General features: G+C 51.3%; 12 protein-coding genes and 2 long non-coding RNA genes across 32 annotated transcripts; 9 read left to right on the top strand and 5 right to left on the bottom strand.

Annotated features, from left to right (window-relative positions):
• Positions 1-504: 504 nt before the first annotated feature.
• LOC122386692 (high affinity cGMP-specific 3',5'-cyclic phosphodiesterase 9A-like) lies at positions 505-5,590 on the top strand (the record flags this gene model as incomplete). Its single annotated transcript, XM_043376130.1, has 4 exons — positions 505-768; positions 1,009-1,098; positions 2,568-2,728; positions 3,119-5,590. Coding segments are annotated over 4 exons (567 nt in total), but the record flags the coding sequence as incomplete, so codon positions are not given.
• A 4,294-nt stretch (positions 5,591-9,884) lies between these two features.
• LOC122386675 lies at positions 9,885-13,038 on the bottom strand. Of its 3 annotated transcripts, none has more exons than XM_043376095.1 (3): positions 12,646-13,038; positions 10,966-12,353; positions 9,885-10,729 (listed from the first exon to the last, which is right to left on the bottom strand). In XM_043376095.1, exons 2-3 carry the CDS (start codon positions 12,343-12,345, stop codon positions 10,277-10,279), a joined length of 1,833 nt encoding a protein of 610 aa, XP_043232030.1. In that variant the 5' UTR covers positions 12,346-12,353; positions 12,646-13,038; the 3' UTR covers positions 9,885-10,276. The 3 variants fall into 3 exon arrangements, with proteins under 3 accessions (XP_043232030.1, XP_043232031.1, XP_043232032.1); XM_043376096.1 differs by having other exon boundaries at positions 12,627-12,654; XM_043376097.1 differs by lacking the exon at positions 12,646-13,038 and adding an exon at positions 12,482-12,635.
• Positions 13,039-13,502: 464 nt separating this feature from the next.
• Positions 13,503-15,330, top strand: LOC122386691 (uncharacterized protein KIAA1841 homolog). Its single transcript, XM_043376129.1, has 2 exons — positions 13,503-14,812; positions 14,918-15,330. The coding sequence occupies exons 1-2, from the start codon at positions 13,636-13,638 to the stop codon at positions 15,160-15,162; spliced, it is 1,422 nt and encodes a 473-aa protein (XP_043232064.1). The 5' UTR covers positions 13,503-13,635; the 3' UTR covers positions 15,163-15,330.
• A 59-nt stretch (positions 15,331-15,389) lies between these two features.
• LOC122386693 lies at positions 15,390-21,117 on the bottom strand. 5 transcript variants are annotated; one of them, XM_043376136.1, is made up of 7 exons: positions 21,092-21,117; positions 20,198-20,289; positions 19,262-20,032; positions 17,701-17,802; positions 17,052-17,295; positions 16,427-16,626; positions 15,390-16,124 (listed from the first exon to the last, which is right to left on the bottom strand). In XM_043376136.1, the coding sequence occupies exons 2-7, from the start codon at positions 20,231-20,233 to the stop codon at positions 15,579-15,581; spliced, it is 1,899 nt and encodes a 632-aa protein (XP_043232071.1). In that variant the 5' UTR covers positions 20,234-20,289; positions 21,092-21,117; the 3' UTR covers positions 15,390-15,578. The 5 variants fall into 5 exon arrangements, with proteins under 5 accessions (XP_043232071.1, XP_043232066.1, XP_043232069.1 ...); XM_043376131.1 differs by having other exon boundaries at positions 21,055-21,114; XM_043376134.1 differs by having other exon boundaries at positions 21,041-21,100.
• A 3,898-nt stretch (positions 21,118-25,015) lies between these two features.
• LOC122386702 (transmembrane protein 94-like) lies at positions 25,016-34,658 on the bottom strand. The gene is made up of 4 exons (XM_043376156.1): positions 34,427-34,658; positions 27,486-30,591; positions 26,711-27,226; positions 25,016-26,352 (listed from the first exon to the last, which is right to left on the bottom strand). Exons 2-4 carry the CDS (start codon positions 30,435-30,437, stop codon positions 25,747-25,749), a joined length of 4,074 nt encoding a protein of 1,357 aa, XP_043232091.1. The 5' UTR covers positions 30,438-30,591; positions 34,427-34,658; the 3' UTR covers positions 25,016-25,746.
• Positions 34,659-45,393: 10,735 nt separating this feature from the next.
• On the top strand, positions 45,394-49,590 carry LOC122386689 (ryncolin-2-like). The gene is made up of 3 exons (XM_043376128.1): positions 45,394-45,542; positions 47,279-47,943; positions 49,583-49,590. The coding sequence occupies exons 1-3, from the start codon at positions 45,394-45,396 to the stop codon at positions 49,588-49,590; spliced, it is 822 nt and encodes a 273-aa protein (XP_043232063.1).
• LOC122386696 (exocyst complex component 6B-like) lies at positions 49,548-167,918 on the bottom strand. Of its 10 annotated transcripts, XR_006257430.1 has the most exons (8): positions 167,869-167,890; positions 151,996-153,895; positions 151,451-151,663; positions 150,928-151,097; positions 147,243-147,384; positions 102,558-102,667; positions 49,867-49,992; positions 49,548-49,665 (listed from the first exon to the last, which is right to left on the bottom strand). XR_006257430.1 is itself a non-coding variant. In XM_043376146.1 (5 exons), exons 2-5 carry the CDS (start codon positions 153,729-153,731, stop codon positions 149,672-149,674), a joined length of 2,427 nt encoding a protein of 808 aa, XP_043232081.1. In that variant the 5' UTR covers positions 153,732-153,895; positions 167,866-167,918; the 3' UTR covers positions 148,545-149,671. The 10 variants fall into 10 exon arrangements, 9 of the variants coding, with proteins under 9 accessions (XP_043232081.1, XP_043232076.1, XP_043232083.1 ...); XM_043376146.1 differs by lacking the exons at positions 49,548-49,665; positions 49,867-49,992; positions 102,558-102,667; positions 147,243-147,384 and adding an exon at positions 148,545-149,979 and having other exon boundaries at positions 167,866-167,918; XM_043376141.1 differs by lacking the exons at positions 49,548-49,665; positions 49,867-49,992; positions 102,558-102,667; positions 147,243-147,384 and adding an exon at positions 148,545-149,979 and having other exon boundaries at positions 167,869-167,918.
• LOC122386697 lies at positions 68,718-73,017 on the top strand. 3 transcript variants are annotated; one of them, XM_043376149.1, is made up of 2 exons: positions 68,718-70,537; positions 70,850-71,821. In XM_043376149.1, the coding sequence occupies exons 1-2, from the start codon at positions 69,389-69,391 to the stop codon at positions 71,258-71,260; spliced, it is 1,560 nt and encodes a 519-aa protein (XP_043232084.1). In that variant the 5' UTR covers positions 68,718-69,388; the 3' UTR covers positions 71,261-71,821. The 3 variants fall into 3 exon arrangements, with proteins under 3 accessions (XP_043232084.1, XP_043232085.1, XP_043232086.1); XM_043376150.1 differs by having other exon boundaries at positions 68,719-70,537; positions 70,853-71,821; XM_043376151.1 differs by having other exon boundaries at positions 68,733-69,369; positions 70,327-73,017.
• LOC122386699 lies at positions 84,826-86,353 on the top strand. Its single transcript, XM_043376154.1, has one exon. It carries the CDS (start codon positions 84,990-84,992, stop codon positions 86,229-86,231), a length of 1,242 nt encoding a protein of 413 aa, XP_043232089.1. The 5' UTR covers positions 84,826-84,989; the 3' UTR covers positions 86,232-86,353.
• LOC122386701 lies at positions 111,675-113,420 on the top strand. Its single transcript, XR_006257431.1, has 3 exons — positions 111,675-111,724; positions 112,196-112,321; positions 112,773-113,420. It is a non-coding gene; the product is annotated as an uncharacterized LOC122386701 (long non-coding RNA).
• Positions 115,141-115,915, top strand: LOC122386700 (ras-related protein Rap-2a-like). The gene has a single exon (XM_043376155.1). The coding sequence runs from the start codon at positions 115,310-115,312 to the stop codon at positions 115,850-115,852; it is 543 nt and encodes a 180-aa protein (XP_043232090.1). The 5' UTR covers positions 115,141-115,309; the 3' UTR covers positions 115,853-115,915.
• On the top strand, positions 163,136-165,124 carry LOC122386698. Its single transcript, XM_043376153.1, has 3 exons — positions 163,136-163,370; positions 163,564-163,778; positions 163,899-165,124. The coding sequence occupies exons 1-3, from the start codon at positions 163,196-163,198 to the stop codon at positions 164,982-164,984; spliced, it is 1,476 nt and encodes a 491-aa protein (XP_043232088.1). The 5' UTR covers positions 163,136-163,195; the 3' UTR covers positions 164,985-165,124.
• Positions 167,919-168,512: 594 nt separating the features above from the next.
• LOC122386677 (guanine nucleotide-binding protein G(I)/G(S)/G(T) subunit beta-1-like) lies at positions 168,513-203,241 on the bottom strand. Of its 2 annotated transcripts, none has more exons than XM_043376100.1 (9): positions 203,083-203,241; positions 179,122-179,205; positions 175,632-175,777; positions 172,483-172,653; positions 172,008-172,130; positions 171,031-171,160; positions 170,577-170,648; positions 169,978-170,194; positions 168,513-169,482 (listed from the first exon to the last, which is right to left on the bottom strand). In XM_043376100.1, exons 2-9 carry the CDS (start codon positions 179,176-179,178, stop codon positions 169,376-169,378), a joined length of 1,023 nt encoding a protein of 340 aa, XP_043232035.1. In that variant the 5' UTR covers positions 179,179-179,205; positions 203,083-203,241; the 3' UTR covers positions 168,513-169,375. The 2 variants fall into 2 exon arrangements, with proteins under 2 accessions (XP_043232035.1, XP_043232036.1); XM_043376101.1 differs by lacking the exon at positions 203,083-203,241 and adding an exon at positions 183,665-184,016.
• On the top strand, positions 196,451-197,494 carry LOC122386678. Its single transcript, XR_006257427.1, has 3 exons — positions 196,451-196,498; positions 196,888-196,941; positions 197,446-197,494. It is a non-coding gene; the product is annotated as an uncharacterized LOC122386678 (long non-coding RNA).
• Positions 203,242-210,851: the final 7,610 nt, after the last annotated feature.

The following is a 210,851-nucleotide window of genomic DNA, read 5'->3' as shown; positions in this document are numbered from 1 at the left end:
TTCCAAAAGCAGCAGCAAAGGGCGCTTGACAAAGATCAATGGTTGGGCGATCGTGCGCTGTTGACCGATATCTCGGCAAATAGTGGATGATGTTTATGTCATAATTTGTGTTAATAGGCAGCAAGCCAACGTATTAATCGACATAACGGCCAAACTCTATTATATTCTCTCAGTTATTGGGCCCAGTCACCGCGCGCCTCTGTCATGCGGTGCAGCATAACTTCAGGCGCACACTACTGCCGCCATCTATCGTCGAAAAGATAAGCATATGGAGACAGCCTGCCCCGCGCGACTTGCAGCCTGTGGGCTGTGTTCATTGCAGGTTGCATTAATAAGCGCCGCCGAATACCAACTACAAAGTAACGGTCAACGGATGTTGCCTGCATTAGGCACAGCTTGATGTCAATGATACGGGATACCTATTAATTCCCCTCGCCCCGCTGTGAAGAGCCCGCCATGTCTCGCCCCGTCCCTGACACAGTCGTCTGTCGCTCCTATCGCCAGATTAACGCCGGCACCGACCTGGCGCTGCGCTACAACGACGTATCGCCTCTGGAGAACCACCACTGTTCTGTGGCGTTCACCATCCTCCAGGAGCCGGCCGCCAACATACTGGCCCGCCTGAGCCCCGCCGAGCAGCGGCGCGCGCGCGAGGGTATCATTCGCTGCATCCTGGCCACCGACATGGCCAGACACAACGAGATCATCGGCCAGTTCCGCGAGATCGTCGACGAGTTCGACTTCTCCGAGCCGATCCACGTGAACCTGGTGAGGAGGAGCAGCGGCGGGCAGTAGATAGGGATGGGAAGGGTACATAGAGCATGAACGGTGTAACAAGGAGTGGGGCTTGTGTCCAATTCTTCAGGGTGGCGAGGGTGTATGCGTACCCTGCACATTTGAGCTGTGTCTGTTAATCGACTTCAATCGGATGCCGCCTCCTGCCTCACTGGGTGGCGATGGAAGGTAGAAGATAAAGCCCGTGTATGACGCCCTTATTCACTTCGGCAGCTGTCAATGATCCTGATCAAGATAGCCGACATATCAAACGAGGCTCGCCCGGTACCGGTGGCCGATCCCTGGATCGACTGTCTCCTACAGGTCGGTATAACTCGATAAACAGTTAGTAGAGACGAGCACTCAAACAAACACAAGCAGACGAGCGACAACACTGACACTGCACTGTACAGTGTACGGTTAGACGTATGTAGACGTATGTAGACATACATGTAATTGCCATATACGAGTAATTGCCTCGTATGTCGTTGCAGCTGGTTAAAACGTGGACGACTGCACGGTACACACGCACAGCCATACGGTTCAGCATACCTGCAACAACAGACTCGAGCTGATCTGCTGCACCTGAGTCTTGATGTGGCACCACAAGCTCCTTGTAATACCATTAAAAATACATTTTTTATCGTAATAAAGTTTATAGGACGTCTTCCCTGTACGCATTTGCCGTCTTGCATTGTCTTATGCTATAATTAAATGTTATGTAAATTGTTAATTCTGTACCGGATGACGTTCTGTGTTCATTACGGAGCGAGCGAAGCGAGCGGAGTCTTTCCTTAAACGGAAATTTCTGAGTATGTGTGGCCGGCGAAATTTCTGAGTATGAGCGGCCGGCCGGCCTGCCGGCCGGCCGTGGTCACGCTTTTGCGAGGCTTATATCTCAGCAACCACTTGACCGATTTACATGCGGTAATTTTTGTAGGGTAGCTTCATTCCTTCTACCAAGTATTGGACTATTCCTGATGCATGTGGGTGACCCCTTATGCACGTGCCACGTGCAAAACGAAGAGGTGTCAGTTTTATAATTGTTGCAATATCTCGGTAACTACTTGGCCGATTGCGCTGAAAGTTGGCATGTAGGTAGGCACCCACTAGGCACTGCATATCCATGTGCCAGAGTTGGGGTGCCGCTGCACGTGCGCACGTGCTGGGGCGTTTCCAGATCTCGAGAACGGCTCGACCGATTGCGCTCAAATTTGGTACACAGTTAGGGACCGGTTAGTAGGATAGGATGCCGTGCACAAGTCAGTTGGGACCCATTTTGCACGTGCGCACGTGCAGGCCGCTTCCAGATCTCGAGAACGGCTGGGCCGATTGTGCCCAAATTTGGCACATCGCTAGAGACCGGTTAGTAGGGTGCCGTGCACAAGTCAGTTGGAGGTACACCCTCGCAATTTCGTACGTGCAAGGCCCACCCTCTCGCTCGCTCCGTTAGTCGCCCCAAAAGGCGTTATACTGGTAATACCTGCTAAAAGCTTTAAAGCAGATAAGTATAGGCATAAGTCGCAGGGAATAGAGAAATACTATGTCACGCTTGTGCGCTTAGTAGGTATACAGTAACTTACTCGTAGACGTTACTGCATACCCACTGTTACCCGTTTTAACGTTATGTTGCCAGTAGACGTCTTAACTTGTTATAAAAACTGTTTGTTGGATATCACATCTTAGCTTCAGTCAAGCTGCTCCGGCGGCGTATGTCCCTGCTTGACAAGCTTGCTTTCTCTGTAAGAAGGAGTAATCCCTATGCTGACGATTCACCCGCTGTGCCTCGGCAGGAGTTTTACAACCAGAGCGACCGTGAAAAGGCCGAGGGTCTGCCCGTGACACCGTTCATGGACCGCGAGAAGGTCAACAAGGCCGCCTCCCAGTGCAACTTCATCTCGTTCGTGCTGATGCCGCTTCTACGGCCGCTGCCGAGCTGCTCAAGGAGCTGGAGGTGAGTGAAGGACAGACGGTCGAGCCGCACCTCAGGTGCCGGGGAAGCCAATATCTTACACGGTATATGAATGGGGAATAGAAATGGCTTGATGCAAAGCATGCCGCCATTTTTGTCACATTGCTGGAAATAATTGCATCGCCCGCCATGTACTGTTACATAACATGAGTAATTGATAGGGACACTGTGCTCTGTGGTGTCATGAACTGCAATTGAGTCCTATGAATGCAGCGAACTTGTCTCTTCGCTACTGAAACACTATTTGTAGACGGTAAAGCCCTCTGCATGGACCATAGTTGGGAAGCTATTTTCAATTTAGCCGATACCTGCGCCCTGCAGTGGTCGCTCCTTTGCCTGCTCCTGACGTCCCGTCCCTCTGCTCCTGCGCAGGGTCTGGTGCTGCACCCCGCCCGCGAGGCTCTGGAGCACTACTCCCGGCTGAATGAGCTGCCCCGCTCGGCCCGGACCAGCCTGGAGACGAGTGTACTGAGCGGCCTCACCGACGCACCCATCGAGCCCGTCCCTGAGGACGCGGAGACATCTGAGGACACCCTCAACGAGGCGGAGGTCAGCGAGCGCTCGCCAAATTCAAGATCGCCACCCGGAACGACTCGGTGTGCCGCCGGGTGAGCGAGGACCCTCCGACGTCCGTCTCGCTGCCCAGCTCCGGCTCCGGCGAGGGCAGTCTGCGCATCTCGCGCTACTTCCGCTGGATGCTGTCGCGGACGGAGGAGAAGCGGCCCTCCTGGTCGGGCCCGGAGCGCACGCCGGCGCCGTGGTCGGCTGATGACGGCCGACCGGCGCCGGCCCGCCTCCAGCCCGCACGACGCGCGACTCATCACCAACGGACGGTCCGGGGCGCGCGCCTCGCCCGTGCGCGCGCCAAAACCCGGCTACCTGCGCTCGCTGGTGCTGAAGAAGCGCGAACAATCGGCCGGCGCGCGCGACGGCTCCAGTTAGACGCGGTGCTGGCGGCGGGCGCGCGGGTCGCGACCGGCGCTGGCTCGAGCGGTGTGCGCTTCTGTGAAGGCGGCGGAGAGTCCCAGCGGGGCAGCGGGTGGTGCGAGGCCAGTGCGAGGTACCCAGGTGTCGGGTGGTCCCGAGACGTGCGCTGCGGCGCTGCTGAGGTAGGGACGGCCCAGTTACGTTCGGTCGGCGCTGCTCCCGGCACTGTCGGCGTCGCTCGCTGTTGTGTTGGTGTTTGCCGTCTCGTCTAATGCCAAATCTCGCTGGGCCGTGGGGCGGGGCCGACCGGAGGGGTATCGCGCGGCAGACAGCCGGGAGGTGTCGAGTCTCAGTGAGACTGGGGTTGGCTGGTTCTCAGTGTTTCGTCCGGGTCAGATTATAAACGAGCGATGCTCCGCTCGGGAACAGGACCGACTTGCGGCTGCCACTCCTGTCGCCAATGCCCCAGTATTTTTTTTTTCTCTCTCTCAAATGTTTCGGTGCGTGTGATGCCGCTTCGGCAGCATAGAGGCCCGTGCATATCACTATGTAGATGTGTGTCATTCCATAGATTGTGGACCAACGTCCTTTTTACTGTTAGTTGGTCAATGTGAAGTTTCAGTGCTACTTAAAAGAGATTTCAAGCGTAGACCTGACAAAAGTTGAATGACTATCATACCACAAATTTTGCAATGCCCGGTGCATCGTAGTATTTGGTGAGACGATGCCCAAAATAAGCTGCCGAAGTGGCAGGCTTGTGCTTATTTATTATAATTTATTTTTAAAACCCTTTCGATTTACGTTGTCGTGGTTCATATGCGGCCTATGCAATGCTCAGTTGTTCTCTGTCTTCTGGTAACAAGTCTGACCATGTCTGACATAACATGCGACACTATCTTATCGGCACAACAAAAGTCAAACACTATAGCTCCTATCCCTCAGACCTAAATAGCCTACATGTCCCTATACATATAATATTCATATCAGGTCATATATGTCATGTGTTGAGCTGTGGTGAAAGGAAGAGCTCTTAAGAGCAGAGCGAGATGGGACAAGTAGGATTGTTGATATTGTGTCAGGTAAGTCAGCTGTATCTGTTAAAGAAACGAATGACCTTGCGGTAGCCATTTTCGCAGGGGAGCTGTGCGCTTTGTGCAGCGAAGTGCACAGTTACCGATGTGTTATCATACCATAGGCTATGCTGTTAAAGAGCAGTATGGTGCATGTGTCTGAGAGTTGTATATCGAGAATATCGACGGCTGCTGGGCGGCCCCAGTCACAGTTTGTGCGCTGTGCGATAGTTCCGAGGAAGGGGCGTGTGTATGGCACGGCTACCGGCGCTGGTTTTGTACGCCCTGTTTTCGTTGATTCGTCTGTTTGTTTCGCCTCTGCAGTGCAGTACTGTGGTGTGTGTGCCCGGGTGACCTGTGTCCCGTTCAGTGATGTTATTCGGGCGGCGCTCGGGCACAGCTCGGCGGCTGTCCTGGCGCCGCGGCGAGCTCGCTGTTAGGTCCGGCGTGGTTCTCGTGCGAGGGGAGCGGTCGGCTGACAGGTTCAGTTGCGACTTACCAATGAGACATAGTCACGGGCTACGGTACTCGGGGCGGAACTCGCGCAGCGCCTGACACCCGCCCGCGGGCCAGCGCGAGAGCGTTATATTCCGTCTGTGTGCGTGAGTGAGTGTGTGCAGGCGCTCTCGCTGGTTCATGTGCCAATGTTGTGTTCACCGGTCGCGGTGGGCGAGACTTCCAGTATTAGCTGAATGTGCGACGTCGCCGCGCTCGACAGACAAAGCCCGGACGTCGCGCTTCACTCGGGTATTGCTGCCGCCGTTTGATACTGACAATGGTTGATCAAAAGCTACGCTTCGCATTGATGTTGATAGTTGATACAGTTGTTTGTAACTCTGGTCCGCATTGGGTCCGTGTGTGTGTGTGTGATGTGGCGGAGGCAACGACGACGGGTTGTAATCGACTCAGAGGAGTAGATCGGCTCAATGAGGCATCAAACTTCGATAACGCCTGCTCGAGTGGGATCCGTAATCCTTTCAGGTAACTATTAAGAACTTGAGCCTCGCTAAATGATTTAATTTGCCCGCTTCTATCCTTTTATGTTAGGAATGCCGTTCGCGACACAGCACTTTTATACTTGTGGAGATGCAGGGACATATACCTATGTTTTTTTTTTATAAATTTACTCCGAACCTTTTGAATGGAAGGATTCACAATGTCAGAGTCCCCGGCCCGCTAAGCGAAGCTTGTTACGGTGACCCTGCCCTCTACCCTCCGATCGCGCAATTCCAGGGTGGTGTTTCACCGGTGATAGCAGCACGCTGCTATTCGTGTCAAATTGGGTTTCCATGGAGACGTCAACAAGCCCATTGCTCCAACACTACCACAAGTGTGACGTCAGCAGAATAGCAGCGTGTTGCTATCACCGGTGAAACACCACCCTGTTCTATGGCTGAATTTGGAGTCCAAAGTTTAACGTGCGCACATAGCCGCGCACGGCCGGTCCCCTCACTGACTTCGCCTGGCTGCGGCCTGCCACCAACCGCAACCATACCTGTCAGGAGGCCCATAAACGTCAAGCGCCCGTCGCGCTACGAACCCGGACTGTTATAACCGGGAACGCGTGCTCTCACCACGCGGAGTCCAACGCTCTACCCACTGAGCTACGGGACCGGCATATGATAGTACGGCTAAGCCTGTGGAGTTACAGACGTCTTTCGGCATTTATTGAGAGCCAAATTTTGTGTGTGGGTGTGTGTGTGTGTGTGTATGAAATTCGCGTATTTCAACGGAGCCCGAAGCAAAGTCACAATAAGTTGTATAATAAGCCATAAGCTATTATAGGTTGTAGGTATTATCAGCTATACAAAGCTAAGGAAAGCTGTCCTATTTATTATCTTCGACAGGCAGAACTATTCTGAAACTTGAAAATGTGTGGAAATTAGAGTAGACAATGTATTGTCTGTAATATACTTTACACTTATTCTTCCTAAGCACGAATGAACAAAACGCCTTGATTTGTCGGCGAAAATGCCGTTCTCCGCGAGGGAACTCAGTTAAAAAGCCTAGACAACTCCGTTTTTCTGTCATTCTGCCACGAATTTAGGTTTTAGGTGCCGAGCTACTTACAGATCTTTCCCGTAGCCGATGTTCTAAGAGAAGGTACATATTCCGATATCATGTGACAAAAACGGTTAAGATACAGGGAAATACGAAACCATATTGTATCCTTCTCTTAGGCTGTAATCTTTCGCGCTAGCCTTCTTCCAGCAGTCGTATTAAGTAAATATAACTATTATAGAATGAATTGAATTAAGGTCTGAGTCTGGTGCCGTCTATCATTAGTATTATGTTACTTATAGACAGGCGACGCATCTGCGTCCTCTCTGGTTTGGTCATCACGTGATGTGTATGCTGTATACTCTGAGCGGTCGCCGTCATTACATTCACTGTAACTCAATATGAGATCTAATTCTGAACGTCATAGTGGTCCGCGTATATCAAACACGAGGCTATTAGTGAGACGGCTTTCGCGTCTGATTCATGAGAAATGAGAAGGATAAAAAACTTGTGAAGGGTTTCGGAAACCACACATATGTAGGTACCGTAGGTACCTATCACAGAAAGAAACGAATGGAAATGATGTCTTCCCTTCGAAAACGAAATAAGAGCTGAACTGAATCATAAATAAAACATGAGATAAAAATAAGATATTCCATTACAGGTAGGTACTAACACCGATGTATTGTTCGCTAAATGAAAGACTGCCATAAAATCGAAGCTTTGTTTCCGACGTTAAATGCCTAATGGACCGGCTCTTTATGCTCATAAAGGTACCTATGCACAATGCACATCGCACAAACATACGATTTTATGTCTCACAGAGATCACTGACCGGTTACTAGTTAGATACCGAAATATATTTTCTGCACTTCACGAATCGCTCACGTGATCATGCAGGTAATGTTGAACACAGAGTTTGGGACAGTTCTCGGTAGGTCAGCTTATCTATTTACCGATAGATGGCACAAGTGGTGAACGCCTGGAATCATACTGCACCGCACAACAGCTGAGCGCTGCCGGTGCAGCATATCTGCAGGCGTTCCACGCTGGGGTCACCTAGTTTCGAGAAGATGCATGTGCTAGTGATGAGAAAACGGCCGTGCCCACATTCGCAGAAAATGATGAAAAGAATGAGTTTTACAATTGCTCGATTAAGGCAAATAAGAAACAAAACAATGCTCGCAATGGTAACACAAGAAAGCATGTTACATAAGTTGTTTTGCTGTTTCGACCTGCAAAGAAACCACTGACAAACCATTAATGCGAATGCTCTTTTACTCAGACGGAGCCCATTGTATGACTGGCTGCCAGTAGCAGTGTGGCTTGTCCGCTGCGTTTACTTATAGGCGGCGGAACGGGGGGGGAGGCACCGGGGCACCATGCCCCCCTTTGATTTTGGCATTTTTACAATAGCCCTATGGGCGTTGCATGAAAAGAATGGGACCAAAAGTCGGCAGTGCCCCCCCCCCCCCTATTGAAGGTATTCCGCCGCCACTGCGTTTACCCGTACCTAATCCACTCAGATCCCCTCAAACAACACCGCAATTCGCGCTGCCTCCTGCTCCGCCCGTTCTCGAGCCGGCGGCGACATTTTGCCACGGTGCTCCGCCGCGTCGGCGCCGCCCCACCTGTCGTCCGAGGTGTTTGCTCAGCTCGACTTTACAGCCGACTCGCAAACAGACCGATTGTCGTCCTGCCGGGGCTTAGGCCGACCTAGCCCGACAGTGGGGTGCATCCGGTAGACCGCCGGGGAGCTAAGGTGCCTGACGGGTGTAGGTGTGAGAGTGCGGGCGTCAGGAGACACGTGGGTGTAAGACTAGGTAATATGTAGGTATGGAAGCCAAATGACTGGTGTGTGTAGATGTGCGTGCGTCAGCCAGGATCCGGGCGGTGGTCAGTCAGGAGTCAGGCGGATGTGGACTGGAGACGTCAGACGACGTTTTATGTCTTCACCAGCGGATGAAGACGTAAGACGTCGGTAGGTGTAATGCCTGTCGGACTGTTTGTGTAAGGAGAGTCGGGCGGGTATGGGACTGTGGGAGTAAGACGTCAGTAGGTGTAACTGCCTGCCGAAGTGTAGTCTGTGTAGGCGAGACGAGTCGGGCGAGTGTGGGCGTGCGGACGTCGGCGGCGGGTGGGAGCCTGCAGCGGCACTGCGCTGCTGGAACTCATCAGAGAGGTAAACCATCAGGCAAACACTGCACGGCCCGCGGTAAACTGTCTGTCACTGGAACAATCAGCACGGCCACCGCTCCGGGAAACCGAGCTAAATCGACGCTGATCCAAACAGCCCAAACGACCGATCGCCGATCGCTGACGACGGCCGTCGGCGGCGGCGTGACGGCGGCCAGATCAACCCCCCCCCCCCTCCCCACAGCGGCGGAGGCGGACTGCGCAATAGCCTGCCGTGACTCACTCTCCCAGGATCGTGGGACTTTGATATCGCCCATATGCACGTAGATCAAACGACCCGGTCCCAAATGCCCTACGCCGTCTGATTTAGATTTCTATTTTTGGTCATTTTACGTCCACCCTCGTTTCCGCTTGCCTTGTTCCATTTAAGCCCGTTTCCCACTTGTAGGTATAGATCTTTTACACCCCGTGCAAAGTTGTATTCCATTAGCCCTGTTATATATTTTCTATCATTTATTCAATTCACACCCCGCAGTGTCAGGCTAACCTGCCCTAAATATCCCCAGCTTCACGTTCACAGTTTCTGTCAATTTCGAATCTATTCGCCTGTCATCCGTTCAGAAACCGTTGCCTTTGCCTAGTCCTTTTACAGGATGCCAGGCGTTATGATGGAGAGTAACTTGTTTATAAAGGTGTTCAAAGTTCGTCTACATAAGATCCGAAGAGAAGGTGTCCCAAAAACCGTCAGCATAACAAATGCAAATCATATACAAAATGCCTTTCCAAACTAAAAATTATCATTCAGTCATAAGTCATCTATGATCTCACCAAACTTAGCCTAGCCTAACCACGCCGCGTATTAAACGGGGCTGTTGCAAGCTCAGCTTTACCTGCCATTTGAAGGCACAATTGCTTATTTGCTTGGCTCAAAAGTTTGGAAAACTTATCAAAGTCGCTGACAATTCTTTCAAGTCCAAAAACTTTGAGCGACAAAACATACTCTCCGAAGCTTAAGTTCCATTGTATTGAAAATGAGCGTCGAAAGCACAAGCTGAACGTTATTCAAGTTCACGACCCTCCCCAACCGAGAAATTACTGAAAAACCGTCAGCAGTGTCCGAGACACATTGGTGTGGGATACCAAGATACCTATCGAATAACCCCTTCAAAGCCCATTCAAACAAATAATTCCAAATTTGGCGAGCACGGCTAACAGTTTCTCTCTCCGAGACGTGTCCGCATATCAAAACAATAATACGCCACTCTCAAACAACTCATCTTATGTCACGCCGACCTCCCACAACTCATAACCGTGGCGCCATCTTTCTAACAATCCCGCAGGCCCTCCCTCTCTCCCTCCTCATCTTCAGCACACCTTCCCGAATTCACTCTCCTCCTTAGAACTTCACCTTCCTGGGCGTTCTGGTGGCGGGCGCGGCGGAGACAGCCATCGTCTGCGTCTCCCTAAAGTCGTGCTTGTAGTCTTCCTCCAGTGGCCCGTCGCCGATGGTCGCCAGTCGCGGCGCGGTGGCCGCCGCCTCCTCCTCTCGGCGCTCCGGGCAGTCATCGGCCAGGTGGTCGCGGCGCTGGCACACCTTGCACGAGCCGCCCTTCGGGTAGACGCCGTTGGGGTTGAGTGCGCAGTCGCGCGACAGGTGGCCAGTCTGGCCGCAGACGAAGCAGACGGCGTAGGGCAGTTTGCCGCCGTCGGAAGGCCGCCGACACTCTGACAGACGGTGCTCGGTAGAGCCACAGCGGAAACAGAGGCCCGTCACCGGAGCCTTCAGGCCCGGAGCGCGGTTCGGACAGTCGCCGATGAGGTGGCCCGGCTGACGGCAGCCCAGACACACCTGCCGGAGGAGGGGAGAGTCAGATGACGGTGAGTGGGGAGGGGGAGATACCGAATAGGCGCCATATACCGAACACAATTGATCGAAGAACGCACAGACGCGAGTAACACGCAACGCACTGAACAGTAAATAACTCCACTTATGTACTTCCCGGGATGGCACCTGAACTATACCTATCCACACTTATCTTTTAGTAAAAAGTCCCACCCAGGGCTATATGCCTCATGTCCACTCACCCGCTTAGCGTCTCGTTTGCGTTTCATCTCCTCGCGTCGGCGGGCCGTCTTCATCGTCTGCTTGAGGACCATCTCGGAGACGCGCTGCAGCTTCAGCTGGCGGCGCAGCTCCTTGAGCCGGCCCACGGCGTCCGCCGTCATCCAGACGCCGTCAAACTTCACCATCCGCTCCTCCCGCGGTGCGCCGCCGCCGGGGTTTCGCACGTCCGCCACTGTTCGGCGCTTCGCCGGCGGAGAGCGCTCCTCACCAGGCGTGTCCGCCTCGCCGTCACTCGCGTCGTCCTTGTCTTCCTCAGCGTCAGACCCCTGGGCAACATCAGCATGGTCTCCGCCATCCTCGTCGTCGTTTTCGGCCGCGTCGTCTTGGAGCCGAGCGGCGGCGGAGGTGGGCTTTCGGGCACCACGGGCCGCCAGCTGCGAGAGCAGCAGTCGGTGCTCGGCACGTTTGCGTTTCTTCATCTCGCGTTTGAGCGTCTGCGGGTCGGAGATGGAGGCTGCCAGCTCGGCGCGTATCCGCTCCAGACGCGGCACGGCACGCCGGCGCACCCAGTAGCCCTCGAACTGGGTCATCAGTGGACCCTCGGCCAGCAGAGGGGGACCGGAGGCCGCCGCCGGCAGCTTCTGCTGCCACTTCTGCTTCTGTGGCTTCTTGTTCTTGTTTTTCACAGGTAAATTACCGATGTTTTTAGACATCGGCTGTGCATCCGATGTCTCTTCTGCTGAGAAATCATCTCCATTTTGTTCATCTTTCATGATAGGAGGCTTCACCATGTCACCATCTTTTATGACATGTTTCTTCTTCTCTTTGTGCATGTTGGCATCTTGATTTTTCCTTTTCTTTCCTTTAGTTGGCGACTTAACATCATCTTCCCCTTGCAGATTGACATCAGGAACTTTTCCTTCACTATCTCCTTCCAAATCAACTGATGTGGCAGCAATCATGTTCAAATGCTTCTTCTTTTTCTTTTTTGCACCCTGAGATTTCTGTTCTTTCACTTCCTTATTTTGATAATTTTCCATGTTCACTTTGGGTGACTCAGCTTCCATTGAGTCATCTGCATCAGATTTGCTGGAATAGTCAACATCATCCGAGAATTCTTGTGGCAGACTCAGACGCTTTGCATCTATCTTTTTCCCCTTTTTCTTGCCAGTGGATGCTGTCCTGAAGTGATCTAGCTGAGCTGACAACTTTCCCTTGGCTTTCTTGCCACTACCTTTCAGAGTTGCCACAGGTTTTTTGACAACAGAGGCATTTGAATTGGCACCAGCAGCTGCAGCCGAGTGTTTCTCAGCTGATGGAGGTGCCATTTCTGACCATGGCGTAGCATCTAATGGAGGCTTCTTGATGCCTTTCGTTGAGTACCGAGCAAACCGAGTCATTGCTCAAGCTGAAATGAAAGAACAGTTCACATAAATTATTGTCGGACACAAAAATGAAAAATGCAACTTTTTACCATATTACATTTACACAATGATTTTGACAAAACCACTCATTTTAACAAAATTGACTACCTACCTACCAATAGCCTCTTCAACTCATGTCAATGAACCTAGTTACAAATCATGCGTTCTGCGGGGTAAAATGAAATGAAGCTGAGCAACAAAATAATTTGAGAGCAAGGCCGTATATAAGCTTGAGAGAGATTATTAATAACAGTAACCTTCTTTTTAAAAACGTACCTTTGCCCTGCAATCTTCACAGACGACGCACGTGCGCACTGCGCGTGCTCCACCTGCGAGCAAAATATGTCGCTAGAGCGCCAAGAAGCGCAAATATGGAAGCATTGCACTAATTGCTACCAAATCCCTAAATCCCTTCAGCTCCCCCTATTCCGCCGTCGCCAAGCCGACGGTGCTGGATCGATGAGCGAAACACCTTCTATATACCCTGGAAACACCCACCACCAAAACCTCATCCCAGACCCTAGAAACGTTATCAAATATCAGTACTGTTGGCTTCACTGGAAAGGGGGATTAAGAAGACAAGCCTCGGTAAGTAATTAGAGTAGTCGGTCGCCAGACGCCAGGCATGAACTGTAAAGTTTTTGAAAGGCTTGTTGATGTTCGCAGTTCGACTTTCAAAGAGGCTTCGTATTTTTTTTTTCCGGATGGCGTTATTTCCCTCGCCATCCGAATCAGGAAGTCGACAATACAATGAAAAATCCGCAAATGCCTACGTGAACTTTTTCGAACATCTCGATCTCGGCTTACATCTGCTGAAACAATTCGCACTCCTTGCGGTGTTTCCAGACGCGACTGTGAGGTATGGAGGAGCCGTACCCGTTCGCGGCGCTGCAGCTGCTGCTCACCTCCTACCGGCTGAAGCGGTGGCTGCACCTGGACGACGAGCCGCCGCCGCCGCTGCCGGACGGCTGTGAGGACGTGGACGTGGGTCAGGTCCAGGAGCTGGTCGAAACGGGCCTGCTGGACGGCCTGCTGCCCCACCTGACGGAGGTGCTCGGCTCGCGTCCGTCGCCCGCTCCGGCGCCGGCCGCCGGCCGGCCGCGGGAGCGGGGTCCGGGCCGCGGCCGGCGGCGGGACCGTGACCGCGATCAGCGCCGGGAGTTCAGCCTGGCCGAGCAGGACGTCATCATCACCATCCAGGTGCAGGACGACGCGCAGCGGCGCTGCCAGGAGTTCAGCTGCGCCAAGCAGGCGCTGCTGGAGCACATGCCGTACTTCCGTGACGTGGTGCGTGGTCAACAACTGGAGAACGTCGACATCACCATCCACTGCGAGCTGGCGGTGTTCGGCTGGCTAATGCGCTGGCTGGAGAGCCGCTCGGCGGACGCCGCGCCGCCGGAGCTCTCCGCCGACGTGGTGGTGTCCGTGCTCAGCTCGGCCGACTTTCTGCGCATGGAGCCACTCGTGGACGAGTGTGTGGCGTTCATCGGAGCTGACCTGTCGGCGGTGGCCGGTCGGCCGGGCGTGGCCTGCCTGAGTGACCGGCTGATGGCACGTCTGGCCGCCCTGTTCGACCACCGCAGCGTCGAGGCGCTGTCCGAGCACGAGCGGCTGCGCAGCCGGCTCTACTGCCAGCTGACCGCGAGGCTGTGCGGCGCACGACCGCGGCCCGCCGGAGCCCACCAGCGCACCGCAGCGCAGCTGTTCCGCTGTGCCGACTGCGGCCGACTTCTTCTACCAGAGGTAGCAGCTTACATACCCTGCGCAGCGCGTAACCTAGCCGTCTGCGCCGACGGCCGCGTGGCATACCGGCACCGCCGCGATACCGACTGGCAGCTGGGCGCCCACGTGGCCCAACTGCGGCGCCAGCTGCGCTCCTGGCGGCTCGTCTACTGGCGTCTGTGGGCGGCCGTGAACTTCCTCTGGTGCGCCCGCTGTGAGGCGCCGTTCGCCGCCGCCTACCTGGCCGGCTGTCGGTTCCACCCGGAGCCGGCGCGTTACGGCACGCTCGGCCGGTCGGCGTCCACCCCTCTCGGCCACCACCCGTGCTGCGGGGGTACGGCCGTCCAGTTCGACCCACTCCGGCTGCGCGGGAGTGCTGGGTGCCTCCTCCGCGACCACCTGGTGCAGCCGGCGCCGGACGCCGCGCTGCGAGCTGATGATGGTGTGTATGAGGATCTGCTGGAGCACCGCTCGCTGGCTGTCGAACCGCCGCCGGCTGCCGGGGCTGAGGGGGCGGTGGAGGGAGGAGGAGACGCCGCCCCGCTGCGCGCTCAGACTGAGCTGCAACTGGTGCCGTCTGGGGTCAGCGGCGGTGGCGACTGCGGCCTGCTGCCTGCCACGCTGCGGCCCAGGGAGGGCGAGGCTGCCGCCGCAGCTACACCACAGCGCTCCATATCGCTGGACTCGGCCGACTTCACCGCTTCAGATGACGAGGAAGAGGGTGCTCCTCCGCCGGAACCGGCGGCCGGGGCGGGGGCGGGGGCGGCGCGGCCGCGAACCGCCCAGCTGTGGCGGCGGCGCGGCGGCGAGCGGCCAGAGCCAGCGCCGCCGCCGCCGCCCGCCGTCTGGACCCCGGCCGCCTCGACTCGTCACAACCAGGACGCCCAGCGACACCGTGAGACCGGCGAGCTGCGGCGGCTGGCCGACCAGCTCAGCGGCAGGCAGGCCGGCTGGCGCGCGCGGCGCGGACTCGCCGCTGCCGGGTCGTTCCTGGTGATAGAGCGCGAGCTGCGGGCCTCGGCAGAGCCGCCGGCGTCCGACGGCCGACACCGGAGAGGAAGGAGGAAATAGTGCTGCGGGTACCTGTCCGCAGGTCAGAGGTAGCTAGAGTCGGGAGATCTTCGAAAAGTCACGACCCAGTCAGGTGCACCATTCAATATGAGCTCGCTTGTAGCGAGATAATAGGTATGGGCGCCTGTCTCGTTGCACTCAATGCGCAGTACGGATTAAATACACCAATAACGCACAACCTGTTCGCAGATTACCTAATTAACGGTAGAAACGATTGACAAACAAACTGATCAATAACAAAGACCATATATTAAAAATGTAAGATAACTAGGCTTCATAATATCGACTATGTAGAAAACAAATGCACCTGACAAGCTGAGATAATATGCACATAGACAGCACGACACTTGGCATGCTTCACAGCTCAACAAACCATTTCATATGGCAGCACCACTTCAGCTATGCACTTTTAGCGGTCAGAGCTGCCCGAACAGCACATCATCGTCATCATTAAACATGGCGTCGATCTCGGCCGCAGAAATGGTATCCGGTTTGTGTTTGGCGGCCGCTGGGGGCGGCGGCGCGGCGGGGGCGGGGGCGGGGGCGGCCGGTCTGGAGAACAGCCGGAGAGCGGGGGAGGCTGCCGCCGCCGCCCGGGGTGGGTGTCCCGACCCGGAGGTCAGGGGAGAGGTCGCGGTAGGTCGACTGGCGGCCGGCGCTGAGCGCAGGGCGGGGGACGCCGAGTTTGCACCTCCACTACTGCCACCACCGGTTCGCTGTGGGGTGGAATAGGGCGCTGGTCGGCCTCTGGAGGAACCCCCGCCACCTCTGCCGCGCCATGAGCGGCCACCGCGGCCCCGCCAGCCGCGGCCGCCGCCGCTGCCGCCGCCGGACAGCTGAGGGGTCGGGTACAGCTGCGGCCGAGGCGGGGACGGCGGAGGAGACTCCTGGAGTACGGCCACCTCTGGCGGCTCCTCCACGAGCCGAGCGGACGCCAGCTCGGCCTCACTGAGCTCGGACAACTGACGGCAGAGGGCGAAGGACTGTTACCGACCACGTCAACTTGGTGGGAATGGGTTTACGAGTACACATATTGGAACAAGACACAAATCGCTGAGGAAATCTGCCCGATAGCAGCTGATAAACAAAAAGCATCTATATCAGAAACCAGAAAACGAAATATAATCTAATTAACATATCCAACTTTCACCAGCCAAAAGTAAACGGTAACCGTTTCAAAGTAAAGCTCATATGTCACAGGCTCCTGAATCTATAATTCCACTGCGTATTCCGTACCGACACCCCTGCCTCCCCTACCACCTACCCGGACGACGGGCGCGGGCTCGGCCCCGGCCGGCGTCTCCGGTGCGAGGTAGACCAGACTGCGACGGGTCACACTCAGATAGAGCCGCCGCGCCGACTCCCGCCACACGACCACGTCACGAAGCAGTAGTGCGCAGCCCGGCCGCAGCGCGGCGCCACCGTGCTCAAACGCGTCCTTGGCTACGGTTCCCTCCATTTGACCTGCCGGGTAGGCGAGGACGGATACAGTCATCACCCGTACTTCTGACTGCATGCTAAGATCTAGCAGTGATCTTCAAATACGGGCAGGGTCTCAGAAAAACACGCCCCAAATGCAGAAGTGTTACCATTTGTCGAATTCAGCGATCTATGACGATGAGCAGCTGTTCCATTTTTGAAAATATGTTGTCACTTGCCGAGTGTTCCATTTCTATGCACATAAGATAGCATCCTCTCTAGATCTGTTCAAGTAACTACAGACGCTTCTCGATACAAACAGCTCTCGATGTTTGTAAATAGATTCACAAGGATGCCCTAATTGCCTGAATAAGCATTCTCCCCGGCGATCCAAATCACCAGCTACCGACGTTCTCCCTTCAACCGGCCGGTCCAATAGTCGCCCCCCCCCCCCACACACACACACTAACCAGTGGGGTCGCGGAAGGTGGCCTGGTAGCTGAGGTCCGAGGTGGGCTCCAGGCTGTGCAGCACGGCCGCCAGTAGGGGCACCTTGCGCAGCTGGTTAGCGGCCGCCGCGCGGCGCACCGCGCCCAGGTTAATGCGGCGCGGCAGGCCGTCGGCGTCGGCCGGCGAGAGTCGCAGCTCGGCCAGTAGTCGGCGCCACGGCCCGGCCTCCCAGGCGGCAGTGTCCTCCGGCTGCGAGAGCTGACTCTGAGCGGAGGACGTGGAGAGCGGTGAGCGTCGGCGAGTTGTGAGATAGGGTAAAGACGCCGCAGTGTAGGATAACAAAGGTTATGCAGGAAAGCGTACTAAAAATGCGAAACAAAAGGCTGATCATTGAACGCATTTGGGCTTATCGTCCTTACTTCACATTAACGGTAGAAGCTCAAGTCGGACCTTATTGATCGTGGCTGGTGTTATTTCCACCAGTGGAATAGCGAACGACACATGCAACTTCGTACACAACGTTTTCCTCAACAACGGGCAATATAACATGCATACTGCATAGTGCATACGTAATTAAAGCTAAACCACACACCAATACAAAAATGTCCGAGTCTGCCAGTCTCTCACGAGTTCACCAAAGTGACTACAGACGGCCTCGCACCCGCTCACCTCCGAGACCGGGTCATGCAGGGTGGGGTCATCGTCCTCCCCAGCGGCGATCGGGTCATCGTCCTGGAGACTGACCTCGTGCGCCAGTGTCAGCAGAGAGCCCTGTAACAACCGCCACAGCTGGTCAATACTGACACCGTATTATGGTCAGCAGGGAGCCCTGTAACGATTACAGGTCAGGTATAGCACCTCATGGGATCAGCAGGGAGCCCTGAAACGATTACAGGTTAGTTACAGTGCCACAGTGGAATCACCAGGGACTCGGCCTATAGCAACACAACAGGTCAATAATGGCTCACAGAGGTCACAGACAACGGACACAAGAGGTCAGTCGTTGTTCGCGAGCAGGCCGGGTGCTGCCACCGCGGCAACCGTGACCAAAGCCATGAACGAGAAATTACATTCACTAAAACGCAGTTCACACTTGCCCGTAAGGTCTGCCGGTGACGGGCCCGACACCGTCAAAACGGCCGAAACTGACGGAGCGACGGCCGTCAGGTCGACGGGCATGTGTGAACCGGCGGCGTTCGACGGCCGGCAACAGCTGACTGCGCCGGCGCCGGACCTGACGGCCGTCGCTTTGGAAAGTTCAGCAATGTTCAACTTTTGACGGTGACGGGCCCGTCGGTTTGAATGTCTGCGTGTTGGAGGAAGAGGAAAAGGAACGTTATCATGCAGCATGAAGCTTATATGCATTTTTAGGATCATTTATACCATTTTCCATCCATTTGTTGAGATGAAAGTATTTATTACGGCACGATATCTTGAGATTCGATCCCTGATTTAAATCAACGAACCGATTTGTCTTTCATTTAAATAAAGTTGCAGCATTATTTGACATAAAAATGTAAATGCGTGGTAATTTATTTCTGTAATTCAAATAATATTTTAACCTCTCGGCCTCTACCCCCTCCCCCATCCCCTTCCCCCATCTGCGTCAATCTCGAAAATGGTGCGCCATTTCTGTCACAGTATATGGCAGCCAATGGGAGCTACCAAATCTCAACTTTCGTTTGACGGGCTGCAGGCCGTCAGGTCGACGGTGACGGGCCCGACACCGACAGACTGACGGTCATGTGTGAACTGCGTTTAACAGTAACTGTCACGGATCCAAAGAGCTGCAGCAGTTGCTAATCTGAAATGTAATTCCAGAGCTGTGATAACACTAGAAACTATTTTTACATCATCTGCTTTCATTTCCAGGGAGCCACAGAATGTGTCTAAATGTGACAATAACATATGAGCTGGCCATTTGAGCGAATTCGTTTCGCAAGAAATAAAACGATAAAATTTATAGGCGCACCGGAAACATATGATCTGAGCTGTAATTTCACGGATAATTCACATCAGTCTAAGCCAGATAAGCAGAAGCTACGATCTTCATATGCAATTCTCCAACAAGAATGGGGGCGAAATTGCCCTGCGAAAAAAGCAATTGGAATGGGTTAACTATATTTTAACCAAAGAAACCACTTTAACGCTATAATCTACAATCTACTGTGGTGGGTACTGGATAGAATATGCCGGCCAATTGAGTCGACGCCAGCGCAGTCACACCTACCGTCATGGGTAGAATGCCGGCCGGTCCGGGGAAGCGTCTCTTCACTGCCGAGCCCGTCGAGCGCCGCCCACCGGAGCGTGGCACGCCAGACGACCGGCGAGAACCCGCCGGCATGTCACGTGACTCCCGGTCAGGGAGCGTCATGCCGGCCAGAGGTGAGTCACGTGCTCCGTTTCCAGGGAACGCCGACCCAGCGACCGGTGAGTCACCTGATCTCAGGTCAGCTAGTGGACACCGACTGGCTGGTGGGTCACGCGGCGGCGTTTTAGCACCGTTCCGCTTATCTTCCGTGTCACGTGGTGCCTCCCCTATGTCGTCCAGCATGTCACGTGGGCCAGTGGCGGCGCCGCTGGGCAGATCACGTGACTGAGAGCTGACGGCGCCGACGGTCGGGAGGTGGGCGGCCGCAGGAGCCGCCTCGGCCGCCTCACAGGCGTCTAGCAGGTCCGCATCCATTAGATCATCGTCGTCGGCGAACATATCTGCAGTGGACATCTCGGGCGAGGCCGGCGCCGCGGCGGGGGCGGCAGCGGCGGGGGCGGCGGCGGGAGCAGGCCAGGAGGGGAAGGTCGCCGCGCCGGGCCGCAGCCCGAACATCTGGCTGACGCTGACCGAGTCAGGGGTGCAGCTGAAGCCTCCCAGTCCCGGGTCGTCAGGGCGGTCCGGACGGCCGGCGCCGGGAGCCGCCCAGCCGCCGCGCCGCTCGCTGCTGCTGCCGGTAGGAGGGTGAGATGGCATCCGACTTGGAGGCAGGACCTCGTCCAGGAAACCCTGCAAGGTCAGCAAAAGAGGCATTGGCAAAACAGCAGCGAACAAAATAGGGGGAGTATCTGTTTTCACACAAGCAACCCTTTAACTCCCTTTAAATATTTTTTGTCTATAATCACACCATTTACCAACTGCAGTCTGCAAATGTCAATAATAGAAACACCTAACCTCAGCAAAATCAAAATCTTCATCTTCAAAGTTCATTTTCTTGAATTGATGCTCTTCTCAGACAAGATGCTGTGCAATTGAACTACAAATATCTGGAAACAAAATGCAATCATCAGGAAAACAAAGAAAAGGACAGAGATGGTCTGCCTTTGGTGGGAGCAGTGATGGTTCATTGTAATCTGAACCAGTTGTTTTAGCAGAGTTGAGTTGAACAAAATATGGTTCTGATTCACATTAAGGCTAAGCACATCATGCTTTGCCATCCAAGCATCAAAATTTGAATCCTGCCAAAATGCAAATATGCCTGCAAATACCATAGGTAGGTAGCCGGTAGGTAGCTCAAAAGACAGACCCTGCGTTCGATGTCTCTCGGACGACGAAGATTCTACACCGTCCGTCCAATAACATTCCATAACCACAGCCGAGCCCCCACAGACCTTGAACGTGATTGGCCGGACAACGTAATATCTTCGTCGTCCTAGACATCGAACGCGGGGAGTGTCTAGTCTAGAGTGCTGTCTAGTATTAACAAATTAACAATAAAAAAATAACATTTTCTGTGCATGTCACGTTCTCAATTCAACCCAAGTATCAAAACAATCCAAAAAATTATTACAAATGATTAATGGAATCCATCCCAGCTGGCAAATAATAAAATAGCGTGGCCCTCGTGATGGCTTAACACAAACTTGCGCACCAGCAGGCAGTGGGCTTCAGTTTAGTGATCCATGCCATGAAAATACAAAACTTGAGAAAAATAGCATTTTTTTGTAAGTTCCAAGTGACAAGCTGTGTGCGTTAACCAATAATATGTACTATATTTTTAATTGTTCGGTGGAAAACCTTGCAACACGTGCCGAGAATCAAATGTTGGCGCGCATAATCTCAATATACCCTGCGCATAATAAACAACTGCGCTCTCGATCAGCTGGGCTCTGGTATTAACTGGATAATTCGCCAGCTGACGCCGTATGGTGGCGCTAGTGGAGCAGCACCATATGACGTCAGCAGAAAACACCGTGAGCAGCTATGAAATGGGAGCGAGCAGCACGGAAATATCGAAAGGCGATGGACATGTACTGACTTTTGTCATTCAAGTACCACCAACAGCATACAAAAACCATATAATATCATCAAGACTGGTTCTGGAATCGATTCGTTCAGGTATTTAAAACACATACAAAATGCTTGTTACCAAATTCTGAAACAGTATAAGGATATTCTTGTTCCTTACTTTTACCTTGTGGAGTACTTTTACAATACCTTTTACTTGCTTTCTAGTATGCCCATCACTATCTGAGAATCTGGATTGCAACGCTGTAGGAAAACTTTTTTTTCATTTGTCATTTCTTCCACTTTTGAGCAGTGATAATTTATTTGGTTTTATACATTAAATAATGAAGACGGCTCCTAACTTTTAAGGGTTCTGCAGTGGCTCAGAGAGCAAAATCAGATGTTTCCTAGAAACTTGAGGCCACTATTTTCTTATATGCTAGATAATATACAAACATAGACATGTAAATAATGATACGGGTGTATAATTCTGCAGAGATATTAATTCAAAGTATTTAGCATCTTTCAAGAACCTTTCTAAAATATTCCATAATGACTTCTTTCAATACAAGGTGGAAGCAATTTCAGTTAACAATAAAGCAGCACAAGACAGTACCTTGAGCTACGATGATCCATAACCAATCGGCACCTGCAATTTGATCTTCGAGATGTACCCTGCCTCTGTAGTCTGTTCCCTGACTTTCCCTTTTCGTTGTGCCGGGTGAAGTGAATATTCTGTGAATATTCTTCTGACAGTCAGTTTTTAGTCCTACATTATGTTGTCAATCAGATTTAATTGGTTCAAAAACCGTCGTAGTCCGTCTCATTCGCAGTCTACATCTCTACATGCGCACCCATACATGCTCAAAATTTTCACTACGTATGTACTACGTACCCTGCAGCGTACCCTGATGAAAAATGTTTTGTTGAAATCAGAGACACTTCCCAAGGTAGGCCATCGTCCATGGCCATGTATTTAAGTCAAAACAGATGAAACAGATAAACACAATTCCAATCATCAAGTCAACCAGCATCGACAATCTGCACATAAGTTCTAAACCTATTGCAAGACTACTTTGTATTCAAGCTTTGTATTGCAGAAGGGTGAAAGCTGCATGGAATTATGCGACAATTTCAGCGTGCATCCACGCTCGAAAGAGCAGGGTTAATTGTAACAATACCATAATAATAACGTAATTGTAGGTGTTGTGATTCGGTTGTCTCTTGTCTGTGCTGGCCATTGCGCGGGCGGTCCAGCGGCGGAACTCGGCTTCGCCGCCGTGGCGCGCTGGCAGTTGCTCCAGGTGGCGCTCGGCACACCTCGCCAGATGGCGAGCCGGTCTCGAGGTCGCGGGTTGCAGACACTGTCAAGGCGGCGGTTCACGGCCCCGAGCTGCAGGGCGCTGCGCTGCCATGCACTGCTGCATTGGTGTGGCGTTTGAGAGGAATTCGTCTCGACGTTCCAGCGTTGCGAATGTGCGAGTTTGTTGATGTTTCCATGGAGACCCAATACACCGCTGCGCGCAGCGCGCTGCAGCACAGTGCCGTGAAACACCGTCCAAGTGTCGCCACGGTCGGCCGCTGGCGCAAGATGTCATCTGACAGCCGGCGAGGAACGACCTGAGGAGTGAGCCGTAGCTGCTTATGACGGACCACACAGAAGAACGCCTCACACTCCCGACAGGACAGTCCCCTGAAGTTCCTCATCGCCGGGCTGAGGGAGGGACGACTCGTAGTGTCTCAGTCAGGCAGAAGGTATTCCTGCATGCGGGCCGGATGCACCGAGCTTAGGGCCAGAGTCTCCAGTGGCTCCCCTGACCCCTAGCTGGTTTATGAAGTCCAGTTCGGCCACGGTGACTGGAAACAGGTCTGGAGGGACTTGTGGGCGGCCCCCAGGGCCGCAACGTCGCTGCTCGGCACTTCCTCCATGCTGGGGTTGATGGATTCCAGAATCCAGCAGGCAATGCCGAGTGCCCATCAGGAACGAGCAGCACAGGAGAATATGCTACGGGGTGTCCTCCTCCCAACAGACGGGGCAGAATGCAGCTCCGCAGTGATGATCAACACACTGATTGCACCCGGCTAGCCGAGAGGGCGCTTGCCTGACTGTAGCGCTACTGGGTAGAGCCGGTCCAGTTGCTGGCTGATAGCTGGTGGACATTCACAGTCGCTGATTGGTTGCCGCAAGTGGGAGTCTGCCACTTGTCAGCAGTCAGAACCAACTGGCTGGCCAGGCCTGGATGGTGCAGGCACTTGTTGCTGTTGGCAGCTTGGTGGCTTACTGTATGTCAATAAAGACTTGTACTTGGATGAGGTTACTCCCTTCCTTGGCAACAGAGTCCATTCTCCTGTTTCCCTCCAGGCCACAGGGGTGAGGGTAAGCTGGAGCACGCAAGCAAGCTAGGAGTGCACTCCGAACCTGTAACACAATAGAATTGCAATTGTAACAAAGACCTGCATGGTCAGCACACACCTGCAGTGACTGTCATCCCAAGTTGGTATGAATTGGAACAAAGTTGGGTCATGATAGCAGACGTAGCACAAGCTGTCGTGATATGCCATACGGCATACCGTAGGACTAGGTCGTAGGTTATAAATTTTAGGTTTAAGGCTGTAGGTTGTAGGTCAGGTTAGGTAAGGTTTGGTTAGAAAGACCCATTCTCGTGCATGGGGCAGCTTGTGCTACGTCTACCTTACCAATACCCAATTTGAATTCCCAAAATTGATGGCAAACAGGCTTTTTGTATAACAAGTGTGGTCAATTGATCTAGTCCCCGCTGCAATGTGAGGGTTACTGCTTTTCTACAATCACAATAATTGAATTCATATAGGTAGGTGTTTCATGTTCAGAAAATGATACAAAATATGACACAATTATAGCTGCAACTGGATAGTGGATACCAACCTCAACTAAAAGTTTCTGCAGCCTTATAACCTAACACATGACTAAATTGCCAAAATAAATCCCTTAGTACAATAGCTTGACTCTAAAATAACAGAACTTTTGCATGCAGACTCTGGAAACTGGAGGGTTTATGAAAAGAAACAAAAATAAACATTCACTAATATCAATATGTTGTTATAAATTTCATATGTAGCATAAGCGCCAATACTGCCTTCATTTACAATTTTGCTACTGTTTTCCACTCACAAACGCTGCCCTCCGTGGACAGCAGCAGCAGCAGTGAAACGTCACCCGTGGTGTGACATCATCACCCATGACGTAATGGAAATCCAGTTGTTACCAAGGCCCGATCAGCTGATTGGGGATCTCGTTTTTCTTTTAGAAAGCTCCTAAAAAATGAGACTGCCAAATAATAATGCGGTGAATGATATGTAACTTTGGTGCACACACACGGAAAATGTAGCATGACAAACTTAGGAATCTTTATTGTTTGGCCTGTGAAAGTATGATGTAAATAATAAGCTTTTGTGCAATGCTATTCTTGGGCTCCGCATAGCTACCGTAAATGGGGGATCGACAATGCGTTGAAGTGGGATTGAAATCGAGCAAAATCAGACTCCGTGTAATTCAAGCGTGTTTGCTTGTTTTGAAAGTTCGGGGCGACAGGATCGTGTGATAGCAATTGCAAACGTTGCCAGATCTATTGTGTCCATACTTCCCAGTGAAAAGGGCGCAACTGACACCATCACCGATTTCAAATAGTTTATCCCAGCCTGCGCCCTGCAGAGTCATTCCAAATAGTCTTTACGTGATGCATGTCATCCACGTGTCATCCCAATCGGTTGGTTTAAACATCAAAGTCCGTTCTAAACATATATTGGAGCACCTACCTTACGAAAATAGTGCGGATGTCTTCACACATTTATCACATTTCAGTACAATACTTGAGCACATCAAAACAGCCCATCCAAATAATTGCACACGCCCACTATAACTCTAGACAGCATAGTATAGGGACGGTCAGTGGGAGACACCAGCTAACACTGAGGCGTCGCGACAACAGGGAGCGTTCCACATACGGAAATAGTGCGGCATCTAACCAGCTTGAGGAAAAAAGGACACAAAGCATATACTAACCACCATGAAATGCCAAAGCGACTAAAACATAAGCTCACGCGTCTGGCTCTAAGAGAAGAAAATTAGCTACAATAGCATAAGCAGTGAGAAGCTTCTAAAAGTGGCGGTCAACAGGACATGCACGTTTATTGGAAGATGCGTACCTACCGAGTCATCTAACATGACCTCGGCTAGCCCGCGCGCTGGTAGTCACAGTGGCGCCTACTTAACGACAACCTGAGTATTCCTTCTCCGCCGTCTGCCGCCATTGTCGACAACAGGTAATTCTCTCCGATCAGTGAACAATGAACACAATCAACAACCCGCAATTCTGCACCACAGTGGCTTCCAAAACACGCACGTTTTCCACAGCAAAAGTAGCCTCAAGGAACGCCGGCTCGTAAAACGCACATGGCCCACCCGTCGCCTGGACACGGCGCCACGACATCGCTGCCTGTCTTCGTACGCCGCCGCCTCAGAAGGGCGAGTTCATGCCGAGCTTGGTGTCGAACTCGAGTCTCGCCCGCTTCTGGTAGCGAATGTTGTACTTGAACTCCTGCCGCTTCACCAGCTCCGTGACCAGCAGCTGCAGCAGCGGGCCGGCCAGTGCCGCCGCCGCCAGCCACGGCGCCGCCGCCACCGGCCAGGCCAGCTGCTGGCCGTACACGGCACAGTCGAGCAGCACAAACACCACTGCCAGGAACAGGGAGATAGCCACCGCCACGCTCCAGGATACGCTCGCGCACGGCCACCGCTGCCATAGCTGCGCGCGCCGGTGCACGAAGCCGGCCGAGCTGACGCAGGCGTACAGCACGATCAGCACGAGGAGGGCGTCCTGGATGGGCCGCAGCTCGGTCGGCGGGTACACGTAGTGACACGACTCGGACGGGCACACCGAGTGCAGACTGAGGCCGAAGAAGGCGAGCGCGGCCAGCAGCGAGGGCAGCAGGCGCAGGCCGTAGCACCAGCCGGCGTAGACCAGATGCGGCCAGGTGACGGCCGACTGACACCGGTCCTGGGCCTCGTCCATGATCCGTCTGTCCACGGGCGCGGCCAGCAGTGCGCCAGACAGCACCGGCAGCTGGAGCGAGAGACAGGTGAACGGTCAGGCGAAGGAAGGGTACAGGAGAGGACAAGGGACAGCTAGTGCCAGCCTACACTGGACACAAAACGAGGGCTATGCTTAGGCGCACACTGCGGAAATTAGAGTAGTTAAAGCGCTAAACGCTTAAATGGATGATGCTTCACGTACTTCAGCAATCGGCAATTAATCCTTTCACTGCTTTTCCCGCGGTAATTTGTACCGGCAGCTAAAAAAATCGAAGTTACAATAACAATCGAGCAAGTATTCCACAAACGGGTAGTTTCGGACGGAGCTGCCGATCCCTGACACTCCTCAGATGACCCATATCCTCCTTCCTCCCTCTCGTCCAACTGACCTGCACACAGGTGATCCAGAGCAGGTGTCCGGCCGGCAGCGGCGGCGGCAGCAGCAGCACCGAGCTCAGAACTGCCAGCGCCGCCAGGGTGATGGCCTGGCACGCCCAGAAAGTCACGGCCGTGCGCAGCCGCTGCACCAGGTGCCGCGCCTCCAGCACCAGCTGCGTCAGCGAGACGGCGTCATCGCGGCGCAGCGTCAGCGCGCAGGGCAGCGAGTCGAGCCGCTCGGCCAGCGCCACCGGGCCGTCGGTGGACAGGGACGGCGGCAGCAGCGGCTGGCGGCCGGCCTCGCCGTCGGCGCCGTCACCCTGCCCGCCGCCGGCGGCGGTGGTGTCGGCTCCGGTGGCGGTGTGGGGGTCACCAGAGGGACAGCCCGGCTCCGGCATCATGGAGCAGAGCTGCGGGTGCAGCGGACGGACCGCCAGCGCGGCGTCCGCCTGCAGGAAGACGCCGGCGTTCTGCGGACTGCCCGAGGAGCCGAGCACACACACCACCTCTCCGTACTCCTGCATTATCTGAAATACCGGACAGGGCGCCGCACGGACGGCAGGGGTCGGTCAGATGAGCTGGAATGGCGATACCGGTTGCGAACGGACAGTCAGACAGAAAGTGGTACTCATCAGAGCTTCTATTACAGTTTAAAAGTAAAACAACTTCATGAGTACGATTTACGATAGCTAATATTCCACTCAACAACCGAAATACTAGCCCTGTATGAACATATAAAATTACTAAAGCTAACAAGTCAAATCTCGTCACCCCTCCTTTGCTGACCTGGAGCATGGCGCGCGTGGTGGCCGGCGTGCAGTCAGTGAACAGAGACACCTGCAGCGGCACGTTGTCCACGTGCTCCAGGTGCGGCCGGATCTGCGCGATCCCCTTCGGCAGCTTGGCGCGGTTACTCATGTCAAAGTTGACCGGGTCCGACTGATCGCTGCTGTCGGTGATCCGACTGGCCGAGCGGGAGGCGGCCGGCGACACGGGCTCCTCCAGCAGTTCGACCGAGCCCACCGATCCCCCCGGCTCCGTGGCCGGGCACACGCACTCGCTCTGCACGCGGATACGGCCGTCCGCCTGATCCAACCCGTCGCCCGCGCCGCCGCCGGCCGGGCAGCACTCCTCCTCCTCACTATCGGCTGACTGGTCCACGTCCAAGTTTATGACGGAGGGCGCCGACACACTCAGCGGTCGCAGCCGCTCCAGTGTGCGGCCAGCGGCGGCGCGCGAGTCGGCGCTATCGTTGGAGGCCAGGCGCCGGACGGAGGGGTGCTGAACCATGTCCCCGGTGGGCGCACACGAGCCGTGGTGTGAGCCGTCGTCCAGCAGGGAGATGTGGCAGTTCCAGCCCGACTCCAGGCCCATCTTCTCGCTGAAGACGCGCGATCGTAACTCGTTCTCCTTGCTGAAGTGGACGAAGCGGATGCAGGCCTTCTCCAGGTGGTCAATGAGTCGCACCATGTCGGCTAGCGCTTGGTACTGCATCGTCACCATGCCGGTGAAGATCTGGTTACACTGCACCTGAATCAGGCCCTCTGTGGAGTCCACGTCCACCACTTCAGAGCCGTAGAGTGAATCGGTGGACATGTACTGAGGATGGACCGGCTTGTCAGGCCACGTGTCCAGTGACAGGCCGTGGCCGGGCAGCGGCGAGCGCGCCGCCCGGTAGATGTGACCCGACTGCTCGGGTAACTCCAGGTAGCGCTCGCTGAGCTCCACGGCCACACGGGAGGTGAGCGGTCGGTAGGCGAACGCTGAGCAATACATGGTGACCGAGTGTCGGTGGTAGAAGTCGAGGATGCGGCGCCGGTCCGCCTCTGAGAGAGGAATGACGTCGGTGCCGTCCCAGAAGTCGGAGCACGAGTCGAGCACCAGGTCGGCAGTTCCCTGGCTTACCAGCTGCAGCGAGTTAGTATAGAGCTCTCGCAGAATCACAGAGTTCATGTGCGGGTACGGGAAGCGGATCTTGCTGAAGCTGAAGGCGCGTGTCAGCTTGTTGCGTCGCACCGGGTCCAGCTTCAGGTGCTTGTAGCAGGCCATCTGCGACTCGAGCTGGAAGGCGTCGGCGGCCCGCTTACTGAACCCGATCTGCCGGGCCAGCTGGCAGAGACAGCGCCGCGCCGGCACCGGCACCAGGTCGGCCTCGCCGTGCGCCAGACACACCATATGCCGACAGAAGCGCCAGTAGTCGGCCAGCGTCTGGTCACTGCAGGTGTTGACCAGCACGGCCAGACCGATCGGCTTCAGGCGCGACAGCGAGTCGCGCCAGTGCGGGTCGTCGAACTGGATCGACCACGGCTCGGCCGGGTTGTCGCGGGTGAGATCGAGCACGTCCAGAGCGGCGTCCGACACCACCGGGTCGATGTCGGCGTCCGAGACATCGCTGGCACCGTCCGAGGCAGCCGCCGGCTCGTCGCCGCCCCCGCTCTTCAGACGCACCGTTACCACCTTCTCAGCGGTCGGGTTCGGCCAGCTCAGCACGCCTTTCTTGTCGACACAGCAGAGCGAGGTGAGAGCTCCCAGCGTGTACAGCAGACTGGCCGTGTGCGGCAGGCTGTCGCACCGACCGCTCGCCGTGTCGCGCAGCACGGGCCACACGTGCCGCCAGTGCGCCGCCACGTGCTCGTGCACGCTCGTCTCGTCCAGAACGTCCAGCTGGCGGCGGTCGTCGGGTCGTGGCTGTCGCATCTCGCGCGCCAGAGCCACCAGACGCGCCTGAGCCAGCCAGGCGGCCGGTACCAGCACCAGACTGCACGGCAGTGGCAGCACCGGCAGCAGACAGCCGCAGATGCGCTGCAGCAGCAGCCGGATGTGCGCCGACAGGCCGACCACCGTCTCGGGCAGCAGCCAGAGCTGCAGCGGCACCGCCACCAGCACAGCGGAGACCAGCGCGGTCGGCAGCGCCGCCATCAGGACGGCCGCCAGCAGACGCTCCAGTTCGCGGCGCGGCGGCGGCGCCGGCCGCTCCTCGGCCGACAGCGCCAGCTGCAGCGACTCCAGGTACGGTGAGGAGAGCACGCGGAACCGGCGGTTGGGCAGCGCCGACACCAGGCGCGGGTGCGTCAGCTTCTCGTCACTGCGCTGTCCGGCGCCGGGGACGTACTGCTCCAGACGGAGCAGGCGCAGCGGCGGCTCGTCAGAGACCGACTCGACGTCTGCCAGCGCGGCCTCGCCGGGTCGCAGCACCACCAGGTCGCCGCGGGTCAGCAGCGAGGCCGGCAGGTTCACCAGCCGGCCGTCGCGGTACGTCCACTGCAGGCCGATACAGGGAGACGGCGGCGCGTGCAGGTGCGGGTACTCGGCCTCCGTCCAGCCGCCCGACTCTGCCGCGGCCTCCGCCGCGCGGCCCAGCCGCTCCGCCAGCCGGCCGGCCTTGGCCGCCAGCTCGCCGTCGGCCAGCGCGCGCTGCCACACGGACAGGGCGGCGTTGGCGGCGGCGAGCGCCAGCACCAGCGCGGCGGCCACCGCCTCGCTAGCACCGCCGTCCTCGGCCAGCGCGGCGCTGGTCACCAGCGCGACGGCGACCAGCGCCGAGAGCACCAGCACCGGCCAGGAGAACCAGACGCGCCGCTGGAGGGCGGCGGTGGCCAGCCAGCCGCGACGCTGGCCGCGCCGCCGCTCCTCCAGCGCCGACACCATGTCGTCCCGCAGTCGGCGCAGCGCCTCGGCCGTGCTGAGGCCATCGCGCGCACTGCCGCCGCCGTTCAGTTGTTGATGAACAGACGCCATCCGATCCAGGCCGAGTACGCGAACGCGATCAGCATGGGCACCGTGAGCGGCAGCACCAGCAGGTAGTAGCCGAGCGGGCCGACCAGTTCCATACAGCAGGAGGTGGGCTGCCGCCAGACGCGGGGCACTGCGCTCAAACAGCTATTTCACAGACCTGGCAAAACACAGATGCAGCATTTAATAAGCACGCTACCATACTATGAGCAATAGAAATGTTTTGCGTTAGCAAAAAAAGGTAGGTACTAGAAAACGAAAATCAAATTATTTAATTTTTAATTGTTTGGATTTGGGATAGCAAGGCATGGTTGTAGACATTATTATCACCAGTATAACGCCTTTTGGGGCGACTAACGGAGCGAGCGAGAGGGTGGGCCTTGCACGTGCGAAATTGCGAGAGGGTACCTCCAACTGACTTGTGCACGGCACCCTACTAACCGGTCTCTAGAGATGTGCCAAATTTGGGCACAATCGGCCCAGCCGTTCTCAAGATCTGGAAGCGGCACCCTGCACGTGCGCACGTGCAAAATGGGTCCCAACTGACTTGTGCACGGCACCCTACTATCCGGTCCCTAACTGTGTACCAAATTTGAGAGCAACCGGTCGAGCCGTTCTCGAGATCTGGAAATGACCCCAGCACGTGCGCACGTGCAGCAGCACCCCAACTCTGGCATATGGATATGCAGTGCCTAGTGGGTGCCTACTAGTGGTGCCAATTTCATGAAATTTCAATTCCAATTCCGATCCAATTCCAAGAAATTGCCAAGTAAATTTCCAATTTTGTCCAAAGCGGGGGCTATTCCAATTTTTAACGATTTTGGCATTTTTTGCGTAAATTTTAAAAGTGTTTAAAAGCGTTTTAAAGGCCTCCGTTTTAAAATTTAAAATTTTAAAGGCCTTGTGTTCCGATTAATTTCCAAAAAATGTTAAGAATTCCGTCCAAATTCCAAATTGGAATTGGACAAAAATTGGAATTCCAAGAAAAGAAATTCCGATTGGCACCAATAGTGCCTACCTACATGCCAACTTTCAGCGCAATCGGCCAAGTAGTTACCGAAATATTGCAACAATTGCAAAACTGACACCTCTTCGTTTTGCACGTGGCACGTGCATAAGGGGTCACCCACATGCATCGGGAATAGTCCAATACTTGGTAGAAGGAATGATGCTACCCTATAAAAATTACCGCGTGTAAATCGGTCAAGTGGTTGCTGAGATATAAGCCTCGCAAAAGCGTCCGCACGGCCGGCCGCTCATACTCAGAAATTTCCGTTAATAAGGAAAGACTTCGCTCGCTTCGCTCGCTTAATAATTGATGTGGAAAGTGAAATCTGGAATCGTCTGCACATTATTGATCACTTTCACATAAATTTTGAAAAATTACTTAAAACTTTATTTATGTGTATCTAGCAGAAAATGCATCTGTTTATGCAACCCATGAGAGCCAACCAACCAGTTCATTGTTGTCTGTTCAGTTTTGTAAGCACTGATTATCATTGTCATGCTGGTGCCTTGAAAAGTTCACTTAAACAACTGTTTTACCTATTATGGGAGACATTTAGAAGCAGACCATTGAAGGTGTACACTGTACATAGGTAACAAATCAGATCTTTCAAAGGCCGCGATTGTAAAGACAGAGTGCAAGTTAAACCCTCGCCGGCACAGGGGGGGGGGGGTTGATGCAACCCCCCCCTAAGGTTTTTCGCGAATAACTCGCGTAAAAAGCGGCCGATCGCGACGAAACTTTCAGTACCCTCGCATTGATCAATTTTACACCTACCCTGAAAATTTCATGACCCTGACCCAAATGACTTTTGACCTGTGACCTCTTTTCCGAGACCATGTTTGGCCGGAATCGCGATTTGGCGTATTTCTGCTCGCATTAGCCGCGCGTTTGCAAGCTTTTCGTGGTTTCAAACGTTCAAACATGTGATTTGATGTTGCTCCCATACATTAGGGTGGGTTTCAAGGTCACCTGAAGGTCAGGTCAAGTCATTGACCTTTGGTGACCTCGGGTGACCTCGGTTCACTTTTTCGAGTTTAACATGTTTCTAGGCTAGTTTTTGGAGCTGAATTCGAATTTAGCAACCATTTGAACATTTACGAAGTAGTTTTGGTGCCTTCGTAACATGTTACGAAGCTGTCAGAGGCGGTTGACACGTATTACGAATACCCGTCACAACCCCTAACGGTTGACCTGACCTGACCTGACCCGACCTGGTCTAAATGCTTAAAGACATCATCTCTGATCAAAACTAACACGATATTCGTGATCAGCACCCCGGAAAACCACATAGCAGCCACACTTTACGACTTTCTAACAGGTCCCAATTTTCCCGTTTTTCGGGTCATTGACCTGACCTGGAAGGTCACCCGATGACCTAGGACCTTAAAATTGGGTATCATCGGCTTCCTCTCGTGACGGGCAACACGCTCGTTTTTTCCGCGAAGCTCTAGCTCGATCAGGGGCCAAATGCGAGGGGGGGTCGTACCAACACCCCCCTTGTGCCGTCGAAGGACGCAAAATGGCCTGTGCCGGCGAGGGTTAAGATTAACCCTCGCCCGTATTGGTGTTTTTCCAGCCGCCAACGTATAAGGAGGGAGGGTCCGTTGGACTCCCCCCTTGCCGTTTCGCCCCTGATTGCGCTAGTTTCGCGGAAAAAACGAGCGTGTTGCCCGTGACGAGAGGAAGCCGATGATAACCAATTTTAAGGTCCTAGGTCATTGGTTGACCTTCCAGGTCAGGTCAATGACCCAAAAGTCGGGAAAATCGGGACCTCTTACTCATCTTAAAACGTCGAAAAGTGTGGCTGCTATGAGTTTTTTCGGGGTGCTGATCACGAATATTATGTTAATTTTGAATTTTGATCACAGATGATGTCTTCATGCATTTAGGCCAGGTCAGGTCAGGTCAGGTCAGGTCAGGTCAGGTCAACCAGTAGGGTCCTGCCAGGTATTCGTAGTAGGTGTCAACCACCTCTGACAGCTTCGTAACATGTTACAAAGGCGCCAAAACTACTTCATAAATGTTCATATGGTTGCTAAATTCGAATTCAGCTCCAAAAACTAGCCTAGAAATATGTAACTTGAAAAAAGAACTGAGGTTATCAAAGGTCAATGACCTGACCTGACCTTCAGGTGACCTTAACACTCACCCTAATGCATGGGGGCAACATCCTATCATATGTTTGAACTTTGAACACTTGAAACCACGAAAAGACTGCAAACGCGCGGCTAATGCGAGCCGACATACGCAGAATCGCGATTCCGGCCAAACATGGTCTCAAATAGTAGGTCACAGGTCAAAGGTCATTTGGGTTAGGGTCATGAAATGTTCAGGGTAGGTGTAAAATTGATTAACGCGAGGGTACTGAAAGTTTAGTCGCGATCGGCCGCTTTTTACATGAGTTATTTGCAAAAAAAAAAAAACGAAGGGGGTCCGTTCGAACTGAGGTTGTTGCCCAGTATTTTACTTGATGTGATATTTATTATCTTTACCCCATCAGTAGTACAGTTTGTAAGATTTATATGTATGCATGATATATGTATGATGTATCTGGAATTTGCTGTCTTTTAGCAGCTTCCAATCCACCTTATTTTATGTAGAGGTATTGAAAACTTTCCTTTTCACCTTCACTTAATGACATTCTTGAGATGCAGTGTACAGCACTGGAACTCCCTTATGCTGCAAGGTGTGACCAAAGCTGACTGTTGACAGCTTCAAGAACAGGCCAGACCAGCACTGGGCAACAACCATTCCTGAGTAATTTGTCTTGATTTGCATGGATCATGTACATCACAGGATCTAGCATGTAGTTATAGAAATGTAACCATCGGCTGTCTCAATTGAAACTATGTTTTCATATAAAAGCTAATTGTACAATGAGAAACACACCCATGGCACCCATACTCTGCTCTATCGTATTACAAGAAAGATTGAAGTAACCTGGCACATTGACTTCTCATGATTGATTCTTCCTTGTCTATATTACCTGGCTCCCTCAGCAAGTCTCCACCCAGGAAGCCTGAAGCCAAATAGGTGAGTTAACACTGGCAGATCCAGTGACAGTGAGGCCTGAGGGTGTTTCAATTTGGGGCAATTGCCCTGGCCCATCTTGGCATCTTGAGTCCTGCAGGCTGTGACACTCAAAATGTATGAAATGTTGGCACTTTTGTGAGTTTCACATATAGGAAGAAAACTGAACAAATTTTTTAGGTTTTTTCTTCAAATGCATTGCAAAGCACTGGCTTACTGCCAAACGAGAAGTTTTTAAAGATCGGATAATCTTTTTGTGGATAATAGGAATGCCCCCATTGCAAGCTTTTGAGGATTAACCAATATGAATCAGTCTATATATTCTGCCCGTATGTAAATACAACTGAAAATTTCATAGGCAGTCATTTGAAATAAAAACCACCTCAACCTAGCCTCAGCCTGGAAAAGTACAAGTAAAGTAAAAGTATTTATATACAATGTGGAAAAGTACTATTCATGACTACAGGAATCTATAAGGCTATAGAACTCTAAATCAGGCATTTTAGGCATCAGTACCTAGACATTTTGAAAAGAAAATGCCCAAGGCGGAAAATGCCTACCTACTGATCCCAATCCCTGAGAGGCGGTGCTACCACTACTCGTGCTTTGTTGTAGAGAATCAGAATTTCCAGTAATTCTGCATATTTTACGAAAGATATGTGTTACAGATAGCTGATTTTATTTGTTAATTTAAGCATAAAAATGGACAAATAAAAAAAAACAAAGCGATAAACACACCAATATCTACATTCACTTTGACGCGCCGATTCTGCCGCAACTCCGTTTTTTTCAAGGTTTGTTTTTTGTTTTTTATTTACGTCTTAAAACACAGCTTTTTTCATTGGCGGGAAAAACGAAAACGGACGTCTCGCTCATAACAGCGAAAAGGGTAAAAAGAGATAAGCTGAAAGTGAAACCATTACGTTATTACGAATAGATGGTGCTCTATGAAATAAAGAAGAGAAGAGAAGCATAGACACAGTTCAACAGCTCACCCCCTGTCCTATAATATATATTAACATATGGTTTCCCGTGTGTAAATGGTTTTAACGCACGACGTGGATGGATTGGAGCACGAGTGTGTTAATGCACGAGTGAAACGAGTGCATTAACGCACGAGTGCTCCATTCCATCCACGAGTACTAATTAATACATGCTTAACGGTGCGAATTAAAATTAAAATTAATCTTAGTCAATGACATTAAAAGGGCCTTTTATGGAAATTCTTAGAAGAAAGTCAATGACCCTTCCGAAAAACTTCATTCGAGAAATTCATCACTGCACGAGCGTGCACCAATTTAAATTGGTGCACGGCTACCTTCGAATTAACGCACGGTTAATCTCCAGTGAACGCACCGTAAAGTATGTATTAATTGTATTTTACGATTCTTCCGTTTCGAGCGTTCTCAATATCGTAACATCAACATCAACAAACACTCACATAACTGTACCTTAGTGCAACGGTATTTTCCAGCACTGTGTAGGACCAGGGTATATTGAGTGTGTAGGACTGCCGCGGCAGGGACAGAAGGGTGGCAGTCGATGGTGTTGGCGCAGTGCGCGTTGGCGCTCGGCGGACGAGTCACCCGGTCAGCACTCCAAACAGGGGCAGTTCGCTGACGGACGTCATCAGGTGACCACAGGCTGCCACCGTCTAGGCGTCTTCCGACTGCAGCTATTGCCTATTGGCAGATAGGTACTGACAGCAACTACTACCAGATCCGACAGCAGCTAACATCAGATATTGACAGCAGCTGCCAATAGATACTTACAGCATTTACCACCAGATACCAACAGCAGCTGCCACAATTCCATCTGTCCACACCTCCCGGCAGTCGGCACACCAGTGACGACATGCGGTCGCAAACGGCCTCATTGCCTGCAATCCCATCAGGTAAGCAAATCGGAAACAGCCTCCAAACGACTCATCGGCGAGTGAAATAATAAAATGACCCACGCCCGAGTGGCGGTCTCAGCTAGCTCCCTCAAACATTTATAAGAAGGTATAAAAAATTGCCGAAAAACTTCTTCTCATTACCTTTTATGATCTAACGCCATATGGGAAAGATGCTATATATGATGCTGAGAATAGTTAGGTACCTACTACCCGGCTTTTGTACGTGTGTTCAAACCAGGAGACACTTCGCCGGCAGACCCATGCATAATTATATATACATATAATGTATACATATACCTTCCACTACATGAAGAATCCTCTATGTGTTCGCATCGAAACCTATCTTCTGCTTTACCTGACCTTATAAGGTAACATAGCATAGCACCACTAAAACGTCTTTTGGAACGATAAACGAGCGAGCGCTCCACTGCCCCGCACTCGCAGTTTGCAGGCATGCAAAGTGTGACCTCAAACTATGTATGCGGAGCGCCCTACGAAACGGTGAATGAGATGTAGAGTAAACACATAAAAGTCAAAAATGCGTCTACCGGTGGATGCCGACCGAGATGCAAAGGTTCAGCGCGATCGGCCCGGCAGTGTACCGAGAGTAGTCCGATACTTGATAGAAGGGACGGGGCTATCCCTAATCCCACAAAAAGACCGCAAATCAATCCGCCTAGTGGCTACTGGCTGTTAAGAAGGTAAGCCAAGCAAATGTAACCGGGGCAGAGTTGACCTCTTTGACTTGACACGTTGGTCGCCCATAACCGAAGGTTTGTTGTCAATAGTTAAAACACTTCGTTAGAATTGCGTTTTTCCATAGGCGTAGGAACGTTTTCGAAAGTGGGGGGGCCAGGCTCCCAGAGGCCTAAAACCCAACCTACCCCCAAAATCCAATTTCTCCTCGGATTTCGGCCACTTTGTTTTCGCAAACATGCATAGAGGTAAAAAAAAAAAAAAATCGAGACAAAATAAGAATGTTTAAAAGTTCAGGGAGACTACCGCCCAGAAACTCATCCTGATAGACGCGTCCCCCTGTCCTTCGCAGCCGTTGGCACCTATGCAAATTACAGAGGCATCCAGAATTTTTTTATTACGAGCGAGTGTGAAACGTGCAAAGCGAGTCTTTTTAATATATACCTATAAAAATCAGAATGAACTGCGCAGCTAGGCTCAGGCCTGTAATGTTTTTACCTAAGAGGTTTATATATCAGCGACCTCTGCAAATGGGCTGATTGACTTATTAGAAGCCGGTGTGGGACCTTTAGAAGCCGGTTTGGGCCCTCAGAGACCAGTACAGGGCCTGCAAAGGGCAGTTTGAGACCTTTAGAGGCCGACTTCAGGGGCGTAGGCAGGGGGGGGCCACTGGGCCATGGCCCCCCCCTTGGGCGCCGAAGGCGCCCTTTGCGATTGGAGGGCGCCGAAGGCGCCCTCCAATCGCAAATGCAATTGTGATATAATCGAATCGAAAAACAATCGCGACTGGAGGGCGCCCTCCAATCGCGAATGTGTTTACAGGGAAAATACGGATGGAGGGCGCCTTCGGAGGACGCCCATTCCAAATACGCCCTCCAAATACGGTTGGAGGGCTCCCTCGGGCGCCCTCCAACCACATTTGTAGGCTGTAGCTCTCTAAGCGTAACGGTGGTCGCCTATGTAAGCCGCTGTCCCGTAAATAAGCGCCCTCTCACCCGAAGGCGCCATCCTGTAGGTCGCCACCCTGCTACATATTGCCGCCCTTCTGCTGATCGGCGTCCTCATAATTATTGGCGCTCTCCTACCTATTGCGCCCTCATGTGAAATTTTCAAGGCCGCCTTTCTCCTTTTTGGCACCCTATTGTTCAGTGCCGCCCTCCTACCTATTGGTTCCCTAGTCCTTCCTGTTGAATGTTAATCGGGGCCCTTCTCTTATTGGCGCCCTCGTGTTGATCGCCGCCCTCCTAACCACTGGCACCCTCCTGTTGATCACCGCCCTCCTATCCACTGGTACCTTCCTGTTGACCAGCGCCCTCCGCACAGACGCCCTCCTGTTCGTGTCATCCTCTTGAGCAAAGGCGCCCTCCTCACCATTGCCACCCCCATTTTAATCGTCACCCTTCCGCTCATTAACGACTCCCAGTTGATGACCGCCCTCCCACCTATTGGCGACCTCTTGTTGATCGCCACCCTCCTATTGGTGCTCTCCTGTTCCTCGCCACCCTCTTACCTGGTGGCGCCCTCCTGTTGATTGTTGATCGGGGCCCTCCTACCTATTGGTGCCCTCCTGTTGATCGCTGCCCTTCTATCCATTGGCGCCCTCCTGCTGCTCGCCAACTTCCTACCTATCGGTGCCCTACTATCGAAACTCGGGATGTTGATCGGGGCTCTCCTACCTATTAGCGCCCTCCTGTGGATCGCAGCCCTTCTACCTATTGGCAACATCCGTTGATCGCTGCCCTCTTATCATTTATTTACTCCTTTGGCATGTTTTTCAACTTAGTCGTTCTATTGCACATAGTTGATGTCTTGCCTGTGAAAACTGCCACAAATGAACGTGCATTCAGCACAATGAATGAAGTACCTATACCTACCAAAACTATCTACGCTCTACGATGCATAAAACACGTCTTTGGTCTTAACGGATTGATCCTACTTTACGTGCATCATGGTATCTATATGGATTACGATTAAGTATTGTCAACAGGTTCGGCCGCAACAGCAGGCATCTGAAGTTTCGGTGATTGAAACTGGTTATGTGGGTACACTGTATGCATCTGTGAGAAGGCTATGAAGGCTGGTCTGATGTAATTTGGATGATGTTTACGCATCTCGCGCTCCGGTATCAATCCGATACGGTGATCTGGTGCGTAGATATGCCACCGCCAATAAACTTTTATACATCGACACCCATGAGCCAAGCTTTCTATACAGTTTGTTTGTGTGGCAGCGGCCCGACCAAACCTTAGGTATTTTTTACACCTTCAAATTTGGTAAAAGAGCGAGAGGAGCTTTGAACGGTGATCGTATAAAAGGCGTGCCTAAAAAGCGGAGGAAAAGGTTGTTTTCAAAAATTTCGCGCGCCTTCGGCGCAGCATTTCAAGAACACTTGACCTTTTGTGACCTGGAGTATAAAGAATACACACGATGCAAAATCAATGCAGCACGACCTATACGAGGTTACGCAAAAAAAAAAAAACTGGTGGCATGGTAAAAAACGCCTCCCAACCCCCCAACCCCCACCCCGCTGAGCGATTTTTTTATCTCGCGACCGTATGGCGCCCTCCTTGGGTGAGGTGGCGCCCTCCAAACCCTTGGCCCCCCCCTTCGCGATTTTCTAAATACGCCGCTGGCCGACTTGGGTCATCAGTGGCTAATGTGGGTCATTACAGGCCAGCATGGGCCCTCAGAGGTCAGTGTCGGACCCTAAAATACCGCCATGGGCCAGCGTTGGACCCCAGAGGCCAGCAGAAGGCCCTAAAAACCAAAATGGGCCTGAGAGGCCGGCATCGGGTCTTCAGAGTTAAGAATCCAGTGTGAGACCCTAAGAGGCTAATGTGGGTCCTTACAGGCCAGCATGGGTTCTTAGAGGTCAGTGTGGGACCCTAAAGGACCGGCATGAGCCGGCGTTGGACCCCTAAGGTCAGGCTGGGCCCTCAGAGGCCGATGCGGACCCTAAGAGGCCGGCATCGGGTCTTCAGAATTCAGTGCGGGGCCCTCGGAGGCACCTAAAAGTTAGTCTTGGGACCCCAGACACAGAAATGAGGCCACCTGAGGCCGGTTTAGGAACCCTCGAATGCCAGTGGAGGGCCCTCAGAGGTCAATGTGGGTTCTCGCTCCTCAGAGGTCAATGTGGGTGCTTGACCGCTACTGAAGGGCCCTCCGAGATCAGTGTAGGACCCTCAAAGACTGGTATGGGAGCTGTTAACCCGCGCCGTGCTGGAGGGTGGGGGGCTGTATGAACACCCCTGTGTTTTTTTTTTTCTCGCGAATATCTCCAAAACGGCGACGCGGAGCGCCACCGTTTGTAGCACACCTTATCATACATTGGTTCTACACATGTTGTGAAAATTTCAGACCAAGCTCATTCAAGGTCAGGTCACCAGGTCACTTAAAGTGACCACACCTCATAAAGTTTCCATGTCTGCCATAGCTACACCGAGTGACCGATCGCTTTGAAACTTTCAGAAGTTGCTAACAGCAATAGTGTGTACCTACAAAATGTACCTCATAGAATTTTGATATCGATGACCTAAGGTCAGGTCAATTTTGCGACATCCTCAAGCCATCATAAGTCATGGGAGAAAACTGAAATGCGCCTCTTTTGGACGAAAGCCATTATAAACACTCCCAAACACTGAATTACAAGTAACTTAGACACACTGAACATGAAAATGGTGTCCGTGACCCCTGTTATGCCCCTCAGGTCATCTCAGCTCACGAATGGTGTCTAACAGTTCTTCGCGAATAACTTTTGATAGAGACATGCTAGAGCGATGAAAACACCTTAGATGTGGTCATCTCGACGATACAGATCGATTGATATGCAACATGACCCTTTCCGGTCAGGTCACCTTGACCTGAAGTAAAATTTTCAAGTTGACATTTCAATGTCAAATTCATTCGATGCGTCTTATAGACGCATCGAATGAATGCGACGCATCGAATATAGAGTTCATTCGATGCGTCTTATAGACGAGAGGAACACGATGCCGGTAAAACTAAGCTCGTGCATGGCTTGAGTCAGAAAAACTGCAGAAAAACTGTTCCGAAAAAAAACGGCTGTTTTGGCAGTTTTTGCACCCTGCAGGCCAAACTGCTGATGTAAGGTCAAATCTGAGAGATCAGAATTATTCAGAAAGGTCGTTGCTAGGGCTATCGAATGCGCTTTTCCACGGCGCTGTAGCTCTATTGGTTACCGAGTTATGCGTTGGCTTCTTGGACATTGCTGACAATACATTCGACCTGAAAATCGGCGAAATTTTGCCTTCAATGACCTCTGGTGACCTGACCAAAAAATTGACCTAAGTGATTTCGTCATTATTTTTGGCGCTCTTTCGAACGTCGCCTTTCACGTCTCGCTACGTGGCCCCGGGGTGTTCAAACACCCCCCCCCCCACAGGGCGTGGAAATCCAGGACCCCCAGCGTGGCGCAGGTTAATAGCTGGCGTGAGTTTCTTGAGCCTCGTGACAATCGAATTAGGGCCAGAGCCCCATACACCCATGGGGCCCATTGGCTGTCGGGGGGAGGGGGACAAATGAATGATATGATGGCCCCCTGATTTACCTTTGGAGGGGGAACGGCATGTCCCTGATTCCTCCCCCCTCTGCGACCGCCACTGCACTGAAAGTGGAAGGGGCAGGGGCAGATACAGACATGGCTGGCCCCTAGCCCGTTTGAACCGAGGCAGGGGGGGGGGGGGGCATTGTCACCCTGGACCCAAGCTACTGCGCCCTTGACGAACTATACCGACCCCAAGCAGATCCAGTCAAGCGTTGGTCGTTTGTATACGCATTCTCTTGCACCGTGCCAGTATTGTCTTATACCTTTTCAGTGTTCGCTGCCCTGCCTCGTATTCAACAAAATGCTGCCACCAGGATTTACAGTTTTGTCGCTGATATGGTTTCATTCATTGAGTGAAGGAAATTGCGGTCAATAACGTTGTAGAAACAAAAGGGAATCTTCATTAACGGGCAAGCTGAACAGTCGCCAAGTTGTGGTGTTTAGGGTACCGGGTGGTAGGTACAGACAGACACCAAAGTCAGCAAAAAGTGGGGGGGCCAGTTAACATTGCTGGCCCCCCCACCTCCGAAAGTGGGGGGGGCCATGGCCCCCCCGGCCCCCCCCCCTGTTCCTACGCCTATGCGTTTTTCTATTGAAAAACAAATCTGAGTTCCCTGACAATTTGGCAAAATATACACCGAGATCAGTTGAGATCATGATTGATGGATCAATCTGATGCAAAAGACCGCAATTGTTGATCGGTCGAGTGGCTGCCGAAATATAAAGTTGTGAAAAGCATCACGGGGTGGGGTCGGGCGGCTCTCACTGATATTTCCCGACTAAGCAAATGGGCTCGCTGGCTCGCTCGTTAATTAGGCACTTGAATCAGCGAATGTGTTCTTGAGCTGACTGATCTACCTAGATAGGTTGGTGGATCCTAAGGTTGGGCTCGCACCTACGCCTCTCATTTCTTAAACGACACAATTAATGATCCTGACCCACATAGTCCTTACTCCTTACGTAAATGTGGCAGCACTGTAGGGATCATCTATTATGTATTTCAGACCCTGTGGAACAGTCCTTTTCGGCTATTTCTCGTTGTATATGCGTTTGATCTTAACCAAATTTTGGCATTGCTAGTTTGAGAGCCCTACCTAATTTTTATCAATATGGTCTATTAACAAAAATTAACTAATTAAGGCACTTGTCATTGACTGATAATGTTAAGGTCGTCAGAGCCCTGCTTAGAGGCTGGCACAGGCTGGGCGCTGTCTCCCCTCTGATTGGTCGTCACTGCGGCTTGGCTCCGCCCACTTGCGGTCCAGCCTCGGGTCATGTCGGCGGCAGTCGCAGTTTGGCCGGCCGGCGTGCGGGCCGCGCGCGCAGCGCAGCGCAGCGGAGTGGAGCACTTGCTTGAACGTCATGAACTTGTATTATTAAGGTGTTCTACGACAAATAAGGACGGAGGGAGAAAGAAAAAGGAAGATGAGACAAAGTGACAATCAGACTAACGGTAGACGGTGGCTAGTGGACAGCAAACAATGTGCATAAACGCTAGGGCAGAGAAAGGAGACCCGAGGCAAAAACGGTAGACGAAAGACATCTTTCTCTGTTTTAATGTTTTTTCAGCCCTAAGATCTATCAACGATATCCTCAAAGCATTGCGGAACTCTTATGGAAAATTGAATATTTTTACACCAAAAAATAACAATTTTATTTAAAAAAAACGAAATGCAAGTACATATGTGTATACTGTATATCCTCAAATAAGACCGTTGAATGTCACATTCCATAGCAAATACGTATCTAAAGACAATCCAGTAGATTCTGTTTCGTTGCTCCTTAAATGCACCATAGCCTGTAGGAAAACAGGTCAGCGGAGAAGCTCGTTGTAAATTATTGAAAGTAAGATTCTTTTAATTTTGTAGGCAATAACATTATGGAGCTTACTCTGTAGTTGAAAGGAGTGCTTATCACTTTATACATACACCGATCTGCATTGCATTGCATTCTTCATCCTCGTTCTCTCCGCGCGAGATACGACACATTCACGCAAGGACACCTGCGTTAGCGTGCGTCTTGTTCCAGTCCGCCAGAGCTCCGCGCCGCCCTGACCCCGAGAGGCGAATGACCGGTCTCGGTGTCGCGGCGCAGTGGGCGGAGCTTAGCCGCGGCGCAACAGCTGACGCTGCTACGCCATGCTAGCCTCTACCACGGCGCAGAGTTTTCCTGTCATTTTTTACCATTACAAGTCAATGACAAGTGCCTTTCATCTTGACAATTTGTTAAAAGACCATATTAGTAAAAATTAGGTAGGCCCTTGAAACTCATTGTGTCAAAGTTTGGTTGAAAGCAAGCGTATAGGTAACGAGAAAGAGCCAAAAAGGACTGTTCCAGGGGGTCTGAAATGCATAGTATGCGATTTGTCATTTCATGTTGTCATTTTCATTTATATTGTCACCGCTTTATTAATCAATCTGTTGCCTGTTGTCAATTGCGCGTCAAGTTTGTTTGTTATTTGTAAACCGGCCTGCCGCTGGCCTCAGCCTTCCTAGTAACCGCTGTGCCATACGCTATAGAACGTGTCGTGCAAAGGTCACGGCGGCACCCCTGAGGCGGCCGCTGCCCGTACGTTTAGGAGCCCTTTGTCGTGACGTCATGACTGTGAACAAAGGTCGCGGTAGGGGCTCTCCCGGCAGCCGGACGGTGACTCATACGTTAAGCTTGTCTCTCGCCGCGCCTGCGGGCATATTGGTAGTACTAGGGACGGCCAGCATGTGACCGCGGTTTTCGGAACGACATTGTCAATTCGTTTCTCGACTCTGCTGTTCGCTACAAGACAAATACACATAGAAAACGGCTCGGGCATTTGGAGAAGAGCGGCTACTCTGAGGCGAGGGAAGAACACGGAGATTCACACAAACGACCTGACTAGGTTGCACCGGCCACAGTCGACCGAGGTGGGCTTCCGCGCCCTTAAAGACGCCTCTGACTGGCCATTGCGCTGACACCCTGGTCGGACCACGGTCATTGATCGGACCCTGCCACTGGTTCGTGCTCAGGCTGCCTTAGCGGGTAGACCTGCTCGACCAGACGCCCCACTGGTGGGTGAGTGCTCGGTTCCGACTTTCACCGCCGGTCCAACAGCGTTCTGCTGGTTCCCGCCGATCCGGTTACGACACCGCAAGTGCCGTACCGACTCGGGCGTCCAAGGTGGGCGTAACGGTTACCACACCAGTTCGCGACCCCCAGGCTCTGTCAGCCGTCGTACGGCTCTCGGACGGACACTCTAATAGATCAGCCACAGATCAATAGATTGTCACAGACCGTCCGTCCAGCCACGCGCTACCCACAGCGCAGTACGACAGCACCTTGGGCAGCACAAATGACGGCGTTCCGCTCACCATTTACTTTGGCGGCGTACCGTCATGCATGATAAATTACGGAGGAATGGCCAGAATAGCCCGTTTGCGCTTTGTTTTAAAGTTACCCCAGTTACGACCGCCACAACGGGTACATCCACATTTCAACCCATGCCGACACTGCTGTCCAAACTGGAATAATACATGTGGCTATAACACATGACTATGGGGCAAGCTTCTACAACCGGGCCCCGAGGGCTAGCTAGCATTGCCGGAAAATGACTAAGGTTTTGCATGGTGAAAAGGTGCCGACTGCTGTAACATGTAGGGAAATAGTTTGCAGATAATATACCAAATTACAATTTGCTGGCATTTGTCCCACAAGTACGTAAGACCCTCAAATAACTGACGAGAAACAGGTTCGTGTCTCTTTGCGAGTTAACCTCCCCCACTCTCCAGACGTGATGGCGTTCCGGCTCTATCTTTCAGGCGGCGCTGCTCTGCCTGTCCTGGCAGTTCTCCTGTCGGCAGGCATCTGGTGGAGCTCCGGCGAGCCCCTGCCGCGCCCGTTCAACCTCACCACCCGCTGGCAGAGCCGGCTCCAGTTCTGGCAGTTCGCAGCGGTGACCTGGGCCTCGTTTCATAAAAGGAATTACTTACGGCGTTCCGTCAATTATGCCAGATTTGGCGTATTTGATGCCAATTCGGTTTCATAAAGCCGGAGACCGGAGTAATTCACGACATCGAAAGTACGGAGCTTCATTTACGGCAAATGCTCGATTCCGGACCAATTGATGCCATTTGGGTTTCATAAAACGACGTAATTAACGCCAAATATTTTATCAAGCTCTTGATATCAGTGGTGTAAACTACGCACAAAAATGTTGCGTGATTTTGAATTAATGTGAAGATTCGAAGCTAATTTTTAATATATTTTATAATGTTGAGCCCGGTGAGGAAGAAAGAACAGCCAAAATGAGAAAAAGAAACTGCAAATCTTCTGTACCAGTCGCTTTTTGTGGCCACTATCGGAATTTTGTTTATTCGCCGCGCCGCGCCACTTTCGTAGTTAGGCACACTTCTGCTTAGCTGGCTTTCTGCTGTTTTTAATATATTGTTTTAATAAAGGATGGTCGTCAATATCAATTTTGTTTTTTTCATACATAATTTTTAAGATTTAAATTCAACATAATTGTTTTATAAATTCTCGTAAAAAATAAGTGTTGACATGAAATTGTAATTTGTAGGACGCTTGATAAATTACGGTAACTACGCAAATGTGCTTAGTTACGGAGGTGTAAACAATTCCAGTTGTGGCTTTGTGAAACGGATTTATTTGCGCTCCGTAGTTTGAAAGGGTGTGAATTACGGAAAGGTGTAAGTTACGGCAGAGTTTTATGAAACGAGGCCCTGGTCGCCGCCCGATGACGCCGTGTTCGATCAACACCCAGCTCCGGACGGCTGCTTCTGTAGAAACCTGTGCATCAGCGACGCCCGGTGCGTGGCCACCGACCTGGGCCTCGTTTCATAAAACTCTGCCGTAACTTACACCTTTCCGTATTTCACACCCTTTCAAACTACGGAGCGTAAATTAAGCCGTTTCACAAAGCCAAAACTGGAATTGTTTACACCTCCGTAACTAAGCACATTTGCGTAGTTACCGTAATTTATCAAGTGTCCTACAAATTACAATTTCATGTCAATACTTATTTGTTACGAGAAATTATAAAACATTTATGTTAAACTTAAATCTTAAAAATTATTTATGAAAAAAACAAAATTGATATTGATGACCATCCTTTATTAAATCAATATATTGAAAACAGCAGAAAGCCAGCTAAGCAGAAGTGCCTAACTACGAAAGTGGCGCGGCGCGGCGAATAAACAAAATTCCGATAGTGGCCACAAAAAGCGACTGGTACAGAAGATTTGCAGTTTCTTTTTCTCATTTTGGCTGTTCTTTCTTCCTCACCGGGCGCAACATTATAAAATATATTAAAAATTAGTTTCGAATCTTCACATTAATTCAAATTCACGCAACATTTTTGTGCGTAGTTTACACCACTGATATCAAGAGCTTGATAAAATATTTGGCGTTAATTACGTCGTTTTATGAAACCCAAATGGCATCAATTGGTCCGGAATCGAGCATTTGCCGTAAATGAAGCTCCGTAATTTCGATGGCGTGAATTACTCCGGTCTCCGGCTTTATGAAACCGAATTGGCATCAAATACGCCAAATCTGGCATAATTGACGGAACGCCGTAAGTAATTCCTTTTATGAAACGAGGCCCTGGTGGTGACCTCGGAGGGCCTCTCCTGTCGGCTGGCTGCGCGCCGCGGCGGCAGTCTCAACACCACCTCGGCCGTCGCCGCCTTCGTCCGGGTGGGCCGCGCCGACCTCGGGGAGCGCTGCCTCATCGATGCGGAGTGCTGGGAGAGCCTGGAGGGCGCCGGGTGCGTGGACGGCGTGTGCGCGTGCCCGGCGCCGGCGCTGACGGCGCGCGGTGACTGCGTCATCAGCAACTGCTCCGAGCTGACGGCGCTGGGCGTCACCACCAGCGGCCAGCACTGGATGCGGCTGGCCACCGGCGCCGCGCTCACTGCCCTCTACTGCGACATGGAGACCGACGGGGGCGGCTGGACCGTGTTCCAGCGGCGCCAGGACGACACCGAGCAGGTCGACTTTTACAGAAACTGGCAGGACTACCGCGATGGCTTCGGCAACGTCTCCGGCCAGCTCTGGCTGGGCAACGAGCTGATCCACCATCTGACGGCGCGCGGGCCGCACCAGCTGCGCATCGACATGGAAGACTTTGAGGGCGACCGACGCTTCGCGCAATACGCCAGCTTCTCGCTGGTAGACGAGGCGGACAACTACCGACTGTCGGTGAGCGGCTTCACAGGGAACGTGAATGACTCGTTCGCTTATTATCACAGCGGCTTCGAGTTCTCCACCAAAGACAGAGACAACGACAGGACCGGCAAGGAGTGGTGTGCCAAGTCGTACCAGGGTGCCTGGTGGTATAATGCCTGTCACCGGTCCAATCTGAACGGGCTATACCTGAGACGCCACACCAAAGAATTTGCCACCAGCGTCTGTTGGAAGGCCTGGAGAGGGTTTTACTACTCACTAAAATTCACCGAAATGAAAATCCGGCCCAGTCCCTAAAATACTACTGACGCTAGCAAAACAATTTCGGTTACGCTCAAGTGCGTATCACAATATCTGAAATTGCTGGTGGTCACTTGCAGAGGAAAACGAGGATGGCCGCTTGATAACGGTCATATGTCCTGGGTTGAAACATTTTCCCGTCACTACAGTGATGCTGAATAATCGATCACAATCCAACGTTTACTATTGTAGTACTAGTGTCGTATGAACTGACGCTGGGCCGACGCGGCCGGCGTCGAGCCGGCCGCATGGGGAGGCCGGCGGCCGACCTGCCCTGCGGCGGTCACGTGGGCAAGGTGACGCCGACTGGCCGTGGCCCGGCCGGGGGAGAGCTGGTAAAGCGCCGGTCAGCGACGGACGCTCTCGCGTGGTCGAAATGTGCAACTGCATTATCATTAGTTAAGTCTTTATCCTGTGTTTATGTGAACAATATATAGCAACTATGTAATTCACTTTATGCCAATTTAATGCAGTCTGGTGTGCCTTGCGCAATTTTTAGATATCTTCGTGCATTTGGAATTTGGATCACCGTGTTGAGCACCAGTGGTGTTTTACTGAGATTCTCGTTTAGGCGACGCGTTCTCACCCGCCTGGGTCGGCACCCACAAGGATGTTCGATAGTTCGATACCTATACCCTGCCCACAAGCAATGTCCTTCAACCCAAGTGTCGTCGGTTATCTTTATACTGCGTGTAGAAGTCAGCGAATTTCTTGTGACGCTTTGCCTTTGCCTTTCCAGCTCACAATTTATGTTTAATCGTTGTAGGAACTGTCATCTGTACCATGCTTTATTTATGAGAACTTGCAGCATTCATAAGCGACTGGATAATTAATGACTCTCTGTACGGCAAGAACGCTTACCGGTAGTGCTGCAACTTGCGACGCTGGCTAGATAACTAAAAATGGTAACACTTGCAAGTGATACATGTCTGCACCATCTGATGACAATACAATTCTCTTTAATTAACATTTTATTGTTTTGAAGCGCTGGGTAGACTGATGCACATAACAGGTATCGGACCGGACAACAGCATCACCATTGTGACAGTAGTTGATAATGTGACTGAATGGAGAGGAAGGAAACTGCCGAGACCACGCCGCCATCACAGGCAGAATCATTGCGGGCGAATGAGTCATAAACGGAGCAGATTGATACCCCACCTAATACACATCATAGATTGAGATAAGCCTGATGTAGTTACTTTAAGAGTGTACCAATTACCAAACCATCTAAATGGAAATATCTGAAGTCGATACAAACTATATCTATGTCTGGGGGAAAAAAAGAGAGCGTCACGCAGCTTGAACAATTACGCTACACTGACACAAGACACTCTGCTTGTGTCCTTAGCATGGGCTACGCGAAGCATGCGTCTCCGAGGGTTATTAACTGCAACGAAACGAACTAAGCACCGGTAGTCAGAAGGCGGTAGCCACACACAACCGCGATGCGCCGTGCTCTCTTGTTCTTTGTTCAGTCGAGTAAGCTGCGGTGACGGTTGAGCCAAAGACGACGCGATGAATGCTGACTGAGGCCGAGAGTACCATTTTCCCAGTGGTTCTGTAAACAAAGAAAAAATAAATGTAAATCTCGCGGCGATTTGCACACGGCATAAAAACTTCGCATATATGCCAGTGCAACTCCCGAACAGTCACGTTGGTACAAAAGAGGTACATTTCTGATACAGTTGTCACGCAATCGTGCTGGCAATACGACATATGACCACCGGTGCCGGTTGAACCATAGTGCCGGAAAACTGACCTCTCCGCCATCGAAGTCTGCAGGGGATGCCTGTTGTCAGAGGGCGCCCACACCGCCGTCCGGTGGAGTCCCACGTGCAGAAGATGACCGCACCTCCAGCGAGCTCCGCGGACCCGGCACGCTCTCCCGTTGCACCGCATGAAACGTGGAAGGGGAGTCAGCCGCAGTCGCACCTGTCGCTAGCCAAACACAATGACTACACAATGAACTAATCCAGATACAGTTGACATCTGAACACCCGCAATCATCGTTTTAAGAAACTTATCATGACAAATAGGTACATGCACAAAGCTGTTTTCTTCGACAGGATTAGAAACGTGGTAACTGTATGTTTGTCCATTTTTAATTTATAGCTGTCATCATATCATTAAAGATGTAATGTAACGTGAATTATTCCGAAAGTGTGTCGGTTATTATTAATAGGTTATTATAAAAGCAAGCAAAAAAAAAAGATAAAAAACAGAATGCTTGCGACGCCAGGTTGCTGTACCCCCGATAATCAACCTGAACTCCATGCATCGCCCATCAAGCTGTGACAGCACGCGACAGACACGCAGAGAAAAGGGATACGGAGCCGACGCCCTAATTGTTTACACAAGTGCCACGCTGGAGTCAGCTGTTCGCTGCGAACTAAACTCGTGTCAAATATTTCCCTCGGGCCGACGCTATAGGTGCGAAGAGAGGTCGATACTACGCCTCCGCTTTACCGCGTGCACATAAGGCCAACTGGTGCTAAAGGACCCATTAGTGTCGCCAAACGCCCGTTGCAGGGAAAATGATAACGGTGCAAACGGCGCTGATGGTCATATACCAGCTATACAAGTACCCACCACCCTGTGGTTAAACGTCGGTACAGTGATTACGAGACAGCGATAGTCTTCGCGATAGACCTTGCAAGAATTACATAATATCCTTCAAGCTACATAGAAACGGATCACAATAGCAACAACCGAGCCTCCATCCGGCCGAGGAACCGGAGCGTTGCTGCCGGTGGTCCCGGTAACTGTACACACAGACCCCCCCCCCAAATCACACTTTTGAACTCCTCCACCCCGGCTCAGAGACATAGTTTTTCAGACTCCTTTATGGGAAGAGATCTTAAAGAGTAAAGACAAAATTCAAACACAACTGCGCCTGCGAGCCGTTGACGGTGACAGTAAAGAACAAGCAGCAGGGAAGATCTCTCTTCATATCTCAGCCACGGGCGCGGGGCGACCACGCAAAATCACGGTTCCGGAATCCTGGTCGTATCCCGAACTGAGGGCAACCCGTCACGCGAGTGAACAACAGCTCAAAATGATGCATCTGAAACATTTTGACATTCCAGACCCCTAGACGGGGAATCCGAGCTCCTCCTAGGAGCCAACGTAATCGAAGCCATCCTACAGCACGACGTGCACAACGTGAGAGTGGGACAGTGCGGCCACCCGATAGCCGTTCGAGCCACGTTCGGCTGGGCGCTGACCCAACTGGCGCCAGAAGCCACGCGTGAGGCGACGTTCGTCAGAAAGGAAGGCGTCTCTCCTGACGCTGAGCTGGACACGACGTTCAGAGGGTGGTGGACCACCCTCATTCGGCAATTGTAAATGGAATACAATGGGCCATACACATTGAGCACGGTGTAAAATCCTTGGCGTGTCTCTACCCGACGTCTGCGTGCAGAAATAGTGGTGGTTGCTTGGGTCAATTCAGTTCATGAACGATTCAATTCACAAAGCACGTTCCACCACTGGGTAACAATTCATCATTATCAATGCAAAGTGAATGGCTGTGAGTTTTGTGAAGTCGTTTGGGTGAAAATGTATGAATGTGTATTGTGTATGTACGCTCAACATCCGCCCATGGATAACTATCCGCCCGTACACCAAGCAAAGGTCACCAAGTTCGACCCGCCACTAGGGCAGCGGTACCCCGTCCGTTCACGGCCACCACCCTATTCGTCGTCAACATGAGAATGGGCTTCAGCCGCATGGACAGTGATCAATACACTCTGTCAGCACGTGTAAATCATAATCATAATCGAAAGTCTAGCGAGACTGACCTTCCAGCAAACCAGGGACCTCAGCCTCTCGGTCGCGCAGTTCACCGATGAGCCATAGGTGCAAGTGTGGAGCGCCATCCTTCTGTACCGAGTCCAAAATACTCAGGAAGCGGAACAGTTAACTCCCTCCGATCCCAGCCTGCGTCTCGCCTCCTAATCGCTCACCCACTTGCGACCACTGGCACAAATCGTGTACTCATTCGGTCGGTTCCAATGCCGAGCCAAAGGCATCATGTACGTCTGTCCGGTGTAAATCATTTGTCCCCCGCAGCGGCACTGGTCCGTTCCGGCCAGTAAAAGGGGAGTTGCGCCCTCTCGGGTCTCAGCTATGATCCTCTTCTTGCATCCAACATCTTCCAAGAACCCCTATCCCTACTCCCTGCCCCCTCCCCTCTCACCACAATCCTGTTTTATCAAGGCTTGGGCGAGCCGACCCGTCTCCATAGGATGCAGGGAACCCTGGTGGCTGAGCCCCCCGTCGCGCGGGTCAGTCGTGGCGCGGAGGCAACACTCCTCTTTGGCCCGAATTTCTGGGAGAGATGGCGCGCCACATCGAGAAGCTCCTTTTGACTGTCGCACGGAGTGGTGGCTGGGCTCCCTCGCTGGCGTGCTGACGTGTACACCAGCTTGCCGGTGACGTGGTGCCTTGCCGCCGCCTCTGGTGGCGTCCTGGTTTTATGGCGTCAAGGGAGGAGGTGTCGTCCAACCTTAGGGGGTGGTGTGATGCAGGTCAAAAGAAAAAAGTTGCTCTCCTCTTTTGGCAACTTCGTTCATTTCAAGTTTGTGTCATATTTACTTTGTCTGTTCTCAGACGATTCCCGAACAGCCATACCGCTGAACATATATTGGCGTCATTCGAGGAGGTCATCGACGAGTATGGACTGGCGGGCAAGGTGCTCGTGCTGGTGACCGATAGTGCAAGCAACATGCTCAAGGTTTTCCGGGGAGGTTTTGCGCTGGCCCCGCAGCCTGGCAAGTCTGCAGATGCTGCCGGAAGCACTGAGGAGGCAGCTGACTCTGAGGATGACACTGTAAGTAAAGTAAATCAAATTTGGTACCTAAAACGAGTAAGAAAATCGTTTCGGCGCCAATGAAAGCCACAATGCTACACGAACACGGAAAGATAAAAAAGCGACACGAAAATAACCGCATCTGAAAAGACGTAAAACAAGGAAAGGGCACAATCCACCCATAAGAAAGCAGTTCGTATTGCATAGCGCCCAACTTCTTTTGGCGCACTGAGCGACGCATTCGAGCCTTTACCGCCGCCATTTGCAGCGAGGTGGCGACGGGTGTCACGCGGGGACCATTTCGGGCCCCGCCGCTGCCGAACTTCGGCGTGAATCCGCCGAGTGCGCGGATAAACCACAATGGCACAATTAATCCAGAAGATTGCGCGGTGGAATACACGGATCTCGACGAGCTGGCGGGTCTCATTTTTGCAAACGGCGGATCTGGGACACAGTTGTTCAAGGCGGATATCAAAGCCGCATTTAAGCTTATACCCGTTCGGCCCAATCCATGGCACGCCCTCGGCTTCTGCTAGACTGCTGGTCGGGCCGGCGTTGGTACCAAGTAGCGCTTCCGTTTCGCTGCCGCTCCTCCTCACATATATTCAAAGATTTTGCGACGCTACTACGAGACACTCTGCGGGCCGCCACAATAACCCAGCAGTGCTCAACTATTTGGACGATTTCTTCGGGGTCGAACCCCCCCCCCTGCTGCCATGGCCCCCACATACCTAAGTTGTGCGAGCACCTGTGCGAGACCGTGGGTGTGCCCTTGCAGCCGGGGAAGTGCACGCCCCCGACCACTAGCATCGAGATACTGGGGATCATCGTGAACGCTGCAACGATGACTTATGCGCTGCCGAGGTCGAAGCTCCGGCGGCTCACATAGGCCGTCTCACTGCTATTGTTGTGTTGCATTAATGTAAGTAATGCAGCACAATGTGTTGTCCTAGTTAAACCTGTGTTCGGTGCATTCTGTATTCGGTTATGTTGCCGCGCCGCAATCCGCCAGGTCTAATTCCGCCGCTCTAAACCGGTCACGTGACCGGCCGTGGTCGACCTCGGGTCGCGCGCCGCGGCGGCTGGGCAGTCGTGTGCGGGGAGCGCGGCCGGGCGGCTCGCTCTGGGCCTCGGGTACCGAGTCCAGTACGACCGCGGACACTTTGCCTCTGAGCGCCGAGCTGAGTGCCTGCCGCGTGGCTCGTACCACCCAGCCTCGGGCGACCGAGCTGAGTGGCTCTCGCGGGGCTTGCGCCGCTCTGCCTCGGTGACCGAGCGGAGTGTTTGTCTCCACCCGCGCTGCACTGCCTCGGGGCGCCCAGCGGACTAGTGAGTATTGTACTGGACAACGTGTGACAGCTAAGTATTTGTTTCGCATTTATATTTGTTCCGCAGTTGTTATTCCCGGGGTCGCAATACACCTCATTACGAGCGAGCGAGCGCAGCGAGCGAAGTGAGTCTTTTCAATATAACGGAAAAATCTCAGTATGAGCGGCCCGGCCCGGCCCAGCCCGGCCTGTAACGCTTTTGAGAGGCTTATATCTCAGCAACCGCTGGACCGATTGGCCTGCGGTCTTTTTTGTTGGGTAGCCCCATCCCTTCTACCCCGTAATTGACTACTTTTGCTACATCTCAATGACCGTCGTGGCACGTGCCACGTGAAAAGTCAAGGGTGTTCAAGCTGTTTTGCAAAAGTAGTGATTTTGAGAGGCTCATATCTCAGCAGCCGCTTGGGCGATTGACTTGCGGTAATTTTTGTAGGGTAGCAGCATCTCTTCTACCCAAAATAGGATACTCTCGATGCATGTGGGTCACCCCCAGTGCACGTGCAAAATACAACAATAAGAGGTGCCAAATTTGTTCCCATTTCAGTAACTCGGTAATTACTGGGGCGATTTCGCTGAAACTTGGCATACAAGTAGGCACCCACCAGGCAATGCATTCCCATGTGTTGTTGTTAGGGTGCTACTGCACGTGCGCACGTGCAGGGGGCGTTTCCAGATCTCGAGAACGGCTGGGCCGATTGCGCTCAAATTTGGTACACAGTTGGGGACCAGTTAGTAGGGTGCCGTGCAAAAGTCATTTTGAACCCGTTTGCACGTGCGCACGTGCAGAATGCCGCTTCCAGATCTCAGGAACGGCCGAGCCGATTGCGTTCAAATTTGGCACACCGCTAGCGACCGGTTAGAAGGGTGCTTTGCGCAAGCCCGTTGGAAGCACCCTCTCGCCTTCCGCACGTGCAGGGCTCACTATCTCGCTCGCTCGTTCTTCGCCCAAAAGGCGTTTTACTGGTATCGTTCAACTGGTTTCTCACCCAACGGGATCCAACGTAACACTATTAAGTCGGCGCCAGGCCACGCGACGGGAACTGTTATCCCTGGTGTAAGTCATGGCACACGCCTGCAAATATTTACCGCCAGGGAGAGGTTTCAGGCGCTGACTGCTCCCGCGCACAGGCGTCGACCCCTACCAATTCCGCAGCCCTGCATTAAGGAATAAGCTTGCAATGCGTGAAACGAAAGTTAACCTTTACCATTCATCGACAGATTCGCTACCTGTCCGGAATCGGTGGCAAAAGCGTGGGAGAGTTTTGTCCGCCGAGCGCTAAGCAGGGTGCTGACAAACGAGCTGATGAGCATCTTCAGCATGAAGGGGAAGAAAGGAAAGCGTAGGCTGCAGGCGCTGCAGTTATACGCTTGCTTGGGTCGGTACGTGTTAAATGAATAAAGTGCACTTTTCTATGACTTGAAAGTTCAGCCTGCAATAGAATTAATTTGCTCGTAAGCTGAGTATGTAGGTTCTTCTACTTCATAACGCGAGAATGTCTACTTCTTCTTTCTTTCTTTGTTGGGTTAGGCCCTTTCGGTCTGACAAGACCATTGCAGAGCCGGAAGGATGATAGGATATAGGGGGAGACATTGGTCTGGACAGGCACCCTAGTGAGTCGCCGGGGCTGAGCCCGTCCAGAGGACAGGCCACCCAGCCCCAAGGCACTCACTGCACCCGGCTACGGGGTGCGCTCCCTCGGGAGCAGCGGTGCCGCTCCTAGGGAGCAGCCCGCATGAGATAAAGTTGCCTGTCCAGCCCGGAGTGGGGTTGCGGCGTTGGGGAGAAGGATTTCAGTATCCTGAGGATAGAAGCACGGAACGGTGGAGAATGTCTACCGTGGTTGCGTCGAAATGAACAACAGCTACTTGCCCCACATCATTAGTGTCGGGATTTCGTATAAATATGTATCCGCGTGGTGACCGGCCGCCGCGCCGCCGTCGCCCCCGTCCGGTGCTGCCGCCTGGCGGCGGGCCGGCGAGCGACCCAGCCCGGGTCAGCGGAGCGGGCGGCCGGGCGGGCAGTCAGGCGTGGGCCCTGACCGACGACGGAGCTGCGCGGTGCGGAGCGTGTGAGACCAATACATCAGCACCGGTGACCTGTTGGTGTTGGAGCACGGCGGTGGGAGGCGAATCTCAACATTAGCTTCAATATGTGTTACAGGTGCAAGCCAGCGGCTCTTTCCGATGACCACCGAACAGGAGGTGGAGAAGGCGGCCCAAGTCTTCTTGCGGGATGCGCCAATGAGAGTTGGCGGGAGCAAACGTGAGGTAGGTGCTCTGTTACGCGAGACCATCCCACCTTAAATTGACCATCCCACCTCAACATTAGTTTGGAGTTGAGCCTAACTAGCCTCTAAATTCATCGACATCGACATTCATCGGCGCCGACAGAGCCTCTAAATTGGGGTCTCTGGCCTACACTTACAGTTTTAGGCACTTACATCATCGAGAAATCTTCAATTCAGAAATATTTAATTTCAAAGTTGCAGCACTTTGGATTCAGATGGGCTATAATGCATTTTAATGCCCCCTCTAAATTTGTGACGTCAACGCAGATCTAGTGATTGTAAATTCGTATACTTACTTCTAGATTATTTTTTTTTATTGAGATATTTTTCCTCTGTCCCTTCAATCAATATATTATTGTAACATGTGAATCTCTACCTTGTTACAGGAACGCAGGATGCGAGGGCCGTCTGGCGAAACCACCACTGCAATGTAGTTGGATTGGACGGAGCGGCAGCCGCGACGCGACGACGTCGGACGTACTGTGTCGAATGCGACGGGAAGTTGCCCGGACATGGCTGTGTTTATCCGAGAAATGCATTTATTTTGAATATTGACTGTCTGTAACGCTGGAACATGTTGCCGTCGTACTCTTGGGTCTCAACATAAATACAACATCGAGACAGTATTGTAGGCCAACAATGAGTCAACATCGTGTCGACGTTGTGTTGACATCAAGACAACATTGTGTCGACATCAAAACGACGTTGTGTCAACATCGAAAACGACATTGATACGACGTTGATATTACGTAGTATCCTCATCATTAACATCGAGACAATGTTGTACCAACATCGAGACAACGTTGTATCAACATTGAGACAACGTTGCATCAACATCGAGACAATATTGTATCAACATCGGGACAATGTTGTAGCAACATCGATACAATGTTGTACAATGTTGTCCTGTCAATATGGATACGATGTCGAACTTCAACATCGTATCAATGTCGAAAGTGGCTAACAGAATGACATCACCTAGTAGCACAATTACGGTGATTCAACGTAGAATCAACATCGACGTAAAGGTCGTACCAATGTCGAGCTGTTAGCCACATACGACCTGATCTCGATGAAAAAATCTAATCCAACGCAAAATCAACAACAAATCAATGCTGGATCGATGTCGAAAGTCGGTTGATCCTCAATGTTGACAATCAACCTGGATTCAACCAGTTCTAATGTTCAATGTTGTGTGCCAATATTGACAACAATGTGGTATCGATCGATACCACATGGTTGTCAATATTGATACAACATTGATATAATATTGATGTACTATTAGCCCCCCCCCCAACAGGGCGCGTTGCTATACCTAGCTGGGATAGGTGGGCAGAGCTTGGGCGACTTCATCCGACGCGCCTTGAATCGCCTCATGACGAACAGGCTTATGAGCCTGTACAGCATGAAGGGCAAAAGGGGGAAGAAGAGGCTTCTAGTTGCTAGTCGGATGCTGCGGTTCTGGAGAAGCGATATGCTTATATGCGAGTCAATTGCTGGTTTGATTTGCTGAAGTGGGATATGGCGGGAGAGGGCGATGTGCAGTCCTCACAATCATCACAAATAGATGAGCATTTGGACGCATTGGACAACAATGTGGAACCATTCAACACGTCGAAAAGTACCGTTCGAGAAACTGATCGTCCTCCAGTATGAGTGGACTGAACAATGAACATGGGCGACAAATGTCACTCCGGAATGCTGATGCCGCGTTTTCGAGACGCTTTCTGTGACGTGTGGTGCTGAGTGCGGTGGCCCGTCATGTCCAAGCAGCACCATGTGTTGCAATAATCGCCGACAAGGTGACCTGTAAGTCACCGGATGTTGGACATCATCGGGATCATCACGATCATCCCAGGGGTACCAGCGGACGCTCTATTCCAGAGCTTCGTCGTCGGGGCTCCTGTCGTAACCACCCATGACGGGATCTCGTTGGCAAAGGAGTGGTTGGACACCATGTCTAAAGTCGGTGTGACCGAGGTGAAGAAGCTGTCTGCCATATGCACCGACGGACAGTACCACCATAACAGCGTCCCATCTAGATTCCTTAAAACCCTGGCAAACTCTCACCCAGACTGTCAGTCCAATCCGAGCCACCGTGTGTACTGTGTCTTTGGGACGGTGCACACCTGAATCTGGCCGACTCGAGCGCGAGCATCGATGATGGAGTTAGTGTGCCAACCAAGACGATGTCTTTCCACAGCCAGACGGCAGTCTTGGTGTGATTGCCAGCGTCATTCTTGGGGTGCGCTGCCGCCACTGCCTTCAAAGTCTTGCGAGCTGCCGCCAGACTTAACACCGAACTCTGTTTTGTGGCACACAGCGCTTTGATACGCCCAGGGACGTGCAGTTGTGAAGGCCTTGTTCAGTAAAGATGCTATGTCAAGCTGTGTGCTTAGCCATTTGACCTGCGAGTGCCGCTGGCGGAGGACAAATGCGTGGAGACCAGACACACGCTCCTCACGCATTTGCTTCAGCTGGTCGTCAGCTTATCGAATGGCCAGCCAAAGCTGCCACAGAAGCCAATATGCCGAACTGTTTTCGTGCTTGCAATGGAGATCTCATGCGCACGCGCGTCATCGTCAATTATTTTGAAATATTTGCTGAAAGACCAAAGCCGCTGACTGCCCAAACTCAAATGTGAAGTATGTATCATTGAACAGTGAAAGTGCTCATGGGCTTACCACCAGGTGGCGCTGTTACCTTTTTGTCAGATGTGTGGGGTGGCCGTGCCACGGACAAAGCCATTACGCCCGGCAGTCCGCTGCTGGACCTCGTAAATCCTTACTATGTTATTCTGGCAGACGGGGGCTTAGAGCGAGACGAATTCGCAGTGATGAATGTGAAGGTCGTGACGCCTCACTTTACCAAAGGGCGAAAGCAGATGACTCGGAAGGAGGTACAGGAATCGCGACGAATCTCACGCGTGCGGCTCCATGTGGAGCGCGGCATCAGGAGGGTTCGCAGGAACTACCGGATCCTGTTGGCCTCGTCCCACAGATCGCCGCTTACCGTACATACTTCTTTCCTGAGACCTGAGACAGGTATGTGGTCGTGTGGACCACATACCTGCTGTGGCTTCAGAGCCGGACCGACTCCCTGAGTACAAGTGCTCTGCGCGACCTGGATGAGCGCGCATGCGCCCATCTCGCTTGATACCGGGAGGAGTACCACGATGCCGCCTCCCTCCCCGACAGCACGCACAGGCGTGCCACTGCGGCAATTGCGATCCCTCCCGGATAGGTACGATACCACCAGCGGGCGTTTTTTAGCGTTTTTAGAACCACCGGTTGCGTGCACCTGTCTTTATCAAGGCAGGTGACGCACCGGTGGTGCTGGAACTCCTGCGTGGGTGGTACCGTATAGGTAGGTAGGTGTTGTTGGTGCTTTTCGACTTTTTCTATCTCCCTTACCTCTCTCCGAGGGTACTCTACCCTTCCCCCCTACAATCCCTCCCTCTTTCTTCTCTTCGCACTTCATTGTTGTTGGGAGCTTCCTCGGCACCCGGTATACCGGCCCGACCGCTCACTATATAGCTGTCCATTTGTCTAGTTAGTTTTCTTTCTTATTTTAGCTCCCCCACATTCATTCTAATCTTGACTAACATCTGAAAAGAAAAACAACATGCCTTTCATCTTGGATGAGGGGGCGGCCTCACTGCCCCCCAGCGAAACACTCCCCGAAGGTCCTGCGTTCGTACTTGTGAAAAAGAAAGGTTCTTTCCGGAGTAGCAACCCTTTCCATATCAAGCGGTCCCTGGACCAGTTCATCGGCCCCGTCAAGTCGGTCAAAGCCCTCCAATCTGGCTCCCTACTCATCGAGACTGAGAACTCCAAACAAACAGTGACACTCATGAACATGACAAACTTTGCAGACAACCCAGTGCAAACCCAGCTCGCCCACCGGCTCAACACAGTGGAGGGAGCCGTCCGCAGCGAGGCGCTGACGGAGCTCAGCAACGCTGAGCTCCTCGACGAGCTCAAAGGCCAGGGGGTTGTTAAAGTGCAACGCCTCAAGTCCCGGAACCTCGAAAAAATGGGTCCCAACCCCACCGTCCGCCTCTGGTTCGCAGGCCGAACCCTCCCACAAATTCTCTACTGTGGTTACATGCGGGTGCAGGTCACCCCTTGGATTTACGCCCCACGTCCGTGCCCTAACTGCCTCATGTACGGCCACAGCAGGCGCGCGTGCCGGCGCCGCAACCCGCGGTGCGGCCGCTGCTCGGGCGGACACCCGACCGAGGGATGTCAAGCCCCCCCTCTCTGCTTCGGCTGTGGAGGGCCCCACCCGTCCTGGGACAGGGGGTGCCCCGTGGTGCAAGACGCCAACCGATGGCACCGCGAGGCCACCAAGCAAGCTGCGCGTGAACATCAGTCAAAACGAGCACCAACACAGGTCATGCTGGACCCAGCCAGACGAGCACCAGCACAGGCCATGCTGGACCCAGCCGAGTGGCCCCCGCTCCCGGCAGTGCGGGAGAAGATCCCGCCACCGCGCCCTCGCCCTCCGCGCCCAGCCCAGGCAGACACGTCCCCGCCGCCCCCTCCACCGGAACGGACGCCCCAGTCGTCACCGAACACGACCCTCACGCCGGACTCCCCTCTGTCTGAGCCCCTCACGCCGGACTCCCCGGAAAGTGAACCCGCGCAGTCCGAGTGCGCTCCCAAGGAGACCCCCACCGGGTCCCCGACAGCTGGATCCCGAGCCAGCCGCCGATCCTCCTCCTCACCCCCCTCGTCAATCCGCCGGTACTCTTCCGAAAGTCGCGGAAGCACCCCAAGTACGGTAGATGCGGGACGATCTCCGCGGTCGCGGTCCTCCTCTTACGATCGTCGCCTCACACGGTCACGAGCGGCGCGCACACATCACTTTAAATGAACCAATCACGGCCTGAATTCTTCCTCCAATGGAATACCAGCTCGCTGATATCTCATTGGGGGGAATTCAAGAACTATATCATGCATAATAAACCGTTACTTGCCGCCATCCAAGAAACCAGATTCCTAGACTCTGATTCGATCAATTATAACTTTAACATTCGTGACTACTCTCTATATACAGATAACGTAAACGAAACACCTCGCCGGGGCGGCTCGGCGCTTTATATCTCAAATAATATCTTGCACCACCAAATTCAACTCAATACAACGCTTAACGTTGTAGGAGCCAAAGTTAAAATAGCACAGCGTGATCTAACTGTCCTCTCTATCTACCTCTCTCCTACCTACCCATTGAATCCTAACCACCTCTCCGAATTGATTTCCCAGCTCTCCCCTCCTTTTATCATAATGGGAGACTTTAACGCCCAAAATCTAACATGGGGGTGCGCACGCAACGACACAAGAGGCAGACAAATACTTAACGTAATAGAAGCACTTGATTTGATACCACTCACAAACAGAGTACCAACACACACATGCATCACTAATGGCGAAGCCTCACATAGCGTCATCGACTTCGCTATCACGGACACAAACACCGCGACACTTTTCACCCAATACACTGCAGACGATACCCTATTTAGTGATCACTTCCCTTTGCACTACTCCATTGATGTTCCTTCAGAACAAACAAATTTTAACTTCCTACCAAGATGGAATTTTCGGAGAGCCGACTGGGCTAACTTTCAAAAACACATTAACGTAGAATGTAGAGATCCCCCTAAAGATATTAACACTTTCCTTGACATGATACTTAACGTAGCAAAACAGACGATTCCTCTTACTCGACCCCCCATCCCCGACAAAAATGCTCCCTGGTGGAACTCTGATTGTCAAAGAGCAGTAGCACTTCGAAGGCGAGCAATGCGTGTCTTTAGACGATGCATCTGCGACGCACACGCGGAGGCAGCTCGTAAGGCTCGACGAGAATCACGTGAAATTATTTTGAAAGCCAAAAGCTCAAGCTGGCAACAATTTGCTAACACTTTTAATAGATTTACCCCTCTTTCGAAAATATGGTCCCTGATCAAATGTTTCACTAAAAATCGGACCTATTACAAGGTACCCCACCTTTACATTAACAACATACATTACATCATCCCCTCAGAAGTAACTATTCAATTTGCTATCCACTACGCCAATATCTCTTCTGAACGGCAATACCCAGCACAATTCACCACAACACTTGATACACACCTCAGTACACTCTCATTTGACTCACTCAACAACGAACACTACAATGCACCATTCAGAGAACATGAGCTTCACTCATCACTTGCCAAATGTGGAAACACATCGGTTGGTCCAGATCAGGTCGCATACCAATTCTTCAAAAATCTCCCTGAATCTGGACTTACAACTCTCCTGGCTAATATAAATCAACTCTGGGAAAGCAATTCATATCCTCCATCCTGGCGCAGAAGCATTATTATCCCAATCCTTAAAAATGGCAAACAACATTCTGATCCTGCAAACTATCGCCCAATATCCCTCACAAGCTGTGCATCAAAACTAATGGAAAGAATGGTTAATGGACGAATTAGGGCTTATCTGGAGTCCAATAATCTACTTTCTCCATACCAAACAGGTTTCAGACCTAGGAAGTCAGTATCCAGTAACATAACACATCTTATTAACTCGATACAGATAGGGTACCAGCGTAAAGAGTACACAATAGCAGTATTCATTGATTTCAAGAATGCATTCGACAAAGTAAATAGGAAAGCTCTACTCATTAAACTACACAAAACAGGCATACGGGGTCATATGGCCCATTTCATCAGTAACTTTCTCTCTAATCGCACCTTCCAGGTTAGGTGTGGGAACACATACTCGCCAGATTACATTCTTGAACATGGCCTACCACAGGGCAGCGTCATATCGCCTACACTCTTTACAATAATGATAAATGATATATTCGATAATGAACCATCTTATATCAAGCATTCTCTCTTCGCTGATGATATAGCACTTTGGTATACTCATCATAACCCTAACATTGGAATCGAACAAATACAACACACACTTAATAACATAGGAAAATGGTGCAAGAAGTGGGGTCTTACGATCTCACCTAGCAAAACTGTCGCAGTGATATTCTCCCATCGTTTGCTACGTGACAAATGGAGAATCCTCACACTAGACAACAAACCAATCAAATACGTACAAAAACACAAATTTCTAGGAATAACTCTTGATTACACACTTAACTTCAACGCTCACATTGAGGATCTGGTACAAAGGTGTACCAGAAGAATCAACATTATGAAATGCATCGCAGGCAGAGAGTGGGGTGCGGACCGACGCACTCTCACTCGACTCTACGTAACCCTAATTCGTCCAATCTTGGATTATAACAGTTTCTTATACGATGATATAGCTTCGAGCCGTATTGATAAATTGCAAACAATACAGAATCATGCACTCAGAATCATCACTGGTGCCCTACGCACTACGAGAATAACAGCCCTACACATAGACACAAACATACCCACACTTGACAGGCGCCGCAAATTTCTACTGCTGCGCTATTATATACGATGTGCCTCCCGCCCGGATGATATCGCCTACCAAATTCTCACAAACACCCAATCGTATGCGCCACTCACAAATCAGCGTCGCTATCCACTGATCTCTCGTCGCCTCCAGAAAGTAATTGATCACTTTCAAATAACCATTCCAACCATATTGCCAATTCCCCCTATAACATCAGCTTACCTTGATCGCATAGATAATATTGAATACCTCTTCAAGGAGAAAAAAGATAGAGTAACAGTAACAGAAGTAAATCAACTCTTTCTCGAATATTGCCACACACATCAACAAACAACATTCTACTTCACTGACGGATCTGTCATGAACGGCAAATCGGGAGCAGGAGTCTTCTCTACCCATTATAGAAAATCAAGTCGTCTTCCGGATATTTTCTCTATCTTTTCAGCCGAGCTTGCGGCTATACTTCATGCTATCAATCACATCAAAAAGAAAAAAGTTAAGAACAGCGTGATCTGCACTGATTCTGCCTCATCACTTTCGGCAATCAAATCACAGAATCAAACCGACCACCACATTGTATACCTGATTAAGAAGAACATAATTAACCTAAACAAGATAGGATACAACATCAGACTTCTATGGATCCCGGGACATAGTGGCATCCCGGGAAACATAAAAGCCGACGAGCTTGCCAAACAAAGCCTTAATCTCTCTAATCGTAAAGAAGATCGCTGTACACACCAAGACATCCTTTCGCACCTCAATCACACATTCCGAGACCTGCGCCAGTATGACTGGCAGGCCCTTCCCTACGATCATCTCTTTGAAATCCACCCGCAAATTGGTAACTTCACATCCTCTAATCAAGATAATCGACTCAAGGAAATAGTTCTAGCCAGATTGAGGCTAGGACACACAAAGATAACACATGATTTTATCATAAAAAATGAGCCACCCCCGAGCTGTCCACACTGCGCCGCACACACCCGACTCAACATTGCCCACCTCCTTCTCAACTGCCCACACTACGACCAACACCGTCAACACATCATTCACTACACAAACACACACAACCTCAACCTGGACCTTCCAACTCTCCTGGGTGATGATCATCCAGATCTAATTGAACTTCTCTTTACCTTCCTCAGTGATTCGAATCTCATCAATAGCATATGATCGCAACCTTGCACACAGTATATAGATGTCCTTTGATCTTCCATCGTCGTTTCCATCCGCTTCGTTTTTGCCTCCATTCGCTTTCGTTCTCCTTTGCCTACACACGGGTCGCCTTTTCCAAGTGTATATATATATGTGTGTAAGCTCGACAGGGATCCCTCCTAAAGGTTGAGGCCCACTCGAGACACTAAAGCTATCTGGCCGGACACCCCGGGCGCGGCCTAGGTGGCTTGCATCCATGGCCCCCGGGAGTGGATGAAGGTGATAGCTCCACAAACACACATACACATTAGCGATATAACGTAACGTAACATAACGTAATTAAAGAAAGGGCTTTTTTACTGTGTACTTTGGCTGAAAGCACAGGTTTTTGCCCTCTTGGTTAGGCACCAGGTTTTTTCTAGTTAGGACTTTTCCTGGTAAAAGTTCACCCCACAACAACAACACACACACCAAACAACAGCACACAAAACAGCAGCAAGTCTCAACAGCAATCTCTATGTAAGTAACCAAATTTATCGGTCTCGCCTGTCTGGCACCTTTTCGGCCTTCCCTTTGTTTTGCAACCCACCGGACGCCACATGAGCCGGTCTAACGTAAAGTTTGTCTTTGCTTTGCCTCTTGGGCCGGAATAAAATAGCCGGCAATTAACTTAACGTAAAACAAAAGATCTGGCTAATTGCCAGCAAGTAACTTCCCTTCCCCTGCTATAGCCTTGTGCTAGCGGGGATGCAAAATTCAAAAAAAAAAAAAAAAAAAACGACAGCACGGGCCTCGTCGGGAATGCGGTGACTGCAACCGCCGCCCCCGATGGTCGCCTCCCGGGACCGACACAGCAGCGCCAGGGCCGACCCGCTCCCCCAAACGAGGTGTGCCTCCGCTACAACCGCAGCGGCTGCTCGAGCGGAGACCGCTGCTGGAGACAACATGCATGCAGCCTATGCCGCGGTCCGCACCCAGCTCGCCAGTATCCCTTGCCGGCGTCGCGACCGTCCCGACTGACCCTGGGTCGACCACCGCAGCCGCTGCCAGGGCTACCGACCAGGGGATCCGCGCATCCGGCCGGTGGCAGGGAGGTTGGTACCGGCGGTACATCCGAGGACCCCGGCTGGACGTCTGGCGCGCCTGCATTGCCATCAACGAGCCGCACCACCGCACGCCTTGACGGGCTACGATCCGGCCCGCCTCCGTCCGTGACGCGCCCATGCCGCCGCGTCACGGACGAATACATTGATTAACTTGGCGTTGTCTTTGACTGTGGTGTCTTTCAGCTAGAGGTATGTATAAGGACCGACTCATCACGGACAGGCGGGGTGCGGGGATTTGAGACCACGTTACGCCACGAAACACAAACATGTTACATGGATTAGCTGAGAATGTCGAAGCAATGCCTCGGATCGGCTCGACCTCACTTATCATGGGTGATAACAATTTATTAATTTTGGGACTTCTGGTCGTTGGCGCAAAGCTTTTCGGTCAGAGCGGGCGAGAGGCGCTTCTGGGACGACAGTGCTGTGGAGAGTATCATGCGATGGCCATTGCAGAACGTGAAAATCCACACGAGTTCTACTCCGCATTCAGAATGGTCCCTAGATAGATTTGAAGAGCTTCTAGTTGCTCTAACTCCAAAGCTGGAGAGGCAGAACACAAACTACCGACTTTCAATCCCGCCTGCGGAACGTCTCACTCTCACTATAAGGTCGGTGTCCCCGCGCGCAGCCGATCTGGCCCGGAACGTCCGCAGGTACTGCCAAGCAGAGACAGGCGCTCATGCGGACCCTGTCACAGCAGAGGACGTCGAGGTGCGTGAGGACCAAAGAAAAACCATCGCAAGAGTGGGATGGCCTGAGGAACGGTTCCTTCTGCACGACAGCCGGGAGAAGATGTTCGTGGGCGGAAGGGTGCTTGTTTTCGCCACGGACCGCTCTCTCACCGATCTGGCAAGTTGGTACGGTGATGGAACTTTCAAGTGTACCCAAAGTGTTCGCACAGCTGTACTCAAACTCACAGTGAGCGCTACGGCCTAATTTTCCCGGCGGTATTCGTTCTGCTGCCGAGCAAGGAGCAGGCTGTCTACGAACACGCATTTGAGGTATGTAACGCTTCTTGATAAAACGATTTTTTTGTCATTGTATGCCGTATACGTTTGTATTAAAGCCGATTTAGTTGTTAACCAAGCTGCCCTAGCTTTGACCAGATTGCGAACTCGTACAATGTGGTTCAACAAGCTGGGCGTGGATGATCGGCGATCGCCATCGCGCTCAGCTCTCGTGTGTGCCTACTGCCTGGACATTTCAAATTACCTTCTGCTTTGACCCCCTCCCCCCCACCCACTCACTCAAGCCCGGCATTGAGCCCAACGAGGCTATCTCTTCAACGCATTATACTAGCTGGTTTCGGCACTGAGTCTTGTCAGCTCAGGCATGCCGTCAGCCCCGAGGGGCAAAAAATTGAGCCACACGCCCGGCCCATGGGCTTTGAAATTCGCATCAGTAATAACAACTCTTTTCTCCATGCAGGTTGTGCTGGACAACATGCTTCGTCTCGCACCAGCAGCACAAGGTGGCAATGTTATGACTGATCTGGAGCGAGGAGCGATGAACGCGCTGCAAAAAGCGTTCCCGGCCAAGAACATGACGACCTGTCACTTCAACCTGAGCAAGGCGCTATACGGCAAGGTCGTAGATCTCGGACTGAAGGTAAGTTATCTAGAGTTGAAAAGCAACGGTGAAACGGAAGGCACAAGCAACGTGTGAGCCAGTGCACGAGATCCTAGTCACTGCGGAACGTCAATTGTCCGCTGCCGCGCTGTCGGTGTCCCCGCGTGCAGCCGATCTGGCCCGGAATCTCCGCAGGTACCGCCAAGCAGTGACGGGCGCTCATGCGGACCCTGCCACAGCAGAGGACGTCGAGGTGCGTGACTCGTGAGGACCAAAGAAAAACCGTCGCAAGAGTGGAAAGACCTGAGGAACGGTTCCTTCTGCACGACAGCCGGGAAACGATGTTCGAGGGCGGAAGGGTGCTTGTTTTCGCCACGGACCGCTCTCTCACCGATCTGGCAAGTTGGTACGGTGATGGAACTTTCAAGTGTACCCAAAGTGTTCGCACAGCTGTACTCAAACTCACTGTGAGCGCTACGGCCTAATTTTCCCGGCGGTATTCGTTCTGCTGCCGAGCAAGGAGCAGGCTGTCTACGAACACGCATTTGAGGTATGTAACGCTTCTTGATAAAACGATTTTTTTTGTCATTGTCCGTAGTTACGACATTCGCCGCCAGGGGCTGACCCCGGCCCGTGACCGAGGTCGCGGGCGGGGTCAGTCTGCGTTGGTGCTCCGCACGAGCCGCGACGCTCCGTGTTGCGCGAGCCGCCGGTATTTCGAGGCGGCTTGTTTCCTCATGGAGGAACGGTTCAACAACCTTCTTGAGAGGTTTGACAAGTTGGAAAGCTCAGTGGCTGCAATCAGTGAACATTTGAAGACCGACACCGCCGGTCGTCGGCTGGTCGACACTCAAGAATGCGCAGACACTCAGCCGCAGCCGCTCGGTGAGTCTGAAGTGGGCGCGGGCAGTGATCTGCAGACAGACTTTAAGAGCATTCGCGAAAGTCTGGCGAAGGTCAGACTACCACCGGACTTGGTGGTCGGTGATTCAAGAGCAGGCGTCAGCAAGGCTGACTGGCCGAAGTTCCAGGTCATTCAGAAGTGTGCGCGGTATCAGGAGACCGTATTGAAACTGCTCTCTCAGTGTACAAGCAGAGAGCCCGTCCTCTCTGAACTATCGACTATAGCTATCGCACAACTCCGGTACCTGCAAGAAGAGTACACCAACCTGCTGGTGGCGAACCAGTTTGATGACGGGACGACCAGGCTGTTCCAGACGCTGCAGCAGAACCCGGCAGCTTTCACGCCGGGGGCGCTGGAAAATCTGCAGCGAGCCGTGTCCATCGCCGGAGCGCGACACAACCGGCAGGTCAGTGGCTCTGGAAGGTTCCGCGGGCGGGGCTCATTCTTCCCGTTCGCTTCTGGCGGTCCGGGCAGAGGCTACCGCCTGGACGCGGCGGGTCAGCGACCCGGCGGCGGCGCGGCGGGCTCGGGCTCCGGATCAGCTGACTGGAGGTTCCGCCGCGGGCGGTTCGGGTACGCACCCGGGCCTCGTGACCTGGCCGCCCGAGCGCAGCAGCCGGATGACGTCACAGGGACATTCTCAGCTGAGTAAACCATCACGTGAGTTGTGAGGGGAATTATGCCGCTGCATAAGGACGAGTGGGTGCGCATTGGGGCGCCTGATGCAGTTCTGGACTGGATTATGAATGGTGTGCCGGTGCCTGTGCGTGACATTCCAGAGCCCCGTGTCTTTGAAAATCCCTGTTTTAATGAACCAGAGAAAAAGTTTTTGGAAACTGAGCTGATGGCGCTAGAAAAGAGAGGTGTTATAGAAAAAGTAGCTGACGTGCCGCATTGTGTCTCACCTTTGAAGGTTGTTCCAAAGAAAAATTCCAAATATCGCCTCATTTGTGACTTGAGATATGTGAATTCTCACTGTGATGTGCCACATTTTTCGTCAGAAGGTGTTTCTGTCCTGCCAGAGGTTATGAGAGGTGGTGAGCTGGCGGTCACTGTAGATTTAAAGGACGGATTTTATCATTTCCCTGTCCGTGAAGAGTTCAGAACGTATCTGGGTTTCCAGTATGGTGGATGCTGGTATGTATGGTGTTTTCTACCATTTGGTTTGGTGGCTAGCCCGTACTATTTCCACAAATGTATTCGGGTGGTCATAGAGTATATGAGAGGGACCGAACGCCTGTCGGTCATGGCCTACGTAGATGATTTTTTATTGACGTCAACGAAGAATAGAATGGCCAGTGACGTGAAAATATTTTTAGATACTTTAGCTTCATTAGGATTGTGTGTCAACTGGGAGAAGTCGTGTTTGGAGCCGTCAAATGTTGTGTCTTATTTGGGTTTCGATGTGCACTGTGCGTCCGAGGGTGAATTGCCGTTCATTACTGTGCCTAAATGCAAAGTGTCGAAGCTGAAGCAGGATATAGGTAGGATGTTAAAGCGGCCCACTGTGTCGGCGCGTCTGCTGGCTCGCATCGCGGGTAGGTGTATCAGTATGATGGCAGCGGTGTTCCCGGCCAAGCTGAAGTTGCGGAACATTTACCGTCTGTTGAATTCTAGGATGTCTTGGGACGAGGCAATGCCGTGGTCGCCCGAGGCCAGAGAGGATCTGGCGTGGTGGCTTACATCGCTGGACGGGTGGAACGGCCGGCTGCTGGTGCCGCCGGCCAGCTGCGACTTGCAGCTCTCCACCGACGCGTCCGAGACTGGCTGGGGAGCGACACTTTCCACCCCGGTCGCTCAAACCGCCTCGGGTTTCTGGCGGCCAGAGGTGAGCGCAGAAACGTCCAATTTTCGCGAGTTACTAGCTGTTTATTTTGCCTTACTGTCATTTTGTTCTACGCTTCGTGGCAAAACCGTCGAGATATTGTCCGATAATATCACGGTAGTCGCGCTCATTAACAAGCTTGGGTCAGCTGATCGTCGCCTGGACGCCATCGCTCAGAATATTTGGGAGTTTGCTTTTGAGCATCAGGTCATGCTGGTTGCGCACCACATTGCAGGATATTTAAATGTAGACCCCGATGAGCTGTCACGTATTCCGCTGCGTCACGAGTGGACACTCCATCCGGCTGTGTTCCAGCAGTTGGAGCGCATGTTCGGCCCGCACACGATCGACCGGTTCGCCTCCCTGTCTACGGCGTTGCTACCGGTCTACAACAGCCGCTTCAGGGACCCCGGTACCGCTGGTGTGGACGCTCTGGGTCAGAACGATTGGCAACAGCACAACAACTTCATAAACCCGCCCTTCCGGCTGGTCGCACGTGTGCTGGACGCGGTGCAGGCGCAGCGTGCCGAGGCCACGCTGATTGCCCCGATGTGGCCAGGCCAGCCATGGATGGAGCGGCTGCGGCGGCTCAGCGTCTGCCCGCCGCTGCGGCTGCCGCCTGTGACGCAGGCCTGTATTCCACTGCTACCGCACCAGCAGATAGAGCCGCACCGCAACAGACGGTGGACTCTGTTCGCCTGGCGGATCTCTGGAGAGCCCGGTTAGAGGCGCTCGGCTGGTCTCCTGCTGCACGTGAGCAGTTCCCTCTGTGTTTGGCTCATTCCACTCACGCGAATTATGACAGGTACATCTGTAAGTTTAAGGAATTTTGTAGAATACGTGAATTGATTTTTCCACCGGTAGATGGCGCGGTAGTGGCTGATTTCCTGGTAGGCGAGTGCAGTGTGTCTGACAGACCCCACTCTACGTTACGCTGCATGTCAGCAGCCTTGGCTGCACTGTACGAGGTGATGGGAGTAGCCAACCCACTCCACGATCCCCTTCTCGTGCGTCTGTCTCAGGCCATTGTGAAAAGCGGCACACGGGCACCCATGACACGGTCGTCCGTGATGGATGTATCAGCCTTTGTTCGTCTGTTTGAGTCGTGGGCTGTGAACGAGTCGCTACCGTTGAAGTTGCTCCGGTTGAAGGCGATATGTCTGCTAGCTATCGCGCTGATGTTGCGGCCCTCAGATATTGCCCCCCTGTCGATGAGGTTCGATGCAGGCTCGGGGGTAACGTCGCCGTTTGTGCTGTCCACTGATCAGCTTCAGTTCCGTTCAGATGGTACCCTGGCAGGTTACCTTTCTGGGGATAAAGAACGACAATACATGTACGGCTGGCGGCGAATGTCTGTAACGTTGGTTTTAAGAAAATGCCGTATACGTTTGTATTAAAGCCGATTTAGTTGTTAACCAAGCTGCCCTAGCTTTGACCAGATTGCGAACTCGTACAATGTGGTTCAACAAGCTGGGCGTGGATGATCGGCGATCGCCATCGCGCTCAGCTCTCGTGTGTGCCTACTGCCTGGACATTTCAAATTACCTTCTGCTTTGACCCCCTCCCCCACCCACTCACTCAAGCCCGGCATTGAGCCCAACGAGACTATCTCTTCAACGCATTATCTTAGCTGGTTTCGGCACTGAGTCTTGTCAGCTCAGGCATGCCGTCAGCCCCCCAGGGGCCAAAAATTGAGCCACACGCCCGGCCCACGCACTTTGAAATTCGCATCGGTAATAACAATTCTTTTCTCCATGCAGGTTGTGCTGGACAACATGCTTCGTCTCGCACCAGCGGCACAAGGTGGCAATGTTATGACTGATCTGGAGCGAGGAGCGATGAACGCGCTGCAAAAAGCGTTCCCGGCCAAGAACATGACGACCTGCCACTTCAACCTGAGCAAGGCGCTGTACGGCAAGGTCGTAGATCTGGGACTGAGGTAAGTTATCTAGAGTTGAATAGCAACTGTGTGGAGGAAGGCACAAGCAACGTGTGAGCCAGTGCACGAGATCCTAGTCACTGCGGAACGCCAATTGTCTGCTGCCGCGCTGTCGGTGTCCCCGCGTGCAGCCGATCTGGCCCGGAATCTTCGCAAGTACCGCCAAGCAGAGATAGGCGCTCATGCGGACCCCGTCACAGCAGAAGACGTCGAGGTGCGTGAGGACCAAAGAAAAACCGTCGCAAGAGTGGGATGGCCTGAGGAATGGTTCCTTCTGTCTGCACGACAGCCGGGAGAAGATGTTCGCGGGCGGAAGGGTGCTTGTTTTCGACACGGACCACTCTCTCGCCGATCTGGCGATGAGCGCAAGCTGGTACGGTGATGGAACTTTGAAAAGTGTCCTGAAAGTGTTCGCACAGCTGTATTCAATTCACTGTGAGCGCTACGGCCTAATTTTCCCGGCGGTATTCATTTTGCTGCCAAGCAAGGAGCAGGCTGTCTACGAGCACGCATTTGAGGTATGTAACGCTTCTTGATGAAATGATTTTTGTTTGTCATTGTATACCGTATACGTTTGTAGTAAAACCGATTTAAGGTAACAGGTGGTAAGGGTCTTGGACTTATTTATGGATTGAACAGCCCTTTGCGATTGGTGTTACTTCATGTCTAGCATTTGCTGCACATACACTGTTTGGTAGATACCTACCATACAGCACACACATTCAGTTAGTAAACAATGACTCACGTTTCATGTAGGTACTTGGCTTCAGGCATGTGAATGAAGGATGTTGAGGGGTATTTCCGTACTGGAATATCAACAGTGTCTGGGATCATATCAGATGTGTGCACAGCTATATGGGATGTGCTGGGACCAAGAGAGCTCGCAACGCCAGACAAGGCGCTGGTTGGAGATGGCTCAAGAAATGGACAAAGATGGAACTTCCCTCGATGTCTAGGTGAATTGTTTCATTTCCCTTGGTTTACATTCAACATGACAAGCAGGGTGATGCAATATAACGCTGTAACTGTTAATAACCCAATTATCCCTTTGGCTGTGGCGGACGCTGACTACAAGTTCGCGTACGTGAGCATGGTTGTCCATGGTGGCGAGCACGGCGGAACTATATTCAGCGAGTATTCCCCTGGACAACGACTAGTGGAGGGCTCGCTGGATATTCCCGTGGCTGAGCCCGGCGAGCTCCCATATGCATTCGTGACATTTCAACTGAGTGTGTAAAACAATTTCAATTACAGGCTCAATCGCGCTGGCAGGGTTGTAGAAAATACCTCTGGTATCGTGTCGAAATTCCGCATTTTTCGGCAACCGATAAATGCAAAGCTGAACACAGTTGACGCCATTGTTAATAGTACCTGCGTAATGCACGGACAGCTGTCTGCGTCGATGGGATCGGGTCTTTAACGAAAGCCGCTACATCTGCCCCGGCGAGGCAGATGGCGAGGACTCGACAGGCCGACTCCAAACTGGGGCGCCTGGCGTCAGCAGAGATTAGGCAGCGGGCTGCGGGGCGGCGGAAGAATGGGCTCCAACAGCAACACAGTTCGTGCCGGGAACACAAGAGATCGCCTTGCCGACTACTTCGTGTCTCCAGAGGGTCTAACCGCTCATCCCCTGCGCGTGCAGCCTCACCGGCAGGGGCTTCGTCCGGCTCATCTGGACGGCTACGACTGTACGTGACTTGAGCAATGTCGCGCATGTTTGGCGTGTCGGGGATACATTACCTCGTGCGAACTTAGAGCTTCAGTTTGAGCTTCCTTTCGGCTGTTCGTGATGATGCACGGCTGTTGTGTTTCCGGACACTCGCGTATAAGAAGTGCGTAGGTAATGTTTTGCATGAGCCCGCCGCCAGCCCAGCAGTCTGTCACCGCTGTCAGGACCCTGCCGACAAATCGCGGCAGAGTATGTGTTATCACGGATCATAGAAAGAGCTGTGTTTGAGGAACAGTTAAAGACGTGCGTTCGCAAACTCCGAACGGCTGGCTTGAGTGGTGGGTACTGTGTGTGATATGGGAAACCCAATCAAGAGCTCATCAAGAAAAGGCTGGGTGTGACCATAGAACGGCCCTACTTTGACGTGGATGGCGAGTCTGTCATCGCTCTGTACGATCCACCCCATTTGTTTAAGTGCCTCCGGAACTGCCTCCATAAGCACGACATCGAGACAACTGAAGGAGTGATGAGCTGGACTCGTATCAAAGAATTCTATGAACAGGACTGCCAGCGGTCTGTAAGAGCAGCACCAAAACTCTGTGACGCTCTCATCGTGCTTGGTGCCTTCTCGCGCATGAAGGTGACGCTAGCTACGCAGATACTCAGCAGATCTGTCGCCAGTGCAATGCACCTGTACGCCGATGTCGCTAAGTCAAACCACATTTACCCGCCCGTGTTGTGAGTGACGTGTGCGTCCCTTTTTGTGACGACTTGAAATTTGTTATTCATTTATTATGGCCGCCGTGTTCGTGTATTTAACGCGAGCATTTATTAACCTCCAATTAAAAATTATTTTGCTTTGCAATATTTTGGACCAAGGCAAGCATATGACAGTAAGCACAGCTAGAAGACAAGAAAAAAACCGGCGTCATCACAAAGGTCCGAGAGTCCAGCGAATGGGTGAGCAGCATTGTTTGCATCAAGAAGAGTGACGGATCATTGCGAGTCTGTCTCGACTCGAAGGACTTAAACAAGGCCATCAAGAGGTGTCACCATAAGACACCAAAACTGGAAGAGCTGACACACAAGCTGACAGGTGCCATCGTGTTCAGCAGGCTAGACGCCAAAAATGGCTTTTGGTCGGTGGAGCTTGATGAGGGCAGTTTCCTCCTCACCACCTTCAACATCCCCCGCTCGGGAGGTGCAGGTACACTCGGGGGCAGATTGATGTTCCACCACTCCCTACCCATCGGGCTCCCATGTCTCAGCACTGGCTGCTGCTAGTGTTGCCTGCCCTCAGCACTGGTCAGCACTGCCTGCCAGTGCCAGTGCTGCCAGTGCTGCCACTGGCAGCAGCCAGTGCTGAGCCATGGGAGCCCGATAGGTGGGGAGTTGTGGAACATCAATCTGCCCCCGAGTGTACCTGAGGATGCCGTTCGGTAATCAGTCAGTAATCACTGTAATTATGAAACTTGGTAATAAGGTGCCCAAGCTGGCCTCTGTATCACTGGACTAGGGAAATGTCCAGATGTTTCAATAATACTCATGACTATATCAATTACACCTTTCAAGGAAACCACAATGTTGGCATTTGACACTGTTATGAGCCTTTTCACTAAATTTGGCGTGCCCTGTTTCAGTCCTCGGTCGGATGCTGACGAGCCAGGGTCAGACGCCATCCTGGACAGCCCAGGGAGCAGCCAGCCGCAGTCCGGAGTGCAGCGCCAACTCGCGGACGTGGCCTCCACTCCTCTGCCTCCGGAGAGACTGCGGTGAGTGATGGGTTGTGATGGGTGTGAGTGAGATTCAACTAATATTACACCATTGCAATTTTGACGCGCTGCTCTCTAACGACGATGACCCTCCGCCACGAGAAGCTCTTGGACTAGTCAGTGTCCGTGACAGTGGTGGACTTGTAGTGCCAGCCGCGTCGACCTACGCGATTGTACAGTCTGTCTTAAAAGTACCGCGCAAAGTGACGGTGGATCCATCAAGCCTGACCGAGGAAGGGCCTGCTATTATTTGAAAGTCACCGAACCAATTGACCTTGGGGAATGGACAAGGGTGTTCGTTGCTTCGGTGTCCGGTGACTCAAATCTAGCAGTCCTTCATCGGTCAGGCTTGATGGATCCACCGTCACTTTGCGCGGTACTTTTAAGACAGACTGTACAGTCTGTCTTAAAAGTACCGCGCAAAGTGACGGTGGATCCATCAAGCCTGACCGAGAAAGGGCCTGCTTTAATTTGAAAGTCACCGACCAATTGACCTAGGGAATGGACGAGGATGCCAATTGCTTCGGTGACCAAAATTTAGCAGGCCCTTCCTCAGTGAGGCTCGATGGATCCACCGTCACTTTGCGCGGTACTTTTAAGACAGACTGTACGGTTCTCCAGGGTATTAGTCGTTGGTCGCTCGGCGAGCGGGAGGGCAACCAGTTCCGCCCCTGTATCGCGTGACCCCTTGCTCCGCCCAGTTACGCACGAGCGTACTCCACGCCGCGTAGTAGCGTGGGGAGGGGAGGGTTAGAATGGTGGCATGTGTAGAGGCTAGAACCGGTTTCCACCGCCATGCCACCGCCCAGCGACATGGAGCGGGGTCAGTGACCAGAGCGCAGGGAAAGGTCAGAGGTCAGCTATAACGTAGAGCTTTGTGTCTCCCTCCCCTCGCGTGTAACGACCGCACGACAGCGGCCGGCCGCCGATCAGGCTTGACATGTCAAGGTCACCCGCAGTCAACGGGCTCAGAGGGTTGGTCGAGTGCGCGTCCGTGGCTGACGACAGTCTCGACCATGTGCTATGGTGCCGATAGACTAGCGAGGGTAATAAGTTTTTGTTCAGTGCATATGGCTGCTGGGGTGTGTCATCTTGATATGATGCTTTGTAACGTGTATGATACGCCTAAAACCTCGCTGGCAGTGGCCGAGAGGAGAGGGGGGGAGGCGGGTGCCGCCTCCACATGTTTATTTTTGTTGATAGCTGCGAGAGCTGAAATTTGGCAAGCCTGACCTTTGATTCAAGGTGAATTTTTATGACAGCAGCTGTATTTTCACCCTCGCCCATATTGGTGTTTTGCCAGCGTCTATCGTAAAGGGGGGGAGGGTCCGTTGGACCCCTTTGCCGTTCAGCCCCTGATCGAGCTAGAGCTTCGCGGAAAAAGAGCGTGTTTCCCGTGACGAGAGGAGGCCGATGATACCCAATTTTAAGGTCATAGGTCATTGGTTGACAGGTCAAAAAGTCGGGGAATCGGGACCTGTTAGAGCTTCGTAAAGTGAAGCTGTTATAGGGTTTTGCGGGGTGCTGACCACGAATTTCAAGTTAGTTTTGATCACAGATGATGTTTTCGTGCATTTAGGCCAGGTCGGGTCAGGTCTGGTCAGGTCACATGTTACGAGGGAACCAAAACTACTTATTAAATGCTCAAACGGTTTCTAAATGCGAAATCAACTCCAAAATCTACCCTAGAAACATGTAGAACTCGAAAGAGTGAACAAAGGTCATCAAAGGTCAGTGACCTGACTGACCTTCACGTGACCTTGACACCCACTAGAATCCATGGGATCAACCTCCTTTCACATGTTTGATCGCAAGCTAAAAAGACAATAAAACGCGCTCTACTCGAAATACGCCAAAACGCGATTCCGGCCAAACATGGTCTCGGAAAACAGGTCACAAGTCAAAGGTCTTTTGCAGGGATGCGGAGCCGGAGCCGGAGTCGGAGCCGGAGCCGCCGGAGCCGGCATATTTTGCCCGGAGCCGGAGCCGGAGCCGGAGCCGTGAAACAATATAGCCCGGAGCCGGAGCCGGAGCCGGAGCCGCCAAAAAAGGGGGCGACTCCGGCTCCTTTTTATTTTTTGAAGAGGAAAAAATAATTGACCTAGTTCGGTTTGACAGTAGGTACAAGGCAGTAAAACATATCGTACTATTGGTCTCAATATAAGTGCCCAGGCGACCTGTAGTTTTGATGCGGTGAATACCCTCATCCTCGCCACAATGCGAGTGGGGGTAGCGCTGGCTGGGAGGAGGGGTGCACTCGGCCCGAGTTGTGGCGAGGGTAAGGATATTCACCGCATCAAAACTACAGGTCGCCTGGGCCCTTATCTTGAGACCGTACGTCATGGGCCATCAAGTGAATGAAAAAGCCGAATATCCCCAGTATCCCACAGTACGCAATCAACTTCCTGTCTGCTCCTCCCCCCTCACGTCTATTGCATCCCCAGAACATGAGGACCGGTCATCAGGTGACGGCCATTGTTTTGAAGCCAGTGCAGTGGACTGCGACTCCCAGCACCGTCTCTTCCCACCCCCCCCCCCCCCCCACCCCCCAATGCAGCCGAGATGGGTGTCAGCCTACGATGGTTCAGTGAACTCCGATTTGCGGCGACTGCGTTTCCAATGCCATCGCTTCCTAGTCCTTTGTTCTGCCAGTTCTCTCCGAGGTGCGTTTGCACGGGGACGCGGTGAGCCGGTCATGGCAAGAGTAGGTAACGCGTATAACCAATCCAATTTTTCTTCCACCCGTATTTAATTGATTGCATAGGGGATGTACTGAGTCGGAGCCGGAGCCGCCGGAGCCGGAGCCGCCGGAGCCGGAGCCGCCGGAGCCGGACCATTTTACTCGGAGCCGGAGCCGGAGCCGGAGCCGCCATAACATTTCACCCGGAGCCGGAGCCGGAGCCGGAGCCGATTTTCTTCTCCGGAGCCGGAGCCGGAGCCGGAGCCGTTTGAAATTTCCACGGCTCCGCATCCCTGGTCTTTTGAGTCAGTGTCATACAAATTATAGGGTAGGCGTTATATTGATTAACTCGAGGTACTGAAAGTTTCTTCGCAATCAGCCGCTTTTTGCGCGAGTTATTTGCGAAAAACTGAGGGTAGGAGGTCTGTTCGACACCCTCCTACAGGTGCGAAGGTTAAGGTCAGGCCGTTGACCAATGACGTCAAAAGTGAACCTCTGTAAGGTCCCAAAATGTCGCGACGTCGCAGCACCCTTCGTGCCAGGGGACTTTTCAACGGGGAATGAAGCTTATATGATCTAGTACTATCTCCCAGAGGCCTCACAACTTGTATGTAGCTATCTCGTATTTTTCTTAAGAGTCACCTGAAGTCAGGTCGGTCACGCAACCTCACGATTATTAATCAATTGGGAAATATGAAAATTGTTATTTTGGCGCCGGGAGCCATCTAAAGCTGTCTCAAGCGCACTAATTCGCGATTTCATACAATCTTTGGCAGCCCCAGCATTCACTTTTCCATTCTTAAAGTTAGGCGACTTCATTTATGACGTCAGTAAGGTTACAGGAGTTTTCACCAAAAAGTCCCGATCAAATTGAGCGAGCGAGTCGGGAAGCCACCAGTGGACTTGTGAGGACCTACCGAATCAAAGAAGCGATATGACCTCCTTGAGCCAGCCTCGTGGCCTGAGTGGCTCTGCCCTGACATGACCTGAGGTGAACACTAGAGTTGCAAAGTTTCCCTACCGCATTACCGGCATGCCGGTAATTTTTCACTACCGCAGGTTTTTTTGTGCTATCTGGCATGTCTTGCCGGTAGCATGCCGGTATTTTTGGTTTTGCACAAAAAAAAAATTATTAGCATATGATTCAAACTTTGGACACTAAGAGGAAAATGTGGCATCTCTTGTAGGGGTAAACTGGAATCATCAATGCAGGTTTTTTAGTATGCCGGTAATTTGGTGGTGTTTTTGCTTTGGGCGTGGTAGCATGCCGGTATCCCCAAAAAAATTGTGGGGCGGGGCGGTGCCGGTAGCAGCCTTTGGGGAAACTTTGCAACTCTAGTGAACACCTTAAATTGACCTCAACAAAAACAAAACGCTATTCGACGCGCTTGAGCATGCAAAACTCAATGGTGCCATTATCTTAGCTCTGTAACCACTTATGGTGAAGTTGTTTACCAAAAACCGATCCCGCGACTTGGAGCACTTATACTGACCTCAGAGTTTACCGGTTGACCTGAGACATTCAACTCGGGTACCCGTTGCTGCATCTCATACGACGCACGCGCTCAGTTTTATCCGCAAGGCGCTAGCTCAATTAGGGGCAAAATTAAAAAGACGGAGAGGGGTCATAATCGCCCCCCTCCCCTCGGCCGGGGTATTTGCAGAAAACCCAAAATTCCATTGAGGGTTAAGCACTGAAGTGATATATTATGATGCGAGAAGGTATAGGTCAAAACAAGTATGCGCACGAGCGGATGTGAATAAAACTGTGTTTGAGGTATGCCTTTTTTATTAAACATTCGATTTGCTTTAGTTAATGGTAAGAACAGATACAACCAAGAAGAGCGCCCCTGAAGAAAAGGTGGCGCACCGGACGGGTGCGATTTTAAGGTCTAAGGTCAGTCGGGGACCTCTAAGTTCGGATCAAGCGCTGCATGGTAAAAAAAAAAACTGGGGGCAAAAAAGCATCCCGTTTTTGGCAGCATCGTCATGCTTTGTCACGGCACTCATCCACTCCCTCGGCCGAAATATTATTTCCTTTTTGTATGAGTTCTGGCATAATCCCGCGCATTACGCTGCATGTTGTTTGCTATGAAAAAATGCATGTTCAGCTACGTTCTACGCAGTACGCACTAACCTAACCATCATCCCATCATCCACCACTAGCCACCATCCCGTTCTGTGCTCCCTTCCATCCCACACGAATCAGCCGAGATACTAGTCAGTCGGGCTAGCGCTATCCTATCCTCCCTTCCTGACTGCACAGCGCTAAAACCCAGAGCCGAGACTTCCCGAGAGCGACCTCTGACCCCACGCGGTCCGAAGGGTCGGCCGATGCCTAAGGGCGCGCCGCGCGCCGGCCACCCGGATAGCCTCTGCCGAGTCTCCCTTTCATACACCGTTTACTACGCGCTCGATTCATTCATGTTTCTGTGTTTCCGCGTTCCTCTCGTTAGATGGCTCTACTGATGTCATAGGCGATCCCAGGAAGATTGCGGCCAGAATACCCCAAACGGCAGAAAATGAGGTTTTTGGTGAATATCTCGGAAAGTATTTGGCATACAACGATGCAATTTCACAGTATCGTGGTAAATGTGCATACACATAATTCGGGTTGATACTTTTGCATTTTAACATTATATAGGACCAGATATGTCCGAAAAAGCAAAACCAACAAGACTTTTGCTGGAGAACCGTACGTTCGACTGAAAACCACCTGATAGGTTTGAAGAAATGTGATAAGCTGCAAATGCCGAACTTATCTCTCAACATCCAAAACAGTGTGCTTTCTCACTTCATGACTAGCCGTACTCATCAACTGTTTCCTGGCGTGCAGGAACACATGTTTCAGCCGCAGGGTGATGAGTGCCACGCTGTGTCGCTTCTGAAACAAATCGTGGCCAGATATCTTCGTGTGCGGCTACATTCCTTCGCGCGTAGCTCGACGATCGGTGGTCAACCCAGTGCTCACTTGCGACAGAAGCATAACAAAATCGTGCTGTTTTCGAATCAGTAGATGTCGACAGGATAGGAGGACGTGGACAGCAGAAAGGGTAGTGGCCACTGGGCCAAATGTTTAGGTGACCAGTCCTGAATATATCATAGTTGCTCCCTGCTTAACGCATATTGCATTAAGCAGATATTGCAACTTGCGTTGGAAAAAGTAACAGCCGTTGTTTATCTGCCGCCGGTGTACATTTTACATTTTAGAAGTTAAATTGCTGGAGATAGTGACCAAATGGCATCTAGAAAAGGTGGAGAGAACTTTAAAGAACCGATTGGGGTTCAAGATAGTGAGCGATACGCTGCCAAGCTCACTGTAAATGGCCAGCGTCTCCCCGATCCGTACTACGCGGTGCGGAAGGAGTGGAGCACAGAGCTTGGAGATATTCCTCATGTGATATTCCCAGATATATATGTATACTGTGTTCACAAGATGGGGATCTACACGCAAGACCAGATGTGTGCCTTCAGATCCCTTGAGGCACACAACTACTTCTTGAATGGCTTTGTTGGCGAGATCCGCACAAAGACCTTCAAGATAGCTACTGTGGACGTCAAACCGCGTGGGACGCGACTTTTTCGCAATAACTTTTGAATGCGTTGCCTCTCAAGAACGAAACTTCGGCAATGGACGTTTCAGACCCCGGCCTAATTTTTATTACTACGGATTTTCAATGTCCGATCAATATTTAGGGCATTTCCCGTTCACTCGTAATGTTAAATTTTGCTCCTGAAACTCTCTCGGTGAGCAGAGGCTACTCCACAAGGGGCGGAGCCATAGTGTGACGTTGGAGCTAAGCTCCGCCTCGGCTGGCCGTTGCCTGAGGCGCTTCCTGACCCGAGACCGGTCAGTCGGGGTCCACGTCAAAACAACTAGTGACTATTGAGCTAGTGACTTTTGAGCTAGTACAAAAGAGCTAGTGCTTCAAAACAGCTAGTGACAACACAGCTAGCGCCAAAATAGCTAGTGAAGCAAAATAGCTAGTGCATTAAATCAGCTAGTGACTAAACAGCTAGCGTCAATATAGCTAGTAGAGCAAAATAGCTAGTGCTTCATTATAGCTAGTCATAAACGTAGGAACCATGGGTGCAGTGGGTGCAGTTGCACCCACAATAATTCTCCAGTGGGTGCAGACAATGTATTCTGCACCCACAATAATCTGGAACAAAAAACCCTTTTCTCATCAACACTATACTTCCCATGCAGCACAACAAATTCAGGATATTTTGCCCACTTTCCACCTTTAGAAGCGTTTGCTACTGTGATGGTCTTCAAAACTTACATTTGCGCTCAAGTAAAAAAGGAAGCAACGGAACACATGTGATTGAACACATACCGATGACCCACTGTCAAAAGTTTTAGCCCGATACCTATCTTCGAAAATGGCTAAGTTAGCCGCATTTAGGTACTTTTTGCGGTAGTCAATATTGACATTATCAACGCTTCTAAATACACTTATCATCGGTAGGTACCTTTTCGACATGGTACACCCTCAAAGCTCACAAGGAGCCTCCGCTCGGGTGCCGCTCCCTACCCCCTCCCCCCCCCCCCCGGCTTCACCGGCCATGGCTGGATTTCTGCACCCATGCACCCACAATGTTCCAGCCGTTCCTACGCCCATGTGCTATAGAAATCGCTAGCGTCGACTAATAGCTAATAAGCAAAATAGCTTATTCGTAGAGCAGCTATTATAGATTCTTTCCCGACGAAGAGTCCCCACGGGTAGAAGGAGCAGAAGAGCACCGTAGTTTGACAAAATTATTTGGAATGCTAGGAGGGCAGAGGACGGGATCCCTAGGACAAACAACAAATTAGAAGCGGGGCACCGGGGAATTAAAGAGATGGCATATCGCGGGAAATACATATTTACAGTCATAGATATCTTGCATTTTTGAAGCGAAGTGAATGGGAAGGGAACAGAGGTCCAACGAAATTGCTATTTTGACGATAGCTATTTCGTCACTAGCTGTCTTGAGGCACTAGCTCTTTATGCTTCACTAGCTACTTTGACGCTAGCTGTTTTGTCACTAGCTGTTTCTAAGCACTAGCTATTTTGCTTCACTAGCTATTTTGACGCTAGCTGTTTTGTCACTAGCTGTTTTGAGGCACTAGCTGTTTTGTACTAGTTCAAAAGTCACTAGCTCAAATGTCACTAGCTATTCTGACGTGCACCCGTCAGTCGCGGTCCGTAGGGGTTGGTACGCGGTGCTTCCTGCCAACACACCCAGCCGCATGGCGTACGTTATTCATGCTTGCCCTAAAAGCTGCAAGAATGTATTTGCAATGCGCCTCTTGTCGGTATTTAACCGTGAAGGAAGCCGCGATAAACTGCTCATCAGCCTAAAACGGTAAGAAAGTGATCAGTCTCCTCAGTTCGTAACTCTTGTATGTCAATGTCGCGTGTGTCTGAGCCGAATGCATTGCTAATGCATTCAATTACACGAAAGTGATATAGGGCTATTATAGAATATCGGATAAAATTATATTGGAAAATTCGGACAGATGATAAAGATTTGTACAACACGATGCGATGAAACACGATTTCGTTAGAAAATCGTCCTTATGTTGTTCTTCTTAAGACCTCATAGCTTCGTGACCTGACCTGACCCGGTCAATTTTTTTTTGTATACCTAATGTATAATCTTCTAGACATTTTTCGTTGAACACCAAGGAGTTGTGAGCTTTAGCAAGCTTTCGGTTGGCTCTTTCAATAGTTCGCATTAGTTTTTTTTTGTACCAGAAGGAAAATCAAATATCAAATCCGTTGGTGTTCAAAGATCAAATTCGTTGGTGCTCAAAGATCAAATTCGTTGGTGTTCAACGAAACATGTCTAAAAGAACATATTCTGCCAAAGTACACCAATGAGGATCTCGGGAAATTTTAGTTCTTGGTCGACCCAACAGGTGGCAGTGGCTGCTCAGAGCGGTCAAGATGGATGGCGCTTTTGTGACTGTTGTGGCGCAGCGTCAAATTCCACGTGCTGGACCTATGTGTTTCACTGTGGTAGCGTGGTTGTGGCGTGGCGGATTGGGGTTTTGGAAGATCGGTGAACTAAGATATCTGAGTCGTTGAAGTATGGATAAGTACGCATCAATGAGTGTTAGGGACCTCAAGAGCCTTCTCATCAAACGGAATGCCAAAACTACTGGCAAAAAACCGGATCTCATCGAGAGATTAAGGTACTTGGATTCTGCCACCGGCTCAAGCTCAGGAAGCTTTGCGGGGTTTGACGGATGTGATGAAGTATCGTGGCCAGGCTTAGCTGAGTTTGTCCATGTGAACGGAGCAGTGCCCAAGAATGACATTAATGTTGCCAAGGTCGGTATTTACTTCCTGGAGCATAATGTGTCTGTGAGCAGGTGCTCCAAAGTGCAGAAGTCGGGCTTTGCAATGTTTAAGGAAGGGTTTATGTGCTCATGCAGCTATAGCACCAGTGATAGGAACCTGTTCCTACGAGCTACTGTATTCGCAGAGATGAAGAAAGATGTGACGTATCTGGTGGAATGTCGCATTCAGGACAGTGAAATAAGGTACACCAGCTGCGAATGTACAGCTGGCCGTGGCCCTCATGCCATTTGCAAGCATGTTGCTGTGCTGCTTTATAATTTGGAGCAGTATGAAAGGACTGACAAATGGATGATGTCCAAGTCATGCACTGATGTTGCTCAGTCATGGCCTCATCAACCGAAGAAAAGAGTTCTGGATCCCCACGAGGCCAAGACTCCAGAGGACATTTTGAATGCGAATGAGGATCATGCGTACTTTGCAGACCCCAGGCCAGCAAAGTTTCAGAAAATGGACTCCAAACGTCAAAGAGTTGAGATGATGCTGATTAACTATTCATCAACAAGGTCGCACAGTTTGCATCTCGGTGAAATATGTCAAGGTAAGGCAAACATGCAAGCAGTTGTGGATGACCATGATTACCTAAGGTCAAGCTTGACAGAAGCATGGGTGGACAACATCACAAAGGTCTCCAAAGAAGAGGCTAGCTTGCTGGAGAGAAAGACAAGGGGACAATCAACATCTAGTTTGTGGACTGCAGAAAGGCGAGTGAGACTGACTGCTTCTTCGGCGCACAGAGTGTGCAATGTGAAGAAGAACAGAGACAGCCTAGCTGCCAGCCTATATGATCCTCAAAGTCTTGGTCATATTCCAGCAGTCAGGTGGGGCAAGGCAAATGAGTCACAGGCTTTGGAGAAATATGCTGAGGTCACTGGTAGAGCAGTGCAAAAGTGTGGGTTATTTGTATGCGTTGATATGCCTTTTCTTGCTGCCAGTCCTGATGGGGTGTGTTCCGACAGGCTTGTCAAAATCAAATGTCCATATAAGAAGGAAGTGAGGGAAAGCGAAACACTGCTGGATGCTGGGTACCTGCCCTTGGTAAAAGATGAAAATGGAAAGGTCAGTTTAAAGGAGTCGCACCCATACTTTTACCAGATCCAGCTGCAAATGCATGTGACTGGCCATAGCATGTGTGATTTTGTGGTATACACTCCCAAGGATATGTGCATTGTGGAGGTTAAGCGCAATGAACCTTTTATCACTAACATGGTCAGGAGCCTGGCCTCCTTTTACCAAGCGCATTACAAGCCCTTACTGGCACGAAAGCTGTTTGGATGTGGCAGCTAAGGACTGGCGACAATGGTGATGTGTGACTGTGTCAGAGGTATGACTGTACAATGGGTACAGAAGCATCCGGATTATGTGCTGATGTGTTGTATTCCGCATGTTGATTGAATACATATTGAGCATCAGCAGTGGCACCATTTTCTTGTTCTTTGATTCACCAATCACCGATCATCCCAATGAAGGTTTAGGAATCTTGGTTCTCGTAACACCACTTAGGTACAAGCCTATTTTTACTGAGTGAGTGCCTAGTGAAGTGCAAGAGGTCAATGTAGACTTGGCATTTCGCAACTAAAATTATTGCTGCCATCTGGTGCCATTTGAACCAACAGATTTTCATTTGCCAAGTTGTTGATGTTCCTACTTATCAATACATATTTCAGAACAGACCCAATCACATAAACAGTGGCAAAATATGTCGTAAGGCACATCATTGTATTTGTAAATCCACCTTGAAAAGTCGGTATTACAATGCAAGACAATGTAAGTACATTGGCCTGGGACCACACATGTGACTGATAGTGCACTTCCACAAAAATGTCCAGGCGAGAACAGGTATGATACATAGAAAAAATGTCACTGCAAATGGCCAATGGGTGAAACTGATAACTGAACATGTAACAGAATCTGCACACCAAGAGCTGGTCAAGCAAGAACAGACAGGAAATTCTGCCTAAGACACAATCTTTCGCCTAAGGTTCACCAGCATGAAGCACACATAGATGATCCTGCTAGCAAACACAACCTTCGATTGGTGGATTTTTTGACTGAGGATACTGTAAGTTTTTGCCAGACCTATCACTCTTTCCACATGAATTCTCCTAGCTGAAATGTATGTCGATTTCCTCAAATCTGCAACAGAGAGCTGTGACTTCCCTTTCATACTCACAGGCACATTTAAAATAAGGCCTCGATCCTTACACATTTGTTCTATTTGGAAGCCCCTGTCTGCCAAAATAACATCTCCATCACTTAGCTCATCAAGCACTTTTGATGCCTCAAGAATAACTTTGTCACTGTATGAGCCGCAGTAGCCGGCAGACACATGGGTCACAAGACATGATGGAGAAATTCCCACTAGAGCTTTCACAGTGTTAGCACTCTTGCAGCTCGAGTATGTAGCCTGTTGAAGGGTTGGATTACTAGGTCGGTCGATCTTCATTTCGGTGCAGTCCAAAATTATCCTTACATCTGCCTCTGCAGCATCAGATGGCTTAATATTCCACTCCTTGAATTCAAAATACATAAAATTCAGCCACGTGTGAAAGACGGGACCCACCAGTCCTTCAGGAATGGCAAATCTGTCTGACAGTTCTATGTCTGTCATGTTCCTTCTGAGCTTAATCAAAGCCAGTAAAAATGCGTCCTCTGGCTGCAGCGGACATGTTTTGTTTGCTCGTGGTCCATAGTCCAACTCATATGCAGCTGGTCCCAACAAATGGAAAACAAACATGAAATGATCAAAGTCATCAAATCCAGTATAATATTGCACCAATCTTGGGTTTTCCTTATAATGCTGGATGGACAGCCCTTGCCTGGTTTCACCGGTTTGGCACCCTGCATCCACACATCGCTTGACCACAGGTTCACAATCCGCTGCACTTGACCCTTGCTCTGTTGCTGAGTCTCTGAGCTCCGTCTCCACAGTCACTTCTTCAATAATGTCCACATCATCCTCTTGATGCCCACTACTTTCTTCAGGCTTGTCCTGCTTGCTTTGTTCATCTCGTTTCAGCTTCCTCAGCTGCCGTGAGGACAACACTTTGTGCTGATCTGAGGACCACTGAAACAACGAAGGCACACTGCCTGGCTTCAGCTTTTTATGGTGCTTTACTCCAGCCTCCTTTGATGCCCATGACTGTTCGTCTGTTCATTGTAATCGTCATGCTTGAAATGTTTAGAACAGACCCGGCTGTGTTTGGTGGGCTGGAAATGGTCGCGGCGAATGGCATGAAGCCATTGTTTGCGAAGCTTGCGATCTTTTGGAAAGGCATGTCCATAAGATCTTTCCGAACACCTGGGGACACAACAGCCAGAAACCATGTCTACGAATCTTCAGAGTGGCCTCGTTATCAGGTTTTATAACTAAAACATGAGAGGTCAGCTGACTCTGAGCAATATCAATATCAAGTTGAACTTGAAGTTATGAAATTTTGGTTGATGAACGCAAGTTGATTGGGCTCACATCAGCAAGAAAAAGTAAAATTAAAAGACTTATAATTATTGGCCGAAAACAAGGCAGGGCTGCGGAGTCGATGGATTTTCAGTGACTCCGACTCCGACTCCACTCCCGCTTCCAAAAAGCAACTCCGACTTCGACTCCGGCTCCGGGCAGAATTATCGACTCCGACCGACTCCAACTCCGACTCTCGACTCCGCAGCCCTGCTAGGTCTGCGGAATCGATTATTTTTTCGGTGACTCCGACTCCGGCTCCGGTTTCCAAAATCGACTCCTACTCCGGTCATAACTGTCGACTCCGACCGACTCCAACTCCGACTCCGCAGCCCTGATTGCGAGGGGTTACTTCCAACTCACTTGTGCACGGCACCCTACTAACCGGTCTCTAGCGATTTGCCAAATTTGAGCGAAATCGGCCCAGCCGTACTCGAGATCTGAAATCGGCACTCTGTACGTGCGCACGTGCAAATTGGATCCCAACTGACTTTTGCACGGCACCCTACTAACGAGTCCCTAACCGTGTACCAAATTTAAGCGCAATCGGTTCAGCCGTTGTTGAGATCTAGAAGCGACCCCTGCACGTCGCTTGTGCAGCAGGACCCCAACCATGACACATGGGAGTGCATTGCCTGGTGAGTGCCTACTTACATAGGGTAGGGTGGGGTAATTTGAACATGTGGGGCAATTTAAACATAGTGTGAAAAACACAAAATTGAGGAAAATCCATAAGTGGCATGACAATAAGACCAATGAGGGAAATTATCGTAACTAAAAGGGCTATCATATGAACGGGGTTTAAAGTTTCAGGGAATGAAGATGTTGACGCACACTGTAAAAAATCAATTTCGCAAGTAAAAACGCCTAAAAACACGTCATTGCAACTTCATTGCAGCGCAAAATCTTGCATTGCTAGCGCCTAGTACACAACGGCTTTTGTTGCACAATGACCTAATCAGTGCCTTCAATCCAAGAAATTTGCTTTTGAAACCTGTTTTTAAATATGGCAAAACAACTTTTAGCGTGGGGTAATTTGAACATAGTGTGAGAATTTCAATGAAGACAGGGATAGCTCCGAAAAAAACAACGCTTCCAGTTTTTTTTTTTGCCAATATTTTCGACCCAAAGCAGTAGCAGATAAGTGATGTCAGTTTTATAAAATTTACGTCCAATATCCGTCTAATGTCCGGCATTTTCGTTGATTTCCATTCAAAAATGTTAAAGTCGGCCATTTGTCCAAATATGTCCGAAAATTACGCATTAATGAATACTCAAAACTGTCATTTAAATTGCTTATAATGTAACTTTACCAGCCGAAAAGAGTTCATTATATTGAGACCTTAACAAGCTTTCCATTCGCCAATCAATGCTATGCACGATTACTTTATAAAAAGCGCTGAAGTGTAGCAAGCCATCGTCCAATGTTGTCCAGTCTGCTACCTTTGTCCAACTAATTCCGAATTGGACACGGGACAAAATCAGAACTCCAAATGTCCAGGTTTCGATTGGCACCACTATAACAGATGCAGTAAGGTTGGGAGAGTTTTTATCGAACAAAAATGATAGACGTTCTGTTAATTGAGGAGAGGCGAATTATGTCAACTGACCGGTGTGCAGCGTGCAGATATTGATACTCTGCAACTGTTATTTTTGTTGTTGTGTTGATTTTTCAAGTGAAGGTATGTTTAGAATTGTTCTGCCTATTTGTTTATGGGTCAAACAACATCGGTGCTGGCGAGACTATCGTTTTTATGACAGGTAAAGGCAGTATGTTCAAATTACCCCACGGTGGGGCAATTTGAACACACCGTGACTTGGTGGAGAAGTGAGGCTATGATATTCAAGGAATGCTCGGCTCGTCCAAAAATGAGGCTTGCATGGTGAAAGCAAGTGACACTTGCTCTACTGAAGCAGTTTTTCTTCATCCAGGGTTGAGTTGGAATTTGGTACAACGGAGAAGACGTAAAAATATGTTCAAATTACCCCACACTACCCTACCAAGTTTCAGCGCAATCGGCCAAGCAATTACCGAGATATTGCAATTGTTACAAATCTGATACCTCTTCGTTTTGCACGTGGCACGTGCATAAGCGGTCACCCACATGCATCGGGAATAGTCCAATGCTTGGAAGAAGGAATGAAGCTACCCTACAAAAATTACCGCATGTAAATCGGTCAAGTGGTTGCTGAGATATAAGCCTCGCAAAAGCGTGACCACGGCCGGCCGGCCGGCCGCTCATACTTAGAAATTTCCGTTTATCTACGAAAGACTACGCTCGCTTCGCTCGCTCCGTAACCAAGCGCGTACACCCACAGAAGCAAGTTTTCTTTTTGATACAACCCTTGTTTTCTCTTTCCAGCGTACATGCCACCAGCGCCAGTGGATGATCTGGGCCAGAGGCGGATGGCGAACGAACTACTGGAGGCGACGTCGGAGCGAAAGGTGGAGCTCCTGAGGTCCACGTTCGCGTTTCGACGGAACTACCTGGTGAAAGGTCGGAACACCATGGCACGATATGCGGAACGGTATCCCGCGGCCATGACCTTGGATGCGGTAAATTATGCAACCTAGCTAAGACCTGCATAGCAGTAGCACCCAGTTGTAGGTAGGTACTCACCCTAACTCAATCTTACCTGCTAACCTTCAACTTGCCAACAGTTATAACTTGCCAACAGTTATAGCTCACCTTGCCAAGCTGCATCCAGGGAAACAGTCAACTGATGAACTGACTCATTGGGTGGCTGGTGTGAGTCTGTGCATTTAAAGTGTGATGTGCATTCTCTGAAGCTGCTCTGCACTGCTGTATGTCATGTTAGATGCTCAGAAAAATGTGGGAAATGATCACTAAGCTACTTTAGTGCTTTATTAACGCTTGAGACATGAACAAGTACAAATCCTGCAGGACACAGCCATGAGTTAGGTGCTAGGTGAATATGCTATGTGAATGTGCTGGTTCCCTGTTTGGCTGTTTGACTGTAGTATGTATACAGGGTGTCCGGATAGTTCTGGCGCTTTTCAACATTTTCTAAAACAAATGCCATTGGTTCATAGATACTAATCAATGGATCAAAACAATGACCAGGTACACCAAGCCACATGCTTCCGCTACGTGCTCATTCAATGTAACCATCGCCGGCGCCGACGACGGCCTCGACGTAGGGGAGGAAGCGTCTGCGGGTTTTGACGATGCGGGGCATTTCCAGGTCCTCCCATGCTGTCATAATGCGAGTCTTCAGCGACTCCAGGTTGGGGTGAGAAATGGCCTAGATCCTGTTCTACAAAACGCGTAGCACGCCTTAGTCGAGCGGGTCAGGTTAGGAGAATAAGGCGGCCTGATCTCATTTCGCCACGGTGATCTGGCCCGGCAAGCTCCTCTGTCAGTTTAGCTTGAATGGCAGCGGCGTTGTTGGAGGGTGCTCTGTGCTGTTGAAATGCGAAGTGACCCTTAGGGCATGTCGTCTTGACCCTCGGGTTGATGTGGCTGTCCAGGAACCCCTCGTGGGCCAGCCTGTTATTCATTTATTCGACATTGACGAAGATGATGGGACATTTTTGTCCATCAGACCCCCGCACTTTCTTCGATTGCCGCGCTGAAATGCTGCTCCGTTCCCATATCGCGTTCGAAACGGTCTGAGGATATTTTCTAAGGAATTCCCGAGTCGAAATAAGCCTTTACCTGCTAAACCATTCATCGAAAAACGCCGCATCGCGCTGCAACTCGAGCCTCGTTCAAGTCGCACCCGGCCGCCGCGCGCAGGCATTCAGCGACAAGGCGCATCTTCGCCCATCTACCCATCACTGAAAACGATTTCAAGGTCATATTTACACGACCTCTGGCTGGGCAATCAACGAGGGGTCATGTCTGTGATGATTGGCTGAATGTCCAATAATCACAGCGCGCGTTACACGGCGTCCAAAAGAAGCGCCAGGACTTTCCGGACACCCTGTATGTTACAGGGAGTTTGAGAAATCCGTGAGTTTGCAAACTCCCTAGTGAGTTTGCAAACTCCCTGACCCATCAGTGAGTTTGCAAACTCACTAAGGAGTTTACATATTCACTAGGGAGTTTGCAAACTCACTGACCGGTCAGGGAGTTTGAGAAATTTCAGAGTGATTGGGCCAAATAAAAACAAGTGTGCAGCATATGGGTGGCATACGTGCCGTCCGTGATGTTAAAACAATGGAGGCTAGCTCTAAGGCCTCGCACGCTGACAAAAAGCTTATAGATCATATGCACACCATGAATACCTTTTTTATTTTAAACTGCTCAGTGATTTACCCATGCATGTACCGCCGCTTCATTTAGTTATACATTTATTTAGTTCACGTCCCAATTAGACCCGTTCCACTCAAGTGTGGCTATTCCAGAGTCAGGCTAAATATATCAAAGTAGAAACAGCTCACTGTTGGTCACTTATGCTAAAGTACAGGCACACGCATCAATTCACGCCCATTCCCACTCCGCCATAGACGTGTCATCGAGAGCCGGCGCTGCTGGCAGCCAGCCCAGCTGCGACTGGCGCACGCTGCTTGTTTGTTTTTGTTTTGTTGGGTTAGGCCCTTTCGGTCTGACAACACCATTTCAGAGTCGGATGAATGATAGGAATTATAGGGAGAGACATTGGTCTGGGCAGACACCCTATATGCAGAGTCGCCGGGGCTGAGCCCGTCCGAATTGACAGACCGACCAGCCCCCCAAGCACTCTTTGCACCCGGCTACGGGGTGCGCTCCCTCGGGAGCAGCGGTGCCGCTCCAAGGGAGCAGCCCGCATGAGATAAAGGTGCCTGACCAGCCCGGAGTGGGGGTTTCGGCGTGGACGAGAAGGATTTCAGTATCCTGATTCTTGAGGATGGAAACGACGGAACGGAGGAGCACGTTGCTCCGAACCTCCCCTTTACATAGCCGCGAGTAGCATTTTTTTTTTTCGGTAGAACAATGAAGGATCTGTAAGCTTTTTGTCAGCGTGCGACGGTTATATAGGCCGTACCACTAGTCGCTTTTGTTTTAACATCACGGACGGCACGTATGCCACCCTCATCTTACACATTTGATTTTATTTGGCCCAATCGCTCTGGAATTTCTCAAACTCCCTGACCAGTCAATGAGTTTGCAAACTCCCTAGTGAATTTGCAAACTCCCTAGTGAGTTTGCAAAGTCACTGATGGGTCAGGGAGTTTGCAAACTCACTAGGGAGTTTGCAAACTCACGGATTTCTCAAACTCCCTGTAACATATACAATTTACAAACAAGCACAGGGTCACAGTTGTATTCTATCTCCACATAAACATACAACAAAAACAGCCATATAGCCTCACTCTGAACACACAACAAATAAATTAAGCCTTTGCAGGCACAAAAATGCTTTGATTTACAGGACAGGTATACAACATATCCTCTGTCCTGGGGGATCTTGCCGCCGAGTTGAGGTACGATGACTGAACTTCAGATTGATCAACCTTTTCTTCTTAGCCACTGCTTATATGTATACGAGAAAGACTTAATGCTTATTTATAAACTGCCTTGAAAATTAAATGATCTACCTTCAATTCTGGCATGAAGGCACAAATAAAATAGTTCCATCTCCTCTTGGAATACACAAAGCAAAATATTTAATAACTTTAAGTGGCTGGACAATAGCAATTAGCATAGCTTCCCGTCAAGTTAACTTCTAGCACTGATGAATAACACTGACAACTCTGATCCAAGATAAACTTGGAATGTGTAAACCTGCCTAGTCAATCATGCCACAGATGAACTTGAGCCCAACATGATATTTTGCGATAGGTATACATCAACGTTACTTTGCAGTTTGGAACCTTTTTGCTTATTCGCTTCATATTTTGTAACAAACGCGCAAAAACTGCAATATAACAGCACTAAATGCTTCTTGACAAAATGCAACAGTAGTAAAACTTAGCCCTGATGGCATTCATTCTTAGTGGAAATGTAATTACAAAATATTTTGTAGTAAGTATCAAATTTCGGCTGAAAACAGTGCACGGTTTAAAAAAGAATCATTCCCATGACCGTCCATTCTTGCGGTCCTGAAATCGCCACTATTTCCGGCCTCTTCAACGCAACTCGTTGTCCAGACGTAAATATGTAAATATGCATGATATACCTACATATTTTGGAACCTTGCTTGTTATGCCCTTAATGTATTGTAATGGACTCACCGCCCACCGAGATCGGATAGCCTAAAGGCCGCCCCACACTGGAACTCGCATGCGGGTTGCGGGTTTGCGGGTTTTGAGTTTGCGGGCATAATACTAATTCATAAAGTGATTGGACCGTTACCTTATGGTAACTTCATGAATGCAGTGAAGCCGGTACACCTTCAGAAACTTACATATAGTCACAATACCAGCGCATCGAACCAAAATTAGACTCCAACGAAAAACCCGCAAACCTCGCAGAAGTCGCAGACCTCGCAGCGAGGAAAATGGAAAGTTGACTCAAAATCAACTTTTGGAATGCAATGCAAGGTCGCTCGCAAGCTAAAAACATGCAGACTCGCTTGCTAGATGGTAGTGTGGGTCACTCAGCCTAGCTTGTATTATTCGATTTTGAAGAAACCCGAAAACCCAAAAACTCGCAACCCGCATGCGAGTTCCAGTGTGGGGCGGCCTTAAGCGGTTAAGGCGTCGACATTGTCGCCGACATTGTTAGTCGGGGGCGGCCGGTTGGAATCCGGCCCGACCCCGTCCGTTGCTGGTCGGTTGTAGTTAAGGTTTTTGCTGTTGCCATACGTAGCGCTTTTGTTTCTTGTGTCGCGCCGTGATTGGCTGCTGTGATTGTGGCGCGCGACCCGAGGTCATGTCGGGGGCGCGCCGGGGACGAACGGTCAGTCGACGCGCGGACTAGCTCGGGTAAGTGTCCAGGCTGTGAGGAGGGACTCGGGGCGACTCTGGGAGGGTGCCAATTCCTACCCAGCTGACCGGCAGTACTGCCTGGATTATTCTAGCAGTGCTGCTGGCCGCAGCAATCCCTCTGCCCGCTGTTCGGGCTGTGTGCGGCCCGGGGTACGGTCTCGGACGTGCATTGCTCGGGCAGTCGGGGGGATCGAGTTGTCGGCGGCGCCTCGGATTCCATCCGGGAGTCGCCGGCGTTTCGCTCCGCCCCGCGTCCTCCTGCAGGGGACGTCAGGCGAGTAGATTGAAAACCTGCACTCTCCTGGGCGGCGGGCAAGGTTGGGTCTGTATGTGATTTGGGTCCCTCTGTATGTGATTTCTGTCGTACTGCAAGGCACTCGTGGTGCAAACGTTACTGGTAGCGTGGACTCGCGCAGCACGGCTGCCCTTGTGAGAGTTCCTGTGGAATACAGGGGAGGAAAGGGTGAACACACGTTTGTTCCGGGGGAAGATTCTCTTGACGCCCACGGGTACGTCGACGGGACAGCTCAGCGTACACAACAGTATTGTTGTTGTTTTTCGGGGACAAGGCCTAAACATAATGTATTTTGTGTGACTGTTTTTGCCATTTCCCGTTCCCGGTGCTGCATCATTTTATCACCTGCAATTGATTCGTGACGATTTTTTGCAGGCCTTATGCGCGAGCGGCGGAGATTCTGGGCATGACGAAGAGCGGTGTGAGGACGCTCGTCAAGCGTCAGCGAACATCTGGCGCAGCAGCACAGCAGCCGACACCAGCGACCACCATAGACAACTTCACCATCGGCGCGATCCGACGTCACGTGTACGCACGTTTCGCCAACAAGGAGTTCCTGACAGTCGAGCGTCTACTGGATGGGCTGACTGCCGATGGGATCCTGCGACCAGATACCTCAGAGAGCACGCTGCGTAGAATCCTGCATCAGATGGGGTTCCGCTACCGATCAACGCAACGAAAGATGTATGTCAGAAAGGAGACGTCGGACATCGTCTGCCGCCGCATTCAAGCTCTGCGCAAACTGAAGCAACATAGAGAAAACGGGCATCAAATCGTGTACGTTGATGAAACGTGGTTTACCACAAGGATGTGCCACAGTCGGGAGTGGGTGGACAACACCCAGGCTGCCACCAGTGCGACGTACAGCCGCCAGGCCCCACCGGGAGACGGTGAGCGCTTCATCGTGGTGGCGGCCGGATCCGAGGAGGGGACGATCGACGGCTCGTTCCTCAGCTTCGTCTCCAAGAACAGGAGTGGTGACTACCATGGGGAGATGAACAGTGAGCTGTTCATTCGATGGCTGACGTCACACCTGCTGCCGTCGCTGAGTCGGCCGGCAGCGCTGGTGCTGGATAACGCTCCCTACCACAGCGGGCTGACCGAGGAGAGCCGCTGTCCGACGAGCGCCACCAGGAAGGCCGACCTCATCAACTGGCTGACCCAGCGCGACATCCCGGCACCGCCCGGCGCCACCAGACCTGAGCTGCTGCTGCTATGCCAACAAAACAAACCGGAGCCTCAGTTCGTCGTCGACAACATCATCCGCGAGTGGGGGCACGAGGTGGTCCGTCTTCCTCCGGGACACCCCGAGCTGAACGCGATAGAGCAGGTCTGGGGGTGCATGAAGCGCCACGTACGGTCGTCTCTACAGAGATTCACCCGAGCCGACCTCCAGGACAGGCTAGAAGAGGCTCGTCTTCTCGTCACTAGTGAGGTGTGGGCCGGAACAGTCCGTCGGTCCAGGAGCTTCGAAGACGGCTACTGGACCACGGACAACATTCAGGAGAGCATCGACCGCATCATCATCACCGCTGACGACGACGACGACGACGACTTCTCGTTTGATCAGGAGTCTGATGATGACGTAGACTAAATATACTCTTTGAAACATGCTACTAACGTCTTGTCTTAGTACCGGGTATGAATGCTCAGCTGGTGTTTGTGGATATAACGTGCATGGCGAATGATGGCTCAAATATCTACCTACATAGAGTATTCTTTTTAGAATGGACCGAGTGTTGACTGTTAGCACTTCTATCAATGAAATATTTTCTTCGACTCGCTAAGAATGTCACCCAGATAGGAAGACTATACGCGTACGCCAAATATTACGAAGATTTAAGAATAACAGAAAATAATTAAATGATTATTTAAAAAGTTTGTCAACGTAATTATGTAAATGAGATACATAATAATATAATATATTTACACAGTCAAGTTAATTTTTTTTTAATTAAAATTTTAATTTTAGGTTCTTGTAGATATCAAACCGCCAGGGACGTTAGTACACTTCGTGTTATCCTGCCAAGCCCCAATATGCCCCAACTTAAATGTTTCCGTAATGCACCGGTACGCATAGCCGGAGGGGAGCCGGATCCGCCGGAGCCGTCATATTTTGCCCTGAGTGGGAGCCGGAGCCGGAGCCGTATTGCCATTTTACTCGGAGCCGGAGCTGGAGCTGACTCAAATGTTCAAGGCTCTGCATCCCTGCTGCTAAGTCAATAATTCGTATAGTTAATTGGTAAAGGGCCATACTGAACAATCTCGGTTTTTTCTCGGATTAAAAAACCTGGTAAAAGGCCATACTGAACAATCTCGGTTTCGAGATGTCCGCCCATCTGAGACCCGACGCACACAGCATGCAGAACCGGTTCTGAGTGAGGATCGACCGACAGATGGCAGTCCTGTCTGAACGGTAGATGGTAGGGAATTCGTATTTAGTAGGCGGGGCTTCGCGAGCAGCCTGACGATAGCCGCCATCCGGGCTGATATTTCACTTAGCATTACGAGTGAACGGGAAGTACCCTAAATATTTATTTGACATTAAAAAACCTTAATAATAAAAAAATAGGCCGGGGTCTGAAATGTCCATTGCCGAAGTTTCGTTCTTGAGAGGCAACGCATTCAAAAGTTATTGCGAAAAAGTCGCGTCCCACGCGGTTTGACGTCCACAGTAGTGCTGGAGCACCCGAGGTGGTGTTTATGAGGTCAGATGTGCTGCCCAGCCAGCGTGTGGGGAAGACAAGCAAGCCGTACCACACATGGGTTCTGTGCCGCACCACTGGAGAAGTTCTATCAGCGCACTGCACATGCATGGCAGGATGAGAACTGACAAATACCTTGTTCATTATTTCAGTGGATTCCTTTGTATCAGTAGTTAAAGCTTGCGATTGCAAGCTGGTTTATCGCATCTCAGTTTCACAACTGTGTCAAATGCAGCTTTGGTGTCTTATTGAATTGTGGCTACAATGTACAACTTACAGATTTGTCTTTGGTTTTACCTTACCTTGCTGGTAATCGAGAAAAGAAAAGACCACTGGCCTGCGAATCCAGTTCTCATCAAGCTCAAAGGTTGTCACTGACAGGATTCATGTGTGGAGGATGGTAAGCTAGTTTTCTTGCTTGTAATGTAGGTACCCACCTAAATCATGGCTGGAGAAACCTAATGTCTGATATCTCAGGATGCGGTATATTTGTCCACTGATCAGCCATATGTGAGGGGGTGCTGGATGATGAATATTCTGAATATGTGTGTTGTGCTAATAGCATTTGGTTTCTTTTTCAGGTTAGATGAAACATATTGGACGCATATTGGCCATAGACGTCGGCGCGCCCTAAAGCCCCAATAAACAAACAATCATCCACCATCATCATCAATTATCATCAGCGTAAAGTCAATAGAAAATCTGGTCAAGAGCTTTCACACTAGTGCAGTCAGCTGCTAAAACCAGGCCAGTGTCAGTTAACAGCGCTTCTTCCTGCTGATCATTCCACTGTAAATAATCATAGTCTGTGACCATTCTCTGTTGCAGACATGTATCGCGACCACCTTAGGTCGCGAAACGAGAGCATGGAGGAGGCCGACCTCGAGAAGAAGGTCCGGAAGTCCCTAAGTGAAAAAATCGCGGACCTGAACCGCTCAAAGTCGAAGCTCGGCACCAAAGCCAAAGAGCTGTAAGCGCTGTAAGATAACGTCCAGTTGCGGCCTAGCGTGGACTGTATTTCATTGTACGCCAATTGGTGGTGGTATAAATATATTGGTGTTCATAATCGTACCTTTTATCACCAGGATCACCACGGGCTCAGAAAGTGATCGAAAGGGAGCGCCTCCAGGATCAACAGGAACCACAGAACACCGCCAAGGAGCACAGTGACTATCAGAATTCCTGAAACAGTCGCGCCATCAATTGATGGCGCGACTGTTTCAGAACCTTCAGACCGTCAGAAACCATCAGACCATCACAAACCACCAGACCCCTGAACCATCAGAAACCATCAGATCATCAGACCAGTGGGCCAATTTCCATGCACCATCAGACCATCAGAAAAATCCTGATGTTTTTTTTTTTCCTAGGGATGCAGCCACGCTGTTGCTGTGCTCTTCAAGGCGCAGGCTGCGGTGATGCTGGGCCTGAACAACACTGCATCCACGAGCAAGGCGTGCCAGTGGAACAGGCAGTTTCGTACGTCTGTTCAGGCAGATAAAGTGAAGAACATCGAGCTCACCCTATCAGGAAAACAAGCAAAAAGAAGGTCGGGAGCAGCTAGCACCACGCCAATGGCAGATGACAAAAGGCAGAATATCCAGGAGCTGATGGTAAGCTTCGGCAGCAAAAACAACTGTGCTTTCATGACATGTGTGCCACCAGCCACCAGCATTCACCAGTCTGTGATGCCCAGTGGACCTCTCCTGCCGTGTACCATTCTTAAGATGTGCGACCTGTCAAGGCTGTCAGGAGATGATGAGATATCATCCGCATACCTCAAAGCGTTCATGGAGAAGTTGCCCAAGATGTTTAAGGAGGAGGAACTAGGCGTTGAATCTGGTTGAAGCTCGTCAACCCGGCTTTGTTTACTTTTGCGGCGTATCGATTCGCCGCGTCCAAAGCCGGGAATTCCGGCGCCAACGTTGAGTGAATGGTACTAATGTTTACTAATCTCCAAAGCTTGTCCAAAGCCACAGCATCGGCGAATCGATTTCTGCTTTCTTTTTGCAAAATGAAAAATGCGAAATGCCAATGTTTTTTTTTTAAATAATCTAACTGGTAATACATTCAGAATTTTCATAACCTAGGATGATATTATTATGTTGATATTCGGCAAAATCGTAAATTAACTTTTGATTTGAAGTTTCGTAGAGAAGCTCCGATTTCACGCGATTCAAATATAGTGACAGTTGAGGAATCTGGTGGGTTTTAACGTAGAAATAGTACAAAAAGTAGGTGAAATCCCAATTTCAACATTAAATTACTCGTGACTCAGACCGAATTTCGAAAATCTGATTTCAGTTTCGTAAAGTGGAGTGCTGATTCTACCAAATATCAAATTTTGTATTTTAGCTGACAATTTACCTTTAAAACCCTCGCCCGCACATGCCATTTTCCCATCCTAGAACGCACATGGGGGGGGGGGTGGTTGCCACCCCCCCGCGCCATTTCGTTTCTGTTGGAGATAGAGCTTAGCGGTAAAGATCAAAAAGATTCTTTGGGAAGAGACAAATCCAATGATACCCAGTTTTACCTTCTCAGGTCAGTCATTGACCTTCCAGGTCAGGTCAAACTAAAAAATGTTGCTGTTTTGGGTCACCGTTGGATATCAAGTGCGCTGCTTATCAAATACCGATGACGATGCTGTTTTCTGGTGCCAAGCCAGCTAGAACCTCTTTGTCACACTACCCGACCAGAATTTTGCTGATGATGTCATTTCAGGTCAAGTTAGGTCAAGGTCAATAATATGTGTTTGTATGTCTGTGTGTATCTGTGTGTATACTGATGTGTGCACCGATTGTTTTTGGGTCCATATTACATGAAATCATGATCTGAGAAGCTTTTACCAAAAATGCAGTCAAAAAACTTCACAAAAAGTAAATTCAGCTTGCCTAAAACGCAATTATCTTAGATGACCTAGGTTGACCTTGACCCTGACCTTGACCCCTGTACATCGTCGAACAACATGCTCCATGATAGGTGGGAGGTAAGACTGGCAAGAAAGGCCGAAATCAGGGTGTCAAAAGCTCACAAGGCCCATGGCAAACGCAAGATGTTGAGAATTGGCCATTTGGGTCCTGACATGACCTGAAAAACAAGGTCATATCTCCGAAACCAAAAATCACAGAAACTTCAAATTTTCAGTGGACATCAAGAAAGGATAGAGGAGCAGCTATACGAAAAATCAGCCCTCTAGCTCTAAAAATGTTGAGTGCAGAGCAGAAAGACTACCTGGGGGGGGGGTGGCAACCCCCCCCCCATGTGCGGGCGAGGGTTAACGCATATTGCATTAAACAGAAGTGGAAGTTGCGTTAGAAAAAGTGACGGCTGCGCCGGTGTTGGGTACCGCTACAGGGGGGACTGATCGTAGTATCGATGACCTTGCTGTTGGCGTGCGACAGATTGGCTTGGAATCCGTTTGTACGCTCGACAATGCTGCTTCCTGTACAATATAGTCATTGAGTCCGGTCAATGTTTGCTCCTGCGGTATGCAAATGACTGCTCCTGTGGGAGATTCCCGCATGGGATATTTTGCCCGTCTAGCCCGGAGCAGGGATTTGAGGCGTGGAGAAAGACTTGACTCTTCAATGGATGGAAACTACGGAACAGATCATCGGTTTTCTATTACCTCCCAGCACAAGTACTGATGCTGGAAGCTTTTCCCAGCCATCAACCCGGGTTCCCGGCTTCGACGCATCAGACACATTGTTAAACGGGTGAATCGGCTCTCATTCATCAGGGGACTGGAGGGCTTCCCTCAAGTTTGAAATCGATTTTATTGTGCTGACATGTGTAAAAAAACGTGCCTGAACACGATTCCGTCAATGAATTAAGCTAAGGTAGTGCCATTTTCCTACAATTCCAGCCCGAAAACATCCCGAGCGCCATTGGATTAACATTTCGTAAGTAACTCATGCCCTTCGCCGCTAGAGGCACTAGCGTCGCCGGCCGGTAACGCCGGCAAGGGGCCACGCGGAGCGGAGTGGCTGGTCTAATCCTATTGAGGTCAACGCCCCTGTACTCTGTAGGTTAGATTGTAGGTTGCAGCCTGCAGGTGTAAGGTTTTAGGTGGTAAGTTTAAGGTTATAAGGTTGTAGGCTGTAGGTTTCAGGTTTCATGTTTTAGATACCTGGCTAAGGTTAGGCCAGGGTTGGTTTAGTTTGATTAGAAAGCATCTTAGGGTATAGATCCTCTCCTTGGTTGCAAAAAAACAAGTCTGAAGCCTGTTTTATGACTCCTGCTCTATCATAGAAAGGTAAAAAGCCTCTGAACTTACCTGGAAAGTGATGCAAGTTGCTTTCTCTGCACCTGGAAGGTAGCTAAGGCCCAATCTCATGTTGGTTATCTCATGCAGCATCTTCTTGCATCCCTTGTTAGCAGATACCACTGCAAAAAAGGCAAAAGTTAATGAGCAAGTATATCATGCAAATAATACAAATGCTGTACAAACACAACAAAAAGGCTTCAAATGCCTAAATAGCGCTATAACGAACTTATCTCAGTCAACCAATTCAAGACCAGACTGGATGCCCCATTTTAAACGCAGTTCACACTTGACCGTCAGTCTGTCGGTGTCGGGCCCGTCACCGTCGACCTGACGGCCGGCAGCCCGTCGAACGAAAGTTGAGATTTGGTAGCTCCCATTGGCTGCCATATATTGTGACAGAAATGGCGCACCATTTTCGAGATTGACGCAGATGGGGGAAGGGGATGGGGAGGCCGAGAGGTTAAAATATTATTTGAATTACAGAAATAAAATACCACGCATTTACATTTTTATGTCAAATATTGCTGAAATTTTATTTAAATGAAAGACACATAGGTTCGCTGATTTAAATCAGGGATCGAATCTCAAGATATCGTGCCGTAATAAACACTTTCATCTAAAAAATGGATGGAAATTGGTATTAATACTCTTAAAAATGCATATAAGCTTAATGCTGCATGAGAACGTTCCTTTTCCTCTTCCTCCAACACGCAGATATTCAAACCGACGGGCCCGTCACCGTCAAAAGTTGAACATTGCTGAACTTTCCAAAGCGACGGCCGTCAGGTCCGGCGCCGGCGCAGTCAGCTGTTGCCGACCGTCAAACGCTGCCGGTTCACACATGCCCGTCGACCTGACGGCCGTCGCTCCGTCAGATTCGGCCGTTTTGACGGTGTCGGGCCCGTCACCGGCAGACCTTACGGGCAAGTGTGAACTGCGTTTTAACCTTGGGACACAATACAAGCCGCAAACACCAACAAACACAACACACCTGCGGCGCCACGTGCGACATGCGACACACGCACGACGCGCACGACACACGTGTCGACGGACACGCCTAAGAGCTGGACTTTTTGATGACGTCTTCGGGTGACGTCATGTCGTGTGTGACGTTTCGTGAGCAGGTAAGGAAAAGTCACCACCGCTGGCGAACATTTAGTGCGGTAAATGTAACGGAAGTTGGCACAGATTCAGCACAGGTTCAGCACAGCACAGATTCGGTAGGGGGAAAAAAGGCCCCGGTAGAGGGAAACCTTTATGACCCGTTTTCCCCTAGAAATGACGTCACAAAGAGGTAAAAATGGGTATCAATCGAAAGCTCTCGTTTACCCAGACACAGTCCTGCAGGAAATTTCCACTTTTTTCCCATAGGAAAGTTTTTACGGGAAAATCAAAATTTCGGGTCAATGGGGGGTCCCCCCCGATTTCGTTCAAAATCGGCACACAGGTGCCCCACCACCAGCCGAGAAACTTTCCCCAAAACGGTCCCCGTTGCATTGACGTTTAAGGCCCTTAAAGCCCCGTAAACTCGTAAAAAATCCGTAAATTCGCCCTTGTACGGCCAAAAACGGGGCGCTAGGGTAAAAAAGGGTATCAATCGAAAGCTCTCGTTTACCCAGACACAGTCCTGCAGGAAAATTCCACTTTTTCCCCATAGGAAAGTTTTTACGGGAAAATCAAAATTTCGGGTCAATGGGGGGGTCCCCCCGATTTCGTTCAAAATCGGCACACAGGTGCCCCATCACCAGCCGAGAAACTTTCCCCAAAACGGTCCCCGTTGCATTGACGTTTAAGGCCCGTAAAGCCCCCTAGACTCGTAAAATATCCGTAAAATCGCCTTTGTACGGACAAAAAAGTGGTGCTATGGTAAAAATGGGTATCAATCGAAAGCTCTCGTTTACCCAGACACAGTCCTGCAGGAAAATTCCACTTTTTTCCCATAGGAAAGTTTTTACGGGAAAATCAAAATTTTGGGTCAATGGGGGGTCCCCCCCGATTTCGTTCAAAATCGGCACACAGGTGCCCCACCACCAGCCGAGAAACTTTCCCCAAAACGGTCCCCGTTGCATTGACGTTTAAGGCCCTTAAAGCCCCGTAAACTCGTAAAAAAATCCGTAAATTCGCCCTTGTACGGCCAAAAACGGGGCGCTAGGGTAAAAAAGGGTATCAATCGAAAGCTCTCGTTTACCCAGACACAGTCCTGCAGGAAAATTCCACTTTTTCCCCATAGGAAAGTTTTTACGGGAAAATCAAAATTTCGGGTCAATGGGGGTCCCCCCCGATTTCGTTCAAAATCGGCACACAGGTGCCCCACCACCAGCCGAGAAACTTTCCCCAAAACGGTCCCCGTTGCATTGACGTTTAAGGCCCGTAAAGCCCCCTAGACTCGTAAAATATCCGTAAAATCGCCTTTGTACGGACAAAAAAGTGGTGCTATGGTAAAAATGGGTATCAATCGAAAGCTCTCGTTTACCCAGACACAGTCCTGCAGGAAAATTCCACTTTTTTCCCATAGGAAAGTTTTTACGGGAAAATCAAAATTTTGGGTCAATGGGGGGTCCCCCCCGATTTCGTTCAAAATCGGCACACAGGTGCCCCACCACCAGCCGAGAAACTTTCCCCAAAACGGTCCCCGTTGCATTGACGTTTAAGGCCCTTAAAGCCCCGTAAACTCGTAAAAAATCCGTAAATTCGCCCTTGTACGGCCAAAAACAGGGCGCTAGGGTAAAAAAGGGTATCAATCGAAAGCTCTCGTTTACCCAGACACAGTCCTGCAGGAAAATTCCATTTTTTCCCCATAGGAAAGTTTTTACGGGAAAATCAAAATTTCGGGTCAATGGGGGGTCCCCCCCGATTTCGTTCAAAATCGGCACACAGGTGCCCCACCACCAGCCGAGAAACTTTCCCCAAAACGGTCCCCGTTGCATTGACGTTTAAGGCCCGTAAAGCCCCCTAGACTCGTAAAATATCCGTAAAATCGCCTTTGTACGGACAAAAAAGTGGTGTTATGGTAAAAATGGGTATCAATCGAAAGCTCTCGTTTACCCAGACACAGTCCTGCAGGAAAATTCCACTTTTTTCCCATAGGAAAGTTTTTACGGGAAAATCAAAATTTCGGGTCAATCGGGGGTCCCCCCCGATTTCGTTCAAAATCGGCACACAGGTGCCCCACCACCAGCCGAGAAACTTTCCCCAAAACGGTCCCCGTTGCATTGACGTTTAAGGCCCTTAAAGCCCCGTAAACTCGTAAAAAATCCGTAAATTCGTCCTTGTACGGCCAAAAACGGGGCGCTAGGGTAAAAAAGGGTATCAATCGAAAGCTCTCGTTTACCCAGACACAGTCCTGCAGGAAAATTCCACTTTTTCCCCATAGGAAAGTTTTTACGGGAAAATCAAAATTTCGGGTCAATGGGGGGTCCCCCCCGATTTCGTTCAAAATCGGCACACAGGTGCCCCACCACCAGCCGAGAAACTTTCCCCAAAACGGTCCCCGTTGCATTGACGTTTAAGGCCCGTAAAGCCCCCTAGACTCGTAAAATATCCGTAAAATCGCCTTTGTACGGACAAAAAAGTGGTGCTATGGTAAAAATGGGTATCAATCGAAAGCTCTCGTTTACCCAGACACAGTCCTGCAGGAAAATTCCACTTTTTTCCCATAGGAAAGTTTTTACGGGAAAATCAAAATTTTGGGTCAATGGGGGGTCCCCCCCGATTTCGTTCAAAATCGGCACACAGGTGCCCCACCACCAGCCGAGAAACTTTCCCCAAAACGGTCCCCGTTGCATTGACGTTTAAGGCCCTTAAAGCCCCGTAAACTCGTAAAAAATCCGTAAATTCGCCCTTGTACGGCCAAAAACGGGGCGCTAGGGTAAAAAAGGGTATCAATCGAAAGCTCTCGTTTACCCAGACACAGTCCTGCAGGAAAATTCCACTTTTTCCCCATAGGAAAGTTTTTACGGGAAAATCAAAATTTTGGGTCAACTTTCCTATGGGGAAAAAGTGGAATTTTCCTGCAGGACTGTATCTGGGTAAACGAGAGCTTTCGATTGATACCCATTTATACCATAGCACCACTTTTTTGTCCGTACAAAGGTGATTTTACGGATATTTTACGAGTCTAGGGGGCTTTACGGGCCTTAAACGTCAATGCAACGGGGACCGTTTTGGGGAAAGTTTCTCGGCTGGTGGTGGGGCACCTGTGTGCCGATTTTGAACGAAATCGGGGGGGACCCCCCATTGACCCGAAATTTTGATTTTCCCGTAAAAACTTTCCTATGGGGAAAAAGTGGAATTTTCCTGCAGGACTGTGTCTGGGTAAACGAGAGCTTTCGATTGATACCCTTTTTTACCCTAGCGCCCCGTTTTTGGCCGTACAAGGGCGAATTTACGGATTTTTTACGAGTTTACGGGGCTTTAAGGGCCTTAAACGTCAATGCAACGGGGACCGTTTTGGGGAAAGTTTCTCGGCTGGTGGTGGGGCACCTGTGTGCCGATTTTGAACGAAATCGGGGGGGACCCCAAATTGACCCAAAATTTTGATTTTCCCGTAAAAACTTTCCTATGGGAAAAAAGTGGAATTTTCCTGCAGGACTGTGTCTGGGTAAACGAGAGCTTTCGATTGATACCCATTTTTACCATAGCACCACTTTTTTGTCCGTACAAAGGCGATTTTACGGATATTTTACGAGTCTACGGGGCTTTACGGGCCTTAAACGTCAATGCAACGGGGACCGTTTTGGGGAAAGTTTCTCGGCTGGTGGTGGGGCACCTGTGTGCCGATTTTGAACGAAATCGGGGGGGACCCCCCCATTGACCCGAAATTTTGATTTTCCCGTAAAAACTTTCCTATGGGGAAAAAGTGGAATTTTCCTGCAGGACTGTGTCTGGGTAAACGAGAGCTTTCGATTGATACCCTTTTTTACCCTAGCGCCCCGTTTTTGGCCGTACAAGGGCGAATTTACGGATTTTTTACGAGTTTACGGGGCTTTAAGGGCCTTAAACGTCAATGCAACGGGGACCGTTTTGGGGAAAGTTTCTCGGCTGGTGGTGGGGCACCTGTGTGCCGATTTTGAACGAAATCGGGGGGGGGACCCCCCATTGACCCGAAATTTTGATTTTCCCGTAAAAACTTTCCTATGGGGAAAAAGTGGAATTTTCCTGCAGGACTGTGTCTGGGTAAATGAGAGCTTTCGATTGATACCCATTTTTACCCTAGCGCCCCGTTTTTGGCCGTACAAGGGCGAATTTACGGATTTTTTACGAGTTTACGGGGCTTTAAGGGCCTTAAACGTCAATGCAACGGGGACCGTTTTGGGGAAAGTTTCTCGGCTGGTGGTGAAGCACCTGTGTGCCGATTTTGAACGAAATCGGGGGGGGACCCCCCATTGACCCAAAATTTTGATTTTCCCGTAAAAACTTTCCTATGGGAAAAAAGTGGAATTTTCCTGCAGGACTGTGTCTGGGTAAACGAGAGCTTTCGATTGATACCCATTTTTACCATAGCACCACTTTTTTGTCCGTACAAAGGCGATTTTACGGATATTTTACGAGTCTAGGGGGCTTTACGGGCCTTAAACGTCAATGCAACGGGGACCGTTTTGGGGAAAGTTTCTCGGCTGGTGGTGGGGCACCTGTGTGCCGATTTTGAACGAAATCGGGGGGGACCCCCCATTGACCCAAAATTTTGATTTTCCCGTAAAAACTTTCCTATGGGAAAAAAGTGGAATTTTCCTGCAGGACTGTGTCTGGGTAAACGAGAGCTTTCGATTGATACCCATTTTTACCATAGCACCACTTTTTTGTCCGTACAAGGGCGAATTTACGGATTTTTTACGAGTTTACGGGGCTTCAAGGGCCTTAAACGTCAATGCAACGGGGACCGTTTTGGGGAAAGAGTCTCGGCTGGTGGTGGGGCACCTGTGTGCCGATTTTGAACGAAATCGGGGGGGACCCCCCATTGACCCAAAATTTTGATTTTTCCGTAAAAACTTTCCTATGGGGAAAAAGTGGAATTTTCCTGCAGGACTGTATCTGGGTAAACGAGAGCTTTCGATTGATACCCATTTTTACCCTAGCGCCCCGTTTTTGGCCGTACAAGGGCGAATTTACGGATATTTTACGAGTCTAGGGGGCTTTACGGGCCTTAAACGTCAATGCAACGGGGACCGTTTTGGGGAAAGTTTCTCGGCTGGTGGTGGGGCACCTGTGTGCCGATTTTGAACGAAATCGGGGGGGACCCCCCATTGACCCAAAATTTTGATTTTCCCGTAAAAACTTTCCTATGGGGAAAAAGTGGAATTTTCCTGCAGGACTGTGTCTGGGTAAACGAGAGCTTTCGATTGATACCCATTTTTACCCTAGCGCCCCGTTTTTGGCCGTACAAGGGCGAATTTACGGATTTTTTACGAGTTTACGGGGCTTTAAGGGCCTTAAACGTCAATGCAACGGGGACCGTTTTGGGGAAAGTTTCTCGGCTGGTGGTGGGGCACCTGTGTGCCGATTTTGAACGAAATCGGGGGGGACCCCCCATTGACCCGAAATTTTGATTTTTCCGTAAAAACTTTCCTATGGGGAAAAAGTGGAATTTTCCTGCAGGACTGTGTCTGGGTAAACGAGAGCTTTCGATTGATACCCATTTTTACCCTAGCGCCCCGTTTTTGGCCGTACAAGGGCGAATTTACGGATTTTTTACGAGTTTACGGGGCTTCAAGGGCCTTAAACGTCAATGCAACGGGGACCGTTTTGGGGAAAGTTTCTCGGCTGGTGGTGGGGCACCTGTGTGCCGATTTTGAACGAAATCGGGGGGGACCCCCCATTGACCCAAAATTTTGATTTTTCCGTAAAAACTTTCCTATGGGGAAAAAGTGGAATTTTCCTGCAGGACTGTATCTGTGTAAACGAGAGCTTTCGATTGATACCCATTTTTACCCTAGCGCCCCGTTTTTGGCCGTACAAGGGCGAATTTACGGATATTTTACGAGTCTAGGGGGCTTTACGGGCCTTAAACGTCAATGCAACGGGGACCGTTTTGGGGAAAGTTTCTCGGCTGGTGGTGGGGCACCTGTGTGCCAATTTTGAACGAAATCGGGGGGGACCCCTTATTGACCCAAAATTTTGATTTTCCCGTAAAAACTTTCCTATGGGGAAAAAGTGGAATTTTCCTGCAGGACTGTGTCTGGGTAAACGAGACCTTTCGATTGATACCCATTTTTACCCTAGCGCCCCGTTTTTGGCCGTACAAGGGCGAATTTACGGATTTTTTACGAGTTTACGGGGCTTTAAGGGCCTTAAACGTCAATGCAACGGGGACCGTTTTGGGGAAAGTTTCTCGGCTGGTGGTGGGGCACCTGTGTGCCGATTTTGAACGAAATCGGGGGGGACCCCCCATTGACCCAAAATTTTGATTTTTCCGTAAAAACTTTCCTATGGGGAAAAAGTGGAATTTTCCTGCAGGACTGTATCTGGGTAAACGAGAGCTTTCGATTGATACCCATTTTTACCCTAGCGCCCCGTTTTTGGCCGTACAAGGGCGAATTTACGGATATTTTACGAGTCTAGGGGGCTTTACGGGCCTTAAACGTCAATGCAACGGGGACCGTTTTGGGGAAAGTTTCTCGGCTGGTGGTGGGGCACCTGTGTGCCGATTTTGAACGAAATCGGGGGGGACCCCCCATTGACCCAAAATTTTGATTTTCCCGTAAAAACTTTCCTATGGGGAAAAGTGGAATTTTCCTGCAGGACTGTGTCTGGGTAAACGAGAGCTTTCGATTGATACCCTTTTTTACCCTAGCGCCCCGTTTTTGGCCGTACAAGGGCGAATTTACGGATTTTTTTACGAGTTTACGGGGCTTTAAGGGCCTTAAACGTCAATGCAACGGGGACCGTTTTGGGGAAAGTTTCTCGGCTGGTGGTGGGGCACCTGTGTGCCGATTTTGAATGAAATCGGGGGGGGACCCCCCATTGACCCGAAATTTTGATTTTTCCGTAAAAACTTTCCTATGGGGAAAAAGTGGAATTTTCCTGCAGGACTGTGTCTGGGTAAACGAGAGCTTTCGATTGATACCCATTTTTACACTAGCGCCCCGTTTTTGGCCGTACAAGGGCGAATTTACGGATTTTTTTTACGAGTTTACGGGGCTTCAAGGGCCTTAAACGTCAATGCAACGGGGACCGTTTTGGGGAAAGTTTCTCGGCTGGTGGTGGGGCACCTGTGTGCCGATTTTGAACGAAATCGGGGGGGACCCCCCATTGACCCAAAATTTTGATTTTTCCGTAAAAACTTTCCTATGGGGAAAAAGTGGAATTTTCCTGCAGGACTGTATCTGGGTAAACGAGAGCTTTCGATTGATACCCATTTTTACCCTAGCGCCCCGTTTTTGGCCGTACAAGGGCGAATTTACGGATATTTTACGAGTCTAGGGGGCTTTACGGGCCTTAAACGTCAATGCAACGGGGACCGTTTTGGGGAAAGTTTCTCGGCTGGTGGTGGGGCACCTGTGTGCCGATTTTGAACGAAATCGGGGGGGACCCCCCATTGACCCAAAATTTTGATTTTCCCGTAAAAACTTTCCTATGGGAAAAAAGTGGAATTTTCCTGCAGGACTGTGTCTGGGTAAACGAGAGCTTTCGATTGATACCCATTTTTACCCTAGCGCCCCGTTTTTGGCCGTACAAGGGCGAATTTACGGATTTTTTACGAGTTTACGGGGCTTTAAGGGCCTTAAACGTCAATGCAACGGGGACCGTTTTGGGGAAAGTTTCTCGGCTGGTGGTGGGGCACCTGTGTGCCGATTTTGAACGAAATCGGGGGGGACCCCCCATTGACCCGAAATTTTGATTTTTCCGTAAAAACTTTCCTATGGGGAAAAAGTGGAATTTTCCTGCAGGACTGTGTCTGGGTAAACGAGAGCTTTCGATTGATACCCATTTTTACCTCTTTGTGACGTCATTTCTAGGGGAAAACGGGTCATAAAGGTTTCCCTCTACCGGGGCCTTTTTTCCCCCTACCGAATCTGTGCTGTGCTGAATCTGTGCTGAATCTGTGCCAACTTCCGTTACATGTGCGGTAAATGGCAAACACAAATGCTGCGCAGAAAAAACAAATGTGTAACTTCAGACAACATTCGTTCGGACGACAATGTGATGTCAAGGCGAATCAAGAAGTTCTTCATGCGATTGTTAGTTATCTGTCGTGCTAACTTATTAGCAGTTGAGTTGTGAAATGTATTATCAAAATCAATGTTTATTGAACGCAGATTCAGTTTATTTTCAGATGTACCTAGGTACCCTTACACTTCACTCATCTCAAGCTGTTCAAACACCCTTGACAAAGTCGATTAAGATGAAACGTTGGGTATAATTTATACTGTGTTTTCTCTGCATTATTAACATATTCATCATATATACAATATAAGGGCCACATGCTTTTTACAGGGAGACATGTCAGACAGCCCAGTAGGATGAGGCTTCGTCAAGCGTCATTTTTAGCAAAGCTTTTCTTGCTTAAAATCCAGTCTGCAAAACATGGCAGGGCTTACACTTTGGCTTACACTTGACTCCCAGCTGTTTTGTCTTTGCTATGCGATGTTAAACATATAAAACATCTTACTATTCATGTATGCGCCATGACTCATGTAATCTTTTCACAGCCAACACGCTCCTAATGTACTGGGAATGTGGGGAGTGCAGCAGCATCAGTGCAGCACCAATGGTCAGATGCGACGGCTGTGATAAATGGTACCACTTCCGTTGCGCGGGACTGTCTAAGGAGCCAGGTAAGCGCAAATGTTTTCTGTCTCAGTCTTTTTGTTGCAGCTATAGTGATCAATGAAAGATTTTCTGCACTGTTCAGCCAAACATGTATTTCAAACAATCTGCTTCCCAACCAAGGGCGTCGCCACAGGGGGGGGGACGGAGGGGATCTCGTCCCTCCACTTTTTAAAATTTTTAACATTACGCCTATGGCGTTGCATGGAAAGAATCAACTTGAAATGGTCCGAGCCCCTCCAAAATGGTCAATGTCCCCTCCAGTCGTCGCACCGTGGCGTCGCCCCTGTTTCCAACTACACAGATTTAGTCAAACAATGTGCCAATATGGAATTTTCAGGTTCAGTTGAATGAAATAGGAACAATGATAATTGTAGATTACGTATACCTGCAAGAGAGGAAAACAGAATACATTGTATTGCTTGTCCTTCACCGATACTGTTATTTTTCCATTTCTAGAAACACCGACATGGCGATGCAGGTGGTACTGCCTGGTGAGGCCGCGGTCTCCGGAATCGCCTGCAGACGAAGTCACCTGGCGTCCATCTGCACATCACTTGCAGAAGTGAGGCCTGCTGACAGCGTCTGGCAGTGTCGGCAACGTGCCAGACAGCTATCTGGAGTCCTGCTCACCGCAGGTCGCCGACAGGAGGGGCGACGCATCGTCTCCGAGGTCGCCTCAGCATCAGTGAGACCCCACTGGCCGTCTTCTTAGGCTTCAACTAGATTGCGAACAACCTATGCTGAGACAACGCCCATGACGTGTGATCCGGTACCGCTACCGCACTGCGTGCCTGTGCCCGCCGTGAGCCGCTAGTGCATGGGTTCGACCATGAGAATGTGTGTTTATGTTGCTTTTACTATTGTTTATACGTTGAAGTGACGAATTGTTTATTTTTCGCAAGCCTCCGCTGTCCGGTTGCCTGCAGCTCCATGCAACGCCAGCTGTACTGTTGTTTTAATGTTGTCTCTCCGCTCAGCTGTACTGTTGCCTCTCCGCTCATATATGACACCCTCTATATGAATGGCACTACTGATTGTCACACCCACTGTCCGTATTGTCCGTAGTGGTGTCTACGCCCATGTTAATACAGCGTGCAGAATCCAGATTCTATTGAGGAGAGTTGAGCCAAGTCACCATAGGCTCGGGAAGAGAGCAACGTGGAGGCCCACTGCCCCTTCCCCGGCCCCCACTGGGGGCGCCAGCCACTCCAACTTTTGACTGGATGTCAAGAGCGTCGCCACGAGGGGAACGAGTCGCCGGCCAGCCAAGGTAGCCAACGGCGTGTGAAGGTTGCCTGACCTCGAGGAAACTGAGATGGCACCAACGGAGGTTTTGTTAAGTAGGCGACCAAAATTCGAGCGGCAGCAACCTGGGCACCTTCACAGGGAATATGACCGGGGGAATATGACCCAATATCCCCCGTAAATATGTGCCTCGGAAGGGAGACCCAACCATAAAACTCGCCGTATCTTATCCACTATTTTTCGAGCAGGTCCATAGATTTCCGTCCTCAAAAGTGCGGGGATATTCCCCAGTGTTTGAGTTGGATGGGACTATCGTGGCGTTTACACCGACAGGAGATTCCCATTGCCGGCTGTGGGAAATTTGGATATCAATGGAATCAAAATCTTATCGATCGATGAAGAACTAAATTACCCCGACCCGGAGAGCGTCTTTGGAATCAAAGCAGTAGCACATGACGCAAGACTTCAGGCAAATGAATCCTTCTCGTCTGAAATAAAACATTTGTGTATTGATAAGCACGTTTTATAAGCAATGGTAGCAAGATTCTTCATGTATTTGGTTTAAGTGATAATTTAGTAGCAGATACTTACCGTCGCATTTCGTTTTTTTAATTAATAATTTATATTGTCAGAACTAGCAACATATCTCTTCACTCAACAATAATTACAAAAGTGAAAAAGAAATGATAAATTGCTCATATTTTGGTGAAACTAAAAATTAATTCAGCACATATTTTTTTTACAGCGTTGAAGTCCAGCTCCAAAGGACAGCTGACGATCGTAGCCGAGCAGGCTGTTTGGTACTTCTTCACTACTTCTTAGAAGTACCCGTTAGTACCGATCATGTCTCACAAAATAAGCTATTGGAACAAAAATATCCATATTCTCCAAATTATTCTCCTTTCACACTTTAAATAAATACTTTTGAAATGCATTTACCAATTAATTTCACAAAAACGGCTTAAAATTTTACAACGTCAAAATACTTATTCCAATTTCCACCATGAAACCACCACTATATTACTTGCTTACAGAACCGTGCGCACAGTGCGCGCAGTTTTATCGTGACGTCAGAGGGTGCTTCTTCAGTGGCGCCCCCTGGCGGGGAACGCGTGCAAAAAGTCCAGCTCTTAGGCATGTCCGTGTCGACACGCGCGATAACAAAATATGGCGCAAATATGGCGCACCCATGATACACCTGGCGTAAATTGGACGCAGCCTGACCTTCATTTCTGCTTACTAGGTGGCACCAGGGGCCGTCGATCCCTGCTGAACCCCTGCTGAACCCCTGCTGAATCCCTGCTAACTTCCGTTACTTCTGGATTTCGTCCTCTACACGAAAAGGAAAAGATAAATAAAATGCTTTCAAACGAACAATTTTTCTTTTTGGTGATTGCGCTACAATTTTTAAACAGAAAATATTTTCTCAGGCCACACGGCTCAGAATAAGCATCAGACAAGAAGAGAAGAAGGCAAGGGAAAATACTTTTATAGCACCTGATGAGAGACGTAAATGACGCACAAGCGACTTTCGAGGCGCAGGAAGTGCTCGAGCCCAAAGCATCGCCACCAGAGGCCGGAGAGTCGGAGACAGTCGCCAGCTGTGTTCGTTGGAGTGTGGTTACCGTCCGACGTGCTCCTCTCGGCCACGATCTTCACGTTTGATAGAAGATTCCATCACTTCAGTGGCTGCAACAGCCACAGCTAACGAGTGACTCCCCAAGCATTAGCTTTTGTCAAGCCGCACAATGCGCGAGTTCAAGGTTGTAGTGCTTGGCTCGGGCGGAGTGGGAAAAAGCGCCCTCACAGTTCAGTTCGTCTCCGGTCACTTCATGGAGAAATATGATCCTACTGTCGAGGACTTCTATCGCAAAGAAATTGAGGTAGATGGGTCACCATGTGTCCTGGAAATTCTGGATACAGCTGGCACAGAACAGTTTGCCAGCATGCGAGACCTCTACATCAAGAATGGCCAAGGCTTCCTGGTGGTGTACAGCCTCACAAATCACCAAACATTCCAAGATATCAAGAACATGAAGGAGCAGATTTCCAGAGTAAAGGGCTCAGACAGAGTTCCAATTATGCTGGTCGGAAACAAGGTTGATCTGGAGAATCAGCGGGAGGTGTCAACAGTGGAGGGAATGGCTCTGGCACAGATGTGGGGCAGCCCATTCCTGGAGACCAGTGCCAAAGTCAAGACCAACGTCAACCCAGTCTTCTCCGAGATCGTCCGGGAGATGAACGACAGCCCTGAAGTGGAAAAGGGATCATACTGCTGTACAATCCTATAGCGTTGCATGCAATGCTACTCTAGCAAGAGTGGATGAGGATTCTTCTAATTTAATGTGCTAAAGGTAAGTGTTTCCATTTTTCTCTTCTGGTTGTGTGAACTCTATGCAGGTTGTCGTAACATATTTTTCCTTGTCTTCTGTCTTGTCTTGCTAAATATGATGTCCCCTAATCTATTCATTTATAGTATAACAATGGTAGCGCTTAATATTATTGATTTTTCAATCCTCCAAATTCTTTTAAAAAGTCATGAATTTCACTATGAGTGCATTTTACTTTAAAACTTTAAACAGTGAGCAATGTGAACAGCCAACAGAGCTATAAGCTTCATTGGTTAATGCATTCTCAAGTAGCTTCTTTTTTAGCCTCCTGATTCATTTGGGATGAGAACACATTAGTCTATTCAGCCAAGGTGTCACAGGATTGTGTAAAGGTTTTCAGTTGGCTGACCAGCTGTGAGCCCCTGCACATGGGGTCTGATTGTTAAAAGTCATTTGGAGTGATCAAGATGCCATCGCCCATCAGTCCAGTAGGTATTGAGATCCACTTCCCAGCACAGTCGCCAGTTAGACGGAGCTCGGGTGGCGCACCGGTCGCATGGGCCAGTTTCTGGGCTCTGACCTGTGGCCGACGCTCCATGTCTGCTGGAGACGGTGCACACCAGCCAGAGGTCACGTTCGGTTCACGGACCCGGTGTTCGCCGTCACGTGGCTCGCTGCCAGGCATCACATTCTCCGGGGACGTACCGTGAGGCGTCCTTTCCGCTGGCGTAGAATGTTGGCGTTGTAGTTCACGAGAAGCGTTTCATAGGGCAGCTTTGTGAGCTCATGTTTGGGACAAACGGATGCCCGACATTCGTCAGTCTGTTCATTGTGTCGTGACGGCCGGCGAGTCAGCCGTCGTCGGTGGGCCCTCGAGGTACGCTCCAGCTGGCCGCGTGCCCGATGTTCGCCGGATGCGCCCCTCCGCCAGTCGCCCATGGCTACCGACCGGTCCAACCAGGGGCGTAGTTTTATGTATGAATGTGCGGATGGGAGTCCCCCTTAGACCTTAGCTGGTGTTTTTTTTTTTTTGGGGGGGGGGGGGGAGGTTGCTTTTGGCGGGAAGGGGATGGGTGGATATGCATTCTGTATTACCTATTGGCACGTGGATTTGTCTTCCTGTCTTTTGATTAACATTTTCCTTGGGGGAAAGCTCAGTCATAACTTATTTCGCGACAGTAGGTTAGCTGGCAGGACACTGCCGACACCTCCGCCTCAGCAACGGTCGAGCTCTGTTATCTGTATCCTCCCCTTGCCTTTCCCCTCCATGCTTACAGAGCTGTGCTGTTTTGCTTCCATCAGACTCTGTATATAAGGTTTATCAGGACAGAGAAGCGTGGCACCCGCGCCGCCATCCGGTGCCGCCGATACGGGCTCTGATCTCTGACCCTGCCACCGGGTGCTCGAGTCCTCACTGGCTATCGCCACGGTGTGGCCGGCGTGTCTAAAGCGTGATTCACATCGCCACGGGTCTCTGCCGGCGGCGCCTGCGGGTGTCACGATAATTGGTCTGTTATTCCATGACGTTGAAGCGAGGCTTCCATGGCGGGCGTTCAAAGACATTCCGATACAGCAGTCGTCGTGATTATCGCCAGGTTTCACGAAATAATTCATGACCAATAAGTCTAGCATTCCGTGCAGCCGATCTACATGCATGTGGCGAAAGGCAGGACCGAGAAAGTTTGCCCGTGGCGAGATGTGAACTTGGTTAGTGCGGTAGTCTGTTTTATTACAGAGCGCCGTTTTCTGCTGGGATCGGCTCGGATTTATGACATCGTGCGCCGGTCGCGCGGCCACCCCCTGTGGCGAGAAAGCTAACGTGCGCGACCCGACGCCTTGAGAAAGGCAGGTGTCTTCGGTCAACGGTCATCTGATAACGCCATCCACCCGCCAGAGAACCATCAGTGTCGTGAGCCATGCAGACATGAGGAGAGCTGCGAACACATGAGCTCATCAGTCATCAGGATGCAGGTCACTGTTGCGACAGAACTTGTGTGATCTTGAGGATGAAGGCGTAAGTGGTTGTCAGGGTGCACTTGCGAGCTTTGTCACGACCTTGTAACTCGTAATACCTGGCTTTGATGTGTGCCGGTGTTGACGGCATCTGACTGATTCTACGAGCTCTGTATGAGCGCTATTTGTAAAGCTGTTCTGGTGCTTCTCAGAAAAGGCGGCGGCAGATTAGGCGGAAATTTGCGGTTAAGCGCAAAGTGGCTGCAACCTTGGCACACCCCTTGGTTCCGAGCGCCGATCCAACAGGACCTAGCTTACTGAGTCTTTGCAGTAAAAGTGATTCAAACAGTGGCCCATTAAAATCAAAAATGTTTCAATATACAGCAATCGTTGCTGAAAAAGTCTGTGCTCCCTTTGTCAACACGGATTGGGACCTACGGGCGCCCGCCGATAGCGCTGTTCACCATCCCGCCGACTGCACTCGTCTGATGGGTGACGTCACCAGTCCGGCCTCAGTGACGTCACCAGTCCGGCCAGGCGACGGCGGCCATTGCGCAAGTGCAGCGGTGCGGCGGCGCGTGTGGCTCCAACACTGGGTCAGAGCAGCGACACAGACGGGGCACCGACCCCTGACCGGGGCACGCGCGCTGCTGCTCGCGACAGATACGGATGATGCGCCGGGCGGCCGGCGACAACGGTATTGGCTTGTCTGATGGCTACATGCAACCGGTTTTCCTGTACACTCGATGTGGCATTTGTCGATGTCGGTGTGCGGGATAAATTTAATCGTACAGATGTTGCTGTCGTAGTTTTCACCTCTACGGCCGTGAGAAAGAGCCGAGAGCAATGCCGAAGAGGTCTGGCTGCCTGTCAGTGATGTTTGTTGATCGGCACTTGTCCGGTCTGTTTGCTGCCGAGTGCAGCTTCGTGGCGTGCTCCGTGTCAGACGACCAGGCAGTTTCATCATCTCGCATACGAGGCACTGATGCGTCAGGGTCACCGCCATAGCTCGGCCGTTCGCCGCATCCCGGCGATTCAGGACCGGTCTCGGCATCACGGGTGTGCCACCCAAGAGCACTGTCCGTCATCCATCTCCTCTTGGCTGTTAAGAATGTTATACAATTAAGTGACGTGCACTTATGTGATGACCATACTTGGGTGAGATAATATGGCACACAAGTCGTTACTGGCCTACGTCTGTAATATTGTAACTGCAGTACACCGAGCACGTTCTACTGTCTCTATGAAAGGCAGTCCCTAGTCAAACTCAGACTAGTCGGCGTGTCCGCGTTCGATTCGCAACGGCAACCGGTTCGACAGCGGATGAGCGATTGGGTTGACTTGGGCATCTGGTTTCTGTGCTCCTCTGTCCAGGCCTAGCACGCGAAATCTGCAGCGGGACGTCTTCTTGCAGATTGGAACGTCATCGCCTTCTGACCGGCCAGACTCACATACCGCTGGGCTGGCGTCCACTGGTTAAGATCGGTCTCGGGGTTAGTTCGCTCCGCGATACCCATTCGCGACGGCATATCACGGCGCTGGAGACGCCCGGCCCGGCGGCAACCGCGTCTCGGTGCAAAACTGGCTCTCGACACCCGTGCGGCCTTGACACGGCGGGCTCACGGAATGTCGGCCGACCGAGACTGTCACCGGCGTGCAGGGCGCGCGTCCAGCTCGCGTGCGAACGGCTCGTTCTTTTTCCGGAGGCCGTTTCATTCGCTAACGACGACTGCGACACTTGGTGGCCGTTTTTACGCGTGCTTTGCGCGTCGGGCCATTGTGCGGTGCCGGTCGCGACTGTGGAGCCCGTATCGCGTTAGCAGTCGGCCGGCGGCGATGACACAGAAATGTGACGCGCCTATTACTCAGCAGAGCGGTTGCGTGATGATCTTTAGCAGACCAGGCACTCAGCGCGGTGAGGGCGTCACGCGGTCTGCCTGAGAACGCGCCGGCACCTGTGGCGGCGCCGCATGCATGTGCGCAATCATAGAGGCAGCGTGAAGTTCGTCATTGGATTTTAACTTAATCAAGCAGCTGCGAGCTTCTGCGCTTCTCAATAATATGAATAATGGCGTTTGATGCTCACTCGATTCAATCAATCTGACTAATCAGACATGTGGCGGTAGACTGAGTCAACCTTGCATGGTGTACCAGCATGCAGGTACTGGAGCGATTCAGCAGTCGGACAGGCTCTCCAGTCGACCGACCGGACATGCCGACTGTTGGCTGGTTGCTGACCGCAGACTGCAGATACACCATCTCCAGACGGAGTGGACGCCACCGACCTGCCCCCACTTGGCCCAGCCTGGTCTCGGGCCGCCGGCGTCTGTCTCGCCGCTCTCACGTGCCGGCAGCCCGCAGCGGGGGCGGGCCTCCCCAGCGTCGCTCGGTTCGCCAGAAACCCTGAGCACGCGCAGCGGCCCTGAAATGCGTCACAGCCGCGGTCTGCACAAAACGCCAGCCGTCGGCCTGTGGCGAATGTCTCATCGTTGTGTGTGATTAGCAACTGCGCCATAAGCGCTGTTTAGAGGCCGCCAGTACTACTGCAAAAGACCAACTTTGATGCAAGTAGAGATTCCTAACGGAAAACTTAATTAGCATCTTTCCGCTTTGGTATACCAGCTATGCGTCACGATGAAGTCGATATCAGTCTCTGGATCGACCATTGCGCTGTGGCTACCCCTCCATCGCGTCGCACCCAGCGTCGTCGCGTCTTAGCCTCCGCCAGGGTCGCATGTGAGCGCGGGGTGGTGCGGCGTCGCGTGCCGTCTGTGAACGCCCTGTGAGGGCGCCGGGCTGTGTACTGTGTAGCCCTCCGTCCGCCGGTGAACCGCCAGTCGCCGCCCGCAAGACACAGCGCCGCACGCCACTGGCCTGTAAACAAGTGAAAGGAAGAATTGGCGTCTCGTGGCACGCTAGTCGCCGCCGGTGCCAAGGTGTCGCTGCTACGATTGGTGCGACACGGTATTGCTGCTCGCTATTCTGTACAGGCAGTGCTAATTAGCAATGGTTCTGTCTCACTGCATCAAATGATTCCGGCCTCTAGATTTCGTGATGGGAGCAGTAGCAGCCGCTAAGCGGTGAACAACCACTTGGCAACGTGGCTTGGACAAACAGATGGATCTGAAGAGGTCGGTGGAGCGGCTGAGACAGCGCTATCGCCCTGCGTCAGCTAATGCCAATGACAGGAGGACCCTCAGCGGGAACGCCGGCGGCCTCTTTTAGCTTCGAGACGAACCCGAGAGACCGATTAGCTCCGTCTGTGACATGTCACTGCGGTTCGGTCCGGTAAGAAGAGCAGCCGGAGGGAATGCCATGGCAGTCGGGGGCGACAGTAAAACGAACACTTCAACAGACAGTGCCTAGTATTTGCTCCAGCAGTGACTGGCCGAGTGCAGCGATATCCTTTTCTTGCCAACGGCCTCTCCAAACGGCACCGGGCGCCCAGCTGTTGTCAAGCTGCCGAACAATAGCCAGTCTTGTCACTGAGTGCATAGTGCACTGTACGCTGTGTACAGACCACGCCGTCGGGACGCGTGGTGCACAAAGTCCACCCAACGTCCGTGTCGCCGCTGTCCGTGTCTGTCAGTCACGCTGTCCGTCTCGCGATAGAGCTGCTCCGCTGTTACACACGTGCCTGCGTTGGATCTAGACGTGTCTCGGCGAAGCTTTTCAGTCCACTCACTCATCACTCACTCATCCGCACCCGGGTGACGCTGTGCAAGTTATATTGGACAAAGGTGATACTATAAGTTGGCTCCGTGGTGTGGTGACAAATCTGAAAAACGACCGTAAAACTGATATCTGCCATTCTTGTAAACCATATATGATCGCTTCATATCTTTTTTACGGCTGGGATAGCTGTGGCGGTCTATACGAGCAGTTGGTTACTGCCGCTCCCATAATAACCTCTTTTATTGATCGCCCGTCTGATCCGACGGCGAATAGATCCATCTGTGATAATCACGCTATGATTGAGCCTCTAAGCCGAAATGTTATTTTGAGCCGACTTATCGAGCTAAGTAAGTCAGCTAAGCGTCCTACGTCAATCATATTCCAGGGCCATACGAGGCATTTATCCTGCCCCAACTGCCTCATTACTCGTACCGTGACACCCGGCTTTTATTCTGGCATCTGTCGCCATCCCTTGCCTGATACAAATGCACCCGTTCCTAATTGGCGCTTCTTAGCTCATTCGATTGCACAATTTCTGCATTGCGGTCTTCCTATGTTCAGCCGGTAATTCGCCGGCAGTAATCGTCCCTTCACGACGTTCACCGCACAGCGTGGGGCGCCTTCACCGGGAGGGCGGGGTCGGCTAACCTGGGGTCACGGGTCAACGCGGCAGCCGCTCAGTGTGTCTCAGGGGGCCACAGGTCGCTGCTGAGGCCCGCGGCCGCGCCCAGTTGCGACAGTGGCTGAGACCGGCGCACTGCGACACTGGCTGCCACCTCTGCGACCCAGTGGCACCGGCGCCGACCCGCCGCTGCCGGTCGGTGTCTCGCACCCGGTCGCCGCCCGTGGCTGTGGTGAAGGGACGTCGCTGCGCCTCCTCGGCGCTGAGAGGCCACCCGCCGAGGCGGTGACTCACCACACGCGTGTGGCCGCCCCTGGAACCACCACGCGCACTCGGCGTCTTCCGGACCGCCTCCGAGGCGTTGATCCTCCCGCAGACCAAACGCAGCGTGCCGGAACGCAGCGCCGCCCGCGCAGACCCACCATCAGGGGTGTGGGACGCGGGGCGGAAGGAGTGGCGAGCGGCCGTGACGCCGCTGCCGCCCGTCACTGGTGGCCCAACAGGCGGCGTTATGGACGGCCAGTCAATAGCCGGCGGGCGTCATTACACATTTGCCGTGCTTTCTACGGCGGTGTTTGTCGTGGTGGCCGTCTGGACGATGCAGGCTGCACCGGCGAGCGGCACCTGCTGCTGGCCAGAGCTGGGGGCCCGATGATTGATGATGTCTGGGGCGCTGTTAGATTACTGCAATAGGCTGCTTGATCTAGAGTGAATAACGTCCCTGTTATCCTGAGGCGATTTTGCCTTTCGATAAATTTAATCTCTGAATTCATGTTAGGCTCTGGTAGTCATATCTGATTTTAATCCGCAATCAATGGTGCGGATTTGTGTAAGCGACATCATTTCAATGCAGTGGGGTAATCAAATGTATTTCACGCTGTGACCCAGGAGTGCCGTGGTGCTGCGGTCGGGCGCTTTGTCTGCACTAGGGTGGCGAAAGGCGGTGTGACCGGGCGCGGCGCCGGGTCCTGCGACCCCTGTCGAAAGCGGCGCGCCTTGCCAGCGGTCGGGCGAGCGTGACACGGCCTCCGCGCTCCGTTGCTCGCTCTGAGAAAGGCCGAACAGCCGCTCCGGACCACCGCTGGTTCTGGGGCTGGGCGGAGCCGTACGGTGGCGAGTTTGTGGCCAAACCGCAGCCCTCTGGGCGCGGCCGGTCGAACGGGCCAGTGACTAACTCACGGTGACTGGCACCGGCTCTCTGTGTTGGTTTATAGCCGAGCGACCCCACCTTGACCGTCCTCCGAGCGGCCGGCGGCGCACCTCGCCGTGCAGGTGTGCTCTGATCACACACCAGATATGCCGCCGCCGCGCCGGCCTTGCCCGAGTTGTTGGTGCGCGCGCCTGACTGCGCCAGTTTGGTCGCACGTGCGTCACCCACGCGCCGCGCGCTCGGTCAGATCTTGTGACACACCCACGCTGGCCGCGCGGCACGGTTGGTGCCGTGTAAACGTGTTCCGCGGCCGGCCTTGTCCTGGCCGCTGCGGTGTGCGCCGTTCGAACACGGACAGCTGCTGCGCGGCTCGCAGCTGCGGCCTGCGGCTGCGACCCTCCCCGGCGCCCGCGGGCTGCGGCCGTTCACAGTCGCAAAGTGCCCGAAACACACCCTGGGTGTGTTGGCGCGGTGAATAGCCCGACCCGCTAATGTCTCTTGGTCACGTTATAGTGCATCGTTAAGCGCTGTGTAATGATTTATGAGTGGCGTGATGCCGAAATTAAGTGCTGCCGCACGGAAACTGCAATCCGGCTCTGTTGTATTTTTGTGTAGAGTTTCATCCTCATGTACTATGCATGTAAATGGTCATAGCCCCTCGCCTCAAATGGCAGACACATTTACGCTAATGGCGGCTGGTCCGCCATCACCAGCCCTGCCCGGCCGTCCGGCCGCCGCTGGTTCAACGTCCTGCAGCTGTGACCCTGGGGCAGGTTTGGACGGACATCACGCAGAGCCGAGCTGTGCGGCCTCGGCTGACAGGTGCACTAATTGCGCTGATAATGGAGCGTCGCCGCCCCGCCCAGCTGCGTCAGAATCGCCGTCAGACGACACTCCTGGCGCGCCGCGATAGAGATGTGATTGCATACTTGATTCGAAGTTCCAGGTCTGAACTGAGCCCATTGCGACAGCAGGAGGCACAAAGTTTCAAACACCAAAAGTTTTACACTAAACGAGGTGCCTACGTCCATAGCTTGATCAGATTTGGGAAGTTGCCGACGCCTCTCGGCCTGATTCAACTCTATCTAACTTGGTTGGCATTGCCAGCGTCGACATCGCTCATGGGGCAGCTTTGTCTCGCAGCTGGGGTGCGGACGGTATCAGGGACCCACCTGCCAGGATCAGTCGGCAGGCTGCCGCACCGGCCCAAGGCCGCAGCGCGTCCGTCTGCCCTGCCGGTCACCGGCTATGCCGGGACGCGCCGGCGGCAGTGTCACGACGTAGGCTGTGACCAACGTCTGCAACTCCGCGATAGCCCCCCCCCCCTTACGGCCACATTGGCTACTGACATAAGGCTGACGAGCGTGGGTCCCGTGTACGCGGCCCTAAACCCAACAACTCCTGTGGTGCAGGAGAAAAATGTTATTTTGTGTTGGTTCTAACAAGGACATAGGACAAGTCGGTTACGGTTTGGTGCCCATCTCGCACGATGTCATGTCGAGGGCTCGTTTGCTCGTAGGAGCATGTTCGCGACTGTCACGCGTGACTATCCTGGGTGGTAGTAGGCAGGACAGCTCGGGTGGCAACAAGCCGGACAGAACAACCTGGAGGTGGTCGGATGGTCTTAGGAGCGGAGTGCTTTTTGGGCCGGGCTGGACGATTGGGTCTTCTAGGCGCCTCTGAAGCACAGCCCATGTGATATTCAAATATCCAGGGTTGTTGACTAGCTGAAACTGAAGCCAACCTAACAGCCAGCGCTGACCGAGCAAAGCGATCTGAGTTACGTCCATCGCAGAACTGAGTAGTAAGAATGCTTTTCCAGGCTCTCCTGTGGAATGTGTGGATGACCATTGACCATAGCCAGTTTGCGACGGTATCTTGTCATGCAACGGAGTAAAATCTTGGAGCTCGTTTACAAGTGTACATTACCTTCTTCAAAAAGTTACCGTCATTTGTTGAACGAATAACGATTATATTGTCATCGAATCAGAGTAGACCTAATTCACAACGGCTGTCTAAAACGGATTGTGTTCTCTCCAGCACGGTCGAGAAATTAACATTCCATCACGGTGAAGAATCATTTTTGTAGAGCTTAGTATGTGATAGAATGGTTGGCATGATCGGCCGTTGCCATTCGGTCGGCGTTTGATATGTTCTGGCCGGCATTCCGTCTGGCGGACTGTGTTGGAAAGGGCGCCACTTAGGCGTTGTCCATCGGATATCCATTACACCCTACTGGGGCGTGGCTGCTGGCGGTGACGGGCCGGGCGGCCGGGACACCAATATCACTGAAAGTGGCTCTCCTGTTTCGTCCTATATTGGCCATGATACGCTCGTTCTTTTCTGGTCTGTCCAATCGAGGCGGCCGCGTTGCGATCAGATTGTAGCTGAGCTGGGGCGCAGAGCCGTCGGGAGATCGGCTCAGGAGGGGAGCTCCACCCTTTCCATCAGACAGGACCGGTCCCACGCTCCGTCTGGAGCTCTGCCTTGGTGACTGGGACACCACCCGTCCTAAGAGATGGTATGAAAATAAAATGCCCCAAATCATTTGCATTCGTTTGCTCGATTTATTTTGATAAATGCAATTGTGAAAATGTTGGTCAATCTCCAAGCATATTTTTTCGCTTTTGATGGATACGGTGCCCAAGTACGTTTGACACATTGAACTAACAGTGAGTGCAAAGTTATTGTCCGTTCTTTCACTGGTCCCAGGCGTCCTCTCTTGTACCCTGAGAGAGCTGTCCGGACCAGTACGTCGGTCGGATCCGACGGCCACAGCCGTCCTGCAGCCGGGGCCTATCCATTCACCTTTCAGCGAAGTCCGTCCGGACACCGGGTGCCTCCACTCCACAGGTGTCACGGCCCGGCTCGAATCTACCGCACGTTATGTGCAGCTGGTGGGTAAGCGTGCGCTGTGCGTGCAGAGCGGCAGTCGGACGCGGCCGGCTGCGGCCCGGGACGGCGTTTTTGCACGGTGTCCGCCCGCCGCTCGGACGGCCGCTCCGGTTTTTGCTGGCCGGCCGGCGTCCCGGGCCGCGCGCCGGGCTGCTGAGAGTGAGATGCGACGACCGGCGCCGGCCCGGGTCGATATACCTGTGACGCTGTCACTGCTGCCGCGACAGCGCGCCCTGCTGCTGCTGCTGCAATCGCTCCTGACGGGGTAGTTTGCCGCACCGGACAGAGGATGCCGCGGACCGTACCTCGGGTAACGAACGTCACGGCCGTTGACCATGCACCCATCGCTCTAATGTCGGCAGTAAACAGGCCCATGTCCGCCGCAGTTCCCAGAAACATATGAGCAGCGAGGAGGCTTCGTCCCAGGGCGGCACGATGCGCAGCGGGCTGCGAGAGCACGCCGCGCCGTGCGGTGTCACGACCGATTTCAGTTTCGTTGGAGCGCAGAGCGACCGACGAGAGCGAGAGCCGCTCGCCCGGCGAACCGGCCCGCCCCCGGTCGGTCACCCAGACGGCGGTGGAAAGTGACAGCAGCCTCAGACCTCTCCGGGTATTGTGTGCGGCTGGAAGGATGAATTTATTCGAAAACTAGGCTATTGTTTGGGAACGTTCGTTGTGCTGCCTCAATAAGACTCGAAACTACAACATTTGATGTCATTTTGTGCTCCTGTCTTGCCAGGCGCGGTCAGGCACGCCCCAGTGAACAGGTGAGGACTCCGGCTCCTGCCATGTCATAAGAGCGTGAAGCTGCCCGTTGGCACCGTCAGTGAGCCAGTCGCTGAGCCAAGCTGAACGGAGTCGGCCGAGCGCTTCGTAAACAGGAAGACTGAGGAGCTGTAACTGGCTCGGTCCGCCCACCACCAAGGACACCTGTCGGCGGCGACAGGTCGGTCGCTCAAAGGCACACTGTCGCGATCGCCCGCCTGCGGCGGATCTCCATCTTTTCCCATCATTCAGGACATGAAATAGGGTATCAGCTGATGCGGTGCTCTTTAACTCTGAGCTGCCGCGTTTGAATCACAGTAACCTTAGGCTGCCTATGCCTGTATTATCCCAACCATTCGTCTCTCTTCTGATCGTCTAACTAGGCATTCCGACGAATCGGTCCCGACCTCTAAACCACCGAGCCGGCCGCCACGCTTCAGCTGGCCCCCGGAGAAACCGTTGCGCGCGCTCCGCTCTGGTTGGCGCTGCCGAGGAGCGTGGCCAGGTCACGTGGCCGCCGGCCGCTGACCGAGGGAGCCTTTCACTGGCGCGCGCCGATCTCCATCTCCATACAATGGAGCGCGCGCCACCGCACCTGGTCGACGCGCACGTTAGGGATCACTCGCTGAAACGCCGGGTCACCAGCGATGTCACCGGTCTGTGATACCATGCGTGGGATGGACCTCTCAGTGGAGAGCTTCTCCGCCGGCGGGCTCTGTCGAGATGGGCCACCCGGATGGGTATGAGGTGGGCTGGACGGATCAGTCTCGTTCGGTATTGACAGCGACCGCCGGCGCGATGACTGACTGACGCAGCTGTCCGTTCTGGTAGCCGGGCACGGCGGGTGTTTGGTCAGCAGCGGGGACGGTTCCCAGCGCGGTTCACGACGTCCTGTCACGGTTCCGTCGCACAGTCCCACAGTGGCGCCGCTCCGTGACCGTGGCAGTGGTCGGACAGGCCCGGGAGTGGCCCACCTCCGCTCCCGTCAGTCCAAGCTTGTTCTCAGCGTGGTTAGAGGCACGGAATGATCGTCGATAATAGGTGTGCTTAGTAATGATCATCACGAGCCTGGGGAGGCATTTACCATCGGAAGTGTTTAGTTTGAAATGATTTCCGGTGGTTGCTTTCTCACGGGTAATCAATACCGCTGAAGTACCGCATAGGATTTGACCAGAGCGCCTCGGGAACCTTTAATGCTGTTGTTTTTCAACATGGACTTAAATGGCCCCGATGTTTAGCTGCACGATTTGGCATTTTAGAGTGCCTCTGCGGCGGGACTACGGCCGTTGGCAGGCTCACACAGTTTCGGAAACAGATCCGGCCGGGCCGTAACGGCCATTTTACGAGCCATTGGTACGGATAAATCAGCCGTATTGCAGTTTCGACCCCGGCCGCCTCCGGGAATGGCTGGCCGCGGCGACCGATCGCTGCCGCAGGCCACAAATCGCGCGCCGCGCTGTCTCGCCCTCCCGACCAGCATGCGTTCCGCGCTCTCTGGTGGGAGGCTCGCTGCAGGCCGGGACACTGAGGGCATGATGAGGCCAGTATGATTGCTGGACACGAGCTGGCCTATCGTTCGATGGCTAGAAGAACTCTGTTCGAGAGCTGTTAAATTACCTGGTCACATGCCACTGAGAGGATGTCTGGCCACGAGCGGTCACACTCGATAAAATGCAATCATCTTTCATCTCTGGCGGAGGCATCGATGAAATTGGGTGCAAGCCGGACGGTTAAAGCCTAGGATCTGTCGGTCGAAGTGTAGATTACCCATGTGTCCAGGGTTGTGGAAAAGTATGTTTCTTGTGAGGAAATTGGGATAAGATGGGAATTGGGTACATATCCAACGTTACCTATGGTAACGTTGAAAACCACTGCTAAGTGATAATGTTCCAACCAATAAGTGCTATCGTTTTTGTGGAACCTACAATGCGCCCTGTAAATAAAAAGCATCGTTTCCAAAAGATTTGGTGCGTGCTGGCGGTCAGTGGAACAGGTAGGGGGTCGTCTCATTCGGTCAGGCCAGTACCTGTGTCAGCAGTGTGAGGTCAGCGGTCCGGCCGAGCCAGGCACGGCGCTGCCCGTCTCAGTGGACGGCCGTCGGTCACGCCAGAGCCGCGCCGGTCCGCGCCCCGCTGCCGTCTCTGGCCAGACACCTGGGCACGCACCGGGCGGCGTCGGCTACAGCGCCGGCTCTGGGCGGCATCAGCAGTCCGAGAGCAGGAGGGGCGGACCGGCCGCGCAGGGGCGGCGCCGGTGGGCGTCTGGTGACTGTCTGTCAGCGCGGGGAGCCGGCTGACAGGTCTCGCCGCTACCTGGGCAGACCTGCCACCGCTGACACTGGGCGAAAGCAGAGCCGCTACTCTAAGGCTGGGAGATGATTTGAAAGTGAATATAAATGCGCTGATTGTAGTTTTTTTCGAATTTCATGATTGCTTACATCTATTTTAAGTCGTGCTTCTCCGGACTTTGATGTGCATTTAGCCAGCTGACAGTGACAGCTGATGACATTTCCATATGTATGACAATCCTCACGGAAGCCAACAGGATGCCAGGTTCAAATCAAGGCTTGCCTGGAAGTGTCCGCCGATGGCCTTGTCCGTTTGTCTGCTGTGGCACTCTGGACCGGGCCGGTGCAGAAACCGGTTCGCGCGCGCCGCTGCTGCCACCTGGTGGCCGCCGGTGGAACCAGTCGCAGCCGTCGTGTGATGGATGAGCCCTTCCCGGCGATGGACATGGCGTCGGCCGGCGACCGGACGCAGGCCAGGTCATCCCTGACCCCCGATCGGGGTGCGCCAGCGCCGCTCGGCTCTGCCCTGGCCCGGACCGCTCGGTGAAAACGCTCATGAATGCTGTATCACAGCAGATGGCGCATGATGGATGCGGCGACTGCGCCCGCGATAGCGGGGCCGGCCGGGAGAGGGGCTTGGTGCCGCGGTGTGGATTACTGCTGTTTCAGCGGCCCGGATCACCCGCCAGAGCCGGAATTCTGCCGACGGCGAGCCGACCAGCGGCGGGCGGCGCGTGACCCGGAGGCCGATGGCTGCTCTGGGCCCAATTCGGAACACGAGACGCCAAGGCCGCTGGAAAAGCCCTCCCAATATGGAGAAGTCTACAGGAAAATGGGCGCCAGCCCTGATGTAACACGCTCATTCAATGTCAGCTGGACGCGTATGTGGGGCACACATTGTGTGATGTAGTGTCCGGCGTGATGTAACCCGTCACCACTATTTGCGCTGCTCTGACGCAGTGGGGAAGGCAGAAGCTGGAGAGGCCGACGACTTATTGGGCCTTCCGGAGATGTGTTCGTTGGAGGATGGTGTTCTGAGCAAGTTAGTTTGCCTGATTTTCCACTCATAAGTTTTTCGTTATAACAACGGTCGAATGTCTGGTACATTCGCAGCATAAAAAGCTGGCGACGCGCAAGAAAATGAAATGCCACTAGATGGGCATAGGTCCGCCAGATATGCCCATCTGATGGATCCAAGTCACGGCCCATATATGTCTCTGGCTATCTAGTTATAAATACCCTTACTCATTTCACGTGACGGACTGTAGTTTTTGTAGCCGGCTGCCACGGAGCAAACGCCCGCAGGACTGGCCCGACCCGCGCCGTCCCCTGCTATGACAGGACCGGGTGCATTGGCTTCAGGGCCACCCGAGGGCATCCTCGCCAGTCCTGTGGGTCGCTGATTGCCGACCAATTGACGTAATGAGCACCGGCGCGAACCCGTTATCAGTCCCTGCCGGCGGCGACGCGACGGCATGGGTCGGGACGAGAGGGGGGAGAGACGTCCCCGACGCGGGTGCCAGGAGCTGGTGGGGTGGATGAAGGCCGCGAACTTCTGGGCTGTCGTGATGTCATTTGATGTGGAGGCTTCGACTGATTTCTCACAGACATGTAGCTTCTAGGAACAAGTTTAGGGACCTGAATCAGGAAAGTCGTACAAGGTAACGTGGAAAACTTTCATTACAATGAATTCGTCAGAAATGGCTTTCTCGGTCTAGTTCGGGCGAAAACAACAGTGAACGAACCAAAGCTTCACTTATGATTTTGAAACGATATCCGTGAATGAAAGTATAACGTATTATGGACATCACGGATGGAAGCTGATGTGGAGTATAAATTGACCCTCAGAATGCTCCCAGCGAGAGGTACGTCTCAGAGCCGCCTTTGCCGCGGCTCAGACGTGTGTTGGCGAGCGACGCCGCTACCACCTGTCAGCCGCCACCTGTCGCGGCCTGCCACCTCCAATCGGCGGCATCAGTCTCCATCTGTCGTCAGAACGTGACGTTCGGTGGCCGCCGAACCTCCAGGAGTGTCAGAGTTTAGCTTGTAATGCCTTTACACGTACCCGGAATGCGTCAATTTCGGTTGAACCCACTGCAGTGGCATGGCGGGTCGTTTTTTCGTTCTCCCAATCTCCCATAAACCGCAGAGTCCTGTGCAGAGCCTACCTTCCTCCAGCTCACGACGCGCCGCCGACTGAGCCAATTATCTATGTGCGTGGCGCCGGTTGTCTGTGGTCGGGTCTGCCCGTCCCCCAGCGATACGGTCCAACCTGTTGACGGTTTACCCGCTTCGACCATTAGCAGTAAGCGCACGCCGCCTCTCTGCGTAAACGCGACAACAAACAGTCGGCCGTCGGGGAGTGGGGCTGACCGGCGCCGCCACTGCCACCGGGCCGATTGTGGCGCAGTTAACGCGCCGGAAATGCCGCGCTTGTTACCTGGGGCGCGGCGCGGTTCGGTGCGGCCGTGCTTCATGGTCTGTGGCGAGCGGCAGTGCTGGATGGTAGGCGAGTTCCAGGCCAGGTGTGTTGGAGGCAGGCCAACGACGCTGTTCGCGGCTGCTGCAGGTGTCAAAACACGATCAAAGGGCGGGGCAGGCCTGTCCCGATTGGGTCTGGCTGGAATGGGCTATCTTGGAAGCTTATGGTGGCTTAAAACTGGGATAGATGGCAGACCACGGATTCCACGGATCAGGCAAAAATACTCGTTTGTTGGTAGACTTTCACCCTGCTCTCGCGAAATGATAAACTGCACGCAACTAATAAGTGCGTCTGATGGAATGGCGGCGCATAATTGTGGAAACAAGCCGCTCTAGAGCAGTCAGCACGGTCAGCCGATCTATTACAGACCGAACACTGGTCTGGGCTCGCCGGCACTCTGACGGCGGCCGACTCATTCGGCACGAATCACGACTCTGTTGTTTCGCCGGCCGGTGACGGTCCGCGCAGACCGGACCCGAGGAGCCCGGGCAGCGTCGTGCCGAGAGAAAACATCTCCGCCCTCAGCACGGCGTCCCGGTCGTCGATTAATCATACATTCCGAAGTGGCGAGAGACAGCGGCGGGACGCTAATTAAGTTAATGCCGTGTAATTCCCAGCGGGTGTTTGTTGCGATTCGATCGTGGCTATGTCGTTAGCGGAATGAAAGAAGCTCCCCGGGAGCCGACAAAAAAGGAGATGATATAAAATTGCGCTATTAATCACGGCCGCTCTGAAATGTCGGCACTGTTGTTATTTCTTCGTAGAGAATGCCCAGGATAAATGTTTTATGGTCTGCAGGTGACATTCTTTTTTTTTCTTGGCTTTGCAATCTGTTGTAGTGACTTGTCTCGTTTCCTTTCACCATGACTGTCTTTTATATTTTTTATCTCTCCTGCCTTGAGATGTTTCGTCTCGCAGACCATTTGTGAAGACTTCATCAAGACTTTGTTTGGAGTTGACTTGGCGAAGATGAGGTGATAACCATCTAGCGACTCCATTATTTCCTTTCCAAATCCATCACGATACCATCAATGACGTGGGGGAGCGCCAGCGCCACCGACTCTATGAGATGATTAATAACCTTTTGTACCTTCTCCGTTCGACATCGCACGTTCTCACTTGTATTGTTGGTGGCACATCGATCAGTACCGTCTCTGGCGAAGGAGCGTCCCTTTCCACTCAGCCGCGGCTGGTAGCGTGTCTGGCCGACATCGACGCTAACCAGTTTGCGAAACTGTCTCCCGGAGCAGCGCGGGGTCGCCGGTCGGGTCAGGCTGAGCTGAGGTGAGCGCGTCACGACCGCCGCCTTTCCCGTCGGGCGTCTACCATGGCGCGGCGCCGCCTGCGTGACCGGGGTTGTGCGATTGAGACCGGGCGGATACCCGTTGTGCCGGCACTGACAGCTGACATGGACCCGCACCGTTTCTCCGGCGTCTCGCCGCGCCACTGCACGTGCGAGGCCGAGGCGGCCGGTGGGCGGGGTGGGGCGACCGGAGAACAAAGGTCATCGGTGCAGTGTGCCACGACGGAGATTGTATCAGCGAGGCGCTGATCTCCGTTCAGACAGCCTGGGATGGCGGCAGATCGCGCTGTCCTTCCAGAAAGTGCCCTTGTCATTGGACTGATATGCTGATCAGGCGCAGATCTGTGTCCAGATCTGTACGGCTGTTTAGTTTTTGGAATTTCAACAACCGGCTAAGCCATCTGGAACATATCGGGACATGTGGATATTTACATTCCAAGGCAAGCAGGCTAGAATCAAACACAAGCAGGCGAATATGTTTAGGTCACTCACCCCGTGATAAAATGAGAAGAAAAAGAGTATGTATTTCCGGAGTGTTTCTTGAAGCTGCGAGATAAATCATATGAAACGTATTAGGCATTAGGTTTCTGGTTTCATTTCATAACCAATTCAGCTTGTCTGACGCATGATTCCGGGGCTTGGAGTTTACCCATACTAGTCGCCCGCATATTCATTGTGCCTTCCCGGTGAGGAGCCATTGGCGTAGCAAACCGGTGACAAAGGACCTCACTTTCTGCGCCATAACCGTCTCCCACTCGGAGCGGTAGTCAGGTGCGACAGTCACCGTCGCCACTGCCGAACGCGCCTGCCATACGGGCACCAGGCGATACAAGCCCGTGAACGGAATAATTCATGTGTCGCACCGCCAGTTCAGTGGCGACGTGGTGTGCCAGTGCCTGGCGAGCGCACTGGCGGCGTGGCCCGCTGCGCTGGTGAGTCGCCCCTGTGTGACGGACGGTCGGCCGAGGAAGATTCGGCCAGGAAACGGGCTCATGTGGAGGAATGCGATGATGCCCGCTCCGTGGGCCGTTTTCCTTGTAGGGGGCGTCACTGGATAGGCAAAAGACCGCTCATTTCATGTCCGGCGTACACAGCGAGCGGACAACTGTATGTAGGGCAGCCGGGAAGACGAGCGGGGCCGACTACACGCTGCTAACGTTACCGGAAAACATACTCTGTCATCCACTCAGTCATAAATCAACATTTGCAATGACAATGCATTACCGCCTTCGCTTCTAGCTGTTTAATATTGCATTTCTGTGATAAATTCACGTTCGCCCAGCGATTGCGTTGCCCATCGATCGGTCGGTGCGCTCCGCACCGGGATCTGGCTTGTATCGGAGCCCAGCCCGGCGACCCACGTGTGTGCTCCGCTCGCCACGCGCTGCCGAGGCTGGTGACCGTGCGACCCCGTCGGCGCCGCGTGCGGCCGGCTCGGTGTGGTGGGCGGCGGCGAAAGGGGAGAGCGGGGAGCGGCCGGCTGCTGCGGCGGCGGCGATACGTGATCCACCGACAGGTGGGCCCGATGGACCGCGCTGTGGCTGCGGTCGGTGTAAGGAGCCAGAGTTCACTGCCACCGGTCGACTGGGAGAGGGTCGGACGGTGGGTGCCGCCGGTGTAGTGGGACAGAGCCGGCCTTGTCCGCCGCCGACAGTGCTCCACCGCCGCCACTGGCGCCGGAATCGGCCGCTGTTTACCCTGGCCGACCGTCCGTCTCTGTCGCCGTCGCTCGCGCCGGCTGTGATTGAGCCCCACACTACGTCTTTGTCGCCACTCTCACGCGACCGAGCCGAGCTCTTCAACCGCCAGAAGAGCCTCCGCTCATCCCTCCCTCGCCATCCCCTTTGTCCCATCTTCGATCTCCGTCTTTTCACTCTCAGACCGAGTACCTGCGCCACTCATCCCATTCATTCCAACACCTGCCTGGCTGGCGGCCGGCCGTGCCGCGTCAGAGGGAGCGGCCGAACGGTAAACCCTCAGCATCACCTGTCGGCTCGACCGCGGTGCACCAGCACCGGAGCATTATCCGCTGTCCGCGGCCGGACACGGCGGAAAACCGCGCGGCAATCCCTCCCCGACGGCGGATCGGAGAAGGGTAACCGTTACCGCGGCTGCGGGTTGTCTCGGCGGCTCTGCACTCGCCGGCAACTGCCGCCCGAGTTTGAACGAGTCCGGTCGCGCATGACTCGCCGGTCGCCTGATGGGGAGAGGAAGGCGCTCGGGCGCGGCGGGGCGTTTCGGCCTCGGACGTGATCGGGTGAGGCGGGGCGCGGCGCTCAGGGCAAATCTCGGGCCCCGGCAGAGAACGTGCCGCGCTGCCGCCCGCTGACGTCACTGGTGTGTGACGTGACGTCACCGGTGTGCGGAAGTGTGGCAGGCCTACCTCGCCGCCGGCCGGCTCGACCTTGCAAGGCAGGGTGGTGTGACCGTGCTGCCCTGCGCCGCCCACAGAAGTGCCGCCCCAGAGGGGCGTTAGCTCGGGGTAGCACTGCTCTGCTGAGGATTGTTTCACAGATAAATGAGCCCGTATGAACGCTGTGCGCGGTTCGCTGTGCAAATACGGACGGAGATTTTGCATGAGCTGATGACGCGATTTTAAAATGACTTGTCGGCTCTGCAATACGGCCTTGGATATTCCACATCCTGACATGCTTACACCCAATTCAGTAATGCTCTTTTTAATGTTTCTTCTATCTCATAAGCGGGCTGTCTTCGTGATGAAGACGTGCCGGTGCTGTGCCCAAGGCCGGGCGGCCGTCCGGCTGACTTGGGGCACCCGCCGGCCGCGCCACCCGCTCCTTTGAACCGGCGCCACGGGTGGCGGGCGTCCTGTCCGAGGCCGCGGGCTCTCGGCACCGGCAGAAAAACACTCCACGGGAGGTTCACCCAAGCGGACAAATTGGAACGAGGTGCGCGCTGCCGCGGCAGATCACTGGCAGCCGCCCTACGGCCTACGGGAGCCAGGGGTTAGTTCCCATTGCCTGCGCGGGTTTCCTCCAGCTGTGCAATATGAGATCACATCGTTCAGAAGATTGGACGTTTTGACGCGAGGCTGTTCATCAAAGTGCTTTTCTTCATTCTTTGTAATTAAACTGGCTTAGGAAGCGTTTCTTCAAAGCTTCTAAATTACTCGAAAGTTTGGCTGGCTGTTGGAGTTCAAAGAGAATGAAATCATCCAGCAGAAATGAAAGGACAAAAAAATGGTGGCTGGAGAATGGATGAAAATGATAGAGGATTTCGGAGCACCTAAATCATCATGACCACATATTTTGTGTGGCGTCAGTGGCAGTGCGACATTTGAACCGGAGGGTTATTGGCGCGGCTTATCTAAAAATTGTTCCGCCTTGACTATTGAATCATGTTTATTATTAGATCCATTTGCGTTTTGTGTCATGTTTCGCAATAGCGTTGCTCTTTTCTGAGAACTTCCCAACAGTCGCAGTTGACCGACGAGCCTCGTGTCTTGGCCGTGGCCGGCGCAGTCAGTGATACATATCAATTGACTACTGGCCACTGGAACCGTCAGCTGCTGGAACTGGGCACTGCCGGACAGCGCGGCCAGTGTGGTCTCCTGGCGGAATCACGCCTGAGTCACTCCCCAGCGGCGGTCCATCGGCCGCGGTGTGCGCCGAGGCGCCTCAGCTGCCTCGACTGCCCAAACGGCCAAACGGCCTCCTGTGGTACGGGCACAGTGCTGCCGATCGGACGGCGTCAGCGGCTCCTGGGGCCCTGCCCCTGGCCCGAGTGGGAGAGCCGCTCGCGTGAAGGGTCCAAACACGGCGGGCCGGCACCCCTCGGAATCGGACCGGCGCGGGACCCCGGCGCCCAACACGCGACGACCGATGGCGGCCGGCATGGCTGCGGAATGACGAGAAATCCATGATAACCTTGCAGGTGTGACGTCTTAAACCAGAATTATGGGACGATACAATCGCTATTTGTTTGCGGGCGAGTTATTGTTTTGGCTTTGTTCCCGGCGAACCATTTACAACGCCGATTATCGCACTCAGACTATGAATTATTTTTCCAGCTGCTTCACGTGGTGGAATAAGCATCCTTAAAGAGTCGAAACAGCGAACAGGCTTGGTGACAACATCAAGAACAAGCACGATATCGAATGATATCGTTCCTTACGATGTGTTATTGCTCTTATTTGGAGACGGTGTGGATTGCTTTAGTTCACGTCAGCGATTCACGTCGTATTGTCATTGCCTCTGCCGCCATCCTCCAAACGCTATTTCCACACCGTTTCCCGGATGCGGACGCCCATCCGAGATAGTTTGCCGGTTCACCGGCTCCCAGCTCCTTGACCCCGAAGTCACAGGGCGGCCTTGTGCCATCGGTGTCGTGACCCTGTGACCCACACGGGCGGCATTCGGCGAGCGCCGGCCGCCGCCCGAGCCATCTCTGCCTCCCACAACCGCCGGTCGAGCCGCCTTCGCCGCTGGCCGGCCGCCCGAGACCTTGCCGGTCGGACAAATATTTACATGGCGCCGTCGCTGGGCCGTCGGCCGGACCGCCGCCTATATACGGACCGCCGCCGGTTCTCGCTGGTCCTAAGGCGAACCAGTATTCACCGGCGCCGAGGACGTGTGCAGCGAGGTGCGGCATGGGGTCACTGGGCCTCAGAGCTCACCTCACTCACCCGGGGTACGCTTCTACGTCTGAAGGCAGGTGGTGATTGGTGTTTTGGTTTCACTGCCGTCAGCTTGTTATGAAGCATCGCTTACTGAGGTGTTTTATAGTGGAGGGATCATGGTATTTAACAGCTAACTTAGAATCTATTGTAATGAGAACCGTGTTTTTTACGACCAACCCTGACAAAGTGGAACGAATTCCTGGGTAAGGGAAGGGTGTCACCCACCCAGTGCGGCTCCCTGCTGATTTACCCTCGCCCCTGGATAGCCAATTACCTGCCGTGCGAGTGGAGGAGGGCTCAGTGTCCCTATTAGCGCCGGTTTGGGTCCATGTAGCCGCCGCTGTCCGAACCTGAGACGCGGCGACGCGCCGGCGCCGCTATCGGCCCGGACATTCAGCGGCCACCGCCCGACTCGCGGCCCGACCGCGCCGTCCGTCCGGCTGGGCCGACGGGCCATGTCACCGGCGCCAGCGGTTACCGCCGGCGCACCGTCGGGTCCAAGTAGTGCCGGACGGATGGGGCACACGGTGGATATGTCTGTGGTCATCAGCCGCCAGAGCGGGCTTCCCCACGAATACCTTAGAGATGTCGAGAGGCATTGCACAACGCCATGGAACGTCACAGGGGACTTCCGTCGTCAAGGTGTGAATCCGTAGAATGTCTTCCGTTGCATGCGAGTCGCGGCCGGAAGGAATGCAGCCTGGTGGCGACATCACCGGTCCGGCAGCGTCTGCCCGATGCAGGGAGTGCCGCCGCGCCAGCTCACCGGCCGCTGTGCTCGTCTCCGCGCGACTGGCCCTTCCGGCGGGGAAATCATGCATCACCGCGCGGTCATGTCTTTACCCTTCATTCCCATCGATCGGCCTTAGCCTTCTCCGATGTCAGTCTTCTCCTTTCTCAATAAGCCCTCATGACTTCTGAGGTTAGTCGGTGGCTAGGTCGCCCGGCGGCTGACCCAGTCAGCACACATTGGGCCAGTCAGCGCCGGCGGCGGCGGTGACGTCGGCCGGACAGCTCAGCCCTTCCGCTGAGCTGGAGCCGGTTATTGGGGCCGTGGGTTCCTGGACAGCGCGTGCCGACCGGGCGCGTCCCTGTCGGGCCCCGCTGCAGGAAATGCCGCCACTAGCACGTGGCTGTGACGGACCCGGAGCTGGGCACCACTCCGGTGCATCCCGTGATGGGGCGACGGTTGGGTGTCAACTGAACCAGAACATCATCCCTGTGATGGTTTGAAGGTGATTGACGGCGAACACTATGGATAGGATTGATTGGCTTACTGTGTCATCAATATAGGTACGCCTTCACAAGTCAGCGAGCGGTTCCCGCCACCGGCGTTGGGAGTAGTAAAATGCAGTAGTCCACGTCTTCGTTATGTAGCTGGAAGTTTGATACCGGTGGCCAACGTTCCTGGAGTTGGTGTTGGTATCAGCCTGCCGACCACCACAAGCGAACTACCGCTTCCCGTCGCGTACAGAATGCACTTGGTTTGCCGGCGCTAGCAGTCTGCCATAATACGAAGTTAACAAATGTTTATGGAACCTATCACAAAACCTTGACTGCAACAAAGCGCACGCTATGAAGAAAACAGCTCAAAAGAGCCGTCTGTATTCATCGAAAGCCTTTCCAGGTGGGGTGCAGGTCCAGGAACGGATTCCAATGTTGTGCAGGCATTTTTATTGTTCGGTTTCCTTTTCACCGCCGTCCGACCGATTCGCTCGAGCCACGCAGTGAGCTTTGCTACTGCTGGGCACGGATTGCGGGGGCCGGGGGCGCGGCCGACAAGTCAAAGTCGGCCCCAGCCCGGCCTAGGCCAATTGGAGGGGGCGTCATTATGTCTGCGGACTACGACCGTCCTTTTGTCGGCGGTGCTGCCTGCGTCTTGCCGTTGCGGCGGCCGCCGTGGAAGCCGGATAATCGTCCGTTGATGTGGCTAATCGTCGTCTGTATCGCTACCACAGTCAGCGTCACGGCGGTCACGGCACGTCGACGGTGGAAACCCCGATCAGCACCGCTACTACGCCGCCGCTGGGGCAGTTGGCGTGATATTTATACGGCAGTCTATTGTTTGCGCTCGTGGAAAGCGCTGGCCGGGCTTCGTCGAAGTGACAGAAAGTGGCTGACTGTATGCTAACGTATTGGTATCAGATATTTGATCATCCTACATTGTGTGGAAAATATCCGAGAGATTTACCCATGATATAAGGTTACAAATTCATATAACCGCCAACCGCAGACCACTATATATGGGTTATCTGCGTGTCAACATATGCATTGTGACAATCCTACTCAATCTGCCATCTTTTAAGCTGATGTGTCATGTAGTTTATTTTTAGACAGCGCAGATACAATACATAACACGACTTAGTACTCTCCACATCACGTCCTTCATAGCTCCATTAGATGTTGGATGCCAGTGCGACCTTATCAGGGAGGGAGAGCGGGCGGCTCTGGCTAAGCCCTCGTGAGGACGGCCAGTTAGATCCCCTGTCGACCGAGCTCGACGGTCGTCTCTGCGCCGTGAGGAGACGTGGCCCATGCTATCTTATCGGCGCCGATCGCACAGTGAGCTCTCTGGGCCCGGTGGGTGGATCGGCGGCGTCCCGGCCAGTCGGGGGCACCGGGGACCGCCGAACCTCGCATTATGGAGGCCCACCGGGGGGACGAACCTGTAGGTTCGGGGTTCAGAGACCTAGCGGCGCAGTGATGCCTATGGTTTCACAGCTCCTGGAGGCCCCGGTTCGGCCACCATAATGGGCATTGTCCGCCTGTCCCTGGTCCTCGCGCGCCGATCACTATCTATAGTACCGGCCCGACGACGACGTCGCCGCTGCCGGTGACAGTGGCACTGTGTCGTCTCCAGGTTGCGAGACATAAACAGCATTGACAGCACATTCCACCGCCCTGCTCCTCTTGTGCAACCAACGACAACGGCGGAGGCGATTCTGAAAAATGCGCCATGTCGACCCCCTGTTGTGGCGCAATGCGCCCATGGCGCGCACTGGGCGGTGTGGTCTGCTCTCGGTGCGATCAGTATCGGAGTCGGCAGTGGCGGCCTTTCACCGGTAATGATCGGCGCCCCGAGATACGGGAACATGTTTGCCGGCTGTCTCTCGGCGCCCCGAGATACGGGAACATGTTTGCCGGCTGTCTCTCGGCGCCCCGAGATACGGGAACATGTTTGCCGGCTGTCTGGCCAGACAGTAAAACCGCCTGGCGGCACGAGCCCAGTCCGTCGGAAGCGTGGAGCTCCACTCGGCGTGTGATGCGTGTCGAGCCCGAAAACGCGCTGAGTCACCTTCCTTTTCTCGTTCGTATTCTCTTGATACTCTTTTCAGGCCTCATTCTGTCCGCACTTCGGACCGAGTAGTGTTGCGCCGTTCATCGCCATCCTGTATCGATACTCGGTATTGTTTTTCACACTGTCAGAGTGATGGGTCGATTGTGTATTGCCTCTTCATCTCTGCCGGGTGCGCCTGTTGTGATTGATACCGAGACCCCCACGGCGCTCCCTATATGCCTCCAGCGGCGCCGGCTGTAAGTCACCGGACTATCGCGGTGGCCGGCGCCGTGCCATCGTTTAGGGGTCAGACCGGCCGTGAAATTGGCCGCGGTCCGTCCTGCGGGCGGTATCGGTTGACGTCTACTCTCCGGTGGCCGTCCCAAGGCACGGCGCTCTCCCATCAGTTCCGACTCCACGGAACTCCGTACTCCGTCGTCCCGGTCCCCCACGGACATCCGTATCTCGTATAATCAGTCATACTGCCGGACGGGGATCGGTCTCTTATCATTGCGCGGCTCCCTAGACGACGATATCCGCTACCTCGTCCATCCAGTCAGAGGCTGGCACTTTTACCCAACATAGCTAATCGTCGACCCGCTTTCTGGCGGTTAAAGCATGTTTCTCTACCGAAGCGGATTATATTTTGATCTCGTTATGGAATATACAATTTTACGTATCATTCCCCACTGCCCCCCAGTTGTGGTTTTCTTAGGTAAGACCAGCCGTTCTCGAGATCTGGAATCGGCACCCTGCACGTGCGCACGTGCAAAATGGGTCCCAACTAACTTTTGCACGGCACCCTATAACCGGCCCCTAACCATGTACCAAATTTGAGCGCCATCGGTCCAGCCGTTCTCGAGATTTGGAATCGACCCCTGCACGTGCGCACGTGCAGCAGCACCCCAACTCTGGCACATGGATATGCATTGCCTAGTTGGTGCCTACCTACATGCCAACTTTCAGGGCAATCGGCCAAGTAGTTACCGAGATGTTGCAACAATTACAAAAGTGACACCTCTTCGTTTTGCACGTGGCACGTGCATAAGGGGTCACCCACATACATCGGCAATAGTCCAATACTTGGTAGAAGGAATGAAGCTACCCTACAAAAATTACCGCGTGTAAATCGGTCAAGTGGTTGCTGAGATATAAGCCTCGCAAAAGCGTGACCACGGCCGGCCGGCCGGCAGGCCGGCCGGCCGCTCATACTCAGAAATTTCCGTTACTCTAACCCTCGCCCGCACATGGGGGGGGGGGTGGTTGCCACCCCCCCCCCAGGTAGTCTTTCTGCTCTGCACTCAACATATTTAGCGCTAGAACGCTGATTTTTCGTATAGCTGCTCCTCTATCCTTTCTTGATGTCCACTGAAAATTTCAAGTTTCTGTGATTTTTGGTTTCGGAGATATGACCTTGTTTTTCAGGTCATGTCATGACCCAAATGGCCAATTCTCAACATCTTGCGTTTGCCATGGGTCTTGCGAGCTTTTGACACCCTGATTTCGGCCTTTTTTGCCAGTATTACCTCCCACCTATCATGGAACATGTTGTTCGACGATGTACAGGGGTCAAGGTCAGGGTCAAGGTCAACCTAGGTCATCTAAGATAATTGCGTTTTAGGCAAGCTGAATTTACTTTTTTTGAATTTGTTTGACTGCATTTTTGGTAAAAGCTTCTCAGAGCATGATTTCATGTAATATGGACCCAAAAACAATCGGTGCACACATCAGTATACACACAGACACACACAGACATACAAACACATATAATTGACCTTGACCTAACTTGACCTGAAATGACCTCAGCCGCAAAATTCTGGTCGGGTAGTGTGACAAAGAGGTTCTAGCTGGCCTGGCACCAGAAAACAGCATCGTCATCGGTATTTGATAAGCAGCGCACTTGATATCCAACGGTGACCCAAAACAGCAACATTTTTTAGTTTGACCTGACCTGGAAGGTCAATGACTGACCTGAGAAGGTAAAACTGGGTATCATTGGATTCGTCTCTTCCCAAAGAATCTTTTTGGTCTTTACCGCTAAGCTCTATCTCCAACAGGAACGAAATGGCGCGGGGGGGTGGCAACCCCCCCATGTGCGTTCTAGGATGGGAAAATGGCATGTGCGGGCGAGGGCTAAGGAAAGACTACGCTCGCTTCGCTCGCTCCGTAACTAGCCCACACCGCTCTTCCCCCGCTGTACCTGAGGAGCTCGACGAGCCCCGCAGTGCCGTCCAGCCCGGGTCAGTCAGCAGCGGCTCCGGGGCGACCGACCGGTGTGTGGCCTTGACTGCCGGCCTCATCCGGCGACCGCTCTCCAATCTCCATCCACCGTCCCATCCCGCCTCTTCGCCTGTACTGAGGCGTGCACCTCCCGCACATCTCTGGGGCATGAGGCTCCAGCCCAAGCAGTCCGGATGCAGGTCACAACATGCATGGGCTATCTGAATCAGTGGCGTGCCGTAAAACAGGGCTCAGAGCGGCGCCACCTTTGTAGACACCGGCTCACCGGCCTTAGTGCCGACAGGCGGCCGTCCAGTCACTCAAACGTAGTCGGCGCCGCTCGTCACGGTCTGACGCCGGGCGGTGGCGGGTTGGGCTGTCAGTCAGCACTCAGCATTCGATCCACAGGAGCCGTTTGAGCCGTGTCGGCGGCCGGTTCGAGCGACTGCCGACCGGTTTTCGGGGAGTCGCTCCACCAGGACATCCGGTCGCGCCGCGAGCTGAGGACGCTCGCTCTCGAGACCAGCCGAGCCGAGCGGCTGCAGCGGCGCTCCCTGCTGGGATGTGCAGCTCGCTGCATGTGCTCAGCTAGGTTCAGTGTATTGAACCTCGCTCGCCCATCATCAATCCGAGCAGTGTAGCCCGTGGCCGCTGCGATGTCGGAGGGATGTTTATCTCTCGGTCGGTGACGCACCGCAGCGCCGCAGTGCCACCGAGCTGTCGCCTGGCGTCCTGTCTGGTCGGAGGGCGGTCGGTCGGGTCTGCGTGCGGCCGACGACCGTCCGTGACCCTCCCCCTCTCTGCCCCCTCCCGCTGCTCAGCGTCCGGACGAAAACCGGAACACGTGCGACCGCGACGGGGATCGGTAGACCGCCGTAGAGAGGCGCACTGCCACCATGCGTCTCCGAATTGAGTTGCTATGGCTGCTTTTGGACGTGGGAGCCGTATGAGGGCCGGTGTGCAACCGACGCCACCTTGCACGCTGACGGCACACCCCAAACAATTGGTGATAAATCAATCTCGCACGTCTTTTTCGCGCGCCTGTCTGATGCTGTTAGCGGTAGCTCCTCCCATGAGTCACGAGACCTGATGGCTGCGACCTTGAACAACCGGCGCTTTCTGCCTCCGTGCCGGCACGAAATCTAGTTTTCCTGGTCTGTGGCCGACCGCTGACGAGCTTCTCCTCTGTTACAGGTGCTGACGCCTGGCGGCCGACGCTGCGAACTACGCCCCGTGACCACGGCCGGCCAGCCGCGGCGCCCGCTGACGACGACCATATTTTAGTCATATTTGATACACGTGAACTCTTTCAAGTTGATTGTGATGTGTGATGCCCTCGGGAGGCCGGGACAGCTGTGGGCGAAACTTCCAGCCGCCGCGACCGCCGGTGCTGCCGTCCGCGTGTGCGTCCGACGTTTGAACTATATCACTTGTACTGCGCTCAAGCGCGTCGCGCCGCGACGGTTTTCAGAGAGCGAGATATCTGTTTTGTAATCGAGCGAGAGAGACTTTACGCTATGTGTTACGCCCGATTGAATCGTGTTTATGCCTGTGTATGTGTTTTGACCGTGTGTGCCCGAGGGCGGGTGGCCGGACGGACTGGCGCCGCCCGCCCCCGCTGCCATATTATGTGACACCGTGTGCTCGAGAGCCGGGCGGGCGGTGAGCCGCGGCTGCGGCCCGCTCCGCCCGGCTACAAGACTGTGATCCGCCGCTCTCCGCGCGCAATATGTGTCTGCTCAATGGGTGCGCGCGAGCCGCCCGCGACACTGCCGGCCACGGGTGGCGAACGGTCCGTGTTCCGTGAACTCTTTGTGTCCGCGGTCCTGTGTCCGTGATCCGTGGCCTGGTGTCCTCGGTCCAAGGTGCTACCCCGGGACACCGCGGAAGGCCGCGCGGATTTTGCACACGTTATTTTTGTACGCGGCCGTGGTGGCCGTACTGTTGCATGACCCGAAACATAGCCCTGTAGCGAGGATCGGCAATATACCGAGTGCCGCTGACTGACTGACTCGGGAGTTTGTCAATCGTGACGCCAGTGGTGGAAGCCGTGACGTCACAGACGGTACGCAGGTGACTGGGTCGCTCGGAAAGAACCCGTTCTTTTCTTCTCCGTAAATGAATCGGTGGCTCCTGGAGGCCACTGATGGGGCCGACAGACTAGCGGTGACGTCACAGGGTGCTACGGTTGCGCCACGATGCGGATTCTATTAGACTTTGTGAAGTACCTGACTGAGGCCCGTGTGATTCCGTCAGGGCCTCCACAATCAGCCGCGGGCGCAGAACTCTCGAGTGGATGAGTGACAACCACCGCGTCAGGCTGAGTGTGCGGGTGACGTCACTGGCCGCGTCATCTCGGACGAGTGACGTCACATAGCGAGAGCGACTAGCAGGAATATATTACGGGAGGCCCCGCCGGGTTTGAGGAATTTCTGATGGGAGGCGCTGGAGGGTGGGCCAGAGTCAGACTTCACGGTCACCAGATAGTCGAGCTCAGGTTGGATGGCGGCTGACGTAGGCATCGGGATCAGGATGGCCCTTAGGGGGAAGGGAGGAAAGGTTGTCGAATCCCAGCTGGCTCAGGGGACTGTAAGGGAGAGCTGTTGCCTGTTATAAGTGGATAAATGGAGTGTTCATGGACATTGGACAGGGTACTGCCAGATTCAGACAGAACATTGGCACATCGCTGCCGCCTTCATTTTCACTCTGATGCAGCAGGATAGCGACAATGGATCACCGTTCGATGCGATATGCAACTGCTCGAAGGGACCAGATAAGACCCGCGATGGATATCATGTCAGCGGAGCGTGAGAACCGTTCACCAGGTTTTGATTGGATTAAATGATGAAATCAGACGATTCGATAAGATAACTAGTTCGTAGGGTATGACGCCGACATAGGCACCCGGCAAGCGGTATCTCATCGTTCGATCACTCTTCACGAGGCTGAACCGAACCAAAGTCGCTAAAATTCAGCCATCCAAGTTCTAACCATCAATTACCTGCGACGTCGTCTAAAATCAGCGACATGCAATGGAGCCGTCTCGGACCCCCTCATAGCTCTCAGACGGCAACAGACGCGCCGTGGGCGGACTGGGTCATCGGGCGGCGCGTGGTCCCCAACCGATACGGTGCAGCATTGCACAACGTACCCCGTGAGACGTGAGTCACCCACGGGCACGCGCTGTGTCGCGCGGCAGACGGGGGCGGCAGAGATCTAACGGCGCGGCCCGCCCACCGCACGCACCGTACCGACGCAATCTGAGCGCTGCGTGCGTCGGTCGTGTGCGTGTGGGCGGCAGGGCCTGCGTCTGTGCCTCGTCTGGGGACCAGATCGTCGGTCTGCAGTGAACCTTGACGTGATAACTGGGTCAGCGGCCGGGCCAACTGGCGACGAGCGGAGACAATCGGACAAACTACCCAACAGAGCCGTCCGCGCGCCGGGGCGGCGACAGGAGGCGCACCAAACATACGGCGGACGGGCCGGAGAGAGTTTTGCCTCAATTCCACGGCTGCCCGCTGCGGACACATGTTGCCAGGACGCTCAAATGGAGAGATATACTGGCAGATTAGAGGAACATGGCCACGGAAAACACCCGGTAAACGGGGCAGCCAACACATGTTACCGAATGTCGCTCGGCTGAGTGGCTATTTTTGCAACGGATCGGTGCTTCTGATCGAGCCATCAGACACCGAAGAGCCATATTGTGGCGGTTTTCACCGTGGTCATGTGGATTTGGGACAACTGAACAGAAGGGCGACACGGTACGACGAGCACCTCGCTAGTGAGCATGGACGGACGGCACCGGTTAGTTCAGTTGACCGTTATAGCGAGTAGTGTTTGTCAACTTTCAAACAACCTGCGGTTAACGTTCTGGTTATTTGACAAAATAAAGTAATGCGAGACAATACGATACAGGAGTGTAATGCGAGTATATAAGAAACATGAGTGAACGCTAGTTCGATGAGGAACGTGACCCAATCACCGCGGGAGTCGATCAAATTACTGTCCCACATTTGGTCATGTGTTCCCAGGGACGTTTAACTGGATCTATGCAGACGTTTTCTTTGAGCAGGTACTCACATTGATTGAGTAGGCCAATATTCAGGTATTTCCGGCGTTCATCTGCTCTCCCATACCGGCACAGGGATCCAATGACCGTCACCGGCCGGAGGACAGGTCGCTCAGGCCCGAGGACAGGTCGCTCAGCCAACTCCGACCCGGGCTGAGGATAGAGGAACGGGAGGACACGGGCTCGTTAGTGGGAACTGATGAGGGCGTTACCACGAGCCTCGTGCATCTGGGGAGCATCTAAGGAACCGCGAAGGCTATGATCTACCAAGGTTATGGTACACTTATTAGAAGCAGCCTCTGAGGTGTTTCAATATATCAAAGTTCCAAGCGCGTTGCGTGCACGTTTGCAATTTGCATCGATGCTCTGGTGCGACAATGATGACTGTGCCATGGAAAGAGCATCGCAAAGGGGCAGTGTGACGGTAATCACAACACCAATTCATCCAATAGTGCCTTATGCGTCAACACCTCAGTTAGGTTTCATTCTGTACTACAGCAATACACAAAGACAAACTATTTACACCAGTACTACGTTTGAGACGGTTGTATGGCGAGATACCACCCCGCGCAAACGCTGTTTGGTTCATGTCCAAACTATTAACATCCAATCCCATCACATTGACCTAAAGCATACGTGCTTTGAGACTGCCTTCATGCATAACTCGAGCACAAAACATACCAGAGTGCAAAGAATACACAGAAAAACATGTGAATAGCACAGACCGCTGGCATAAAAACCGCCTAAGTTGCCAATCATGCATGCGTTCCAAGGTCGTGTTCTAGTTTTCCGTTCAGTTCCGATCTCGGCGCTGTAAACTGTCCCAGAACCGGTGCCGAGTGAGAATATTCCCGTCATCCCGACACAAGGTCTCCTGTTTTTCGCCCTAAGAACCCAGTAAGCACGACTGCAGCGCCGCCAAGCGTGAGCGACTGAAACCAGCCGAATCAGACGGACGGCAGCCCATGAAACAGCCAGGAGCGGGATGGAATGAGGAAAACATTGGCAAATGCAGCACCCGGTGAAAAAGAAACGGTCTCAGGTAACGGCAGCAACACCAAGGTGAGGGAAATACAGCACAGAAGCACACGAGCGGCAAGACGCCGGACAGGGAATGAACAGGTCTGCGTCGCTTTAAAGACGTGATATGAGATTATTCTTTTACCTCAAGTGAGTCCAATTCAGATAAAGACTAGCTGACATGAGTAAAACGAAATCTAAGCCTCAATATGCGCGTGAATAGGCGTTAAATGACAGCATTTCATCAGCAGTGGGCAAACAAAAATCACAAAGTAAAATTGAAATCGGAGTGCTGCAAACATCGATATGTATTTCTAGTAGAATAACAAGACGTACAAACACTAACTTCTTAAACAACCATTAATATTGATATATTAGTAACAGTGCACTCATATAAAATAACCAGCCAAAATACGATATTCAGTAAAAACTGTGCAAGCCGCATACAAAAACGACTTACACTCTACAGCCTAGGTGCTGGCAACAAGATCATCACAACCGGTATTGTGCTAAGTACATATTATGGAGAGCTGCTCAGGAAACAGACTTTAGAAGGTAAGCATGGAAAGAGAACGATACCTAACAGCGGCTGGACAGCAATACCGTGCCAAGAACGCCTAGCGGTGCAGGTGCTCAGGTATTGGCGCTCTTATTGGCAATGTTATCGACATACAGCGCTTTTACAAAAAAAAAAATAATAATAATAATGAATATCGCTAGATCCCATGGTGTTACACAAAGCGTCGAACAATACAAAACATGAACTAAGTACTGCATATATCAACAAGTTTTGTTCGACGTACGGTACAGCACACACAATAAGCAACCCTTCACCACCGAATGTTTCCCCGGGAATGTAACCGTTCACTCAATGGCCAAATTTGTCCTGATATCGAGATGACAAGGCACTAACAAACGTAGGGCGCACACAGGACGACAAAAGGGTCGACCTGGTGTGCTACCGGCCACAAAATACAGATCACTACACCGACGTCAACGTACAAATGGAAGACCAACAGGTTATGGAAGCAAAGCTGCCTCTGGTCCCACTCAGCTACAGTGGCGCCGCCTACAGATCCGGACCGTCATATAAAGTACGAGCAGCCCAATAATCGGCGCCCAAGAACCGTATCAACACCCCAGAAGTAAGCTGCCAGTGTTCTTTTTCAGTGATACGCTAAGTGCATTTAAAGCCCTTCGATACCAAATAAGGTAAGGCACCTTACATCTTGCTCTGCACATCGAGTGCACTCGTCCGTCAGTATGTGTGTATGTGTAAGCCCTGCGCCAGTATGTCCTTCAGTCTGTCTATTGTCCGTCAGAATGCCTGAAAGTCCGCTCGTCTGTCAGTATGACGTATGCCTGTAGGCTTCCCCCTCAGGATGTGGGTATATCTGTCCGTCTGTCTCTCCTGCCGTCATCACAGCTCCTTGCCGGCCAGCTGTCGCAGCTGGCGCAGCACCGTCTCCTGCAGCTTCTTCCTATCTCTCTCGGCCTTCTTCAGCACGGAGAACATGTTCCTCTTGTCGGCCTCTCGCAGTTTCTCCACAATCACCGCCGCGCGCGCCGGACTGACGCGACCGTACCGACCGTCCCCGGTACCGTACTCCTGGAAATAGGTGGTCCAGTCCCACTCGAGGACCAAGTCCAGCAGCTGGCGCAGGTCGGCGAAACACATCTGCAGCGCGCCCTCCTCGAACCCGGCCACAGGCTCCGAGGCAGCAAACTCTGCGGACGGGAGGGGAGGTGTCAGAGGCGAGTTGAGAGGAAGGCTGTATATTGATCATAGTCGCAGGGCAGAAGGAGACGTTTGAGCTGACAACTTACAAAAAGGATAGGGTATTTCCACATTTAACAATGTCATAAGAACGACAGAGAAAATCATCCAATCTGACGACAGCCAATTGGCTCACGTATGCCACACGCCGCAGGATAATTATAGGCATCACTTTCAATAATTCAAACCAGCCTATGTAGAACGAAATAATACTTAAACACAGGATTTACAGAAAAGGTACCATCATCCGACTATTCATGAAAATTTGCAGGCAATGTGATATTATAATTTCACACTTTTAGATTCTATTCATCAAGGAGTACTCACCTTAGGCCTGTCACAATAGCCAGCATGAAAAAGAGCAGCAGGATCAGGCACCAGGATGTCACATAGTCGACGAGAAAACTGGGTTCTTGGTGGCAGGTGAATCGGTGGGAAGTCGACTCAAAGAGTTACTGGTCAACCATGCTTTCAATATTTCGCTAACAGCTGGAGCCATGGCTTGGACCGGTGAAAAGTATGCCAAAAGACATTGTGACAGCAGCTGTACGACCAAACGAGAAACTGGATCCCTTACATGAATGAGGATGATACAGACGCCTGAGAAGCTTGTGATAAGGAGTAGGGACGTTCCAGTCTATGATTCTAACATCCAGGGCAAACACAGTAGGAATCAACGCTAATTGACCTCTCACATAGTAGTAATAATTTATCTGCCAGACAACATGTAAGCATCTATCTCACATGAAGGGTAAAAACACTATTACACAACATACTTCTCTCGCAATGTGGCAATTACGATCGCCCCAATCAGCCAGAAAAAGTTAGTCAAGTAACTGCCGGACGGGCGCATCTTCCAACCACCAACCCACCATCACCCCTCCCCCACTCCTACTCACGCTCGCACTGTATGACGTCCAGGTTGAGCTGCTGCAGCGCGCCCAGGGAGAGCTGCTTCACCTCCTCCCCCAGCAGTACGGCCAGCAGACCCCGCGCGATGTGCTGGCACGCGCTCATACACGCCGTCTGAGCCACCTTGGCCGGCAGGTTGGTGAACGCCGTGAACGTGCTGAAATCAGACGGAGAGCTTGTTGTAACGAGACGGAGAACGCGTTAAAGGAGCTGTTACAGAGCGGGAGAACGTATTATGGAAGGACACATTTATAAGACATTGCCAGAAAGTTGATGCCAAAAGCACAACACACTGTTGCAGGTAAGTAAACAGCACATTCTACAAGAACCAGAAAAGTAAACTGGCTGGTTATCTCAGCCTAATAACCCAGCTCATACCACCGATGCTCCAGTGTTCTGTCAGCTACCAAGCTATTCATATTCATTCCCACCCCACACACCGTCCAACGACCAGCAGATCTACAGTCTACAGTCGGCCTTTCTCCCCCCCCCCCCCTTCCACAGACTCACCTGTTGAGGAAGTAGATGAGGTCCACCAGATAGGGCGACGCCGTGCCGTCCGACTCCGCCAGCAGCCAATCGTAGGCCGCCAGACTCAGGAACTCGTCAATCTTCGTCTGCAGCTGCATGTAGATCTGCTGCTCGGTCTCCGCGCGCACGTCTTTGAACATGGAGCGGCCCTGGAGGCGCGAGTGGACGCCGCCCTCCTGCTTCGGGTTGTAGCTGTGGGTGAGGAACGGATGGAGGGGGAGGGTCAGTGCGTGAAGACTGGGGAAGGTGAAGCCTGAGACTGCACGCATGAAGTGGACTAAAAGAAATGAGAGGTAGCATTGAAACTATGAAAACATGCATCCCCTGGAATAGTTAACCACGCATTGCCGAAATGTTAGTAGCAGACTTTGGTAGGTACTAAACGTATAATTCGAAATGAGCTGGCGAAATGAAAAGAACTGGCATACTCGGCAATATTACTCGGTTCAAATTTGCGGACTGATACAAAAAGAAAGGGTTCAAGACGGGACGACAAGCACAAGGCCCGCGCTATTGGCGCTCACCCGGTCAGCTCGGTGATGACGTCTTCCAGGTAGACGCTGGCCTGCTCCAGGTATATCGTGTTGATGGTCACCTGGATGAGCTGCAGCAGGCTCAGGCCGGGCCGGCGCACCAGGGTAGTCAGACATCCAGCCAGTGTGCGCGTAAGCAACACATTAGTCGAGCGGCGCAGCATGTCGTCCCGCTCGCTCTGACTCAGGTTCAGACCGTCGGAGAAGCGCAGGCACGAGTGGATGAACTCCTTCACCTGCGAGTACACCTTCGGCACCATCAGCGAGAAGGGGAAGCGGCGCGGCAGCGGCGCCTTCTCCAGCGCCTCGCTCGAGTAGGGGAACACCTGCAGGATCTGCTCGTACTCGCGCGTCGTGTCCACCTGCACCTGGTGGTAGTTGTCCTTGTCGAAGATGTCGCGGAAGACGGCCACCCAGCGCTGCATCAGCACCTCGCTGTAGTGGTCGCGCACCTCCAGCAGCAGGTCGTGCAGCGGCTGCACCGAGAAGCCATAGTTGCGCAGTGCGTGGCTAAACACCATCACCAGCTGTTTGAAGGTGAGCAGCGTGTTGGCGTCCGTGAGGCAGGCAGCGTGAGACTGCAGCGCCGTCGTCAGCTTGGCCAGAGCACTCGCCCACAGCTGGTCCAGCTCTGTGCGCGTCACTAGATCCGTGGTCGTGTTCAGGATGTGGTCCTCCACCACGAAGAAGCCGGCCACGCCGTGCAGGTAGTCATGCAGCGCAGTCAGCGTGTCGTGCATACCCGCCGGCGGCTGCAGCGCCAGGCCCGCCTGCTTCTGTCGCTGCTTCACGTAGTAGGCGCGGAACGTGTCCTTGGCACCCAGCGCGGTGAAGATGTGCTGACAGCGGTAGACAGGCGAGAAGTTGACCAGCTCCTGGGCCACCCGCTCGTCCTCATCGCCCTCGGTCTGGTACAGTGTCTCCGGCGCCAGCGGCTCCTCGCCGAGGAAGGCCAGCGTGTGCCGCTTGTTGGCGGCGCGCTCTTCTGCCGCCGGGTCGGTGCCATACTGCTCGTCCGCGTGCCGGATGGCCACCTCGCCAATACGCGGAGACTCGCGGCGCACCACCTCCAGGAAATCCTTCAGGTCGGACATGGCTGCCGCCTGGATGTTAGCGCGAGCTTTCGGCACAGATGCAGCGATCACCTGCGCGAACTTGTGGCCCGACACTTTCGGCAGCATCGTGCTCTCCAGGGTCTCCAGCGTCTTCAGCGCTGGGTAGAAGCGCTTCTCCGCCATCTGTTTCTTCAGTCGGGCGTGCGTCTCCAGCACGGGCAGGCAGGCCTTGAGCGCCTCGATGCCCTCGTGGATGTTGGACTGGACGCGGCGCGCCTTGCAAAGCGCGTCTCCGTGCCTGAGCAGCTGCCGGGAGGCGTCCGTCAGCTCCTGGTTGACGCCGACCACCTCGCGCTTCAGCTTGCTAGCCTCGGTGCGCACCTGCAGCAGCTCACGGATCGAGTCGATGAAGCCCTGGTAGTGGAAGTTGCACATGCGCTCGATGTTCTTGTCGTGCTCGCGCGTACGCTCGTCGAGCTCCTGCATGAACTGTTCCTGCTCCTCCTTGGTGTAAATGGTGCGGAACGTCGAGCCCCAGTAGTCGTCCATCGCCTCAATCTCCTGAATGAAGATGTCATGACGAGCCTTCGTCACCTCTTTGTCTTCCTTGAACTCGATCGTGCCATCCTCGCCAGTCTTGGGCTCATCAGTCATAGAGAGATCATCAGCCATCTTGTTTGTGTCAAAGAGATTCACTGTAGCAACACTGAATCCACAATATGAGTAGAACAGCCAATAAAAATTCTTACAGTGGAATGTTGCTATTATCACAAGATCAGTTTTGAGATTTTATGTTTACTTCATCTTCACTTAGTCATGTGAATGAAGCTATTTTCCTGAAACAAAGTAGAAAATGATGAATGCCATGGGCATAGGCGCGGGAGCCGGGGGGGCAGTGGGGGCAGCTTGCCCCCCCAACTCTGGGGCCGTGGGGGCGGTGCCCCCACAGTTTTGAGACGGAATACCACACTTTTTTTGCAAATGTTTTATTTTTTGTTGAAAAAGCCGAGGGGTGAAAAATAAGTGGCCTAAAACCGGTGAGAAAACTAGATTTGGGGGTACCCTAGGTTGATCTCTATTATGGTGTGCCCCCCCAGTCGGAAAGTTCCCGCGCCCCTGGCCATGGGTGAATAATTGAGATGATGTGATCATTAGAATATGCACACCATGTTACCATGACCTTTAAATATTATCATCAATGCATTTATGCATGGCTTATGTTTATATGGACCATGTAATAGCAACTGAATGCCTGAAGCACCTTAAATTACATCCATTTGATTTGGATGCTATTAGCTCCTGCCTCCAATCAAACAGTCTGGTGGCTATTACAAATGAGCACAGCAGAAGGTGTTTACCATGAAAATTGTAAAAATGATCTAATCATATCTCCTGATGAACTGCAGTCAGGCATGAATCGTATCCGTATCTTTGCATTTCCCTTTATCAGCCCAACAGACTAAATCAGTCATCTAAGTTATATGGCAAGGTAAATAATTCACAATGATAAGCAATGTGTACAATGTTTGCACTACCATTCACTGAAAATAAACATCAAAATTTGCAAATCATTGCAACAGTCAGAGCTGCACTAGCTTGGGAGCCACACTGCACACCAACCCACACCAAACAGACTGGAAAATGCTGCAAAACTTTGCAAAGCCTCAAATTTGGGCTAACTAGCCTGCTAATTAGGGAAAACATCACTACTTCACAAAACAAAATCATCAATATTCACTTAAGGTAGTGCTTACTGCAATTAAAAGGGCCAATTATTTGGTCCTGTAGCTCAGTGAATAGAGTGTTGGACCTTGTGTGGTCAGAGCACATGTCTTGCCTCCTAGTTGCAAAACCCTGGGGTCTGAGGAGTGATGGGCACTCATTGTCATTGCCATGACTTCAGGCACGTAGCTAGGATTTGGCCAAGGGAGGGGCGGAGGAATCCCGGGGGCCTCCTTTCTACAGGGGGCCTCCTCCCTAAAGGGGCCTCCTTTCTACAGAGGGTCTCATGCCTACACAATTACATATACAACATAATGCATTTACTTTTGTTCAGCTTTCATATGGCAAGCGCACTGGTATGTTTCTTTATTCTTACCGCTGCAGGCTGCAGCGGTAAGAAACATACGCATATCACAAGTCTCCGAGTGGCATGATAACGGGCAAAAAAAAAAAAAAACTCGGGCGCCGGCGGCGGCCGGACCGCAGCAGGAGGGGGAGGATCTGCGAGGAATGGGAGGATACTGGATGACGGTCAGAGTAACACTTGGTGTATTATCATATATCGTTCAAGCGCTTAACCGTATTCCGGGCGGGCTCTGAAAGACTCTGAATCGGGCGGGGGCCTTTTGTGGCCCCCGTCAGAACTCGAAAAGCACGAATCGTAGCGACAAACGGCAAGGGCGTTTGATAGTTCGTTGAACGACTTACAACTTTTGTAAACAACTTTTTTTTGGGTCAGGTCAATATTGAGGTCGCCAGAGGTCATAACAAATAACATGGTTTATAACGACCTACATAGATAGGTCAACTTCAAAATCTAACCTAGGAAAGTCACGCTGGGTACCAATCGACGCGTCATGACCAGGCGAACGGTTTGGTACACTAACAACTATTTAGCCCCATCATGTCGTGATTTATTGGCTAAAAACTGTTGATGACCTCACCTCACCTCAGATGATCCTTCCCGGTGCTCCTGTCAGTAAATGCCACCTGGGTGCTTACAGATCAGATAATCTGACGTAATTCAGAAAGAATTGGGTGGTTTTGACTCGTTTTCTCGAAGCAGGACACAGTTCATTACCTATATTTTCCAATAGGCTTGTCACGATTCTTACCTTACTGACGTCTGCAAGATTGAAACTATACGGTTATCAATTCTTTCTGTGTGAATTATGCCACGTTTACTTGCTGTAAGTAACACATGGTTTCGTTAGTAAATTTTCCTAGGTCCAGGTGGTTTGCTTCATTTACGCCGTAGATGAAACAAACAATCGATGGATAGGTATAGGTATATTAAGTTCCCGGTCAAATAAATTATTATGAGTTGTGCGAAGCATGGCTATGGGAATATCACCACGGTCTATTAAATGGTTTGGGTAATTGCATCCATCGTAAAAATACCAACACAGCCACAGGTATATATTACAGAAATGGGCTGCTGTGTTCATGCATTAACCCGCGCCCTGCCGGGGGGTGTTAAACACCCCCTGCAGTTTTCCGTGAATATCTAAAAAACGGCGACGCGGCACACTTTATTCTACATCATTTCTACACATGTTGTGAAAATTTCAGACCCTGGTCACTTAAGGTCAGGTCACCAGGTCAGGTCAAATGACCTCACCACATAAAAAGTTTTAATGTCTGCCAAAGGTACACGGAGTGACCAAACGCTTTGAAACTTTCAGAGATGCAAATGCACAAGAGCGACAAAATGCAAAAAATGTATGTCTTGGAATTTTGATATCGATGACATAAGGTCAGGTCAATTTTGCGACCTTAAATTGAAAGTCGCCTTTTTAGACGGAAGTCATTATAAACACTCTAAAACACTGAATTACTAGTATCTTTGACACATTGAACATGAAAATGGCACCCGTGACCCTTTCTATAACCCTGAGGTCATCTCAGGTCACGAATGGTATCTGACTGTTTTTCGCGAATAACTTTTGATAGAGGTATGCTAGAGCGATGAATACACCTTAGTTGTGTTTGGCTCGACGATACAGATGGACTGATATGGATCTTAGCCCTTATCGGTCAGGTCATGACCTTGACCTGAGGCCAAATTTTCAAGTTGACCTTTCAAGGTCAATTCATAGTTCATTCCACACGTCTGGACGAGAGGAACACGATGCTGGTAAAGGGAAGTTCGTGCAAATTTTGAGACGAAAGTTATCGCCGAAAACTGGTTTCCGAAAATATCGGCCATTTTGGCAGTTTTTGCGGCCACTGTAGGTAAAACCGTTGACGGGAAAACCGCTGACGGCACGCGGCATGATTTCTCTGAGCGCATTTATACAAATAATTTGTCTACATAGAATAGGGCCTTCTGTTTACAGAGGACCTCCTCCCCTGTCCCTTCCTACAGTGGGCGGCGACGCGGTTGGGAGTCTATTCTGTACAGTTTCCTGAGTTCTCAGTTTTCACTATAGTGAGAACTGATAACTCTCTATAGAGAGTAGCAGGGACCAGAAGCCAGAAGGTAATTTGCTCACAGTGGGCCTCCACTCTATGTACTTAATATACGACGCTGTCTTTGACTACCGGGGGCCTCCTGCCCACAGAGGGCCTCTTATCTACAGAGGGCTTCCTCTCTACAGATTGGGCTTCCTCTCTACAAGCTGGCCCGATTGGAGTCGTCCGTCGCCTGGGGCCGGGTACTGTCTGCTTTTTTGGCTCGGCGGGTTTCGGGCGGGGTCGACGCTTTCTGATACTTTGGTTTGGTCATGTGTTCTTTGTTTAACTTAATTGGAGAGGCGCCTTTGATTTAAGCTTTTTGCTTTTGCGCCAATCCTCTATTGTTTTGTTCGTTGTTCTTGTTTACATATGGAGAAATACAATGAACTGAACTGAACTGAATTGCCTCTTATCTACAGAGGGCCTCCTCTCTGCTGAGGGTGTCTCTCTCTCTCTCTCTCTCTCTCTCTCTCTCTCTCTCTCTCTCTCTCTCTCTCTCTCTCTCTCTCTCTCTCTCTCTCTCTCTCTCCAGAGGGCCTCCTTTACAGAGGGTATCCTCTCTACAGAGGGCCTCCTCTCTAGTCTCTACAGGGACCTCCTCTCTACAGAGGGCTTCCTATCTATGTAGGGCCTCCTCTCTTCAGAGTCTCGTCTCTACACAGGACCTCCTCTATACAGAGGACCTCATCTCTGCAAAGGGCCTCCTCTCTTCAGAGGGCCTTCACTCTACAGAGGGCCTCCTTCCCACAGAGGACCTCCTTTCTACTGAGGGAATCCTCCTCTACAGAGGGCCTCCTCTCTTCAGACGATCTCCTCTCTACAGAGGGCCTCCTCTCTTCAAAGGGCCTTCTGATTTCAGACGGTTTCTTCTTTACAGAGGGCCTGCTCTCTACAGAGGGCCTCCTTTTTTACAGAGGGCCTCCTTTTTACAGAGGGCCTCTTTTTTACAGAGGGCCTCCTTTTTGCAGAGGGCCTCCTCTCTACAGGGGGTCTCCTCTCTAAGGGGGCCTCCTCTCTACAGAGGGCCTCCTACCCACAGAGGGCCTCCTATCTACTGAGGAGTCAGAGGGGCCCTAGCGGTCAGACACAGACACTAGTGGTTATTCACAGGAGATGAGAAGGGCCCTAGCTGTCACTTGTCAGGCTGGTCAGAGGGCCCTGATTGTTCTGACGTCATTTTTTAGATTCCCGCGTGAATTTCGTTCGCCTCCGACGTGATTTTGGCCAACGTGGGCCTTCGGCCCACGTTGGATTCAGGCCGAAAGGATTCAGGCCAACGTGGGCCGAAGGCCCACGTTGGCCTGAATCCTTTCGGGGGGCCTCCTGAAAACCCCAAGGGAGGGGCGGGCGCCCCCTCCGCCCCCCCTTGGCTACGTCCCTGCATGACTTATGACTCTCCTGATGGGTATGGTTGCTGTTGTTGGCAGGCCATAGTGATAGCCATCTGGGCACTGTTTCACAGCACTGCGCTACAGTGAGCTACGTGTAGTGGTGTATTGGACTTCCATGGAAACATCAACAGACTGATGCTCGCAATGCCAAATGTGGGACACGCCTAAGAGCTGGACTTTTTGATGACGTCTTCAGGTGACGTCATGTCGTGTGTGACGTTTCGTGAGCAGGTAAGGAAAAGTCACCACCGCTGGCGAACATTGGTGCGGTAAATGGCAAACACAAATGCTGCGCAGAAAAGACAAATGTGTAACTTCACAACATTCGTTCGGACGACAAATGTTGATAGATTCGGCCATCCGGGTTCGATTCCCGGGCAATGCACGTGGCATTGCCGCTACCTGACCGCTTGGAACAGCGTGAGAGTTCCGGTTAGCACCTTGGTCCACTGGATGTGGTGCTTAACCCAAACCAACCAACCAACCGACAAATGTTGATGTCAAGGCGAATCAAGAAGTTCTTCATGCGATTGTTAGTTATCTGTCGTGCTATTTTAGTATGATTGTTATTAGCAGTTGTTTTGTGAAATGTATTATCAAAATCAATGTTTATTGAACGCAGATTCAGTTTATTTTCAGATGTACCTAGGTACCCTTACACTTCACTCATCTCAAGCTGTTCAAACACCCTTGACAAAGTCGATTAAGATGAAATGTTGGGTATAATTTATACTGTGTTTTCTCTGCATTATTAACATATTCATCATATATACAATATAAGGGCCACATGCTTTTTACAGGGAGACATGTCAGACAGCCCAGTAGGATGAGGCTTCGTCAAGCGTCATTTTTAGCAACGCTTTTCTTGCTTAAAATCCAGTCTGCAAAACATGGCAGGGCTTACACTTTGGCTTACACTTGACTCCCAGCTGTTGTGTCTTTGCTATGCGATGTTAAACATATAAAACATCTTACTATTCATGTATGCGCCATGACTCATGTAATCTTTTCACAGCCAAGACGCTCCTAAGGTACTGGGAATGTGGGGAGTGCAGCAGCATCAGTGCAGCACCGATGGTCGGATGCGACGGCTGCGATAAATGGTACCACTTCCGTTGTGCGGGACTGACTAAGGAGCCAGGTAAGCGCAAATGTTTTCTGTCTCAGTATTTTTGTTGCAGCTATAGTGATCAATGAAATATTTTCCGCATTGTTCAGCCAAACATGTATTTCAAACAATCTGCTTCCCAACCGAGGGCGTCGCCACAGGGGGGGGGGGGACGGAGGGGATCTCGTCCCCTCCACTTTTTAAAATTTTAACATTTCGCCTATGGCGTTGCATGGAAAGAATCGACTTGAAATGGTCCTCGTCCCCTCCAAAATGGTCAATGTCCCCTCCAGTCGTCGCACCGTGGCGTCGCCCCTGTTCCCAACTACACAAATTTAGTCAAACAATGTGCCAATATGGAATTTTCAGGTTCAGTTGAATGAAATAGGAACAATGATAATTGTAGATTACGTATACCTGCAAGAGAGGAAAACAGAATACATTGTATTGCTTGTCCTTCACCGATACTGTTATTTTTCCATTTCTAGAAACACCGACATGGCGATGCAGGTGGCGCTGCCTGGTGAGGCCGCGGTCTCCGGAATCGCCTGCAGACGAAGTCACCTGGCGTCCATCTGCACATCACTTGCAGCAGTGAGGCCTGCTGACAGCGTCTGGCAGTGTCGGCAACGTGCCAGACAGCTATCTGGAGTCCTGCTCACCGCAGGTCGCCGACAGGAGGGGCGACGCATCGTCTCCGAGGTCGCCTCAGCAGCAGTGAGACCCCACTGGCCGTCTTCTTAGGCTTCAACTAGATTGCGAACAACCTATGCTGAGACAACGCCCATGACGTGTGATCCGGTACCGCTACCGCACTGCGTGCCTGTGCCCGCCGTGAGCCGCTAGTGCATGGGTTCGACCATCAGAATATGTGTTTATGTTGCTTTTACTATTGTTTATACGTTGAAGTGACGAATTGTTTATTTTTCGCAAGCCTCCGCTGTCCAGTTGCCTGCAGCTCCATTGCAACGCCAGCTGTACTGTTGTTTTAATGTTGTCTCTCCGCTCAGCTGTGCTGTTGCCTCTCCGCTCATAACAACCTATGCTGAGACAACGCCCATGACGTGTGATCCGGTGCCGCTACCGCTCTGCGCGCCTGTGCCCGCCGTGAGCCGCTAGTGCATGGGTTCGACCATGAGAATATGTGTTTATGTTGCTTTTACTATTGTTTATACGTTGAAGTGACAAATTGTTTATTTTTCGCAAGCTTCCGCTGTCCGGTTGCCTGCAGCTCCATGCAACGCCAGCTGTACTGTTGTTTTAATGTTGTCTCTCCGCTCAGCTGTGCTGTTGCCTCTCCGCTCATATATGACACCCTCTATATGAATGGCACTACTGATTGTCACACCCGGCCACTGTCCGTATTGTCCGTAGTGGTGTCTGAGCAGTAATCGCCACGCACTTTCAGAATGTGGATCGCTCATGATTGTTCAATACAATAAAATACAATACGCCCATGTTCATACAGCGTGCAGAATCCAGATTCTATTGAGGAGAGTTGAGCCAAGTCACCATAGGCTCGGGAAGAGAGCAACGTGGAGGCCCACTGCCCCTTCCCCGGCCCCCACTGGGGGCGCCAGCCACTCCAACTTTTGACTGGATGTCAAGAGCGTCGCCACGAGGGGAACGAGTCGCCGGCCAGCCAAGGTAGCCAACGGCGTGGGAAGGTTGCCTGACCTCGAGGAAACTGAGATGGCACCAACGGAGGTTTTGTTAAGTAGGCGACCAAAATTCGACCAGCAGCAGCCTGGGCACCTTCACAGATGCAGTGCCGCGTATCAGGGCGCCTTCGACGTTGAGCTGGGCGCCGATCATCAGGACGCCGGGGGAATATGACCCTCGTAAATATGTGCCTCGGAAGGGAGACCTAACCATAAAACTGAAAGCTCGCCGTATTTTGTCCACTATTTTTCGAGCAGGTCCATATATTTCCGTCCTCAAAAGTGCGGGGATATTCCCCAGTGTTTGAGTTGGATGGGACTATACCTAGTAGCGTTTACACCGACAGGAGATTCCCATTGCCGGCTGTGGGAAACTACTGTCGGTGTAAACGCCATTCATATTTCCTGCGTCACCCCTGTGGGGACGCCCTTACTCCATGGTGCCGAGCTTATCAATTTGGATATCAATGGAATCAAAATCTCTTATCGATCGATGAAGAACTAAATTACCCCGACCCGGAGAGCGTCTTTGGAATCAAAGCAGTAGCACATGACGCAAGACTTCAGGCAAATAAATCCTTCTTGTCTGAAATAAAACATTTGTGTATTGATAAGCACGTTTTATAAGCAATGGTAGCAAGATTCTCCATGTATTTAGTTTAAGTGATAATTTAGTAGCAGATACTTACCGTCGCATTTCGTTTTTTTATTTATTTAATAATTTGTATTGTCAGAACTAGCAACATGTCTCTTCACTCAACAATAATTACAAAAGTGAAAAGGAGATGATAAATTGCTTATATTTTGGTGAAACTAAAAATTAATTCAGCACACATTTTTTTTACAGCGTTGAAGTCCAGCTCCAAAGGACAGCTGACGATCGTAGCCGAGTAGGCTGTTTGGTACTTGTTCACTATTTCTTAGAAGTACCCGTTATTACCGATCATGTCTCACATAATAAGCTATTGGAACAAAAATATGCATCTTCTTCTAATTATTCTCCTTCCACGCTTTTAATAAATACTTTTAAAATGCATTTACTAATTCATTTCACAAAAACGGCTTGAAATTTTACAACGTCAAAATACTTATTCCAATTTCCACCATGAAACCACCACTATATTACTTGCTTACAGAACCGTGCGCACAGTGCGCGCAGTTTTATCGTGACGTCAGAGGGTGCTTCCTCAGTGGCGCCCCCTGGCGGGGAACGCGTGCAAAAAGTCCAGCTCTTAGGCATGTCCCAAATGTGTCTCAAATGCCGCATCAATACACCGCTACGTGTGGTGCACAGTGCACTGTAGCAGTGTATCGGTGAAACAGGGCCCTGAAGTGAGTGGGGGACCCCAGAGCGCTGTTCGGCAGCCGGCTATTTTGTGTGCAGGGTATGACGTATTTCGCGAGCCGACGTCACAGGCGGTGACGTCGGCTCGCGCGCGAGCCGAGCGCCAACGACAAACTAACGGGAACCCTCGGACACCCTCGGGGCATAAACCGCGGAGTAGCATATTGAGCGAGTCTTATAAGGAAAATTCATATATTTTCGTTTCTCAAATGATAATCAGGGTGTCTCTTACCTTTTTACATATCATTTAGGCTTACCTAACACTTCAGTTGCCAAATATCTGCAATAGAGGCCTCCACGGAGGCCGGTGGATGACGTCACGGAAAATGCCGCCGGGCGCAGTCAGCTGCTGGTAGGCAAAACATTCCGTGGTAGGCGTTGCGCCACGCCACTATAGGGTGCGGCGGGAATTCGAGAGGATGGTGGAGGTTAATCACGTTTTATCGTGAAAAATGCCGACTTCTTGTGCTGCTTATGGTTGCACTTCTCGCTCTGGAAAAGATAAGGTGTCTTTTTATCGGTTCCCCAAAGATAATGACCGGTTGAATGCTTGGGTACGTGCTACCAGGAGGAAAAACTTTGTGCCCGGCGCTGGGGCAAGGATATGCTCTAAGCATTTTATCACTGGTGAGTACCTAGTTAAAAAAAACTGTGTACATGTTTAATATGAATGTCATTTCTACGTCATACATAATTGTGGAGTCAAAATGCCACAATATTTTTGCATGGCATCTCAGGCTATCAAACATATTGTCTATGGTTTGTGAGTGAAAGTTGATCCACCACCTAGACAAATTTTGATATATTTATTCAATTACAGGGGCACCAGTCAGTGAGAAAGGGAGTCCTGACTGGGTACCAAGTGTCTTCAACTTCCCGTCATCTCAGCATGCCAGCAACGTTGGGATCGGCGGAGTGAAGAGAGCAGAAAGGGCCCAACAAAGATCAGCTCAGAAACAGCATGCGTCTCTCCACCTGTCGGCTTCATCTGGAGATCAAGATGAAATGTGTACAGCCGAAGAACCAGTGTCTCAGGTGAGCTACAAACATTGGCTACTTAGGTACCTACCAGTTCAACCAGTTTTCCTGGCACCAAGAAGTAGGTAACTATCTCTATTTTGTTGATAACAATGCCTACTTTTTGTTATCTTGCAGGTCAGCATTGAAGAGGCCAGAGCTGCAGAGGCACTGCTGGAGATGTCAGCAGCAACTGGCACCCGTGAGGTTGGCTGCAATACTGATGGTACATGGGGAGAAAACCACAAGACAGTCGTCTCAGCTCTACTTGATAGAATTCATAAGCTGGAGGCTGAAGTCACATCGTTGAAGGAGGAGTGTGAGCAGCTGTTGAACAGCAAAAAGCATAACTCATTTGAGACTTTGAAAGAGAATGAAGAGGAATTTAAATTTTATACCGGGTTCCCATCCCTAGCAATGTTCATGTGGTTTGTAAGGGTTCTTTGTCTGGGGTGCGACCTTAGCAAAATATCCAGGTTGTCTGTGCACAACATGGTTCTTATGGTGTTGATGAAGCTCAGGCTTGGGACAACCAATCAGGATCTTGCATGGCGTTTTGGTGTAAGCAGGTCCTTGGTATCAAAGATCGTTCAAGGAACCCTCAGTCCAATGGCTGCAATGTGCAGGAGGCTCATCATCTGGCCATCAAGGGAAAGCATACAGGCCAACCTCCCTCTCTGCTTCCGTTATCCCGAACTTCGAAAGGTCAGAGTGGTAGTTGACTGCTTTGAAATTTTTACAGACAGGCCAAGGCATCTCACATCCAGAAAGAAAATGTTCAGTTCCTACAAACACCATAACACATGCAAGGTTCTAATTGGTGTGTCACCAGCTGGGGCAATTACATTCTTGTCTCCAGTCTGGGGAGGTCGATCATCAGACAAAAAGATCACACTGTCATCTGAGCTCATTGACATCCTTGATCCATTCGATGTGGTGTTGGCGGACCGGGGGTTTACCGTTTCTACAGAAATGGCTCTGTACAATCTCAAAGTTTTGACACCAGCATTTGTTCGTGGTCAAGCCCAGCTTCCTAGGGCAGAAGTAGAGAAGTCTAGGCTTTTGTCTCGAGCTAGAATCCATGTTGAAAGAGTCATTGGTAGAATGAGAACGAAGTTTCGCATTCTGAAGTCTACATTGCCAGTCACCATGTACACGCAGGTAGATGATGTTGTTTGTGTGTGTGCAGGTATCATAAACCTGCATCCAAGTGTGGTTCCGTGAGATGCCCCAAAACTCCATGGAATGCATGATTAGATGGTACTAAGTGCTGGTAACATGCTCCGATCATGTATTGAAAACAAACTCAATTGAGTTTGTTTTCATGACAGTGACATTGTTGATGAATAAAACAGACTTGCAAATGATTTGTGTGAGGTCACAAACAGATGTTATAGTTCGTAATCAGCATCACCTGTAGCACCAGCATCACGCCATAACCCAAACCCTTGTTATAAAGATAAGCTAGCACAAAAGATATATTTGTCAGCCAGACAATGATGATCAATGCAGCCAGCATAGCAAAATCAACACGACCATCTGGTGTCAGTGACAGAACAACCTACATGTGCACTAATGGGCACCCGGCACAGTCGCTAGCTATGACATCACTTCAGGAGTGCTGGCACAATCTCTTTCACATAAAAGGTTTCAAGAACCTTCACCAGGTAGTCACCCATGCTCTCCATGTACTTTATCACCAGAACATGGGGCTTCTGCCCCGGCACATACACACAAAATGCACATGACTTTAGCCCACAGACCATCATCTGTCCCTGCACCTGCATCATGTACGGGTGCTCTGCTTTGAGGTGCCCATTCTCATCTAGAAACCCAGCCTCCTGCGGAGACTTGTCCTTCAGGCTAAAGGGGCACTTCACCTCCAGAACCCATGTCCCACAGCATGCACACTCAATGATACCATCTGGGGAGGCAGCCAGGTAGGGGTGGTCAGGGCTGACGAACAGCCCACACTTACGAATTGTCAGCTCACTATGCATAGAGCTCAGAACCCCTTCTACAGCAACACAAGCATCTGCCTCGTGTGTATGTCCCCAGACTACAGCAGGCACTGTAAGCTTACAGGACGCTGGCTCCACGATCTTACGCACCAATGATGCACTCTGTCGTCCCCCCTCGACATGGCTCACCACCTCACCAAACACTGAAGCAGTCACCCTTCCATGCCTCTGGTTAAGCCACTCCTTCGATCCTCCCTGATCCACAGTAGCTCGCTCGACGTTCCCTATCACATCACTCGGGTACATCTTCTTCAGTTTGTTAACCAGCATCTCACAGTACTTCCTCGATGGCTCAGCATCACTAGGAGCTATCTTCTTCAAGATGGAGAACATCTTGTAGATGGGATATGGCAGCTCAGTCCTGCCATCCACAACATCACCACTGACTGGCAGAGAGCTTTGCAGCGCACACCCAGCAGGCAGATCCTGCAGCTCTGTCTGAAATGCAGCATCAGACATGATGAACTCGACGCTGCTTCGCTTGGCAGGAATGCCCATGTCTGCTGCAATGTCAAGGACCTTGCTGGGCTCCACCTTCTTCGTAGCTGTCTGATGATTCCATTGACAGGCCTTGCTTGTTGGTGCATTCTCTGTCAGTCCGTGGAGTACGGCTGCTTGGATCTTGTAGAGCACACCTGCCACATGGCTGCACACTTCTCCAAGTCCTGCCATGCATTGGCAGTGGGCAGACATAACACTGCCATTGGGGTGGCAGAGCACCCATGCATTATACGACTTTGAAGCCGTCTGACTGGCCTGTACCTCTGCCTTCACGAAAACACCACTGGTATCCACTGAGCAGAGCTTGAGTGGGCCAACATGACTAGACAAAAACACATTCCAAGCATCTAGTGACTTGAAAGCTTTCAAGTTGTCGGACGTGAAAGTGCCAGAAGTGGAGACCAGATACGCAAATATATCTGGAAACAGCACGAGTGGGAGCTTCTCGAAACTGTCCGAGATCCAGTAGGCCTCATCGATCTTGTACGGATCAGGAAATACCTTCTCTCCCAGGCAGAGCTTTGCTTTGTATCGTGAGGAGTCGTACATCACGAACAAAAACACAAACTAGAGAAAAAACTATCGAAAACAGCTCTCACAATCCGATAAACCACGAGACGCCAGTGCAAATGGCCGCGATCGCCCGGTTTGTTTTGCCTACCAGTCAGCGTTGCCAGTTACGAAAAATAGTTTGTGACGTCACCGTGGAGGCCTCTATTTATTCAAGCGAAGGTATTTTCAGTAAATATCAATGCTATAGACCGAAATCTTTTTAAGAAAAACTCCAATCAACAGAAATAAAAATAACTTAATTTATTCCAACCATTTCCTCCAAATAAACAACGTAAAAACTCACTTTTACACACATCATTCATAATAAAGCATACTAACACGCCGCTTTAGACAATTGCGGCGTCGAGTGGCGCGCTGCTAGCGCTCTTTTTCGATCGCAGAGACCCTGCACGCACGCGAGCACACTACGTCACGTCCGGGGGGCACAGGTATATGAAAAATCGCAGTGACGTAACACTTTTCTCGCTTCTCATTGGTCAATAGCCCGTTGCCGGGGTAACGTGCACGTATGTGAGCGCGGGCAAGAGTACTAGCCGGCCGCCGATCAGGGCTCTGACCAGCCAAGTGCGGCTATGTGCGTACATATGTCATCAGACACTAAATTCTGTCATAAAGAAGTTTGTTTGTTTATTAGGGTTTACAGGCGCGTCAACTGCGGTTGGAAGGAACTACACAATTGGAGGGTAGAGTGGGTGGTATTTATACAGCCTCGGTAGAGGGCAGGGCCAACACAACAAACTCTGAATAGAAGGGACTCTGCTCTTGTGAAGCATTCCATTTAAGTGGTTTTGATCAAAATTTTAAATTGAAATAAATGTGCCTTCTCATTCTGTTTATCACCAACAACCCAAACCACAACATTGACATCCTTGGGCTTAAAGGTTTACATAGCCTTGGGTTTATGGAAACAAAGAATGGAATATCAATATGCCAGAAGTCGATGGTATTGTCCCCATCACATAATTTGCGAAAAATATTGCTAAGTACACTGAATAAAGAAAAATAACCACAACTTCGGGAAATGATTTGAAGCGTTGTCAACAAATGGTTGCGGCTGCGTCACAAACGTCATAAATGCCTCAATAGTCTTTTTCTTCCTTTTTGTTGCCCCATCCATCCGCCTCTGCGACACCTCGGCATCTGCCACGAAGCTAGAAGCGAGATACCTAGGGCTAGAAGCGCGAGAAGCACAACCTTACACATCAGCCTCCATTATTGACCGTAGGAAATACAGTGGATGTATGTAAGTCGCAATGCTATGAAAGATATCCCCACAGACATCAGTGATACCGCTGTCTAAAACTCACCTATTAGAATTTAGATGTGACGCAAACGTGCACAGCTCAGCCTGCACCGCGAGGCTGATCCGAAACTGAAACGTGACTCTGGGACGGCAGTTTCCTCGTTAGACACTAGACAGTATCTGCAGCAGCCGCTGCTCTCGGCCGGCTGACAGCGCTAATAACAAACTGGTATGTGGCTGTGCCGTTCCCCAGCAGTCACTGCCAAGCTGCAAAACCCATTGCCCATGCCACGACTGATAAGTGATAACAAAAGCTCAGCCGTAGACGAGCGCCGCGTTGAGACGCTTATCCCTTCCCACATCCCCCACAACCACGATGTCTTATCCCGAAATCCAGGCCACACAGTACAGTCGTAAAGACAAGTATTTTATTGGACAAATCGGATGGTTCCTTACATGACAAAATCCACGAACGATATAGAAGCTATAGCGTAAAAATTTCGTCAAAGGAACATAGGCCGAGTGGGAACCGAGTCTGGTGGCGCGCGCGTGCCGTGCCGGTCCGGCCCGGTCGGAGCGGCGGCACCCCTAGAAAAGCTATCTCTCTCTCTCTCTCGGCCCCGTCGGCTGCAGGCCCGCCGCGCAGCTCTACCCTCGGTATAAGAAACACGAACATGAACAGACTGCGCGCGGCCGGCGAGCGGCGGCGACCTGCGCCGGACGCTCCGTGCCGCCGCCGCGCCGGTCGGCCGCCCGCCCCGGCCGCGCGGCGCCGCCCGAAGGGACAGGCGGGGGAGGCGCGGCGGTCGGCGGCGGCGGCCGGCCGGCCCGGCGGCGGCGCGGCGGTCGGCAGGCGGCGGCGCCCGGCGCCGGCCACACCCAGCCGGCTGACAGCAGCGCGGCCCTGAGCCCTGGAGATGTTGTTCGGCCGCGCTGCAGTCCTCCGGGTGGGGCAGCCGGCGGCGCTGCCGCGGCGGACCCAGCCGCCCGGCGCGCGCCGCGCCGCTCGCACCAACACCTGGCAAACGGCACATTATAAATAACCGACGCCTCACAGCAAATCACATGATGATTATTTTGCCGTTAAACACAAGACTCTACAGAGAGGTAGCGCGGCGAGGCGGCGGCGGGGCGGCGCGGCGGACATCAGCTCGGCGCTGTCCGCGCTCCTGCCCGCGCCGCGTAGACGCCGGCCACGCGGCTCCCAGATAAAAGCCAAAATAAAACGATACTGACGCACGCGACGGCTGGCGGCGGCCGCTGTGTCGGGCGGCCGGCTAGTTCCAGATTTTGAGGAAGCTGTCCCAGGAGCCGGTGCAGACGGCCATGCCGTCCTCTGTGACGCCCAGACAGCTGACCCGATTGTCGTGACCGGCCAGCACGCCTGAAACAGAGAGAGGTAGCCATAAGTCAATAGACGCGATAGTGAAGTGTTGGGATGAACTTGGAAATAATGGAGCGAGGCGGCTCAGACAATGCACGGTGAAAATCAGGCGACCGCATGGTATTAAAGGTGTTGATCCTTTCAAAACCAATTTCTTATTTTGTGACAAAATAACGAGAGTGAAAGATAAAAAATTAGCAAATGGACTACCTGCTGGTGCACGCTAACGAGTGATTTCGTCAAAAAGGCACAACTTGCAATCAGAGTATCAATCATAACTAAGAGCCACGTATCAGTACGGAGGAGAAAAAAAAGAGTAAGAAAAAGAGACGCATATTTCTCCCTTCAACGCAGGCACCCTCCCCGTCCTGCACTCTCGGGCATCGTACCGGCCCGCTCTGTGCGCATGGCGTCCCAAAGTTCTCGTTCTCCATGACTGCAGTTGACTGTTAAATTGAACCCCTATCTCCCCCTCTCCCCTCCAACCGCACGTACCGGCCCGCTCTGTGCGCATGGCGTCCCAGACGTTGCAGTTGAAGTCGTCGTATCCGGCCAGCAGCAGGCGGCCAGACTTGCTGAACGCCACGCTGGTGATGCCGCAGATAATGTTGTCGTGCGAGTACATGGCCAGCTCCTGGTCGGCGCGGATGTCGAACAGGCGACACGTGGCGTCGTCCGAGCCCGTGGCGAACGCGTTCCCGCTCGGGAAAAACTGCCGAGGGAGGGTGATGGTGAGAGGTGGTCTCAGAGCAGGCTGGGAGAGGTGGGCACGCGCTAAGTGCGATAGGAAAGGAAACATCAGAGCTGCAGCATAGACACCTATGGATGGCAGATGTATGATGAGCATTGCCACAATAAGTTCTATTTTGTTATCTACGATTCAAGTTAATCTGCTTTCGTAAAATGCATAACCAGAATTGAAAGAGAAGATATCGATACAAAGATAGAGACGCCTGGCTTCTAAGTTCAACGATTCTTATCTGTCTTTGCTTAACAACCCCTTGAGCAGACAATGACAATCCGTGTCGTAAGCTCTCTAAAACCGACTGTAGGACCACGCACGCGCATACAGCTGCCGCCGACAGGTCACTCACCCCGATGGCGTTGATGTCTGACTCGTGTCCGGAGAAGGTCTGGCGACACACGCCCTCTCGTACGTCCCATAGCTACCGGACAGAGCAGGGCGGTGGCAGAGTCAGTGGGGTGCACTACTGGAGTCGTATGAGAGGGCCACACGACTCGGGCAACGAGTGTAATGCTGGTAAATGACACAAGCGTCGAAATCAGGGGGGTATGGGAAAGAGAAAAAACATTAGATGACCTTATGACAGCAGTTCGATGGGTTGGAGTAGCATCAAGAATACTGTTCACATCAGAAAATTGGGAAAACATAATTTGATGTCATGATTGTCAGTGCACATTGGGGCTAACAATAAACAATATCACCAAAAGAACAAGAAAAAAAAAACAGAAAAAACGAATCGCTCAATTTCAACCACAACCATGCATTTCTTCCATACCATCCCGTCACATCCCCATCATCGTTACCTTGGCGGAGGCGTCGCAGGCGCCGGAGACGAATGTGCGCATGTCGGGCGCCAGCGAGAGGGACATGACGTCCCCGGTGTGACCGGTGAACGCCGTGCACTGCTGGCCCGTCTCAATGTCCCAGAGCGCGCTGTCGGCAGGGCGGAGAGGGCAGGGGAGATCAGGGGACATCGACACGGGAAACTGGGCTGGAGCTTATCTATAAACGTGATGATAGTGCAGTTTTGGAGGGCGAGTGAGGGGGAGATTGGGAGAGAGAGAGGAATAGGGAGAGAAGAACAGGAAGAGAGAGAAGTAGAGGGAAAGAGGGCGAGAGAGAGAGAGAATCAGAGGGAAAGAGGGAAAAGGAGAGGAAGAGGGAAATAAATAGAGAAAGAGAGGCAGCTCATGCCATCAAAAATGCACCGTTCTCTTTCACAAGCTGTCACACACAGCAAACCTGCTCGTTTAGCGTTAGGCGGCATAATTATATATTCCGGTCACACGATATTTTACATACCGATTGACAGCATGGACGAGGGTGACACAGAATACGCATAAATGAACGCATAATGAATACAGGCCGACATTGGAAACTTTCGTTTAGCGACATCACACATCCCCATAACGTATAATTGAAACGGGAGTCATGAATAACCAACAGTGTGAATTCGAAGCAGTAAGAAAACAGACTAGCGGAAACAGACGTGTCGATCGAAGCACTTCCCTCTCCGAAAGTGAACAGGGCCACTGACAGAAGCGACTTTTGTCCACGGCGTTGGCAACGGGCAAGCTAGCAAAAGGGTGAAAACCCAGGGTTGGCCTATATGAGCCTGACTGAGTTTTTCTAAAGACTCGTGAAGCCAAGCGTGAAGCCTTATTGAAGTCTGGCAAATACTTCTCAAGAATATGCGTCTGATTGAGTTCAGGATCGTTCCACAGTTAGGGACATGTTATGCTTTGGACGAGGTCCAGCTGCTGACTCCAGCAGCACTGACCAGGTCATGTCACCGGAGCTGGTCACGATCTGGTTGTCGTCGACGAACCGACAGCAGCTCAGGTAGCCCGTGTGGCCGGGCAGTTCTCTGCTGACGCGCACACTGCCCTCCCGGGTCTTCAGGCTGGGGAGAGAGGTCAGACAGGTCAGAGCGGTACACGGGTAAAATCGCCAGGTCTTCAGGCTGCAGCACACACCACACACCACACGGAGGGTCAGAGATAGGCAGCTGCGCCAAACAAGCATGTTTGAACCATGTTGTTCGAAACAACACCTTCAAACACAGGTGGTGCAGCATTATGCAACGTTTATAAATATCCCAGCAAACATCAACGCCGTCCGCTGCGCCGGCCCTATCCACTAATATCGCCCCCTATATTTAGGCACAGATGAATCTACCCACGTAGCGCCGCACAATACGGCACCTAAATAGCCTGTTTCGGAGCAGCGCAGCCGCCCGCATCGCCTGAGCTCACCTGTATATTGAACAGATGTTGTCCAGACCGCCGCAGGCCACGAAGTTGCCCGAAGGAGCGTAGGCGCAGGTCATGACCCATGAGGAGCGCAGAGGGATGGCGTGCACCTTGTTGGTCGAGTAGCTGTCCCATACGATCAGCTTGCCGTCCTGAGACGCCGACACCAGGTTCCTGGCAATGACACAGAATAACAGCTGGTCAGAGCACAGACAGAGACGATCGCCGAAGTGATGAAACATGCGGACGTGGCGCCCAAAACATCGTTTGTGTTGCTAAAAGGAGAGCCCGTGGTTAATATCACCAGAGATGACGCAATGACGGTCAATCCTTACAGCAGCATTGAGGGGGACCGTTTGGGACTTTTGTTCCTCGACGGCGCCAAACCAATTCCACCCACCCATCTCGGGCGGATTTCGTGACGTGCATACCTCTGGTCGGAGCTTGGTGCGGCTGGCAACGTGCTCACAGCTCACCACATATTGATGCCTGATTTCGTTACGTTTTGCCAAATCCTTCAGCAAATATATAATATTCGTTATGAAGGATTCGATGGCAACAGCCTGATGTAACAAAAGTCGCTCCCTTGTATACCAACTCGCCCCTGAGAGAATCTGAGTGCTGGGCCAGCAGCGAGCGGGCTGGCCCCGTGAGAGCACACTCCGCTCTTATCTCGGACAAAAGACGAACAAGCCAAAGACCGATCAGCCCACTTAGAGCTCCCCTTGCCGCGGCGCCCCGGCCCCGCCCCCCGCCCACGCGACCGCCCTCAGCTCCCCTTGCCGCGGTGACATCAGCTACCGCGTTGCTAGGCAACGTCGGTTCTGAGTCAGTCGGCGGCCGGCGGCCGGCGGGCGGCGGGCGGTATCGACCTGCCGGCCGGCGCGGCGGTCCGCCGCCGCTGCCGCCGCCGCCGGCCGGCCATGGGAACAGCGGCCGGCGGTGGTCGATGCGCCGACAGCGTCACTGCCGCCGGCCGGGCCCATCACCCGGAGACGAGGCTATTCCCGGCGCCGAGAAGGCCGGTCGACGGCAGCATCACAACCGGGGGGGGGGGGGGCTGTCCCCCGTGGTGGCTCTATGGCAGGTACCGCCGAGTTCGGGAGGGATCTCACCAGCCGCCCGGACCGTGCACGGATCGGTGCAGTGACGTCAGCGGCTCTGAGCCGCCGCCGCTCCATCCAGGATCCGCTCCGGCCGGCAAATGAGAGAGCCGGGCGCCGCACGCGCCTCGCTGGGGCCGGGGAATCACTTTCCGCGCGCCTATCTCACTAATGATCGTCAGACAGACGTGCAGGAAGGTGGATAGACTAAAGCTCCTGTGCAGTTTGTAAACATACTTTTTGGAAGAGTCGGTAGGCGAGGTCTTGGTCAGTTAAATGCAATACTTACATTCAAAGGGGGAAATATCTCCTTCTGACACCGTACGGCGAACAGTTGTTGTTGTTGGGCTACACCTGGTTTCACCCAAGGTTTCCAAAATTGACTCAACCAATTGTCTTATCTGCTCCGTTCAGAGCAAAAGTAACCCCAAAAAGGATGTGAGGGTGTACCTATTCAGCATTGTCACATTAGAACCTCAAGATATGCGGTGAGAGCGGGTCACGGCAGGAATGGTCGTCAAAGGTCAGTAGAACGATGGATTCCAGGGTCATATTACCTCCATAATTCAGCCAATGCTTCGCGGGGATTTACCAAAGTTCAGTCCTATCTTAAATTGCATTACACCAAAAGTGCTAATCGATTCTTACTTTCAATAATTCCGAATCCTTGCCGATATTCAACCCTTTGAGCATCCATCGACACATTTCAAAGTTACCGCGTGAATACAACTTTACAAGATGCACATTATGTGAGCCGTCTAGTGGCACTTGGCCCGCTTAGAATCCAGAGGGGAACCACCGACACTAGGACCCCATCTACAAGTGACACGGTAACTAACTGAACCAATCCAGGTCGGCTAATTCAACTCAGCCGGGCCGGCATCTACTGATGTTACCATGCAGCTCTCTCCACTCACAGAGCTCGTACCCACCCACTCACACGCTCTATCTAACTAAATCTAGTTATAGTCGAGTAGCACATAGGCGAGCCCGCCACTCGCGAGTAAGAGATACACCCACCCAGAGAATACCCTAAGGATATCGCCACTTTGCTTTAGGGTCAATGGACAGCACTAAGTGACGAAGGTGTCTAAACGGAACCTTCTAGCCCCAAACATGACCACTAACATACCATTACATATGCACAGCGTCAATGCGAAGAAGAAAACACGTACCATCAGCCATCACTGACTCGACGATAGGAAATGGATGTAGGATATGGAATCTAGAAACATGTTGTCGTGCGAAAACCATCTGAGGGAAAGGCAGCCATTTTTCTGTCACTGTTTTAGCCATCAGAACAATAACAGACGCTAACGAAAATAAGGTATGCCTACTATACCTACCAGCGAAAGGAAGCAAAACAGCGTAAGCATTCACAAAGTGCAGAGCAGCACGTTTTGGTCATCAGAGACCAGATGGTAGTGGCAATGAGGCGACCAAGACAGAGGAGTAACGTCAGTGGCCCCTCAGCGCTCAGCGATTATCACTGTATATACAGTTGCCTGGCTTCATGGAGCGCCACTATGCAGGTCAGATTTTCCAATTTTGCGCGACCCCCTACAGAATGTTTAAGATTTATTAAAAAAGAAATACAAGAATTGTTTCTTTCCTGAAGCGATACGACCATGAGAGCGAACAACGAAATGTTCCAGTTTAACTGTTCCTTAGCGGCATATTATGTACAAACTTAGCACTGACGGAATGATTTAGTGCCACATATGTATGTTGGGAGAGGTTCAACTGGTTCAAGGAAGGTGTGCTTGTTTTGGATTCACATCAATGCATATTACTACGATTTCCACTCTATAATTACCTAGTTTCTTAAATTGTTTCCCGGATGCTAGTCTGTCCCAATGCCTCTATCTTTATCCCAGGGAACAGACAAAAGGTTCAGACTCATGTCCTTACATAACAAACGCGTTTTTTTTTTTACAGACACCCACCCATTGAGCCAACAAAGGATTTATATTGCACCGGAACACTATATCGGGACACTTTTTTATATTATAGAGGACCGCGGAATCTGGCGTAGATCTGATTACGTACCGCGAGTCGCAGCCCCAGTGCATGGCGTAGATTTTGGCGAGGTGGCCGCGCAACGTTCGTCGGTTGCGCATTTGTATTCGTCCGATCTGTTCCATTGTGGCAGTTGCCTGCACAAGGGTGGTGTCACACGCCGCCTTCCGGGCATCCTGAAAACAAACCGTCAGAATATTAGCAAAAATACATTGCACGCCCATATAATATCAGAGAAGGGCGAGAATTTGCGTGTTACGGTCAACATGGTCCTGCGGGTAGGGGCGGACATGGACGCCGGCAAACCACAGACAGTGTGAGTCACGAAAGTGAAAGCTCAGAGCAGCAAACATAGTATGCTTGAGCACCACGTCTTATCAAAGGGAAGAAGATAGAACCAGGAACAAAATGCTGAATACACAAATCAATGGGATATAAAAATGATATTGCATAAAAATGAATAAGCAAAAAAGCACAAAAGTAAAAAGTTCGTGTTCAATAAAATTAAGCACAACAATAGCAATGACATAGGGAAGCAACACATAACACATGGAATGATGATGATGACAGTGTCGGGTAGCTTTCGCAATTTCAACGGCCACCAACACTTTAAAGCATGAAAACGAGCACAGCAGTGTGACGATCTCGGCACACCGCAGAGCGTTGGTCAGGGGATGGCTGAGAGACCGCCTGGCCCGGTGGCTTCGACCGTGTCGGCTGGTGATGGACGGTCGAGTTCCCGGCGCTGTCGAACTGTTACCGGGCCGTTCCTCCACAGACACACCTGGTTACGGGGGATCGTACAGAGTGGGGGGCAGACATGGCATGAGGAACGGCAGAAGATCTAGTGACGGGGAAACGTCTACCCATAACGGAGGAACACTCATCAGAGAGAATTCGAAATGAGAGAAACGTGCAGCAGGTGGTAGCTGAGCTATTCAAAAGTTGCAACTGAGGAGCACTCAAGGGTGAAGTAATTTCGATGCGCATCACCCAAAACTATGAGATAAGACTTGAGTCTCGCTCGCGCTCGCCCACGTAGATCGGAGTAAATGTTAAAGGGAAGAAAGGGAAAGTTCAGAATCTTGGCAAATTGAAGTCGCCAACCACATGCGATTAATCAAAAATAATGATTGAATTGCGCAATGATCACGGTGAAATCCGACACGTGTGCGACTGTGCCGGTGTCCAAGAGTAAACGTGGCATTCGCTCAACTATTTAGAGCAATATTTAAAAAATATGACTCCTCTGCTAACCTGCATCCTATGTTTTAATGCAGCAGCACTCAGATGAACGCGGCTGCTGAACCTACAGCGTCGCATAGGCCTCAGAGCTGTTCATATGCTATGCGGCACAGCCTATATTCAGGCGTTCGACACCTACGACATCTAGCGGCAACAACAGGAACTAAGAGGGAACGGTTGGCGGGGCGCGTTCGCCAGTTCCCGAGATACTAATTTCCTTTGCAAAAAAATGAGATTCTTCTTTCTTTTAACTTTAACCTTGCTATGGTTCGTTAAAATAAACTGACAAAGTTTTTACTCGTGTACTTATCAAGCATGGAGCAGCGTGACTCGGATAAGAATAGGAAAGAATACACGGAGACCGTAGACTACATTCGCAAATCTCGCAAATAGTTATGTTACGCCCGAATTTAATAAAGCACCAATCAACTCTCATATCATTCTATCGTGCACGGAATCGTCCATCCCTCGTCCCCCTACCTCAGACCCCAATCTCAGCCACCCTGCTGGGAGCCCCTCCCCGTCGGAGTGCCATGAGCGCCCGGCGCCGGGCACGGCCGCACGCACGCCGTTCGGCCGGCCTTGGCACGCCCCCTGTGGCCGCCATCTTACACACGCGCTATTGATCGGACGAAAATATCTCGATCGGGCTCAGCCGCCGCCACCCGATGACAAGCCGCCGCCACGTCACGCCCGCCGCGGCAGCCAATCAGCGCCGGCCGACGCGGCGGTGTGACGTCACCTGTCGCTCTGATTGGCCGCTGGCGGTGTCCAGATTCGGCGCCGGGCCGCGAGCCGATACAGGCGCGGATAAACCACCTGCGGTGGCCGTATGCAGGCCCCGTGGCTGGTTGCCGTGATGGTAGGCAGACTACAGTGGCTGGCGAACACCGCCTGATTCTGAAGATGAGGTCGACAGGCGTCCGCCAGGAAAAACTTTTAGACGGCTGGGGAATTCTCATCCATACATTTTCACGTGACAACACTTTGCATTATTCGTCAGCTTTTTCAGATTTCATGACAAAATGCATGATGGTCCAGGATGGTCAACATTTACAAAGGTAACATGCTACAGTTACGAAGATGTTACTTACTTCACTAGCATGAAGTGTTTAACGCTTCACGCAGTTCAGTAAAACAAAACTACCCTAGTAGCATTCATCTCATCTCATACATTTTGACAGCGTCTGAGGCCGCGTTAAATCTGACTGATGAGTCAAACGGCCGTGTACGACTTGCTGACATGCTGGCCGTGCCGAAACGGTGGCCGACGCGCCGCCAGGACGCCTCTCTCGGCACGAGGAGTGTGGCAGCGCTGATTAATTCCCCATCCGTCGGACGGGCCCTAGAGCACGTCCTGCCTCCGTCCGTCCCCCTCAAGTCTCCAGGAGCGGCGCAGGTCCGGGTCAGGGAGCGGCGCTCGTCCAGAAGTCTGGACTCGAGGACTGCGGAGGTCCGGCTCAGAGAGCGGTGCCCGTCCACCATTTGCTCGCCATTTCTGGAGTCTAAGGACGGAGGGCCATCTTAGGTCCGGGTGAGACAACCGTATCAGTCTACAAATCTGGATTATGCATAAAGACTGCCGCAGGTTCGGGATAGAGCCCGTTCGCAGGTGGCGAGGGCATTGGGCAGGGGATGGGATCGCAACTCACGAGAAGGGGTGGCCATCTGGCCTAGTCCCGTATTCGTGTCATAATCCAGCCCCTATTTCCGCGTCGATTCAATTCTAAATGTTTCTTTTCGAACACAGACGGGTCGATGCAGCACTATATTAGCCGCGTGGTGCATGCCATACCTACTGACCCTACTGGGACGTGAACGACACACTTTCCATTAATGACGGATGGATTACATTGAAAGTTGCAAGATAGTTCACTGAAAAAAAACAACGGTTTTTCGCTGCATCATGTGATCTGATCATTACAACTTGTGGCATTATTTAAACACTTAAATAAAGGCGCAAACCACTGAGGATTGCTAATTTCCTGATGTGGCCGATATGTGTAACATTGCGCCATGCTTAATCAAAAATTGCTTATTCATTCGCTCATTTTCTCGAGAGAACAGGAACAGGATAATAATGACCAAAAGAACGTCAGGATTCCGCAGAAAAAAAAGAAAAACAAAACAGGGGCAGCAAGTGTTAGCGATCAGACCAATTGACATGGCACAGAGACAGGTCAGGGATGGGGATGGTTTCTGCGTGACGGCCGACAAACACTGAGTCAATTTAATCATGGGTCAGGGTGTAGACACAACACACAAAGGTACTTACTCGAATAGTATTTTTTAATATCTCGGCCTCTTGTCTCAATGTATCCAACTCATTCATACTTGCTAAAAATTAAGTATAAAAAATCTGAAACAGAGAGGAACAAATGTCAGTTAGCGAGCTGATACACGATAGAAAGTCCCCACAACATGTCAACACTCAACACGGAGCATCACATACCTATTCCATGTGACCATAACGTATTCTTGTGGTATTCAGCTTTCGAGCGGGCAAGCTTCTATGGTTTAAAGCTGAATGGTGGCACAACAATTAGCTAGCAATGACATGCACTACGCCATTGTATACAGTGCGAGTCGGGAGAGTCGTCCAATTGGAGCATCTACGAGAGAACTTGGCTCAGTCAGTCCGTTGAGACCGACGAACTTGAGTGTCGTGACCAATGACCAAAAAAGCGGCAATATACGAATAACCTTCTTTGAGGGCACAAAATAAAAACGTAACGGAACATAAACCTTATTCACAATACCGAAATCCACAGGAACGCTTGCCATATTGCACTATTGATATCGACTATCGACATAAAGTAGCATTACTCTCAACAGCAATGAACAGATGGGTAGTGTCCAGGGAACATACCAGCACACGACAGATCCAGCATTCACAGAACACAACAGAAGCAGACAAGCCTAGTAATAAAGAACATGTTATCATATGTTTATCTCGTGTCCAGTCATAACATCCACTATTACCAGCCAAAACAGAATACCCGACCATAACCTAAAAACGTAGTGAGACAAGCTTGGACCAATAGACACGTGGACCAGACCAGACCAGAAAAATGTTTGGCAATGACAACCTTGTCCAATGTACAGACAATCTCGTAGCTGCCGCCAGCGCCTCGGACTTCCAATCGACGCACAAGTACCCTCTGATCAGCGATTCCAGCACTCCTGCGAGGCACGCGCGGCCCCGCACCGCCCACACGTCAGGCCCATGTGCGGAGTCCTCTAACGACCGATTGGTGCCGAATCTCTCAGTAGCGGAACGCCCCACGACCCACCCACACATCAGCAGGTTTCAGGGACCGGAGGACGGCCCTCCCGACGCGTACAATGCGATCTCCCGGACCGATCGACCCAAGGATCCGGTCGTCAGGTCGGTAGACAGTGGGTCACGGCGGTCCACCCAAACTCCCGGCCAGACGGACAGATCAGTTTTCTGGTCTCAACTCAATGTAAGAGCTATCGGTATAGTTCAGTTTGGCTCAAGACTTCGCTGGTTCAACAGAGCTCCTTTGACTACTCAGCAGCATAATGGAAATCGAGTCTGCCCTAAAATCACCTCAGCTTAGCTCCGAGGTGCTGAGAGCTATGGCAAGGTGATAGTCATCAGAAGTCAGAAAGTGCATCAGGTCATTTAGACAACTGGATGCTGAACAGCAGTCAAGACGGGCGAAGGTTGCTACTTGCTGCTGTCTCAGCAGCCACCAGTCGCATCCGGCGTGCCCGTAGAAAACATGCGACATCTCACCAGTGAACTGATGTCCCTCCCCTGCGATTGACATCCCGTCTGGATCCTCCTGACCTCCGTATCCCCCCAGGTGGGTGTCTAGATCATGTGACACCCCGCCCGGGTCACGTGATACCCCGCCCGGGTCACGTGAGGGGCCGGCGCGGCGCAGGCGGCGCTGACCGCCGACCTTTCCCCGTGGTCGGTGGCGCCGCGATGACGCACCAGTCACCACAGATAAGACAGAAGTTCCATACCTCAGATAAGGCGTATGGCGCGGACAGACCCCCGGTCGGTAGCCGTCAGTATGTCAGTAGCCTGTATGCGACGTCAAACACGGATATAAGTGCCCAACGAACTACTGCACAGCAATGACTCTTCTTCCACTACGGACCAAAAGACGGTAGGTACTGCATGCCCATCAATTACCGATCACAGCAGGACAAGGGACAAGTTCGATTTGCCTAGCAGCAGGATTCAGATCGGTACAAGCATTTATAGCTGGAAAGTAACGAGCTTCCCGCAGGGCGAGTTTGGGAGTTGCAGAAAATAATCAAACACCGTTGGCGACGAGATGCCAGGACACCAACACCACCTTCGTAGCCTACCCATTACTGTCCTGTGCAGTGAAACCCAGCTCTGCGCTCCAAATGTGAAGTCAGGTCTACTCAGCAACCAACTCAGCAACCAACAACCAACACTTCGATCACTTCAATCCTTTCAAACCTGCCTCTATCAGCACATCGTCTCGGAGCTCACATATCTACGGAACACCGCTCAGCATCCAGTCCCCAAATCAGCCCGGTAACCACTCAGTAACCACCCGGTAACCAACCGGTAACCACCCAGTAACCAACCACCCGGTAACTACCCGACAACCGACACAGCGCCCCCGCAGCATCCCAGCTCGAAATACAATAGCGGCGGTACGTGCCTACTGCCAGGTCATGGGTGGCATGTCTGGCGGCGCATTTAGCACGCAACAAAAGCGGCGTGCCGCCGCGACCCGGGCGGGTACAGAGCAGGGCTGGTGGTGGCTCCGGGGAGGAAACTGTGCCAGCTGGCCCGAGGCACGTGCACGGCGCCCAGATAGAGCTGTAACGGCAGCTGGAGCCGGGTGCAGCCCGCCGGCCGGTGTGCCAGACTGCACGGCAGCCTACCGAGATTCGTAAATGGAGAGCGAAAAGGCAGGATATTCCCGGAAGAAGAGCGTCTTTAAACAATTTGAGGTGGCGGTGACCTGAACTCTTCGTCACCCACGAGCGTAAGGAAACCAAACACACTGCCGCCTGCTAGACAAGTCAGTCTGCTATCCCTGTGCCTCAGTTCGCCCGTATTTATCCTCGCCGCCGTATCACGGATCCCGTTCCCCGTATCTGTCCATCCTCCGTCAGTCGGTGGGAGAGAAAACCTCGGCGGTCGGTGCCTTTCAGGGGCCGGCAGAGGAGGCGGCCATCCGGCTCACTTGGCGCCGGCCCCCATAACACCGCGCCGGCCGCCCGCAAACAAACCGTGACCCAAAGGTCAGCCGGCCGGCGAGCCGACCGAGCACACCGCCGACCCAGCTTCAAAGGCGCGGCCGACGCGCAAACCTCAAAGGCCGACACCGGTACGAGCGTACAGCCCGGCCGCCCCTATTTCTCAGGAGGGCGTGGCTCGCTACAGACAAGCCCGGCCCCACCAAATCTAAAATCTTGCCTTTAGCGACCAAACCATGAAGGCGGCCCTGTTCTAACCCGCAGGTAGGTGTCCTACTGTCCTCAATCAGACAGACCCAGCCATCAAAACACACTACATGACTAACAACCAGCCTTGTCACTGAGACACGGTAGTTTCACCAGCAATATACATATAAGGCGAGCGGGGTACGACGCACGCCGCATCACAACATGCGATACCGGCCCCTGCAGCCCGCTGTGAGCTAAGCAGACAGCGGTCGCGCGTCCCTGCAAATGATGCAACGTGCTGAACCGCCGCCAACTGTGGGGTAAGCATCAACAACGCCCGAGACTCAACAGGAGAGCTCTAGACCGGGTCTGGAGTTTGGCTGGCGACATTGACTTCTGCAGCGAAGTTTAATCCTGACAAGCTGAAAAACGACGGAAATTATTAGTTACGACGAAGTCAAAATGTCTATTGAAACAAACGTGTTTCGAAAGCCGTTACGGAACAACTTAGAAGTTAGAAGCCACACGCAATAGCTTAGAAAAGCTTCATGCCTACGAGTCAGACGACATAGGTGACAATGATGCCAAAATCTCCCAGAGCCATAGGAAATATCTTGTTATCTCAAGCCCAGCAGCGATCCCGATAGGACGACATGGAGATGGTGTCTTGTACTCATTGCTAGAGTGTCAGCCTGCCATTTCAGCACAGTTTTTATCCGACAACAACGAGCATACTCTCAAACAGCACAGCTCCGGGTCCTTTCAGCGGCAGCACAGTCGACCAGCGGTTTGCATCTCAGCGGACAAGCTGCTTGCATCTAAGCAGACCGATGTTTGCATCTCGGCAGATCTGCCGTTTGCATCACCGGCACATACATACGGTGGAGATAGCCGTGCATAACACTGGGCTCGGAATGGTAAACACATTGCTCCGGCCTGCGATCGGTCGGTCCGATACCGGCCAGCCGAGAGGGTGAGCGATCTCTGCGGCTGTCCCAGCGTCCCTCGGCCGTCCGGCCGGCGGTACAACGGCGGGCCTCGCGGAGGCGTGACAGCGCGCTGTTTCGCTACCCGTGCAAACCATCATTGCAGGAAAGCTATAAAGAGACCGCGATGAGCATACAGGCTTCGGAAACATGGCCTGATGATGTTTCTGTTCGTGCCGGACAACCATGGCGAAGATCCCGTCAAGTCAGATCAAATCAGATCAGGTCAGAGATAAGATCATGTCCTTGACTGATTTAGGGGCCAGGTTGAGCTACGGCAGTCCCCACAGTCAATCATCTGCATCTCATAAAGTTCGCCAGGGTCAGGTCAGGTCAATACTGCCGCCAAGGTCGGGTCAGGTCGGTTCGGGTCGCGGTCTCTGACGAGGCCGGGTCCGGTCACTACCGCTCGCCGTTGCTCACCTGGTGTCCGTCATCCGGCGGCGTTTCAGCGAGGCTATCTGGGCCGGCTGGCCGGCAGTACCCTGTTCTGCACACGCGGCTCCCGTTCGCCGGCCGGGCCGCGCCGCTCCCGCATAACAAGATGGCGGAGGAGGCGGCCGGCGGCGGCGGACGACGCGGATGACGCCACCAGCTCGCACCTCTCAGCTCGGCTCAGCGCGCACACTAGCGGGGCGCCATGTCGGCGGCACGCGCTCACTGCGGTCGGCACAGGGGCACTGGCGCGGCGCGCGGCCACTCTCGGTCTCAGCAGCGGCCGCCGTCAGAGAGGAGCATGTCGGGCGGTGCTGCGTCGCTGGCGGCCGGCGGCCGTCTCCGCCGACGGTCGGCGCCGACCGACGGCGCGCGCCGAGCCCCCTATTGATCGGTCAGCGGCGCCCAGACGGCCGGACCGACATCGGCCAGAGACCGGCGCGCCGCGGCGCGGCACGTGGCGCGCGCCGTCTGCCGAGCGCGGCAACTTCGACTGCCGAGAGACAGACCGTGACCAGTAGCTCGGCGCAACAGAGACACCGAGAAAACCGAAACAGAGGCTTGGTCCCACCAAACAAAGGAGGCGCAGCGGGGACTTCGTAACGCCGGAGGAACTGGCGAGGCCGCTCACACCAAGTGATGTGCCTATCCTGTCCCATGTTTGGTAGTTCATACCCAAGACTGCGAACTAGCTCAGTGATCGACATTGAGGCACACAATAAGGATAGACAACTTCTCCTCCCAAACCCTACCACTCGGTTCACCACATCAGCCAGCAGGACTCTGAATCTCGACCAACAACCCTAATTCCTGAATTCACACAAAACTTAAACCTCGTCGAAGAATCCATGACGAGCTTCTTCTCAGCCAAAAGACATCAAGAAGTGAGTACCAACATTCAGCATCCGACGGAGCCCCGTACCACCGTCCACCACACCCATGTCCTAAACTCCTCAGCGTCATGAACCAGTGCCCCAGAACTCCAAAGCCCCAAATCAGCTTCCAACCACGCCCGGCTCCCTCATCGCCCTCTTCTCGCCCCCAACCACTCCAAACCCTGTCCCCAATGCGACCGGACCCGTCACCCAGCGGGCGCCGCCCGTGGCCCAGCCGGGGCGGGGCGGCACCGGGTCGGCCGGCCGTGGAGCCGGGCTAACGAGCGGTCGGCACGGCTCATTACAGTGCCGCCAGCAGGGGTAATCGGCCACATCGATCTCGGCCGACGGCCGTCACCGCCGACGGGCCGTGCAGCGGCGCGGCCCGGCAGGGGGTCAACGGAGGGGGCCAGCGGCGCCGGCCCGGCAGGGGGTCAGCGGAGGGGGCGGCGGCGCGGCCCGGCAGAGGGTCAACGGAGGGGGTCGTGGTGGGTCGACGGAGAGGGCAGCGTTGGGTCACTGCAGGGTTCGGCAGTGAATGGAGGGAGTGGATGGACCAGCAGTGGGTCAAGAGGGGGGGGGGGGCGGCGGCGCGGACCGGCAGAGGGTCAACGGAGGGGGTCGTGGTAGGCCACTGGATGGAACAGCGGTGGGTCACTGCAGGGGCCAGCGGCAAGGGTCAGTAAAGGTTCACCGAAGAGGGTAGTGATAACTCATTGAAGCGGGCACTGGCACGGAACAGCGAAAGGAACGGTGGGGAATGCAATGGTGGAAGGTGGGACAGGAAGCGGGCACAACTTGGGGCCTCAAAATTCCTTTGCTGACTATACAACCCAGGAAATAATCTAGTAGAGCACGGCGGCAGCACAGAGAACAGGAGCGCCGTGTAGGTCACAGCAGGCTCCCTCCTCAGCACGCAGCGGTGCCGCCCACAATAATGCCAGGCACATGAGGAGCGCGTGACCACGGGGCGGCCACCGACGTGCGTGAATGGATGTGTGCGTGCGCCCCTCCGTTAGCGGGTGGGAACGACCGCACGTGGGCCGCTGGGACAGACGTCACTCATACCAGATTTACAACGTGCTCTGTAATCAGAGAAATGACAAGCCACCGAGCATGTGAGTAAACAAGGCATTGATCTAATGCCTCATGTCTTATCCATTACAAGACATGTCTGCGATTGGACAATCCAACCTCAACCACCCTGGGAAAATCGAACTCCGTCACTGAGCTACCTACGAAAACCACAAACTCATGATCATGAGCCAGCGACTTCACCCAGTGAGCCATAACTTTAGGGATCGGTCCCTGCACAGCCCAACTCTCCTGTGCGTGTCATCACTGGGTCTCAGTCCACTGCCGTCGCCGCGGCCAGCGTCGGGAAGCTGTCAGCAATGTCCGGCATATAGAGGTCGGCCGGCCGCAGCTCGCCCCCACAGCCGCCCGGCTCCCCACGCGCCCCGGATGTCACCCTGATAGTGAGGATTCAGAAGTGGATTGTAGAACAGCCTGAACAGCCCACAACGACCGCCGTGGACGAGTGTGAATTGCTGGCTTGATGGCAGGCGAGAACCGACGACAAGCCGTGAAAGATTCATCCAGTATCAATCTTCCCTATCATACAACAGCTACACTGAAAAAAAAAATTACTCAGGCCAGGCATTACTCAGTAATAACTCATGAAGAAACTCAGTGAATACGATAGTGGTGCTCACTTATTGGCTGATCTAACTCACATCACCAGGGTGACTTCGTTATGCGTGAGTTCTGAGTGCTTAGTTTCGTGAATTCGAACTGAGTCGGAAATGAGTTTTGCTTGGGCAAATCTAGTTTCCTGCGCAATGCATGAGTTCTCGCGAATTCACGTGCAGTTGTGCGTGAGGTACCCCCGGCTTGAAGATGCGCGCATGCGCGGCAGGGTGAGTTTCCTGCGTGATGCGTGAGTTCGCGTGATGAGTATTATAGCCGTTGCGTTCGAAAACCGCGGCGCGCGCTTCAGTCCGTTGTGGCGCGGTGACTCGCGTAGTTCACGTTGAATTGTTGAGGCTATTGTGAAATTGTGCGGGAGAGTGCAGGAGCGGGGAAGGCGTGCAGCGAAGGATGGGACGGGTAAGTTATCTGTGAAGAGCTCGGTGATTGTCGATGAAGCTTTTATCAATCGCATGCGCCGCGGAGAACACGGAGGTGAACTGATGGACCAGCAGACATTCCCCGCCGGCGTCAGGAGGTCGGTGCCAACCGTGAACGGCGGAGCAGATCGATCGAGAAACTGAGGGATACCTACCCGGCATAGTTCGAAAAAAGAAGAGGTGAGTTATGTTATATTTAAATTTAACCCTTGCATGTGTGCGACGTTTTCCAGCTTCTAATGTGTAGGGGGGGGGGGGGGGTCGGTTGGACCCCCCTTGCCGTTTGGCCCCTGATCGAGCTAGAGCTTTGCGGAAAAAACGAGCGTGTTGCCCGTGACGAGAGGAAGCCGATTATACCCAATTTTAAGGTCCTAGGTCATTGGTTGACCTTCCAGGTCAGGTCAATGACCCAAAGTCGGGAAAATCGGGACCTATTAGAAAGTCGTAAAATGTGGCTGCTAAGGGGTTTTTCGGGGTACTGATCACGAATATCGTGTTAGTTTTGATCACAGATGATGTCTTTAAGCATTTAGACCAGGTCGGGTCAGGTCAGGTCAGGTCAATCAGTAGGCGTCGTGACGGGTATTCGTAGTACGTGTCAACCGCCTCTGACAGCTTCGTAACATGTTACGAAGGCACCAAAACTACTTCGTAAATGTTCAAATGGTTGTTAAATTCGAATTCAGCTCCAAAAACTAGCCTAGAAACATGTAAAACTCGAAAAAGTGAACCGAGGTCACCCGAGGTCACCAAAGGTCAATGACCTGACCTGACCTGACCTTCAGATGACCTTGACACCCACCCTAATGCATGGGAGCAACATCAAATCACATGTTTGAACGTTTGAAACCACGAAAAGCTTGCAAACGCGCGGCTAATGCGAGCCGACGTACGCCGAATCGCGATTCCGGCCAAACATGGTCTCGGAAAAGAGGTCACAGGTCAAAGGTCATTTGGGTCAGGGTCATGAAAGTTTCAGGGTAGGGGAGAGTGGGGTAATTTGGCCGGTGGTATAAATTGGCCGCCCCCACCTGTACGATGTCTAATAAAAGTGAGTGAAATAACTCTAGTCTCTATTCATTTGTCATGGGTAGAAATAACTGGAGGACAAATGTCAAAACTTTGCCACTCGTAGTTTTATTCAAAATTAATAAAACGTTAATTTCAATAGAAAATGGTAACTTTTACTTCTGTTTACAAAGTTGTATAACATGTAGTGTTTGGGCAAAAACGAATTCAGACATTATAGCGGCATTCTTGGGGGTGTTCAGCGGTTCCAAGAGCAATTTTATCTAATTCCGTATAGCCGTGATGACTTTATAGACAAAAATTTTCAGAATGGCAATATGGGGTAATTTGGCCGGGACTAGCGGGGCAACTTGGCCGGTGCGCTCATGGTCACTATGCTGGGACGGCCGAGTTTTCATGGTCAATTGTACCATAAATGACATTATTCATGACCAACTTTGACTACTTCGACGCCTTACTTTCGATTGGTCAACTGTAAGAGCATGTGACGTCATCAAAGGCTACCAAACGTTTTTTTGCTAATAAATCCTTACATAAAAACGGTACTTCCGCACAAATGGTCTCATTCTGTTCACTTCAGCTCGCCAAGACGCATCGAATGATATGCATGATGACCTTGAAATCACGTAACCTTGAGGTCAAGCGAACTGATGCAACGTGACCTGAGGTCAACCTTTGACCTTGACTTCTCAAGGTCAACACATATATCTTTCGATGCGGACTGACGAGAGAATTACGATGGTACTCGAAGTTTTGGCCTAGCTGGATTACTTCAAAAGTTATTCGTAAAAAACTGTGATCGCATCTTGATCTAGAGCCGCTAATTTGGCTATTTTGACCCCTGTGACCCCTTAGTCAACCTCCAAAATGCGGCAAATGCGTCATAGGACCAGTGGCGTATCCAGGATCTTGAAAAGGGGGAGGCCAAACCTGCTCAAGGGGCCCCACCCTTACCTTAGGGGCCCCAGTAGTGGCGTACTTAACCCCCGCCCAGGTGCGGTTCTTTGCTACTTTCACCATGTGAGGGAGCCTTTAAGGCACACTCGGCAATCTAAAAAAAGAAAAGAACAACGTGAAAAAAGCCATCGATATCGATAGCTCTGTAAGTAGTGTACAATTTATTTTAGCAGTAGGCATACAGTTTTTTTTTATTTGGTCGTCGCCGGGGCCACTAAAGATTATCAAATTCAAAATGTTTTGTCAATTTTTTACGATTGTAACATTTTTCAAAGGGCAGATGTCAATCTCTTAGTGTCTTGCGCTGGTTGAGGGCTGATAGGTACCCTTAACTTTAGAAGGGCCAGACTCGGGTTGAGCTGTGATCTAGACTCTGATGGCTCTATGTCGCCCACATTGGCCTCACTCCGACCTCTAAAGGCTCATTCTGGCCTCTGAAAGCCCCACACCGGCAACAAAGTGAACCACGCTGGCCTCCGGGCCCCATAATGGCCTTAGGAGGAGACTCATGCTATGGCTGACCTCATAGGGCCCCCCGCTGACTCTTGGGAGTCAATTTGAGTCAGTCTGACGACCCTATGCCGCTCTCGAACCCACGCCGGTCTCTAGAAGCCCATGATGCCCCCTGAGGGTCCCACGCCGGCATTTAAGGGCCACTCCTACCTCAGGGGGCCCAAACATGCATAAGATCTGAAAAGTGGCTGCCGAGGCCCTCGAGGTGGCCTCTAATGGCCCGACGCCATCCTATGAAGGCCCGCGCTGGCTTCTGAGGGCCCAGCACCAGCCTCTGAAGTCTGAAGTTGCAGATGACAGATGGCCCCACGATGGCCTCAGAGGATTCACGCTGGTCACGGAGTGTCCCACACTGGCCTAAAAGGGCTCAACATTGTCTTCAGAGGGCCCCAAGCTAGTCACGGTGGCCAATGGGCCTCTATCTGACCTAAAAAGGCCCCATGTCGCTGAGCTTAAAAGACTCCACGCTGGACATAGACGGCCCCATGCTTGACATAGAGGGTCCCACACTGGCCTTATCCCGCGCACCGACGGGGGTCTGCGCCAACTTCGCACCGACGGGGGGGGGGGGGCGGATGACCCTGAGATCTCGAGAACGAAGCAAGATAGCGACAAGCGGTAAACGGCATCGGATACGTACGGACAAGGTCTACTATAATGATCATTTTCAGGTCAGGTCAAAGATGACGTCACAGGGGTCGAAAAAGTCAAAATGGCGACGCTAGATATGGAGAGAGTTTTTCTCGAATAACTTTCGAATTAGTCAAGATAGAAACAAACTAAGGGCATCATTGTGATCCTCTCGTCAATTCGCATCGAATGATATATATGTTGACCTCGAAAGGTCAAGGTCAAAGGTTGATCTCAGGTCACGTGACCTCGAGGTCATCATGTATATCATTCGATGCGTCTTGACGAGCTGAACACAATGAGACCATCCGCACGGCTGTATCTTGTTCCTGTACGGAGTTATTGACAAAAAACCTTGGGTGACCTTTGATGACGTCACATGACCTTACAGCTGCCCAACAGCAAAACAGACCTCAAGGTAGTGAAGGTTGATCGTACATGAAGTCATGTATGGTATATGGGACCATTCCGACCCGTTTTAGTGGTAAAAACAGGGAGTTGATTTTCCCCCCATTGACTTATAATGGGGAGGTCGCGAAATTGACCTGACCTTAGGTCACCGACATCAAAATTCCGAGATATACAAATTGTAGCTACTAATGACCTAATAACATCCTGCGACTTTCAAAGGCCTCCGACATCTACTGTGGCTCTTGCACGGTGACAAAGTTGCAAAAAAGTGACTTGAGGTTGGGTCATTAAAAGTGACCTGGTGACCTGACCTTAAAAGTTAGGAGGTTCAAACTTGCACACCATGTGTAAAATTGATGAGAGAATAGTCGTACCAAATATCGCGGCGCGGCGCGGTTTCCCCGTTATCCGCGAAAAAACCTCAGGGGAGGGGGCGGATATCCGCCCTCCCCGTCGGTGCGCGGGTTATAAGGCCTCACACTGGCCTTAGAAGACCCCACAATGGCCTTAGAGGGCCTCACGCTGGCCTTAGAGGGCTGAGCGCTGGCTCCTTAGTGCTCTACACCAGCGTCAAAGGATCCCACGCTCGAGTCGAAGCTTCTTTATGGCCGCCAAAGCGACCTCTGAGGGCCCACGCTGAGCCTCTGAGGGCTCGGCCTTGGCCTCTGAGGGCCTATGGGGGCCATCAAATGGCATTTTAAGATAGTTTGACGCAGTTTGACTTTAGTTATGCTTGGGCCAGTACTTTGGATGAGGCCCTGAAGGTCGTTTCTCATGGGACACTCAAGCAGGCACGTACCCAGGATTTCGCCCAGGAGGGGGCCGACTGCTCTTAAAGGGGCCCACCCACGGGTCACCCAGATGCCGCTGTCAACCCAGGCAGGGGCGTATCCAGAACCTTTCGATGAGGGGATTGGGCACAGTGGGTCCGGTCCCCCTTGCAGACGGGTCCGTCTGTCTGTCTGTCTGTCTGTCTGTCTGTCTGTCTGTCTGTCTGTCTGTCTGTCTGTGTGTCTGTTTGTCTAATCCCTGAGAAAATGTGCAAAATTGGCAGGTAAAAATGTCATTTTTGTTTGAGAAGTATGCATAAAATGCACGGTATTTTATGGGGAAGTGAAGCGAGCGAGCGCTTCAGAGTCACTTCTGTTAGTCCCTCAGAGGTGTCGATGAAAGGTCGTCAGATGCGCTGGTGTGGGATCCTCACAGGCGCTGTTGTGAGGGCCTTGGGGCTTAGAGACACTGGTTGGGGCTATGACTTAGGCGTGTGTGGGGCCCTGAAAGTTACTGGTGGCCCTTCATAGGCCGGCAAGGGACCCTCAGAGGTCGGTAAGAGGCCCTCAGAGTCGCTGGTAAGAGACCGTCAGATGCGCTGCATAGGGCCCTCGGAGGCGCCGGTGTGGGGGCTCTCAGAGCCGCCAAAGTAGGGCCTTAAGAGGCACTGGTGTGGGGCCCTTAGAGGTGGCAGTGGAGGCCCTCGCAGGCGCCGTTGTGAGGGCCCTCAGAAACACTGGTGCGGCCCGTGGTGCCATAGCAAACGGGTATGGGGCCCTTACAGCTGATCCCTTATTGGCCGGCAAGAGCCCTCAGGGCCGGCAAGGTCCTTCAGAACCTGGCGTGAGGCCCTTCTGGAGATAAGTGTGGCTACACAAGAGCTCATGGGTGTTCTCACAAGCCCTGTGGTCTCCTATCCAGTTGAAGCGTTGCCAGCGCGAGCCCTCTGCTGCCAATTGGCACCGCAGGGCCTCTCGCGCCCGAGGGGACCCTAAACCCTATAACGGACACGCGCCTCCTCGACCCTGGCCATACCATTGAATCCGAGTGATCACGGGCCGTTCAGATAATCAGGGGCCTCTCAGGTGACCTGGGACCTTTCAATTGACCAGGGGGTTTTCAATTGACCAGGGGCCCACCAGGTGATCAGGGGACCCTCTGATAACCAGGGGACGGTTATACCAGGGGCTCCACGGGTAACCAAGGGCCTTTATGTGACTTGCAGGGGCCCTACCTAGAACCAGGTACTCCCCGGGTAAACATGGGCCCTTCAGGTGACCAGGGTTTCTTCAGATCACTGGTCAGGGGTCACCCAGGGGATCAGGGGCCCCTCAGGTAGCTAGGGGCCCTTTAGATAACTACGGCCCTCTCAGGTAGCCAGGGGCCCCTCAGATAACCAGGGGCCCCTCATATACCAAGAGGCCCCACCGGTAACCAGGGGCCTCCCTCTCAGATAATCAGGGGCTCTCAGGCAATCACGGGCCTTTAGGTAATCAGGGGCCCCTCAGATAACCAGGACCCCTCAGGTAGCCAGGGCCCCCGTAGCCAGGGACCCCTCAGGTAACCAGGAGTCCTTCAGATAACCAGGGACCAATCAGGTAACCAAGGCCCTCTCAGATAACCAGGAGCCCACAAATAACCATGGGCCCCTCAGATAACCAGGGACCCCTCAGGTGACCAGGGGGACCCTCAGGTAACCAGGACGCCCCTCAGGGCCCCCATGGGCCCCTTGGGTACGTCACTGCACTCAAGTGCCCCTAAGGGCCCACTTGCATGTTTGATGCCTAAGGGGGATGCCATGGCCTCTTGGCCTCCCCCCTGGATACGCCACTGCATAGGACACACGTCATTGCTGAATCTGAAGCTGACTCGCAATATAACAGAAAATCCCGACCGCAAACTAACACCGGCCACATTGCCCCACACCCCCGGCCAAATAACCCTGCTAGTGGGGCAATTTGGCCGCCTTGCAGACCTTTGTAATACGTCACAATTTCAATATAAGTAATTACTCTATCATTTCAAGTTCACTGTCCAGTAAAGTAAAATGAATGCGACACCTGCCAGCGTTGAGAAAATGCAGAAATGTGTCGTCAATTTTAAGTTATATCGTTTTCTAAAAAAAGCGGCCAAATTACCCCACTCTCCCCTAGGTGTAAAATTGATCAATGCGATGGTACTGAAAGTTTCGTCGCGATCAGCCGCTTTTTACGCGAGTTATTCGCGAAAAACCATGGGGAAAGGGGGTCCATCCGACCCCCCCCCCCTACACATGCGAGGGTTAAAAAAAAAACATGTTTGTGGGATAATGTTGTCCTTATCCTAAAAGAACGTTCATTTGACCCTTTTTACTTCTTTAAACAAGAACTCCGTCACGACCCGATGTTTTTTTTTGGGGGGGGGGGGCGAAGGTTGTTTGAAGTCGATTCTTTCCATGCAGCATCCATATGCACAATGTTAAAAATGTAAAATATTGGGGGACACGTCCCCCGTACCCTTCCCCCCCCCCCCGGTGGTGGAGCCCATGGTCTTAATTCCGCTCGCTGAACCGTTTAAGATTCTTTTGTCTCGTTTGTGCTTATTATTTTTCCACTGTTATTATTTTTTCCGACTGTTTTTTTTTTTAATGCCTACACACATATTTTCGTACACTATTCGATTTCAGCGAGCATTTTCAACCTTCCTTACATATTAGATTATTAGATACCGCGGCGAGACGCGTTTGGACGTGACATACTTATTTCCATTACTGTTAAGTATAACACATTTTATGTGATTGTTTCAAGCTGATTTTAATATTGGACGCCCATGGAAGTGTTTTGCGAGACTAAAACCCGACTGTTAAGGTGACCATCCGACCTTGACCCGCGCTGTGCTGGGTGGCGTTTTACGCCCCCCACCCCGCCCCCTCAGGTTTTTCGCGAATATCTAAGAACGGCGGCGCGCAGCGCCACCATTTTCGGCACACCTGCTCATACATTTGTTTCTGCATATGAAGAAATTTTATACCCAGGTCGTTCAAGGTCAGGTCACGTCAAATGACTTAACATCGGAAAAATTTCAATGGTCGCTGACGATCGCACCATTCGCAACGTGCCATGGAAACCGTTCGATATTTTTGTCATTTTCGCTCAGGGAATTCACCGCTCGATTTCACACCAGTTTGAGGTAAAATGTCAAAAAAATATCGAACGGATTTCATTGTATAGCGTTTTTGATACTGTCCCATCACCATGTCTCAAGTATCAACCTTACGGCATGTATAAAATATATTTGCTAGTGCAATAAAACACCTCATATGTGTTCAGCTTGACGGTTTGGATCGACTGATATGCAACATGACCTGGTCAGGTCAACCTAAGGTCAAGTTTTAAATATGGCCTTTCAAGGTCTAATTATAGTTCATTCGTCCCGACGAGAGGAACACTATGCTAACGGCAAAATAAATGTCGTGACTCTTGAGTGGAAAGTATTACAGAAAACATTTGGGTAAAAACGGCTTTTTTAGAGTTTTTGCTCTCTGGAGGCTTAATTGTTGACCTGAGGTCAAATCTGAGATCAAACGCCAGCAAAAAAAAGTCGAAAGGGCTTTTGACTGCATTTTTCCGCGGGCAGCTCTTTTGGTTCCGAGTTAAGCACCAGTTTTTCGAAAATATTGAAATAAGCAAAATTTGGCCTTTCCTGACCTCTGGTGACCTGGCACTTGATTTGACCTTAAAATTACCCAAGTATTTCCTTAAATATCTTTAATGCTTTTTCGAAAGCCGCTTACGGCGTGTCGCTACGTGGCCCAACCCCAACAGCCGAGTTAGAAGAGGGGACGTGAAGACGACCCCCTCCCCCCAGTACATCACGGTAAACTCAGAGCACCAGCACGGCGCGGTTTAACATTAATTTTGAGCTGAAGTAACTTGATAACTTTTGATATTTCAATCACCTTGCATGCCCTATAACTTCCGTTTCTCTTACTGGCAAAAGAAAATCTGACTTTTTTTATTGTGTTTTCAGGGAACGGCCCATTGAGCCTCCTCTGCATCTTGGCGGAGAAGGCGTCAGTGGTGGCGTACACGGGTGACGAAAATTTGGATCACCCCTATCATAACAAGTCCGAAGAAAACGAACGGTGCCGCCTCATCGTGGAGCGAACGGAAGTCTTGTGGGGATCCATGGTTTGGAAGGGAGTCTTTTGCTGTGGGCGACGGCGCATTTTGTGCTCAGTCAACAAACGGCGCACAAAGTGCGAAACACGCTGTGGTTTGTGTGTATCCATGTGCTCCACACACCATTCAATGCTGAGCGCCAGCCACCTGTAGCCGCGAAGACTGAGGTCGAGAAGCTGGCAAGAGTGAAGCTGAGCTGACGTGGAGTCGATCCCCCCCCCCCCCGACGCAGTTTGGCGTGTGTCAGAATTGAAATACAGCGCAATGCGACCGTTTCTACAAACACGTATTTCTTGTAAGGGCTGGGGCGAATAGTGCAAGACTAGACGTTGGTCGGGCATGGTATAATACAGATATGTATGCTGGTTTTGGGCAATGATTCGTTATATATTGGCCAATCCCAATATATAGACTAGCTGCCTGGTAGTGGCTGTTGTATCAGCATCATGCATGCATATTGCATAATGCTGATGCGGCAGCTGTTATCATGGGCGGCGAGCCTATACATTGGCTTGAGCCAATATAAAACGAATCAGATCAGCCGTTTCAGGCGGCGCCTGAGTAACACCCGAGTATCGTATGAGTTATCGACGTGAGTACGCCCTGAGTACAGCCCTAGTTTTCACTGAATAACCGATGAGTTCCAACTGAGTTATGGCCGTACTACCACCTGAGTTATACATTAGTACCAGCTGAGTTACATGTGAGTTACTTCCTAGTTTTTCATGAGTAATGACTTACTAATACCTGAGTTTGGCCTGAGTTGTCTGAGTAGGACATGAGTTACGCATGAGTACTTACTGAGTTTTATCTGAGTTTTACCATCGGACAAAATGGCAACTCACTTTGTTACTCACATGCTACTCACTTGCAATGAGTTTTGCCCGAGTTTTACCTGCGTTCCGCCCTGAGTTTTACCTGAGTACGCGGATTTAGAGTGAGTTTTACCATTGGACAAAATGGCAACTCAGTCATTACTCAGAAAAGTGAGTAAAAATTTTTTTCAGTGTACTTAATCAGACAATTGTCAATATGCAGTTTCAAAAAGTCAATTATGATTAACAAGATGGCCACATGTCAAGTCATGCATAATGCATTGCAGGCAACATAAAAGAAACATGAATAATTGCAGTTTACCCATGGATTAGAGATAACTGGATGGGGCACTCCGGCGACTTTAGCGTCACACGGCCGTTATGCGCATGCGCGAGGAACGTACACGACCGCGACCTTGGCGCCTGTTGTAAACTCAATGGCGGAGTGCTTTGCGGCGATCATTATTTTGCTTTTTCGTGTGATTACGTGTGTTTAAAGAAGAATTTGGGGCGGCATATTTTATATTGAAAGGTGAGGAATGCAGTGAAGGTAAAAGTTTGGTCCCAATAGCTATAATTGATGAAATAACGCCATGCTCTGAAAACAACACCTTTTTGGCAAGAAGCATAAATCGGTGAATATCTCTTTGATACGGTAGGCTAAGTAGATGTGAGGTAGTGGGTTTTATTCAGAATCGTTCCGAGAATCGATTGCATGTAGAATTAAATGAATATTCATGTGTGGTAATAGGAGAATGGCCTTTGAAGTGGTGACTACAAATATGGCGCACATTGTTCATCAGAGATTACACTGCTTTAACATTGGTTTGGAATAGTTTGCCTTATTATAAGAATAATGCAAAATAAATACATTTTAAAGATACTGGAATGCATTCTTATTTAGCCCCACATTCATTTCAGACCTTAACTACAAGTTACAACACTAATGACTTATAATGCTGCATATCAAAGTAGGTACTTCCACAGCGTTAAGTATTATATGTTGAGCTTGAAGTGCTGTCCGGATTGAATAGTTTATTTGTAAACCCTTTTTTCATTAACTGACAAGATTTATAATAAATATACTATTAAAATATGGTCACAGAATTATTATCTTCCACCTACCAATAATTTTTCATTACGAGTTTACGCTTCTTCAAGGAGTTCTTGATTGCAATCATTTTATCATAAATAGTTAATACCTTTTTTAGGAAAAATGGAAATTTATGTCTAGTAAGAAGCTAAATTCCTCCTATAAAAATAAAATGATTAATATTTTATCAAATATACCTTACAAGGAAGTGCATTCGTATTTCTACCTATCTTGTATTCAGGAACATTTCGTTCTTATAATACTTTCTAATAATATAACTCAATTAATATTACTATTATTTTATAAATATGCATTGAAATTGAGTTGATTCTTCATAATATCCACCTATTACATCTAATCACATTTGTACCTTTTACACTTTCCAGTTTGACCAGCTACCAGCCATTGGTTTTGGATCAGCCTGTTTATGAGCACTGGACTGGAAGGATGGGGATTGGGGCTGGGGCAAGATCATGCGATGGCAATGCTTGTGTGGTGCCTTGAGTGTTAAGCATGTATGTGTATTGGGTGTTGTATACAGTGCCTTAGTGTTAGTGTTTGTAAATGCCAGTGTTTGCTTAATTTAACTGTTTGATTGATGCTTAGGGATGACATTGGGCAATAATGTATGTATTGCTAGGATGTTTGATATTGAAAGTAGTTTTGTGTATCACTTATGTTTATAAAGACCAATGGACACCTCAACCCTAATGCGTTAAGGCGTGGAGATCTACTGGTCATGTTTGTATCGATACGTCTCCACTTCCCTACTTGCCCCTTGTTCCATCAATGGCCTCCGTTACTGGAGGGCAGTGGGCACTGATCAGTGTTTTTTAGATGTCTGTGAACTTGTCCGTCCTTGGGAGTTGTTTTGATGGGCTGTTGTTTTGAAGAAAGCTAATGCTGAGCGCTGTAGGTCGGTGAGTTTTTGTTGCAAATAGAATCGTCTCATTCAGCATTCTGTTTACTCATGGCATTTGCTAACTTAAAGGAAACAGTTCACTTTCCTGAAATCAGCATTTTGCTATTGATTTATGATTTTTTATGCTCAAAATAATCATGAAATAAAATAAAACCTTTTTGTAAAAACAATTATTTTCTATATTTTAATATAGGATGAACTATATTCTATGTAAAATAATGTTTGACGCGGAAGCTTATTACGCATTGACCAATCATATTGCGTAGCTCAAACCTACGCATACTGCATTGGCTGTAAGCAGCACGCTGATTGGCTGACGATGACGTGGCTGCATTCCTGTGCAAGGCACGCATTCCTCTACAAGGCACTCTTTTCGGAACGAGAAATGGAATATCTTCGTCTAGGGTGATCGTTGAGCCGTAAAAGCTCCTGATTTGTGCTAGTCTCAGCTCAAGCTACGAAACTGCTATTCCAGCTCAAAACCCCATGTTAAAAGTGAACTATTTCCTTTAATGTGCGGGTGTGTCGGTTCCTGTATAGCTTCTGGTGTATTATAATTCTTTGGGGCGTTAAATAAGAGAATAGAGGCATACATACAGTGGGCCGATTCGACCGTCGACAGGCGGAGCTGAGCTTCAGGCGAGACCGGCATGTCTCGGTAATGCAAGCACTGGAGGGAAATGGTTCTACTCGAACTGCCCTAGTGCCCTCACCAGTCGCCAAGGAGCCGGGTGGGGTGGCTGGCTATGAGCTCAGAACAAATATGGGTGATCAGTGATGAGGTGAGTTGGTTGTGAGGATGTAGAGGACGAACATGCGCAGAAACTGTGGGCGGAATCCGCGATTCGATCGTCGTTAAGTGGGCTAACGTATCTGAGCGACCACGATTTTTATGAAATCGAGCACATTGCACACGTGTAGCATCGTGCTAACTACCCGTTGACACCCACCCACCCATCCAAAGGCCCCAATAGCGCAGCTTGAAACGGCGAGGAGCGTAAGATACGGCCGCCGCTAATGCTCTCAGCCGGCCCGGGCGCCCGGCGGTCGTGTACGTTGTTAGTTCCGGGTTCCGCCACCAGGCGGCCGCCGGCCGCGGCGGTGTGACGCGTAGATCAAAGGGTACCGCCGAGAGTGCCCCATCCAGGTATCTCTTATCCATGGTTTACCCCAAACATAGGATTGCTGATTAATAAGATGCGCACTGTCATTGCAGGGAAAAAAGTACCTACCTGACCACTGACCAGTTTCACCAAGTCACACCAACAGGGTCTATGGTATGACCCAATAACACATGACCAACCTGGTTGTATTATAGTAACAATGTTACAGCCTGACCTGAAATTTTTAATGTTTTTTAAACTAAAACAAAACGGCACAACAGAGAACAAAGGTAGGCATACCACCACAATATTGCTTTTAAACACTGTTTCACCCAAATAAGAAGTGGGTTAACAAATATTTAGTATTAGTCAGGAGTAGGACTTTCTTTATCATGTCCATTGTCCATGTCACATAAAGCTATAGCCATTGATAGGTCAACAACTAGGAAAATGATCTATAAAAATAGCTAGGAGTATCACTCATATTTGGTTACAGTAAGCCACTGTTGACCAATACAACTCATGGATATAAAGTTCAGGGACACATAAATATTTGTCTAAAATTAAAGATTTCAGAGTTCATTTTTGCACTCCCAGCCAGAAATAGCAATTTGAGCTCTTATAGATATGCTTTTAGATGTATTTAACATGTGCATTAATGTTAGCAATGCACATTACACTAGTTCGTATAGTCTGTATGAAGAAGTCGAACTTGTTGGAAGGGATCTTCCTTTTAATTGATTATCTGTTAATTGCCAACTATAATATGCTACTTGAGTAACATATTATAGTTGGCAGGTAAATGGAAAAGATAATCTGAACTATTCCCCTGGCTATGGTATCAGGGGAAAACTGCTGGTTTGGATCGCCGCCTTCCTGCTCGATCGCCGACAGAGGGTGGTCGTCGGAGGTGCGAAGTCCGACTGGACTCCGGTGACCAGCGGAATCCCCCAGGGATCTGTGCTCGGGCCGATCTTGTTTAATATATTTGTGAATGACATGCCTGGTCAGGTCTCCGGCTGCATCAAGCTCTTCGCCGACGATACCAAATTGTACCGCCACGTGACTGGAAACTCCGCCGAGTTCCAAGCCGACATCGACGCCCTCGTCCGCTGGTCGAGCAAGTGGCTGCTGCCCTTCAATGCTTCAAAATGCAAAGTGATGCACATTGGCAGACTCAACCCTGGGAGAACCTACCGCCTGAACGACTCTGCCATCGAGGGAGTTACGGAGGAAAAGGACCTGGGCATCATCATCGACGAAGACCTGAAGTTTCACCAGCAAACAGCGGCTGCCATCGCGAAAGCCTCCCAGATGCTGGCTGTCGTGAAGCGCTCCTTCGCTACCATCAATGAGGTCACTCTCCCTCTGCTCTACAAGTCCATGGTCCGACCTTTTCTGGAGTATGGGAACCTGATCTGGGGACCCTTTGGCAAAGTTGACCAGGCAAAACTGGAGCGGGTGCAGCGCAGGGCAACCCGGATGGTTCTGAGCATCCGGCATCTCCCGTACCCGGACCGACTACGTCATCTTCGCCTCACCGACGACGCAGAGGCGATATGATCACCGTCTTTCAGCCGCTGCACGGCGAGATGGCAGTGGAACCCGAATGGTTCCTGCACAAGAGCACCTCCAACCAAACAAGAGGCCACCAGTGGAAACTGCTCAAGCCCAGAGCGAACACCCTGACACGAAGAAACGCCCTCAGCACAAGAGTCGTCAACGACTGGAACGCCCTGCCGTCCACAGTAGTGTCTGCCACATCGGTTGTTCAGTTCAAGGCACCACTGGACCGACACTGGGCGAACAGGATGTACGACATCCCGAATCCCTACCATTAAGAGCCTCGCCTTTACCTGTCACACACGCTCGATGGGAGCGGGACCTCCAGGCCTAGTGGCCTTATTACCCGATAACCGATAAGGTAAGGTAAGGTAAGGTAACTATGAATAATTGAATACCTAGTCAATAAAACATGAGACAAGCTTCGTGTACCTGTATATCCCAAATTACAAATCACATGGCTTTAGCATGGATTAGGTATTCCTATACTATTATTATTAGGTATACTTCATCCATGGCTTTAGTATCTGAGAGACTTGAGCAAGGCTCACATCAATCCAGTTTAATGGGCAACCAAATTAGCCACAAAGTGAGCATTGAGATAACTGCCCTCAGCAACCATATTTGTAATGCCATGGTAGGCACAGCCCCAAACAATTTGGATTTTTGTCATGTGTCTAGTATCACAGGCATAATTAGCTTTATGCATAAAAAACAGACAATGTTTTGGCATGATTTGGATTTACTCAGCAACATACACAGAGCTGACTTCCTCCATCATTGTATAAAACTTACAATAACATGAATAGGTACCTATTCAATACATTATTTTATTCATCAAATACTCTAAACTGGTAACTACCTAACATTATTTCAGTAAAATTTAAGCAAAATGACCATGAATATTACAATAAGGCCCACAATTATCAATGTCAATGGTCAAGAGTGTATTGAAAGAATAGGTACTCATGGCTTACATGCAACAAAAACAAAACGTCTCCACATCCATAATTAAATAAAACAAAAGATCAAAAGATGAAGTGTGTTTTACACAGCATTAATATGCCATTAAATTGGACATGAAAGATTGAAATGTAGGCAACAACTCATTGTAGAATCAACTGGCTGTTCTAAGGCCTAGTTACAGCTAAGTTCAAAACCACATCAGATTTTGGATCCAGGGCAAAGCAAACATAGTACCTCAATAAAACATGATGCATGAAACACGTTTCCTCATTCAAAACAGCATCAGGTCAAGTTATAATAAGATGTAGTAAGAAATGAACAAAACCAAAGTGTTACACCTACCTACTCCTAATTCATACTTGTCAAATCTGATGGACTCAGGACTGTATTTCAATTTTATCTTAATATCAAGGTATCAAACAGCTAATTGCAAAGCCTGTTGCATGCATGTTTTAATGTGTCAACCCAGTGCTGCCAGATGGGGAAGGCTGTAATCCTCCATATCAGTTACAAAAATCCTCCAGATTCCTCCAAATCCTATTGGTAGATATAGAAAGGCGGTCTTGGACGCTGCGGGGGGCAAGACAGATACTTTTTCTAATAAAAGTTGTTGAGTTTTCGTTTTATCTAAAAAAAAGAAAGTTTTCGTCGATTTCGGGCGCTGCAGGGGGGCCGGGGGCATTTGCCCCAAGAGTCCCCCTTAGATCCGCCAGTAGTTTGGTACCCTCGTAGATATAGCTACAGACTGAGACATTCTGCAGCCTCACGGTGATAAAGGACGTGATATATCGTCACGGGTAGGGTGACGCTGGACAGGAAAATGCCTTTTTAGTCTTGAATGTGTTATATTTTTCCATGAAATTGAATATAATAATCGGGCGACAAATCCTCCAGCTTTTCCTCCAGAATCAAAAATCCTCCAAAAGCGAAATTTGTCCGCAAATAGAGTTCAAAATCCTCCAGATTTGCGGAAATCCTCCAAATCTGGCAGCACTGTGTCAACCACTTCTTCATTCCCAAGCCGGACTATGGCTGCGGAATAACAACAGACCGCACGCAGTAAGACCACAATATTAAAACTGTTTACTTCCATATTTAGCATATCTCTAAATGGGAGGCAGAGTAAAATATGTGCAAATGAGATCCTACCCTGCAGCACTATTGTACTGTGATACATATCCAGCAATATAATTCAATTCTAGAAATAGTATTTGTCACGTGAAAAAATCCGGTCCCTAAAGAGACGAAAGTGGCGCAGTAAATCAAGCACTTCTTTCGCGCTTTTCTCAACCAGATATTGTTTACTTATGTAATTCAGCCACTCATTCATATAATTACATGTAATAAAGAGAAAGAACTCAGACCATACCCATTGAAACGTGAGTTACTGAGGGGAATAATAACAAGAGTTCACATCATCGCGCCGGAATTGCAACACATCAAGGAAACTGGCGAAAACAGGTACTTACGTGTAAGACCCCGCGGGGGCTCGCTACGCACCGTCACACATAAATGTATTGTCACAACATTAGTAATTCTAAAAGGGGATTCATTGGTAAAAGCACGGCCCAAACGCCAGCAAGGGCGCGGCTCTCGCTCTCAAAACACAGCGACTGGCGATCGCGTAGAGCTGCCACTGCGTTTCTAGAGAAATTATCAGAAACGGAGAAATTTTCACAAATGTTTTTTGGGTAATCCCAAGGCTGCAAATTTGCGGGGCCTTCAAGCCCGAAACTTCGGAAACGGGATATGGGGCATCCGATCACGCTAGTGGTACTGTGAATGAGAGACAGCTTGTATCATTCAGCATTCGGTTTGTATCATTTTGCAACTGTCTGTCTTTTGTGTTCCAATTTTTATATTAGGTAGCCGTCGCCCGCAACGGGGAGTCGAACGGACCCCCGTCCCCCGCCCCCTTCTACTCCACATCCCCTTTTGGTACACCTGTTCTGTGGTTATATCTAAATCTTTTCTGCACATGTGAAAATTTGAGACCCTAGTCGTTCAAGGTCAAGTCACCAGGTCACATAAGGACCTAGACCTATAAGAAAAAGTTTAAAGGCCTGCTGTAGCTACACCGACTGCAACGATTACTTTTGCTTTGAACTTTCAGCGATTGATAAGAGTACCTAGGTAACAGTATATATCATGTGTATATCTCGGATTTTTTTATATCTGTGACCTAAGGTCGGGTCAATTTTACGACCTCTTCATTTTAGCCTTCGCCCGTATGGGGGGGGGGGTCGAACGGACCGCCCCCTCGGTTTTTCGTGAATAACTCGCTTAAAAAGCGGCCGATCGCGACGAAACTTTCAGAACCCTGGAGTTGATCAATTTTACACCTACCCTAAAAATTTCATGACCCTGACCCAAATGACCTTTGACCTGTGTGTGACCTACTTTCCGAGACCGTTTGGCCGGAATCGCGATTCGGCGTATGTCAATGTCGGCTCGCATTAGCCGCGCGTTTGCAGTCTTTTCGTGGTTTCAAGCGTTCAAACATGTGAAATGATGTTGGTCCCATGCATTAGGGTGGATTTCAAGGTCACCCAAAGGTCAGGTCAGGTCATTGACCTTTGATGACCTTGGTTCACTTTTTCGAGTTTTATATGTTTCTAGGGAAGTTTTTAGAGCTGAATTCGAATTTAGAAACCATATGAACATTACGGAGTAGTTTTGATGCCTTTGTAACCAGTAGCGGCGGAACACCTTCAATTAAGGGGGGGGGGGGGGCACTGCCAACTTTTGGTCCCATTCTTTCCATGCAACGCCCATAGGGCTAATGTTACAATGCCAAAATCAAAGGGGGGCACGGTGCTCCGGTGCCCTCCCCGTTCCGCAGCCTACGTTTGTAACATGTTACGAACCTGTCAGAGGCGGTTGAGACCCACTACGCGCGAATACGGCCGGCAGGACCCCTACTGGTTGCCCTGCCCTGACCTGACCCGACCTCGCCTAAATGCATAGAGACATTATCTGTGACCAAAACTAACATGATATTCGTGATCAGCACCCCGAAAACCCCTATAGCAGCTACATTTTACGACGTTCTAACAGGCTTTTCCGATTTTCCCGACTTTTGGGTCATTGACCTGACCTGGAAAGGTCAACCGATGACCTAGGACCTTAAAATTGGGTAGCGTCGGCTTCCTCTCGTCACGGGCAACACGCTCCTTTAATTCCGCGAAGCTCTAGCTCGATCAGGGGCGAAACGGCATCGGCAAGAGGTCCAAGACTCCAACGGACCCCCCCCCCCCTTATGCGTTCGCGGCTGGAAAAACACCAATACGGGCGAGGGTTACCAATGAATTAAGTCAATGCATTGCCATGGGAGAAAATTGAAATGCGCCTCTTTTGGACGAATGGCGTTTCTAAACCTTCTCAAACACCAGTTTATAGGTAAAATGACACACTGAATCGGAAAAATGCACCTGTGAGTGACCTCTCTGTGTGACCCTGAGGTCATCTCATTTCATGAAAGGTCGCCAGTTTTTTGCTATTTCTGTTAATAGAGACGTGCTAGAGCGGTGAAACACGTGATATGTATTCAGCTCGACTTTACGGATCGACTGATATGCAGGACAGTCAGGTCATGACCTTGACCTGGTCAAAGTTTCAAAATGACCTTTCGGGGTCAACTTATAGTTCATTCGACGGCTCTCTTGATATAAAAGTTATTATCGAAAAACAATTTTTCGTGAAAACGGCTATGGTCAAATCTGAGAACAATATTCGGAAAGGTCTGTAAAAGGGCTGTCGAATGTGCTTTTTCGCCATGCTGTAGCTCTATTGAAATTACTATTGAAAATTACTTAAATAGACAAAATTTGACTTTTGATGACCTCTGCTGACCTGACCTAAAATGACCGAAGTAAATTCGCCATAATTTTTATGCTCTCTCGATTGCCGCTTAACGCGTGTCGCTACGTGACCGAGGAGCCGAGTTAGACGGGTTCGTCATCATTTTTGCCGCTCTTTAGAACTTTGCCACATGATCCAAGAGCCGAGCTAGAAGGGGAGCTAGCGTTCTGATCACTCCCGACAGGGCGTGGAAATTCAGGAGACCCAGCGGGGCGCGAATTGATAGTGGTCATTAAGAGCAGAGCTGGGCAAGTGCGTTCCTTTCGATAGGCGTTATCACAAGTGTATTCGCGGCCATTGGGGCGACGTAAGAAAAGAAGAAACCAACTGGCCCCAAGAACTTTAAATTATCAGTTAGCATGCACCTTTTCCTTGATGTGTAGAGAATTTACCATTATTTGTTACAGAACATTGCATTTAAAATCTTCCATTTATGCTTTTTTCATCGTTTGCACAATATGTTCTTTTACTAAGCTAGAAACACTAATTAGAAATAGTTCCCGCATCATCAAGAACAATAGGGAAGGCTTGAAGTGAATATAATAATTTAAACGGTTTTGTAATCTATGTGAAGGCACTTCTAAAATTGCCTGTAGAAATATTGAAGGCAAAAGTTCAACTTTTTCACAACACGGATGTCTATAAACCAATTTAACTTGTGACTACTCAGCCGGTATTTCGTCGCCTACAGCCCAGCTTTCCCTAGTGACCGATAGAGGCGCTGCTATCGATGTCCGCCCGTGCCGCCTAACGTAGTGCGTTCCTGCGTTCTTCCGTACGTACGCACCGCCCTTTTTAGGAACGCAAGAACGCAGGAACGCAAAGTTTTTCAAAGGAACGCAAGTAAGAGGAACGCACCACCCGAAATTTTAAAGCGTTCCTGCGTTCTTGCGGAACCACCCGAAAAATTATATTGCTGCCAATGAACTCTGTGTCAAATGTTTGAATCTCGAGTACGTGTGTTTGCCGGGAGGCGCCACTTGTCGGTCGAATCGAGGAAGGCTTGCTTAGATTTAGTGGTGATGTTTACTATTCGATTCGGTTTCAGGCATTAAATGTGTAAAGATTTTTAGTGGTGATGTTTACTATTCGATTCAGTTTCAGGCATTAAATGTGTAAAGTAAATATGATAACTTTTACTATGATACATCTTTTAACTTAACTATTGTTTTTAAGCAGAGGCCTCTTGCACCAAACTACCTACCTAGGTAAATTCCGATTTTACCTAAATTCTCTTGCACCAAACTACCTACCAAAAAACGCTACCGTGAAAATTTACCTAGAAATTCTACCGAGCGGCATCGGAACTTACCAGTTGTTAAAGTCCGACCGGCTGTTTTCCTCTTGCACCGAAAGCCGGAAAGAAGTACTCGCGGAGGAATTTTTGACGATTTGACGGTAAATCGGGCTTCCAAAATAACTAGCAAAACCTTAGGTAAAATGATTCAATTAGTGACAATAGGCACAATTCATGATAGTCCACGGGTACTTTTATGTAAATTAGGCATTACAAAATGTTTAGACAATGATAAATCAATGTTTTATGAGTGAATAATAATATAATTGACCAAATGCTCCATGGGTTCACAGAGGTGCTTCTCCGTACCAAGGCGATAAACTTCCGTAGCAGAACAGCCAGGTTGAAGACTCACTCGTTGCCATGGAAACGAAGCTTATTTGTTCAAGTAATTTAATATCAAAATAACTTCTATCGGTATTTACGTAAATGAAAAATGATTTCATAATACCAAAATGTATATTAACCCGCGCCCTGCTGGGGGGGGGGTGTTTGAACACCCCCCCTTGTGGTTTTTCGCGAATATCTCAAAAACGGCGGCGCGGAGCGCCGCCGTTTTTGGTACACCTTATAATACATCAATTCTACACATGTTGTGAAAATTTCAGACCAAGGTCATTCAAGGTCAGGTCACCAGGTCACTTGAAGTGACCTCACCTCATAAAAAATTTCAATGTCTGTCATAGCTACACCGAGTGACCGATCGCTTTGAAACTTTCAGCGATTGCTAAGAGCAATAGCATATACAAAATGTATATCTCAGAATTTTGATATCGATGACCTAAGGTCAGGTCAATTTTGCGACCTCCCCATTATAAGTCAATGGGAGAAAATTGAAATGCGCCTCTTTTGGATGAAAGACATTATACACACTCCCAAACACCGAATTACAAGTGGTTTAGACACACTGAACTTGAAAATGGTGTCCGTGACCCTTGTTTATGCCCTGAGGTCATCTTAGGTCACGAATGGTATCTAACAGTTTTTCGCAAATAACTTTTGATAGAGGCATGCTAGAGCGATGAAAACGCCTTAGATGTGTTCAGCTCGACGATACGGATCGACTGATATGCAACATGACCCTTTCCGGTCAGGTCATGACCTTGACCTGAGGTCAAATTTTCAAGTTGACCTTTCAAGGTCAAGTTATAGTTCATTCGATGCGTCTTGACGAGAGGAACACGATGCCGGTAAAAGTAAGCTCGTACATGGCTTGGGTCAAAAGTTATTGCAGAAAAACTGTTTTCGAAAATATCGGCTATTTTTGCAGTTCTTGCCCCCTGCAGGCAAAACCGTTGACCTTAGGTCAAATCTGAGAGGATACTCAGAAAGGGCGTTAATAGGGCTATCGAATGCGCTTTTCCGCGGCGCTGTAGCTCTATTGGTTCCCGAGTTATGCGTTGGCTTCTTGGAAATTTTCGACATTCGACCTGGAAATCGGCGAAATTTTGCCTTCAATGACCTCTGGTGACCTGACCTTTGACCTGAACAAAAAATTGACCGAAGTGATTTCGTCATTATTTTTTACGCTCTTTCGAACGCCGCCTTCCGCGTATCGCTACGTGGCCCAGGAGCCGAGTTACAAGGGGGGGTGTTCAAACACCCCCCCCAGCAGGGCGTGGAAATCCAGGACCCCCAGCAGCGCGCGGGTTAATAAAAACAATATCCATTTAATTGTTTTCTTTAGTTACTATTTGTTTGCGCCCACAAATAATTCGTCGCCAAACAGCCAATCAAAACAAATCCTAAAAACGCGAGCTGTCAACTTTACCTAGGTAGGTAGGTAGGATGGTGCAAGAGAAGCTACCGCCGTAGGTAGTTTTACTAGGTAGGTATTTTGCCGATTCTACCTAGCTAGGTATTTTGGTGCAAGAGGCCTCAGGTCGTATTTTTGTTGAAAACCCTACGGATGATATTGGTAAAACGTATTTCAGATATTCGATTCGGAAAAGAGATGTCGAGTTGCTTTTCGGCCCCACGTCGCCATTCTGGGTATTCTGTGATCGATTCGCCCCGTGTTTGGTTGGGCCCGCGCCGCGTGGTTCGGCGGCATTTTTGAAGGAGGAACGCAGGAACGCAGGAACGCTAACGCACCGAACGAAAAAAAATGAGGAACGCTATTCCAGGAACGCACTAACCGCGGCCGGAGGAACGCAGGAACGCTAACGCACTACCGAAAATCGAGGAACGCGCCCAGCTCTGATTAAGAGTCAGACTTATCAAATTTTGACTCAAGTCGACAATACTAATGTTCATTATCCCACACCGTAGACAGTGTTTACCATTGCTTCACGTGCAGAGAGAAAATTATCGGATGTCGTGTAACTGATTTGTTAACACGCGCACTGCAGCGGGTCTGAGCCGAACACAAACTGCAGGGGGGGGGGGGTTGAAAACAACCCCCCCTGAGATCTCGAAAACGGCGCAACGTAGCGACAAGCGGTAAACGGCGTTGGATAGGTTGAGATGAGATCTACAAGAAATACTTAGATCATTTTTGGGTCAGGTCAAAAACGAGGTCACCAGAGGTCACCGAAGACAAAATGTTACGATTTTCACAACAGGAATTTCGCGGTAGTTTTTCTTGAATAACTTGTCTTGCACACAAGACAGAGGATCGATTCGAACGCCATCGTTCTTAGCTCGTCAAGGCGCATCGAATGATATATAATATGACCTCGAAAGGTCAAGTTGAAAATTTGACCTCAGGTCAAGGTCATGACCTGACCGAAATAGGTCATGTCGCATATCATTCGATCCGCATTGACGAGAAAAACACGATAAACGTCGAACGGAGTCTCTATCTCTATTCAATCTCAAGTTATTGAAGAAAAACCGCTGGTGACCTCAGGTGACCTAAGATGACCTGGAGATCACCTTCCAAAGGTCATAAGTGATATGTTTCGGTGAAATCACCAACAGGGACCTGTAATACTATGATCCTGAGCGTATTGAAGTCATGGGATGGCATTCAGAGTAAGTTGAAATTTCTCCCATTGACTTATAATGGGCCGGTCGCAAAAATGACCTGACCTTAGGTCATCGATATAAAAATTCCGAGATATACAAGTTGTAGCTCGTGATGACTTTACTATTTCCTGTGGGTTTCAAGATCATATCTCAACAACTGTGGGCTTGGTGGGATTGCAAACTTCGAAATTTACGTTTCGAGGTAGGGTCACTTGACCTGACCTGGTGACCTGACCATAGGTCACCTGGGGTCAAAATTTTTACTCAAGGTGTGCAAAAGTTGGGAGAACAGGTATGCAAAATTTGGCGGCGCTACGCGCCGCCGTTTTCTCGCGATTTGCGAAAAACCACAGGGGGGGGGGGGGGGTTGAAAACAACCCCCCCTGCAGTGCGCGTGTTAAACATCTAGACGATTAACAAACTGTTAAACGTCTAGTTGACATTTCGTCTAGTCTGAAATATGTCATATTTTTATATAAAATGTATTTATTACCTTTAAGCTCCCGAGAGATATCGGTGGTACGGGATAAAATTATTAAGCCGCTCGTAGGTAGAAAAATCTTTTAAACGTCGAGCCGATAGGCGAGACGTTTAAAATATTTTTTCTACCTACTCGCAATTTAATATATAATAAACAACAACGTCCAAAAGACGTTTTCCGATCAGTATACCTGCCGAATAAGAAGTTATAAGGAATATGCCGTTATTAAAAGCAAGGTAACGACCGAAATTACGATAAGTTCAGTTCGGATGCCAAGAAAGGGAAAATGCCCCCCCCAGCCCCCCCCCCCCCGGGCAGCCCGTGCATCCCGTGCATGAGCCGAGTCGGAACGTTTATCTCAAATTCATTCATAAAACCATAGATGAACGTTCTCGCTCGCTGGTAAACTGTTCTAGGGATATAATATCTCTAAATCTTGAGGCAAGCGTAAAAAGCGGGAGCACAAGTCCCCAGAAGGTCCCGTATGCTGCGCGCCGCTCGGAGCAGTACGGTTTACATCATTTCAGGCGATCGCACGTGAGAAGTGATGTTACACGTGAGGTGCCTCGTGTATGTCTCGGGCCACGCTACTTTGTATCGCGATATCAACGATGTGGTTCTATGAGAAC

This window comes from Amphibalanus amphitrite, unplaced genomic scaffold, assembly GCF_019059575.1.
Source record: "Amphibalanus amphitrite isolate SeventyFive unplaced genomic scaffold, NRLGWU_Aamphi_draft 000259F_arrow, whole genome shotgun sequence".
NCBI lineage: Eukaryota > Metazoa > Arthropoda > Thecostraca > Balanomorpha > Balanidae > Amphibalanus > Amphibalanus amphitrite.
The sequence above is the reverse complement of the archived record's forward strand: the minus strand, read 5'-3'. Positions and strand labels throughout refer to the sequence as shown.

Excerpts from the sequence above, each read along its gene's own strand:
- LOC122386675 (XM_043376095.1), bottom strand. The coding sequence starts at position 12,345 with ATGACTCGGTTTGCTCGGTACTCAACGAAAGGCATCAAGAAGCCTCCA. Across the intron at positions 10,730-10,965 it reads GCAAACGAGACGCTAAGCGG|GTGTGTCTGGGCTGCCGTCA; the intron begins GTGAGTGGACAT and ends CTCCTCCGGCAG.
- LOC122386691 (XM_043376129.1), top strand. The coding sequence starts at position 13,636 with ATGCCGTACTTCCGTGACGTGGTGCGTGGTCAACAACTGGAGAACGTC. Across the intron at positions 14,813-14,917 it reads TTCAGATGACGAGGAAGAGG|CGCCGCCGCCGCCCGCCGTC; the intron begins GTGCTCCTCCGC and ends CAGAGCCAGCGC.
- LOC122386693 (XM_043376136.1), bottom strand. The coding sequence starts at position 20,233 with ATGAACTTTGAAGATGAAGATTTTGATTTTGCTGAG. Across the intron at positions 17,803-19,261 it reads CCGGCATTCTACCCATGACG|GGCTCTCTGCTGACACTGGC; the intron begins GTAGGTGTGACT and ends CGGTTGTTACAG. Across the intron at positions 16,627-17,051 it reads CACCTTCCGCGACCCCACTG|GTCAAATGGAGGGAACCGTA; the intron begins GTTAGTGTGTGT and ends CCTACCCGGCAG.
- LOC122386702 (XM_043376156.1), bottom strand. The coding sequence starts at position 30,437 with ATGGCGTCTGTTCATCAACAACTGAACGGCGGCGGCAGTGCGCGCGAT. Across the intron at positions 27,227-27,485 it reads CCACGCGCGCCATGCTCCAG|ATAATGCAGGAGTACGGAGA; the intron begins GTCAGCAAAGGA and ends CCGGTATTTCAG. Across the intron at positions 26,353-26,710 it reads TCTGGATCACCTGTGTGCAG|CTGCCGGTGCTGTCTGGCGC; the intron begins GTCAGTTGGACG and ends CTCTCGCTCCAG.
- LOC122386689 (XM_043376128.1), top strand. The coding sequence starts at position 45,394 with ATGGCGTTCCGGCTCTATCTTTCAGGCGGCGCTGCTCTGCCTGTCCTG. Across the intron at positions 45,543-47,278 it reads AGCCGGCTCCAGTTCTGGCA|TCTCAACACCACCTCGGCCG; the intron begins GTTCGCAGCGGT and ends CCGCGGCGGCAG.
- LOC122386697 (XM_043376149.1), top strand. The coding sequence starts at position 69,389 with ATGCCGCTGCATAAGGACGAGTGGGTGCGCATTGGGGCGCCTGATGCA. Across the intron at positions 70,538-70,849 it reads CGGGTTTCTGGCGGCCAGAG|CAGTTGGAGCGCATGTTCGG; the intron begins GTGAGCGCAGAA and ends GCTGTGTTCCAG.
- LOC122386699 (XM_043376154.1), top strand. The coding sequence starts at position 84,990 with ATGTTTAAGGAAGGGTTTATGTGCTCATGCAGCTATAGCACCAGTGAT.
- LOC122386700 (XM_043376155.1), top strand. The coding sequence starts at position 115,310 with ATGCGCGAGTTCAAGGTTGTAGTGCTTGGCTCGGGCGGAGTGGGAAAA.
- LOC122386696 (XM_043376146.1), bottom strand. The coding sequence starts at position 153,731 with ATGGCTGATGATCTCTCTATGACTGATGAGCCCAAGACTGGCGAGGAT. Across the intron at positions 151,664-151,995 it reads GTCATCACCGAGCTGACCGG|CTACAACCCGAAGCAGGAGG; the intron begins GTGAGCGCCAAT and ends CCTCACCCACAG. Across the intron at positions 149,980-150,927 it reads GGACGTCATACAGTGCGAGC|AGTTTGCTGCCTCGGAGCCT; the intron begins GTGAGTAGGAGT and ends TCCCGTCCGCAG.
- LOC122386698 (XM_043376153.1), top strand. The coding sequence starts at position 163,196 with ATGCCGACTTCTTGTGCTGCTTATGGTTGCACTTCTCGCTCTGGAAAA. Across the intron at positions 163,371-163,563 it reads CTCTAAGCATTTTATCACTG|GGGCACCAGTCAGTGAGAAA; the intron begins GTGAGTACCTAG and ends ATTCAATTACAG. Across the intron at positions 163,779-163,898 it reads CCGAAGAACCAGTGTCTCAG|GTCAGCATTGAAGAGGCCAG; the intron begins GTGAGCTACAAA and ends GTTATCTTGCAG.
- LOC122386677 (XM_043376100.1), bottom strand. The coding sequence starts at position 179,178 with ATGAATGAGTTGGATACATTGAGACAAGAGGCCGAGATATTAAAAAAT. Across the intron at positions 171,161-172,007 it reads AGCTCCGGTGACATGACCTG|CGCGCTCTGGGACATTGAGA; the intron begins GTCAGTGCTGCT and ends CCCTGCCGACAG. Across the intron at positions 170,195-170,576 it reads CAGACATCAACGCCATCGGG|TTTTTCCCGAGCGGGAACGC; the intron begins GTGAGTGACCTG and ends CTCCCTCGGCAG.